A 243,861-nucleotide genomic window follows, 5' to 3' on the forward strand; every position below is an offset into this window, starting at 1 on the left:
TGCCCCTCCCTGCTCATGCGCGTGTTCTCTCTCTCAAAAAAAAAACCAAAAAACAAAAAACACTAAAAACGAAAGTGTACCTAAATAATAGGGGTGTAGAGAAAAAACCCACAAACTAGCAGCATATACTTTAGGAAGCTGAAATATACATTGTGGTGTCAATATAAACTCCAAATCTAGTTCAAAATAAAGGTCTAAAACATAGGCAGCCTTAAGCAGTATTTTGTATGCCAGAAACAATTAGAATAAATATACACATATGGCAGAAATAACTTCTACGATGATCACCCATTTATTTCAAGCAGCACTTGATATGTATGAAGTTCAGCTGGAATTTATCTTTTTAGATCTTTCTTGAAACCCCCTATCTCCAGTCCCATTGACACTACTGGTCCCAGACATCATTTCACACCTTCCCCATGTCAGTCTCTCCTCCCTCTGATCTAGACTGTTCGCTGTCTTGAGCGATTTTTCCTGATGCTATGTACTGGTTCAAAACATCAGATGATTCTCTGATCAATTCCTAACCTCTTGGCTGAGTATCCTGGATCTCCATAGTTACTTGATATTCAATACAAGTTGACCTTTGAATAGCTTGGGGGGTTAGGAGTGTACCTCCCTTTCAGTCAAAAATCTGCATATAACTTAAAAAATTTTTATTTAAATGTTTATTTATTTTTGAGAGAGAGAGAGAGAGAGCGGGGGAGGGTCAGAAAGAGAAGGAGACACAGAATCTGAAGCAGGCTCCAGGTCCCGAGCTGTCAGCACAGAGCCCGACGCAGGGCTGGAACTCATGAACTGTGAGATCATGACCTGAGCCAAAGTCAGAGGCTTAATCGACTAAGCCACCCAGCTGCCCCAGCATATAACTTTTTTTTAAGTTTATTTATTTATTTATTTTGAGAGAGATAGAGAGAGCAAATGCATGCATGAGCAGGGAAGGGGCAGAAAGAGAAAGAAGGAGAGAGAGAATCTCAAACAGTCTCCACACTTAGCATAGAGCCTTATGCAGGGCTCGATCTCATCAACTGTGAGATCATGACCTGAGCTGAAATCAAGAGTCAGACGCTTTACCAACTGAACCACCGAGGTGCCCCAAGCACGTAACTTTTGATTTCCCCAGGACTTAACTACTAATAGCCTACTGTTGACCGGAACCCTTGCTGATAACGTAAGCAGTCAATTAACACCTATTTTGTGTGTTATACGTATTATGTACTGTATTCTTACAGTAAAGTAACCTAGAGAAAGGAAATGTTATTAAGAAAATCATAAAAGAAAATCCATTTCAGTGCTATGCTGTATTTATGGAGAAAAACCTGCAAAAATCCGCATCTAAGTGGACCCCTGCTCAGTTCAAACCCATGTTTATCAAAGGTCAACTGTGTATCCAATTTACTCCTCACTCTAGAAAACCAGTTGTCTTGACATACTCCTTATTCATTTTTCATTACGTTTTATTAGTAGATTGTGACATGGCTCAGAAATAACCCAATATAAAAAGTGACAGAGTGAAAAGTCCCCTTCCTCTTCCTGTGGCTTTCCACGGCATTCCCCTGTGGCCAACTTTTCAAAGTGTCTTGTGCAGGCTTCAGGGTTCTTTATGCAAATACAAGCAAATACACTTACATTTTCTTATCAGCCTCTCTGCCTTTGGCACAGAAGGTAGATTACTATATTCCAGGTATTTCTATTTAAAAAATTTTTTTTAATGTTTTCATTTATTTTTGAGAGAGAGAGAGAGAGAGAGAGAGAGAGAGAGAGAGAGACAGAGCATAAGTGGGGGATGGGCAGAGACAGAGAGAGGGGGAGGGAGACACAGAATCTGAAGCAGGCTTCAGGCTCTGAGCCGTCATCAGAGAGCCCGACTTGGGGCTTGAACTCATGAACCGTGAGATCATGACCTGAGCCCAAGTCAGATGCTTAACAGATGGAACCATTCAGGAGCCCCTAGATATTTCTATTTCTATATCAATGCACAGAGAGATTCTCCTCTTTTTTTTTTTTTAAGAGTTGTGCAGTGTGCCAGTGTGTGGAGTACCAACATTTACTTAACTGTCCCTACCTGATGGACACTTAGGTGGTTTCCAACCTTCTGTGACTACACACAGTGCCTCAGCCAATAACCTTATGCAGGCAGACAGCATTTTGCACATATGTGACTCTATCTGCAGGCTATATTCTTGGAAGAGGTGCCTGAGTTTGTCATCACTATACCTTGTCCTCTTTCCTTTGGAACCACCTATGGGCCTAGGCTTCAATGCCAGGAGCCTGTCACACTCCCTTGTCCCTTGGAGAGATTTATTCGACAGCGCAGTTGGAGGAAGTAGCATATTGTACGTATGACTCATGGAACACGTTGAACACAACGTTACCTTTCACCATCTCTTTAAATGCATCCAGGGAAATAGTCTCATGGCCCGGGATGAAAACTCTAAGGGGCTGTAGGAGTTTCCCAGGGCTTCTGTAACAAAGTACCGCAAACTGGATGGCTTAGAACAACAATTTTATGGTCTCACAGGTCTGGAGGCTAGAATTGGACTAGTAATTCTTAGCAGGGCCATGCTCCCTATGCAACCTGCGGGGGGGGGGGGTGTCCTTCCCGCCTCTTCCCCACTTTGGTGGGTTGCTGTGTCCCTTCAGTCTCTGCCTTGGTCGTCACTGCTGCATCCTTCCTGTTAGGATGACCTCGTCTTAACTCATTCCATGTACAATGACCCCATTTCCAAATAAGGTCCCATTCTAAAGCATTGGAGGTTAGGACTTCAAAATATCTTCTTCGGTGGGGGTGGGGGGACATGATTCAACCCCTAACGTAGGCCCCACCCTTTTCTGCTCATTTTAGGCAGGAGATAATGTGAGGGTTACTTTCGGTCACAAGCTCATTCTCAGTTCAGAAACTATTTCTAGTCCTAGCAATTAATCAGTCCTTCAAGCCCCATTCCAAGGCCAGCTGTGGGTCAGGAGCTGGCAGGTGCCTGCCTGCAGGAAGGGGTGTGGTTGGAGCTTGCTGCTCTCTGTTGACTTCCTTGGTGACGGGAGGTTCCATGCTCTCTGGGGCTGTTGTTCAGGTCTTTTTCCTCTCGTGGGTATTTTTGGAATTTCTTTGGAGATTTCCAACTTGGAGAATTCTTGGCTGCCGATCTCCCGATTCTGGCAAATGCAACTTGATTTGGGGAATTAACTTGCAACTTCTTCAGCCCTAGGAATCCAGCATTCCGCCCTCTGCCCCCAGGCAGCCCTTTTGGGCAGGGCCCTCAGTGATTCAATGCCAGCCTCCTACTCTCCCCCAAGGCCCACAAGTGATTCAAGGACCTCTAGAAGGACTGCAGACAGCTGCAAACTTTGAGCCTTGCCACCAAAGCAGTTGGTCGGTCCAACTGGACTTCCTACAGGATATCAGACGCATGTCCACAGGGTCCTCCAAATGCAGGGACACAGACTAAGACACTCTCTGGGCTACTCCTGGTAGGAGGGGCTGGAAGAAACCTCTCAGCAAGCCCAGGACTGTCCCCAAATAAATCTCACCCCACTCCTCTCCTCACTCTGACCCCTTGTATTTCCTTGTTCAGGTTGATGCACTGAGGGACTAGGTCAGCATCACTTCCTTTGCAGCTCTAACAGGTGGAGCTCTTCCTCATCCTCCCTTTGTAACTGATATACAGGTATCATTATGGCATCTCACAGAAGGTTCTATTCTAGTATCTTCCTACCTGCCAGCATACTGACTATAAGTAAAAGAAAGTGGTGGTTTATGGGACACCTGGGTGGCTCAGTTGGTTGGGCATCCAACTTTGGCTCAGGTCATGATCTCATGGTTTGTGGGTTTGATCCCGGAGTCGGGCTCCGTGCTGACAGCTCGGAGCCTGGATGGAGCCTGTTTCAGATTCTGTGTCTCCTCTCTCTGCTCCTCCCGCACTCGGTCTCTCAAAAATAAATAAACATTAAAAAAAATTTTTTTTTTAAAGTGGTGATTTACATATTCTGTCCTTGCCTTTTAAAGAAGGTGGGTCCAGAAAACTGAAGGGCCTTTCCAAATTTTTTTAAAAAAATAAACTTTATTTTTAGAATAATTTTAGATTTACAGAAATTTCGCAAGATAGTGGAGTTCCTATAAACCATTTTACCGTTATTAACATATTACATTATTACAGTATATTTGTTACAGTTAATAAACCAATATAGATTGTCTGTAGTTTGTACTTTATTCAGATTTTCTGTTTTTCCATAATATTCTTTTTGTGTACCAGGATCCCATCCAGGCACACACATTATATTTAACTATCAATTTAGGCTCCTTTTGGCTGTGAAAACCTCTCAGATGGTCCTTGTCTTGAATGACCTGGACAATTTTAAGGTCAGGTCAAGTATTTTGTAGAAATTTCCTCTGTTGGGATTTATTTGATGCTTTTCTCATGATTATTAGATCAGGTTATGGATTTGCGGGAGTGTGGTATAAATAATATATTGAGTCTTTGTCCCCAGTTCCTGGCACAAAGTTCCTAAACCCTTGGAAGTTCCTGGCAAGGACAACCACAACTGAGTTTTGTGAATGAGGTGATAATTGTGGGCTCCCAGGTGGCTCAGGATGGGGGAACCATCCTGGTAGCTGGGAACCAACCGAGTAAGAGGGTTGTCACCTACCTCACCCTCCACCTATCTAAATGAAATCCTATGAACCCATAAACGGAAGGGTTCGGGTTGGGGCCAAGTGGGGCCCCGGCAAAAGGCACGGGAGCTCTGGATCCCCCCTTCTGAGCTTCTCCTCCATCGCACTGTTCCTGAGTTGCCTCCTTCACGGTACACGGGGAGCAGGAAGTGAAGCCCTTTACTGAGGTCTGAGTGTTCAAACTGGAGGGGTAGGTGCGGGAACCCAGGAATTTGTAGTCGGCGGGACAGAAACGTGGCTGGCGTCTGAAGTGGGGGCAGAGAATCGGAGACCTGGTTGTTGGTGTTGGAAAGGACAAGACACCACGTGTTTTGTACGAGGAGAGAGAACCCCCTTAGGGAGAACGACCAGAGAAGGCCAGCGGAGAGCCTCTGTTTTTGCTGAGCATCCCGAGGGAGGATCTATAAGGCAGTTGTAAGGGGATGAGAGACTGGAGGGCTGCATGGAGGATTTAAAAAAAAAAAAAAAGTCTACAAGGGACAAGGCGGGGACAGAAGGCTGGTACAAGAGAAGCACCCAATGGCTGTTTCCCCAAGAGCGTGGTCCCGCGTCTAACGCTAGAGGAGCGCCGGGCGCCGCGACAGCCCCGGCGTTTTCACGCCCTCCCGCGACCCCAGGCGATCCCGGCAGAGGAGCTGGCCCGCCTCCATTCCGGCCGCCGAGGGGGCGCGACAGGATCGGGCCAAGTCGCGGTCCCGGCCGCGGGGCAGGTCGGAAGACCCTCTCCGGCCCGCGGGAGAGGGCGGCGCTTCCGGAAGGGCGCGGAAACCTCTGGGATCCGCAGCGCCGCCGCCCTCGCGCTCCTCCCTGCGGGTGCCCCGGCCAGCTGGACTCGCCCGCCAGTGCGCACGCGCGGCGCCGCCGCCGGGAGGCCCCGCCCTCCGCCCGGCTTGGTCATAGACGCACGTGTGCCAGGTGCCAGTGGTGGCGGGAAACAGCAGGACCGGCCCCTGCGCGGCCGGAAATCGGGTGAATTTTCTGTAGCGTGGAGGCGGCGGAGGCTTTCCAGTGACCCACATCCAGATACGAGGGAAAAAAAATATTGGTACGTTTGCCAACATTGAAAAACAAAAATGGTTTTGGGGCGGCTGGGTGGCTCAGTCGGTAAAGTCCGACTTCCGCTCAGGTCAGGATCTCCTGGTTTGTGAGTTCCAGCCCCGCGTCGGGCTCTGTGCTGACACCTCAGAGCCTGGAGCCTGCTTCAGATTCTGTGTCTCCCCCTCTCTCTGCCCCTCCCATGCTCATGTTCTGTCTCTCAATAATAAATGTTAAAAAAAAAACAAAAAACAAAAGAGAAAAACAAAAATGGTTTTATGGGCAAACGAAAGCCTACCGGAGAGAAAGTAAAAGAGGGGGAGAAAATATTTGCAACGTATGTCACAGGTACAGATAAGTCAATAAGACTGAGGGAACCAGAGCTCAAAATTCCAGTTTTAAAAAAGACAAGAGACATGAATGGACAATCTGCAAAAAATAGTATAAAACGGGCTCTTAAGTGAAAAAGTTTGGTTCTTCTAATAGAAATGCATATTACTCAGCGATATTTCTCACAATCCAATTTGCAAAAGTCAAAAGCGAGGGACAGGCTGTGTGGCACTCACTGCTGGTGGGATTGCAAGAGCCTACGGCTCCTGTGGAGGGGAACTTGGCAACGTCTGACAAAACTTGATAGGTGTTTGCCCTTTGACCCGGCAGTTCCACAGCTAGAAACTCAGCCTCAAGAAACACCTACACCAATATGAAAGTATGTATGTGTACAAAGTTACCTACTGCAGCATTATTTGCAATGACAAAATTTTGGAAACCATTTTAGTGCCAGTACATACATAGGCAATGGATTGGCCAAACCGGGACATCCACACCAGGAAGTACTATGCAGTTGTTAAAAACGAGTGAGGAAGATCTCTATGAACTGATACGGAATGATTTCGAGGATATACTGATAAGTGAAAAAAAGCTACATACAAAAAAGTACGTACATTATGCTATTTTTATGTAAAATAAGGGTAAAGAGTAAACTATCCAAGTATCTGCTTTTTAGTAAAAAAAAAAAAACAACTTAAGAATCAACTAGAAACTAATTGGTTACTTACAGTGGCTGGGTGGCAATGGGGTGAAACTCTAAGAGGGAATGACATGTATTCAAGCATACTTTTGGGGAGTAGTTTTGACTTTCAGAAACGGTGTTTTAAGCAAAAAGTAAAATCAACAAAGATGAGGGAAGAGAAAACTAAAATTGAATACAAACAGAAGTAAACAAATGAACTAAATGGTATAGTAAATTAACTGCAGGGGAGAAAGTAAACCCAAATTACTTTTGAACACAAATCTTTGTATACCTTCTGTGTGTAAACAAGCAAACAAAACTACAAAGAAATTGTGAACTTCGCTTAGTTGGCAGTGGTCTGGTGTAGCCATTCTGAAAATATTTTCTGCGTTTTGTGGGATTAAGTACATTGACGAACATAATACTGATGGGAGGCAGGATTCTCACTGGGAGTAGGGTGTCACAAACATGGAGGGAGGGATGGCAAGGACGAGCTCTGTGGATTGGAACCAGAGCTCTGTGGATCAGAATCTATTTCCTAGATCTGCCTGCTGAAAGAGCCTGGGGAACAGGACCACTTCAAGAGCCAGGAGCATTCCTGTGTCCGTATCTTGGTTTCTAAACACCATTGTCCAGCGCTCCCTGGAGTAATGGCAAGGAAAGTGAAAGAGAAGGTAGGAACAGGTTGAAGTGCCAGCTGAGAGCTAAGAGGTGCTCAAATAATGATGGAAACAGGCCAGGAAGGACACAGTGGGGGCAGATTGACAGGGCTTCCAATGGCCAAATTTGCAGCAATTTGAAATCAAAATGAATTATGACAGTGGTGAATTATGACATTGGAAAAAAAAAAAAAAAGGATCCGGGAGCCTCGGTGACTCGGTTGAGTGTCTGACTTCAGCTCAGGTCATGATCTCACGGCTCCTGTGTTTGTGTGTTCGAGCCCGGCATCAGGCTCTGTGTTGTCAGTGTGGAGCCTGCTTCGGATCCTCCGTCCTCCCCTCTCTCTCTGCCCTCTCCTGCTTGCTTGCTCTCTCTCTCTTTCTCAAAAATAAAATAAAAACAAAAAGAAAAAAAAGGACGCGTAAGTCCAGAATGATACTAAAAAGCAGATAATCTTACAAATACATACACAGAGGTAAAAGGGACAGCCCTTCTTTACAGTAGAATGCCAGCTAATAAATACTAAAGGAACAGCAGAGTTAGAAAAGTAACTCCATTACAACTATTATAGCAATCACTGACTCAGGCAGGAGTTGTTAATGGATGCTAAATCTGCTGGTTGAAAGCTTGTTGGGGAATACTACGCAGGCTCACTCCACAGGAAACTTTATAGTGTGTGTGTGTTTACTGTTTATTTTTGAGAGAGAGAGAGAGAGAGAGCAGGGGAAGAGAAGAGAGAGAGGGAGACACAGAATCTGAAGCAGGCTCCAGGCTATGAGCTGTCAGCACAGAGCCTGACACAGGGCTCGAACCCACAACCTGAGCCGAAGTCGGGTGCTTAACCAACTCAGCCACTCAGGTACCCCTCCAGAGGAAACTTTATAGTGGAAAAATCTGGTAGATACCACTTTAACCGAGTGATCAAAGTCAGCATCATCAATAAGGGTGACCTGACATCATGTGCCCAAAATGCATAACCTGAATTGGATCATGAGGAAGCCTTAGACAAACTCAAATTGAGGGATAATGGTATGAGATGCATTCTTAAAAATTGTCAAGATCTCGAAAGACAAAGATTAAGGAACCATCCAGATTAAAGGGGAATAAAGAGACATGACAACTGCATGAAATGTGTGACTTTGGAAGAGAGAATATTGCCATAAAGGATGTTACTGGGACAATTGGCAAAATATGAGCATGTACTGAACGAGATATCGGCCTTTGATCAATGTTAAATTTTCTACATTTGAACATTGCAATGTGGTTGTGTAAGAGAACCTTCTTATTCTTTTTTTTTTTTAATCTTTTTAAAAAAAAATTTTTTTTTAACGTTTATTTATTTTTGAGGCAGAGAGAGACAGAGCATGAATGGGGGAGGGACAGAGAAAGAGGGAGACACAGAATCGGAAGCAGGCTCCAGGCTCTGAGCCATCAGCCCAGAGCCCGACGTGGGGCTCGAACTCATGGACTGCAAGATCGTGACCTGAGCTGAAGTCGGACGCTTAACCGACTGAGCCACCCAGGTGCCCTGAGAACCTTCTTATTCTTAGGAAATTTATCCTGAAATACTTAGGGGTGAAGAGACACGATTTCTGCAACTAATCTCAAATGGTTCAGGGAAGAAGAAAAGTCTGTGTCACACCTTGTCCCACTTAGTGGACACACCCACTTTGCATAATATATTCCCTACTGTTGAATGTTAAAAATTTTCCCATTAAGGGAGTGCCTGGGTGGCTCAGTCGGTCGAGCATCTGATTCTTGGTTTCCACTCAGGTCACGATCTCATAGTGTGTGAGTTTGACCTCCACATCAGGCTCTGTACTGACAGGGCACAGAGCCTACTTCGGATTTTCTCTCTCTCTCAAATAAATAAACTTAAAAATAAATAAATAAAAATTTCCAGTTAAGGAGTGCCTGGCTGGCCCAGTTGGTAGAACATTTGACTTTTGATCTTGGGTTAGGAGTTTGAGCCCCATGTTAGGTGTAGAGATTACTTTAAAATAATAATTTGGGGTACCTGGGTGGCTCAGTCAGTTAAGCGTCCATCTTTGGCTCAGGTCACAATCTCATGGCTTGTGAGTTTAAGCCCCACATCGGGCTCGGTGCTAACAACTCAGAGCCTGGAGCTTCCTTCAGATTCTGTGTCTCCCTCTCTCTCTGTCCCTACCCCGTTCACATTCTGTCTCTCTCTCTCCTTCAAAAATAAACAAACATAAAAAAAATTGAAAATAAATAAAATAATTAAAAAAATAAAAAAGTAAATTTTCCAATTAAAAAATCACTCAATGTTGCTATCAATATCTTTATGAATATAATTTCTTCTTTTGTTACCATTTTTATTTACTACTTTTTAATTTTTTATTTTTTAAGAGAGAAAGCGGGGGAGAAGGGTAGAGGGAGGGGGAGAGAGACACTTAAGCAGGCTCCATGCGGAGCCCCAGCACGGGGCTCAATCCCATGATCCTGGGATCATGACCTGACCCGAAATCAAGAGTCGGATGCTCAAACCGACTGAGCCACCCAGGCGCCGGTTGTTACCATTTTTAGAATAAATGCCCACAATTATGAATCCCAAATCGAAGAGTGTGTGAGTGTTTTTATGAGCTTTAAGAAGAGTAGTAGTTCAAGATGCCAAGAGTGGCTGGTTTAAATAGAAGGTTGTGTGTAACAGGGGAGGTGACGGCATAGAGCTACAAATAGCAGGAGATTCTAAAAGCAGCTGCTGGAGCTACGGTGCAAAGGACTCTTGTGTCACTAAGAAAACTCCCCACACCAAGCTCACAGCAGGACACTTAGCTGACTGAACCACCCAGGCACCCCACAGCAGACCTCATAGGTTAGTAACACCCCTGCCATTGTCCTGGGAACCATGGGTCTAATCGAAGCCACCGTGGCCTAAATTTGGTGCACAATAAGGGATTTGTGATTAGCTGGCTCACTGCCTCCAGAGGATTCTTGTAAAAACCACAATGTGAAGTTTTGTGTTTGACAACCTCACAATTCTCCAAGGCAGATGTGAAAATCAGTATAAATTGCAAATCAGAAAGAACAGCATGGGGTGCCTGGGTGGCTCAGTTGGTTGAAAAGTCCGACTTCGGCTCAGGGCATGATCTCACGGCTCGTGAGTTCGAGCCCCTCGTGGGGCTCTGTGCTGACAGCTTGGAGCCTGGAGCCTGCTTCAGATTCTGTGTCTCCCTCTCTCTCTGCCCCTCCCCCGCTCATGCTGTCTCTCTCTCAAAAATAAATAAATATTCAAAAAAATTTTTTTAAAAAAAGCGTCTGGCTCTTGATTTCAGCTCAGGTCATGATCTCACGGTTCGTGGGTTTGAGCCCTGTGTCGGGCTCCTCGCCGCTGGTGAGGAGCCTGCTTGGGATTCTGTCTCCCTCTCACTCTGCCCCTCCCCTGCTCACTCTCTATCTCTCTCTCTCAAAATAAATAAGCATTAAAAAAAAAAAGAACAAGTATTTGGCCTAAAAGATATTCAGTTGAAAACAGATAAAAACCACTGGTAATTGGAGGTAAATTGGTGTAACTATTTTGGAAAACAGTTTAGCATTATCTTTTAAACCCGAACATTATTAGCTCAGCCTAGCAATCCCTCTCCTGGGTCCACACCCGAGAAGTGTTTGCTCACAGGCTCTGGAGACAAGGGGACGTTCAGAGCAGCGTTGTCTGTCACAGCAAACAAACTGGAAAAAACTCCCATGTCCATCATTTGAACAGTGGCTAAATAAATGATATTGTAGTCGTGCACTAGAATATTAGCCGTGAGAAGGACTATAATGCAGCTATGCAAAATTATATGTGTCAATCTTAGAAAGATTGCGTAGAAAAATGCAAGGCTCAGAAGTGCACTTACTGAAGAAAAAGTATACATACTTTAAAAAAAATGTTTATTTATTTTTGAGAGAGAGCTTGAGCAGGGGAGGGGCAGAGATGGGGGGAGAGAGAGAATCCCAAGCAGGCTCCTCTCTGTCAGCACAGAGCCTGATGCAGGACTCGAACTCATGACTGTGAGATCATGACCAGAGCCAAAATCAAGAGTCAGACACTTAATCGACCGAGCCACCTGGTGCCCCAAAAAGTGCACTTATTGAATTTAACCCAAAACAATGTACTTTGTAGGGATACGCTCATTTGTATTTAAGATATATTTTTAAAGCAAGGGAATGATAAATGGAATAATAATGGAAAAATAAATGGAGGATGAGGAGTCTGTGGGATGAGATAGATAAGAAGTACAGAGGTATTGGCAATATTCTAGTTCTTTTCCCGTTTAAATGTGCATTGTGAATCTCCTTCACAGGTGAAGAAATGCAAATGGCCAGTAAAACATAGAAAAACAAAGTTTTTCTGGTAATTCAAAAGGAAAGAAGAACTACTCTTTTAATGTTTATTTATCTTTGAGAGACAGAGCACGAGTAGGGGAGGGGCAGAGAGAGGGAGACGTAGAATCCAAAACAGGCTCCAGGCTCTGAGCTGTCAGCACAGAGCCCAACACAGGGTTTGAACTCATGAACTGTGAGATTATGACCTGAACTGTAGTCGGATGCTTAACTAACTGAGCCACCCAGGCACCCCAAGAACTACTCTTTTAAAGAGAGATATCATGGGGCGCCTGAGTGGCTCAGTCGGTTGAGCTGCGGACTTCAGCTCAGGTCATGATCTCATGGCTCATGGGTTCCAGCCCTGCAGCGGGCTCTGTGCTGACAGCTCAGACCCTGGAGCCTGCTTTGGATTCTTTGTCTCCCTCTCTCTCTCTGCCCCTCCCCTGCTGGTTCTCTCTCTCTCTCTCTCTCTCTCTCTCTCTCTCTCTCTCTCTCAAAGACACTTAAAAAATTAAAAGAAAACAAAGAGATACCATTTTTCATTAATGGAGTAAAGATTTTTAACTTTATTTTTAATTTTATTTTTTTTAGCAAAGACTCTTTAAAAAGGCTGTGCTAAAATAGCCCCTAATCCTCCATTAGGAGATAAAATGATACAACACTCAAGAAGTTTGGCCTTAGGTTGCTGTAGTCTTAGGTTCATATCCTTTGACCTAGTAATTTCACTTATAGGAACGTAGGAATATATGCTGAACAATTACCAGAAAAGTGGCTAAAAAGTTTTGTATAGGACCCTGCTCTTCAGCACTGTGTGAGCAATCACTTGGGGAAAAACAAACAAAAAACAACAAAGCAGCCCAACAGAAGACTGTTTAACAAAATCATGGAACTCTCAGATGTGGAATATTTTGTATCTGTCGGCAATTATTCTTGAAGACATGCACTCTGGTCACCCCTGAATTCTCCTTTTTTTATGAGAATCCTCGGCAGTGATGGTAGATCTCAAGTTGAGGTTTTCTCTGACCTGAAGCCATCCCCATCCACTTACTTGGAGGTCAGACTGGATTCCTTTTCCCAGATGCTTAGTCTTTGCATTTATCTCCTTTATTTTCTTTGGGGGGGGGGGGAGGGAGAGGGTGGGCAGTATTCCTGATAGACATCATGTGTCATTGAAGGTCCTATCACAGGATAATGAATTCCCTATTCCCCAAAACACAGATGGGGAAGGCTCAAGTTCTTGCTGGCAGAATCCACGCTTGGGGTAGCAATGGAAATCTACCAGGGGCCCCTAGGAAAGGAAGAGTAAATCCAGATCTCAGTCCCTCTTGTGATGAAGGAAGAAGTGACACCGGCAAAGCAATGCACTGAATAAGCAATTTTAAACCCATACTCTGCATCTCCTTCACCAAACATCCCATCAAGAGGGGCTCAATTTGGCTACTTTTCCCTCTTATTTAGCAAAACCTTTAGCCACCTTCATTTCACTATGTACCAGGAATAAAGACAGATCCTGCCCTTGCCTTTGGAGAGTTTCCAGCCTCAAAGAGAAGGCAGACGCACGGTTCAAGCAATTACAAGGTGGGTGAGATGTTGCTGGAGTGTGTGGAAGGTGGGGAGGGGAGGCTCACCTAGCCTAGGGGTCGGTCCAGCGAGACCTCCCTGAGAAGGTGACACTTTGACGTTTAAGGCAAGACCTAAGGACAGGCAGGAGAAAGTTGGGGCAGGCCAGGCAGTGTTCTGGGCGGCCAAGTGGACGAGCGACGCGAGAAGGTGCTCTTGGTGGAGCCAGAAGTCCCCGTTAGTGTGGCCAGCGGTGCCTGAGCGGTCAGAGTTTGGGGTTGTGCGGCGGCAGTGGGGCCCCACCGAGGGGTATCCCTACCTGGCCTTTCCCACTGTCTGTTTCCGACGCCCCTGCTGCCACCTGCTTTGCTTTTGGCGGCGACGCCCCCGCGCCCCATTCGGGTGCATTTCACCGGGCAGGTGCAGGTGCGGCCCTGCCGCGCGGGCCCCGGGCCCTGGTAACAGGTACGTGCTTGCGCGGATTGCGGGGCTCCGTCTTGCCAGGTCAAGTGCCGGTCCGGCTCCACCAGGCACTAGGTGCGGGCGCTCCTCGGTGGGTTCTCCAGCTCGGGTTTCCGGCCTCTGAGCCTGTTTATTCCCCTAGGGGGAGTTATTTATAGAAAGGAAGCGTTTGATCGCCTCCTGCTCTTCTGGTTTTGCTTTTTCTTTTCTTATTCAAGATGCCTGACTGGGGGCTGGATGCAATCATCTTTTCGGGGTTGAAATCTAGTTCAAAGCGGGCTGTATACAGCAGCTCCAATTCAGCTGCGTCATCTGCTCTTGGCTTCCCTAGGAACGGGCCCTTGTCTCTATTTAGGGCTTTAGGAGCATTTTTAAACACTGTACATATAACTCTGTGGTTACTGAGTTACTTCTTCCTTTTCCACAGTCTGAATTTCTCCTTTATTCCACCAGATTTATATTATTTTATTGTAAACTGCCTGCAATGCTTTTGAGGCTAAGAAGTGGGATTTGCAGAAACTCATTTTATTTTTTTGTTTAGCTATATTACAGTTTCTTTTTAAAAATTTTTATTCAAAAGTTAGCTACCATAAAAAAAAAAGGGTAGCCAACATACAGTGTAGTCTTGGCTTTAGGAGGAGAACCCAGTGATTCATCACTTACATACAATTCCCAGTGCTCATCCTAACAAGTGCCCTCTTCAATGCCCATCCCCCATTTTCCCCACTCCCTCCTCCCACCTCCCTCAACCCCAGTTTGTTCTCTGTATTTACGAGTCTCTTATGGTTTGCCTCCCTCTGTTTTTATCTTATTTTTCCTTCCCTCTTCTATGATCATCTGTTAAGTTTCTCAAATTCCACCTATGAGTGAAATTATATATCTTTCTCTGACTCACTTATTTTGCTTGGTATAATACCCTCCAGTTCCATCCACATTGTTACAGATGTCAAGATTTCATTCTTTTTCATCGCTGAGTAGTATTCCATGGTGTGTGTGTGTGTGTGTGTGTGTGTGTGTGTGTGTATACATCACAACTTCTTTATCCATCAGTTGATGGACATTTGGGCTCTTTCCATAATTTGGCTATTGTTGATAGCGCTGCTATATTATAATTGTTTATCTGAACTGTAGTTGACAATGATTTAGGTGTACAACATAGCAATTCGACAACTCTGTATGTTATGTTATGCTCACCACAAGTGTGGCATAAATACATTTAAAAAATCACAGGTTGGGGTGCCTCGGTGGCTTAGGTGGTTAAATGTTGGACTTCGGCTCAGGTCATGATCTCACGGTTTGGTTTGTGAGTTCTAGCCCCTTGTTGGGCTCCATGCTGGCAGTGTGGAACCTGCTTGAGATTCTTGCTCTCTCCTCTCTCTGCCCTTCCCCTGCTCATGCTTTCTCTCTCCATCTCAAAATAAATAAATAAACTTTTGTAAACAATCAGGCAAACAAATAATCACAGGTCAACCTGCAAAGCAAAGGACACCAGAAAGGGCCATGGCTGCTTTTCTGGGTCCCTTCCTGGAGTCATGATGCTTGTGCCTCTATGGAAACACAAATTCAGTGAAAATAAGAAACCAAAGCCATGATGGCCTGGGAAAGTGGGAGGCTGCATGTAAAACACTCCTATTTTCCCACCGATTCTTTCCACCAAACTTTGCTTTCTGACCCATGAAATTTCCAGTAGCAAAAGTTTATAAAAGGACTTTTTTTTTTTTTTTTTTCCTGTTTAAGCAGTGATTGGCTTTCCCTCAGCACATGTCATAGTTCCTAGGAAAAAAACGTCCAGGTTGGCTGAGGGAGAAAATTCAGTTATGATGTGGTGCCTGCAGCCACAAGGGGAGAACTCATCTGTGCTGGTGTTACTGAAGCGTCTGTAATTTCCGGCTGAGTTTGCTCTTTGGTAAATTATCTTCATCTGTGCTTTGCTGGGTGACATTCTCAGGGTGCTCTGCCGAAGGGCTCTTGAAACTTTTGACCCTCAGTCCTGTCACTCTCCCAGTTGTCCCTTGATGTCCCTTTGGTCTTTCTTGCCCTTTTCTCAGGGCTCAGACAGGCTCTGTCCTGGGTTTTACCCAACAAATTGTATCCCAATGGTTCTGTCCTCTTTCCTAGACACTGGGTGGGCGTGAGCAGAGATGGACGTCTACTCTGAATTTTCTAAATTGATGTGATAGATACTAATACAAGCAGTAGTCCAGAACTTGACACCGACTTCTATTTAAATCTCATTCTGTTGGGACATTAAATGACTTAACCTACAGGAGGGGTTCAAATGGTAGAGGCGTGAGGCATAGTGACTGATCATCTCAAGAACATTTGGGGGCAAACACACTTTTCCATGCCTCAGAAGGCAAGCTGATCCTCTTGAAAGAACCCTGCTTTGGGTAGACCACAGCCCGAATTTCCTGTGTTAGATGGACATAATAACATCCTAAAAGGATGAAATGAAAGCACCTTGCCCATCTATTCCCCTCCTGTTGACTTGTCCAGGTGGGCTGTCCCTGGATCACATCAGGCACTACTCAGCCCTGTGTGCCCACCTCCTTCTTAGTCCTCAGCCAGCACCACGTGGGTACTGTTATTCTCACAGGAGAGCTATGGGTACAGAGGTACCGGCTCACAGTCGTATGATCACTGTACGTGTCCGTGCCCAGGTGGGGAATTGGGGGTCTGGGGCAAATCTGAACCCAGGATGCCCGAGTCCAGATGAGGGCCTTCACTATACAAACTTCACTATACAAACTGCTTCACTATACAAACTGCACCTCACACAGGCTCAGGGGATACAGTGCTGATGCTCTTTTCATTTTGGTTGTAAAGGTTTTAGTCAACTGCCACAGTCATTCATTTGACCTTTTCCCAACCAGCCTTTTAAAAGTGAGACCTTTTGTTCAGGAAATAGGAAGACAGCAACAATGTACTCGAGGTGAGTGGGGCTCCCCTGTTTGCAGTTCAGTCTCTGATCTATTGAGGGGGTTTAGACTTTTGAAGCTGCTGAGTACCATGTGTGTGTGTCTAATCTTCTGGAAGTTTATGGTACTAATCGCCCCAACTGGAGGTCCTGTCTGATGGGCAGGAAACTATTCACAGATGGTGACTCCCTTCCCCCAACCAGGAATGGATTTTTATGTACTTGGGATGAAAAGGACCACTCCTGTCTGTTGGATGAAGATAACTTTGCTTTCAGGGGAGAGAATTTTGTGAGCACTTCGCTCTCTAGTGGCCAAATAGGCAAAAGAGGTAATAGTTACACCTCCTCTTACAAATTGAGATAGGAGTCAGCTTAGTTTCAACAACTTTTATTGAGCACCCAGTACATCCTAGCACAGTGCTAAATACCAGGATTATGAATATGACTAAGATGTCACTGCAAATCACGTCCTTGTAATGTCAATCACGTAAATGTAGTAGGATCCCAGAATTTTATTTATTAAAAAAATTTTTTTTAACGTTTATTTATTTTTGAGACAGAGACAGAGCATGAACGGGGGAGGGTCAGAGAGAGGGGGAGACACAGAATCTGAAACAGGCTCCAGGCTCTGAGCGGTCAGCACAGAGCCCGATGCGGGGCTCCAACTCACGGACTGTGAGATCATGACCTGAGCCGAAGTTGGATCCTTAACCGACTGTGCAACCCAGGCGCCCCAGATCCCAGAATTTTAGAGTTTGAAGATGATCTGGTGTGTGTCACTCCATTCTTTTTAAATAGTTGAGAACTCGGGGTCCAGAGAGAAAATGATGTGAAGACCACATGGCTAGTTTGGGACAGGGGGAAAAGTGCCAATGAAATTCAGTAGAAGGTCATCCCCCAATTTTTTAACTTTTTGAGATAATTTTAGACTTACAGAAGTTGTGAAAATAGTACAGAGTTCTTTGCTCAGCTTCTTCCAGTGTTAACATCTTACACAACCATGGATTTATCAAAACTAGTACATTAATGGAACTACCAGACTTCAGATTTCACTAGTCTTTCTACTGAAGTTCATTTAATTCCAGGATCCAATCCAGGATACCACCACATAGCATTTAGACGGTCTTACCCACTTAATTTTCCTATACTTGTGATTAAGATGTTATTCAATCAGTGACATTCAGCTGTTGTACAGAAACTGTATCCCAAGCCTCTTTTGGCTTTTGGAACAGGCTTTGTTTTCCGAGCCAGCTCTTTGCCTGGAGGATCTTGGTGCAATCTCACTTACAGCTTTTTGGGTGTGCCCAAGTTCTAGACCATCACAGCCTGTCTGATCTGGATACAAAAGGCTGCCCTCAGGGCTGGCAGCTCAGCAGCCTGAACCTTCTGTCCCTGTTCCCTCTCCAGTCTGATTTCTATGTATTATTGTTGTGCGTAGAGCATTCTTTGCTCTCACGTGTTTAGTTCATCTGGTGAAGGACTTTGGGGTCAGAAAGATAGAAATTCAGCCTCCAGCTCCCCCATACAGTCGTGGCACCTTGAGTGAGTCACTCAACAGCTCCTCCGCAAGATGGGGGCAACAGCCACCCTGTGGAGCTGACAGGGTTAAATGGAAGACTATACGTAGTGATTAGCCTAGTGCATGGTGCACTGATGTGGAGTGAATAAAGGAACGGGCGGATGGCACTCCGAGACCAGGCTAGCTGGGTACAGTGCAAAGTTCTCGAATGCCACATGAGGCCCCCCCTGAACTTCCTGGTGGGTAAGGGCAGACCCTGAAGGGTTTGAGTAGGGGAGTGATGTGGTCAGAGCTGACTTTAGTAAGTCACAATGCAGAGATGGGCTGGATTACAGAGCAGTGGGAAGCGGAAGGCCCAGAAGGAATCCTTAGGAGGTTATTATGTTAGTTCTGGAGAGGAGATTATTCTGTTCGTTCCGAAGACAGGAGGTAGGGAACTTGGCCTGAAGGAGGGGTGGGATGGAGATCTGGAACTCTCTGGAGACTAGAGACAGTGTGGAGGTGCCACACGTATCACTTTGTGGAGCATTTTCCTTTCTCCAACTGCTGACATGTAGTACTGTAGCACATTTCTTCCTCCTGCTTAGAGACATACCACACATGCAATTACATCTGTATATTTATAGATATGCTTTTCTAGAGATTGTAACTGCTCTCCTTCATGAGAAGAGACAGAAGAGACACAGACATGGTGACAGGTGGGGACGGTCCTCCTGCAGTGGGTACTCAGCATCCCTGTCCAGACCTCAAGTCCTTCCTAAATTAAATTTCCTTATTATGTACTTCAATTGCTTGATTAAACAGTTTATATAAATTAAACTTATCAGTACGGCAAACCCGATGTTGTCTTAGATGTTTCAATATTCTTTAAAAATCTTAGTAAGATTTCAAGTTAAAAGCTGGGCCTAAAAAAGCCTCATTGTCTAACACATTTCAGGCATATACATACTAAATACACATAGATTCCTTACTAATCCAGAAATATACATCTATGGTTTTGTTTCTTCTAAGCCTGTCTATATTTAACTCAAAACTTTATTGGATTGGGGGTGGATTTATTTATTTATTAGATTTTATTTTTAAGTAATCTCTATACCCAACGTGGGGCTCAAATTCACAACCCTGAGATCAAGAGTTGCATGCTCCTCTGAATAAGCCAGCCAGGTGCCCTAGAAGATGGATGTTTTTTTAAGAAAACAGTTACTGCCCTGGTTAACTGAGATCATTTATCATCAGAGAGTTTTGCTGTTTTTTTTCCAGAGTCTTTAATGAGACACTGAATCCTACCTATCACGATCCTATCAATGATTCTGTAATCTCTAAGAGTGCAATCACTTAGCCCTTCTCTGATTCAAGTCAAAGCATTACTTATTTTTTTTTTAATTTTTTTTCAACATTTTTTATTTATTTTTGGGACAGAGAGAGACAGAGCATGAACGGGGGAGGGGCAGAGAGAGAGGGAGACACAGAATCGGAAACAGGCTCCAGGCTCCAAGCCATCAGCCCAGAGCCTGACGCGGGGCTCGAACTCACGGACCGCGAGATCGTGACCTGGCTGATGTCCGACGCTTAACCGACTGCGCCACCCAGGCGCCCCTAAGCATTACTTATTTCTGAACCAGAGAAGCCTGTAGCTCAGCTCCCACACTGGGTGATCAATTCTCAAGATTCATCGAAATTTTAAGATCTTTGGACCTAAGGACATCTTGTACTCTGCTATATTTTTAGGACTACCCAACTCTTCAGGAGCCTTAAAATGAGAGCCAACTGAATTCTGGCCCTCTCAGTTCTGGCTTCACAGCTTATGGGGTCTTTGTACTGATGATTCTCCCTTGGCTCAGAAATAGCCTTCTAAAGGAAGAACTTAGCATTTACTAACTTTCCTTCAATAGGATAAATGAGTCAGTACAACTGTAATCAAATAACAAGACTCACAATACTTTTATTGTGGATCATCATGAACTCATGGCTCTTCATAAATTTAATGCATTTCAATTTGATACTCAAATTGTCCTGATTTGGCTGGGGGGGGGGGGTTGCTCCTGTATCCTTTTGACACAATTCTATTTTTCTTTGAAGCTTACCTTCTTTCTGGCACAGGTGTCTTGGAGTAGGCACTGCCTTAACACCTGCACCAGGAGTTTCTGCGAGGATCTCTGGTTCCTTTTAATGGAGAAAATAGCACGCACACTGGGAGCTGAGCACTAGGGTGCATTTCAGGGTAAAGTTGCTTTGAGGCCATCTTCGTGAGCAAAGCTGGAAGAGGTATTTCTTTTTCTCTTAAAGACATGAGTTTCTATTTTTGATAGTTTGAGGTGCTCTAAGTCAAAATTCTTTTGATCCTCTAATTTTATCTCCTTTCCTCTTTATGTTGATTAATCAAGTTGTCTTTTGCTTGATTTAACAATGTGCATGTTCTAAAACAGTATACTAATGTGAGCATTAAAGCTCATATGAATCATATACTGAACTGATCTCAAGATTTTCCTACAGTTCCCTTGATTCTTAGTATCCCAGGAAGGATGTTTAGTAATTCATAAACTCTTGTTTGGTGTGGCTCATTGTATATTTATCTGATGGAGAATTTTCTGCCACTGTTTTATTCTGCTTTCAACTTACGGGTGCTGGTCTTCTAATAGCTGACAGTTTCAAGTTCGTACAAGGTGGTACAATTTGGCAACTGGTCCCCAGCATCCTCCAGATATTGACTTACTGGAGGAGGGTCCGCCTGGCCATTCTACCTGGAAATCAGCTCAGTCTACAACGTTCTCTAGAAGTTTCATTTCCTCATTACCATGTCCCTATACTGTCACTTAAACCACAGTTATAAGATACATGTGTGTGCGATCTTTAGCCAAACTGGTTCTGCCTATTATTGAACAACTGATATTAGAATCAATACATTTTACATAGTTGATAAATAAATTTTAACTATGCTGAATCCTATCTTAAAACTTACATCTTTTAAAATATATGTTAATACTCTCTTACCAATTTAATGTGTTACATACTGTTATGCCAAGATTTAGAATGAATAAATTCAAATGATTTCCCTAGTTAGCATTATCTTGACCTATTCTCAGTCAACATGTTTATTTTTACTGCAGGGACATAGCTATTATTTTGGCATTCCATATAATGAAGAAATGACATATTGAATATAAGCTCTTAAGGTTTTATGTGAAAGCATCCTTTAATTCTTGGGTCAAAATTCACATTTTGCCTTTATTATTATTATTATTATTTTTTTTTTTTTAAGTAATCTCTACAGCTGACCTGGGGCTTGAACTCACCACCACAAGATCAAGAATCACATGCTCTTTAGACTAAGCCAGCCAGGCGCCCCTATTATCTGTATTTTTAATTACAGATAACTGTGTAGAACTTAGAGTCCTTTTAATAAATATAAAACTTCCAAAAGCAACAATATTAGAAAAATAACCAAAGTTTATAAAAATAAAATGCAATTAAAATAGTAAGTTCTCAGCTTTCTTATATAATTATAAGGAATAGTTTATGGAACTGTACAAGGCATTTAATACAAAGGTTTCCTATTTGGAATAAATGTTTTTAAAAATTGGGATTCCAGAATCGATCCTTGACCAAAGGTGGGGTCTTTGACCAAGGGTGGGGTGTTGGTTGGTTTGATCTGTACCTTTTTGGGGCCTGGCATTTGTTAATCAGCAAGATTTAAAATGACAACTTTTTTTCCCCTTTGAGGCCCTGATCGCCGCCCAGTTCTAATTTAAACGTTTCCTGGTATCTTGTTTCTATCAGTCCAAATTGTAGTTTTCTTTTTGGTTTTAAACCAATAATAAAAAGGATTATTGGCTTCAAACTGTTTAATTTTCTTAACAGTTAACTGCATATGCCAATAGTCACCCTGACACTTTCTGGCTTAATAAACATACCACAGACATTCAAAAAGTTAAAGAATGTTATAGCTTTTACTAACAAAAACCTCATGATTTCAACCAAATTTGTATTTAAATAATTTTTCTGGAGGATATTTTTTTCAAACAGATGGTCATTCTTGAGACCCTGGGCTCTGTGAATATCATTTGTTTTAGCACTCCCAACACCGATGGAGGGAACAGATTCTCTTACGTATAAAGCAGAGACTATGTACTTCAATTGCTAAACGTGAACTGTTTACAGTTACAGCTATTTAAAATTCAGCATCTGCTAAACGCTTCCCATTAGACTAAGCTCCCTTCACAAACTATCCTTCTCGGCTCTGGCCATCTGACTGAGTTCAGAATGCTTTCCCAAGGCAGACAGAGCTAATGTCAGTAGGACAGGCTTCCCCTGGGGAGGAAGAGTTAATCTATTTAATGGGGGAGGACAGGTCCTCTGGGGGAGTGACACTCTTTTGGTTAACACTCTGCCTTGTCCCTAAACCATCATTTCCAGGGCATGCCTCCTAAGTGCAGACTAGAGACTGGGTCGGCTTTTCCCGTAGAAAGCCAGTCATGGTGAGGAGTTACTGAGCTGGTGTTCAGTTGCTGGCTGGTGAGCACTTCAATTCCTTCCTGCAGTGATGTTCTCCTAAATGACAGTGTCTTGCTTTTAAACTTCTAGTCTGTGGTTCTATTCCTAGTCTGTTCTCCACAACCATTTGGAAGAGTCTAGTTAACGGTCCAGAGCGACCCAGACCCAGGGAGTGATAGAAGTGGACTTCAACAGTGCTCCAATTTTTAACGTGTTTGTGAATCACCTGGGGATTTGGTGAAAGTGCAAATGCTGATTCAGTAGGTCCGGGGTGGACCCTGGGGTTCTGTATTTCTAGTGAGCTCCCAGGTGATGCTACTGCTGCTGGTCCAGGGACCACAGTTTAGAGTGTCGAGGGACTGTAAGTTGTGAATCAGGTACACACACAGTAAGACCCCCTGATGTCTTAGTTTTGCATCCTTCCCTTTTTCCTTTACTCTCTGGGGATGATGAAGCCAGGCTCCATCCTTGAGCTTGCCCTGTGCCTGTTTACTCCTCTGTCTGCCTGCCTTTCTGGGCGTGAATGGTGACAGTGCTCCTCAGTCCAATGGTCAAGAAGGAACCTCACCCACTTCCCAGTTAATGTTCACTCAGACCATGTTCGTGGTCCCCATTCTTTATAACCCAGAGCTGTATACAGAATTGACGCTCACATTTCCCCATGATGTCTTCTGAGACCACGACATCTTGAAGCATCTAAGGGCAAACCTGGAGAGTTCCTATTCTGGCTCGATGGAGTTACGGTATCCGGGAAGGGGGGGTTACAAAGCTCTTAAGGAACGTGGAAAAGCTAGAGATGCTTAGGACTTACAGACAGAAGCCATGACCTCTCCATACCAGGAGTGGAGAGACTGGTCCTTAGAGCCTTAATTCAGCAAACTCCAAGAAGGCTATATGCAGGGTTTGTCCAGTGAAACATTAGGGTTATCACTTTGTTAAGCCTTTTCATTTTCTTACTCCTAACTTGTTAGCCCTGTGTTATCCTGGAGGGGCTAAGGCCTTCCTCAGAGGGCATTCATTCGTGTCTTTCTCCAGTGACACAATTTCAGGCCTTGTGTCTATGCAGGAACTCCCTTCCCAACTGCCACTGTCCTGCAAGGAAGTGGAAGATATGGCTTCACCCTTGCTCATCGCTTACTTGTCTTCCAGTTCTGGTCCACCGTGATGCTTATCTAGTTTTTGAGCCCAGTTATTTCTTTTTGGATTCTCTCTCTCTCTTAAAATCTAGTGTTGCTGTATGCAATGAGAAGTTCCTATGTTCTCTGACTGTAAGTTTGAAGCTCTAAAAGTGGGTTATCTATACTGCTATTTTAAAGCGGACGAATAAATGGTCAGTGCAGTTTAAAAATCTGTCCTTGGATTAAGTGAGATTTGGGAGTGGTGTACCTGGTTGCTACTGTATTATGCCGTCCACTTACAACGAAGGCCAGAGTAGGAAGCAGCACAGAGAAAATCCTTGCTATGCTTCAGAGGTGCTGGGGACGCAGTGTTTTGCAAACTGCCATTTAAACAAATGCGGTTCCAGGGGAGAAAGCTCTGTCACTGTCAAGAATAATTATGCTTCTCTTAGGGGACAAGAACATCGTGAAACATAACTGGTAAGTTTCCCTTTTTTCTCCTGGTGTTAGGATGCTCACAAATTGGTGACCCACATGTGCAAGAACACCCGACAGCCTTTTTAGGTCTGTGTTCAAGTCCTTATTTTAAAATATTTAGAGACCAGAATACGTATGTATATTATGCGTGTATTATGTGTGTATATACGTATACATACATGTATCTGTATATATGTATATCTACATTTGTATATATAAAATATATAATTGCATTGTATGCATTTATGTAATTTATTGTAAAATCCTTTTTGCAAAAAGGCCTAGAATAATCTAATAAAAACCAGTCTCACTTTATATTCCCAACTGGACTGGGCAGAGGCTGTATGTTAGTTGAATCCCAGTAGGGTGCGGATTAGTTAATGTAAAAGTACCTGCAGCCCTTCTTCAGTCTGCCTCCCAGCTCTCCAAAGAAGGGAGGTTCGACTTTGGCTTAAAGCTGGCAGCCAGTGGGCCTAAACCCCCGGTCTCCAACCTGTCAACCCCCTCTCTCTAATGCCTTTCTCCCTCCATCATGCCTCCTGCCTCCCTCACTGCCGCCCGCCCTCCGCACGCGGCTTCCAACCTCACCCAGCCCCTCCTCACCCCCCCCCCCCCGCCCCAGTGCGGCCTCCCTCCATCCTCAGCCGCGCGCGGCCTCCCTGCTCCCTCCATCCTCACCGTACACCCCCTGCTCCGCTCGGCCTCCCTCCGTCCTAAACCCCTCCTCTCAGCGCGTCCTCCCTCCATCCTCATCCCCGCTCCTCCAGCGCATCCTCCCTCCTCCCACCCCCCACCCCTGGCGGCCTTCCCCAGCCCGCGCTGCCTCACCCCCACGGGGCGGCCTCTTCCGGCCAGCGGGAGGGCGGGCGGCGGGGGCGGGGCCCTGAGGGAGGGGCGGGCCGGTGGTGCGAGCTTCCCGGGCCCGCGCCCCGCCGCCGGCCGGCCGGTCGGTCATGCTCATCACGCTGTGCTACCTGTACCTGTGGGCGCGCTGGGGGCGCCGGCCGGCCGCGCTCGTGCGCGCCACGGTGCAGCGGCTGCGCGCCTCGCGCTGCTCCTTCACCTTTTGCGGCGCGGCCGTACAGCCCAGGGGCGCTCGCGTGTGCTTGAGCCGCGGCGGCCGCGTCTTCTGCGTCGGCGAGAGCGAGGTGGGCGGGCGCGGGGCCGGCGGGGCGCGGGTGGGGCCGGAGGCGCGCGGGGGGCGGGGCCGGCGGGAGGCGCGGCCTCGGGGCTCAGCCAGCCGGAAGCGCTCGCGGGCCCCGCGCTGCACCGGGGCTGCGCGCGTGGTGGGGGGGAGGCCCCGGGCTTGGGGTCCCGGGAGGGCTGAGCTCGGGGCGCTTCTACTGGCTATGCCCTCGGGAGCCGGGACTGGGGGGACCAGAGGTCCGGAACTGCGACAGGCGGCTTGCCGGGTCGAGTGTATGGGGAAGATTAGCACCCGAACGCCCTGGGCACTGTCCGCTCGGAACGTCTTTTCTGACATCCTCTCCTCTACTGTGGGTTCTACAGGTTCAAGTTTATGAACCTGAATTCACAGAAAGACAACAAATCCTCAGTCTTATGTCAGATATCTCCTAAGTGACAAAAACGGCTCAGTCAGTCGCGAGTTTTGCCGACCAGGGCACCCCGCTGATTGTCTTTGCATTTATTTTATTTCGGTTTGCACACGGCCTTTGTTTTTTGGCTTAGTACTTAGCCGGATGGCTGCAAGTTCAGCAGGCCCTTTCACGTGGCTGTCGTTTAATCTATGCGAAACCTCCGTTCCCTTTCTGGAAAAGTGCGGTGCTGCGCAGATTTCCACTGACTTCACTAACACTGTTTTCGTTGACATTTAAAAGCGTTTGCTTTTAATCGGTTTCCCTTTCCTCTTCGTTCCTGAAAGTTGGCTCACTTGGCGTTAAAGTAAGGTTTCCCCTGTGTGCGAAACCGTAGCACCTGCGTGGGAATTAAAATCTTATCTCAGGTTGAATACTTTGTTGTATGCTTAGGTACGGAATTATACTGTGCTACTAACAAATCAAAATTACCCTTATTTGTTAGTATAAACAGAGAATGAGTAACTTTTCTCGGTTGTGAAAGAGTATGCAGCTACTATCACCTAGATGCAAGACGTTTAGACATTCATTCTGCCTGAGGGTCTAATTAGGGCTTAATTGTCCAAGGAACCTGGATTGAGAGAATTAACAAAATAAAGAAAAATTGAGGGGTGCATTTTTCTATTGCAGTTTCCAATCTGGACTCATTTACTTAAAATAGAACCCTTTAGATTAAGGATTTTGGACATTCAAAAATATCGAGATGTAAGTATTTTTAATTTTCTTGGAAGACAGTTTTACTTTTGAACATCTCTATGACTTTATTGGTCTTCTTTTTAACTACCGTACCCATAACTAGTGCTTCTCAGCCCTTTCTGATTGCTCCAGCCTGGTGTGGGGGCACCCCGGCCATACTAGCCTTGGCCTTCGGGGATTCTGTAACCTGATATGCTCTTGCTATTTGAAGTTAACTTTGCCTCATCCTAGAGCTTTGCTGAAATATTGTCTCAAGGAAATGTTCCCTCATTCTTCAAACTAGATGGGACTGGCTTGCTCTGTGCCCAGATAAACTTTAAATTATCCTTCATATTTCCAGTTTTTTATCTTTTTCTCCCTAGGAATTGGGTCTCTTTCGCTTAGCAGCTTGCCCTGTGATAATCACTCAGTACTTCAATGAATGATGGAGTGGTTAGTGGTTGTGGCCTGCGATTGGAAAGCTTGGCTATTTGTGATTGGCTGCTGTTAATTCAAGATCTAAAATATTGTGAGGTTAATGATCTGGTTCGCTAAATACCTTATTGTCAGTCTACCTAGATTGAAGTAACTTTATAGAAGTCAATCTTATGACTTTGTTGTCTCCACATTTTGCATGCTTAGAATCCGATAAATAGAATGTGTATGTTTATATAATTGAAGGTCCCACAGAAATTGATAAGTATAACCAAAGAGTTTATAGAAACTGGAATTTTTTTTAATGTTTATTTATTTATTTTAGAGAGGGGGAGGGGCAGAGAGATTGCAGAGAATCTCAAGCAGGCTCTGCAGAGCCCATCACAGGGCTCGAACCTACGAACCTGTGAGATCATGACTTGAGCCAAAATCAAAAGCCGGCTGTCCAACTGACCACCCAGGCGCCCCCAAACTGGAAATTTAAGGTTTTTGTTGAATATGTACATATTCTGTGTTTGAGTAAGATGGACAATCTGTTTTTTGTTGCTGTTTTTGTAAAAAAATGTTTTTAAATGTTTATTCATTTTTAAGAGAGAGAGTGAGAGAGAGCAAGCAGGGGAAGGGCAGAGAGAGAGAGAGAGAGAGAGGGAGTCCAAAGCAGGCTCTGCGCTGTCAGTACAAAGCTGGACACGGGTTGGAACCCACAAACCTCGAGATTGTGACCCGAGCCGAAGTTGCATGCTCAACCGACTGAGCCACCCAGGCACCCCTGTTTTTTGTAGTTAACTGCTATATTAATAATATAGTTTACCCATGTAGAGGAGTTTTTTCTCCTTCAAATTTTCATTTGTTAATTAGCTCAGTAGATATTTATTAATACTGTACTATGTGCCAAGTTATTAGGCCAGGTAAAAATGCCTTTTGATCTCCCAACAAGGGCGGATTTGAACTGGATTTGTGTGGAGCTTGACCATTTTGCTATTTTTTTTGTTTTTTATTAAAATTTTTTTTATTTTTTTTATTTTTTTTAATTTTTTTTTTCAACGTTTATTTATTTTTAGGACAGAGAGAGACAGAGCATGAACGGGGGAGGGGCAGAGAGAGAGGGAGACACAGAATCAGAAACAGGCTCCAGGCTCTGAGCCATCAGCCCAGAGCCTGACGTGGGGCTCGAACTCACGGACCGGGAGATCGTGACCTGGCTGAAGTCGGATGCCTAACCGACTGCGCCACCCAGGCGCCCCTAAAATTTTTTTTTTAATGTTTATTTTTGAGAGAGAGAGAGAGAGAGAGAGAGAGAGACAGAACACAAGTGGGGGAGGGGCAGGCAGAAAGAGAGGGAGACACAGAATCCGAAGCAGGCTCCAGGTTGTCAGCACAGAGCCCGATGCCAGGCTCGAACTCACGAACCACGAAATCATGACCTGAGCTGAAGTCAGACGCTCAATTGACTGAGCCACCCAGGTGCTCCTGAGCTTGACCATTTTCTGGTGGTGGTGACAGGGCTCACCTCCTGCAGCCTTAGAGTTCAGCTTTTCTCCTCTGGATATGCCTTGATTTTAGTGGGTCAAAGCCTTTTAAAATTAATTTACTGGCCTTTTGGAGGGATTTCAGGAAGGAGAGCACAGGTAAATGGACATACCCAATCTGATAACCAATGTTGATGCTATAATGGCTGGAGGAAGTGGAAGAACAGGGAAGAACAGGTCTTCAGGTTTCTGTTGGTAATGGGCTTCGTTTCACGGCTACGTACTTCTGAGCCTCCTCACCTTTATTTATTTATCTTTTACATTTATTTGTTTTTGAGAGACAGAGACAGCGTGAGCAGGGGAGGGGCAGAGAGAGAGGGAGACACAGAATCCAAAGCAGGCTCCAGGCTCCGAGCAGTCAGCACAGAGCCCGACGTGGGGCTCGAACCCATGAGCCGCGAGATCATGACCTGAGCCGAAGTCAGACGCTTAACCGACTGAGCCACCCAGGCGCCCCGGGGCCTCCTCATTTTTAAATGGGCTTCTGAGTTGTAACTTGGAGAGCTCTCTGTACTGTAAGCAGTAAGGAATGGTGGGGGTGAGCCCAGCTTCAGAGTGAATTGTTGATAACAAATATCTAGAGATGTTAAAGTTGTCATGAATCATAGAAGGGATGTTGCAGGTGTTTAATAGCCACAGTTCAACAAGAAACACAGGGTTGATGTGGTCTGCAGGGGAGCATCTGATAAACTTGTATTGATCTCACCTGGGGTTCCAGAGGAAGGGCTGTCCTGGATGTTGATGTAAGTGGCTGTTGTGATTTGAAGTGATACTGAATCCCCTCCCCTTTTTTTGTGTTTCTTTCCCTCTATGCAGTCCATTGATGACTTGAACAAATGGGCCCTGTTTCTTGTTTCTCCTTTTATACTCGAAGCAGAACACATAGCATTTGTGACTGAGAGCATCTGGGTGCAAGGTGAGACTTTACAGAGACCATCTTCCTCTTCAGAAAGCGTGAGTAGCATGTTTTTCACTTGTGTCTCATAAGAAAACTATGTCTTAACCAAAAGTAAATTTGTTTTTTCTTTTTCATTTTCTTTAAAAAAATTATGTATTTTTTTTGAAAACAATTTTTTAATGTTTTATTTATTTTTGAGAGAGAGAGAGAGAGAGAGAGGGGAAGAGCGAGCGAGCAAGCAGGGGAGGGGCAGAGAGAGAGGGAGACACAGAATCCGAAGCAGGATCCGGGCTCTGAGCTGTCTGCACAGAGCCTGACGTGGGACTTGAACTCACGAACCCATGAGATCATGACCTGAGCCAAAGTTGGACACTTAACTGACTGAGCCACCCAGGTGTTCCTAAAACAATGATTTCAGTGTATTACAGTTACAAATCACATGATCAATTAGTTTGAATCATGAAATTGCTAATACTTGGCTTTTTTTTTAAACCTATGAAGAACCCATTTGTGGTAACCTAAGTGTCCTACTTTGGGCTTTTAAGCCCTATTTTTTTTTTTTTTTTAACGTTTATTTATTTTTGAGACAGAGAGAGACAGAGCATGAATGGGGGAGGGACAGAGAGAGAGGGAGACACAGAATCGGAAGCAGGCTCCAGGCTCTGAGCCATCAGCCCAGAGGCCGATGCAGAACTCGAACTCACGGACTGCGAGATTGTGACCTGAGCCGAAGTCAGACGCTCAACCGACTGAGCCACCCAGGCGCCCCAGGGATCACTTTTAATGGCATTTCTGAATAATATTTATCCTGTTTACAAGCTCAAATGTCTTAGAATATTTTATTTTATTTTTGGACTCTAGCTACCCAGACTTGGGTTAATCCTAATCAAAATGTACTCTCATTGTTGGTTCACACGTGGCCCTCATTCACTCATGACTTTGAAATTTGTATGATTAATACCCACAAATTTACCACTCAATATGGAAATGGAACACGTACCTATGTGGTCCCCTGGAGTCTATCCACCTGTCTACCTGCCCTGCCCCTCCCTCCCCAGACCAGTTTCTTTTTAGGTATGTAAGTCATCTAGGTGAACAAACACCATCTTTCTGAACACCCACATAATTCTTATAAATTACTATTTTTTATTTAATAAATTTATTTAATAAATAAATTTTTATTTTAGGTTGAGAGAGAGAGAGAGAGAGAGAGAGTGAGCACGCAAGTGGGGGACGGGCAGAGGGAGAGAGGGAGAGAGAATCCCAAGTAGATTCCTTGCTCAGCACAGAGCCTAAGGTAGGGCTCGATCCCACAACCCTGGGATTATGACTTGAGCCAAAATCAAGAGTTGGATGCTCAACCAATTGAGCTACCCAGGTGCCCCAATTTTATAAATTATCAAGCTCATAGTAAGCTTGATGTTTTCTTATATATGCTGATATTTATATGTATATTTTGTAAGATTTCAACTTAAAACCAAGGCCAGCACAAAATGTGACTGCTGTGCTGTTAACTTCCTAAATCGTTGTTACTTAACTGTACTTTTTTTTAAGTTTATTTATATATTTTGAGAGTGAGAAGGAGAGCACACAAGCAGGGGAGGGGCGGAGAGAGAAGCAGATAAAATCCCAGGCAGGCTCTGCACTGTCAGCTCAGAGCGTTATATGGGGCTTGAACTCACAAACTGTGAGATCCTGACCTGAGCCGAAAACGAGAGTCAGATGCTTAACCGACTGAGCTACCCAGGCACCCCTTACTTGTATTATCTTTATAGGGTTAAGAGATGTATAGCATCTGAAGGAACACAGTTACTGTGCCATGTAGGGTAGAGGCTAAGCTACTATATCAGAGACCCAGAAATGCAGCTATGCAAATAAGCTAGAATTTTCTCTCTTTCTCGGGAGGTGGTTCTGCTCTGTAAGACCATCCAGGGACCTAGTTCCCTTCTGTTTTATTGCTCTGTTATCTGCCCTCTGCCAGCCTTGTTCTCTCTCTTGGTAGAGACTGGTTCATACTGCCCCAGCCACCTCTGTTAACCTCATGCACATCTAGCCCTCAGGATGGGGGAATAGAGAAGGTGGGAGCCAGCCAGCTTCCTCTTTAAAAACTGTGACTCAGAAGTTTCACGGGTCACTTCTGCTCCTGTCCCGTCAGCTGCAGGGCAGGCTGAGAACTGCAGTCCTAGCTGGACAGCCACAGGTTGAAGGGAAGAAAGACAGACTAGAAGATACTGGGAGATAATTAGCATTTCTCACAGTTACCATTTCATTTAATATATAGTCTAACGAAGATTTAATTAAGATCTTGCTTAATGGCGGGGTGCCTGGGTGGCTCAGTTGATTGGGCATCTGACTTCAGCTCAGGTCATGATCTCACGGTTCGTGGGTTTGAGCCCCGTGTCGGGCTCTGTGTGACAGCTCAGAGCCTGCAGCCTGTTTCCGATTCTGTGTCTCCCTCTCTCTCTGTCCCTCCCATGCTCACACTCTCTCTCTCTCTTTCAAAAATAAACATTAAAAAAATCCAAAAATTAAAAAAAAAAATCTTCCTTAATGGCAATACCTTACTTATTTCTTGATTTTCTGAGGTAGAAAGATGCCTGCCCACCAGGGAAGATAGCTACTATCCAGTTATTTCATTTATTTGTGATTAGAGGCTTGGTTGGTAGGTCCTGCAACCAGAAGCTGGAGACATTTGGAGCTAATTTTTGGACCACCCTATTACACCGAATTCCATTTTATAAGTTGGTCCTTTGGAAGGAATTGATCTCGGGCCCCTGGCTGGCTCAGCCGGTAGAGTATGCAGCTCTTGATCTCAGGGTCATGAGTTCAAGCCCTGTGTTGGATATGGAGTCTACTTTAAAAAAAGGACTTGAGGGGAACCTGGGTGTCTCAGTTGGTTAACATCTGACTCTTGATTTCGCTCAGGTCATGATCTCTCAGTCCTGAATTTGAGCACTTGAGTGCCTTGCTGGGGCTTAGGATTTTCTCTTTCTCTCTCCTTGCACCTCCCCCATGTGCACGCGCGCGTGCACTCTCTCTCTCAAATAAACTTAAAAAAAATAAAAAAGGAGTTGATCTTGTATCTCACTGTCCTCATTCAGGTTGATTGCTTAATGGGATTTCGCATGGGGGGTGTTATCAATCTATTTTGCACTTAACTCTAAAGTCATTTGAGTTTAACAGGACCCTGAGATACTAAGTTGAAAATACAAATGTAAGAAAAGACTTTTGAACTTAATGAAAGGTTACGTTCTTCCATATTCCTAGGATTATAGAACTCCTACAGATACTTAAAGTATCTTTTTTTCTTTTTTATTGAAAAAAAAATTTTTTTAACGTTTATTTATTTTTTTTATTTATTTATTTTTTTTTTTTAATTTTTTTTTCAACATTTATTTATTTTTGGGACAGAGAGAGACAGAGCATGAACGGGGGAGGGGCAGAGAGAGAGGGAGACACAGAATCGGAAACAGGCTCCAGGCTCTGAGCCATCAGCCCAGAGCCTGACGCGGGGCTCGAACTCACGGACCGCGAGATCGTGACCTGGCTGAAGTCGGACGCTTAACCGACTGCGCCACCCAGGCGCCCCGACGTTTATTTATTTTTGAGACAGAGACAGAGCATAAACGGAGGAGGGTCAGAGAGAGGGAGACACAGAATCTGAAACAGGCTCCAGGCTCTGAGCTGTCAGCACAGAGCCTGACGCGGGGCTCAAACTCACGGACCGTGAGATCATGACCTGAGCCGAAGTCGGCCGCTTAACCGACTGAGCCACCCAAGCGCCCCTTAAATATCGTTTTGAATTTGGGATAGCTCAAATGGCTTTCGTTTATGGTCATTCTATAGACCCTAACAACAAATAAGTGAATCTTAGGAATTCAGTTTTTCAAAAAACAGCATTCATATATTCATATTTTCACTTACTTAGTCATTCATTAGCCTGTTTATTGACCATCTACTATGTTCCAATTATTTTGCTAGGTACTGTAACAAATACCAGTGGAGCATGATAGATTCAGCTCAATTTTCAATACCTTCTGTACTGATATCAGCAGTCCTATTTAGTAAGAATTGATGACCCAAAAAACTTACATAATTCTTTGCTGCAGAAAATTCACTTATGTTCCTTGTACTCTTACCAAGGCATTCATTCACTCATCCAAGGTTTATCAAGTGCCTATTATATGCCGGCTTGTGTGCCAGAGCTGGAGTTATGTGTCATGTGGAGGTGACAGATGCATTCAGAGATGATGGTCCCTGTCATCTTAAGGAGCTCCCAGTGTGGGAGGAAAGACAGCTAAGTAAAGGAACAATTAAAGTTTCAACATGATAAGTGCAGTGAGAAGGCATGGATAGGGGTGGTGGGCAACCTGTCTATGTAGGGGTGAGGACAGGAAGGGCCTTTCAGCAGAGGTCGTGTCTGAGCTTTACAGGAAAAAACAGGAGTTTGGTGCAGAGGAAGGAAGGGCTTCCCAGGCAGAACAGCAAGGGCACAAGCACACAGAAGTTTGCACCTGAGGCAACCGCACATGGTCCAGTAAAATTGGAGTCTCTGGTGACATGAGTTGGGGAGTGGTCCAAGATAAGGACAGAGGGGAAAGATGGGGCTGGACTGCTGTATGGGAAATTACCTGGGTGCAGCAGTAGCTTCTAGGAACATTGCCAAGGCAAGGGTGCCTGGCTGGCAGTCAGTGGAGCACACGACTCTCGATCTCAGGGTTGTGAGTTTGAGCCCCACATTGGGTGTGGAGATTACTTAAAAAATAAAATCTTAAACATTGCCGGGCAGGTTCTCTCAACAGTCACAGAGTCGAGAAGCTTGCAGATCAAGTTAAGATGCATAATTCACAGCTTATTAAATAATTTTGGAACATGCACAAGGAACACCTGGAGAGATTAGGGGTCAGTTAACACTTAGGATCAGGGGCCTGCAGTGTGGAAGGACTGTACACCTGAATCCTGGGCTGTGCAGTGTTCACACATCCTGCCTCTTTGCTGCACCAGCCTTCCTCACCAAGGGCGTAGGTACAGGAGCCAGAGATGAGGTTAAAACTGGGGGCTCAGCAGATGGAGGGTGCATGGGGCCAGCCACACTTGTTCTCTTGGAGAGACTCAGGACGTGTATGTGCGTGGGGCCAGCCACACTTGTTCTCTTGGAGAGACTCAGGACGTGTATGTGCGTGGGGCCAGCCACACTTGTTCTCTTGGAGAGACTCAGGACGTGTATGTGCGTGGGGCCAGCCACACTTGTTCTCTTGGAGAGACTCAGGACGTGTATGTGCGTGGGGCCAGCCACACTTGTTCTCTTGGAGAGACTCAGGACATGTGTGCCTGGAAGTGCTGTGCTGTGCCACCTGTGCTTCTTATCTGTTTTTAGAGACTATACATGGTGCCCTAATGGGTGACTGATTTAGGGATGATATACTGCCAATCTGGTGGTGGTGTAATTTGTGTGTTAAATTTTTTTTTAACGTTTATTTGTTTTTGAGAGAGACAGAGCGTGAGCAGGGGAGGGGCGGAGAGAGAGGGAGACACAGAATCTGAAGCAGGCTTCAGGCTCCGAGCTGCCAGCGCAGAGCCCGACGTAGGGCTCGAACCCACAAACTGTGAGATCGTGACCTGAGCTGAAGTTGAACTCTTAACTGAGTCCCCCAGGGGCCCCTTAATATTTAAGATTTACTTGGCCCGTCCATGACTTTCTGCCTAAGGGTAATAAATACTCTCTGTTGTTCTTTCCTTTTTATCTGGGTTCATTACAAATATTTTCCATTTGTTTCATCTATCTTTAGAGTGTCTGACAAGTTCCTAACTTGATGTACAAGTCCCATCCATGCTGTTGGTTTTTCTTGTTTTCTGTGTAGCAGAACCGAATATCCTTCAGTCGTACAAACACGCATATGCACAGATCACGAGAAGTTTATGTGTGCTAGTTAGGAACTTGGACTTCACCCAACGGACAGTCGTTTTTGGTGGATGCTGGATCATTCGTGGAGATCGGGAATATGGCAGGGAGGGCTGGTGGAGGGACTGCTGAAAGCAATGCAGTTTTGTGCGTTGTTTGGTCAGCTTTGCTGAAATAACACATGGCCCTAGCACCTCAATTGCTTCTAACAAATACTGGTTTCTTGCTCATGTTACAATATAGGCTCAGCAGGTTCGCTGTATTAAGCTGTGACTCTGCTCTGGGCTCTGCTCCATGCATCCTTCTTGTGCAGGGACCCAGACTGAGGGAGCATGTCCGTCTGGGGACATGCCATGCGCGTGCAGATGGCAGGAGTACGAGCTGGCAGAAACTCGGTGTGGTGGATGGTTTGTACACCCAGGGTTATGTGGTGGAATGACGTTCTGGGACCTCCAAGGCCAGATCATAAGAAACTTTGCAGCTTCCGCCTGGGCTCTTGGAACTCAGCTCCCATGCTGCCAAGTGAGGAAGCTCCTGCTGGTGGGCAACCATCTTGGGGAACCATCTTGGATGGGGATCGTCTGGGCCCAGTTGAGGCACCTTAGCCGCATGGAGCGGAGTTGAACTGTCCCTGCCAAGCCCTGCCCCTATTGAGATTGAGCAAAATGAACGATTAGCTTAAGCCACTAAATTTGGGGGTTGTTTGTTGCCCAGTGATGGGTAACTGGAACACCTGGGATATCTTTTAAATCTTCTGCTCTCAGCTTCCCAGGATCAGTGGGGTGGGCACGTAAAGTGGGCAGTGAGCACTTGGGGATGCTAATGCAGGATACCGTAGGGGGCCTCAGGTGCTTAGGGGACACATACGGAACCCAAGAAATAGAAAAGGGGTGTGTCAACAAGGGTACTTCTGTTATTTTCTGACTAACTCTCACCTACTCAGAAGATTAAGGTGCCTGAACCCTCCTTTTCCTTGGGTGTCTGCTCAGCCCTGGTTTTCAAGTACCACTTGGTTTCATCCATCAGCTCGTTACAGCTCCTGCTTGCTATGGAGTTGTGACGCCCCTTACACTGTCACTCGATTTTCCGGTACCCTTCTCCTAAAAGTGCCACAGGGCACGTTATCCTGGGAAGTAACAGAGTGTGAGAATGAAGTTTGTCGTGATCCTTTCCCTCTGTGTTTCCAAACCTGAAGTCTGCAGGGTTACCCTCACGTCAGAGGTAACCCCCTTCCTTCGCTCTCCCAGCGTCACACACTTCCCATCTCTGCGTGCCTCACACTCCTTCATCCAGTTTGTCACTAGAAATTTTAAAAACCAGGTGCGCCTGGGTGCCTCGGTTGAGCGTCTGACTTCGGCTCCGGTCATGATCTCACAGTCGCGGGTTCAAGCCCCACGTCAGGCTCTGTGCTGATTGTTCAGAGCCGGGAGCCTGCTTTGGATTCTGTGTCGCCCCTCTCTTTCTGCCCCTCCCCTGCTGACACTCTCTCTCAAAACTAAAATAAACATTAAAAAAATTATAAAAACCTAACGTGTGATTAAGTTGATTTGGAAGAAAGGAATAAGAGCCAGGTACATTAGCAACATCAATTATCTGACTGGAGAACTGATTGTAACTTGTTGTAGTCTGGGTTCTTCAGAGAAGCAGACCCAACAGGGAGTGTGTGTGTGTGCACCACAGCAGGTGTGGCTGTTGAGTCAGGAGGTCATCTGAGGGCAGAATTCCTTCTTCCTTGGGGGACCTCAGTCTTTTTCTCAGAAGGTCTTCAACTGATTGGGCGAGGCTCACCCACATTATGGTGGATAAACTGCTTGACTCAAAGTCCACTGACTTAAAATGCTGATCACATCTAAAAAACACCTTCACGGTTACATCAGGATGGAAATTTGGCTACATGTCTGGGTACCATGGCCTAGCTGAGTTGACGCATAAAATTAGTCATCACTTGGTTAACTATCAACTGGCTATTCCCACCTTTGCTGTAGAACTTCAGCCCACCGCGTGCTGCGGGCGGCCTTGGGAAGGACAGTTGGTTAGAGAGCCACCCCTGAGAATTGAAGCGAGTGCCTCTTGGCCCTGGGCCTTCCTCATGGACGTCCGCTGAGTGGAGCAGGTGCACCACTGCTGCCTGCTGTCAATCAGGGTGACAACAAGTCAGGAGCTTTGGTTATGGAAGGGATTTCTGCCAGGAAATCCCTTTGTGTGGGGCTGACCAGGGCTTCCTTAGCTTTGATCTTTGGGAGTAAGCCTTGGGTTTGACTTCCCCTTTCTTTCTCGGTCCCTTTGTTTCCACCTTGAAGGGCAAAGTGGAAGTGCCCTGTTTGCTCTCAGACAAACAGCCCTGGATGCCATCAGTGACAGTGTGGCTTTGCTTTGATGGAGCACACAGTGCTGCTTGAGGAGTTTGCACGGTCTGTGGCTCGTGGACCACGTTTCTACAAAAAGGAAATGCACTTAGGTGAGGAAACAGCTGGCTGAGTTGAGAAACTTGATCAGGGACCTGTGTGTATTGTTCTCTGGCTGCTTCCTGTCCTTCCCCGCGATTCGTTTATCTCCCACTTCTCTCCTCCTGGGGGCGGGGGTGGGGGGAGAATTTAATTATTGGGTTCTTTTACACTAAATGCTTTCTTCAAGGCATAGCTCCCCAGCAGTGCCTGCTCCAGCAAGGTGCTAAATCTGCTTCTGAGTGACTAAACTCTGGGCTGGGTCTCCACTGGCTGAGTGTTTTTCCTCATTCTTTGATTGCCAGCCATAGCCCTGAGAACTCCGGTGCTTTTAGCCTCATTCAGGACGTTGGTTATCCTGTTTCTTTTCACGTTTCCCATTCACCCTCATCTGCAAAGTCCTCTTGCCAAGGCGATAGTTTATCTTCTTATCCTCCTGAGCTGACATCCTTCCTCTATTCTCAAAGCTGGAAATCAGCTAAATATGTGTCTGAACTGTAAGCTTCTGAGCTCTGCTCTCATCTTGGATCAGAGAGGGCAGATTTGAAATGCAGAGTCCTACTGAAACGCTGGTCAGGTGAACCCTACTCTGGCTGCACATCTGGTGGGAGGTAGAGAAGTTGGTGATCAAGTGGAAGGAAGGCCACATGTAGAGCCAGAAGGAAATTCTGAGGATTCTTTTTCCAAATATTCTAGACCCATTAGTGGGTTTCCACCTTTTTTTTTTTTTAAACATTCATTCTTGAGAGACAGAGCATGAGCGGGGGAGGGGCAGACACACACACACACACACACACACACACACACACACACACACAATCTCAAGTAGGCTTCAGACTCTGAGCTGTCAGCACAGAGCCTGATGAGGGGCTCGCACTCACGGACCGTGAGATCATGATCTGAGCCCAAGTTGGACGCTTAACCAGCTGAGTCACCCAGGCGCCCCAGTGGGTTTCCACCTTTTGACTGTGAAGGACTTGTATTTGTTATTTTTCCTTCTAAGACAGTGATTCCCATCTTTTAAAATGACTTCCTGAATTAGAAACATTAGATTCAATTTGGAATCTAAGGAGAGAAATGAAATACTAAGGAATAGGATTTTGTGGGGTGGAGTTCACCCTTGGAGGGCTACAAACTCTTGTGACATCTAGAACTTTTTCACCCTCCACCCCCACTCCCCTCCATCACCCTCAAACCAGTTTTTTCCCATTTGGTGGGTATACGGTCCCCACTGAGAATACCTGTTTTGAGGACTCCATGTTTAGAATAATAAGACTGCCTCTCTATGGACCAGGTACTTGGCGTATTACTCCCGTTGATCTCTCCCAGTAACCTTCTGAGGTAGGTAGTCTTACCACTTCTGCCTTACAGACAGGAAACCCAAGCATGGGTTTGAGTGACTTGCTTGGGTCATTTGGGTCATATAGCTATTAGCCAGGGGAGCCAGGACTCAGTTCCGGAAGTTGGGCTCTGGAGTCCTCCCACTATCTAGACTGCCCTGGAACAGTGTGGAAATAAGTCAACTGCCTTGATTCTTTTCTTTTTTCTTTTTATTATTATTTTTTTTTATTAAAAAAATTTTTTTTTTAACGTTTATTTATTTTTGAGACAGAGAGAGACAGAGCATGAACGGGGGAAGGGCAGAGAGAGAGGGAGACACAGAACTGGAAGCAGGCTCCAGGCTCTGAGCCATCAGCCCAGAGCCCGACGTGGGGCTCGAACTCACGGACCGCGAGATCGTGACCCGGGCTGAAGTCGGACACTTAACCGACTGAGCCACCCAGGCGCCCCTCTTTTTTCTTTTTAAAATGGAGATACAGTTCACATACCATAAACCTCATCCTTTTAGAGTATACAGTTATAATTCATTAGCTGTGCGGTCATCACTGCTACCTAATGCCATTTTCATTGTGCCCCAAAGAAACCACGTATCTACCAGCAGCTGCTCTCCACTCCCTCATCCCTGGCCTGGCCACCCCTAATCTACTTTCTAACTGTTTAGATTTGTCTGTTTTGGATAGTTCATACACATGGAATCGTGTAATATGTGACCTTTAGTTATCGGCTTCCTTCACTTAGCATCGTGTATTTAAGGTGCAGCCATGTTGTGACAAGTAGGTGTGTTGTGATGTAGTTGTGACATGTGACATACATCTACATGTGACATTCATTCTTTATCATGGCTGAATAATACTCCACTGTATGGATATATGCACTTTGCTTATCCCTCCCTCTGCTGATGGACCTTTGGGTTGTTTCCACTCTTTGGTTTTTGTGATTAATGCTGCTGTGAACACCTGTATACAACTTTTGTGTGTGGACGTACATTTTCAGTTCCTTTAGGTACATACTTAGGAGTGGAATTGCTTGGTCGTTTGGTAATTCTATGTTTAACTTTTTGAAGAACTGTCAGGCCTTTTTTTTAATGTTTATTTTTTTATTAAAAATTTTTTTTAATGATTATTCTTGAGAGAGAGAGAGAGAGAGAGAGAGAGAGAGAGAGAGTGAGTGGGAGAGAGGCAGAGAGAGAGAGGGAGACACAGAAACCGAAGCAGGCTCCGGGATCTGAGCTGTCAGCACAGAGCCCGATGCGGGGCTTGAACTCAGTGAACCGCAAGATCATGACCTGAGCTGAAGTCGGAAGCTTAACCGACTGAGCCACCCAGGTGCCCCTAATGTTTATTTATTTTTGAGAGGGGGAGAGAGAGACAGAGAGAGAGAGTGAGTGTGAGCAAAAGAGGGAGGGAGGGGGCAGAGAGAGAGAGGGAGACACAGAATCTAAAGTAGGCTCCAGGCTCTGAACTGTCAGCACAGAGTCCTGTGTGGGACTCGAACTCCTGAGCTGTGAGATCATGACCTGAGCCGAAGTTGGATGCTTAACTGACTGAGCCACCCAGGTGCCCCAAGCCTTTTCCAAAGAGGATGCGCCATTTTATATTTCTATCAGCAATGTAGTGGGCTTCTGATTGCTCAACATCCTCCATGATACTTGTTAGTAGCCATCTTTTTGATTATATCCATCCCAGTAGAGGTGAAGCATCGCACTACGATTTTGATTTGTTTCCCTTAATGACTAATTAGGGATGTTGTGCATCTTTTCAAGCGCTTATTGCCACTTGTATCTTTTCTTTGGAGACATGTCTGCTCAGACCCTTTGTTTTCTAGTTCTTTATGTGTTTTTGTACGTTGAAGATGCAAGTCTTTTATCACGTATGTGATTTGCAAACATCTTCCATTTTGTGGATTGTCTTTCTATTTCCTTGAAGCTGTTCTCTGAAGCATAAAGATTTTGATGAAGTCCAGTTTATCTGGTTTTTCTTTTGTTGCTTGTAATTTTGGTGTCCTATCTGAGAAACCATTGCCTGATCCAAGGTCATGACGATTTACGCCTGTTTTCTTCTAAGAATTTTGTAGTTGTAGCTCTTACATTGAGGATTTGATCCAGTTTGAGTTGATTTTTGTACCTGGTGTAAATAGCGTTAGGTAGGGGTCCATTTTCATTCTTTTGCATATAGATACCCAGTTGTACTGGCACTGTCTTTGAAAAGTTTGTGGTTTCTCCGTTGCCTTTCTGGGCAACCTTGTCCAAAATCAGTTGTCTGTAGATATGTGTGTTTATTTCTGTGCTCTCAGTTCTGTTTCATTGATCTATATGTCAGACCTATGATGCCAGTTGGACCTTGACTTTTGAACCCCACATTTCCTGGATGAGCAGGTAACGTCACGGTTTGACTTGTGGCAATTCCCCTTACTTCTAGGGTTGGGATTTGCCCCAGCCTTGGGCCTGACAATACTTCATTATCTAGTTGTTTCTTCAGTGCTGTTAGGATGATGTTCTATTGATGTTATCCAGCGTGTTTTCACTGTTTTCAGCAAGAGTCACTTCTAAAAACCTAACCTATCAATATAAAAAAATGGAATTCAAAATCATTTATCTCTGTTTAGGAAATTTGGGGCAGTGTATCACTGAGACAATTTATTTTGGGAAGCAGAGAAATGATTCATGGCATCTTAACAAAAGACCACTCTGTTGCTTTTAAAACCAGCTTCATTAATAGCTAATAATAGTGGCTTTCACTAATTGAACACTTTTTCTGTCCCAGGCTTTCTGCTGGGGGCATTACATATATTCTCTAATCTCATTAACACAGCAAACCTAAAAGATGACTGGAATGAGGAAGCTGGGACTCACGGGGTTCTGAGATTTGCCTGAGGACACACAGCCAAGATAAGCCCAGTCTGACCCAGACCCAGGTCCTTGACTCCAGAGCCAGGCTCCTGTCCCTTGGGGCTCCCCTTCTTGTCCTGGTTTCACATTCTTCTTTTACAAAAACTGGAGCACATCAAGGACGGAGTTTTGAACCGGGACAGGCGGGAGCTCTCTGGAGTTTTCCAGTTTTAGGAATCGCTGGGAAGCCCCTTTAGAACTTCTGATTCCTGGGCTGCAGCTGCAGAGTCCGGCACGCCAGACGGAGCCCGGAGCCTGGACGGGAGGTGTTCACAGGCCCCTGGGGAGTTCCGGTGCAGTAGGTCTTGGACCACACTTAGAGCAAAGCTGGTCTACAGGTTACATTATAAATCACTGGATGGAGAATGGCCCTTTCCCCTTTCAGCTCCTTGAAAAGTGGTTGGGACCTCAATCGCTTTTATTTATTTATTTATTTATTTATTTATTTATTTATTTATTTATTTTTTAACTTTTATTTATTTTTGAGACAGAGAGAGACAGAGCATGAACGGGGGAGGGTCAGAGAGAGAGGGAGACGCAGAATCTGAAACAGGCTCCAGGACAGAGCCCGACGCGGGGCTCGAACTCACGGACCGCAAGATCATGACCTGAGCCGAAGTCGGACGCTCAACCGACTGAGCCACCCAGGCACCCCCTCAATTGTTTTTAAAAGAGAGGATTGTATTTAGTACTTTGGAAGCCTTGTTGTCCGGTGGAAACAAGAATGTTCGAGCCCGAGCCACTTTGATGTTAATAAAGTGCGATATCCAGTAACTCATTATGTTTGACTGTAATTTAGTGGTGGGAGTGGAAGGGAAAAGTAAAGTATCAGGTTATTTTAGAGAAGAACAATCTCACCCTCTCTTTGTCTTCCTTCTCCTTCACCCGTGTAGTCTCAGATCGTGAAATGGGCCGACTGTTGTTTGCCATTAGCTTGCAGACCTGGGGATCCTTACCAATTAATCGCTGAAGCAAGTGTGGACAACTTCAGCAAGCTGGGGGTGGCGTTCATGGAAGATAGACTCCAGATGGCTGATGGACTGGTACCCCAAAAGATCGTTTGTAAGTGACTTTAGAAATGTTTCCCTCAGGGGTGCCTGGCTAGCTCAGTTTTAAGAGCATGATACTCTTGGTCTGTGGGTCATGAGTTCAAGCCTCAGGTTGGGCATAGAGATTACTTAAATAAACAAAAACTTAAAAAAAAAATGTTTCCATCATAGCCATTGGTTATTAGCTTAAGGACTGTTGAGCACTCTTTTCGGTGTGGCTTAAGGTCGATGCTTATCTTTAATGCATTAAATGGGTTGGATATAATTATAATAGAATGAGGTTCATACACATGTCAGGTTTTTTGGAGGTGTCTTTAATTTTTTAAAATTTATTTTACTTAATTGTTTTTTAAATGTTTATCTATTTTTTTATTTTTTATTTAAAAAAAAATTTTTTTTTTCAACGTTTATTTATTTTTGGGACAGAGAGAGACAGAGCTTGAACGGGGGAGGGGCAGAGAGAGAGGGAGACACAGCATCGGAAACAGGCTCCAGGCTCTGAGCCATCAGCCCAGAGCCTGACGCGGGGCTCGAACTCACGGACCGCGAGATCGTGACCTGGCCGAAGTCGGACGCTTAACCCACTGCGCCACCCAGGCGCCCCTAAATGTTTATCTATTTTGAGAGAGAAAGCACGTGAGCGAGCATGGAAGCTAGCACACCGGGGAGGGGCAGAGAGAGTGGGAGAGAGAGAATCCCAAGCAGGCTCTGTACTGTCCGTGTAGAGCCTGACGCAGGGCTTGATCCCATGAACCTCAAGATCATGACCCAAGCTGAAATTGAGAGTCATGCTCAACTGACTGAGCCACCTGCCACCCCCATTCTTAATTTTTAAAACAGGATTTCCCATAATTGCACTGTCCATGAGATGCTGTGTAAGTGTAGAAGCCATATAATATTTGTTTCACACAATCTAAAAAATATAACTAGTTTCTGGACTGTAGTTCGACTGAATGGAAAGCATAGCCAGTGTTACTATAAAGATATAAATTTAGGAGTTTTTGACTTAAAAAATATATATATTACAATTTATATGTTACAATATATATTACAATATTACAAAGTCTTTTTTTAGGAAACATGCAAAATGTTTTTCCTTAATTAGGCTTAAAAATTGGGTTTCTATGTCCATGAAAGCCTTCATTTGTATCCTGAGCAAATGTGTATTACTAGCTCCGGAAATCTGTGTAAATTACTTAATTTTCCCATTTGGCATGTGCATGCGCCTGATACCATGTCAGATGTGTAACAAGTGCTCAATAAATGCTTAAAAATTCTTTTTAATATGTCTATTAATGTTTATTAATTTCTGAGAGAGAGAGAGAAGGAGGGGGAGGGGCAGAGACAGAGGGAGACACAGAATCCAAAGCGTGTTTCAGGCTCTGAGCTGTCGATACAGAGCCCCATGCGGGACTTGAACCCACGAGCTGTGAGATCATGGCCTGAGCTGAAGTTAGATGTTTAACTGACTGAGTCACCCAAGCACCGTTTTTTTTGTTTTGTTTTGTTTTTTATGTTTAGTTTTGAGAGAGACAGCATGAAGTGCTGGGAGAGGGGAGGACAGAGGATCCGAAGTGGGCTCTTAGCTGACAGCAGCAAGCCCAACGCGGGCTTGAACTTATGAACTGCAGAGATCATGACCTGAGCCGAAGTTGGACTCTTAACCGATTGAGCCACCCAGGAGCCCCATCAATAAATGTTTTGTTTTTTTTTTTAATTTTTTTTTAATGTTTGTTTATTTTTGACACAGAGACAGAGCGTGAGCAGGGGAGGGGCAGAGAGAGAGGGAGACACAGAATCGGAAGCAGGCTCCAGGCTCTGAGCTGTCAGGACAGAGCCCGACGTGGGGCTCGAACCCACGAACCTTGAGATCATGACCTGAGCCGAAGTTGGATGCTCAACCGACTGAGCCACCCAGGCGCCCCAATAAATGTTTTTCGAATCAGAGATTGTAAACTTCTCTTTCAGTCCTGAGATAAGATACTGCAAAGACTCTTCTCCCCCATGATCCTATGAAGTGTCCCAAGAGCACCTGCTGCCTGGGGTGTGCTTGGACCCACTAGATATAGACCTATTTTTGTTCCTTAGTTTCATTCTCTTACAGGAGATCGATGCCCAAGAAATTGAATCTGTAAGGAAGTAGGCCTGATGACCTCTCTGATTCACATGGGACAGGTGTTGTGGAAACGCGGGGTTTCACTGGGAGGGGGTCATCAGGCGCCGTCCCCCCCGCCCCCCCCCCCCAGCAGCAGGAGCAGTGACTTGGATCCAGAGGATGCCACAGAGTTGTGGTGGGGACATAGGTGGGACTGGCAGGGGGCTGCCCTGAAGCGAGAGTCACAGAGTGCGGAGAGCACTGTGCGGTCTTGAACTGAGCTCTGTGACAAACCAGAAGCGTTGATGGGCTGTCTGTTCTGTTTGTATTTTAGCAGTGCACTTGCAGGACTCCACTCTGAAGGCACTTAAGGATCAGGCCTCAAACAAGCAAGCCCAGATCCTACAGCAGAATCCTGAACCTTCCGTTGAGAGTAAGCCTGAGCCAGACGTTATGGAGCACGTTGGTGGAGATGACCTCAAGGTCCTTGGTGCACAACCCACAGAAGGGGAAGATGGTACCTCTGGCCGCGAGCCTGCTGGGGAGGGTGACGTAGGAGTGGGCTCCATCGAGCACTGTCACCTCCATCTGTCTAGTTGCCATGAGTGTTTGGAGCTTGAGAATAGCACCATTGAATCTGTCAAATTTGCATCTGTGGAGAAAATTCCAGATCTCCCATATGATCACAATGGCACTTTGGAGGATGTTGCTGATGACATCTGCCTGGACAGAGAAGGGAGGAAAGTCAACATCACGGGGAGGGCACCCAATATCCTCTTCTACATGGGTTCTGCCTCCCAGGAATCCTTGGGCAGGTTCCAGGAGGTCCGGTCCGTTCTCGCTGACTGTGTGGACACCGAGAGCTATACACTGTACCCCCTGTCAAGGGAAAGTGCTCTCAGAGACCCGTGGTCGGACAACTGTCTGTTGTTGGTCATTGCCACCAGGGAGGCGATTCCTGAAGATCTTTCCCAGAAATTCATGGCCTACCTTTCTCAGGGGGGGAAAGTGTTGGGCCTGTGTTCGCCCTTCACGCTTTCTGGCTTTCAGGTGACGAGCAAGAGTGTGCTGCGGGAGACAGTCCAGAACTTGGTTTTCTCCAAGGCTGACCAGACCCACGTGAAGCTCAGTGTCCTGAGCAGTGGCTATGTTTATGAGGAGGGCCCTGGGGGACAGCTCAGCCTGGGCAAGCTCCAGGGTCACCTGGAGAATGAGGACAAGGACAGGCTGATAGTGCAAGTGCCTTTTGGACCACGTGGAGGAGAAGCTGTTCTTTGCCAGGTATGGAGGCCGGCATCCATGTGATGACCTTTGGGGATCTCTGACTGAGAGCATGCTCTCTAAGGTCGCACACTGAAAGGCTCAGGAGTCTGTGTTCGTGGGTTGCTTTTTGATCCTTGCCTGGGAGTTTTTGCTGACAGGGAGTAGGTTTAGATGAGGGCTTTCCTGTCATTTGAATATCCCATTTCACCAAAATATTCGTGATGGAGGGACATAGCAGCAGGTGTCATGGCCAATTAGACTCCTGGTTAACGGAGGATTAGTCAGAAAATTCGTTCCGGTTTTGATCTGTACTGGTATTACTCTTTCCAAAATATATTAGTTTACTCTTTTGTCTCAAAGCACAATATAATCGAACCTTTAGTTAATGTAGGGAGTTGAGTGCCTTGGGCTGGTGATTTTAAGTGTTAGTAACCATCACATTACAACATTATAGGTCATGCCAGGGACCACATGAATGAATGAATGCTCACCAACTTCTGGGGTAGTGAGTGTTGAAAACACTTCAAATCCTCAATTCTTTTATGATTCTGTCACTCTTAAAATCTAAGTGCTGAGAAAAGTTGCAAAGAGAATATTGACGCAATTTAGTTTTGTGGCAAATTAATACAACCTACCCTCAAATAATACGGCTTTAAACTGTGTGGGTCCACTTGTGTGGATATTTGTGGTTAAATACAGTACAGTACTATAAATGTATTTTCTGTTTCTTATGATTTTCTCTCTCTTTCTGTCTTTTTTTTTTTTTTTTTTGTGAGAGAGAGGGAGAGAGCTCACGTGAGTGTAAGCAAGTGGGGAAGGGGCAGAGAGAGAGAATCTTGAGCAGACTCTAAGCCCAGTGCAGAGCCCGATGTGGGGCTCAATCCCATGACTCTGACCTGAGATCATGAGCTAAGCCAAAATCAAGAGTCAGACGCTCAACTGACTGAGCCACCCAGATGCCCCATGTTCCTTATGCCTTTCTTAATAGTTTCCTTTTCTCTAGCTTACTTTATTGTAAGAATAGAGTATATAATACATGTAATATACAAAATACATGTTACTTGACTATTTTATTGGTAAGGCTTCTGGTCAACACTAGGCTATAGGTTAAGTTTTTGGAGAGTAAAAAGTTATATGAGCATTTTCAGCTGCGTGGTAAGATTGGCACACGAGCCCCCACATTGGTGAAGGGTCAGCTGTATCTAGGTAAGGAGACAACGGGAAGGAAGGGCTTGCTGTTTCCCTTCCCAAACCTTCCCTTTGGCTCATCTGCTGGGTTTTTTTTTTTTCCCACCTTCTTTTTCCTTTTAGTTTTTTGTTTGTTTAAGCAGATGGAAGCAGGAGAGACTATTTCAAAATCCCTGATCATTTACTGCAAACTTTTTAATGCTTCAGGGCAGAAGTTTTTGATAGAGTTAGATGAACACTTGTTCTTAAGGATTTTTTTTTCTTTTTTTGAATGTTTACTTACTTTTGAGAGAGAGAGACAGAGACAGAGACAGAGTATGAGTGGGGAAGGAGCAGAGAGAGAGGGAGACACATAATCCGATGCAGGCTCCAGGCTCTGAGCTGTCAGCACAGAGCCTGATGTGGGGCTCAAACTCACAAACTGCGAGATCATGACCTGAGCTGAAGTGGGATGCTTACCCGACTGAGCCACCCAGGATCCCCTTTAAGGATTTGTTACCTTAAATAAGAAAACTGAGTGATTGTAGGTATTTTTCCCAGAATAGTTCCCAGGATGAGTATAACAGATTTTGTTTTATTACAGGGATGTTTTTATTGAATTAGATAATCATTTCCTTTTTTTGTTGTTTATTTTCATTTCATATGTCGTCCTAGGAGCTAAGTCTTTTGAGGTTTTCTGACCAAATATTCTTCATGGAGGTATAAATTTGTCTCTTTATTATTCCAAAGCCCACTCATTTGTTCTTAAGCTAATGCTAGGGCAAAGATGCCTGTAGTGAAGAAATCTGGACATCAGGGTAGGTAAATGTGTGCAAGCCAAGCAGGTTTCATGGAGGCTGCAAAGCACATGAATTAGTTTGGAGGCCTAATAAATGTTCCTCTTATCTTTTTCTCTGCAAAGATGGTAACTATAGCAACTGTGCATTCTCAGAAAATCCACTTAAAAACCTGACTTCCTAGAGCCGTATTTCAGTTTTGAATAGTGACTTTTACCACCCCTGTGCACAGACTTGTACTAGAAAATTGATTCGGCACCGTTGCGATGCATTTCTGGGAGTTACATGGCAACTCTGTTGGCTGCACCATTTAAATTGACCCCGTTACTGTCATAAAATTTGAAACTGCACGCATCGCTCTAGAAAAAAAGGCAATACGATGCAGCTTCAAAAATCAGATTCAGAGGATTAGAATGTCATTTTTGATTTTAAATGACTTCCAGTCTCTGTGTGACAGGCTCACCGCTTTCTCCTTGGGCCTGTGTCACTACGGTACCTCGCCACCGAGATCAGCCAATAAATGTTACCACAGACTGGCCAGTTTCCTCTTTCCTTGGTCAATTTCACAGTCTTCATCTCTAATAAATGGAGTAATGATGTAACCCAGTAAGAGGGTGCAAAGCACTTCAAGGGCAAACCACAGCCGCACAGTAGGTGGTGGTCTCATGGCCTAGGAGCTGCGTGGGGATGCCTTTACCCTTCATCGTAATAATAAATGGAGTAATGATGTAACCCAGTAAGAGGGCTCGTAATAAAGAAAAAGGAAATTTTCGTGTGCTTGCTATAATGATCAGGTTTGCAGGGGAAATTTAAGGCTGTGGGTTCATGCTGACATTTGATTATCAAATGGACCAGGACCTTGGCATGGAGTTGCTCAAGTAAATGTCTCTCAAATGGATTTAAAAATATTTTATTTCCTTCTGTGGCTTAGCACATGGCAGCAGTGGTATGGCGTTTACAGTGGGGTTTCTCAACCATGGCACTGTTGACATTGGGGCTGATCCTACCTCGTTGTGGAGTCAGTCATTCGTGCATTGTAGGGTGTTAGCAGTATTTCCCAACAGATTCCTGTAGCAGCCCCCACCCCCAACCCCACCCCGGTCCTCAATTTGTGACTGGAGATGCTTTAGTTCTGGCTTTTGGTCTGGTCAGAAAGCTTTAATTTTAGAAGAAGCCAAGTTATAAAAATGGACCCATCAGTATGGTAACAGTATTCCAGCCAGAGGATGTAACATTCGTCAGATGCCATAGAGAACCAGGAGTGCAAATCCAGAAGCACTTGCTTTTCTGTCCTGGGAACTGAGGCACAGAGCCCCAAATCTGTCATAGAAGCGCTGACTCTTGAAGTCCACAAAAGCACTCCTTGCACAATGTCTGTGTCACCTCCTGGAACCCTGGAGGCCTGCCCGTGGGGCGAGCCCTCCTTGTCTTCCTCAGCGAGTTCAGCACACCTCACGTGTGTGCTTGGATCTTGTGTGTATCACTCAGGCTGGGGTGTGCGTGTGCCATTCGTCACTCTCACGCCTTTCTCCTGGGCCCACTTCGCTCATTTTATTTCTGCACCTGTAAGGGGTAAGCTCCAGGAGAGCCGCGTGCTCACATGAGTTGAACGTGACCCACAGCTCTGCTCATTGCCCCAGCACTGGCTTTGTCCACTGGAGAGGAGAGGCCACATTTAAGGAGAGAACCCAGGGGAGAAGGAGACTCGGCAGGCTTTGGATACTTTGAACGATTTTACTTTTCTCCCTCCTCTTCTCTCCAGGGCTCTTTGGAGGACACTCACCCCTGCTTCAGTGGCCAGCTCACCCGCTGTAGTGGCAGGATAGTCTCTACAAACCTTTTCAGATTGACATTGACTTTGAACAGTTGGACCATTTTGGACAGTATTTTTGACTTGGTGAAGGCGTGGGTGGGAATTGAGGGATTTTATATCGTCTGAAGGCTGGCACTTTGCTTTTTATTTTCATAATGCTCCTATAATATCAGGTCAGGAGCTCTGCGTACAACAGAAACCCACAGCAGACCCCTGTCAAAAGCAAAATAAAGCAAACATGCTTAGGTTGCTCAATGTTGTGGCACCCTCCAATGCTCTACGGGCCACTTAAAATCTGATCTCAAGAGGGCCAGAAGTTCGAGTCTGTTCCTTTATACCAAGGCACATGCCACTGCTAGGAAAGTTCTAGGTGAAGGGAGCTAGAAGATCTAGCATGTTCCTTCAGACCATGTTGATAGGTGGGACTGGTTTGATTTTAAGTGGACAACAAAGCCTGAACGAGACAGATGAAGTCCTGAATCTTAAATTCAATCAGAGGGTGGTGGGTTGGGCCTTTCTGGGGTCCCTCAAACCCCACTCCTATGTGAAGGCCTGCAGACACTCTTACAATGGTGAATAAGGCTATATTCCTCCCTGGTATTGTTCCCCAGTGGTTGTGACTAACAGGTAGAGTGAGAGTTTCAACATGACCATCACGCCTCCCTGAGTTCAGTAGGGACTTCACTTGGGTTCTCAGCCTGATGGGATTTCTTTCTTTTTTTCTTTTTAATGTTTGTTTATTTTTTGAGAGAGAGAGAGAGAGAGAGTGAGCTCGCACGCACACGCCAGGGGGAGGGGCAGAAAGAAAGGGAGACAGAGAATCCAAAGCAGGCTCTACACTGTCAGCACAGAGCCAGATCCGGGGCTTGAACCCACGAACCATGAAATCACCACCTGAGCCGAAGTGGGAAGCTCCACCGACTGAACCACCCAGGCGCCCCAGAACTATTGTATTTCTAAGCATTTCGGTCGAATGATCAAGTTAAGCGACTTGCCCAGGGTCCACTGCCTGGTTAGTGATAAATGTCTGGACCTGGACAGAGTCTGATCACTATCCAGGCTTGTTTCCGGCATCGCTTTTCTGCCTGACAGCCACCGTGTCAGTTGGCTCCTTTGCATCTTTTTATTGCTTGTCATTACTCTCCAAATGTTCAAGTTCAACATTTACATGCTGTTGATAATTAGGATTCCTGTTTTAAGTTTTCAGAAGAGCCGGCGAGGATATTGTTTCTATTGAGGTCGGTAAGTGCCCCGATTTACCAGGTGGTATCTTTTTCCCTCAGGCGCACTTAGAACTACCTCCCAGCTCTTCAGTGGTGCAAGCCCAGGAAGATTTTAATCTGCTCAAATCAAGCAATACGAGAAGATACGAAGTCCTTAGGGAGATCCTGACAACGCTCGGCCTGAACTGTGACCTAAAACGAGCTCCTGCCTTAACGCCTCTGTACTTACTGCCTGCTGCCGAGGTGAGTGTGTGCGCTCAGCCCAGAAGGGGGCGCCTCGGATGCCTTTCTTCCAGACGGTGACCCTTTTCCTCAGGGGTTCCGTTGCGGTGGGTTTATGGTGTTGATTTCTGTTTTTATTTTGACTTCAGATTTGGGAGCTGCCTTAAAGATATCAAAGTATACCTGATATTTTTGGTGTTTGTAAGGGAGGGAGGGAGAGAAGGGAGTTTAGAAGGTATTAAATCTTAAAGGTCACATCGTATCCATTTTATGGTTAAAAAAAAGGGTTACTCTTTTATGTGTCAAGAGTGTATTTGGAAACCACATTTTATTCATTTGGGATTAAAAACCTCTGTTTTGGTTTGGGCCTTTCTCAGTGAATATTTGGATGGGAAAACCCCAAGGTTTGTTTCATTTGTGCTGATGTCTGCCATCTTGTGGCGGAAGGGCTCTGGATTTCAGTTTAGATCTAGTTGTGTCTAAAAGGAAAATGCCCATGGAGCTGGGAATGTATTCAGGAATTTTCCTGGTCTTGTGTCTGCACTTGATGCCTGTGGTTGTTACCTGGTTTGGGCAGGTTGCCAGGTTCCCTAGGGGTGTCTCCTGCTAACCCCTTTGCTTTGTTTTGTCAAGCTGTCAATTTCTTGTTAATTGTGGCAAATGATTTTGCGGGTCTTTTTCTCAGCTCCCCTAAATGGGGAAATTTATGAGTTTAGTGATGTAACCGTGCAGTTTTAGCAAATATCTGATAGTCCAGGTGACTCTAAACACCAAACTTACCTGCTTTCCCTTGTCCTCCATCTCTCTGTCCCCCCCCACCCCCCGCTGCTGTGTGTGTGTGTGCGTGCGCGCATGCACATGCTCTCTCTCTCTCAAAAACAAACATTAAAAAAAATAAAAAAAGAGGAGGAACTCCCTTTTAGGTTATACTCTGTCCCTTACCAAACTTAGTTTTCAGAGGAGAACAGAGCTGTAGGCTATCTGGGTGGGATTTGCTCACATGTAGAAGACGGGTATAAACTCTGAGGGTTCTAGTATTAAGATACCTTATAGGATTGGGGCACCTGGGTGGCACAGTCAGTTGACTGGCTGACTTTGGCTCAGGTTGTGATCTCGTGGTTCATGGCTTTGAGCACCGCTTCGGGCTCTGTTGACAGCTCAGAGCCTGGAGCCTGCTTCAGATTCCGAGTCTCCCTCCCTCTCTGCCCCTCCCCCACTTGCGTGTGTGCTCACTCTCTTTCTCTCAAAAATCAATAAACATAAAAAAAATTAAAAAAAAATTTTTTTTTCAACGTTTATTTATTTTTGGGACAGAGAGAGACAGAGCATGAACGGGGGAGGGGCAGAGAGAGAGGGAGACACAGAATCGGAAACAGGCTCCAGGCTCTGAGCCATCAGCCCAGAGCCTGACCCGGGGCTCGAACTCGCAGACCGTGAGATCATGACCTGGCTGAAGTCGGACGCTTAACTGACTGCGCCACCCAGGCGCCCCAAACATAAAAAAAATTTAAAGAGATAGCTTATAGAATTGTATGAGGTCTATAAGAAAAAATTCCTACAAGAAATATATGAGGGGTGCCTGGGTAGCTCCATCGGTTAAGTGTCCGACTCTTGGTTTCAGTTCAGGTCGTGGTCTCATGGGCATGGGATTGAGCCCTGTTTTGGGCTCCATGCTGATAGCACCGAGCCTGCAGCCTGCTTCAGATTCTGTGTCTCCCTCTCTCTCTCTGCCCTTCCTCCGCTTGTGCTCACTCTCTCTCTCTCTCAAAAATAAATAAATAAACTTAAAAAAAAGTCCAGTGATTAGTAGTATTATTATTAGATTGTTGAGAGTTTTGATAAATTACATGTGTATAATGTGCCCAAAAGTGCCTGATGCCCAGTCTAAAAATAGACTATAGATAATAATTTTAAATTTTAAAAATGAATAATATTGCAATGGATGATTTTTTTTTCATTTAAGAGACATTCTTTTATTGCATTTTCATTATGGCTTTCAGCCAGTTTGCACTCTTTTTATTTTATTTTATTTTTTTTATTAAAAAAATTTTTTTAACGTTTATTTATTTTTGAGACAGAGAGAGACAGCATGAACAGGGGAGGGTCAGAGAGAGAGGGAGACACAGAATCGGAAGCAGGCTCCAGGCTCCGAGCTGTCAGCACAGAGCCCAACGTGGGGCTCGAACTCGTGAACCACGAGATCATGACCTGAGCTGAAGTCGGACGCTTAACCGACTGAGCCACCCAGGCACCCCAGTTTGCACTCTTTTTAATGGGTGCTCTTAGGAATTAATGATATGACTTTGGTTTTGTGCCTTCAACTTGGGAATTCAGAACTCCACGTCATTTGTCTCTGTGTGTTCAGTTAATAGAAGGAAAAGCATCAGCTCTGTCTTGTGACTTTTATCAAAATAAAGTGGGTTCTCAGAGCTTCAGCTCCTTTAGATGACCCACGTGTGGTCCCTCCTGCTTTGGGGGGATGGGGCGGAGCCTCGTGGATAAGGGTTACTGGTCCCAGGGGAGATGTGACAGTCACTCTCCTAAATCTTCTCTGTCCCCCCTTTCCTGATCGTGGAGGGCTGAGACTGGAAATGTGAGGAAGTGCCTGCTTATTCTGAGGTCATGGAGCCAGAGAGACCAGGCCTGCCCTTGGCAGTGGTCTTTGACCTTTCTCAGGAATTCTGACTGCACTGGCCTTGGGACTCGCCCCTCTGGACTCTTTGACTCTCGCCCCTCTGGACTCCTCAGTGAAGAGGAAAACGTGTTCCCAAGGTTTGGGTTCTAGGCATTTCCTGTGTCTTTAAGATGGGTATGACCCGAAATACCTAAGCAGAGGCTTTGTGTTGCATGTCTGCTTATATTAACATACCCAGTAGATGCTTTATATTTTTGTCCTTTTGGTTCTTTAAACCGCCTGCGGGTGTGGGGGAGACATTTTCCCCCTACTGATTGGTAACCCTCATTCACAAATCTTGGGAATGAATGAAATGTTTGAACAAAATGAAAACATGTACTTGTTCTACATACAGATTCACAAATACCCTATACAGGCACCAAACCGACCAAGTTCCTTATTACATAGTAACTTTGGGGAAGAGCAATTTTCAGAAATGTTCTCTTCTCGTTTTGGGTCATCCAGTTGGTCTGCTAATCCTGTGCATTACATTTTCTCCCGACTGCCTTTCTCTGAGTTCCTTTTTACTTTGGGAGCCCAAGGAGCTGAGGGAGTGGGCATATGAGTGTTGTGTATATCCACATTTCTTAGTTTTATTACTCTTCTAGAAGACTTTGAATCTGCTGCTAAAAGAAATACAAGAATTCAGGATGTTAGAGTATGTTTTCCTGGGATACAAAATCTTTAAGGGATTATCATGCAAATGAATATGAAAGCAGAGGGATATTCACCGACTTTGATGGTCTTTCTGGAGGCAGGTGCTCATTTCCTCTGGCCATCCTCTTAATGTCTAGGTGGAGACATTTAGGAACATCTGGTCATTGTGCCGGTGATGGCTCAGCACTTTTAGCTTTTACAGATAGTTGGGAATGACAGATTGGGAACAGAGCTGGGTCGTACTTTCTATTTGATTTTCTTTCCCGCAGCCTTCTTACTAGGTCTCATTGATCCCCATGTAATGAAGGTGCGTGAGAGGATGTTGGTATCCTGGCATCTGTAATACACGGCCCATCCTTAGATTCATCACCTGCCTTGCAGACTCGATGCCTGTGCGGGCCTCTGCTTCCTGCTCCCTGTAAAATACTCTGTGCTGTTGAGAATCAACCACCTCTCACCGCACGGTGTCGCTGCTGAGCTAGGCTGCCTGGTGGACAGACTCCCTGGAATCTGTTCAGATATTTTTTTTTTCTCTGCATCAGCTTCACATACTGTAGTAGTTTTCCATTATATTGGTGGCACTTTCTTTTGGATGTGTAGGAATTATTTCAGTGCCACAGTTAATAATATCCATCTTCCATTAAACATTTGCTGGATGCTAGGTCCTATTACAGGATGGAATATGAAAGAAGAAAATAAACACACTAGTTATCTGAATAGTTTTACTGCGTACCAGCTGTGTTTACACAGTTTGGTGCCTAGGCCCTCGCTCTTCATAGCAAATGGTACAGAAGATTTATGAGGCACCTATGAGCTTCCACATTACTATGATACAAATGGAAAAGAATAGCATGGTGATCCAGGTAGGGGAAAAAAAAAAAACCACTCACCCGGAGTACAGTCGACTCTTGGTGTTTGCTAGGGATGTGTTCTGAACCTTCACCGACACCCACATGCCACAGCAGCATGTGATTTCCCCTATAAAATCCAGTCATGTATGGCTTCAGAAGCATCACGATGCATGACACCTTGAGGAAGCAGGGCTCCGCTGAGGTGCATTCTCTGGGTGAGCGGGGCTTCCCATTTAATTGAAACCCCTGGGGGCAGGATTGAAATTCAGCCCTCGGCAAGATTATGCTCTGTCAAAGCAGACAAAACACATGAACACATGTACACCACACACACACGTCTACAGAAAAAAGACTGAAAGGAAATAACAGTATGTATAGGGTGTATTTCTAGATGGTGGGCTTAATTAGGGCTGATTACACTAAACTTTTGTGTTTTTTACACTTTCTGTAATGTACCTGTATTATTTTTATTATGAACAAACCTGGTTACTAAAAATACATGCAAATTACTGTTACTAGACTTCGAAGACAGCCCATAAATGGTCACCACTTGAGTGTTAATGCTCAAAAAGTGAGAAAAGCCATTAACCAGGGACAGGTTCAATACCAAAATGGAAATATGATTATGCACTACCGTAAGTAATCACTGGTCCCAGTACATATTGTGTATTCCTGTGCTTAAATAGCTCCTCTTTCAAACTATAGAAGATGCTTTTTGTGCGTTGTCCTAAGGCTGCCATACCTCAGTCCAGGTAGATGAGGGGATGGGTTAAATAGATGATGGGGCTTAAGTGATGAGCACCGGGTGTTGTATGTGAAGTGTTGAATCACTAAATTGTATACTTGAAACTAGCATTACACTGAATGTTAACTAACTGGAATTAAAAAAAAATTTTTTTTCTTTAATGTTTATTTATTTTTGAGAGAGAGACAGAGCACGAACAGGGCAGGGGCAGAGAGAGAGGGAGACACAGAATCTGAAGCAGGCTCCAGGCTCTGAGCTGTCAGCACAGAGCCTGACGCGGGGCTCGAACCCACGAACTGAGAGCATGACCTGAGTCGAAGTCCGACGCTCGACCGACTGAGCCACCTAGGTGCCCCTTAACTAACTGGAATTTAAATAAGAACTTAAAAAAAAAAAAAGTAAGGACTGTTGTGTAGATACGGATAACTTATTTAATATTTGACATCAATATTATTTTTTTTAAATGTTTATGTTTTTGAGAGAGGGAGAGAGAATGCAAGCGGGGGAGGGGGAGAGAGCAAGGGGGAAAGAGGATCTGAAGTGGGTTGTGCACTGACAGCAGAGAGCCCGATGTGGGGCCCAAACTCATGAACCATGAGGTCGTGACCTGAGCTGAAGTCGGACACTCAACCCCTGAGCCACCCAGGCGCCCCTATATTAATTCCCTTAGAAGCGCTAGCTTTGTTAGTAATGACTTGACTCTGGTGAAAGGCTAGTTCCTGCTACACTGCTGGTTTAGCTGTGGGCACCATGGGCATCAGCAATCCGTTCATGCCTGTGGGTGGAAGGTACTACTGGGGGGCCTGTAGAAGTGCATAATTCGAGCACCCTTGCCCCCGCGTGGATGTTTCTTGACGGAACCCCTCGAACTGTTCCTCAGAGAGGACCACACATGTGCTGACATCTACACAGTGAGTCCTTTCAAACAGATAACCTCCTTCCTGGAGGCGTGTGTTGAGTGAGAGAGTCAGAAGCTACACGGTTGACCCTAGATTACTGGGTGGCTGCCACACGGACCTCCCGCCACTGGTGCTGGTGGGAAGTTAGCAGGAATACACCTTTCCGTGGGGGAAGCCATATGCGTTTGTGAGCGACCCCGATTGGATAGAAAACCACAGCTCTTTCCCTGGCACAACCTGAAGTCCCATGGAAAAACTCGCCTTTTTGTTTCTGTTTCTCTGGGCTCTGTTTCCATTTTTCTCTCCACCGGGGGAGGGCGTGGGGCAGAGCCCGAGGCTCCGAGCAGCAGCTGGTTGATGGGGACGAGCCGGGATGGGACCTCCGAGCCGGGATCGGACCTCTGTGCAGAGTGGGCTGCCAGTGGATCCCTTTGGATCCCCCAGCCGGCCAGGGGAGGGGGAGGAGGGTGGACTGTGCACAGCTCGCCCGGCACGCTCCCCTGCCCTGGGACATCCCTGTTTGAGGCCTGGGGCTTTCTGAAACTGCAAAGCTGGCATTCTCTTGGGCGTTCCTCATGGCTGATGGCACCGAGGTGTCCTGCAGGATGTTGGGGGTCCTGCCACGTGGAGGGGTCTGCGGTTCCTTTGCCTTGGGGTCGCAATGTCACCGTAACAAGAAGTGACAACCAGAGTTGCTGTGAAAGCAGCTGGGCAGAAACCGTCCTGTTGTGTCTACGTGTGTGATTTGGGTAGTGTGTGGGTGTTGTGGGATGGGTCCTGCATGCTTTAAAACAAAAACTAGTATCACATTTCATTTTGATTCAACCCCAAATCATTTGCTGTGGAATGCCTCCTCCCCCACCCAAAAGGCAGGTGGGAGTACTTTCCGTATCTGTCAACGTATTAATATCTCCTAACACAGTCCCTTCCACCCTGGGGAGTTCCTCTTCTGATGTTGGTTGCTTTAGGGAGAAACTGAGACGAAATCATGCTACATGGTTCCTCCCTCCTCCTCTCACCAACCTCTGCACTTAGCAAACATCTGAGTGCCTACTGGGCGTGAGACGTTGCCGTGGAAGTTTCCGGCCGACAGAGACATTCCCATTTTGTGGCATGCGGCATAAGTAACTAGGTGCCTCCCCAGGCCTCACCTGGGTCTCACGGCGGCCCTGACAGGTTGGAAGGGCAGGGTGGGGGTCCTTCCCCCTTCGGAAGAGCAAGCCAGGTTGTGGAGCAGTGAAGCATCTGTTGTATTTTTCGGAGTTAATTAGAATTCTCCAATTAAAACAAAAACAAAAACAAAAACGTTTGCTTTCCATGTTTTAGCGTAGGCAGTGCGTCCTCGCTCCTTCTGCCTTTCATCTTTGCTCTGAATCTCCAGTAAGTGCGGTGAGATGGAAACTCCCCGTGTTACTTTAAAACACAGCTTAGAAAATAATTTTTAGGGGTCCAAATTAGAGAGAAACTCAGAATTCCAGGTGCGCCCTGAATAGCTTTTGACATGTGGCTGACGTGGTGTTGTGGTGACTCTTTTACAATACAGCGCCAGCTCAAGAGCAGCTGGCAGATTAAAGCAAACATTTAAAAGCTTTTATAGCTACGAATGTTTCAGGGTCCTTCGTATACCTTTCTCTCCTTTTCTTTCTTCCTTCGCCCTTCACCTAAACTGGAAATGTTTTGTTCGTTTTAACTGACTTCCTGTTATCAAACATAATGCCTGTGTCAAAGGTGACGTGATGTGTTTTGATGTTGAAATGCTAAAGAGATAATAGCTGGGGTGTTTTCCTTAGCTGCCTTTTATTTTGGTCTATCTTTTGGCGGGGTGGGGGCGGGACGCTTTTCGGCTACTGTAGGTGCCATATTGTTATTTGAATCTTATTTCCACAAGAGTGTTTCCAAGCGACTCCTGCAGGAGTAGATACTTCTGGGCCACAGGGAAGGCAGGGACCGATAATTTGCTTGTAGGAAACACAGGCAGTCACGACTTTGGTTGTTTTCTATTTGTGATGGATGTTGTTTTCGTTTGGTTCTAGTTTGGTTCTTGCTGGCTGGCGTGGGGCAGGGGTAGGCGAGAGCGAGCTTCTCTCTCCACGGTTTCCTTCTGGGGGGTAGCACTCTATCTAGGAAGGGCGCTTTTATTTCCTCAGACTATTTATATCCACCGCTTATGCAGTCACAGATCCGTGGATGGGAAACAGGCCCTTTTGGAAGAAAAAGTCCTCCCAGTCCAAATGCTTTCTGTCTCCTACAGCAGCTCCCTAATAGCTGCCATGTGTGAGCGGGGACGGATTATGGCGTTGCCTCCTGGGGAAGTCGATTGAAGCTGTCTCTAGAAGTCTTGCAGCACTCTTAGGAGCAGATTTTGGTCTCCCGGGCGTAAAAAGTACATCCCAGGGAATGAGCCCATGCTGGCACCAGGCTGGAGGGCATGGCCCAAGGGTCGAGCTCAGGTGCAGAGCCGAGATCCCCGCCCCCCCCCCCCCCCCCCCCCCCCCCCCCCCCCCCCCCCCCCCCCCCCGGGTCAGTCCCGCAGTGCTGGGTGCTGAGACCTGAGCACCATCGAGAAATGTTCCGCTTAGTTTTCCGGTGTGTGAATTCCAGACAGGGAGCACATTTTGTTTCCATTCATGCTAAAAATTTGGGAACGGTGCTCGGAGAATTGTGCCGTCTTGCAAAAATGTTTGATCCCGTTTTGGGGTTTCAAAACTGACAGGCAATTTGTGGCCCTGAAGGGTGTGTAATCTGGTATCCCCTGCCCGAGTGGGAAGGTAGAGACAACCCGAGGTGGTGGTGATCCTGTGTTAGACCTCAGCCGGGAGTACAGGCCAAGACCTCTCTGGCTACCGCTCCAGAGTGGGCAAACCCGGCTAAGGTTAGTCTGTCTGTCTGTCTCTCTTTCTCTCCGAGGTACGGGAATGCTATCATCCCTTTTTTAGTTTCTTCTGGTTCTGGCTCCTCGTAGCTGCCTGTGAGTGGATGCTTTTTCCCAGGCGCTGTTGGGCCAAGTTTGGCCACACACAGCCTTCCAGATACTGGATGTTTCTAGAAAAACTCTGTATTATTCTTCTGCTTGTGTTGTATTTTTTTTCTTGAAACGTCTGCAGGCTTTGGGTTAATAATAGAATCAGTGGAAGGAATCCTGGAGTATGGGCTGTTCTTTTAGTTCTTAATTGATTGTTAGAAATATTGCCCTTCGTAAAAAATTCTAGGGGTCAAACCCCATTTGATGACTTGGGGAACATGGATTTGTATGAGAACAATTAAGGGTCTTTAGAATATTTGTTTTAGGGGCACCTGGGTGGCTCAGGCGGTCAAGCGTCTGACTTCTGCTCAGGTCATGATCTCGTGGTTCGTGAGTTCAAGCCCTGCATTGGGCTCTGTGCTGACAACTTGGAGCCTGGAGCCTGCTTTGGATTCTGTGTCTCCCTCTCTCTGCCCTTCCATTACTCGTACTCTGTCTCTCTTTCTCTAAAAAACAAACATTAAAAAAGATTTAGAATATTTGTTTTAACTGATAGTTTTTAGTAGTATTTGAACCTTTAAAATTTTAATATATGAATTAGCATAAATAATGAATGAATGAATTAAATATATGTGTATTTTCCTCTGTTTGCTTTAACTAAAACTAGTAGAAAATGCTATACAATCGCTGAAATAGAACCTTCCTTTGTGGGGAGGTCTTTTTCCCTGAGGATGAGAGATTTTGGTGAAAATATCTACAGATTTCTGCTAAAAAGGAAACATACTTTCCCATCGGCTCATGGAGATTTACAGTTTAATCTTGTGACATGAGTGTCAAGTTCTCCTGTGTGTCTCCTGTTCCTGTGTCCGGGTGTGGGGAGATCGGGGTTCTAGGTGAAGAGAACAATTGTGTGGGCATTTGGCTCTTGCACCTCCAAGATTTAAATTCAGATTCTAAATAGAATGTCTTACAAAGGTGGACTGACACCAGCCCTCCCTGGTCAGCGGGATCACTCGATTCTGAATGGGTGCCTCCCTGGGCTGTTTGCTGGTGTCAGAAACCACAAATCTCTCCTGAGTCCTGAGCTGTGAAAGTGTGTAGTTTAAACCTACTTGCTTCCTGCGGGCAAAGTAAAAGTTTGAAATGTAAAATTAAAGTAAAAAGTATTGTTCTAAGAAAACTTGCAAAATTTTCCAAGTATTTGACAAGTTGGTTTCTTGTCTTTGAGCAGAAATGAATCCATACGGCAGTTTATTAATGACTAATTAGGTGATGGCACCACTAATCCCCCCTTCCTGTTTTTAATCTCAGTAAATAAGGAAATATGTCTTTTAAAAGAAAACACTCAACTGTGGTTTCGTAAATTAAAAAATGATGGTCCATTTTTTTTTGAGGGGAATGTCCAGACCCATTCTGCCTTAGAATTGTCTAGATTATTACTCCAGATCATTGCTTTCCACAGGCAACCTTGATCTGCATGAATATTTAAGTTTTTCCTCTGGCTTTTTTGTCTGTAAAATGTTCTAAAGGTCAAAGGTCTGTGATTTTGAGGATTCCCCTTTTGGTGTGTACTTTCCTTCCGTGATGATGGGATTGCGTGTGCTCTGTCAGGTTGGCCAAATGAGTTTGTCACGCAAGGTGGCTTTTTAAAGGACACCCACGGTCACCAAATTGTCATTACCAAACCCTCTCTGTTCTTCGTGGGAGGATAGATGAGATGATCTTTCACATTCTTTCTAGGACTCTGGTATTTATGCTGGTCCCAGCAAAGCAATCAGATGCACAAAAAAAAAAAAAAAAAAAGAAAAGAAAAGAAAAGAAAAAGTTACTACTATTTTCATCCTTATCCTGGCATAATTGAAGCAAAGTGAAAGAATGTTTTGCTCTCTGCTTTATTTTCTTTAGGTTCTTTCTCCAATGGATTTCCCTGTTAATTTATCAATGCAATATATAGGAGCCTCAAATTTGCAATCAAGTTATGTTTTCAGAATATGTGTGCTAAATTGGCTGTTGTAAAAACATGGTTATTTATGTCATTTGGGTTTCTGTACCAGCTCACATATGTTCTCATGCTCCATAATGCAGTTAAATACCATCCTGTGGTGCTGTTTCAGCCAGACCCTGGCCTGGTTGGCTCATGAACGCACTAGGAACGCACGGAACATCTCTCTCTGCTTCTCCAGGGTTTGACTTGGAATTCAACGGCTCTGTTTCAGACGTTGCCCCAAACAGTCCTGTTGGACGCCTAGTAATTCTATAGTACATATATATCCTTACAGGGAGTCAGTGAATTTGTGTCGGTAGGTTAATACTTTCCTCATATTTAAGAAAATGGTTTTTTTTTTTTGAAACTGTTCTTTTTCTTTTTTTGTAGTAACTGTTGAATTGTATACACACATAAAAGGAAATGTTTTGCGGGCACCTGGGTGGCTCAGTTGGTTAAGCGTCTGACTTCAGCTCAGGTCATGATCTCATGGTTCGTGGGTTCCAGCCCCGCGTCGGGCTCTCTGCTGGCAGCTCGGAGCCTGGAGCCTGCTTGGGATTCTGTGTCTCCCTCTCTCTCTGCCCCTCCCTTGCTCCTTCTCGGTCTCTCTCTGTCTCTGAAAAATAAATAAATATTTAAAAAATTAAAAAAAAAAGGAAACGTTTTGTAGAAAATTTGAAATGTACAAAAGTAAATGGAAAATGTAATGAACTCATGAACTCGATCAGTCTGCTTCCTAGGTTTTTATTCTGGCCAGTCTTATTTTGTCTAATCCTACCCACTCCTCCATATTATTTCGAGGCAAATCCCAGATATTCTGTCAGCTCTCTCATTTTAGTATGTGTTTCTAAAAGATAAGAGCTCTGTTTAAAATCATAACCAGAATACCCCTGACACACCTAAAATAAATCAGTTCTTTTGTATAGTCTCGTAGCCGGTGTTCCATTTTCTAATTAGACAAATATAAAGACTGGCTGTATTATCTGTCCACAGTGTATAAGCGTGTTGGTTCCTTTATAAAACAAATGTAAGAAGAAAGCAACTAGATATAAGCCAGTATAACTTCTGGGCAAGTAATTTGGAAAGTAGATTTCCGTGTCTCTCGAAATGCCGTATTTTAGCTCTTGCTACTAGGGTGTTCTGAAAATAGCAGCAAATACTCATTTGTAATAGCATGCAAGACAGCCATGCGTTGAAACACGGGAGTTTTGTCTGACGCTCGTCCGTTCAGAGTGAGGTACGAGTCTCTCTCCCTCTCTTTTCTGCATGAGGAGTCCTGGCTTCTTTAGCGGGGACGGTATTGATTTTTGCTCCGTATGCTTTCGGTTCGGGTTGATGTTTAGCCTTTGACCCAGCCACTTTCTTACAATAAACAGTTTGTTGATGAGAGCAGCTGCCCACCAGATTGTTTCCAGATTGTTCTCTCCTGGCTGAGGACAGAGTGCACCTTACGAAGGAGTCGGCTCTAAGCTTGTGGCTTCCCCTTCTTACAGCTCTCCGCCTTTGAAGCCAACTGTCAGCCTCTGAACATTCTAGTTGTATCCAGTAAAACGGTGAATCCATGACACTGGAAATCAGGCCTCCCTTACATAAAATTTTGACTATTTTATTTCATTCTCTGAAGGAATGATAGCATTTTCTAGAAGTTATCTGCCCTATGGACCAGTTCCTTATATTACAGTAAGAATTCCCAGCATTTGGTATGTGGAAATTAGTGGTAGCGGATGGATCTGCGTAGAGAAGTGGACAGAACACGCTTGATTTTGGGTAGGAGTCTCTGCTCCTTGAATATTTAACTGTTTTCCACACAATTAAGAAACGAGGTAATCTTCAAAACGAAGGTAAGTATTACCTGCCTTGTGTTATGATCTTACCCCTTTAAAATAAATTCTTTTTTTCTAAATTCTGTCTTTTTTTCAAAAGACAGTACTACATTTTTTTTTTTTTTTTAATGCAAGCGACAGGTAACCTAATGACTTGTCAATTTATGTGACTCAGAGGTGCACCTTGGTTTGAATTTTTGCTGCTTTCCCTAATCACCCCACAGCTGTTACCTGGAGTGGACTGTCTGCTCGCAGCGACCTTCATTAAGACAAGGTTGGAACTTTCAAGCCTCAGAGCCAACACTTTTCGCTAAACTGGCCACCAGGGCCTGCTGTCAGAATGGCGAGACTGAGCTCACCTCCCTAGAGGCGAGTTTACTTTTTCTACAACCAGTAAATTTTGTTAAGCTACCAATCCTGGTTTCAAAACTCAGGTCTCACTATGTAGCCTCCAGTCACCAAGCATGCTTACAGCTGTATCCCTTCCAGCCAGGTATTACGTACGGCCTGGACCCAATTCAAGACCTAAGATTAAGACTTGTGTGTTTTTCATTCAGTGCCAATAAGCTGTTATTAATACACTGATTCCACATATACTGAAAAGCTTCACGAACGTACTGGGGTTTGTGTTCAGGGGGAGTACGTCCTGCGTTTGGACCGTTCAAGATCCAGGCCTCTGGAGGAACGGCCCAAGCGATGGCAATCTGGATTTTCAGGAAAGTGTTCTTGCCCCAAGTGGCCATAGCCTCCCTGCCCCAATGCGGGGGTCATGCTGATTCAACTAAAACGTGAAACGCTAGAAGATGTTCTTGGTGGTTGTTTGGGTTTTTAAAAAATTTTTTTATTTTTTATTTGAGAGAGAGAAAGAGCAAGAGAGAGAGAGAGAGTACACCAGTGGGGGAGAAGGGCAGAGAGAGAGAGAGAGAGAGAGAGAGAGTTTGATTCTCAAGCAGACTGCGCTCAGCGCAAAGCTCGACTCAGGGCTCGATCCCTCAACCTTGGGATTGTGACCTGAGCCAAAATCCAGAATTGGACACTGAACTGACTGTACCATCCAGGCGTCCCTGATTTCTTTTGATTTTTAACTTTTTTGTTATAAAGGCTGTGTCCATGATGATTCTAGGATTAATAGCAGAACAGAAATACATAGTGAATGTTGGAGCTGGAGGGGCCTTAGAGCCTCTGGAACAAATCCCTTCATTTGTCCTAAACTTTCTATTTAAAAAATTTTTTTTTCAACGTTTATTTATTTTTGGGACAGAGAGAGACAGAGCATGAACGGGGGAGGGGCAGAGAGAGAGGGAGACACAGAATCGGAAACAGGCTCCAGGCTCTGAGCCATCAGCCCAGAGCCCGACGCGGGGCTCGAACTCACGGACCGCGAGATCGTGACCTGGCTGAAGTCGGACGCTTAACCGACTGCGCCACCCAGGCGCCCCTAAACTTTCTATTTAAAAAAAAAAAAAAAAGAAATCTAAGAAAGGTGAAAGAATAGTACATAAACCACATGTAGCCTTCACCTTGATTCACCCTTGTTAACGTTTTTGCTACATTTTCTTGATAAAGAGTGTTTGGGTTTTTTGGGAAGATTCCTACGTTACTGCCTTTAAGTAAAACGTAAATAACTTGTAAGTTATTTATGAAAGCGTGAGACTTTGACATTGTTGCTTCTAGGAGTTGGCAAGAGAGTGGTGCTAGTCTGCATTTGGCCCTGGGCTGGTTTTCTTTATTTGAAGTAAAACCATAGCCTCCTGGTCTGTAGTGGTTCTGGGTGGCTGGTCATCGCCCTACGGGCACATCCCCTCCTCACATCGGCCAGCATGTATGAAATTCTTACATTATAATGTGTCTTAAAATCCTGAATTATAAAACATAAAACATCTTGGAGCCACGTGTTAGGAAGACAACTAGTTGATCTTTTATGGCTAACAAAGGGTTTCTACCCCTGATCTAGGAAAATTCCACTGATGACCACGTCATGAGTATAGGATTTACAATCTTTCTTTCAACTTTCTAACTCAAGTATTGCGACTTGGGAACTTTAGATCTTATTGCTTGCTTCCATAAGAACTTTTTTTTTTTTCTTTTTTTTTTTTGGTAAACTGTAAGTAGTGTACAAACGCTGTTGTATTATTTATGTGAATATCTGTCTGCCCCATTAAACTGTAATACAAGATCATTTGAAAGCAAGGACCATATGTTGTTAATCTTCCCAGTATTCGGCCTATAGTAGGCATTTAGTAAGAGCGTTTTGTTTGAACACTTAAGAAGCGTTTTGGCTTTTCCCACTAACGTATTGTGAAACGTTTCCCCTGCTCCTGTGTCTGGGACACCCGAGGGGCCTCCGGGGACAGGCTAGCAGCAAACAGCCCACCCAGCTCGGACTGGCTGCCCGTCCAATCTAGTTCTGTCACCGTTTATTCAGGTAGAATGGGAATTTCATAAACAACCATGTTAAACAGTTTAAAAGAATTGGCTGTTGACGTGCCCAAGGAACACCAACCAGGTGGAGTTTAGGAGAACGGCGGAAGAGTTTTATCTGTTATTAACATGCTTTCCCGTTTAGAAATTTTAGTGTGTTCTCGCTGGTTGGTCAGCCGCTCGTTGCCGTGAACGAGGAGTTACCGTCTGAAGCACAGGCTTCTCCTGTGACTGTACCGAGGACAGTGTCCTGTGCCCCCTCCCTACCCCCCACGGGTGTGGTGTGCCCCGGGATTTTCTGGGCTTTCCAGAATGTTCTGGTGGCAGCCAAACACATGAACCTTTGCTAAAATAAGTGGACTGGAGTAGGAGGCACTTGGTCTTCTCTGAATGCACCCCCAGCCGGCTCGTAACACGTGTTTTTCAGTATTGGAATCCTAGAGATGATGGTACAGTTAAAAAAAAAATTTTTTTTTAACGTTTTATTTATTTTTGAGACAGAGACAGAGCATGAGCAGGGGAGGGGCAGAGAGAGAGGGAGACACAGAATCCGAAGCAGGCTCCAGGCTCCAGGCTCCGAGCTGTCAGCACAGAGCCCGACACGGGGCCTAAACTCACAAACTGTGAGATCACGACCTGAGCCGAAGTCGGTCGCTCAACCGACTGAGCCACCCAGGTGCCCCGATGACGGTACAGTTTTAACTGAGCATTAAACATTTGGGACTAAACGTTGAATTAAAAAAAAAAAAATTTAGTGTTTATTTTTGAGAGAGTGAGAAAAAGAGAGGGAGAATAAGTGGGAGAGGGACAGAGAGAGACAGAGACACAGAATCTGAAGCAGGTTCCAGGTTCTGAGCTGTCAGCACACAGCCCGATGTGGGGCTTGAACCCACATACTGTGAGATCATGACCTGAGCCCAAGTCTGATGCTCAACCGACTGAGGCACCCAGGCGCCCCTAAAGGTTGAATCTTGAAGCTGAATCTTGAATGTCAAAACTGAAAGGGATGTTCTAATTGTCTTTTTTTTTTTTTTTTTTTAAATTTTTAACGTTTATTTTTGAGAGAGAAAGAGAGAGAGCATGAGCAGGGGAGGGGCAGAGAGAGAGGGAGACACAGAATCTGAAGCAGGCTCCAGGCTCTGAGCTGTCAGCACAGAGCCCATGTGGGGCTTGAACTCTTGAACCTTGAGATCATGACTTGAGTTGAAGTTGGACGCTCAACTGGCTGAGCCACCCAGGCACCCCCAATTTTCTTGGTTTAAAAATGAAACTGGGGCTCCTCCTGGCTGGCTCAGTCAGTTAAGCATCAGACTTAGGGCTCAGGTCATGATCTCGGGGTTTGTGAGTTGGATCCTTGCATTGGGCTCTGTGCTGATGGTGCAGAGCCTGCTTGGGATTGTCTCTCCCTCTCTCTCTGTGCCCCCTCTGTGCCCCCCCCCACGCCAGCTTGCACGTGTTCTCTCTCTGTTAAAAATAAATAAACGTTAGAAAAATTTTTTTAAATGAAGAAACTGAGGCCCAGAACAGGCAGGGGCCTGCCCACTGGTTGGGAGCAGAGCTGTGGACCCGATTCCGTGCTGGGTTCTGCTGCTTCCACGTACAACGACTAGAGGGCTGGAGGCCAGGCCCAGGGCTGCTGGGCCGGTGGCTCGAGGGGGGCCCTGGAAATCAGCCTGCGCCTGGCATCTTCCACATCCACGCACGTCAGCGGGACACGCTGTCTGGGGTGAGCGGGACAGGCTGCCCGTGGGCGCCCCCACTCGCGCGGGCCCACCTGCTCCGTCAGGCCTGCTTGTGTTGGCCCGGGACAAAGGGCGTTTCGTACAGGCAGGCTTAATGAAGGCCCTGGAGACTTAGCCGGATGTGGAGCCCGGACCCGCGAGTCCTGTCGGTGGAAGTTAGCGCCTCTCGTGTGGAAGTGCCGGTGGAGCTCCGGCCGCAAAGCCTCCCTTTCTTTTAGTGCCGTCCACGGCTCCCTTCTCCTCTGCGCCTCGCGGACTAGATTTCACCTCGAAAACGAGCCCATTTGGCCCCGCCGAGGTGTGATGCCTATAAAAGCAGCCTTGTTAGAAATGCCTCATTCATTACCCCTGTTTTACTGCTCCGCCCGTGCCTTTTGTGGTCTCCCCTAGTTGGCAGGTAACAAAAAAACGCAGTAAATCTGTGGCCTTTCGGAGCCCGAGCCTGAGTGATACTTTCACGCAATTAAAGGAATACAGCTTCACAGACGTTGGTTGGGGGCCTGCTGTGTCCCAGGCACGGGGACCTGGAGTGACCGTGGCGAGTTCAGCTCACGAGGGCCACCTGTTGCCGGGATTTGGCTATCTGATGCCATCCTGAGGCCTCTGGAGTTGCTGGGTTGAGGTCCCTGGTGTGGTGTCGACCGGTGAAGGATCAGCATGTGTGGAAGGTCAACTTACTGCAGGGCCCAAGTCGAACTTCTGGGCCGGTCTTTGAGAGACGGTCGGGTCAGAGAGAGCCACCCCACGGGCTCCGAGCAGCTTTGGGTTCTCCCTCGGCAGTTGTGTGTCGGCCACTGTCCAGTGTGCCCTGTCCCCTTGTTCCCGGCCCTTCCTGGGCTCTGCCTGTTATCGGCTACAGGGTTGCATGGGCAGGAGGAGAGCATGGTGGGTGGATTTCCTCTGCCCTCTCGGCCTGCGGCCCCAATGGGCAGCTCTGTCCTCCTCCTCCTGCAGGCCCGTCGCTGGCCCAGGTGTTCCCCATCACCGAGCTCTTAGCGTCTCTTAACTGCCCACAGTTCCGTAGGTGGCCCTTCTAGATACACCATCTCTCCCTGGCTGAAAGCAGAGAGGATGAGTGATAACTCACTTAAATGGTAAAACTTTTGTTTCTTTGTGAAAATGTCCTGGGGACACCTGGGTGGCTCAGTCGGTTAAGCAGCCAACTCTTGGTTTTGGCTCAGGTCATGATCTCACAGTTCATGAGTCCAAGCCCCACATCCGGCTCTGTGCTGACCATGTGGACCCTGCTTGGGATTCTCTCTTTCCCTCTCTCTCTGCCCCTCCCATGTGTGCTCTCCCTCCCTCCCCTCCCCACCAAAATAAATAAATAAACATTAAAAAAAAAAAAAGTTGGACTTAACTGGAAAGCAGTGTCATCGAGGGCCCCATGGGAGATCTTGCTGCATTGGGGCCAGACTTGATACAGGACCAAGATGAGTGGTTTCAAACCCAAATGCCTATGGGGCAGAAGGGATAGCACACCAGAGTCCAGCTGCAGAGTGTGTCCCCAGGTGATGAGGGCGGTGCCACTTGGCCCCAGCCAATTACTACCGTGTGGGAAAGAGTTTCCATTTACTCCAAAGCCAACAGGATATTTGATGTGAAATGTCCTGGTTTGTGAGTGTTAGCAACTAGTTCGAAATGAGTGGGCCAAATAAGATACATCCCCTGTGGGGTCATTTTGGCCTGTGGGTAGGCTAACTTTTGGCAGTGGGTGACCTGGATGTGTGTGGGGATGGGTAGGTTTCAGCAGTGTGCCATTAAACTATCAGCCCCTCAGGTCCAGTCCATTCATTGTGGGGTAACAGTGCTTGGGACTGGTGGCTGAGCCTCTCTGGAGAACCAGTAAGGCAGGGGTCTTGGGAACTCAAACTGGGATGCAGTGCTGTCCAGAGTGGAATCTGGACAAGTTAGGTGAGGGATGATCAGACTGCAGCAGGGTCAGGAGGGCTGGGCCAGAGGCACTTGCATGGGGGACCCACCGGGTGAGGAGGAGAACACGTATTTCAGACCCTGCCCTACTCTGTACTGGTGCTCCGAATAAAAGTCCACCCGGCAGTTGCCAAATGAGCAATCCCTACCTTAACTGAGGTCAGGACCAAAACTGGTCCTGCTCTTCCAGGAGTGACATCTTTTGATTATAAAGATCTGCTGCACTGTGTGCTTTCATCACCTGCGTGAAGTCCACGTGAAATTGGCTCTGAATATTTTGTTTGGAAAATACTGCTAATAAGCATTGGGTTGCTTCATATAAATTCCATGAGAGTTAGAAGAACATCAGCTCCTGTTTCCTTGAGAGCATTTAACTGGGAATGGGACACCCATAAAAAAGAGCGTATAGTCCATGTCTTTGTAGACTCATTTTCTGATCTGCCCGCTTCCGGTTGCCTAGCAACGGACAGTGTTATGACTGAAGCACAACTAATTCGATTATTTACAATGAGGCACATGTTCTCTGAGATAGGAAACCTTTATAAGTTAAGATCAGTTATTTGGCGTTCCTTGGGAAAAGGAGCACCAAAACACAAACAGATGACAATCAATATTTTAATACATCCATCACTGAATTTTCACCCGGTGGATCTTGTTAGGTGGGTAAATGTAGCAGATAAAGACGAGTGATGGGGTGAAGTGGCTGTACTGTGACGTGACACAGAATCCAGTATGCCTCTGATCTTCGTTGCCCTTCCTGTAGCAGACGTTACAGTATGTTAACTAACCATACAGCAGCCACTCCTGTGTATTTACACTGAATATAAAAGTAAGCATTCATCTCTCCAGAAGTTGGGATACTGGTATTTTTTGGACATTAGTGAGTAATATTGAGTCTCATGGACTCTAGTTATTCTTCAGTGTTGCGAGGGCTGGTTACTATTTGCGTTTTTCAAAAAAAAATCAATGTCAGGTATAAGTTAGATTTAAGAAGATGCACTCATTTCAGTGTAAGGTTTGATACATATATATGCCTGAGTCACCATCATTACAATCATGCTATAGAGTGTTCCAGTATCCTCCAAGATTCCCTTGTTCTCTTCCTCAGTCAGCCCTCATCCACTCCGCACTCCTGTACCCAGTGTCAGCAGTCACGGATCTGCTTTCTATCACTGTAGGTTAGATTGGTCTTTTTTGAAGTTCTACCTGAATAGAATCCTACAGTAGTACATACTCTTCTCTGTCTTTTCTTTTTTAAAAATCAGAATTATGATTTGGCAGAATATAGCATCCATTCTTGATAAAAACCCTCAGCAAAGTAGGTATAGATGGGACATACCTCAACATCATAAAGGCCATATATGAAAGATTCACAGCTCATATGATCCTCAATGGGGAAAAACCGAGACCTTTTCCTCTATGACAGAAACAAGACAGGGATGTCCACTCTCATCATGTTATTTAACATAGTACTGGAAGTCCTAGGCTCAGCAATCAGACAACAAAAAGAAAAGGCATCGAGGGGCGCCTGGGTGGTTCAGTCGGTTGAGCGTCCGACTTTTGCTCAGGTCACGAACTCACGGATCATGAGTTCGAGCCCTGTGTCAGGCTCTGTGCTAACAGCTCAGAACCTGGAGCCTGCTTCGGATCCTGTGTCTCCTCTCCCTGTTGGCTCCCGCTTGCTCTCTCTGTCTCTCTCTCTCTCTCTCTCTCTCTCTCTCTCAAAAATAAAGGCATCGAAATTGGGAAGGAAGAAGTCAGACTTCCACTGTTTACAGATGACATGGTACTCTATGTAGAAAACCCAAAAGACTCCACCAAAAAATTGCTAGAACTAATATATGAATTCAGCAAAGTTGCAGGATATAAAATCAATATATAGAAATCTGTTGCATTTCTTCTATACAACAACAATGAAGCAGCAGAAAGAGAAATCTAGGAATTGATCCTATTCGCAATTGCACCAAAAACAATAAGATACCTAGGAATAAGCCTGGCCAAAGAAGTGAAAGATCTGTACTCTGAAAACTATAGAACACTTATAAAAGAAATTGAAGAGGACACAAAGAAATGGAAAAGCATTCTATGCTCATGGATTGGAAGAACAAACATTATTAAAATATCTATACTACCCAAAGCAACCTACACATTTAATGCAGTCCCTACCAAAATACCACCAGCATTTTTTGCAGAGCTAGAACGTACAATCCTAACATTTGTATGGAACCACAAAAGACCCCGAATAGCCAAAGCAATCCTGAAAAAGCAAAGCAAAGCTGGAGGCGTCACGATTCTGGACTTCAAGCTATATTACAGAGCTATAATCATCAAGGCAGTATGGTACTGGCACAAAAACAGACACACAGATCAATGGAACAGAATAGGAAACCCAGAAATGGACCCACAACTATGTGGTCAACTAATCTTTAACAAAGCAGGAAAGAATATCCAATGGAAAAAAGACAGTCTCTTCAACAACTGGTATTGGAAAAACTGGACAGCAACATGCAGAAGTACGAAACTGGACCACTTTCTTACACCATACACAAAAATAAACTCAAAATGGTTGAAAGACCTGTGAGACAGGAAACCATCAAAATCCTAGAGGAGAACACAGTAACCTCTTTGAGCTTGGCTGTAGCAACTTCTTACTAGACACATCTCTGGAGGCAAGGGAAACAAAAGCAAAAATGAACTATCTATCGGGACTTCATCAAGATAAGAAGCTTCTGCATGGAGAAGGAAACCATCAACAAAACTAAAAGGCAGCCTATGAAATGGAAGAAGATATTTGCAAATGACATATCTGATAAAGGGTTAGTATCCAAAATCTCTGAAGAACTTAATCAAACTCAACACCCAAAAAACAAATAATCTAGTTAAGAAATGGGCAAAGGACATGAACAGACATTTTTTCCAAAGAAGACATACAGATGGCTAACAGATGCATAAAAAATGCTCAATGTCACTCATCATCAGGGAAATATAAATCAAAACTACAATGAGCTATCACCTCACACCTTTCAGAATGGTTAAAATTAACAACACAAGAAACAGCAGATGTTGGTGAGGATATGGAGAAAGGGGAACCATCTTACATTGTTGGTGGGAATGCAAATTGGTTCAGCCACCCAGGAAAACAGTATGGAGGTTCCTCAAACATTTAAAAATAGAAGTACCTGATGATCCAGCAATTGCACTATTAGGTATTTACCCAAAGGGTACAAGAACGCAGAGTCAAAGGGGCACATTCACCCCATTGTTTATAGCAGCATTATCAACAATAGCCAAACTATACAAAGAGCCCAAATGTCCCCATCAACTAATGAATGGATAAAGAAGGTGTGGTGTATGTACACACACACACACACACACACACACACACACACACACTGGAATATTACCCAGCCATCAAAAATAATGAAATCTTGCCATTTGCAACGACATGGGTGGAGCTAGAGTGTATTATACTAAGTGAAATAAGTCAGTCACAGAAAGACAGATACCCCATGATTTCACTCATATGTGGAATTTAAGAAACAATGCAGATGAACATGTGGGAAGGAAGGAAAAAAAGAGAGGGAAACAAACCACAAGAGACTCTTAATGATAGAGAACAAACAGGGTTGCTGGAGGGAGATGAGTGGAGGATGGGCTAGATGGGTGATGGGCATTAAGGAGAGCACTTGTAATGGGCACTGGGTGTTATATGTAAGTGATGAATCACTAAATTATATGTATTAACCAGCTAGAATTTATTTTTTTTTAATGTTTATTTATTTTTGAGACAGAGAGAGACAGAGCATGAGTGGGGGAGGGGCAGAGAGAGAGGGAGACACAGAATCTGAAGCAGGCTCCAGGCTCCGAGCTGTCAGCACAGAGCCCGATACGGGGCTCGAACTCACGGACCGTGAGATCATGACCTGAGCTGAAGTCGGACGCTTAACCGACCAAGCCACCCAGGCGCCCCTACCCGCTAGAATTTAAATAAAAACTTGAAAAAAAACCGCAGCATTATGGTTTTGAGATTCATCCATGTTATTGCCTATGTGACTAGTTCAATCCTTTTAATTGCCAAGTAGTGTTCCATTGTATGGATAAGCCTTAACTTACTTATTCATTTACCTGTTAGTAGACATTAGGGTAGTCTGTAATTTTTGGCTATTGACCATTCATGTACAAGTGTTTTTGCGGACGCGTGTTTTTATTTCTCTTGGGTAAACACTTAGGAGTAGAATTGCTGAGTCATACGGTAAGTGTATGTTTAATTTGAAAATAAACTGCCAAATTGTTTTCCAGAATCACGGTACCATTTTATATTTGCATAAGCAATCTCTGAGAGTTCCCAGTTATTTCACTTCTTTGCCAAAAGTAGATATTGTCAGAATTTAAAATTTAACCATTCTAGTGGGTGTGTAGTGGTAGTTCATTGTGGTTTTAATTTGCATTTCCCTGGTGACAAACGATAGGAAGCAGTTTTTCATGTACTTATTGACCAATGGGTATTTTCTTTTGGGCAGTGTTCAAATCTTTTTGTTGATGTTGTGTGTTGAATTTTTTTCTCTTATAATTCTGATTCAAGAATGCTTATTTATAGATTCAAATCTTTTATCAGATATATATACTGAGAAGAGTTTCTCTCAGTCTGTTGTTTACCTTTTCATTTTTTTAACATTATCTCTTTTTTTTTTTTTTTCAACGTTTATTTATTTTTGGGACAGAGAGAGACAGAGCATGAACGGGGGAGGGGCAGAGAGAGAGGGAGACACAGAATCGGAAACAGGCTCCAGGCTCTGAGCCATCAGCCCAGAGCCTGACGCGGGGCTCGAACTCACGGACCGCAAGATCGTGACCTGGCTGAAGTCGGACGCTTAACCGACTGCACCACCCAGGCGCCCCAACATTATCTCTTAATGAGCAGCAGTTCTTAATTTGAATGAAGTCCAGTTTATTATTTTCGTCTTGTATGGTTCATGCTTTTGATTTATCTGAGAAGGGCTTTACTTTTCCCAAGGTCAGAAGTTTTTCTCATTCGTTTTATTTTGGAAGTTTCATATTTGGGTCTGCAGTTCATTTCAAGTTTTGGGTACCTGGAAGGTATAAGGGTCAAGGTTATTTTGTTTGTTTTGCATATGGATGTTCAATTTTTTCAGTACCATGTATTAAAAGATGATCCTTTTTCAGGTGAATTACCTTGGTGCTTTTGTCAAAAATCTATTGAATATGTATGTGTGGCCTTATTTCTGGCCTCTATTCTGTTTCGATTATCTGTATCTGTAGGCTAATACCACACTGATTTGAATCCTGCAGTTTTAGAATAAGTCTTGAAATCACATAATGTAAGACTTCCAAGTCTTTTCTTCCCAAAATTCTTTTGGCCATTCTAGGTCTTTTCCATTTCTGTGCAAGTTTTAAAATCAGCTTATTAATTTCTACAAAAAAAAAAAGGATGGGATTTTGATGGGATTGTATTGCATCGATCAATTTGGAGAAGAATTGACATCTTAACAGTATTGTGTCTTCTGATCTATGAACATGGTATATCTCTTCAATTATTTAGGGCTTTAAAAATTTAATTCAGTAGTGTTTTGTAGTTCTGACACCTATTTTAAATTATCCCTAAATGTTTCAGATCTATTGACACCATTGAAAATGGTATCTGAAGGGGCGCCGGGGTGGCTCAGTCGGTTGAGCGTCCGACTTCAGCTCAGGTCACGATCTCACGGTTCTTGAGTTCGAGCCCCGCGTCAGGCTCTGGGCTGATGGCTCAGAGCCTGGAGGCTGCTTCCGATTCTGTGTCTCCCTCTCTCTCTGCCCCTCCCCCATTCATGCTCTGTCTCTCTCTGTCTCAAAAAAATAAACAAACATTAAAAAAAATTAAAAAAAAAAGAAAATGGTATTTGAAAAAAAAATTCATATTCTCAGTACTAATTGCTAATATATAGAAATACACCCAAGTTTTGTGTATCGACCTTGTATTTTGCAACCTTGCTAAATGTGCTTACTAGTTTAGTACTTTTTTTTTTTTTATAGGTTCCTTGGGGATTTCATGTTGTATGCAACATGTCCCAAAAAAAAGAAAGCTATATTCACCTTCCTTGAGAATGGCTAGTGTTTCCCCACTGCTGTGGCTAATTCAAAGGGCCAAGCATATATGTAACTATAAAACATTCAGATTTTGGTTTCACCTGAATTGCATTCATTTGGGTTGAAATCTTGGGAAAGGTAAGTACTAAATTCTTGTGGTTCAAATGTTAAAAGAATAATATCAGAAGGTTTTTATGAATTTCATTGTGGTGAAATTTGATAGCATTTGTTTTGTTTTCAATAGGACTGACTTGACTTTCAAAGATTTCAGATTTCTTTTTGAGGCTTGTGTATCCATATCAAGACCATCTCTTATCAGTGCTTTTTTTGGATTTTACCTCTTGGGATACAAACACACATTTATACATGTCTACATCTATATGTATCTACATCTATATATCTATATCTATTTCTATATCTGTAACTTGTGGAGTTTTGATAAGGACTTTAACGTGCATTTATATGGTGAATGCTTACTAAGCATGGACTATTTGCCAGATCTCGTACTGGCTGCCATGGATACAGTTGGGAGCAAGACTGAAATGTATGTATGCTGTCTTTATGGAGCTTACATTCTAGCAAGACAGTGGGACGTTGAATAAATGGTTATACAGATTATGGAATTACAACTTGATAAGTGCTGTAAAGTCACTGTTTATGAATAAGAATTCTAGCCTAGATTGGGAGGATCTGTGGGTCGGAAAAGACTTCCCTAAAGAAGTGACATTTAGCTACATTCTGGTCATTGAATTCAAAAAGGTAGGTTTGGGGGTGGCATTTCCACACTGCCTTAGTGGTCCTTAGTAGACTTAAGCCAAGAATCGCGGATTAATTCTTTTTTCCTACGTGTGTTAGCAGCTACTTCCACAGCTCTTAAATCATGGTAACTTGAGTGCATCTGAGAGGATGTATCAGGCAAATTTGCATCCAACAGGTAGTAATTTTGATATGTCTTGTAACCAGAATTTTATTCTCCTGTCCAGGGATGATGGACTGTGTGTACTCAGTTTTACTTGATGGCGTAAAGTTGCATTTGTCTATCGTGAATATAAATATTTAGGAGATTTATAGGTAGTATACAGTTATCTTTCTTAAGATGTTACAGGTCTCATTTTATATCTTTTAGATTATCTTTATTCTGAGTAATATATTTGGCTCTGAGTAAGTCCTGAAAGATTACGTGAAAGAGGCATAAGAACAAAAACCCATGTTCCTTGCTTGCGTCAATTTATTTTGCACGTTTGTGCATCTCAAGTATTGGTTTCAGAAACAAATAATTTGGAATATCACTTTAGTAATTAGTAGACATAACAGTGATAATGTAATTCCTTGAGAATCTGGCTCCCAACTTGTAGGCAAATAAGAATAAGTGGTTAAATTTAATGAGCCACGTTGACCTACTTGGCCAAAGGTTATGTATATTTGAATAGTTTGAATGAATTTTTTAAGCACGTGTCATACTAGGTTTTAGTTGTGTGTATGCATACCTGTATTTCCTCCTCTCTTTATTCTGTGGTACTATTTTTGAGAAATAGTGGGTGCTCCATATGTATTTCTTAGATGAATGATGTGTGGGTGGCCAGTTGAATAATTCACTCCAGAGGAGATTCCCTGCTTTGTTCCGTTCTAAGTGTTACCTGGTGCCAACCGTTTCTTTTTGGTTTCCTCGACTTTGAATGGAGATTTACGTTGCCTCCAGCTGCTGGATCACCACTTAACCCTCTGCTTGAATTAACGAAAACTGCAGTTAGTTAAATACTTGCTTTCCAGATTATTTTCCCTTTATTTTTGTGACTTAACCTATTCACGCATACATATGTTTAGCCTTCGTGGTGCACTTGTGACATCCTGCTGACCTGGGGAATGTGAGGAAGGCAATACCTTAAGGGCATTGACCAAAGTTTAAGGTGTTGGTTATAACTAATGAGGTTTGGAGCTATCTCAGTTCAGGCTGCTAAAACAGAAGTGCGTAGACCAGGTGGCTTATAAACAACAGACATTTATTTCTGATACTTCTGGAGTCTCCACGTCTGAGATGAAGGTGACAGCATGGTTCGTTCTGGTGAGAACCTACTGTTGGGGTGCAGAGAGCTGTCTTTTTGCTGTGTCCGTGGTTGGTTGGAGTGGGTGAGCGATCTCTGGGGTTGCTTTATGTATATGTATGTATATGTATATGTATATGTATATGTATATGTATATGTATATGTATATGTATACATATGTATATACCTATGTAGTTTTTTAAGTTTATTAATTTAGTTTTGAGAGACAGAGAGAGTATATGTACAGGCGTGCAAATAGGGGAAGGGCAGAGAGAGGTTGAGAGAGAGAATCCCAGGCAGGCTATGCACTGTTAGTGCAGAGCCTGATGCAGGGGTTGAACTCACAAACCATGAGATCATGATCTGAGCGGAAATCAGATGCTTAACTGACTGAACCATAAGAACCACTCCCATAACCCATTCAGGAGGACTCCCCCCTCATGACCTCATCACCTCCCAAAGGCCACCACCACCTGATGTCATCACCTTGGCGATTTCAATTTCAACATGAATTCTAGGGGGACGCAAATGTTTAGTCCATAACTGGGGGTTACCTTAGTATGTTTTTTATTCATTCATTCTGTCTTCTTTCTCCAGTAGAATTTGTATCAAAGAAATAATAGTGAACAGGGAATACTGTGTTTAAAATTTATCTTGGTTCTTTGTGCAGAGGTGGAAGGTCAGGGTTATCGCTTCTGGTAGCTCACATCAGCTTGCCCTCTTCCCACAACTTTTCTGGTGCTTGTTCGAACAGAATCACTTCCTGTTTTGCATTGCTCCTGGGCACATTGCTTTTCCCTCTGGAACTGTCCTCTGCTGTTCTGTACTCCTCTTGCTGTCCTTCCCCCTGGCTTGTGAGCTCATAGGCCAGGACTATCCTGTTTTCCATCTTTATGTCTCCATCGGGGCCTCATTTGCAGGAGGTCAGTAACTTTATATGCCCCCTCAGCTTCCTCGGTACCTATTCCACATAGCTCTGTGGCTGAGTGTGGCTGGATAAAAGCACAAAATTGTGCCAACGGTTCACTCTAAATTGAGAAACACTAACCTGGAGTGGACCCTGAACACTTCCAGTTGCTCATTCTATTTTCCCTGCTTCCTTCATTTTCTCCCTCTGCCTTCTCAAGCCTCCTTCTTCCTTTTCCCTCTTAGCTGATGATCTTGCCTGTTATTTATGAGAAAAATAGAAGGAATCCAAAGATGATGTCGACAGCTTTCGGCCCAGGACTCCTACCTGCCTCCCTGCAGACTGGGAGCAGAGTGCTGGCAGTGTAGATGAGTTCCCAGGGCTGATCTGGATGGCTGTGTGGCAGGCAGGGGTGAGGGAGGGCTGTGACCCAGTGGGGGAGCAGGCTGGGTGTCTCCATCGGGGATGTGAGCCCTGTCCATCCCGGTGGGGGAGGGCTCTGCCCCCGAGGCCGACCTCTCTGCTTGAGCATTAGGATCCAGTCCTCACCTGTTCACCTGTTACCTTTCTGGATAGGACCATTCTCGTCATAATTAAAAAAACGTGCTGTTACTTCTCACCTTTAACCAAGCCATACCTGTTTGGACCCCCTTCCTCCCTGCAGCCACTGCCCCAGTCTGCTTTTCCTCTTGAGGAAACTCCTTGCCAGAGTTTTGTTCTTGGAGTCTGCAGTCTCTTTCCTTCCCTTATTATTATTATTTTTTAATGTTTATTTATTTTTGAGAGAGAGAGAGAGAGAGAGAGAGAGAGAGCGAGCATGTGTGGCGGAGGTGGAGAGAGGGGGGATCAGAGGGTCCGACGTGGGCTCTGTGCTGACAGCCAAGAGCCCGATGCGGGGCTCAGACCCACGACCCGTGAGATCATGACCTGAGCCGAAGTCGGACGCTCAACTGACTGAGCCACCCAGATGCGCTTCTCTCCTTCCCTTATTAACATCAGGTGTTGCCTGCATCCAGTGGGCTCTGTCTTGAGGAGCCCAGTGGTTACGGCTCAGCCCTCTTCTTACTGCCCTAGCGTCATCCTCGTGCCTTCTTGCCACCTGTGAAACTGGGCCCCAGAACTCACAGGGCACCCCCCTCTACCTACACACACACATGGACACTTGATTTTCCTTTGCCTTCTCGTCTCCCTGATATCTAAGCACTGACACCTTAGTTGTGGGTTGTATTTTGTCCCCCCCCAAAAGGTACATTGACGTCCTAATCTCCAGAACCTGTGAATGTGACTGTATTTGGAAATAAGGTCTTTGCAGACGTAATCCAGTTAAGATGAGGTCACTAGGGCTGGCCCTAATTCAATATGGCTAGTGTCCTTATAAGAAGAGGACAAGAGAGATGGACACATAGAGGGGAGCCAAGGATTGCCAGCAACACCAGAAGCTGGGAGAGCAGCCTAGAACAGATTCTCCCCTAGAGCTTTCGGAGGGAGTGTGGCCCTGCCGACACTTGATTTTGGACTTCCAGCCTCCAGAATTCCGAGAGAATAAATTTCTGCTGTCTAAGCCCTCCCGGTTTGTGACACTTTGTAACGGCAGCCCCAGGGGACCAGTGCAACCACTCTTTTCATCCACAGTAACTTCCTCATTGCTTTCAGCCTGTCTCCTGGCTTCAAATTATCATCCATAGTCTGGAGTTTCCCAAATTGATGTCCTCGGTGTGGACCTCTCCCCTAACTCCCTGACTCACGTGTCCCAGTGCATCTCCCAGTGCCTGTCTCAAACGTGCCGTGCCCGGAGCTGGCTCTTCCCTTCCAAACCTGTCCTTTCCTGCCCTTGCTATTTCCAGTGGTAGCTCTGTTCTTCCAGGTGGTCAGGCCGGAAATCTTGCAGAAATAAGCCTTTATTTCCTTGTTTTGCAAATAAAGCTGGCTGAATTGGTTGCTTGGGCTCATTTTTGACTCCCCATTTCTGCTGACATCCTAAATGTGATCTCTCTGCCAATCTTATAGCCGCTATCCCAGAGTCCCTTCTCACATGCCCACTGTCACACCTGTCTAGGGGCTCTCGTCACCCTCCCGGGAACTTCAGAGGCTTCCTGACTGGTGTCTGCTTCCGTGTGTTTGTGTCCCTCAGGTTGCTGAGCGAGTGCTCCTGCTGTGACTCTGCCGAGTGGGTTACCACGCGCCCTTCTTCAAAGCCCCCAGGGCTCCTCGTTGGCCCCGGGCCCCATAGCGGCCCTGAAGCCTCTGCATGGTGTGGGTGCTGCTACCCTTTGCCCTCTGAGCTCCTTGCCCTCCTCCTGGCTTGTTCTGCGTCCCGTAGGCACTTCCCTACCCCCTCATGCTCCCTTGGGGCCTCTGCTTCTCCTTGGAATCCTCTATATAAATAAAGGATAGCGGGGTGCCTGGGTGGCTCAGTTGGTTAAGCGTCTCAGCTCAGGTCATGATCTCTCAGTTCGTGGGTTCAAGCCCTGCGTCGGGCTCTGTGCTGACAGCTCAGAGCCTGGAGCCTGCTTCAGATTCTGGGTCTCCCTCTCTCTCTGACCTTTCCCCACTCATGCTCTGTCTTTCTCAAAAATAAACTAAAAAATAAGGAAAAATAGAGAAGAGTGATTGTATACGTTAATAATATACAATTAATAGTATGTATATGTTGCATACAATTAGTAACATAATGTATGGGTTGTATATAGTTAATAATATAATATATACATTGTATACAATGAGTAATGTAATTCCTTCCTCGAGTCCGTCCTGTGTTTGTCTGCCCTCCCTACGATGTCTTAACCTCTGAACTACTTCTCTCTCTTCTCTCCTTGGCACTTAGGACAATCTAATGTTCTATGTCTTGTGCTGATGGATTTGAAAAATTAACTGGTTCCTGTTCTAGAATATAAATAAACCTTATGAGGATGGGAACTTTGGCCCCTTGGTTCACTGCCGAATCTTAGAACCTCAGAGAACGTCTGCCATGTGGTAGGCGCCCTGTAAGATCGTAATATTTGTTGGATGAGTGGATTGACAAAACATTTTAGTGGAATGTGCTATTTTTATAATAGTTAATGTTTATTTTACCATTTGTGTGTGTGTGTGTGTGTGTGTGTGTGTTTGTTTTCTTTTTTACTTTTAATTATGATAGTTTTAAAACCTGGAGAATAGAGAGGATAGTGTAACAAGTACCCCACATATGCATGATCTAAATTTAACCGTTATTAGTATTTTGCCTTTTTTGCTTCATCTAATTTGGGGGTAAATTACAGACATTGTGACACAGGCACTTTTCTAACATTAAGGACGTACCATTAACATGCCTACTGAACCTGACAGTGAATCTTTGTTATTTGATACATTCTGTCCATATTCAAATTTCCTCATTGTCTCAAAATGTCTCTTCCAGCTGGATTGTTCAAACCAGACTCTGGTGAAGAGCCACTCATTGTATTTGATCAGATCTTCTTCTTCTTCTTGTTATCTTTTTTTGAGAGAGAGAGCGTATGTGTGAGCACACGCATGGGCGGGAGGGGGGCAGAGGGAGAGACAGAGAATCCCAAACAGTCTCCACACCCAGTGCAGAGCCCAGTGCAGGGCTTGATCCCACGAACCGGGTGATCATGACCTGAGCTGAAATCAAGAGTCCCGACACCTAACAGACTGAGCCACTCAGGCGCCCCTCTTTTTTTTTAAATAATAAAAACCCACTGAGAATTCCTGGGATGGTGATTATCGCCCCCCATCCCGAAGGGAGGAGCCAACACTGTAGGAAATCACTCAGAAGTCACACAGTCCCAACACCTCTGGCCAAAACAAGAAGGAGAAAAATCATTCCCCTGAGTATTGGTCAGGCTTTGTTCATCCCAGAAGGGTTGGGAGGACAGACACAGAAGGGACCCTGGCGTGACACTGGGGGTGGGATGGTGGTGTGCTGGACCCCAAGCTGGCTTCTTCACAAGCTGGGGGAGACACAGATCCACTTCTTCTCTGGGGTTGGAGTTCTTGGTCACCGGGCTCATTTCTTACCCTTCATGAGGCTGTCACTGCCCCAGGGAAAATTTCCATTCTGTAGGTCCAAGACAAGTTTGTCAGTAGTGAGGTAGATACAGTTCTATGATGAAGCCATCATCTGGGAGATGTTCTGGGCTGCCCAGACTTTGTGTGGTCTGATACAGCCAGGGTTCCTGCTCAGGGCTTCTTCAGGGTGAGCAGGTTGGGGTCAAGGGTTCACACAAGGTTTGGTCTCAACCCCTGTTCCCATCCTTACTCCTCTCGCCCTTCTTTGGGCTGTCAGATCCAAGGTTATGCTCAGATAGCTCATGCCCGGTCCCACTTTGGTCCCCACCTGTGGACCCGCTTGCAGGCAGCTGCTGTATTTGGTCGTATCTTCTACGTCTCTCTTCCTCCAGACGGGGTCTCCCCCTCTTCTCTCACCCCCTCTCTTGCCTTTTTGTGCCCTGTGACACTGACTTGCGGATCACTGTTTTGTGAAATGTCTCACCTTCTGGATTCTTCTGATTCCTTCCTTCCAAAGCTGTTGAACTTGTTCCTCTATCCTATGTATTTTCTGTGAACTCAAGTGAGTTTCAGTGGTCTGTTTGAATCGAGTTGAATAATCTTTTATCTTCGAAGCTACTTCTCTGTGGCCACGTGCAGCTTTGGGACATACCCTCGTGTTACCAGAGGGGTACTTTTCCTCTTTTGAAAGGCCTAGCGTTGGCATGAAGATAGCATAAGAGCCAGGATCTGTGTTTACTGTGACAATTTGATTTTAATACATTTGGTGTTGACCTCTTGGGGTGATGACTCCCTCGACCCATAGTTCCCTGGTACCCCACCATGGAGGGAGGCCTGTGGGCCCTCCAGGGCCCAAGAGGAAGTTGCGGCCTCTTGGGAGGCTCTAGGGCCCCTGCTGGTTTCAGGGGTAGAATGGAGAGCTTTGTTCTGGGTTAGGCGGGGTTTCTGGTAGGCTCTACTTCACCGCTCCCCCACCCCCACCCCCACCCCCCGAGGCCCACATTTGGCAAAGAGAAAGCACGTGTTGGGTTTCCCATTATCTTCCCGTGTGAAAGTCAGGTCTCCCCTGCTGGTGACCTGTCAGTGGCTGGTGGTGGTCAGCTTGTCCAGGAGAGGAGTTGAAGGTTCTCCAGAGGCAGAGAGCAAATGCTGTTGTCTCAGTGCCTGGTCTTCTGTGACTGCTTTCACCTGGCTTTTTATGGTATTTCCCCAGCTAGGATAATGAATTTCCTTGAGGGGCAAAAGTAGAAAGCTGTAAATTTTCTGCAGAATGTATAGACTAGAGGATTACTAATGAATTCTAGAGCTGGAGAAGACATCTAAGGATTTAGGATATTATGTAGGATAGAAAATTTAATAATGAGCTGTATTTATTTCTTTGGGTCCTGGCTTCTAAACAGTTTACAGGTTACCCTTAAACAACATGGGGATTAGGGGAGCCACCTGCCTCCCAGTGCGGTCAAAAATCCACAGCATATACCTTTTGGCTCCCCCAAAACTTAACTACTGTAGCCTACTGTTGAAGCCTTACTGATCACATAAATAGCCAATTAGCATGTGTTTTGTGTGCTATATGTATTATATACAGTATCTTTACAATAGGGCAAGCTAGAGAAAAGGAAAAATTATTAAGGAAATCCTAAGAAAGGGAAAATACATTTATAGCACTGTACGGCATTATTTTTTTAAAGTTTTATTTGTTTACATAATCTCTACACCCAACGTGGGGCTCTAATTCACAACCCTGAGATTGAGTCGTATGCTCTTCCGACAGAGCCAGCCAAGTGCCCTAGCACTGTATTGTGTTTATCGAAAACAGCCTGCATGTGAGTGGACCCATGCGGTTCATAACCCACGTTGTTCAAGAATCCACTGTATTTTTATAGCGTAAACATACTTCGTGGACTTATTGTCGATTGTGTGGTAGCACAGATGTTTGGAATATGTTACTTTAGCTGTTACTGGTTGTGATTTAGGAAGTACTTCTATTACCAAAATGGCATTTTATTTTTTTTTATTTTTATTTTTTTTTACTTTTTTTTAACGTTTATTTATTTTGAGACAGAGAGAGACAGAGCATGAACCGGGGAGGGGCAGAGAGAGAGGGAGACACAGAATCGGAAGCAGGCTCCAGGCTCTGAGCCATCAGCCCAGAGCCCGACGCGGGGCTCGAACTCAGGGAACGTGAGATCGTGACCTGAGCTGAAGTCGGGCGCTTAACTGACTGAGCCACCCAGGCGCCCCCAAAATGGCATTTTAAGGGAAAGCTGCCCTCACCGAATGTAAGGCCAAATTATGACCTTTTCATCTCTTTCTTTGTAACACAGGAAATCTGGGATCCTCTTATGCAGTGGCTAGGGAAGCATGTGGATCCTGAAGGAGTAATCAAGTCCAGCAAGCTCTCCCTTAAGTTTCTTTCATCCTACACGTCCAACATAGAAATCACCCCATCTGCTCTACCCGTGGTGACTGACGTGGAGTCCTTCTTATCAGAGAATTTTAACTTAGAGATCTACCGACAAAATCTGCAGACAAAGCGACTTGGAAAAGTAATTCTGTTTGCCGAAGTGACGCCCACCACGATGAACCTTCTGGACGGGTGAGTTCTGGCCAGACATCGTGCACCGGCTCAGAGGAGTCTCATTATATCGATTGTTCTGTCTAACCAGTGCTGGGGGAGAAGGGGTAAAGATGACGAAGGAGAGTTCTCATCAACCCATTAGCAAGGTGGGAATACCCTTGTCCTGTCCGAGGTAAAGCACAGGGAGAAAAATTAAATAATGATTTCCTTGACCACAGATTCGTATTTTAAAGCAGGAGATTTTGTACATTGTGACCCACTTCCTTTAGTATCAGGCCTTTCAGATGATCCTTGGCAAAAGAACTTTATGAAAAAATGTCTTTAACAGGTGGCCTTATTACTCAGGCCATCATTTGATTTTTTGTATTGGTATAGCCAGTGTTAAACATTTAGTTGAAAATGTTTTGCGGGAGCACTAGGATAGCAAATCTGAACGACACGTATGCGGCGCTAGATGGAAACGCAGTAGAGATTTCGTACTTTTGGAAACCTGTTTTGGTATGTTCCCATCCAGCACATTTTGTCGGCACTCTGCCGTCCCATTCGGATGTTCAAGATTTATTCTTCCTGAGTTTTCCTTCTTATTTTTTCTGTCTCGTGGACTTTTTTTAAAAAAAGTTTTTATTTAAATTCCAGTTAGTTAACTTACGGTTTTGGGTGTGCAACGTAGTGATTCAACACTGTCGTACCTCATCCTGTGCTCATCACGACAAGTGCATCCTTAATCCCCATCACCTATTTCCCCCACCCCCCACCCGACCACCCACATGTCCTCTGCAGTTAAGTGTCTGTTTCTTGGTTTGCCTCTCTCTTTGTTTTTTTCTCCCCTTTGCTCGTGTTTCATGGACGTTGGTTAAAGGTTAAAAAATGGCAAACAGATGAAAGGATTTTTTTTTTTAACTCTTAAATTCGTATTAATCAGTACTCTTCTATTGAGATAGTTTAAAACGTAGGCTTATAGAAGGAGTGAATAAGAAAGACATCTTCCCTCAACATGGGACTAAAATTTCAGGAATGTTAAGACTCCAAAAGAACGACTGGATTTACAGTTTCTAGGCATTTTCTTTCATAGGACTGCACAATAAGATGCATAATTCAATGCAGGGAAATATTTGGGGCTTTCTTAATAACTTCTGGAATTCGGTAATATGTTGATACGGTATGTTGAAACGATACAATACCTTAGTATTTTCTTGACTGTCCTGCTCACACCTACTCCCTTCTCATGGAACTGGCAGTTTTATGTGGGGATAGTATGGAGAGAAAGCACCAGTGTAGTGGAATTGGTAGAGCGAGGCAGGTGTAGTGGGAAGGGGAATATGAGCCATGGTCATGAACAGTTCTTGTTTGCTGTTTCTTCTTGTGTTGTCAGGTACTTTCATTTTCCAGCGTTCCCACCCTCTCCCGCCTCCCCTCCTTCCCAGTCCCTGTTCTCAGATGAGCAGGAAAAAGCCTGTGTTGGTATATGGAACGATCATTACTTGCTTGTGTGAACTCTGTGATAATCCTTTGTTACTCAAGAGAACAGTATATTGAAAATATTGAAAAGGTGACCTATTATTATTATATTTTCCAAATAAAAAATCAGACCTAGTACTTAAGACAAGATTTGGAGAGATTAAATTTAAATAGAAAAATATTGGCACGTCTTGTCTGTTTTTGTTGGACAATCAGCGAAGAATATTTTATGTTGGGATGATCTTGAGTTAGTGGAATGATGGCCTCTGAGCTTATATAGCGGGCAGTGCGTTACTAAGAGGGCTCTGAGCCCTTTCGAGTGGATGGACTGTGTGTCCTGTGTAATCAGATGGTTGGGTTTCTTTATATCCTGGTGAGCATGTGTTTTAGGATAGAAGAAAAATGCCATGTAAATACACCTGCTTTAGTGCCCCTGGATCTTGGTAAGTTCCTTTTTGATATTGAACTTTTGTTTTTTGTTTTTGTTTTTTTTTAATTCTGTCTTAAGCAACTCGGGTCTGTAAAAATGTGTAGGTGAGCTCAACAGTAGTGGAGTCAGAACCTTCTGGAGGATAAAGAGTTTTTATTTTTACCAAGGAAAAAGAATATTTTGGCCTTTCTGAGGGCATTTGGGAAGCTTCTTTGTTTCTCTTCTTGTCTGGTCTCTGTAGAGCACAGAGAATGAAATGGCTTTGATGATTAATGATTAATCCCTCCGCCTAGCACAGAGCAGATATTGAATAAATAAATAGTGGCTGCTCCGTGTAACTTACAGATGTCTTCTTCCACTGCTCGTGTGGGTCCCGTCCTAACACTAACAGATAAAGTTACTCACTGTAGCCTCGTGAGTCAGCAAGCCTGGTGAGAAGTTCCTGGGGGTGGGGTGGATGGACTGTAGCCTTTTTTAGGCGAAGAACTTTGAAGTGGTCACCTTAGTGCCAGAAACTCAGTTGTGCACAAAGGGACCATGAGATAGATATGTGAAATATATGGCTTATCACTCTCTGAGAGTGAGACCGAGACCATTTCTGTAGCTAATACTCTATTTGATCCCATGTGGGCTGTCCTCATGGAAGCACAGTCTATGGTCGTGGTAATAATAATAATAATAGCAACTAACATGTATTAGAAGCTTTTATCTTCCAGCCACTGGTGCTGCGTATGTTACACATATCCATCAATTCCATACGTCATCTTTTAGTGCCTAGGGCCATCAGAGTCAAACTCTAGTATCACACCAGCATGTAGGAAGCTACGTATCACAATTTACTGTATGTGAATTGTTCCTGTGGACTGACCACATCAATAAGTCCAGGGCAAGAAGACTTTTCAAAACTGTGGCCTGGGTTTGAACTCTGTGTGTGCCTCTGTCTTTACATCTGTTACCTCTGTGGCTCTTTCCTTATAGTCTGGAATAGAAGTAAAATGTAAATTAGATACTCTTTATTATAAGGTTTCTAACATCCTTTTTCTGTGCCCCTCCTCACCCACGGCGACTTATAGCAGCTAAAAATTGGGAGTTCTCTTCCTGAGAAGGGAGGGGGAAAGTACGCAGTGGGGAACAGCCAGCAATTTCTGCCACAGTCCCAAATATCTGTGTTGCACCTTTTTCCCCGTTTCCAAAACTCTCGCCCCCCTCCTCCAGGAAGATAGCCCTGCCAGTCTACTTGTTTATTTCCTCTCGAGCAGATTCAGGATCTCTGGGGATGGAGTCTTCTTACTCAGGGCTGGACGTGGCTCCCTGAGGCCTGGCGGTCTGCTGGTTAAAACAGACGTGTTCTCAAGGGCACCTGGCTCAGTTGATTAGGCTTTCGACTCTTGATTTCAGCTCAGGTCATAATCTCACAGTTTTGTGATTTCGAGCCCCGCATTGAGCATGGAGCCTGCTTGGGATTCTCTCTCTCCCTCTCTCTCTCTGCCCCCTGCCCCGCTCACACCCTCTCTGTCTCTCTGTCTCTCTCTCTCAAAAAAAAAAAAAAAAAAAAAAAAACTAAACTACAAAACCCCCCAAACCACAAACACAGGCATGTTCTGTGTCCCCAGCACTCCTGTGCACTGTGCTGCTGTGGGTGAAGTGGGGACTATGGAGTACCCTGGGCGGGGAGAGGAAAGACTCCCTGAGCTGGCGGTAGGCAGGTTTCCCGGCTGTGTCTGGCAGCCCTGGTTCTGTTCTCCAGGAAGGTGTCTGTGGGGTCATGGCTTTGCCTCTTGGGGAGGTCTTAACTGCACCACGTCTGAGATGTGCATCAGAGGGGCTGGGCGTATGACATCCACTGTCTATGAGGGTTTGGGGTCTGGGTATTGTTTTGAGGGTGAACAATCACAGCCTTTTCTAGGTCAGCCTTATGGTTTCCATGGAGATAGAAGTTTCTGAAGACTTTAGTAGGCCTCTGATGGTTCCGTGTGACTAGCCGTCAGCGATCTTATCAGGACAGGGTGTTTCAGTCTAAAAACTCTGGTCTTTCAAAGGCCTCGATACTCTGCTCATCCCCTTCTCTCCCAGTTAGATGGTGGCTCCCGTGGCTGAATGAAACGGTGGCTTGGATGAAAAAAGGCCAGGCCCTCCATGACATCTTTGGCACAAGGCTCCAGGCTGTCTTTGCTGAAGCACCTGTCTTAGCACCTACTGGGGCTGGCGAGACAGCCCCATAGGCTCCATTGTAGATTGCTGGTTGCCAACCGAGAGCCCCTCTTATCAGGTCTCTTTTGTTTTGCATCCTTTGAGGTCAGTTAGCTCTAGTGGAGATCATTTCTCTTTCAGTGAACTTTGCCGAGGGTGTCAGGAAGGACTGACAAACACTGACATTGTACGTTTTCAGAGTTCTTTATTGTAATGGTACAGCTTCTAACAGGTGCGTGGTCTTCTTCCCAACCTATAGAAATCCAGGCCTGTATTGAATGCTTTTTCTTTTTAAGTTTATTTTGAGAGAGAGAGAGAGGGAGAGCGCGAGAGCACGAGAGCGCAAGCAGGGGAGGGGCAGAGAGAGAGAGGGACAGAGAGAGAATCCCAAGCAAGCTCCGCACTGTCAACACAGAGCCTGAGGTGGGGCTCGAACCCATGAATCGTGAGATCATGACCTGAGCTGAAGTCAGACGCCCCTCTTTTGAGTGCTTTGCTACTGCGTGACGATAGTGGTCTCCAATTATGAGCCCCTGAGACTCCAGCTGCTCCCTGCCTCGGTCCCGCACGTTAGACTGCAGTTTTAGGCCTTGTTTTTTGGGACAAGTGTAAATCCAAACCCTGGGGCACACCCTATTCAGGTACCAATTTCTAGGTCACTTAGGATTAGACAGATATTTCCAAATTAAAGTGTTTCCAAGCAGGATTGAAGTTTATTTCTCTGTCCTATAGGTGAGGTAGGCTGAGACAGGCAGTCCAGAGGTGGTCAGTGTGTGGCCCACAGTGTCAGGGACGCAAGTGAGTTGCACTGTCACCCTCAGCAAGTGGTCTAAGAGCAGCCCAGGCATTTATGTTCTTGTTCTAGCCAGTAAGCAGGAGGATGTGTATGGAGGGTGCGCCTCACTCTTTATGGACTCTTTCCAGAAATCGCTCATGACATTTTTGTTTATGCTCTAGGGCTAGCATCTAGGCACATGACCATAGCTACCCGCAAAGAAGGTGAGGAAATAAATGTGGTCTTTATACTCAGTATCCATGAATCCACTGCAAATCAGGGTCCTTGTGCTAGGGAGGAATGGAGACTAGATATCGGAGAACAATTAGAAGTCTTTGTCCCAGGCATGGACTTTTTATTTGTCAGACTACTAAGAAAAATAGCTGGGGGCCTTTAAGTTGTATCCAGATGAGGATAGCCCCAGTGTCTATAAGGTTTGAAATCATTGGTGAAAATAATTTATTTGAATAGTAACACTAGTTCTGTTTCATTGCTTACTCAATGCCATTAGAGGTATTTTTTTATGTTACAAGTGTAAATCTAGGACGATTTGGAAATTTCTCTTCTGACAACTATTTTGGAGGGCATTGTGCTTTCTTCTTTGACTGCAAACCCAGTGAAATGACCGTGGCCCTGAGACAGACACTGAAAGCTTTCATTTGACCTCAGGGTATGAAATCAGGCTGGTCCAAAGGCCATGAACCCCTACCACCTTCACCTCCTTCCCGTAACCTGTGAAATTTATTTTACTTTATTTTATTTTATTTTATTTTATTTTATTTTATTTTATTTTATTTTATTTTATTTTATTCATTTCATTTATTTATTTTATTTTATTTATTTCATTTTATTAATTTAATTTAATTTAATTTTATCTTCTTTTATCTTTTTAAATGTCTATTTATTAAGAGGGAGAGAGAACAAGCGAGCAGGAGAAGGGCAGAGGGAGAGAGAAAGATCCCAAGCAGGCTGCATACTGTTAGTACAGAGCCCGACACGAGGCTTGAACCCACAAACCACAAGGTCATGACCCGAGCCTAAACCAAGAGCTGGTCTCTTAACCGACTGAGCCACCCAGGAGCCCTTAACCTTTGAATTTTAAAGGTGTTGGGGCGCCTGGGTGGCGCAGTCGGTTGGGCGTCCGACTTCAGCCAGGTCACGATCTCGCGGTCCATGAGTTCGAGCCCCGCGTCAGGCTCTGGGCTGATGGCTCAGAGCCTGGAGCCTGTTTCCGATTCTGTGTCTCCCTCTCTCTCTGCCCCTCCCCTGTTCATGCTCTGTCTCTCTCTGTCTCAGGGGTGAATGAACGTTGGAAAAAAAAAAAAATTAAAAAAAAAAAAAGGTGTGTTATGGGACAGCTGGGTGGCTCAGACGGTTGAGCATCTGACTTCGGCTCAGGTCATGATCTTTAGGGTTCGTCGGTTAGAGCCCCGCATCGGGCTCTGTGCTGACAGCTCGGAGCCTGGAGCCTGCTTTGGATTCTGTGTCTCCCTCTCTCTCTGTCCTTCCCCACTAGTGCTCGCTCTCTCTCTCTTTCTCTCTCTCTCTCTCTGTCTTTCTCTCTCTCAAATAAATAAACATTAAAAAAATAAGAAAAAATAAATAAAGGTATATTAGTAATTCAGTAGAGGGCGGGGGAGCTCTGGAGAAAGGGAGTAACCAGGGGAGATAAGGGGGCTGCTTGCTAATAATTAAATCAAGACAATTGAAGGGCTTGTGGGCTTCCCTCTCCAAAAATAAAAAGTGAAAGCCATGTCCATGAGTGATGTTCCCCCAAAAGTCTGACTTGGCTGAGCTACCCATCCAGTCTGGTTAGAATAGATAATTTCACCCTGTATCCCCTGCTCCAGTCATTTCTTGGGCATGTGTTTCTGACCATGACATGTATTTTCTACTCTATTGTCAGGATAACCTTTTAGATGTGATGCTGGTGTTGATTGCCTTTAGACACCTTTCTTTTTCTTTCTGCCCTATTTCCTGGTAGGTTTCCCTGTGACCAGTTAGCTCAGCTTGTTGGATAGAGTCCCCAGGGCGTGGATTCAGTACTCTGTCTGGCCCAGTGAACTTCATTGTGTCCCATAGTCACATCCTACAGCTACGCACCACAGAAGCCGTTTGCACATGTGAGCTCTTGGTGGTGGTGGGGCCTACTCAAGGGGGTATGGCAGGCCACTGAATCCATCGCCACTGCTGGGAGAAACACTTCCAAGTGGCGTGGTCAGGGTGCCACACTCTGTCTAATCTGGTAAGTGATGATTGGCCCTCTGCTGTGGGGAAGGCGTTAGGCCTAGACCATGGAGCACAGAGCTTGGGGGTAACTGAGTTGTGATCATTTTGGAACTGTCACTTATTAGACTTTGACTTATGTCATCTTTTTGATGACTTTTACCAGGTCAGTTGAGATATTGAAATAACTCACGTGTGAAGCCACAGTTTATGGAGTGGTAGATGAGGACAGACTTGTTCATACTGATTTCCTCGGCATACTTCTATATCCTCAATAAACTGGTCAAGGGTGGGCTCTTTTATCTGCAAAGGATAATACGGATTTCCTTATTAAATAAGTTTATTTTCTTAGTATTGTTTTAGGCCCTTGATTTCTCAGAGGCATAAGTTTGCCTTCATCACTGATGGAATAAGCATTTATGGAGTGCCTTCTATATGCCAGGCACTCTGTTAGGCACTGGAGGGAGAGCGATGGGGAAGGAACTACCCAGCCCTTCCAGTGCATCGGAAGAATCAGATGCCAGTGCTGTTCAGTTCACACAAGCCGCGTGTGCCCTTCTTGTTCTGAGAGCTGGGAGTTTGGGCAGAGAGAAGTGGGTGCGGTAGATGATGTGATGTAGGGAAGGAAGTAGACTGGTCACTGAATTGTTTTTGAGCAGGTACTATGTGTCAGGCATCATTCCTGCTACCAGAGATCTCCGGGTCTGGTAGGGGAAGATGCTGGCACTGAAGATCTTGTCATCAGGTAGCTCTGTACCCTTGGCAGTGTTCCTGCCCTGGTTCTTGCTTTCCTCAGCTGTGCGGTCTGGGGCGCCGGACGCTCCCTCCATGTGAGCAGACTTGATCGGGCCATCTTCCCGAGTCTGCCCTTTCCACCAGCCAGCCTTTCTGTCTTTCCATAACCTCCAGCGCCTTTAGAGGGCTGAAGTAGTTTTGTGAGTTGGGCTCCCGTCGTTTGAGAAAACTTTGTACGGGAGACCATTGCCTTTCTCCGGGCAAAGGGAATGAAAAGGAAAAATCATCCCATAACATAGTTTTTGCAGACATTTGGGGGAAATCGCATTGCGGAGAATGGCCACCATCATTTGAGAAGGTATTTTTGTTTCAGAGTTTGGGGCCAATCCCAGCTTTTTGCCTCTGTGCGTGTGTGTCTCCTCAGTCCCAAACGTCTCTTCCCCCTTTTCTGCTCTTCTGGTTCTGCTCCCCTAACTTGCTCTCCTGCACACCCTCCTCCCCTGAAGTCGAGGCCTGAGAGACAGAAATTGGGCTGGAACTAATTTAATGGCTGAGTGACCTCACAGTAGAGAAACAGCCGGATCCTAATAGGGGTCTTTGTCTACATTTCCACCCTGGCTGGTAGCATGCCCGTCAAGAGTCAAGCTAGAGACACAGGTGGAAGCGATTAGACCTGTCATAAGGTTTGAAAAATTGATTCTGGAGGCGAAGTGAATAGATTGAACTTGACAGTGTTGTCCTAAAGATTCTAAGGGAAAATTCTGTAGTTTAATTTGAAATCCCTTGATTATTCATTAGTTTTCCAGATGGCTTTTGTTGATGTTTTACATATTAATGCCTGTATTGTGTTATTGGTGTACTCTTAATGTGCACATAGGTAACGAGCAAAGAATAAATACGTGGTAAGTGTCCCAAATTAATGGGATGTTGGTGTAATCGTGAAGTAAAGGGTTTTTAAAAAGTTGATTGCTTTGGAATAATTACTCTGAGCTCTTTTATGGGCCGGTTTGGTGCTTTTAAAGTGGAAATTATTGAGGAATTTTAAAGAAACCTTCATTTTAATGTTTACTTCTAAACTAAGGTTTAGAACAGAACTCCAGCCTTTGACTCTGGAGGTCATGACTGAAGGGCTGTTCTGGCAAGTTCTCCATCAAATGCTTCCCTCCCACCCCCCACCGCCCCCAGTTCAACACCTGAATAAGTTAACCTTTCATGTGCCAAGCTCCTGGAAGTGAACTATGAAGTGGCCTATTATTTTCCAGAGATGCCTCCACATCAATTTTTAGTGTTTGAGAATGTTTACTTGCACGTTCTGTAACTGATTTTTTCAGGCAGGGTAAACTTATTGTGAGGTTTGACATTTTACGGTGGTTACGGTGCGTTCTGTGTAGATGGCGTTTTCATTAGAATTGGACCTTCTTTGACTCTCTCTCCTTGTTCAACCACATTTAACTGTCCGATGACCTGAAGCGTCCCAGGTCTTACTGTGCGGGAGAGTGAGGGTGAGTGTAGCCGTCAGGCCGATGCCTTGTGAGCAGCCAACGAAGGACAGACTGCCCAGCCGTGACGGCGGTTCTGCTGTGCCCGGCACACGGGGGAGGTTCTTCCTCTGGAACCTTCTTCCAAACACACAGCACAGTCCTTTGCATGTTCTCAGTGGTAGTGGTCTCATTGTTTTGAGAGTATACCAGGCTTTTAGAAAAAACAAAACAAAACAAAAAACAACAAAACAAGGTGTACCCCTTGTGCGCAGTATTTGCAAAAACAACTAGTTCCGTGGCTCACTCGTTTCTCCCTTCCTTCCTTCCTTCCTTCCTTCCTTCCTTCCTTGGGTATTTATTTATTTAAATTGATTTATTTTTAAGAGAGAGAGACAGAGCGTGAGAGGGGCAGAGAGAGAGGGAGACGCAGAATCTGAAGCAGGCTGCAGGCTCTGAGCTGTCAGCACAGAGCCTGACGTGGGGCTCGAACAAACTGTGAGATCGTGACCTGAGCCTAAGTCAGATGCTTAACTGACTGAGCTACCCAGGCACCCCCCCCCCCATTTTCCCCCCACTCATTTCTAGTTACTGAGGATAGACTCTTGGTTTGACCTAAGGGCTTAGATCTCGGGATGGGATATTACTGTCCTGGGTTGGGATTCCAGTTCTGCCTTTTACTATATGAGTGACCTTGGGTAAATCAGAGACCATTCAAGCCTCCACTTCCTTATCCATATGATGTAGCTGGTAATAGTCTCTGCTTTCTTCTTCTCCTTCTCCTTCTCCTTCTCCTTCTCCTTCTCCTTCTCCTTCTCCCTCTCCCCCCGCCCCCTCCTTCTTTTTAAATTCAGTTGCTCAACTAATTTGTCTTCAGCACCAGCCGTGTGCAGGCCTTCGGGGTAGGCTCTGGGATCCAGTGGGGAGAGGCAGCAGACATGCGAGACCTTTCTTCCAGGAGCCTGCATCCACCCCAGTATCTGAGGAGGATGTACTGAGATATGTCTGCAAAGCTATCTGTACAGAGCTTATAGTTTTGAAAAATTTTTAGTGTTTATATATTTTTGAGAGAGAGAGAGAGCGTGCGAGTGAGCAGGGGAGGGGCAGAGAGAAAGGGAGGCAGAATCTGAAGCAGGCTCCAGGTTCTGAGCTGTCAGCACAGAACCTGATGCGGGGCTCGAACTCACGCGCCATGAGATCATGACCTGAGCTGAAGTGAGCCACCCAGGTGCCCCATCAGCACAGAGCTTATATCGACTGCACTGTCACTATCATTTAAACTTCGGTGTAATCCTCTTTTTTTTCTTTTTTTGACCTTCATCAAGCCTTCTTCAATGGCAGTGTGTGCGTGTCCATGAAACAAATCAACACTGTCTTCACCCCAGATTGTAATATGTGTTTTCTTGGGGTGGAGTTTTTGTTGAAGGTTTTGGCAGTTTTTTCCCGTCAGACAAGAAGCATGATGGCTCATCACGAGTTACTATTTTGCCAAAAACGTGTTATTTTAGTCCAGCTTTTCTTGAAAGATGAGAAAACATAGTCAGTTGTCCATATTTGCGTTGCCCTTAAAATATGCAGAACGAGTTCCCTTTCTTTTTTTTTTTTTTTTTATCAAGCTTTCTCTATTTTAAAATCTTAACAATTTATCATTTTCTTAGGCAACAGCAATCATTTGGAAAAAGCTGGAACGTCTACCCTTTGAACATTTTCGTTAGTCCCATGGATATGCCTTGTGCGTAGCCATGACATGCACGTATCTTCCTTGAGCCCCTGAACCTCTTGTACCAGTTAGAAGCACTTGTGTTTGATGAGGCTTCGCTGTCTTCAATTGCTTGAAACATCTCAGATACTTCTTACCCCACAGAGTTGCTCAACTGTATGCTGCACTTGATATTCATTTTGTCAGATGCCTCTGTTCCGTTCGAACGAGTAATAAAATTCCACCAAGGGTAATAAAGCCAAGTTTGCGGTTGGGAAAGGCCTTCACTAAGATGGTGATAGGGAACTCCCTAGGCTTGTTTTTTCCCCAGTTCAGATACATCTTGGAGGGAAAGCCGAGGGTTAACTGCAGTTTAGAAGTGAGCCGTGTCCCATGGTGGTTGGGACTGTTTTTTCTCTCAGTTATTGAGGGCAGAGGAGTTATTTCTTAGCGACAGGGCCGTGTACATGCCCTGGGCGGCCCAGAGGGGGCGGATGAGCCATCTGGCTTACACTGGCCAGGGCATCATGGGTACCGACAGCATCTCAGGTCTCGGAGCGTCGTTGGCGAATTCCATGACTTCCCATCTGAAAATGAGCAAATGTAGTGATATCCACTCATGGGAATGCTGCCCATGTTGAAAGGGTCAAAGGGAGTTAGTGAAATGCAGAGCCCTGTGCTCAGTCTCTGACATGAGTGGGTGGTGAGTGCTGGTTCTGTCTCCTCTTTGTCTGCCTTCTAACATGGGTGCTTTCTCCAGATGGAGACAGCTGATGCCCACCTGCTTGGAAACTGTAGAAATGAACCTTGAGAATATGTTCCAAGGTTCTGATGCAGTAAAAGTGTATGATAAGAAAACACCATTTTAATTTTTTTAATGTTTATTTATTTTTGAGAGAGAGAGAGAGAGAGAGAGAGAGAGAGAGAGACCCCAAATGTGATTGGGGGACAGGCAGAGAGGGAGACACAGAATCTGAAGCAGGCTCCAGGCTCTGAGCTGTCAGCAGAGAGCCCAACGTGGGGCTTGAACTCACAAGCTATGAGATCATGACCTGAACCAAAGTCGGATGCTTAACTGACTGAGTCACCCAGGCGCCCCAGAAAACAGCATTTTAAATACTTGTTTAGGTGACAACATGAGTAAGGACATTGTGCTAAGGGAGAGAAGGGAGAAAAAGATCAGTACTGTGTGATATAACGTATATGTGGAATCTAAAAAAGTCAGACTCGTTAAAAACAGAGTTAAATGGTGGTTACCAGGGAATGAGGGGTGGGAGACTTGAGCAGATGTTGTTTAAGGGACAAACTTGCAGGGCGTCTGGGTGGCTCAGTTGGTTGAGCGTCTGGCTTTGGCTCAGGTCGTGATCTCGCATCTCAGTTCGTGGGTTTGTGCCCTGGGTTGGGCTCTGTGCTGACAGTTCAGAGTTTGGAGCCTGCTTTGGATTCTGTGTCTTCCTTTCTCTCTGCTCCTCCCCTGCTTGTACACTCTCTCTCTTTCTCTCTCAAAAATAAATAAACATTTTAAAAAAAGGTACAAATTTGCAACAAGTAGTCCCCAAGCCCTCAAATAAGTCCTCATGCTCTAATGCCTAGCACGGTGAATATCGACAACAGTATCACATAACCGCCAAACTTGCTTAGAGACTTAGAACCTAATTATTCCAACTGCTAAAAAGAAATGATAAGTAATGGGATAGAGGGGCCGATTATTGCTTCAATAGCCATCATATTACAATATCTAATTGTATCAAATTCACATCTACATGTTAAATTTATACAATAATAGGCTTCAATTAAAAAAGTAAAACTCTCAATGCAAAAAAAGGTAACTCTCAGTTTGTGAGTTAACATTAGTTTCTGAGTGGAAAAATTTTAAATCTTCTTAGAATTTGGTGTTCATGACGACCCAAGTATGGCCACTTGCCTGTATACACGTGCGGAGGTAGAGGCTGAGCTGTGGATTAAAACATTGGTTAAAATGTGTTAGGTGAAGGGCTCCTGGTTGGCTCAGTTGTTTGAACGTCCGACTGCGGCTCAGGTCATGATCTTGTGGTTTGTGAGTTCGAGCCCTGCGTTGGGCTCACTGCTGTCAGCCAGTCAGTGCAGAGCCCGTTTTAGATCCTCGGTCCTTCTCTCTGCCCTTCCCCTGCTCGCTCTCTCTCTTTCTCTCTCTCTCTCTCTCTCAAAAATAAAAAATTAAAAAAACTAAAACAAATGTGCTAGGTGATCAAGCAGATATTTTTCCTTTGCCTTGTTCTGCATCCCTCTCTATCATTTGCATTTCCATTTCTCCCCTGACGTTGCTTTGTGACTCACTTAGAAAAACTTTGGCTTTTCTTGCACGTAAAACACTTACCTGCTTTGGAGGGGAGGGTTGATTTGCTTTCATCCGCCCCTTGAAAATCCTTTACACACCCACCGTTTATCTGCACACACTCGGAGCTCTGCTATGCCTTTGTTTCTGCTTTTTGTTTTGGAGAGAAGCATGTTCTATTTCTGCATGAGGGGTATTCCGTCACTCTGAGACCCAGACGCCACATTTTTTCTGCATTGCACAAGGGGTCATTCATCATTTTCATTTTTTGTTTGGCTCTCCCACCAGAGTATTCAAATTAGCGAGAAGGAAAATGATGAAGTCATTGCCTGGCAGAGAAGTGTTTTCTCGGGATGTGGGAAGGGGTGGAGGAGACAAGAGAAGAGGAAGGGATTATGAGGAGGTCTGTACCTTACCTCTTTTTTCTGGCCTTTGGTTTCAGAGGTCACCTGGATGCTAATGTCATTTTCACAGTTTAAAACTGTGTAATATGTAAACAGAATTTACCCAAAAATGCAACTACATGGTGGGATGGCAGTGTCAGTGACCTTGGAAACTTAGGCTGTCTTTTTTTAAATTTACCTCCAAGTTAGTTAGCATATAGTGCAATAAAGATTTCAGGAGTAGAATCCAATGATTCATCCCTTACATATAAAACCCAGTGCTCATCCCAACAAGTGCCCTGCTTAATGCTCCTTACCCATTTGGCCCATCCCTCCACCCACAACCCCTCCAGCAACCCTCAGTTTGTTCTCTGTATTTAAGTCTCTTATGTTTTGTCCCCCTTCCAGTTTTTATATTATATTACTTCCCTTCCCTTATGTTCAATCTATTTTGTATCTTAAATTCCACATTGAGTGAAGTCATATGATATTTGTCTTTCTCTGACTGACTAATTTTGCTTAGCATAATACCCCCTAGTTCCATCCACGTAGTTGCAAATAGCAAGATTTCATTCTTTTTGATTGCTGAGTAATACTCCATTGTGTGTGTGTGTGTGTGTGTGTGTGTGTGTACCACATCTTCTTTATCCATTCATCCGTCAGTGGACATTTGGGCTCTTTCCATGCTTTGGCTATTGTCGATAGGGCTGCTATAAACATGGGGGTGCGTGTGCCCCTTGGAAACAGCACACCTGTATCCCTTGGGAAAATACCTAGTGGTACAATTGCTGGGTTGTAGGGTAGTTCTATTTTTAACTTTTTGAGGAAGCTCCATACTGTTTTCCAGAGTGGCTGCCCCAGTTTGCATTCCCACCAACAGTGCAAAAGAGATCCTCTTTCTCCGCATCCTCACCAACATCTGTTGTTTAGGCTGTAATTTTATCTGTGTCGTTCTCACACACCAGCTGTGTGATGTTGGGTGAACCACCCAAATTCCCTGGATGTGTTTCCTTATCTGTAACTTGAGAAGGCTGTACTAGATTGGTGGCTTAATTATATATACATTTTTTTAAGCAGTAAAGCCCCTTTTTACATAAACTGTCCCACTGTACAGATGAGGCTAGGAAGCCTTCTCAGAGCCCAGGCTCCTCAGGGCATGGGTGTCAAGACCACTGGCCAAGAAAGTGCCCAAGGTCCTGCCATCTGGACACTCAGCACAGCTGACTGGGAGGGTTGTATCTTAATAGCAGGCTGAGTGGTTGACTGGATTATTTCTTTTTATACTCTGCCTTGTTCCAAGAGGATTTAAGGTAATGGGGATTTAAGGCTATCTGTTATGAGATAAGTTCTTTCTCCTCCTGTGGGTGTGCTGTATAACTCAAATGGATTACACTGTGTTTCTGTGGTTGCTATTATATGACACGTCAAAGCTGTATGCATATTATTCATAAAACTCAGCACCATTTGGAGTTTCCCCGACTTCCCCAGACTAACAATGAGGACTGAGTAACTGTGGTTCCCTTCTGGAACCCAGGGAAACCTGTGTGGGTCCCCTGCCCCTGTTAAGCTGAATAGCTATTATCTTCAGGAGTGATTATCCAGTGGTTACTCAGATGTCTTTAGTTACAGAGGAGTGATGTCTGAGAGGAAAAATTTCTGCTGGTGTAGCTTGGGTTTCAAACACCCAGACGCCGAGAGGGGATGACACCATGGTGTAAAGATCTCAGCTTTGGTAGGGAGTGCCCCTCAGTTCCCAAACCCTTTAGGGAGTGTTCTGGGAGGGGATGTAGGGGATGTGGATTGGGGAGAGCTGTGGTGGAAATATGGGTGGGGGAGTTGGGGTGGGTGCATGGTTGTCTTGTATGAGGTCTTAGTCAACATCTTATCTCATCTCATCTCATCTCATCTCATCTCATCTCATCTCATCTCATCTCATCTCATCTTATCGTTTATTCATTTTTGAGAGACAGAGAGACACAGAGCATGAGCTGGGGAGAGGCAGAGAGAGAGAGGAGGACACAGAATCTGAAGAGGGCTCCAGGCTCTGAGCTGTCAGCACAGAACCTGACACGGGGCTCGAACCCATGAACCATGAGATCATGACCTTAGCCGAAGTCGGACCCTCAACTGACTGAGCCACCCAGATGCCCCTTGGTCAACGTTTTAGATTTTGAAGTTTCATTAAAGCTTGCTTGACTCATTAACATAGAGTAGAATTTGCCCTGGAATCTGGGTATAGGTTGCATGTGCTTGAACAGTGGTGCAAAGTTTGGGGTGCGGGATTTATACAAGTGGCTCTCATCCTGGTTTCCTGGAGTTTTTATTTTTAAACTTTCAGTATCCTTCTTACCACTGACAGTACTCTAGGGCACCTGCTCTTTTCTAAACTTCAACCAAATGAAATGTAATTTGATTTTTAACATTCTGTGCTTATCCATGAAGATAACTTAAGAAACTTGCATGGTGCCTGTCAGGATTGTAAGTCCCTGATGAGAAGCTCATCTTACAAAAAGTTGTTTTTGTTTGGGGCGCCTGGGTGGCTCAGTCGGTTGAGCGGCCGACTTCGGCTCGGGTCATGATCTCGCGGTCCGTGAGTTCGAGCCCCGCGTCGGGCTCTGTGCTGACAGCTCGGGGCCTGGAGCCTGTTTCGGATTCTGTGTCTCCCTCTCTCTCTGACCCTCCCCCGTTCATGCTCTGTCTCTCCCTGTCTCAAAAATAAATAAAAGGTTAAAAAAAAAATTTTTAGAAGTTGTTTTTGTTTTTGTTCTGAAGCTCAGGTAAATGCTTCCTGTAGCTTTGAGTTTAGGTGTTGTTCTATTCCGTTCCCTTCCCTTCTTTCTCCTTCCCTTCTTTCTGTTGCAAAGTGTAGTGCCTCCCTACTGTTGAAGGTCAACGGAGGCCCTCTTGGGTTTGTCCTGCAGGCCAGTGGAAATAGAGCCCCAGGGTAAGATTGCGGGCACTTTTACTTTTTTGCTGTGGCACCTGGAAAACTATCGTAAAACAGACCAAATCTGTTCAGTGCAATGTTGTTATAGTTGGGATAGAATGATTTGACATCTCGTAAACTCGAGATCAAACCAGTGGTATATGCGAAAATGGTCATGATCTCTCAGATCTGGGGAGGGAGGGTACCCAAACGGCCAGTCACCCCCTGCTGCCTGAATGCCCTTTGCACTGCTTCTGGTGTGTCTGAGTCCTTGATGGTGAGAAGCTTTCTGGCATTTGTTCAATTAACAAATTGAAAATGAGCTGTTATACCTTTAGGCAGCTCATTCCAGCATCTTAGGCCAGTGCTGTCTCCTGGGATGGGTCCTTTGAAACCCCTCCCATTCCAAAAAAGAAATCTGTCTTATGGATCCAAGTAGAGAAAATTTAACTTTCTCCCAAATGATCGTTAAAAGATCTGTTAATTAGCTCAGATAGTTTAAGATATTTGAAGATAGTTACTGGCCTTTTTAATCCCCATATCACCTTTTTTTCTAAGCATCTCCTGTAATGAACATTTAGTCACATCCCTATGGTGGAGATGAAAATTTTAGGTCCAAAGATCAACAGCTTTGCCTAAAGCCAGTCAGGGTACATAAAACTAATTATTGTTTCTGGAAATGTTTTTTAGTTATAAAGAGAATTCTTGGACATTGTAGAACACTAGGCAATGTAGTAATATATGGTAAGGAAATGAAAATCATCTGTAACCCCACCACCTGTAAATGATCGTATTAATCTTTTGGTATATTTTCTTCTAGTCTACACAATGTATGTAAAACTGTGATTATGTTGTTTATGAAATAATCACTTCCCATGCAGTCAGTCTGTTGAAAACACATTCTTTTTTTTACAGTGCATACAGCTTGACCATGATTTATTTAAGCAATCTCCAGCGAATGCTTTTCTGTCGTTTCCAGCGTTTTCCGATTCTACATAATAAGCATATTTCTTTTTGAGCCAACAGTTCTGTATAATTCTTTAGTGACCCCATTACAATATTTCTTTTCCAGAAGGTAATTGGAAAATTATGAAACAAAAGCAGACATTGATAGAATTGAACAGGATGAGGCTAATAATACTTGTTGTTGATAATATTTCTTACTATTTCGTCACTGTCATACAATTATCTCACATTATTTCATCTTTTGTCCATGGACATGTCGTGCCTTAATAATAGCTAACATTGACTTGGCATTTACTTTCTGGAAGGTATTGTGTGCATTTTTCCTATTCAGTCTTGACCAGAATCCCATGAGATAGATATCATTTTAAGTTAAAAAAAAAATTTTTTTTTTAATGTTTACTCTTAGACACAGAGTGTGAGCAGGGGAGGGGCAGAGAAAAAGAGAGAGACACAGAGTCCAAAGCAGGCTCCAGGCTCTGAGCTGTCAGCACAGAGCCTGACGCAGGGCTTGAACTCACGAACCATGAGATCATGATCTGAGCTAAAGTCGGATGCTTAACCGTCTGAGCCACCCAGGCCCCCAGATTTCCCGTGTGAAGAAATGAGGGAGCTATTGCTTAAAGGGTTAAAATGGCTTGGGCCAGAGCCACATGAAGAGTTAAATGGTAGAACCAGCATTTAAAAGATTTGTCTTGAGAGCCTTAATTCTTAGCCCCTAATACTATATTACTACAGGTGCTTTGCTGAAATCCTAATACACTATATCCCCCCTACTTCCAACATCTATGTGTGTATACACATACATACATACGTACATACTAATTTGTTATAAAAGGAAATCAGGTTAGCTGACATATCTAATTCTTGGTGGTTTTCTTAAATTTTTTAGGAATTTTTTTTTTGTTGAAATGGATATGATGGGAATCATAAGTGAAAGTCTCAGCTCTGGAACTTACTAGTGGGACATCTTATGGAACTTGTTTTTTCTTCTGTACCATTATCTGTAAAACATGGACAGTAATGTCTGTATTAATGGGCTGTGATCTGGGTTAAATAGATGTGTTTATATAAAAGTCCCAGTTCAGTCCCTGTACTGTACTTTTACTCAAGTAGTACTGGGTACTCAGTAGTAGTAATTTCCTTATTTCCTTGAATTCCAATAGGGATAGGACATCTCTAGTTAGTGTAATTTCCTCTGAAAATTAGAATGGCATGTTTCTTTTAGCTTGTCTAGTTCACAGTAACCCTTCAAAGATCAGCCATCTGAATTTAATTATATCTTCCTCATGTTCTCAAGTTCTGTAGACTTGAAAATAGAATAATAATAATTACCCAATTTGAAGAAGAGAGAAAAAAACTGAAAAAAATTTAAGGAACCTGGGGGAGAATCTAAAAATGTCCAATGTATTATAATTGGAGTCCTTTGGGAAGAGAGACATAATGAGGCAGAAAAACATATTTGAGGAAACAGTGGCCAAATGATCGCCCTAGTTGGTAAAACACATCAATTGGCTGGTTCAATATGTTCAGCAAACCCTGAACAGGATAAATCTGATGAAAATACACCTGCGCACATTAGAGTAAAACTGCCGAAGACAAAGATAAAGGGGAAATACTGAAAGCAGCCTGAGGAAACATCACTTTGCATGCCAAGGAATGATGAATTGAATGTGCACAGTTTCTCATCAGAAATCATGGAGGCCCGAGGAGAGCGGTACAGTATTTTTAAAGGGCTCAAAGGAAAAAAAAAAAAACAAACCATCAACTCAGAATTCTACACCCGGCGAAAATAGGCTTCAACAATGAAGGCAAAATACATTTGCAGATAAAAGAACACAAAGACAATTTGTTATAGTGTAGATCTTCTGGATAGATTGCCAACGGGAGTCCCAGAGGGTAGAGGGAAATACACCAGAGGAAAACTTAGCTCCTTCAAGAAGGAATAAAATGGCATGTAACTGAGTAAATTTAAAACACTTTCCCCCACTTAATTTCTTTAAAACATATATGACCATTTAAAGCAAAAATTACCACATCATCTTGCATAATCCCCTGTATGCTGATGTCATACATATGACAACTGTAGAATAAAGGACAATAGAAGGGGGGGTAAGTGGAGAGGCACCTGGGTGGCTCAGTCGGTTGAGTGTTAGACTCTTGATTTCGGCTCAGGTCATGATCTCATGGTTCATGGGATTGAGCCCCATGGAGGATCTATGCTGACAGTATGGAGCCTGCTTGGGATTCTCTCTCTCCCTCTCTCTCTGCCCCTTCCCTGCTTATTCTCTCTTTCTCTCACTCTGTCCCTCCGAAAATAAATAAATACATAAACATTAAAAAAAAGGAGGATAAGTGGAATTACATGATGGCAGTATTTCTACATGTGATGTGAAATGGTATAAACTCAGTAGATGTGCAAATTAAGCATTTATATTGCAGTCCCTGGAGTAACCACTAAAAACATAAGGCAAAGAGGTATAGCTAAAAAGCCAACAGATAAATTAAAATATCTGAAGAATCCAACAGAAGGCAGCAAGAAAAGGAATCCTGGAACCAAAAAATTGAAGGAAAAACCAAAAATAAACAAAATGGTAGACCTAATTCAGCTTTATCAATAATTATCTTAAATGATAATGGACTAAGCACTGTGGTTAAAAGTCAGAGAGCGTCAGAACGGATACAAAAAAAGAAAGCAAGACCTGAGTATGTGTTCTCTCTAAGACATAATTATAGAGACACAGGTTACAAGCAAAAGGATGGAAAAAGGCATATCACATAAATAGCAAGCTTAGGAAGGCCAGAGTGACTTTATTCACATCCAATAAAACAGACTTCCGGACACAGAATGAGGAAAGATAAAGAGGGATGTTTCTTAGTGATAAAAGGGTCGATTCATTGAGAAGACATAACAGCCATAGATGTGCATTTACCTGATAACAGAGCTTCAAAAAAAATGGACAGGATTAAAGAGAAAAATCGAGAAGTCCACAACCAAGGCTGGAGATTTTAATACTACTGTCTTAACAGGGGGTGGAGTAAGTAACCAGAAATAGTGAAAAACATAGAGGATCTGACACTATCAACCACTATCACCTAATTGGTGTTTATAGAACATGATATCCAGCTGAATCCACATTCTCTTCAAGTGCACACGATCTGTTCATCATGGTAGATTATGTGCTGGGCCATAAAATATGTCTCCTTAAAAGTAAAGTGATGGAAATCACATAGAGTGAGTACCTTCGCTGTCCACAATGGAATTAAATTAGAAGTCAGTAACAAAAATGTATCTTGGAAAATGACAAATATTTTAAAATTAAGCCACACACATCTAAATAATCCATGGCTCGAGAGAGAAATCAAAATAGAAATTAGAAATTTGGGGCACCTTGGTGGCTCAGTTGGCTAAGCTTCTGACTCTTGATCTCAGCTCAGGTTCTTAATCTAAGGGTTGTGAGTTCAAGCCCGGTATTGTGCTCCATGCTGGGTGTGGAGCTTACTAAAAAATTTAAAAAAGGAGAGAAGAGAAAAGAAAAGAAAAGAAAGAGAAAAGAAAGAAGTTAGAGAGGCGCCTGGGCAGCTCAGTCCGTTAAACATCCGACTTTGGCTCAGGTCATGATATCACAGTTCGTGGGTTTGAGCCCCACATCGAGCTCTGTGCTGACAGCTCAGAGCCTGGAGCCTGATTCGGATTCTGTGTCTCCCTCTGTCTCTGTCCCTTCTCTGCTCACGCTCTGTCTCTCTCAAAAATAAATAAGCATTAAAGAAATTTTAAAAAAAAGTTATTTTTTTTAATGTTTATTTTTGAGAGAGAAAGAGAGACAGAGCATGAGCAGGGAAGGGGCAGAGAGAGAGGAAGACACAGAATCTGAAGCAGGCTCCAGGCTCTGAGCTGTCAGCACAGAGCCTCATGTGGGGCTTGAACTCATAAACTGTGAGACCATGACCTGAGCCGAAGTCGGATGCTTAACCCACTGAGCCACCCAGGTGCCCTAAGAAACTTTTGAAGTTAAGGAATAATTAAATAAATAGAGATACCATGATTATGAAAGAAAAGACTCAATATTGTTATGATGCCAGTTTTCTTTAAACTGATTTATGGATTCAGCATAAGCTTAATCAAAATCACAGGAGGAGTTTTAGTAGAAATGTATAAGCTGATTTTAAAATTTACATATAATTTACATAGGATTGCAAGAACCCTACAATAGGGAAAATAATTTTGAACAAGAACAAAATTGGAGAAGTCATATGCTCTGACTTTAAGACTTACTGTAAAATTGTGATAATCAAAGCACATGGTATTGGCATTAACAAGATATAGATCAATAGAACAGACGGAAGATTTCAGAAATAGACCTGCCCTTGATTGCCCATTTGATTTTTGACACAGGTGTCAAAACAATCCGACAGAGAAAGGAGTGTCTTTTCAAGAAATGGTACTGGCATAACCTGATACATACTCCATATAGGAAAATAAATGAATCTTTTTAAAAACATTTTTTTAATGTTTTATTAATTTTTGAGAGAGAGAGAGAGAGTACGAACAGGGGAGGGGCAGACAGAAGAGGAGACACAGAATCCAAAGCAGGCTCCAGGCTCTGAGCTGTCAGCACAGAGCCTGATGTAGGGCTTCAACTTGTGAATTGTGAGATCATGACCTGAGCCAAAGTTGGATGCTTAACCGACTGAGCCACCCAGGGGCCCCGAAAATAAATGAATCTTAACCCCTATCTCACATCATACACTAAGATTGATTTGAGATAGATCATAGACCTTCATCCAGGAGCTAAAAATATAATGCTTCTAAAGGTAAATAGAATATCTTCATGACTTGGTGGTAGTCAGAGATTTCATAAAATGGTTACAGAAAGCAACAACTACAGAAGAAGGAAAAATTGACAAATTAGTCTTCCTAAAAATGAAGATATAATGCTCTTCAAAAGATAGTGATAAAATGAATAGACAAGCCACACGCTGGGAGATATTTGCAAAAACCTAATTGACGAAAACTAGTATCTGTGAGACATAAAGAATGTCTACAAGTCAATAGTCAAATGACAAACAGCTCAGTTAAAACATTTGAACACTTGACAAAATAGGAGTGTCGGCGGCCAAGTAAGCATACAAAAAGATCCTTAACATTTTCTGCCTTCAGGAAAATGTAAATCAAAACCAGAATGGGGTACCATTACACGCCCACCACACCCACCAGATAAACTCAAAATAAAAAAGACGGATCACACCAAATATTGGTGAGGATGTGGAACAACCACAGTTCCTAGACATCACGTTGTTGGCGGGAATAGAAACTGATAGAGCCACCTTGAAAAAATGATGTGGCAGTTTTCTCATAAAAATAAACATATACTTCCCTTCTGACCCAACAGCACTACGCTTTCCTAGTTATTCACCCAGGATAAATGAAAATGTGTCTGTACAGTATCTTGTATGTCAATTGTTCATAGCACTTAATTTTTAATAGCCAAAACCTGGAAACAACCCAAATGTCTATCAACAGATGAATGGAGACACTGTAGCATATTCATACACTTGAACATCACTCCGCGATAAAAAAGGATGACCCCCGATGCACGTGTCAACTTGTATGAATCTGAAAAACTTTACGCACAGCAAAAGAAGCCTTCCACAAAATAGTACCTAGTGTTTTACTCCCATTTTATGAAGTTTTGGAGCAGGCAAATCTAGTCTGTGGTGGGGGATCAGAAGAGGTGTGGTCTCTAGGGGCTGGGTGTGGAGATCAACCTGGATGGACAGGAGGAAACTTTTGAGTGATGGTAAAGTTTCTTGTTTTGATAGAGCTTTTAGTAAGACGATGTATGCATTTATCAGAACCCAGAAGATCTTATGATATCACTGCAGGTAAATTTTACATACAAACTAAAATATTGAACACTAGTTACCTGCAGGCTTAAGTATTAAGAGGGGGATGTCTGAGGGGCACCCCGGTGACTCAGTTAAGTGTCCAACTTTGGCTTAGGGCATGATCTCATAGTTCCTGCATTGGGATCCTGTGTCCGAGCTCACTTTGGATCCTGTGTCTCCCTGTCTCTCTGCCCCTTCTCTGCTCATGTTCTCTCTCCTCTCTCAGAGATCAATAAAAACATTAAAAAAATTTTTTTTCAAGTTAAAAAAAAGAGGGAGATATCTGAAATATATGTTGTTGTTTTTTTTAATTCATTTTTGAGAGAGACAGAGACAGCATGAGTGGAGGAGAGGCAGAGAGAGGGAAAGAGAGAGAATCCCAAGCAGGCTCTGCACTGTCAGCACAGAGCCCGGCGTGGGGCTCAAACCCACGAAAGCATGAGATCGTGACCTCAGCTGAAACCAAGAGTTGGATGCTCAACAGACTGAGCCACCCAGGCGCCCCTGAAATTTATGTTGAAACGCAAAAAACGGAAGTGGATGCCTCGACTCATTCACCGATATGTACTAAGGCTGGTGTAATAGCATATTAATGGGAGAGTCTAGCTGGGGGGTACATGAGTGTTCACTCCAAAATTCACCCTTGCTATAATGTGTCCTTAATTTTTGTAGTAAGTGAATCACTGTGGAAGAATTTTAAATAGTCATGATGGTATACTTAAAATAAATTTACAAAAATTGGAGTTGTGTTAAACACTTGGTCCCGTCACTTCCATACAAAAGCCACATCATAAAAGGAAAAGCGTGTTGTTTCCTACGTTCAGACATTTTTCTCCCTCGTCTTCTTTCTTTTACTTAAATGTCCACAACTTGCCCCCCCTTCCTTGAACACAGTAACTTAAAGTACACGAAAAGCATGAAGTTAACGCTGAAGTGTTACTTCTGGTGGCTTGCTGGATTATTTACTCCTTAGGTATTAGGTATTCTGAGTACTAAAATTTAAAAAAATAAAATCACAGTCTGTATTCTCGTTTTCTGAAATCCCAGTGGCCTAATTTCACTTTATTTATGCCCCTAGTGAAAATATTTTAAAAATCTAAATTTGTCTGCACATAAAGTTTTCATTTCTCACACCTCATATTGTCCAGCCTGCTGTCATGGCCTTTACAAGGGCGTGCTGGATAGAGGCTCCCTGCTGGGCACGTGGTGAGTCTCAGAGTTGCCGTAAAGTGTTCAACTTCGTGTGAAAAAGAGAAGATATAATTAGCAGCGTTCTCGTTATTTAAAATATTCTCATTAATGTGTATTCTGATGTAATTTTACTCCACAGTCCCTCAGAAGAGCCTCTCCAAGGCTCTAGCCGGAGGAGGGGCGGGGGGTGTAGGGGGTGGGTAGGTGCTGAATTCTCTTCTTCCTAAGATGCTGTTTTCCAGGCCCTTCTGCCGAGGGTGGACCAGTGAGGAGTTGGCTGCCTTCTCTTAGTGTTTGGGTTTTAGTCGGATATCTAGCTCATAATATTATTGGGAATTCTTCTGATAACTAGTCTTTAAGATATGTTTTCTAATGTGATGTTTTGTCATGAAACCATGTCCCCCCTTCCCCATCCTTAAGACTTTAAGGGGCACTTTAAACTATGATCCCTCAGCAGTGACCCCTGGGAGGAGAATGAGATGAAAATCCTCATTATTTCCAAACTTAGCAAATTTGCCAATAACTAATGGCATGGTGACGCAGTTAGAAATACAGCTTCTTTCTTTTTATTGATAATCTAGTGGGTTTTTTTTTTTTTAATTTATTTCCAGAGAGACAGAGACAGCACAAGTGGGGGAGAGAGAGAGAGAGAGAGAGAGAGAGAGAGAGAGAGAGAGAGAGAGAGAATCCCAAGCAGGCTCCGTGCTGCCAGCACAGAGCCCGATGCGGGGCTCGAACTCATGAAACCGTGAGATCATGACCTGAGCCGAAACCAAGAGTCAAGTACATCTGTAGTCAAGCCTTAAGTACATCTGAGGAGAGACAGAGGTCGGATGGAGCTTTTTTGCGGGCTGCTGGTGGTCCTAACAACACGAAAGCAACCAGATCTTGTCAGTGACAGTCCTTCAGAATCAGTTTCTAAAGTCCCTTAAATGAAAAGCACCCATGCTTTGGTGGGGAATTAATTTTAAAATAGCGGCAACCAACTTTGACTCTTGAGATTCTTTGCAGTTTGGGGTTGCGATAGCTAACCAGGGCACAAAGCTTTTATTTGAAGGGTGGGTGTCCACTGCTCCTATCCCTGTTCTATTCCTCTAGAATAGAGGAATACTCCCTTACTGTTCATAAAATAATTCTAGGTGGAAAGGCCTCCATTCTTTTTTTTTGGGGGGGGGTTATTTATTTTTGAGAGGGAGTGAGAGCAAGCAGGGGAGGGGCAGAGGGAGAGAGAGAGAGAATCCAGAGCAGCTCTGCACTGTCAGCATGGAGCCCATTGTGGGGCTGGAACTCGCAAACTGTGACGTTACGCTCTGAGCCGAAATCAGGAGTCAGACGCTGAACCAGCTGAGCCACCCAGGCGCCCCCGCCCCAGCCTTTTTTTTTTTTTTTTTTCTTTTTTTAGGGCATTGGATTTGAGGCGCTACCTTGAGGTAGCACTGAAGTTCGCAGTCTGCAGTTTCAACTCAGCTGATATAAACAGGAGATTATGGATGTCAGCAAATTTAAAGGGAAGGCTTAACAAAATAAGGCTCCAGTATCAGAAAGAGACTTTGGTACGGGGTCAATAATTTAACAGGTCTAAGTGAAGCCGGTAAAGACGAGAACTTTTGGAGGTAGTGTGCTCTGGGCACCATGAAACGTCTGAAGCGTGCCTGCTCCTTCTCATGCCTTTTAAGGCAAAGGCCATTTTGAAAACGCAAAATGCAGTTTACATGGGTAATCTACAGAAAAGAAATGCGATTTGAAAATGAAAATTTCTTTTCTGGCACATCATGAAATAGCTGGAAGCAACTTGTCTAAAATTAAACCTCTTTCCCCTAAAAAAAATTTGACACAGGTCATTAAAAAAAAAAAAAAAGTTGTAATTTTGCCTTTAAACGTTCCAGCTGAGGCGTGAATCCAAGGAGTCAGAGCTCAGACAGTCTCTCCAGTCTGTCCATTTTTCACGGGAAGAAAAGTGCCGCTTGCTGGGAGGAGGGGCTGCTATAAAACCTCTCTGAGCCTCTACCCCAGCTCCTGGCCAAGCCCAGGGCGCCCCTGGCCTGGGGGGGATGGGCAGGTCCCAGGGTCTGGAGACCACACTCCAGACCACACTCCATCGAGACAAGAGTTCTCTGCTTGTGCCGGGCAGTTCCGCGTCTTTCCAAGGGTGTGTGTGGCAGGCAAACTCTGTTCTCTTGGTACTTTTCTCCAGTACAGTTTTTATTTTGGTTGTCATTTTTCTTCTGTTTGGCAGAAAGATGTATTTGCTAGAGTTTCATCGGGACCAAAATACAAAACCCCGGGGAGCGTTTAAGGGAAAGATGGCATTGGTACCGAAAATCACAAAATTATATAGATTGTTTTCACTTTTTAAGTTATAGATGTGACACACAAATTTATTTTGCTTCTAGAAGAGTAAAAATTGCAACTGATGTTAAAAGTCACCCCAATCCTGTTGCTCCTATTTGCCCCATTCCCACCTTGGGAGGTTGATCTGTCTTTTTCAATGATTTTTCTGTATAGTATTATATAACAGGTGTTTGGCTGTATGTTTCTATATCGAGATAAAAAGCTAAATTGCTAAGTCACAGGAGACCCAACAGTAATTTGGCTTTAAAAGAAAGGCATTAAGTTCTGCCTCGTGAGAGAGTCCAGGGTAAGTAGCCTAGGTCATTGGGCTGCCGTGTTCCTCGCAGTCAGTCATTCGGGGACCCAGGCTGACAGTGGCTCTGCTCTGTGTCTTTAACACTTGGCTTTCTAGGTCAGTCTGGTCATTGCTGTTCTAGCCAGCGGGAAGGGCAAAAGGGTGAAAATAGAGGGCCAGAGATTTCCTCTTAAAACATGGAGTGTTAAGTGTGGCACAGTGTGGCACAGTGTGGCACACGCTGACTGTCGTTGGCAGGAGCCTGGTCCCTGGCAGCTTGGCTGAAAAGATATGCGGGAGATGCACAGGGCAGCCGGGAGGAAGGGAAGGGAGGATAGATTTGGGTGCCCTGTGCTCTGTCTTTGCTCCTGCGATATCCAGTCATTCACCAGGCGTCTTGGAGACTCACCTGTTACTGTTGCTTTTCACTGCTCCACGATCTTCCACAGCAAGAACAGACCACTGTTTGTTCAGTCATTTCCTGCTAATGCATAGTTCGCTGATTTCCACCACTTGCTCTTAGAATTGCAGCACCCAGGGCATTACACGGATGGTTACGGACATGTGCCATGTTTCTCTCCTGTGGGAACGGGTCAGCAGGGATGTATCTTTAGTCTGGGTAGCTTTTCTTAAACTGCCTACCAAGCCGGGTGGATATGCCCGCTTTGGCTCTTGGGATTCGAAAGAACCTGTTTTCCTACAATGGCCTGTCAGCTGATTCTTGCATTTTAATTATGACAATAAGGGAGGTTGACCGCCACCCGCCCAAAAAGAAAAAATGAAACACTAATATGAAAGTTCTTTGGAGAAATATTTATGACTGAGTAGATTCATTAGAGCAGAACACTTTTTTTTTTTTTTAAACTACTCAACTTTTTGGCTTTGTTTTATAGCCAGCATCTAATACTAATTTATTTCTACTTAGTTACCCAATTTAGTAATAATTTAAAAATTTGTGGTTGAAGATGATAGTTAAAGATGAAACCAAATTATTTAAAGGAAATGAAAGTTACCTTTTGATTTAGAACCAGCTGCCTTTAGAGCAAGATTGCTTTTGAGGAATTTATGATCGAAGGAATGTGATCCCCGTGTTTCCGCTGTGGATTTGCTCAAATCATGAGAACAGTCATGTAGATTAGAGGAACTGCTTCTTTCATAGACCAGAGCGGGATACATGGTGCTGGCACAGCCACTGAGATCCAGGTGGCTACGTGGACCTGAGTTTGAGCTTGCACAAATCTGTACCGTTTCTGGTAGATGGGCTTACACACCACCCTCGCGTGAAGCACGGGGACAGAGTCGAAATGGTTATTTAATCAGAAAATCATGTTTATGATCATCTGCGCGTTTGCTGATGTCTTTATTTCCTGGCGTCTATCTTTGTGCTTTTTAGTTTCATTTTGAAAGGAAGATTAATTTTTCCAAGTCTCACGTTATCGATCTGATTCCGTTTTCAACATTCCTGCCTTCTCTCTTTCCCCGTCCCTTCCCCCTGCTGCTATCCAGAAACTTCAGTGCCTTATTACTCTGCGCTACTAACCAAACTAATTTTGTACAGATTGAAAGGTTATAAAATTTATACAATTCAGGCTCACAAAAGTAAGATAACACATGTGAATTCAAGAAGCTGTTAGTTATGAAGCTCTTTTCCTTTCTGAAAGGAAAGTAGTTTTAAGCTCCATTGAACGGATCTATGAAAAAGGTTGAGTATTATTTTACAATAATTTTAGACTTTCATGACTGGAAATTAAATACAGCAGTTTTAGAGGTATATTTTACTTGAACTTTTACAAGCTCAGGCCATGTTTTTATTAAAAAATCGGACTCAGCACCTTATATGGAGTACAATACCAGATGTGAGATATAAGGGAAGTTCCTGGGGCCATCTGCTGACTGTGTATTAAAAACTTGTGTGGTAACTGATGTCATATAAAGGGCACGTGATAGGGAATAATTTTGAGTTCTGGGACCGTATCAGCATGGAGGAGATGGAATGGTCAGAACGCTCTGTCACATTCACTATTCATTTGGAAAAACTGGGGTGCAACGATGGCCCTTTGCTTTCAAAACCACAACAGCAAGCACCTTGTGCAAAGAAGGAAGAGATTCTGTGAGCGCAGTCAGGGAGAGACGGGGGCTGGCCAGGAGACAGTCGAGGAGGGCGGACGCCTTCATTTCATGCACTTCCTTGGGGCAGGTGGCAGAGTGCTCAGTTTTTTTGAAAAGCCCTTCCTGGTCTTTTTAGCTTTTCACCCTTTTCTGACTTTGCTTCATTCTGGCTTCCCTGGCCTTTCTTGGACAAAAGCCTCCTTTCCAGGGTGAACCAGAGTGGTAGACCCTGCAGTCTGCAAAATGTGTGCCTGGGAGTGAGGGTCTTTTTTTTTTTTTTTAATTTTTATTAAAAAAAATTTTTTTATGTTCATTTTTTATTTTTGAAAGAGAGAGAGAGAGAGGAAGGGGCAGAGAGAGAGAGAGAGAGAGAGAGAGAGAGAGAGGCACAGAATCCGAAGCAGGCTCCAGGCTCTAGGCTCTGAGCTGTCAACACAGGGCCCGATGCGGGGCTGAAACCCACAAACCGTGAGATCATGACCTGAGCCGAAGTCGAACCCTTAACTGTCTGAGCCACCCAGGTGTCCCCCCCCCCACTTTTTTCCCATGTATTTTTTTTAAGTTTATTTATTTTGAGAGAAAGCATGAACAGGGGAGGGGCAGAGAGAGAGAGAGAGAGAGAGAGAGAGAGAAAGAGAAAGAGAGAGGGAGGGAGAGAATCCCAAGCAGGTTCCATGCTCTGTGCTGAACCTGACATGGGATCAATGTCATGGCTGTGAGATCATGACCTGAGCCAAGATCATGACCTGAGCCAAGATCAAGAGTTGGATGCTTAACCGACTGAGCCACCCAGACACCTCTGTTCATGTACTTTTTAAATAGATGGTGCTGGGCAACACGTTTTTGTGGTACTTTGATTTCTCTGAATACATTTAAAAGAGTGATGTAATGGTTTTATTTAAAATATCAATGTCTACCCTAAGTCAAATTCCATTCTTGGCAACTGTCAAGCTTAGATTGAAAACCTTTATATGTCAACTTAAAAATATGCAAGACACAGTTTTTTGTAACTTTTTAAGGTGATATACACGAGCTGATGTTTAGAAGGGCACTGTTTTGGGACATACAGCAGGGTTCATCAAGTCATAGTAGCATTTCTTAAGCCCCTGGTAGGGGGTTGAAATGAGCTGTTTGGTCTTGAGCGGCAAAACTTCTCCAAGAAGAAGTAATACAAAGAGAATCTTGAACAAGTTTATGTGTTGTTTTATAGCAATTTTTAATTTTCATAACTCTGCTGAAGAAAAATCTGTATGATGTTCTGTGATGCAGTCACTGGAGTGATCTCTTTTTTTTTTAATTTTAATTTTTAAATGTTTATTTATTTTTGAGACAGAGAGATACAGAGCACGAGCGGGGGAGGGACAGAGAGAGATAGACACAGAATCTGAAACAGGCTCCAGGCTCCGAGCTGTCAGCACGGAGCCTGATGCGGGGCTCGAACCCATGAACCTCAAGAACATAACCTGAGCTGAAGCCGACGGAGTCACCCAGGTGCCCCTGGAGTGATCTCTTTAAGTGCACATCTGATCACTTCCCTTCCTTCCTCAAAAACTCGCAAGGTCTGCATTTCCTGATCCACAAAAGCCCAGCCCATAGCATGACCGTAGCGTGACCGTAGCATGACCGTAGCATGACCGGGAAGACTCCACCACTTGGCTCCAACCTTTCTTTTCAGCCCTGGGTCTGCCTTCGACCCTGCCGGTGACCCTGCTACTTCCTTCAGCTTCACTAAAACACCTGCTCTGTCCTGAACCTGGATCTTTGAATGTGCTGTTCCCACTGCCTGAATGTCTTCCCCACTATTTCCTGTCTGATCCGAGCCCACTGGGCAGGATCTGTCAGCTCTCTACTCTGGACGCCTGGTCTGCGTCTCCGGGTAGAGTGAGCAGCTCTGTCCTTAGACCCTTCTGCGTGTCCACATCACGCCGGCGCCCGTGTGCCACGTCTCCGCACTGACTGTGCACACCCAGGGACGGGCTTCGTGTTCTGCTGGTGCCACATCAGGCCCGGGGGAATAACGAGCACTCATATTATGGTTGCATGAACGTTTTTGGCTCCTGGGGTTTCGGGAATTTGCGGCAGTTAAGAAATGGCAAGTGTTGACTTAGGGGCGTGGCTTGGCTTGGTGGAAAGAATAGTCCAGAGACCTGGGGGCTTCACTTCATCCATCACTGAGTTGCTTTTGCTTTGGCAAGCCACCCGGCCCTGCCTCTGCTTCCTTCTCTTGTCTGTCAAATGTATAAGTGTTTGATTAGAGCTTCTTTCATCCCCTTCCAGGACTGAAAGCTGAGATTGCAGGTTCTGTGAGGCTCCCAGGCTGTGGCGGTGAGGCGCGGAAGCACAGGGAACCAGGAGAGTGAGGGACACGGGTGCCGAACGTTTGGCAGAATGTGCAATTTGAAAGAATACATAAAATCTTAGAAAGTCTGGTGAGGGAAGATAGATCTGTTCATAAACACACAAAAAGAGGCTCAACATCATTAGCCATCAGGGACCTGCCAACCAAAACCACAAGGAGACACAGCCTCACACCCACCATTGTAGATGGCTATGGTAAAAAAGACACACCATAACAAGTGTGGGTGAGGATGTGGAGAAATTGGAACCCTCCTACACTTCTGATGAGAACAGAACATGGTACAGTGGCTTTGGAATACAGACTGGCAGTTCCTCAAATAATTAGTTACCATGGGACCCAGCATTTGGACCCCTAGATATCTACCCAAGGGACATGAAACATAGGTCTGCACGAAAACTTGCACTGTGGATATTTATAGCAGTATTATTCATAATAACCAATTGGTGGAACCAACCCTGTGCCCATGAGTAGATGAATGCATTAATGAAATGTGGTCTATCCATACAATGGAATATCATTCGGCCCTAAAACGAAATGAAGCACTGATCCATGCTACAGCATGGTTGGACTTGAAACATTACCTGAGTGAAGGAAGCCAGTCACCAAAGACTGTACATTGTATGATCCCGTTTATATGAAATGTCCAGAATAGGCCAGTCCGTAGAAACAGAAAGTAAGATTAGTAGTTGCCAGAGGTTGGCAGTTGGGGGATGGGATACAGGGATTGAATGCTAATGGGTATGGGATTATTTTGAGGGCAGTTTATAAAAATATTCTGGGATTAGGGGCGCCAGGGTGGCTCAGCCGGTTGAGCGTCTGACTCTTGATTTTGACTCAGGTTGTGATCTTGTGGTTTGTGAGATAGAGCCCCGTGTTGGGCTCTTTGCTGACGGCATGGAGCCTCTTGGGATTCTGTCTCCTTCTCTGTCTGCTCCCCGCTCAAAATAAATAAATAAACTTCAAAATAAATTCTGGAATTATGTAGTGATGGTGGTTGTGTAACGTTGAGGATATGCTAAAAACCACTGAATTGTACACGCACACACACGCTCTTAATGAAACTTACCAAAGTTATTTCCTAAATGCTTAACTGCATTTGTTGGTTTTAGTTTTGCCTTCCAGCAGTCTTCCTGTAGGCTGCTGCACCATTGTTATTTGGAGACGTCCCCTTTGCCACCACCCTAGCACTATACTTTGTGTCTCTTCTGTTGGGTCCCCTCTTGCACGGATCCCAGGGCATCCTCCTTTTTTGGCCTGCTTCCCAGTTTTGCGGGAGTCAGCAAATGAAGACATCTTGAGTGAGCGCTTAGATGTACTGAGGGGCTTTCCGGCACCTCCCTCTCCCTTTTACTGTACACGTGGGGAAAATGAGGCCAGAGAAGGTAGGCAGCTTCATCGCTTACAAGTAACTATGCCTCCCTCGCCCCTACCCTCCTGCCTGAGGGTGCACAGTCCGTCTGGTGATGCAGGTCTCAGTCACAGGCGTCTCCAGACCGGGGCCTCCCTGCTGGTCCGGAGGAATGATGGCCGTGCCGCTCCCTCCTTCTGCTAGTGTCCATGTCTCCTCCCGGATGGCCAGTGTGGCTTTTGCTAGCAGCTGGTGCTGGCCTCTCAAGGCGGGAACCCCATGCCTTCTCATCCCTTTTGTCTTTGACACTTTTTTTTTTTTTTTTGAGAGAGAGACAGAGACAGAGAGAGAGAGAGAACAAGCACGAGCAGGTGAGGGGCAGAGGGAGAGAGAGAAGCCCAAGCAGACTCCACGCTCAGTGCAGAGCCCAACACGGGGCTTGATCTCACAACCTTGGGACCATCGTCCTGAGCCAAAATCAAGAGTCAGACGCTCAACTGACTGAGCCACTCAGGTGCCCCCGACAATTTTTTAAAAGTTTTTATTTAAATTCTAGTTAGTTAAGGGGTGCCTGGGTGGCTCAGTCAGTTGAGCGTCCCAACTTCAGCTCAAGGTCATGATCTCGCAGTTTGTGGGTTCAAGTCCTGTGGGCGTCAGGCTCTGTGCTGACAGCTCAGAGGCTGGGGCCTGCTTCAGATTCTGTGTCTCCCTCTCTCTCTGCCCTTCCCCTGCTCACACTCTCTTTATCTCAAGAATAAATAAAATTTTTTTAAAAAGTAAACATTAAAAAAAAAATTAAAATTCCAGTTAGTTAACATGCAGCTGTACTTGATGCTTACAGTTCTCCATCGTGTGGCTCCGTGCTGGACCCAGTGCCCCAGCCCCGTCTGGCAAGCTGCTCCTTCCCCCTGTGCTGCCGCTGTGCTCCTGCGCAGGGATGTGGTGTGGCTGCAGGGTCTCCTGTGACCTTCTTGAGGACCTCCTTGCTTTGCATTTGCATTTGGCGATGCTTGTGGGAGTCCTTTAACCTTTACATTTTGAAATAAAGATAAGCATAAAGATTCACCAGTTGCTAGCATTTGGCCACATTTGCTTTCTCTTTTTCACTCAGTGAATAAATAAGTACACATCTGTCGTGTGTGTGTGTGTGTGTATTCTGAGCCATCTTGTCCTCCTGCCCCTAAATGCTAAGAACAGCACTTTCTCTTATGTAACAACAGCACAGTCGTAGAACTCTGGGCATTTAATGTTGGTACAATGCCGTTACCTAACAGTGTGCCTTCACATGGTGCCCCTTGTCCCAGTCACGTCCTCTGTGGTCCTTCCCCCCCCCCCCCTTTTCAGGATCACTCTTTCCATTTTTTGCTGTGTCTCTGGAATCTCCTGTAATCTGGAGCATTACCCCAGCCTGCCTTTGTCTTCCTGGTGTGGACGTTGCGAAGAATATGGGATTTGATTCAGGCATGTTGGGACGGCCACACAACCTATGCGATGTGTGTCCTCAGAGCAGCCCATCAGGGGGCTCAGAACACCAGCTGCCTTGCACCGGTGAGGCTCATTTTCATCCCTTGCTGAGGCTGCGAACACAGATCCCCATTTTCCTTTTGTAATAAATAAGTACGTAACCCGTGAGGGAGATGCTTTGAGGCTGTTCTAAACTTTCACTCCACACTTTTATTATGATTCTCGGAGGAATCAGGTGGCAAAATGGCGAGTTTCTCTTTCATTCCTTGGGTGTTTGTTGATATTCTGTATAAGAAATAGCTTTTCTTGTTCTTCGTTCATTTATTCATGTCTGTACAAATGTGCAGATTTTTACTTCGTCCAAGGGCTTGTAATGCCTTAGATGTCATTATTTCGGTGCACAAAGTGTCCCAGATTTGCCCAGTGGCCTCCCCGTCAAGATAATTCCTCTGTCCTTTGACAGAGCTGTACCAAGTCTTGAGCTATTCCTTGTTTTCTGGCACAAGAATCAACTTAAAAAAAAATGTTGTTTTATGTTACTACCTGCCCCAGTTTGCTGTAGCATCTTTACACGTATGCTCTGCTGGTTGACATTTCATTTTTCCATCATGAATTTCAGACAAAATTTTTATTGGTAAAAGGAGGGGGTCAGGTTATCATCCACAGCTGAAGTGTGTTGTCTGAAGCTGGTGAGACCCATCAGATTTGACGAAGTTTTACTAAAACCTGTTTGCGCATAGCCGTCGCTGTAGCGTCACCCCAAACTATTTCTCCGTGGCCTTCTGGGGATGGCGATTGGTGGAGGAGAAATCCATTAGCGGAAGGGTCGTTGTTGTTTTTATAATTGACGGTTTTTCTTGGAAAGGGAGGATTCTTAGGGATTTTTGTTTTATTCTTTACGCTCTCCTGAATTTTCCAAATTTTGTCCCATAGCCATGAATTACTGGTGGAGTAAGAAAAAGTATAATTAATTTTTTTAACCACTTGTTTTTTGAGATAATTGTGGATTATGCAAAACCAGAATTCCTCTAAAGTTTTCACCTAACATCCCCTTATGTTAAGATCTGATAAAACCACAGTATCTTCGTCAAAAGCAAGAGCGGCACTTGGGTGGCTCAGTTGGTTGGGCTGTTGACTCCGGCTCAGGTCATGATCTCACGGTTCGTGGGTTTGAGGCCCAGCGTCGAGCTCTGTGCTGACAGCTCAGAGCCTGGAGCCTGCTTTGGATTCTGTGTCTCCCTCTGTCTCTGCTCCTCCCCTGCTCGCACTCTCTTTTTCAAAAATAAATAAACCATTTTTTTTTTAAAGCCAAGAAATTCAGTTATTATGTTGGGGGGGCGGTTCCCAGGACCACTCCCTCTGATTTACTAGGAGAACCCACAGGACACGCAGGCCTACTCATGGGTATTGCTTATTCCAGCAGAAGCATACCAAGCAGAATCAGCAAAAAGGAAAGGTGTGGGCACAGCCTGTGTGCAGACTTCCGAGTGTCTTCTCCCATAGGCTCACACAGGACACACTGAGTTCCCCCAGCAGGGAGCAGTGACAACAGATACAAAATGTTGTCTACCAGGGAAGTTCATTAGAGACTCAGTGCCCAGGGTTTTTATTGCGGGCGGGTCATGTAGATACCCTTGGCCTGGCTCTTCTGAAAATTTTAGACTCCCAGAAGGAAAGAAAATGTTCAGCATAAACCATATTGTTGGAACAGACAGTGTAGGCACCGTAAGCCACCCTATCAGTTAGGAAATGGTAAGAATATTCCCCAAATCCAAGTTCCCAGAGCCAGTCCAGGACCCTCTGGTAGCATAAGATCTTTCTGAGGAGAGCATAAGAGGCAGCGTTAGCTCCGTTCTGCACAACTGTTAACCGGTGTTGCAGAACTTACTTGTTTTCACTAGTCTTTCCACTGATGTCTTTCTTCTGTTTAAGATCCAATCCTGGATGTCACCTTGCATTTATTTTTCATGTCTCTTTGGTCTCTTCCGATTTGTGACAATTCCTCTGTGGTCGCTTGTCGTTCATGACGTTGACACTTCTGAAGACTACTGGTCAGGTATTTTGTAGAGTGTCGCTCAGTTTGGGTCTGTCTGATGTTTTCTCATGGTTAGATGGAGCTTGTGCGTTCTGGGGATGAGTATCACAGGAGATAGCCTCTTTTTGGTGCATCATCTGGGTACGTGATGTCTGTTACATGATGCTAACCTTGACCACCAGGCTAGGGTGGTGGCTGCCAATGTTCTGTGCTGTAGGCTTACTCTTTTTCCCTTTGTGATTCATAAGTATTTCAAGGGAGATATTTTGAGACTATAATTTACTTTTTAGCATAGACCATCTCAAACATATACAGAAGCAGACAGAACATCCTAGTGAACACCAGTGTATTTATCACTCACCATGTGGCTGATTTTATTTCACCTCTATTCTTACCCCTTTCCAACCTCCATCCTGTAGTTATTTTTTTTCATTTTTTTAATGTTTATTGATTTTTGAGTGACAGAGAGAGACAGAGTACGATCAGGGGAGGAGCAGAGAGAGAGGGAGACACAGAATCTGAAACAGGCTCCAGGCTCCAAACTGTCAGCACAGAGCCTGACGCGGGGCTCGAACTCACGATCCTTGAGATCATGACCTGAAGCTGAAATCAGACGCTTAACTGACTGAACCACCCAGGTACCCCCATCCTGTAGTTTTTTTGAAGGAAGGCCCAAACAAGATGAGCTTTTTGGATATCAGGAAAGGGTTGGAGAATTACCCCATTCTGTGCATCCCGCATTTTCACTCCCTTATGCGCCTGTTTCTGGCTCTTGAATTGCACAGTTACATCTGCCCGTGGAATTAGCAGTGAGAGTCAGTGGCTCATTGTCATTCCTTGGGGCTGTGGAGATGGGCTGTCCAGGACCCGACACCCGACTTCACTCCACGGGTGACTGAGGCAGGGTGAGCAATGTCTAACTTCTCTCACTTTTTGGATTGTAAGTTAGAGAAAGAATATCTACCTTACGGTAGTCATAAGAGTGCTTCAGAACAGTGCCTGGCACGCTGCCTGTGCTCAGCTTACGTGTTGCAGAGAAGGCACCAGGGGGCGGGGGAGAAATTTAGTCTTCACCTGATGGGAAGATCACAACAATATTTCAAATTGTTTAAAATACCTAACTGAACACATACACATCTTTATTCCTTTAAACAACCAGAGACAATGGTTGCTTTGGTGGGATAGTAATTGACCAGAGTTGGGAGGCTGGGCACAAGCTTTTGGAGCTTGGAGGGAGAGACCTCTCACCCTCCAGCAAGACAGATATTCCTTTCTCCACTCCAGAAGAACATGATATTGACTGCCTTAGAGATGAGTGGTCCCACAGGGGGATGTCACTTCAGTTACACTAGGACAGCTAAACCAAAAAAAGGCAGACCGTGAGAGGTGCAGAAATTGGAACCCTCGTACGTTGCTGGTGGGAATGTAACATGGGGCAGCTGTCTGGGAGACAGTCAGTCTCAAAAGATTAAACACGGAGTTACCACTGATCCAGCCAGTCTACTGCTTTGTATCCGCCCAAGAAAATGAAACATAAAAACTTGTGCACACACAGAAATTGGGCACACACATCACTATTCACAGTAGCCAAACAACCCAGATCCATATCAATGGATGAATCAATGAACAAGACGTGGTCTATCTGTACAGCGGAATATTATTGAGCCATAACAAAGAACGAAGTTCTGATGCATGATACAACATGGATGAACCATGAAAATGTTATGCTAAGTGGAAGAAGCCAGACACAAAAAATCATGTTTTGTATGGTTTTATTTATATGAAATGTCCAGAAGAGACAAGTCCATAGAGACACAAAGTAAATGGGGAGTTGCCAGGGGATGAGGTGAGGGATTGGGGAGCAGTTGCTAATCAGTAGGGAATTTCTTTTTGGGGTGACGTAAATATTCTGGAATTACATAGTAGTGGTGATTGCACAACTCTGAATATATTAATACCACTGAATCTTACAGTTTAAAAGGGTTGAATTGATGGTATTTGAATTATATCTCAGTGAAGCTGTTATTTAAAAGAAATAAGTGGTGTACAAATTCAGAAGCATGTGTCAGAAGTGACTAACAGGTAGGTACTCTTTAAAAATAAAATCTAGGGGCACCTGAGTGGTTCAGTCGGTTAAGTATCTGACTCTGGATTTTGACTCAGGTCTTGATCTCACGGTTCATGAGATCGAGCTCCGCGTGAGGCTCTGTGATGACAGTGCAGAGGCTGCTTGGGATTTTCTCTCTCTTGCCCTCTCTCTGCCCTTCCCCCACTCATGCACATGCTTTCTCTCTCTCTCTCTCTCTTTCTCAGGAATAAATAAAAAAATAAAATACAATCCAGTAGATACCTCTTGATGAAAAAGTATTTCCGTATCTGAAAGTAGCTGTAAGCAGTGTGCCAGGTATATAATAACCACTCACTGGGAGATTATCTAGGCAGAGCACAGAGGGTTTGGGTTTGTGGAGGTACAGGGGGCTCTGTTGAGGTTGTTGGGTCCAGAATTTTCTTGCCTTTGCCTCCATTTGGGCTGTGGAGGCACAGCCACGTTACAAGGTAGGTTATACGCACTCCTGAGCGACGGGGGACCACATTTCATTCCTCTTTGTCATATCCTGTCTCCAAGCCTTTAGCACAGAACCTGGTCAGCATTCCATAAATGTCTGCTGAAATAAAATGAAGTAATTTTTCTGTCAACATATCCACCATTGGGAGAGGTGAAAAATTGAGAAAATGAATAGAATGTGTTTAACTTATTTTCACACTCATTTTATTGAAGCTCTCTGTAAAAATAAACCCATGTGGATGGTAATTGATTGAGTGATAATTTCTAAGTAGCAAAGTGTTAAAGTAGATAAGTACTTCCCACTGTGGAGAAATTGCCTGGCCAGAATCTGAACCGCTGAGGTGTTTATTTTAACACTGGGAAACATTTATTACTCTAAACTTGTTTCCATTCATACACAGCATCTATCATTCCACATGTGCCGTGTCTAAAGTAGACATGGTTTAAAAAATGCAGCAATCCCTGTATCAGGTGAATTTCTAAGAGAAATCATTTTCCTTTTTATTGCCTGTTTCTTCAGCCACTTTTCCTTTTAAAATAAAGTGAAAGTTGCAATTTGGCTTTTTTTGGACTTACATAATAACTGAATGAGCATTATGGCGTATTTTCCTCAATTAAAAATAGCTAGCAAATCGAATTCTACAGTATATTGAAAGAATTATTCACCGCAATCAAGTGGGATTCATTCCTGGGCTGCAGGATTGGTTCAATATTCGCAAATCAATGTGATACATCACATTAATAGAAGAAAGGATAAGAGCCATACGATCCTGTCAATCGATGCAGAAAAAACATTTGACAAAATACAGCATCTTTTCTTAATAAAATCCCTCAAGAAAGTCGGGATAGAAAGAACATACCTTAACATCATAAAAGCCATATACGGAAAGCCCACAGCTAATATCATCCACAATGGGGAAAAACTGAGGTCCCTAAGGTCAGGAACATGACAGGGATGTCCACTCTCACCACTGTTGTTTAGCGTACTGTTGGAAGTCCTAGCTTAAATTAAAATTTGAACGTCTCCAAAGAAAAGTTGGGCTTGGGGATCTTAATGACAAAGAAACGTCAGCAGTTTTCCCTGTATCTTGGTCTGACTAGGCCTCCCCACTTCATTAATTCAAACCTTGTCTTACGTGGCCTGTTTGGGGAAGGAGCATTGCGTCTGGGAGGGGCGTGGCTCCCTAGAGGGGTGTGGCTTTAGAGTCTGATGAACCTGGCTTGAGTCCAGCTCCACCGCTTACTACCTGGGTGACCTTGGAGAAGTTACATGACTTCTCTCTGTTCAGTTTCCTCATCTGAAAAATCAGAAATAATAATGCCTACTTGGACAGAATAAGATGAAATCAAACAGTAAATTTGATACTAGGGACAGAGCAGGTGTCAATGAAAATTAGCCCCTCCCCCAACACGTACTACCTACAGGGTACCTGTGTGCCCGCATGCAAGGATACCTGTGCATTCTTGTCCTGCTAATTCTGACCTGTATCCTGCCATGTACTGGGCTCTGGATAAATATTGGTTCAATAAGTATGTGACCTGTAAGGAACAATTCTAGGATAAGATGAGGGTCAGTGTTGTCCCCAAGGCAGCCATTAGCCTCCATGGCATGACTGAAGATTGCTAGACCACCTTCCCCATCTCCCTATCACTGTGCTAGAACACCAGCATTTAAGCAGCGGTCCTGATGGAGACTTCCCCAGGAACACATCTGGGAAAGGTGGTTTCAAGAAGCCCAACTTGGACACTACACATTCCTTGTTCAAAATCTTTACAATTTTAAAACAAAACAAAACAAAATCCTTACAATTTCAGTATAAACTGTATTCAAAAGGTTGAGGGATAATGTTGGGTTTGTAGTTGGTTGCTCTTCACACACAAGACAACCTGTTTTAAAGACAGTTGTATGAAATGCAAAGGGTGTTAGGCAGTTACACAGGGAAGTCATTGCACTGCGCAGTAATGCCCTGCCAACTGCAGTTTCGAGACAAACATTCGAGATCAAAAGGTAAAAATAAAATCCTCAGTCCTGGGACACCTGGGTGGCTCAGTCACTTGAGTGTGCAATTTGGGCTCGGTCGTGATCTTACGGTTTGTGGGTTGGAGCCCCGCATCAGGCTTTCTGCTGTCAACTCGGAGCCCACTTCAAATCCTCTGTTCCCTCTCTCTCTGCCACTCCTCTGCTTGCACTCTCTCTCTCTCTCTCTCTCTCTCAAAAATAAATAAACACGAAAAAAGAAAATCCTCAGTCCTGCTGATGTGAAGTTTCAATCTGCTTGAGCAAAAGAGCAAGATGGCAGCCGTCCCCTTGTTACCCTGCATTTGTGGACCATGTACGTGTCTGTAGGGAATCTGAGGGGGCAGTTGTGGGTTCAAGGTCAGGCCCCGAAACTGTGAAAAGCCAGAGTTTCATGGGAGGAAGAATGCAAGAGACAGTGATGTTCAAGGCCAACAAGGGGTGATTTAAGGGTGTGGGAAGATCACAAAGCCTGCTGCGGACATCCTGAGCCTGGAGAGGGTCAGAGAGGAGGGTTGGTGAGGGGGTTCACTTGGGAAGTGGGCATTAGATGGCTGGTGTGTGGTTCATGTGCTGTCCTCCACTGGAAGCTCTGCCTGCACATGGACATGGCCTGCTCTGACTCCCTTTGACTCTCTGCTCGGATGTCCCCAAGCCACCCTGATGACAGCAGGTGCCAACCCACCCCAGTGACCCCTGTCTACCCTTCCTTTCTTCCTAACCCCCTGCCCTTGTTTATCTTCTCTCTTTCCCTCCAAAACTTAAACCTCTCAAGGTCAGGGAGTTTACTGCCGTATTCCTCGAGTCCGGGTAAGGGAGGGCCTCAGCAAATGTTTGTTGAATGAGCGGATGCATTGAGAAAACACATCTGAGGCTGTTTTGATGGTTTCCCCTCAGTCCCGTGTTGTTTTCTTTTGTTTTGTTTTTTCAATAAGAGATTGATCTTTCCAACCTCAATCTTACCAATAGTGGTTCCTCTTAGAAACAAGTCCTGGTGGTTAGGGAGACAGTCCCAACTTTATATTTCAAGTAATGTTTAGCCAGTAGCTACTTTTGGAATTCTCTGATTTGGGGAGATACATCAAAATAGACTCCAGATGGATTAACTGGAGTTAATAGAATTGACTATTAAAAAAACCCGAGAAAAGAGAAGACAATAAACAGGATATTTAGTCATGCTCATGATGAAATAAGGCTTCTTAAGTTGAGGGGCAACAAATGAGATTTTAATAAATTTAAAGAAAAAAATTTTTTTAATGTTTATTTTTGAGACAGAGAGAGAGCATGAACAGGGGAGGGTCGGAGAGAGAGGGAAGCACAGAATTGGAAGCAGGCTCCAGGCTCTGAGCCGTCAGCCCAGAGCCCGACGCGGGGCTCGAACTCATGGACTGTGAGATCATGACCTGAGCCGAAGTCGGATGCTTAACTGACTGAGCCACCCAGGCGCCCCCAAAATAAATTTTTTTTAATTAGAGGGAGAGCGTGCGAGTGGGGGCAAGGGGCAGAGGAAGAGAGAATCCCAAGCAGGCTCCACACTTAGCATGGAGCCCGACACAGGGCTCGATCCCACAACCCTGGCATCATGACCTGAGCTGAAATCAAGAGTTGGACGCTGAACTGATGGAGCCACCCAGGCACCCCAACAAATGGGATTTTTAATAGAAACTTTTGATGACTTGAAATATTTAGTGAGAATGTTTAAAATATAATAAGATTTTAAAAAAGAAACAGGGCCCCAAGCTACATCATGGCAAGCCAAGAACTAGGCTTTTGTGGAGAAATCAGAGCCACTCTGCTTTGACAAGGAGAGCTTGTAGAAGCAAGCAGAACATGGTCCCCGAGATGCCAACATGGAGCCAGCTCTAAGAATCTGGGGAGCCCCGGGGAGGGCCCTAGAGGTTTGGGGTGGGTGAGCAAAGGGGGTCAAGGCCAGGGCCTTGGCACTATAGCTCACTGTTTCTATGAGGCCTTGCCCCGACTGGCTGGTCTCATAGCTGGGCCAGCCTCCCTCATGAACGCACAGATACAACACAAACATGAATCTTTATGGGCCTCTTGGGAACAGGACTAGTGATGAGGGGGTGTAGCAAGGAGACAGAGGGTCTCTGTATTTCTCCTCTCCTGCCTTCTGCCTTACTGTCTCCAGCTCTGGGATAGGGTCAGACAGACAGAAAGGGAAGAACAAAGCATCTAAAGGTTGTTCATTTTCTTGTTGCTGAAGCAACTAACGTAGAACTGGCATACGTTGGGTGCCTGAGTGGGAGATGGCCGCACTGAACAAGAGACAGGCCATCCCGAGACAAGTTGTTACGTGAGTTTCCACGGTAGCAAAGGCTTAAAAACATCAGCCAACCTATTTCAGTTGACCTGTTTCGTTCCTGACTTTGCACGGCACCGTGTTACCTGAAACCTGTGTATGTTGGAGCAGTGACCTTGTGGTTTGTGAGGACACGGTTCCTGTATGCATGCGGTTCAGTTCTCATGTACCACGCAGAGTGAGAACTGCCTGTATCAGTGAATAAATACATTTAAGGTAATCACAGTATGACACTACCAGGGAGAAGGACGTGGTGTGTGTGTGTGTGTGTGTGTGTGTGTGTGTGTGTGTGTGTGTGTGTGGTTTCACGTGCTAGTAAATCTCAGTTCCTTTGAGCTAGTTTTCTGATTTCAAAATACATTAGCCATTTCATGCTCTGGCTCATACCCACCTCGTAACTAGAGGTGAGGGAACGTGATCTCTAGATGTGGTTTTCTCTTAACTAGGTGATTATTGGTGGTGGGTGCTATTTGGGCATTCACATATTTTTTTTTCCTTCTATTTTTCCTTTTGTTGCTGTGGGGGCTGTATTACGTTGCCTGACGATATACTTCCTACAGCAGGTTATGTTTTAATGCTTTTTCGGAGTGTTAATTGGCTCTGGAGGGTTTCAAAGGACCACTTTCAGTATGGTATGTGTTAGTTATGTCTTTCTGAACCAGAGAAGCCGTGGTATTTCCTTCTAATCTGAGACGGATTCTATTTTGGAAAGTCTCACCTATGATTATAGCCATTTGTATGTCCTTTAAAACTAAAGCCGTCCACCGTTGAAATACCAGCAGTGTTCTGTACCTTCAGACATGGTTTTAACACTGCAGGAATCCCAGCGCGCTGTTCTGGTCTGCCTTTTCTCCAGCAGCTCTTTGCTGTGTGAGTAGCTCTAAATAGATTAGTGGTTTCCAACCAAATTAGACCCATACCAGAGTTTTTTTTAACCAGCTTTTTTGAGATAATAGGATGTGAATTATACAATTCAGCCATTTAAAGTATACAATTCAGTGGTTTTTAGGATATTCACACGTGTGTAGCCATCACCATGGTCAATTTTAGAACATTTTCATCACCCCAAAGAGAAACCCCAACCCCATTAGCAGTCCTCCCCCCACCCCTTCACGGCCCTAGGCAACCTCTAAAGATTTGCCTAATCTAGATGTTTCATATAGATGGAATCATATAACACTTGGCTGTTTGTGTCTGATTTCTTTCACTCAGCCTAAGTGAAAGGGTCATTCTTGCCCACTCCTCTTTTTATAATAAATATTTTGTATTGCTATTGTTTAACCTCTTAAAGTTAAATTCTTAGACTATATTACCAATCTACATATGTAACTTAGGAAATTAATACAATATTCTGGGGGCGCCTGGCTGGTTCAGTCGGTAGAGCACGTGTCTCTTGATCTCAGGATTGTGAGGTCGAGCTCCACATTATGTGCAGAAATTACTTAAAAAAAAATATATATATAATCTAAATATAATAAAACAGAAGTAAAGTAAAATACCATGCATTTTAATATGTGTTCATATATGAGTGTTAGAGAAGACACAATGAGGTAGTTAGATGCACCTGTATATAAAATCATGCATGTGATGGTGCCCAACAGACTCATAAGGGTGTGTTGCACTTGGCAATTAAGACACCGCGAATGGTGTTGCCTCAGATGATGTGATTTTACATAATGGGAAACATCTCGGTACTTTGTTTGGACTTTACCCCGTCTCCCCTTGATTTATATGCTGGTAACATCCTTGGGAAAGTAAGAGTATGATAAAACTATACAGAAAGTCAGGTTCTCATGGCAGATCACTATGAAAAAGTTTTTCATCTGTGTGCGTGACCAGTAGGACGTTAACAATTTGTTTCAGCAGGTGGGAGAATCTGATCGTGCACTGTCCTCAGGGCAGTAGGAGTGCCCGGCCCTCTGAACACTAAATTCTAGTCACTGTGACAATCCAAAAAAATTGCATTCTGAAACGTCCCCTAGGGGGCAGTCCTGCATCCATAGAGGACCTCTTCTGTGGGGTCGACTTTCTGAGGAGGGTTTCATCAGCTAGTATCTCATATTAAGCTTTTTCCTCCCTGAACTGTTGAAATTATTGGCCATCCTCTTAGAAACAGGAGGAAAGCTGGTAACTTCTTCAGACATGATCAAAGGGATAAATACTCTTTGTCTGATTTTCCCTGCCCCCCACGGCCCCAGGAGCCTGCTGAAGCTCCACTTCTAAAATGTTGCGTTGTCAGAGCAATACCAAAAAGTCACTCCTGCAGAGCTCTGAGGAGCCATACGGTCTGCACCTCCTTTTGATGTTTACTGCGACTGTGGCATGTTATAAATTATCTTTTGATGGGGACATCTTCTAAACGTCCCTCGCTGTGCCTGGGGTCTGTCTGCCTCGGGTGGGAGGGAGCCAGAGAGCATATGTCTGTGTGGTGGGGGAATGAATGGGATGCTGTGATACCTCGGTTGTTAAATTCTCACTTGGGCACCCCTAAAATAATTTTGAAAATCTTTAAATCCCCTTACTCATGGTTAACTTTGACATCTAACAATTTTCATCCAAAGTTTTTTTTTTTAATTTCTTAAAAATTGATTTATTTATTTTGAGAGAGAGAACAGATGAGGCAGAGTCGGGGAGAGAGAAAGGGAGAGAGAATCCCAAGCAGGCTCCGCACTGTCAGCACAGAGCCCGACATGGAGCTTGAACTCATGAGCCGTGAGATTGTGACCTGAGCCGAAATCAAGAGTTGGAGGTGTAACCAACTGAGTCACCCAGGCGTTCGTCATCCAAAGTTTAAATCATTGCAAAGGATATAATTTTCAACATAGGATGAATGTTGATGTTCAAGAGAGTAGAATCTCTTGATAAGATTTGTCTGTGAATCTAAATGCTGTACCTATTTCTGGCCTAAAACTCTGTGAAGCTCTTTACTAGTCAGACTTTTATGTTATTTTATCTCCTAGAACTCATATTGCCATTCCAGTTGCCCCTTAGAATTTTATACTAACGTAACACATTTATATGCTTGAAAGTCTTTTATCGATCACCCTAATATATTTCCCTGCCACAAAAATGTGGAATTTTCTGTGATCATAAGGCTTTAAAGGTGAAGAAAAATTCTTCTGGATTGAATTCTCCTTATGATGATTAATGGTCTACAATATATGAAAGACAAATACATTATAAATTTTGACAAATACATATCAAACATAGTAAATTTTTATTGGAAATAGAGTTCTGAATGAAATGGTCATTTGTTTCAATCAGTTTTTTGTGAATGGACTTGACTTTTTGATAGAATGAGACAGCATTAATTTTCTTCTTTTTAATGTGTGTAACCAAGGAGCAACTTTCTTCAAATAAAAAAGTAGATGGGGGGTGGGGGTGCCTGGGTGGCTCCGTGGGTTGAGGGTTCAGCTTCGGTTTGGGTCATGATCTCACAGTTTGTGAGTTCGAGTCCCACGTCGGGCTGTATGCTGACAGCTGGGAGCCTGGATCCTGCTTTGGATTCTGTGTCTCCCTCTCTCTCTGCCCCTCCCCCGCTCATGCTCTGACTCTCTCACAAATAAATAAACATTAGAAAAAATTTTTTTAAAAGGTAGATGGGAATGGGTTTTATTTTTTTTTCTTTTTGTATAGCATTGTCACTCAGCATTTTGAAATGTCTTAAAGTTATATGCTAAAAATTACATTGCCTTCTCCTCAATCGTTTTTACTTATCTGTTAGTTAAAAACTCAGGTCCTCCATCAGTTTTGTCGAGTGCAAAAAACTGGAAACCACCTGATTTATCAAAGGTACCTGAGAGACTCTATTATGACTTACCAAATTGTTATTATTGTACTGATTATTGCATCATTTAGAGACACCTAGCTTAATCCACTTAAAAATAGTTGAGAAAGTGGAAATACTTTTACTACATCGTCATGAACATAGTATATAGTTTTAAAGAAAATGCTTTTATTTTTATCTCATGTTTTAAATGTACTTTTTTTTTTTTTTTTAAAGAGAGAGACAGTGTGGGCTAGGGAGAGGGGCCGAGGGAGGGAGAGAGGGAGAATCCCAAGCAGGCTCCACGCTCAATGCAGAGCCCCATATGGGACTCCATCTCACAACCCTGGGATCATGACCCAAACCAGAATCAAGAGTCAGACACTTAACTGCTTGAGCCACCCAGGCTCCCCTTAAATAAACTTTCATAAACACCTTGGAGCTACAGACTTATTTCTTCCAGTTTTGGGAAAGTACCTAACCTAATTGGCAGAGCAAATCCTCATTGACAAACCACTCAGCCAAATAAGACTTTCATCATAATGGGTCTCTGCTTTGTGGTGTTTGATTAAAGGATCTTTTTTACAGCCATCAGTATTTCGCATTACCCCTTTGTTACCCCTCTACATCCCAGGCTGCCTTGGTTAGATCCAGGGAGGGTGAGAGAGAGGTGGTCCTTTCCTTACCATGTGGCGGGGGAGGGAGTAGTTTAAAAGGAGGTTGAAAGGCAGAGCTTACGTGTGCCTGGACTCCAAGCTCGTTCTGAAATAGACTTGTGTTAGGGGAGAATGCATATAGCACGTTGAGGCTCTGGGGGTATCTTCCCTTAAGGCTGATCTGCCTACGTGCCCTCTTGGAAAGATATTTGGCTTCAGTTTGAAGATGACTGTATTTGAGGACATTTCCATCCCTCATTAATCGTGAGGGATCTTGCTATTGTATGCACCGAGTCCTAGAAAGACAAGAACATGTAAAAAGTTGCGCTTGCATTTGGAAGTTAGAGAACTTGTGTTTTTTTCTTCCTCTTCCCTTCTTTCCCTTCCTTTTCCTACCCCGCTCTTTCCTGGAAATTATTTAAGGCAATTTATAAGGATGCTAAAATCTATCAGATCCTAATTAAAATTGGGAGGCAGAAAGGAGAAGCAATGGCAGAGACATACGGTGGTTGGGGAAACACCTACAGCAAGAGTATGAATGCATAAAAGGAGCACAAAATAAAGACTCTCTGTACCCAAGGTTCTTGTCAGGCAGACTGGTCCCTGTGCACTGGGATGTGGATGGGGTCTCAAGGCCACAGGGTATGGCTTAAGAAACAGGTTGTAAGGGCACCTGGGTGGCTCAGTTGGTTAAGCATCTGACTTCAGCTCAGATCATGATCTCACAGTTCGTGAGTTCGAGCCTTGCGTCATCGGGCTCTGTGCTGTCGGCTTGGAGCCTACTTTGGATCCTCCGTTGTTCCCCTCCCTCCCTGCCCTTCCCCCACTTCTCTCTCTCTCTCTTTCTCTCTCAAAAACAAACATTAAAAAAAAAAAAGGAGGGGCAGCTGGGTGGCTCGGTTGGTTAATCGTAAGTGTCTAACTCTTGATTTCGGCTCGGGTCATGATCTCACAATTCATGAGTGTGAGCCCCACTGGCAGCTCAGAGCTTGCTTGGGATTCTCTCTTTCCTCTCTCTCCGCCCCCCCCCCCCCTCACTCACGCTGTCTCTCTTTCAAAATAAATAAACATTTAGAAAAAATAAGAATAAAAAAAAGAAAGAAGACACAGGTTGTGGAGGGAGATTTGCCAGCCAAGGATCAGATCCGAGATCCTTCTGGTCCCCAGGGGAGTGGTGTACCGGCACGTGCTGGAATGAAGTGGGTGTACATTCTGGGGAAGGACTCTGTTCCCCTCCTGCTCTCACTCCATACGGGACAAGTAAGAGCCCCCTTGTCACTGGGACAGCAGGTGGCAGCAAGCAGTAGGATCCTAGGTGACAGCCATGCACTGGAGCCACCTTGCACATGGAGGCTTGGGGTCCACAAGAGGCAGGGGTGGCCCTTCCTGCCAGGAGAGGAGGCCTCTGGTCTCACGGGAAGCCGAGAGGAGGGATGAGCCCCCAGTCCCATGTGGCCTGTTGTCTTGGGAACCCGGAGGGAACCTATAGGATCATCCTACCTATCTTATCAGAGTTTACACCTTTTTTTTTCTTTAAATTTGCTAACTGGTAATGTAAAGGGCAAAGTCTGGTCTGTTGGACATGTCACAGATTAAAATAAAGAGACAGTCAGATGAAAATAGAATTCTCAGAGGTGAGACCGGGCAGGGATTTCTTCCAGATGGTCCTAACAGAATGCTAAGGAAAAAGAAGACCTCCTCAGAAGCATCTTCACAGTAGGAACAACAGTGAGGTTCGTGGGGTAGCACTGGAGCTAGAGTGTTAGCTTAGAAATCACTTCAGGGGCGCCTGGGCAGCTCAGTTGGCTAAGCGTCCCACTCTTGATTTCGGCTCAGGTCATGAACTCGTGGCTCATGAGTGTGAGCCCCACATCGGGCTCTTCACTGACAGTGTGGAGCCTGTCTGGGGCTCGCTCTCTCTCTCTCTCTCTCTCTCTCTCAAAATAAACAAGTAAACTAAAAAAAAAAAAAATTAAAAATGCTTTAAAATTTGCTTAGGAATAAATAGCCAGTCATGTGATAAATTTGGTTCTACTTTTTGTAATTTACAATTTTCAAATATGTGTTTCTGAAAAGGAGAAAGCTCTTAATTGTTGAACATTTTTCTTTACTCCATAGTCTTGTGTTTGGAGGAGGGTAGGGGTGAGGATGTACAAAAAAGCTTCTGCTGGGAGAAAATACAGCCGGTTTAGGACTGAATGGTTCCTGGCCCACCCTGTCACTCCGTGGCCACAGGACTGCCCCTTCCCCCCAGCCTGCCTTCAGGGGCTTTGGAGCTGCCAACGCCCAAATATTCAGGGTGGGGTGTCCCAGGTAGTCACCTTCTCCCCCTCCCCCTGCATCCTGGCCCACTTGGGGAATCGGCCCCAGGATAGGCAGCTCCTCATTAGAGTCGGGGGGAGGGGGTGAAGGGACACAGAAAATGCAAGACTTCAACCAGGACTTTAGTACTTGTTGGCCGATGCCACCCTGCTGTCTCCCAGTCCCAGAATCTCCAGGGGTGGCCACAGTGCAGTTCCTTTCCCCCCACCCCCATGGTGCCTCCCCCTTCCCTTTGCCCTTCCATGGGGCTCAGCGCACTGACAAGGCGTGTGCAGGGTCCAGTCTCCTGTGTAGCATGTGGCGGCGCCTTCCTGAGGCTGGGCTCGGTCTCTGTGCTGACTCAGGGCGGGCCTCCAAGAGCCAGGACGTCCCTGCGAGCCTGGGGAGGGACGGGAGCTCCAAGGTGCAGGGTGGGAGTGCGGTCTCTCCTGCTTTCCCCAACTCCCCAGCCAGGGAGGAAGTCCAGCAGGCCTGGGCACACACCTGTTCTACAGAGCAGACCCTACGCAGGGGTGCTGAGGCCCGGTTGGTGAGCTGCCCTGAGGTTACCGCCACATGTGCCCTCTGCCCACTCTCCATTCCAAGCCCTTCATTGCATGCAGAGGGAATGCATATGTATCAAGGTGCAAATCCACATCTGGCACACTGTAGTATATTTATAGAAAAGGAAGAGGTAAAGTCTCTAACAGTGATAGCTACAAGAAGCTGCTGCAGCCATAGAGATATTTGATGAAAAGGAATGGAAAGTGACTGACTTCCCTTTTCCCTCTGTCTCTGCTCTCTCTGGTTCCCTCTCCCACCAGACCCGTTTTAGGGAGGGGGTGGAGCATGAAGAAAAGACAGCAAAAGGAACAAAATCGAGTATAAAACCCTGTAAGATGTACAGGGGGGAAAAAAAGAGCTGAAGCAAGGGAGCTGTTTATTTATTTTATTTTTTAAAGTTTGTTTATTTAAGTAGTCCCCGTACCCGACGTGAGGCTCGAACTCAGGACCCTGAGATTGATCAAGAGTTGCCTGCTCTTCCGATTGAGCCAGCCAGGTGCCCCTAAGGTAGCCTTTTTTTTTTTTTTTTTTTTTAAGTTTATTTATTTATTTTTGAGAGAGAGAGACAGAGCGAGTGGGTTAAGGGCAGAGAAAGAGGGAGAGAGAGAATCCCAAGCAGGCTCCGCACTGTCAGCAGCAGAGCCCGATGCGGGGCTCAAACTCATGAACCAAGAGATCATGACCTGAGCCAAAATCAAGAATCAGATACTTAACCAACTGAGCCACCCAGGAACCCCTACCCAAGGTGGCTTTTTAATAGAGTATGCATACTTCAGGGCTGAGGATGTTTTGCATCAAAGTAGGTTTTAATTTGTGTCAGAAACGACTTTCAGAGTTTGTACAAGCTGGGGTTGGTGATTGCAGACAACAGAAATTGACTTGTGTCTCACGACCAGAAAAGGAATGGGTTGGAGGCTGGACCTTGGGTAGCTCACAAAAGCAAGGGGAAGTTCGGAGGCTGAGGCTGAGAGAGCCACAATGACAGCATCTCTGGTGGGGCCGGAGGATGCTAGGCCCTCCTGCCCATGTCTCCCCACTGGGGTCTAGGCTGTGTGGGCTCTCTAGCCAAAGAGAGTCTGGACCAGAGGGTCTCTGGTCTCTGTGGCCTCCTCCCTCCCTGACTCTCCCAGGACCTCCTCTGCCCACAGGAAGGAGGTGCAGGGACTTGGCCGAAAGCTGCCAAAGTCATTGTTTTCTGTTGGACTCTGATGAGATTATGATTATGTTGAACAGCTGGATAAAATGATGAAGTTTCCTAGATCTTTTACCTTCTGAAATGGTGAAATTTATATGTATCTGCACATAGATTTGTGTATAGTCTCTTTATAAACAATAATGAGGGAGCGCACCGACACACAATTATTGATTAACTGCAGACAAAGAGGCCTTTTCCAGGTACATTACTGAGAACCTGTGGTTTTCTAAGTGGGTTTTATCCTCCCCAAACTGGGCATGTAACAAACTACTTTAGTTCAACATTTTCTGGGTCATTGTTAAAATAACATAGCTTAAATGGAATTTATTCACAGTGCTGTTATATCAATATATTCTGTATTATTTTAGGGTTAGATTTCCGTGTATAACAAGAATGTTGTTATTGTCTTCAGAGGGGATTTTATTATTACCATTCTAGAATGGGCCTTTTATTCCTTCACCATCTCCATTTTCTCCTTCATTAACTAAGAAGCAAATTAGACTTGCATTTAGTCGATGTCTGCCAAATGTTATTTTTAGAAGCCTTCTCACCTCTTTCTCGCTCCTCTGGGATTTCTTCTTTCTTTCCTTAACTCTGCTTTGCCCTCTGAGTCATTGCAATCAAAATCAGTGCCCTCCCGATATTAGTTCAATATGTAAAACAGATTGTTTATTTGCTCTTGGGATAGGAGAGCTCTTTTGAAGCTTAAAAAATCCAAGGAAAAATGATAAAAGGAAAGGTTGGTAGGTTTCTCTATAGTAGTAAATTTCTGTATGTCAAGTAACACTATGCAATGGGTGACCGATGGAGAAAACATATTTGGAACACAGAAAGTAATCAGAGGGTTAATGTTTTCAGAACACAAAAAAGTTGCACAATTGAGAAAGGAGTGGAAGAAGTAAGCAGTCAGTTCCCAACGGACGCAATCGGGTGACTGGTGAAAGTTCGGAAAAGCATCTGAATATCATTATCAATAAAAACGGAAAACCTTTTGCATGTTAAAGCGTGAAGAGTAAAAGGTATTTGGGCAAAGGTGTAGGAATATGGGTATTTCACACCGTGTTGGTGCAGAGTTAACACAGCCTTTCTGGTGTGCCCATTGTAACACACGTCTTAAAATGTGCATGTACTTTGACATGACAATTCGGTTTATTGAATTTAACCCAAGAATGTGTTCACGTCTATGAGAGACGTGGACACATTTCATTGCTCCTGTCTTCAGTAAACACAAACACAGAGACAGCCTCATGCTTAGGAACAGGAGGTTAAATTTCATATCGATGTAACTGTTGTATAACAGGTAAAAAGCATAAAATCAGATAAAAAACCAATAGCCATAGTATGACCCAACTTACTTAAAAAAGGAAAGAAATAAAAAGGTTTGTGCATGTATCTAAAGAAGAGAATAGTTGACTGGAGTGTACTAAAGGCAATTTTGGGGGGAGTGATGGAATTATGGGAGACATCCCCACCTTCTCTGTGATTCTTCTGAAGTTTCTAAAATTTCTTCTGTGACTATGTATTGCTGCTATAAAACAGGAAGGGGACACAGTAAATCCTGTCGACGGAAATAGAGAGCCAGTGTTCTTGTAACATAAAATATTAGGAAGGTGCTGGTCTTGTCCTTCTAGCTCAGTGATATCCTGGCTCTTTGGAGTTTTGACCCAAATATTACTTTGGTTTTTGCAATTTTACCATATGCGATATTTTGAATAAAAATGACCTTTGAGAATTTGTATGGAGGTAACTTGGATATCAGTTACTTAGTCTATTTGCAGTTCTAGCGAACTGAGACCAATTATTTGGATAGTAAATAAGATGCTAGTATTTATGTCTGCTCTTCATGCTGACTAGAACTTTCTGTGCTGATGCTGTTGGCACTATGAAATTCCTTTTAAACAATTCATAGACGTGCATCTTTACTGGAACTCAGATGATCGTGATTTATTGTGCTGTGACTACCAGCTCTTTTTTATCCAATCCATCACTTTTTACACCGGGTCCTGTACTGCACTTGATTTTTTTTTTAGAGGCAATTTTGCCCTCTAGGCTTTCATTTCAGTGTTAAAAAGAATGGCAGCATCTGGTGCCATTGGTATATTCTGAACCCCAGGTAGTTTTGCCCACCCCTGAGGTTCCAGCCCGAAGCTTTTCGCTTACAAGACTGTGGTAATTTGTTGGAAAAGGGAAAAATACAATCATTTTATATTGTGGCAGTGGTGGTGTTCCGACCATCACTATTTTAAAAGGGGAGGGGGGAGGTGATTTTAAAATTAGTTTAAGCTGGATGGCCTAAACAGTGAGCCACATGAAGTCGATTTTTGTGGTTTTGAAAAGGCTACAGAAGTTGCAAGAGCTGTTCTTGGAATGGCCTTGTGAAAATCCCTTGGCATGCTGGACAGAGGATGAGCGGACAGCTCTAAGTCTGGCATTGTCGGACCAACTGAGCAAAGACGGGGTTTATTGACAGGAATGTTGCTGAAGAAACGCATGGAGTTGAGCTGTTTGCTTTCAGATTTAGCTGTTGTTTAGACAAGCACGGCTCTTTATTCTCGCTCAGACCTGAGCCTGCTGAGCCTCAAGGTTGAAAAGTAGAAAGGGAACTTAAGAGAAAGTTCTTTCTCCACTTCGGTTTCTCCGTGTTATACTGACTTTCCTTCAGCATTTGTTGTTGTTGTTCTTAATGCTGTTTCTTCCCATCCGACTAACTGAAGGATTCTTTTTTTTAGAACTTACTTCATGTTTGCATAATCCAGTCTCTTTTTCGTTACATCAAAAACAAAGCATATAATAATCATAACATGGACAACAGAAAAAATGGAATAGACTTTCCCCCAAAGAAGCACATAGAAACTCAAGAGAACCGTCTCCCTGGTTGGGAACGCGGGTTCAGGCCACATACAAGTGCTTGGTATAGGTCCTGAAGGTCTCAGAAGGAGGACAGAAACCAACATATATTGAATGCTTCCTGTGTACAGCCTTGAGAAACGAACACTTATTGAGTGCCTACTGTGTATCAACCTGTAATGTTCTAGAAGGTGGCAGTACTCCCATTTTGTAGGTGAGGAAACAAACTTTGAGGTCACTTAGCTTGAATGTGCAGCATTTAGGTTTGTCTAACCTTGCTTTTTTTCTTTCTCTGTAAAGAGAATAATTCAGTGGTCTGGGTCACCAAAAAAAAATGGGGAGGGGGGCAACTATGCCCAGTGGCAATCACTCTGAGCTCATGGGAAAGAAGGTGGGTCAGGCTTCTTTCTTATCCCTGTCAAAGCAAGCTATTTTGATGCCTGGGGTACTTGGACATTTATACCTACCTAGTGATCCTAAAAATCAAACTGTTAACCTTTCAGCTTTAAGAAAAATTACGTAGTAGAGTTTGAGGTAGACACCCCTCCCCTTTGCTGACCTGCCCCACCCTGGGGGCAGCTGTTGTACACAGGAGTCTTGAGTCTTTGGAGCACTGGCCTAGAATTTCCTAGAAGCGTACTCCCAGTAGTACCTCTGATGTGTGTGAACTTGTCATACTGTAGGGCAGTTTTAGTTTTTGCATACTTAGATTACGGAGAATAACATTTGCCACCGTTTTGCTGGTCATAAACTTGATGATTTTCCCTCTAAGGCTGGAGAGGATGCCTACGGTAGAAATAGCAAATGCTCCCCCTTGCAAGGTCAGCACATCTAAGAGTGCTAAGTTGCATGTCACAGTACTGACTTTTCTGGAAGTGACGCCTGCCCATGTTCATTTTGCTTATTCCTCACCTCCCTGGGAACTTGTAACAGCAGACCCCCCCCTCCCCCGACCCCAGGCACTGAGCAGCAGCTGTGAGGGTGGAAGGAAAGGGGAAGCAAAGTGGAATTATCATTCAGGCATCATGGTGGAGAAAAAGGTGTGCAGTTAATGTCTGGAACAGAAAGTTTGTTGCTATTTTTGTTGCCATTTGTTGCTATTTGTCTACAATCAAAACAGACAGAAGTTGTTATTAAACCCATTTCCTGTGCTTTAAAAAAAATTTTGTGGTTGAAGAAAATAGAAGCATAAAAAATCAAGTTCACCTAAGCTTGAAAAGAAACTTGCAGTGGTGGATTTGCACGTTGGCCTTAATTGGCCCAATTGACCTTCTCTGCTGTATTTACAATTGCCTTAAAATTGTAAGCAGATGTTTGAAACCCCTTCTTTAATAGGTCTGCAACATCTGTTTCACCAAGGCTGCTGCCCACCAAAGCAGTCGTAATTAGGGAGCACCTAATGCATACATCTTTTCTTATGGACCCAATCGATCGGATTTCTCCCTCGGGTATTAAAGTCGACCCTTATTCTTGCTTTTATTTGAATACGTTTTGCATTATATTTTCTTGCACAGGAGAACAGTATGGCAGCCCAGAGCGCGCGCGTGCGCGCGCGCGCGCGCACACACACACACACACACACACGATAGTAATTCTATATAATGAATTTTTTAAATGGTGTTTGTGAAGTCATTAACAATGGGTGAAAGATGTTTGTGCGTACAATTGTAAATGCTTGAAGATGTGTGAAGCCTTTTTTGTTTTTTTCCTTTTGTGCTCTAAATGAGGGATTTCCTGAAAAACCAGCAAGGTAAAAACGTGGAAATCTTAAAAGCTGGGGTGGAGCATTTATTTTATTTTTAATTAATAGGCTTCATTTCTGAGAGCAGTTTTAGGTTTATAGAAAGATTAATAGGTTGTTCCCCTGTATTCCCTCCCTTCTCTCTCTCTGCCTCTAATTTCCTGTTATTAACATCTTGCGTTACTGTGGTACATTTGTTACAATTGATGGACCTACATCGATACATTGTTATTAATTATAAGTATCATTTACATTACAGTTCCCTCTTTGTGTTGTACATTCTGGGGGTTTGGACAAACAGATAATGACATGGATCCATCACTACAGTTTCACACAGAGGAGTTCACACAGTTTCACACAGAGGAGTTCCATTGCCCTAAAGAATTCCCTTTGTTCCACCTGTGGGAGGGAGCATTATTGACAGAAGTAGTCTTGAGGATGTGTTTACTTTAAAAAGAACTTATTTCTCAGCATAATGGTCTGAAGAAATAGTCATTTTGATGTTTTAGAACTAACTGTACAGAACTTCAGAGGACTTCATTTTTTCACATGCTTTGCATTTTAAACGAACTGTGCGTATGTTTTATAAATTTTGCTAAGGTTGAAATGGTATGGTATGATGGATGTATGCCTAATAATTACAAATTTCTATAAATTGCTAGCATTCGTTTCAGTTGCTTACAAATAAATTAATCTTTTAAGGATTCATTTCTTTACAATTGTATTTTCAGGGGCACCTTGGTGGCTCAATCGGTCAAGCGTCTGACTCCTGAATTCAGCTCAGGTCATGATCCTAGGGTCATGGGAACGAGCCCTGCGTTCAGCTCCATGCAGAGCATGGAGTCCGATTAATATTTTCTCCCTCTCTCCCTCTGCCCCCTCCCTCTCTTGCATGCTCTCTCTCTAAACTGAAAAATAAAAAAAGAAAGAGATCATGGGCAGGAGAATGCTTTGCATCTGGCACCTGTGCCCTCTCCACAGGTGGTTACCCTGAGGTAGGGCAGTGGCATTCAGGGCTGGGAGTAGGGTGGTATGGGCTGCCCTTGGTACATGGCACTGAGCGGGCACAGACTTTTTATCAGCAGTGGAGGAAAATGTTAAAAAAATTTTTTTGAAAGTATAAAATGCATACAGAAAAATACACATATCCTAAGGGTGCAGCATTTGAGTTTTTGCATACTAAACTCATTGTGTAACTAGATAAAGAAATAGAAAGGCCTAGCATCCCAGAGCACCTGTCATGGTCCCTTCTGGTCATTGTCCCCTCTGAGAGGCACTACACTACCACTGTCTTAGTTTTGCACGTGATAGGAATGGAAGCATATAGCACGGACTCTTTCCTGTCAGTACATGTGCTTACTTGGTTCATTGTCACTGCTGTTCTATACTCCACTGGGTGTGGGTGAATATTCCACAGTTGTTTACACGTTCTAGTATTGGTGGGCTTTCAGGTGGTTTATGGTTTGGGGCTATTACCAGTAGTGCTGGTAGGAACAATCTGGTTCCTTTGGTGAACCTATGTAACCATGTCTGCAGAGAATATATACCCAGGAGCAGAACTGTGGGGCTGTAAGGTAGGCACTCGTCAGCCTGAGTGTTTTCTACTCAGCCTGCAAAACAGTTTTCCATCCAGCCGTGTATGAGAGCACAGGGTCATTAGACTGTCAAGGTCAGCACTAGCATTCTTACTTGATGACCCTGTGTTATCAACAAAAGGATTTCTAGGATGACTGGCCTAACTTGTGGCTGTGGAGCAGAGCCACGTCAACCACGGACACAGCTAGCATTTGTAATTGCTGTGAGCCAGGCTTCATGCCTCGTACTTCCACATGCATTAGATCACAAGAGTTGTAAATTGTATTATGCCCATTTCCAAGATCAGAAGACTTGCAACAAAGATGATCTAGTTTGTCCAAGCTCATATGTGACTGAGGACAGACCCAAATCCCAGCCTACGCCCTTGACTCAGGTGCTCTTAGCTACCATATTGGGCAGCCCTCGCCTTTCCTATACTCAGGGGCTGACGACATCCTCTTGCCTTCCAAGGAGGCTGCATTATGGGACTTCTGGATAACACGGGGAGGCCATTATTGTTATTCTTTATTCAGGCCTCAAACAGCGTTTTACTGTTACAGTGGTGATCGTGAACAATGTGCCGATGGCCCAGGGCTATTTATTGTCATGTTTTGTGAACTGTAGATCTTCATACACACTGTAAGTTGTTCTTAATATTCAGACAGTGGCTTGTTTTGTTGTTGATTTTGTTTGCAGATGGAACAATTACTTAAGTATAAGCCAGCTGAGTTTAAATATTTTTGTCAAATTAAGAAACACCTTTAATTTATAGCACTTAGATGGAAAAGAAGTATCCTCTGAGCATTTTGTGTATGTGTTTATGTGCCTAAGCTTTTCTCATTTTCTTTTTTTACATTAAACAACTTTTTTTTAATTTTATTTTTTATTTTTAAAAATTTACATCCAACTTAGTTAGCATATAGTGAAACAATGATTTCAGGAGTAGATTCCTTAATGCCCCTTACCCATTTAGCCCATCCCCTCTCCCACAACCCCTCCAGCAACCCTGTTTGTTCCTCATATTTATGAGTCTCTTCTGTTTTGTCCCCCTCCCTGTTTTTATATTATTTTTGTTTCCCTTCCCTATGTTCACCCATTTTGTCCCCTAAAGTCCTCATATGAGTGAAGTCATATATTTGTCTTTCTCTGACTGACTAATTTCACTTAGCATAATACCCTCCAGTTTCATCCACATAGTTGCAAATAGCAAGATTTCATTCTTTGATTGCCAAGTAATACTCCACTGTATGTATATGTGTGTGTGTGTGTATATATATATATATATATATATATATATATATATATATACACACCACATCTTCTTTATCCATTCATCCATTGATGGACATTTGGGCTCTTCCCATACTTGGGCTATTGTCGATAGTGCTGCTATAAACATGGGGGTGCATGTGTCCTTTCGAAACAGCACACCTGTATCCCTTGGATAAATGCCTAGTAGTGCAATTGCTGGGTCATAGGGTAGTTCTATTTTTAGTTTTTTGAGGAACCTCCATACTGTTTTCCAGAGTGGCTGCACCAGCTTGCATTGCTACCAACAATGCAAAAGAGATCCTCTTTCTCCACATCCTCGCCAACATCTGTTTTTGCCTGAGTTGTTCATGTTAGCCATTCTGACAGGTGTCAGGTGGTATCTCACTGTGGTTTTGATCTGTATTTCCCTGATGATGAGTGATGTTGAGCATTTTTTCATGTGTCAGTTGGCCATCTGGATGTCTTCCTTGGAGAAGTGTCTATTCATGTCTTTTGCCCATTTCTTTACTGGATTATTTGTTTTTTGGGTGTTGAGTTTGATAAGTTCTTCATAGACTTTGGATACTAACCCTTTATCTGATATGTCATTTGCAAATATCTTCTCCCATTCTGTCGGTTGCCATTTAGTTTTGCTGATTGCTTCCTTTGCTGTGCAGAAGCTTTTTATTTTGATGAGGTCCCAGTAGTTCATTTTTGCTTTTGTTTCCCTTGCCTCCGGAGATGTGTTGAGTAAGAAGTTGCCGCGGGAAAGATCAAAGAGGTTTTTGCCTGCTTTCTCCTCGAGGATTCTGATGGCTTCCTGTCTTACGTTGAGGTCTTTCATCCATTCTGAGTTTATTTTTGTGTGTGGTGTAAGAAAGTGGTCCAGGTTCATTTTTCTGCATGTTGCTGTCCAGTTTTCCCAGCACCACTTGCTGAAGAGACTGTCTTTATTCCATTGAATATTCTTTCCTGCTCTGTCAAAGATCAGTTGGCCATACATTTGTGGTTCCATTTCTGGGTTCTCTATTCTGTTCTATTGATCTAAGTGTCTGTTTTTGTGCCAGTACCATACTGTCTTGATGATTACAGCCTTTGTAGAATAGCTTGAAGTCTGGGATTGTGATGCCTGCTGCTTTGGTTTTCCTTTTCAAGATTGCTTTGGCTATTCGGGGTCTTTTCTGGTTCCAGCTTTTCTCATTTTTTAATTGAGATATGATTCATATACTGTAAATTTCACCCTCCCTAAAGTATGCTTAGCTTCATATCACTTCCCCATCCTTCTAAGAAAAATGAAAATCTTAATGGATTTTTTTTTAAAGATTACAAACTTAATCTAAAAGCAATATTATTTATGATATATATTTCTTTCTCATCCTTTAGGAACATTATTTTATAATCTCCATGTATCTTTACCATGGTGAATGGTATTTTAAAATATGGGAGAAATCTTTGCATCTTTGCATATCATAATTTCACTATAAGCAATTTAAAAATACTTCAAATGAAATAATTAATTTATCAGTTTTAATCAATAATAATTTTCTTTTTAGATACTTGAATATTTTCCTATGGAGAGTGGTTTTAGAGTTCTATCCATAGCTGTGGAAGCAAAACTGCTTCAATAGTAAAGGTAGATGGAATTAAAAACAACGCCCTTTTCCTAGAGATAGGTGATTTTTATATTTGGGACTACTAATTTTTGCCTTAAACCAAATTTAAGCGTTAGGCAATGTGCCCGTCTCAGTTCTGTGATTATGTAAAAATCAGCAGTGAAATTTCTACCAGGATAAGTAAATCTCTAATGTGTTGTATGTTTCTTAAATCAAGCCACAGATACTTTTTCTGTTTATGAGCTATTTAAGATCCTTCCTTAACCTTTATTGTGAGTAATGGGTCTTACTAAATATTAGAGTTTGTTTATATTTTGAGGGTTCTTTTTCTTCCGTTGGAAAGCACTTGTGCTAACAAATTACAAGGCTACCATTTATAAGCTAAATAACCCACTTTTGTTATTCAGTAGTTTTGCCACCCGGGAACTAAATGGTAGTTTTAGCATTTATCATTAAGGTAATAGGCAGTATTGTGCTATCTTGAGCTTTACTTGTGTTAATGCAGTTGGGTTGGAAAACACCCAAATAACATTATTTCAGATCCATATTTAGGTTTGAGGAGTCTTCCTGTATCTTAAAACACTGTGAAATTTTCAAAAACATGCATGTAAGATGTTAATAGTGAGTTGAGCCATCTTCCTATGAAGTTTTTGGCCACTTGGGTTTTTTTCTGTGATGAGCCTGTTAATTTCCTTTGCCCTTATCTTGAGTGTTGGCTTTGAAGTTCTCCTCTCTTGTGTACATCTCCTCCTTTGCCATGTGTTCTCCCAGTGTCCTTTCCTCCCTCGGCATGTACCTGTCTCTTCTACCTCCTTCCAAGAAGCACCCCCTAATTGAATTGCACTGTAGTGCAGTTGAAGTGCACTGTATAAACAGCAGTGTCCCCTGCCTTATCCATGGGGAGATGTTCGAAGACCTCCAGTGTATGGATAGTACCAAACCTTACATACTTGACCCTTAAGCAGTGCAGAGATTGGGGCACCGATCCCTACAACATCAAAAAAAAAAATGCATGCATGACTTTTGACTCCTCCAAAACTTAACTACTCATAACCTGGTGTTGACTGACACCTTACCGATAGCATAGTCAATAACACATATTTTGTGTGTTATATTATATATAAGTATCCTTATAATAAGTAAGCTAGAGAAAAGAAAGTGTTATTAAGAAAATTATAAGGAAGAATAAAAAACTAGAAGGAAGAGAAAATACATTTATAGTGCTGCTCTGTAAAAAGTCCACACATAAGTGGACCCATGCAGTTCAAGCCCATGTTGTTCAAGGCTCAACTGTAGCTACTGTGTTTTTCCTATACATACATACATAAAGTTTAATTTATAAATTAGACACAGGAAGTGATTGACAACAACAATAATACAATAGAACACTTATAACAATACTGTGTAATGAAAGTTAGGTGAATGTGGTCTCTCTTGTCAAAATCTCTTATTGCACAATATTCCACTTATTGTGCCGATGGGGGATGATAATGTTACAAGATGAAGTGAGGTGAGTGACGCAGGCATTGTGACTTACTGTTAGGTTCCTGCTGACCTGATGATATGTCAGAAGGGGGATCACCTGCTTCTAGACTCTGGTGGACCGTGGCTAACTGAAACCAGGGACAGCGAAACTGTGGATATGGCGTGGACTGCTGTAGAAAGAAAAGCAAATTCTCACAAAATAATGAGTAATTGCAACGTGTGTGAGAGGGATTTTAGTGCTGGGCACTTTCCCGCCTACCTCCTCACATGTGAATCAAAGGATGATGGTCAACAATTTCAGACTCATTTCTGCAAGATAGCCATCCACGTGTGACTGAAACAAGCTTCTCTGCCTTTTAGTCCCGTATTTCCTAAAAAGCAACACTGGAAAATGTGTCATTGTTTTTTATGAAGTGACCTGCTAATGCTGTCCATTGACCTCCTGTGTCTTTTCAATCATGGGTATTTGCACAGCGGTTGACTCTGTGAAGCAGTGCTCATATCATTCCCATTTAATTTTAGAGACCAAATGCTTAGGTTGCTGCAAACATGAGAAGTTGGTTCCAGTTACTGGTGAAGTGATGTTTCTTGGCTGCTCAGAAATGAGAATAGTTTATCTGTGTATCTGGAATGTATTAGTTTCTTGGGGCTGCTGAAACAAATTACCATAACTGGGTGGCTTAAAACAACAGAAAATTCTTCTCTCATAGTTCTGGAGGGCAGAAGTCTGAAATCAAGATGTTGGCAGGGCCACACTCCCTCTGAAAGCTCTTGGGGAGTATCTGTTATTTGCATCTTCTAGCTTCTTCTGGGAGCTCCTGGAATTCTATGGCTTGTAGATTCATCATCCCAGTCTCTGCCTTGGTCTTCATGTGGGCTTCTCCTTCGTGTGTCTCTGTCTTTTCCTCTTCTGTCTCTTGTAAGGATGTGTGTCATTGGATTTAGAGCCCATCTCAGGATTCAGGATACCCTCACCTCAAGATCTTTAATTACGTCTGCGAAGACCTTTTTTCCAAATGAGGAAATGCTTACAGGGTCTGGGTATCAGGACATAAGCATATATTAGGGAGGGAAGGGGGTACCACCATTCACCCCATGGAAGATGGAAAGACATTACTAAGAAACTGGTGGCAGGAAGGGCGATGAAGTACCACTGGGAGAATGGAGCCTTGCACCCTGGTGCAGGTTAAGCTCAGGCAGGCCCTCTTTAGCTGTTTTGAGATCCAACTGCCACCTAGCTTACACTAGTCCACTAAAAGTAGGATGAAATGACCTAAAAATAGTTCCTAAGTATCCTCTGGCTTGAAAAATTGGCCCAGATTCCCATGTTACTTAAGAAGTGGGGAAAGAAAAACTTGGGAAACTATCAACTGCATAAATGGTCATTACCTAAGGATTATTCAGATTTTGGCTTTGTTTCAGGAAACATATTCATTTTGTTTTCAACTTACATTTTGTTCCGTTCCCCACCCTCCCAGCCCAACCCCCAGTGTAAGAACTTGGTTATTAGCTCTACAGCATATCAGGGTTTTAGCAGGGGCTGGGCCGGACTGAGCCCACCAAGACAAAAGTGGCTTTCATTATTGAGCTTGATACGAAGTTCGTGATTGCAGCTGACTCGCACATTTCTCTAAAATTATACTTTTATGAAAAACCAACACTTGCAGTGTGTAAAAATTACCACTCATTTCTTCGTGTTTGACCACTGTGGATCTTAGTAATGTTTGTTCTTCTATGGAGTAGCCTTACTGGGAAGATAGTTTTTTTTTAAATTATCATTCCATTCCTGCTGATAGTTTTGTGAGCTTGATATTAAGAAGCTGTGGTAATAGCACCCACTAGATAAATTAAATGTTAATTCCCTCTTGATTAATAAAATGTTTTCTCTGGGATTCAGCCACTTTCATTCTATTTGGACTTCCCTTTGGCAGGGACGTAGCCAAGATGTTGCCTTTTTAAATGTTAAAAACTTGTCAGAGTTGTGTATTTAAGGAGATTTTGAGCTGCCTGATGAGTAGAGGTTTCTATGTAAAAGGATCTCCAGATTATAAAAACCCATAGAGCATAGTGACAGTTTTCATTACACTTCAGGTCTTCACAAAACCTTTATAAAATACCTTTCTGAACAGTAAGATCAGATCCCAATACTAAGAACATCAAGGGCCAGTTTGCATATGTTGATCGTTGTTCAGCAGACATCTTTGGTACAGTGCTTACATGAGAAACTTAGAAGTGTCCTTGACACTTACTGCCCCCCCCCTTTTTTTTTTTTTTAACATTTAAGGTTTCTTCACAGTGGTCCTGTCATAGCCTCAGGGTGAGCATGGTTTTGGTTCCTGCTTTACAGTAGAAAAAGCAGATTAACTCACTTGGATAGAAGGGTTGACGGTGGAGAGCTGTCAGCCCTTCTGATTATGGAGCAGGGCTGTTCCAGAACAGCCTTGTGATAGTGGCTGGGAACAGTGGTGGATCCACTTGGGAAATTTTGGGGGGGCTATCTCACCAATCAAAGCAAACCATAATAAGGCTGAGATTCAGACTGCGGCATTGGGCACAGGGATTGGGAAGAGGCCATGGGCATATCTGCGTGTGACAGTATGGAGTAATAAGAGGGGTTGGATGTGGATAGGGCTAGCTAGAGGATGAATATAAGCTAGGGGACTCCTGGTTGGATTTAAAAAAATGGCAATCAGCTCTTCGTAGCTGTGACCGAAGCACAAAGAGGCCCACACAATGCTGCAGAAAGAGGGCACCGCTCTGACATGCCTGAACGGATATTTTTGTGTCTAAAAATGTCCTGGTACTCATTACTGCTTGCAGAAGAGGACATCTATAGTGGCTAAGGAGACCACTGAAGCAGCATGCCTGCCCGGGGACAGCTGATCCAGGGTGTGCAGGAGCCCTGTACTCCTGTGACACCTGATCTCAGCCCTGGAGTGGGAGACCCGCCCAGGTCCATAAACAAGCAAGGAGCCCTGGCATGGCCTCGCTGAGGGGAGTGAGGCCCCGCAGAGAGGAGCACCTTCCCTGGCTCTTGCACTGAGCAGGGATAGCGCCCTGCAGTCCAGAGTAGCTGTCTGAACTATATTTGGATTTACAGGCTAGGGAGGGGCAGTTATAAAATTACTGCTTCCAACTGTAATCTAGAGAAATTGTGACTTCATATTACAGCTTTGACATATGCTCTGCATTTAATCTTACTGCTAATAAAATACACTTTAGTTGTCAGTTGGTTTTAATCAGAATTTTGACCCCAAAGGTGATAGTTATGATTGCTGCTTTTGCTGCCTGATTTCTGTGGGATTCATACAGGAGTGTTCAGTACTGGAAAGTTTCTTGGCTCCATAAAACTTCTGACATAATGTGAAATTAAAGTCTTTGTCACAACATTTACAAAAGACAAAACCGTAATTTGCTTTACTGATAATCTGAGTCAGGCTCCTTGGAATCCCTTGGTTTTCAATCTTGGAAGCAGTTGCCCTGCTCTGCTGGAAAACAGCTTCTCCCCAGCGCTTGGGTGCCAAGCGGGGCTCCGTACGTCCAGGACACTGGGAATGGAGACACGAGGCTGAAACCTGAATCGGGGCATCGAGGAGGATAGCCCTCTCCTTGAGAAGTCTTCCAGCGGGCAAGGCAGCACTCCGCCTGTTCCCGATCCCGTGCAACTCCCGACTGATGACTGCTCGTTTCTTAACAACTTGTTCTTGTTTCTCAACTCTGCTTTAGAAGTACGTACTGGAGGAGTCTCCTTGTACAGCCGCGAGGTGCCAGGCCACCTACAGCACGTAGACCTTCTCACACAGTCTTGCCTCCGCTGCGTCTCGCACGTGGTAGTTTCACCATAGGTCACTGGTGCTCAGTCTTTCTCGCGATACGTCACCGCCGCTTTTTCTCGCGATAAGTTACCGATGGTCCGTCTTTCTCGCGATAGGTCTCATTGGACTTGGCTGCTTCTGCAGTGGGCTTCGCGTGTTCCTGTGTGTCGTTCGCTGGATGTCCTCTGGCCCTTAGCCTGTCTCAGCCACGCTCTTATCTGGGGACCCCCATGCTGAGTTACTCTCTCTTTTTTCAGTTTCACACATCTGCTCACAACTAGAGAGGAAAATGCACTTCCACTTTCAGAATCAGGTAACCTCAGTGTGAAGGCGCTAGGTGGCTCCTGGACCATCAAGTATTGATGAAGAGCCGCCATGTGCCCGGTGATAACTGCTGAACACTAGCGAATCAAGTAAGTCAAGGAGGACCTTCCCTCTCAAACCTTAGGGCCATGGTTTCTGAGCTAATTTTGATGGCTGGAAACACTTTCAAAGGGCAATTCTTTTAGTGATAATTCTGGTGTGGGAGTCTGTTGGGTCCTCTACCACTTTCTTACTTTGAAACTTTTTCCTTTGTTTTATCTGATTCATCCTTCTCTGGCTTGGATGCTGTTCTTTCCTCTCCTTCCCCCGCCCTCCTCCCCCTTCGCCCCCTCCCCTTCTCCCCCTTCCCCCTCCCCTTCACCCCCTCCCCTTCTCCCCTTCTCCCCCTTCCCCGTGTTCCTCCCCCTCCTCCTTCCCCTCCTCCTACCCTTCTCTCTCTTCCCCTCCCCCCTCCCCCTTGTCCCCCCTCCTCCTCCCCTTCTCCCCCCTTCTCCCCTCCCCTTCTCTCTCTTCCTCTTCCCCCTCCCCTTCTCTCTTCCCCTCCCCCCTCCTCCCCCTGCCCCTCCTTCTCCTTTTAGGTGATGTGTTTCCATATCCTATCCTTACTATGAATAGCATATTATCATATTCATGAATATGAATATCATATTTCATAATATTGAAATCATGTGGAATCAGATACAAATCAAATGTTTTTATTATGTTTGTTTGAAAAAAAATTTGTTTAAACTGTTCCTACTTTTGGGGGTTCTGCGCTATCTCTGTGTCTTATGATGGCCTCCAAGGAGAGAAAGTTCACTTCTTTGGCCTTTCTAGAAACTGGAAAATAAAAAGCAAACTCCTCTACTTCCCTTAATCATCCAAACAGTGAAACCAGAAGTCAAGTGCTAAACAAGGAGGCTGTGGATCTAGCAACTGTTCACAGTTCTTAAAACGTTCACGCTGCAGTGAGGGCTGCTTTTTGAGGAAACATATTTTGGTTTTTTTTTTCCTCCTACCTGCCTTTGAGGATGCATTTTGCTGAGTCAAGTTAGCACAATATTCATTGTTCACGTGAGAAAAAACAATTTAATTAAAATTTTTTCATGTTTATTTATTTATTTTGAGAGAGAGAGTGTGTGTGCACAAGTAGGGGAGGGGCAGAAAGAGAGAGAGAAAGAAAGAATCCCAAGCAGGCTCCATGCTGTCAGTGCAGAGCCCAATGCAAGGCTCAGACTTGTGAACCGTGGGATCATGACCTGAGCCGAAATCAAGGGTTGGACATTTAACTGACTGAGCCAACCCGGGGCCCTCATGGGAGAAAGCTATTTAAAGGTAATGGTTAAAGCAAATAATGAGCAAGGAGTTAGGGAATGACTGTCAATATTAGGTCTGAGGATCTGCCGCTTACTGGCTGTGTGACTTAACTAACTTACTAGCTTACCAGTTAAGTTACTTAACCTCTCTGTGCCTCATTTTCCTTGTCTGTAGAGCAGAGATGATGCATTAAATGAGCAGTGGCTGTAAAGTGCTCAGCCGTGCCTGGCGTATGCCAGTCTCCCTACCTATGGCCACAGGAAGCCTTGTCTAGGCTGCAAGTGAGGTCAGGAGCTCTGGCTCCACTAACTTTATTGTTTCGTTTCGAACCAACTCTCTTCAGGTGTTAACTGGGTCACATGTTAAAGGAGAAAAGCTTCCTACTTGTGTGATCTCCGTTAGCTCCTTCATGGAGATTTTCTAGTATGAAATTCTGCCCGTTGGGGTTCCCAATCAAGTAGACAGTAGGATAAATCCTTGTGTTCCTTTCCTTCCATCCCCTTCTTCCTCTTGAGGCATTTCTTTGACCTTTTTGTCCTTTCATTAGGTTCTGATCACATAAAAGCCAGAAGGCCACTTACCAAGCAGTAGGCAGGGCATATGTGAGAGGTGCTGACACATAAATGGTGGCTGGGACTTTCTTGCTTGGCTTCAAAGGACCAAGCCTTTGGTGTCTAACTGGGCCTGAATGTCAATTCATGTGCAAGAACACATCCCTTGGGGGAATTGAGAGTCCCCCCCCCCCCCCCGCCGCCTTCCACCATGGTGGTAGAAAGGCTAAAAATCCGAGCTGTAGAGCTTAACTGTGTTCTGTATCTCAGGCTGCTTGTCTTACAGCTACTGAATTATCTTGATGCTCGTGGATGAAGGCAAGTCATTGCGGAGCATTACTAGTGAACTTCCTGAGAGGCACTGACTCCGAACCCAGTTCTGGAACCAAGGATATAAGAAACTGTGGTGTTTTTTTTTTTTTTTTTTTAATTATTTCCTTCTACCTATAAAAAACACCTAACTCCAAAAAAACTCCATACCTAAATGCTAATATATATAATAATTTTCAGTTTCCAGACAAAATAACTCTTTTCGCGGAAGAACCTTATTTCCATATCAAAGATTTCTGTCCCTCCCGTTTGTTGTTTTGAAAATTTTCAATATCGCTTGAAAAAATTGTTTTGTATGACATGTCACATGTCCATTTGGCTGTTTGAGAAGGTTAATTGTAGTTAAGACCGTGGGGCCCATGATTTGATTTAATGTCAGGAAACGATATTTAAGTAAAACTATTGGCACTTCCAGTTCAAGACAGCAATCTGCACACACGTTTATTTTCTCTCCTACTGGACCCCCACTGAAATGACTAGTAAAACACCTACATCATCAAAGAAAGTAAGAGGTGGTTATCAGCAGATGGGATTTAAACCGATTTCTGGAGGAGGGAAAGCAGGTGGAAAACTGGTGCCGACGAAGCCTGGGGTGCACGTGGAGACCCGCAGCTGAGGAGGGGGTGACCTGCCCGGCAGAGCCCCCGTGAGCTCTGAACTTGGGGAGCGTCTACTGCAGAGGGCTGCCAACAGGGTCCCGTCGTATGTCAGTACCCTCTCTTCCCTGCCCCCAGCACAGAATGGCAGGTAGTTTTACCCCAAGCAAAATACTCATCTCATTCTTACTTTTAAAAAAGTGGAATGACTCTCTGATGGGCAGTTAGTGTGACATTGGCACCACAGAGTAAAGCCCTCCTGATCCTGGAGCTTAGGGGTCCCCAGTGTCCATTTTTGGTAAAGTGAAGCTTGTCTGTTGACTAGCCCTGTACATCACACAGAGCTCTCTGCTGTTGAGCGTGTGTGTGCATGTGCACGCATAGATAGAACTATTTTTTAAAATTTTAAATGTTTATTTATTTGAGAGAGAGAGAGAGAGCACACAGGGGAGGGGCAGAGAGAGAGGGAGACACAGAATCCAAAACAGGCTCTAGGCTCTGAGCTGTCAGCACACAGCCCAATGTGGGGCTTGAACCCACAGACCGCGAGATCACAACCTCAGCCAAAGCCGTGCCTAACTGACTGAACCACCCAGGCATCCCATAGATAGATCTGTTTTGACAAGAAACATGAGACTTCTGAATCTGAGGGCAGACCTTGTCATACAGAGCTTCTTGGTGTCCAGTCTCCATAGGACGACACAGTTAAAGGGTGATGTTACCTTGTGTATGTTTTCTAGGTTTGCTGTGACAAAGAACCACAGATTAAGTGGCGTAATAGCAGAAGTTTATTTGCTTACAGTTCTGGAAGAACTAAGATCAAGGTGTCAGTTGGATTGGTTCCTTCCAAGGACCACAAGGGGAGGCCTGTCTCCTTGGCTTGTTGGTGGCCATCTCCTCCCTGTGTCTTCACAGTGTTTTCTGTCTGTACATGTCTGTTCCTAAATTTTTTATTATGGATTGGGGGTGGACACCAGTCATATTTGATTAAGGCCCGCCTTAATGACCTCTTTTAACTGAGTCAACTCTATAAAGACCCCATAGTCAAAGTCACATTCTGAGATATTAGGGGTCAGGACTTCCACACATGAATTTGGGTGGGTGTGGGGGATACAGTTAGGTCCGTAGTACCCTGCATGTGCAGCTGGGTTGTGCCCCAGGAAATGAACCCCAGAATTATGAGACTTGGAACCTCTATAGGGTGGTTGACATGTCCACCCCTCCTTCCCTATGGGGAAAGAGAGAGAGACAGAGACTTTACTCTAGAAGATAAGCAAGTCTTCTCTCAGAAGAGGAGGGAAGAGGAAAAGGAGGAAGAGAGTGGAAGGTCCATAAGTTTTTACTACCCTGGAATGGAAACAGATGGCTCTAAGGGAGATTTATTTAAATCCCTCTGGAGCATTATTCTATCTACAGCTTACAAGGAATGTTTTCTATTCAATCATGTTGGCCAGTGCTCTTAGATATGAATGCCTGGACTATGCAGAAATATGAAAATATCTTTGGAAAATTGACTTCTAACATCCATCAGTCTTTTTTATTACCACAGGTTTGAAGATTAATGGAAAGCCAAGTATTACCAAGCATGTTGTTAAAATTTAAAATGAAAAAGACCAAGATAAACAGGAAAACTGACTACTGATGAAAGAGCTAATTGAATAAAATGCATAGAATTAAAAAAAAACTCTCATTAGGGTATGAATGTGCAGTTAAGAATATTTCATCCCTAAGACAAGAATAAGATTCTATTAAAGAGTTACTATATTGGAAATGTATGGCAGTTGCCAGACAGAGTCAAGATATAGTCCAGAAAATGTTCTAGGTAAAAACTAAAACTAACTGCTTGTGGCCATTTAAATTTAAATTAATAACTACCAAATTTAAAATTCAGTTCCTCAGTTCCTTAGCCTCATTTCAGTTGCTCAATAGCCTATATGTCATTAGCAGCTATATTATCAGACAGTAGAGACTTACAGAGAATTTCTATTTCAGAAAGTTCTGTTGGATAGCATTGGCAACCAAATAAAAGAGAGAGAGACTAGAGAAAAAGGTCAGAAGTGGGGATTACTTTTTATTTTATTTTTATTTTTATTTTTATTTTTATTTTTATTTTTGCTTTTTTTTGGTGCCAAAACCTGGGAACGAACCAACTACTTTTTAGATAAATAATGCAGGAAGGCATGACTCTTCATGTTGAAAGGCCCTACAAAAAGCCAAGCAGAGTAGTTTTTATTATTTAAAAAAAAAAAACTTTTTAAAATTTATTTTAAGAGACAGAGACAGCTCAAGTTGGGGAGGGGCAGAGGGAGGGTTGTGGAGAGAGAATCCCAAGCCGACTCTGCACTGCCAGCATAGAGCCCAAAGCGGGGCTTGAAGCCATAAAGCCATGAGATCATGACCTGAACTGAAACCAATAGTCAGACACCAACTGAGCCACCCAGGTGCCCCAAGGAGAGTGGATTTTAAAAAGACATACCTGGACATATCAGTGTGAAATTTCAGGGAACCCAGGATAAAGGGAGTATTCTAAAAACTTCCAGAGAAGGATAAGTACAAATATCCACAAAGGGATGAGAATTAGTAGTGTTAATATTCCAAAGGAAAATAATTTTGAGTCTAGAATTTTTTCTATTAGTTTTAGCCAACAACGTAGTGATTGGACAAGTTTATACATTATACTGTCCACCACAAATGTAGTTACCATCTGTCCCCGTACAATGCTATTACAATACCATTGATTATATTCTTATGCTGTATTTTTTATTCCCACGACTTATTCATCCCATAACTGGAAGCCTGTATCTCCCATTCCTGTTCACCCATTTTACGTAACCCCTTCCCTCCTCCCCTCTGGCAGCCATCAGTTTGTTCTCTGTATTTATAGGTATGATTCTGCTTTTTGTTTGTTTATTCATTTGTTGTGTGTGTGTATTAAATTCCACAATGAGTGAAATCATATGATATTTGTCCTTTTCAGTCTTGACTTAACTTCACTTAGCATGGTACACTCTAGGTCTTGGGTTTAGAGTTTTGTTGCCATCCAAATACTCATTTGAATTTGAACACATGTAAAGAGATTTGGGGATGTGCAAAGGCTCAGAAAGTTCGCTTAATTTATATCCTTTCTTAGGCAGTTACTTGAGGATGTGTTGTGGCAAAACCAAAAAGGAAAGTAAGAAAGATGAAAGCATGAGGTTCAGGAAACAGTGAGTACAGGGATCCCACCATGAAAGCACTGAAGTAAGTCCTGGGAAGACAGTCATACAGGAGGCCGCAATCAGCCCATTCAGAATGGAATAGCACAGAGCACTCCAGGAGGGAAGTCTCTGGAACAAAAAGGAAATTGATGGTGTGAGTATGTACGTACTGTAATTGGTAGTTTAGTAAAACCTGGATATATATACTAGTTTCCTACAGCTGCTGTAACTAATTCCCACAAACTGGGTGGTTTAAAACAACAGACATTTATTCTCTCACAGTTCCAGAGGCCAAAGTTCTGAAATCAAGGTCTTGTCAAGGGCTCTGTTCTCTCTGGAGGCTCTATGGGGAGAACCCAGTCTTTGCCTCTTTCAGCTTCTGGTGGTTGCCGGTTTCCTTGGCTTTTGGCCCCATCATTCCAGTGTTCGTCTTCATCTTCCTCTGTGCGTCTGTGTCTTTTCCTCTTCTGTCATTGGGTTTGGGGCCCACGTGGGTAATCCAGCATGATCTCATTGGCAAAGAAACTTTTTATTTGTTATGTTTTTTTTTAAGTTTATTTATTTATTTTGAGAGAGGCAGAGACAGCACAAGTGGGGGAAGGGCAGAAAGAGGGAGAGAGAGAGAATCCCAAGCAGGCTCTGCGCTGCCGGTGCAGAGCCTGATGCAGGAGTCGATCCATGAAACCGTGAGGTCATGACCTGAGCTGGAACCAAGAGTCGAAGTTTTAATTGAGCCACCCAGGCACCCCAAAATTTTTTAAAAATAAGGTAACATTCACAGATTCAAGGTATTAGGACACAGGACACATTTTTTTGGGGGGTCCCACCATTCTCAATCCACTATATAGCAGTATCTGTTAGAATACAAAAAAGGTATCTTTTTTACTTTGAAACGGGAAACATTCTCCATTAGGTGGCACAGTGAGCCCATTTAGGGAAATGTAAACCTAGCATACTGTTTGGGTCTGTAACAAATAATATCTATATAGTTAATAATGTAGATAATGTGTCATAAAAAGCTGGTGTATGTCAACTTGTAGAATCGACCTCTAGACAGATAACAAAAGACCCATTAGTTGCCATGGAACGGAGAGTACCTGTCGGGAGATTTGGTAATGTCATGGGCAGCAGAGTTGGAGGAGTACAGTGGGAAGTTGAGCACTGATGTGCCTTTCTCACAACTGCATAGCAAGACATGGTGTGTGGCAGGTCAACAGTAAGTGGGGTTTGGTATGTTATCTGAAGTTTTATAGGAGTTTAGTCCAAGAACTGTCAACAGATGCAAAACAGTTAAGGGGAGAAGAGAGGATGCCAGGTGAGTTAAGTCCTCATCACACAAAGCCAAAGGACAACCTGTAACTTTGCCAAACCCTGAAAACCAGGAAGGGTCTGTTGGAACCAGTTAAATAGAGCACACTGCGTTTTTTAGAGCATTTATTATATTAGTTTAGGAGCTCAGCTAGACCTCAAGGGGCTTTTTAATCATACATTTTCCAAGATTAGCATCATGGTCTGATATTCATACATTTGTTTTCTGTGAATGGTTCAAAATGTAAAAATGGGTATCTTGTAATTTTCTGAATACTCAGTTCTGCAGCAATATTTTTATTACATTTTCTTTTCCAGTAAGTGAGATCAAAGGAGCGATCCTGAAAATTATGCTTATGGTGGACTTAAGTAAAAAGGATTTATGCAATCGAATTTACAGATTGTTTTTTATTGATCACAACTTTTTACACAAGGGATCAATTGTAATCTACTTGGCATCTTTAATTGCTTATCCACTTAAAAAATTAACTCTGGTGGATGGAAGAACCCCTTCTAATGTGAATTGTTATTGCTGTTAGTGAAAATATGGTATTATGTTATCTGTTATAGTCAGGGGGAAAAAAACACAAAGAATAGCTGGATAGGCCATTACTCCTTTGTAAAAAAGGAAGACTGAAGGAAAGAAAAGTCTCCCTTGAGCAGTTTCATTCAGCACATCCCTTAACATTCCAGGGTGTTGGACTTGGTTGCTCTAGCAGGATGTAACCACCCTTTCATTCCACACACGTCTGAATACCGTCTGTGTACCAACTACTGAACTCTGGGGAGACACAAGTATGAATATTCGCTCAAGAAATTTAGTCCTATTAGAAATACTTCACCCCTTTGTCAATGTGCTCTATCTTGGTGTCCGGTGGTTTTTTTTTTTTTTTTTAAGTTTATTTATTTATTTTGAGAGAGGGTGAGAGAGAGAGAGAACAAGCAGGGGAGGGGCAGAGAGAGGGGGAGAGAAAGAATCCTAAGCAAGTTCCGCACTGTCAGCGCAGAGCCTGATGCGGGGCTTAAACTCATGAACCATGAGATCATGACCTGAGCCAAAATCAAGAGTCGGGCGCTTAACCAACTGAGCCACCCAGGTGCCCCTGGAATTTATTCAGTTCCTTCTGAACCTCCTGAATCAGACCTCAGCCTGCACTGACAACAAAATGTAGTATCTTTCTTTGGTGTTCAGAACATGGGAACACTGTAGAAATATGCTCATCAATTGAGTTTCTTTCTACTGGGGGAATTAGTTGCTGATATTTTCCAGCTCAGCAGTATTTTTCACTTGCCAGTTGAATGTGCTCACCGAAGAATTCTGGGTGACCTTTAGTACTTTTCTTAGCTTTTGGCCTCTCGTCCTTTTTTTTACCCTCAAAACAAGAGTTTGAGTGTAAGCTCCTTGTGGATTCTACTAGGCACCTGCCTCCCAGCCTGCCACTGAATGTCTGCATCCTCCTGTCTCTTACGTTGTCCTTGATGCATCTTCCCTTCTCAGTTACTAGCTGTACTCTTAGCACTCTTTTTTTTATGTTTATATTTTTGTTTTTTCTTTTCTTTTTAAAATTTTTTATTTAATTTATTATTTTAATTTACATCCAAGTTAGTTAGCATATACTGCAACAATGATTTCAGGAGTAGATTCCTTAATGCCTCTTCCCCATTTAGCCCATCCCCCCTCCCACAACCCCTCCAGTAACCCTCTGTTTGTTCTCCATATTTAAGAGTCTCTCATGTTTTGTCCCCTCCATGTTTTTATATTCTTTTTGCTTCCCTTATGTTCATCTGTTTTGTATCTTAAAGTCCCCATATGAGTGAAGTCATATGATATTTGTCTTTCTCTAACTAATTTTGCTTAGCATAATACCCTCTAGTTCCATCCATGTAGTTGCAAATGGCAAGATTTCATTCTTTTTGATTGCCTAGTAATACTCCATTGTGTGTGTATGTGTGTGCGCGCGCGCGCGTGCATGTGTGCATGTGTGTGTGTGTGTATACACCACATCTTCTTTATCCATTCATCCATTGATAGACATTTGGGCTCTTTCCATACTTTGGCTATTGTTGATCGTGCTGTTATAAGCATGGGGGTGTTAGCACTCTTTTTACCCACACATTTGACTATCCATTTCCTGTTCTTCTTTATTCCTTTTGCCTATAAACGTGCTCAGTCTGTGTTCATACTTATTAAGCCAATACTGGGCCTTCTGTCACCTTCATTACTTGCCTTTCTCTCATGTGACTATTTGTTCTGTATTCACCGTGAAAGCTTTGGGAGGCAGTGTAACGATGAAATCTCAGTTCTATTACTAACCGTGTCAACTTGGACAAGTTTTCTTGTTTGTAAAAAGGAATTAATGATAATAAGTATTTCATTAATGCTGTTCTGAAAGGGTAACTAACAGTACGTGGCATGATGTAAAACTTGATGTAACCATTTTAGAAAATGTCATGTGATAGAACTTTACTCTTTGCCCAGTTGGAGATGAAGGAGGATACATTGTGGACGTGTTAGTCAGGCTTGGTTCCAGGTCTCTTGAGCAGGAAGGGACTGGATGCAGGTGATTGGGTACTTGGGGGAGTCAATGAGAAGGCTTGAGGCACTGACTCTGAGCTGGCTCCAGGAATGACCTAGAAAACAGCCCCTGAAGTGGCCCACTCTGAGGAAGGGGAGAAGTCAGGGGAACCACCAGAACTGCTTATCTCACGAGCACAGCACATGGCTGAGACCAGGGGACAGGTCCCCACTGCCAGTGCACCTGCTTGCAACACCCAGGAAGCTTATAGCCCTGGGATACTTGATCTGGCTGCTCTCACCGGGCTGCGGATGGGATGCACAACAGCCAAAGTGGCAGGAGGAGGGCGTGTCTCTGCCTCTTTTCCCCCTTCCAGGTCTTGTGTGAGCACATCTAACTGCAGATCTGTCAGTTGCCTCCAAAGCCTTACCCGTAGGGAGTCTGGGAATGCCATTTTTAAATGTTTTTTTCAGCCTCTGTGGGACAGGAAGGCAGCCTGAAGGAAGATGGAAGGATTTGGGGTACCAGGTCTCCTTATCTATCCTAGGGGTTAGCAAAGGCTTCTTAGAGAAGGAGGGCTTTGGCTTGGTCTTTAGGGATAAGTGGGATTTGGATCAATGGCACGTATTCTGGGTTGGCTGTACTTCATCCACCCGTTTCCCTACGTGTCATTGGGTGATCAAGTCCTTCTTCCTCTTCTAGCTTCTCCTCTCTGGCCTTGAAGTTCATTTTCAGAAAAGGCTTCTCCTGTTCGCCTCACTTCCATCCTCAACCCTTCTCCTGAGGTACTTCCTCTGTCAAGTGCCACAGAGATCTTCATCAACTCTGGACCAAACCCAGGCTCCTCTTTGTGTTTAAAGACTCCTTACAGAGGCCCCGGACGTCTGTCGCTTCCTCTGCTCCTTCCTTTGCGCACTTAGCCCAGCTCTTCCTTTCGTCTCAGACCCAAGTGCCTGATGCCTCTTTCATGTGCCTGTTCCCTCTTGCCTTTGTGGCCTCGTCAAAACAGCAGCATCACATGCCTGGGATTGTCTTTCCTTATCACCTCCCCAAGCAGCTTTGCGGCTCCTGAGACCCCTTTCCTGGGGACGCCTTCCACATGAGCACCAGTGTGTGCTTTGTCTCACGCGGAGGGTTATGCTCCAGTATGTATATATTCTGACTTACATTTTAGTGGATATTTTCATGCTAAATTATAAACACAAATGCATAGGATTGATTTGTCACCTAGAAAGTTAAAATTGACGTCTGGCATATGCCTTTAATGTATTTGGGAAAAAACAACTCACCAGCAACATAGTGGGATGGAAATTAGGGGAATTGACAAAACAACACCAAATCTTAAAGATCAAGAAGTAAAAAAGAAACACCGTGTGATCATTGGAGAAGCTCTTCCTGTCAGGTGGCCAGCTCCTCTTATGGGAAACCTCAATTTCTGGAACTCTCAAGCACATGAGAAGAATAAAGAATGGGATGGGAGAGGGAGGGAGAAAGATTAAAAGAGTAGTAAAAAATGATTATGTATTTTAAGTATTGGCTTGGGGCACCTGGGTGGCTCAGTCGGTTGAACATCTGACTCTTGATTTTGGCTTGGGTCATGATCCCAGGGTTGTGGGATCAAGCTCCACATTGGGCTCCGTGCTGAGTGTGGAGACTGCTTGAAGATTCTCCCTCTCTCTCCCTCTCTCCCCTTCTGCCCTTCTCCCGTTCATGCACGTGCTCTCTCTCGCTCTCTCTCTCTCTCTCTCTCTCTCTCTCCCTCTAAAATAAATTTTTTTTTAATTTAAATATTAGCTTAAAAGAACTTAAATTCATCTAGGCTTGTCAGGAATCGTTTCACAGGGTATGTAAAACCACAATTTTTGATATATTTCTCATCACTGTCACTCTTACATTAAAATCATAGTGTACAGAATGGAAGTAGGTAGGATTCTATTTTCTTAATATTTTTGTATCACTTTTTACTCTAACCCCTTGTAGTGGGTGAAAAAACTCGCCCATCTCCCTTCCCAGTAATTCCAGTCTTCAGTTGTGTGGAGAGGATGTCCTCACTTTATTGTCCCTGCTCTTTGCTCCCTCTGCCCTCCGAGGTGTGGCTCAGCAGAATGCCAGATTTCTAGTTCTGTCTTCATTGTTTAGAGCTGTATCTCGTCTGTAGGCATCTATTATCCTTGAAATGGTTCTAATTCCCAGCTTGCCCCTTGTTCCATGGTAGCCAAATCCCCATAGTTGTCCTGTGGTGTCACTGATGTTATGATGCAATCTGTGGATGATGGTCACGGTCATCAATCTGTGCTCCCAGTTATGCTAGTTCTGTTCACAGAGCTGTGGAATCCTGGGACTGGGAGGGACATGGGGATCCACAAGATCCCAAGCAACACTGACAAGAACCAAAACCACCTCCTGAATCTTAACTGGATCAAGAAGTCTAATTGATTCGCAAAATGAATGAAGTTCACCTTTTAAAAATCACTTACAACAATATAGATGCACATGTTTGCACACACACATCAGAACCAAACCAGTCTCAACAACCGGTTGACACGCAGGCTATAATTATTTTTTAATAGGGAACTAAAGTAATCTGAAATCTAGGCAGTATAATTTTCAGAGTTTTATAATGGCTAATTTTTTTGTCTGAAAACAAGGGAAATTTATTCTCATAGTTTTCGAGGCTAGAAGTTCAAAATCAAGGTATGGGCAGGGCTGTGTGCCCCCTGAAGGCTGTAGGGGAGGATCCTTTCTTGCGTCATCTAGCCTCTGGTGGTGGCCGGCAGTCCTGGGCATCTGTTGTCTTGTGGCTCTGTCACTCCAGGCAAATGACCCTTCTTTCTGTTCTTCACATCATCTTCCCTGTGTGTGTGTGTGTCTGTCACTATGTCCAGATCTCCCCTTTTTATAAGGATATCAGTCCAATTGGATTTGGGTCTACCCTAGTGACCTCATTTTAACTTATCTCTGTGAAGACCCCACTTCCCAAAGTAGGGTCATGTTTATGAGCTACTGGGGGGTTAGGACTCTAATGTTTTTTTTAGGAGGGGGACACAATTCCACCTATAATCACCCCATAGAATCAGCACAAGCCCAAACTCTAGTAGGTGGCTCCCAACTCCCTCTTACTGGGATGTTCCATGGTCCCACTGTGAACTCCCTTCTGTTCCATGGTCCCACTGTGAACTCCCTCCCACTGTGAACAGTCTCCACTCTGACTTCAGATGGGTTCCTGGTGGCCTCTGACAGCTGGACTTCAGAAGTTCTAATGTCGTTTCAGATTACCCTATATACCACCGTGGTATATACACCATGTTTCGATAAGCTCTTCTCTACCTGGGCCAGTCTGAGCTCAGTATTAACCACATAGACCGCCACACTTACCATGAGTTACATAATATAATGGTTGAAAACTTTAACAGAACCGCCTAACGAGCATTCAGATGGAAGCACCTGTGTTTACTAGCTCTAAGTTATTGATTCTTTCTAAACCATACTTATCTTCTCTGTCAAACAAAGGCTCAATAATAGTATTTACTTCACTTGAAATGAGGATTAAATGTAATAATGCATACAAAGGGCTCACTCAGCCTAGCCTGGGCACATGCTAGTTATTCCGTAAATGCTGGCAGTAATGATAAGCAGGGATGTCCGCTACTAGATTAAAATTGTTGGGAGATGATCAGCAGCACTCATTTTGGGGAGACTTACCAGCATGCATACAATTTCAGAATCAGTGAGCTAGACAAGTTCTTAGAGATCCTGGTTGGTTGAATTTTAAGGTTTCATATTTATTACATAAACTGAAGTGAAATAACGTAAAAGAAAAAAAAAATCCCGTGATCACACTAAGGTAGTAGATCAGTTGCTTTCGTTTTTCCAAAAGCTCTTCTAGGTTAAGTTCATAAGCAAACATCAGTTTATGGTATTACAGTTTTGTGTGAACAGAATTTTGTGGTGTTTATTTTTCACCAAGTTTTATAGTAGAAACACGGTTCAGCGTCAGTACCCCATCATCGTAGCTAAAAGTCACAGCAAAGGTCTCCCCAGGCCCCACTCATCTTCACTTTCCAGAACAGAACACCTGCACTGAAGCCCTTGCTGCAGGGCTCCTTTCTGAGGAGAGCGGAGACTAAGACGGTCAGCCGAGTGGCCTGCCCAGTTGTTCATAGTCTCATGTCCTGAGTGATGTCTGCGCTGTTGGACGTTTGGGCAATTTCAAATTTCTGTGGTTCTGAAGCTGGGTTGAACATTTTTGTGCCAAAGTCTTTTCTTTCGTTCAAAAAGATAAACTCAGGGAGCCAGGGTGCTGAGTTCAAGACCACACACCTGTTCGTGATGGGCTGTGCATTGTCACTGCCAACTCGCTTCCCCAAAGGGTTCATTAACTTAAAGCACCACCAACATGTGAGCGTAACCATTCAGCGGCCATCTCCCCCGTGATTTCAGTCTGGTCCCAGGAACACGAGGAAAATGCTGCCCTTTACTGTTACTGCTTGTGTTCCTTTCATGGTTGGGAGGAACGTACACGTGTCTGTATTCTGTTCCCTGTGTTTGTATCTCTCACCCACGTTGTGTCTTTGGTTCTGGCTCTCGGTAAGTCCCCAGAGGACAGAGTCTCTGTGTAGCGTGGATATTTCTTCCAGAAGCAGAAATTCTGCACAAGATAGCAGAGGTGGCATCAGGTTTGGCCTTGACCGTTCCAGACGGTGTCCAGTAGTGTGGCAGGGAAGCCAGGGGAGGAGGCCAGCTGCCCATGGGTTGTTTCCTGAGATGCCTCTTGATGGCTTGTTAATGGACTTTCACCCATAACTTACACTATAAGATTTCTCTCTCCGTGTGTGCTACCAGGCACCCTGCAGGTGTAGTGGCCTGTTAATAAGTTTCTAATACCCTGATTTTTTTCTCCCCATTTTTTTTTCTGTTGAGAATTGACAGTATCTTAGTACTTATTATAATTATTTTCATTGCCCTCCATCTTCCTTATTGGTGTTTGGCAGATACGGCATCAGCCTTCTCTTCCGTTTCTGTCGATGTCGCGGTGTTAAGTACACAGAGGACTTCTGAGGACAACAAATTGAGTTCTGTCCTCTGTGGACAGGAGGGGGAAATAGTGAAATAGGCCTGGTCTACATAGTTCAAATGTAGAGAAAAATATTTATCTAGATAATGCAAACACAGAAACCCAGTTGGATTTAATTTACACAGGTGACCCTGACTCTGTGCCTCTGGTGGTAGGAGACCTATGAAGTGAATTACGTAGCACATGCTTGGCCCTGCAGCACGTGGGTGTGTACTTGCACGCACACTGTCTCCCTGCTCCATGAAGAAATGCGGAAAGACAGAGGCAGAAGAGGGGCACATCCCGTACACACCTGTACACTAATAGTCCATTTACCAGCCTTGTCATAGACCAAGTTCACACATGCACATATTTGCAAGCCCAGAGGACATGAAAGGATTTGATGAGCTTCTTGAATCCTTGAAGAAAGTTCATAAATTAGTATTTGTAGTTTTCGTGGAAATTATCACATAGAGTGGAGAGGTATCCATAACGTTGACCTAATTGTTCTTTATAATGAAGCAGATGGGAGAGGTGTGTCCCAGGCATAGGCAAGTTCAGAGGGGAGACAAGATGGTGTGTCAGCAAAATGCAAGTAATTCTGTATTAACAGATGAGTATTACCTCCCAGACCATCCATTGATTCAGTCAATATTTACCTAGCTTGCACTCTCTGCCTGGCATTGTGCATTATTATCCAAATAAATAGGAGACGTTGTTTTGGTTGGCTTGAGCTTAATTTGATTACTGTTTCACCAGTTCTAACGTATACATTTTAACACTTCTGAAATTGGGATGTATGCTACAGTCAACAGGGACTTAGAATAAAAAGCTATTAGTTACTATTATATTTATATAAAGCACTATTGGCAGTGCTTTAAAAGGAAAGAAAGCAAAAAAACAAAACAAAAGAAAACAGAGAGATCCAGGCTTACAGGTCAAGGAAACCTGAGTAGTTATGCCCTTGACCTAAAGAACAGGTAAATGCACGAGTGATACATTAACTTTTACTTGTGTGTTTTCATTTCTTTTAGCCTTGCTGTGAATTAAATGTTAGATTTATTGATAGTTTAAAAAATACTTGCTTTTTAAATCATGATCCTGCTATGACTAAACATAAATACTTAGATCTTGTCCTTTGTTTTGTTTTGTTCTTCCATTTTCTGGGCCTTTGCCAGGCATGGATAATTTGCCTATATAACCATATGTATTTTTTTACATTTTTATTCATTTGTTTACTTTTGAGAGAGAGCACGAGCAGGGGAGAGGCAGAGAGGGAGAGAGACACAGAATCCGAAGCAGGCTCCAGGCTCCTAGATGTCAGCACAGAGCCCGACTGCGGGGCCGTCTAGCCCACGAACCGTGAGATCATGACGTGAGCCGAAGTCAGATGCTTAACCGACTGAGCCACCCAGGCGCCTCTATGTAACCATATTTTTAAAATACCATGTGTGGTAAAATTCATGGTAAGGATTATGTAGATCCTACATCCATAGCTACATCTCTGTATTCCTGAACAAGTTGTTGATTGATTGGGCAAGCATGTGTATATGTGCTGGTGGCTGTCACACACACTAAGCCCATCACAAAGAAAACCACTGAAGTTGCCATTTCATTAAAAACAATGTAAATATAGGGGCACCTGAGTGGCTCAGTCAATTAAGCGTATGACTTTGGCTCAGGTCATGATCTCTCAGTCCATGGGTTTGAGCCCCACGTCAGGCTCTGTGCTAACAGCTTAGAGCCTGGATCCTGCTTTGGATTCTGTGTCTCCCTCTCCCTCTGCCCCTCCCCAGCTCTACACTCTGTCTCTCCCTCAAAAAAAAATAAACATTAAAAAAAATCTTAAAACACCAATGTAAATATAAAATTATTCCAACATCAAAAGTTTATTAAAAAAAAAATCAGAGGCACCTGGCTGGCTCAGTCAGAAGAGCATGTGACTCTTGAGCTCAGGGTCATGAGTTCGAGCCTCATATTGGGTGTAGAGATTATTTAAATTAAAACTTTCTAGGGGTACCTGGGTGTCTCAGTCAGTTAAGCGTCTGACTTCGGCTCAGGTCATGATCACATAGTCCATGAGTTTGAGCCCCATGTGGGGCTCTGTGCTGACAGCTCAGAGCCTAGACCATGCTTCGGATTCTGTGTCTCCCTCTCTCTCTGTCCTTCCCAGCTCATGCTCACTCTCTCACTCTCTCTATCTTTCTCAAAAATAAATAAACATTAAAAATATGTAAAAAAAAAAAAACAAAAAAAAAACTTAGAAAAAATCCCATCAGGTCTGATGGATATGCTTTGTTAAGTCTGCTTCACCTCTTAGATGAGGATCGACGCTGTATCACCACATAGGGTATATAAGATACATCAGCAGTAAATTACTGGCACAGTGTGACAGTAGCTCATTGGTGGGCGTGGGAAGGTGAGGACAACCAGCTTCAGCTGTCTGTGCTCGTCAGGGCCACCGGCTAATGGTTCCGCTTTCTTACAGCCTGGACTTTGTGTCTTAAACCTTGTGTCAGTTTTAGGATAATCTCTGACTTTCTTTGTAGTGAAAACCCAGCAGCAAGCCTTCTATCTATTGAGACCACATTCTTGAAGTTTAAAAACAAAAAACAGAAACAAGCACGAATGCTTGACTATCATAGAAGTCATTAGCAAGGTGTCCAGGAGGTGACAGCATCCGGATTAGAGAAGTGCGGAAACCTTGTTTTAATACCGTAACATTGAGGTCACGCGAGAGCAAAATGCAAAACACAACATTTGGGAAGGAAGGTTCTGCAGAGTTGGCCAAGGCCGAATCTCCCCATCTTTATTCTTTGGTCAATGTGACAATGGTCATTTTAGCCAGTTAACCAAGTGAATGAATGCATGCACGCCTGCAGGAGTGTCTGGCCGTTTCTCACTTTTACAAGTCTTTGTGGCAGTGGTTCAGCAAAACCGGTGAAGTACGGTTGTTAGATTCTCTGTTCTTCCTCCTCCGCACTCACTCTGACTATGTGCAAAAGGCAGATGGAAAGAAAGGCAAATCTGCAGAAGGAAAAATGTGTCCGGCCTGCTGCTCATGATGCCCACCTTCCCTGGGCGATGTAAGAGGGGGTGAAATAAACCTACCAACGCCCAGGTGGACTGCGTCCCAGCTCATAGCCTTTTATGCTGAAAAGTGCTGTGCTCCGTGGTTTGTTTCACCCGTTCTTATGCGGGGACCAGGCCTCCCTGAGTGCTACTTGGTTTATCTTTTTACACCCTTGCTGGAGCACCCTCACATCCCAGGCACCAGGGCTGGCCCCAGTCCAGGCCACGAGGTCACCCCCCAGTCACGCAGTCCTCAGGCTATTTTTTCTGGTGTAGCTCCCCCCTCCCCCCAACTGGGAAGCCATCTGCAGGGCTACTTGTGGTTCCTCAGCTCTTTTTTGGGGCCACCTCTCTCAGGGCAATCTAAAAGACAAAAGCAGGGCTTTATAGAGAAGTGGAAAGAGCTTGGAGTTTGGAGTTTGTATCCCAGTTCACTCCTGGTCTCTGGCTCTTGCTAGCTGTGTGACCTTAAACATCCAACTTGCCTTCTCTGAGCTTCAGATGTTTCATGTGTAATACCAAGAGCTTCCTGAAGTACCGTGAAGATTAGAGAGAATATATATAAAATAGATGCTGTTATCAGAAGCACTCCATCAATGGCTCTGTTAGTATTGTTACCGGGATTATTATTATGTTCCGGTGCAACGTAGTCTAGACTGATAAACGGATTATAATGGTTTTGAATCAGTTCTGAAGAGGTGATGGATGCTGATGTGAAAATGAAAGGTCAGAGGGAATGACAATTATTTGCAGTGTAATGTTTGATTCAAACAAAAGAATAAACGTGCACATATGTCAGTTGTGAAGCACAGAAACAGAGGACACAGTCACACCTCCATCTCTGCTGTTCTCCCTTCTCCTGTGCTTCCTCTCCCTGACCCCCCTCCCCAGGGAGCCCCTGTGCCGAACCACGTGTTTCATGTCGAGGATGAACTTTTGCAAAACCTGAGCCAGTTGAGTTGCTATGACTGTCCTGAGCCCAGCAGCCAAGTCCAACTCTGTTCATTCATTCATTCATTCATTCATTCAGCAGATACTCTGCATGGGGCTCCTCAGGTCTCTAGGGGTGCTCCCCGCTCTGCAGTTTTGTCTTGTGGATCTCCCCTCCCCCACTGCTTCCTGTCCTGTCCATTCCATGGTGCCTTGAGTGTTTCATTTTCTTCATGTCTGGGTTTAGGATCGGCACTGCTTTCTAATTGGCTGTGGCCATTCTTGAGGCTAGCCCAACCTGTCCCCGTGCCTGTAGACAGTGACCAAAACCTAACTCATCAAAATGTAATTTCCAGGCACCGTTAGGCCCACCACTATTGACTGTCTTCTAGCGATGGTCATAGGTTTCTGCCTGTGAGTAGAGCTGTACTAAGTGCCTGTATAAATGCTCAGGCCCAACTACGTCGTGACAAATGGCTAAATTATCTCTTAATTGAGTACAAGCAGAGTACAATGGGAGAAAAAGAGAAGTGTTCAAACACTGCAGCTTCTTCAAGGGAAATTGAATAAGCAACTCTTTCATGTCTGATTTTTTGAAAGTGGGTTTAATGATACTGTTGTGTGGCTAACCCTGTGGAAACAGCCTTCCCTGAGCATAGGCGCAGAATAATGGTATTTAAGCCAGCTCACAGAAAAGGGCCTTCTTCCCTTGCCGTTTCATGTAGCGTTTCTCATGTGATTACTTGGACAACCTAATGTAAAAATATTTTGGCTGCAGGTGTCACAAGTGACACGCTGGATCCTCTCTCTCCAGTATGTAGGGACAAAAGCGATTTCTTTAAGACCTGCACTTTTAATGAACCGTCTTATTGTAGACACTCGGAATCTAATAGTGTGCCTTTTGGTGAAGTTGTTGAGAATTTTAATGCATTTTAGTTCTCATTCATCACGGCCTATGTGCCCCTGGCGGGATGGTCTTTAGAAATAGGATTAACTTCTAGAGGAATGCATTAGCCATGCCACAGAAATAGGCAATGCGCTAACTAGTCTGATAGATTGCTCTAGCCTTCAAATCCTTCTGGCCGTCCCCCCTCCCCGACTTTTCTCCCTTTATTGACAGCTTCTCATTGAATGGCCAGAAGCATTAGTGTGTTTAGGAGTTAGATGTTTTGTATGATCCTAGGCTGATCTCATATTCCCTTTCTGAAATTAATTCGACACTGCTTTACATGTTAATCCGCAAAGGATTGATTTGGAGAAGGTCAGAGCAGTGCAGCTTCAGAAAATGGAAGAAAAGCCCCACTTAGAACAGCTCATTTCAGTTCCCAGACCTAAGCCTAGCTGCCTTTTCATTGTGGCACTTAGACAGCTGTGGGCGGCTTGGACACCTCGCAGAATACATCAAACAGTGGGGTTTGATGTGGGCTGTAGGATCGTTGGACTAATTAAGTTTAGCTTGGTTAACCAATTGCAGTTTGCAAATTGAACAATTGCACTTTGAAAGCTTCTGACACAATAGAACACAGAATCTTCTTTTTAGGCATAAACATTCCCAATAATGGAGTAGTACTTTTTGAAAGAAGCTTATAGCAAATCCACCCAATTTGGATGTCTCTAATGTAAAGTTCGTTTCATTGGTAACAAAACTGCAGTCTCCTTTATTCACGGACCTGCATGATGTCAAAGATAAGAAGCCCCAGTGCAGTGGGTGGGGAAGGAGGTGGAGAAGCCGGGTGAGCGAGAGCACCCCGTGGGTGCAGAGTAGGTGAGTGTTTGAGAATTAAGAGATTTAAATTCTTCTCCTTTTTAAAAAATTTTAAATCTTGAGCCATGGGCAAACAAATGTTGGAGGACTGAGCACAACTAAGGCCCAAGATAAGTAACGGTTCTTAGAAGATGAAAACCCGGTAAACCCAGAAAATCAAATTAAGGCGAATTCGGGGTCATTTGGTGAAAAGACTCAATTTTAGAGGGAAGGGCAGAGAAACCAATTAAGTCCAGACTGAGCAAAGGCACAAATGGTAAGACCAGGATAATTCCACATTTGAGTAAAAGGGAAAGTATCAAGGTTTATAATCTACCTTTACATTGAAGGATTCCACAGTAGTAGTTTTTTTCATTTTGAAAATAATATGCCATGTAATGCATCCTGTTATCTAATGCTTAGTCATTTGTTTTAATCTAATCTTAATCTTTACCAAATGCTTACTCTTTGCTCTGGAAAGTTCCTACAGCAGCCATGGTGTATCAGAGCCAAACAAGGTTGCTCTGAATGATTGCCAGGAAGGAGGAAAGCCAGCTTTAATTTTTGCTAATGGAAGTCTTACTGGGATCTGAGCAGTAGCAACAGCTGACTTATCTGATCCTTTGCCTAAGTAATTAGTATCACTGTCAGGCTTTGAAAAAAGAAAAGGTTACTAGTCATGGAAAAAGAAATATTACCACCTAGTTCTTCACATCTGTGGGTATAAAGCATGAAAGAGGAGGGAGTGCTTGGATTATTCGCGGCCATGGCCTTTCTGCCTTTGGCAACATCGTTGTCGTTCATGAGAATGCAGTAATGTTCTGGGGTGCCTGGGTGGCTCAGTTGGTCAAGCGTCCAATTTCAGCTCAGTTCATGATCTCATGGTGTGTGGGTTTGAGCCCCGCGTCAGGCTCTGCACTGACAGCTCGGAGCCTGGAACCTGCTTCGGATTCTGTGTCTCCCTCGCTCTCTGCCTCTCCCCTGCTTGTGCTCTGTCTCTCTCTCTTTGTCTCTCAAAAATAAGTAAACAACAATGACAAAAAGAATGCAGTGATGTTCTGACCCTTATCTGGGGTCAGCTAAGGTCCTAGTGCCTTGAGCCAATGTGCTAGGCTGTCCCTTATATCAGTACAGCCCTTCCTCAACTTATGATGGGGCCACATTCTGATAAACCCTGCTCTTCCTTGATTTACAATGGAGTTGTGTTCTGATAAACCCATCGTAGGTTGAAAATATGCGAAGTCAAAAATGCCTGTGAGACACCTAACCTGCTAAACATGATAGCTTAGCCTAGCCTCCCCAAAAGGTGCTCAGAACACTTAATATTAACCCACATTTGGGCAAAATTTCTTAACTCAAAGCCCATTTTATAATGAAGGGTTGACCGTGACATGTAATTTATTGAAAATACCAAAAGTAAAAAACAGAATCATTGTATGGATTCAGAATGGTGGTTAGTGTATGGGTCAGTTATCCTTGTGACTTTGTGGCTGGGAGCTATGGGTCCCTGCTACTGCCTGCTGCCATCACAAGGGAGGATCCTATGCCCTATCACTAGCCCAGGAAAAGATACAAGTTCAAAATTCAAAGTATTGTTCTCACTGGATGCACATGGCTTTCGCATTGTCGTAAAACAGAGCCACAGTTAAGACAGTCTTTTGAGAAAGAAACTTTGGGAACTGTTTCTTGCTACTCTTACATGTGGGTATGACAATGATAAAACAAGTGTGTGTCTCTTGCCTTCTTTTCTTCTTGGGACATGATCTCCTGTGTGCTAGTGAGAGAGGTGTCCGTCATCTGGAAAAAAGTAATTTCCATTTCTGAAATTAGTTAGGTGGGTCATCAGTTGCACCTTGAACAATGAATTCTAACGAGTAGAAAGATAGGATGTATGTTCATAATGAAACAAATGCATGTGTGTGCATTTAGGATTTGTTGGACCAGGAGTCTGCAGGCACCAACCAGAGCCGTGTATCTCCACTTCCCAAAATAAATATTTGAGATAGGTTACTATCTCTATCAACACCCTTCAGTGGCCGCATCGACTTACATATAATCTCTGTGTCCTTGGACATTGCTAGAGACTTGGCTTTTGACTAGAGAAGCTGAATAGGAGGAGGTGATCTAAGGTGACTAGTCCATGGTTTACCCAGATTCCCAATGGCTTTTTTTATTCTGTTCTGAGTCAGAGGCATCAAGGATGCCCTAAGAGTCTCATATATCTATGCCCCTGGATATAGATGTCCACCCCTGGCCCATATAATAAAGCCACTGAACCAGAAGGGAAATTTTTCTCCAAATAACTCTTGGAAAGTGACATGTATGCACTCTTGCCTCCCTACATATTCTAACGGTCCTGGAGCACCCCCGATTTTCCATATTCTCTATTAACTGCCTCCAAAACAGCAGCAGCCTTGCTCCCTCGCCCCCAGGAAACCAAATAAATATAGACCCTTTTGAACAATGCCCAAATCTGCAAAAAGTGCCAGGGTGGTAAGAATGCTCACCTTTGTCTAGCTACACCGTGAGAAATTTACGTGTTGGGGTGTTTTTCCCAGTTAAGACCTAAAGAGAATTTAAAGAATGTCTGCCCCTTTTCTGGCCACTTGTCTATGTGTACTGATTCTGCATTTATATGTGGCCACAGCCCTGGGCGGCCAGGGCACAGGGCCATGCAGTCCTTGCCTGCTGAGAGTTCACATGGGCACAGCGTCATCTGGAATATAGACCCAAACCATCAGCGATAAGAGATGTTCTTTGGAGAGCCAGGCCTCTCCTGTCTTCCAGCAGGCAAAGGAGAAACAGGAGGTGGTACCTGCAGCAAGTATGTGCAGGGAGAGACCCGGACAGCTTTCCCCAAGGGCCAAACCGTGGCCAGAGCCCCAGGTCTCAAGTGCGCCTTTTAGAGCACTGATTTGAGGCATTCTGCACAACCTATACCCTCTTTTTACTGGGTTGTTTAAATGTGACAAGGCTTTTGTGCTGGATTCTTAAATGTGTAGCTTTGTTTCTCGGCAATAATATGAAAAGGATGCATGTCTAGAATTCTTTGATGCTTTTGCTTTTGGTGTGTTTGCCTTTTTATTTTATTTAATTTTTGCTTAGAACCTGTTTCTTAGTTTGTATGATGATGGTGGTGATGATGATAGTGGTTATGTCTCACAGTGGGGAATTAGAAGGAAATTTGGAAGGGAACAGATCTTTGTATTTAACCTTAGCTGCCAGAAAAGCTCCTTTAATCGTTAGCCTCCTTCTTCCTCCCCAGCCACTCAGCCACACTGTTTGCATGGCCCCCACCTCATTTAGCAGGGCGTCCAAGGGCATGGGCTTTGTACCGGCAGCACCAGCCAGCATCACCTGGGCAAAGATGGAAACTGGAGCCCCTGGGCCTACCGAGTCAGAGTCCAAGATCTCTGGGTGATTTGTGTGCATGTTGAAGTTTGAGGAGCACCACACGGAATTCTACGAAAGCCTTTATTTTCTCTTTATACTTTCTTTTCCTTCACGGCCACATCGCCCTCCTCATAGCTGCCTTTCTCTAATTCTCGAGCTGTCAGAAAGAGGTAAAGGTGTTAATTTCTCTTTCTCAGGATTATGAATCTTCTATGTGGGTTTGCCAGAGAAAACACAGTCTTTTTGACAAACTACTCAAGTATCTGTTATTTATCTAACATTCACACTGAACCGGGTATTCTGTATTTTTATTTGCAAAATCTGGCGACCCTCGTTGGAAGAGAACAGAATGATCTCCCTTTTGGGAGAAAGTGATAGTATATAATAAGGTACCCAGGCAGGATCAGAGGGAAAGCCTGGAGAGTCCTCCATTCACTCCCTGCCTTTGGCCTGGCTCGTACTTTGAAAGGGATGGGATTTGGGGTTCGGAACGAGATGTCGGTGGCATGTTGCCTCTGACGGTGGTTGTAGCTGTATTTGGGCAGGGGGTGAGGACAGGACACAGGGAGAGAAACTTCTATATATTCTTTCCGAGCCTCCAAAGACTATTGAATAAATCAAGCCATCCTCCGGCAAAACCCACACCGATCTAGAATTGGGGACACATTTTTTTCCACCAGGTGGCTTTAGGTAAGGGAGCTGGCAGAGTTGAACCACAAAATTTGGAAGAGAAAATGCCCTCCACGTGAGTATTTTCATTTATACAGGGTTCGAGTTTGGGCCCTATTATGTCCGATTTAACTATGAGGTTTCCTTGTTTGATGGGGAACATGAAGCTCTCATTTATTCACCTCATTAGGTATAGGTACTGCAGGTGTTCATGTTCCTAAAACAGCTCGTGACCTAATATTTCTTATTGTTAGGGATTTCCAGATGATGGAGTTTGACTCAAATGCCCCAAAGCAATGAAATTCAGATTTAGGGTTTCGACATTTGCCATGACTCTTTGCTTTTTATGCCACTTAATAAGTTGTACATACACATTCTAAGGGAAATTATGAGCTGCCTTATTCATTACACATTTTTCCAACTTGTAATTGTGTTGGCATCAAATGTTGGCAACATTTGAAAGAAATTGACATATTACTTGATCATTGTAAATCTCCTGGTGCTTTTAACTGAAAATGGCATTAGAACCATTTTCGTAAAATTTTGCTTTTTTACATTATCCCTCTTCAGGAAATATGCAGTGTTAGTAGAATTCTTTCAGGACTCACTCGAAAAGCTCAACCTTTCAAGAACGAGTCTCCTTGCTATTGGCACACTGACCCGATAGGCATAAGTAAGAATGCCTTTGGACCTCAGACACGAATGAGATTATTACAGGAAATTATGTGGTAGAAGAAATGGGAGCTTGAATATTAAAACATTGGTTGTTTGGCAGTGTGTTTGCGTTGCTTAGTATCACAAAGTAGCTTGCATGGGGGCGCGCAGATTCAGTTTATAATCCAGTAAAGAGATATCCCTGGTTGCAGCAGAATTATCCATGTAGTTTACATATTTGCAAATACATGTAGCATATTTGTATTGCCAGAATTGTATTTGTATTGCCAGAAAACAGGAATTCAAGATTCCTTGTGTATCTGATTGTTTTTGAGAGGAGAAAATCAGAGATGAAAAATTTAATAATTTTTCTTTCTCCATCTTTTTTGGTATATGGTCTCTGGCTTGCTCTTTCATATATAATTTCTTATTTTAAACTCACTAAATTTGATGAATAGCGTTTATTTCTTGAGGAAATGATTTTCTTAGCAATTTAAACAAACAGTTGCAGTCAAGAGAAGGAGAGCTGCATTTGGGGGCTTATGAAGCCTCATGTAACAGTTAATTTTATTAAAAAAAATTTTTTTTTAATGTTTATTTTATTATTTTTGAGACAGAGACAGAGCATGAACGGGGGAGGGGCAGAGAGAGAGGGAGACACAGAATCGGAAGCAGGCTCCAGCCATCAGCCCAGAGCCTGACGCGGGGCTCGAACTCACGGACCGCGAGATCGTGACCTGAGCCGAAGTCGGACGCTCAACCGACTGAGCCACCCAGGCGCCCCTAACAGTTACTTTTAAATTATTATTATCTTCTTTAATTTTAGAGATAGAGAGCCCATGATGGGGAGAGGGGCAAAGGGAGAGAGAGAGAGAGAGAGAGAGGGAATTAAAATTCTAAGACATAATTTGGTAGATTAGGCAATCATATCCTTCAACTAACAGTTGATCAGAGGTCAGTGGATAAAATACAACATGAGTGGTATAAAGGATATATGGAACTTTAAAATGATGCTTATTATTAACATACTCTGTGTGTTATAAAAATTATAAATAATACCATAGAAGGTAGATATTTTCCATTGGGAATCTATTATCTCCCAGTTCGATCAGACTCTACAATGGTTAGTAAGGAGGACGCATTTACTAAGTAGAGTTTAGATGCAGAGTCGATTCCATAAAACGTCTAGTTTTCACCTTGACCTGGCTGTTGTCCTTGTACTTTGTAGAACAGCTTCCCTTGTGTTCATGAGGCTAGTGTGTGTCTCCTGCAGTTTCCTACTTAAGCAGAGTGATCATGGTAGGGTAAAAGGAGCTGTCCAGTGTCCCAGGTATCCCAACCATTCCTAGAACAATAAAGAATCACAGAATTTCAGAGGAGGAAGAGACTTAGCAAGTGTTCCCCGGCCTTCTGTTATTCCAGGTTAAGAAATGAGGGGTGCCTGGCTCGGTTGGTGGAGCACGTGAATCCTGACCTCAGGGTTGTGAGTTTGAGCCCCATATTGTGTGTAGGGATTACTTAAAAAAATAAAAGAAAATCTCTAAAAAGAAACCAAGACAGAGAGGCTGGCTTGTCTCTCCATTCACCTGGTCAGCGGCCTGTCCACACTGGCTGCTGTGGCTCCCAACTCTCATCCTGGTCCTTTCTGCTATCTCACACCATCTCGTGCTACTGGCCTTCTTCAGGCGTCACATTCAGCAGCATGTGGGGGCATAAAAAGCAGGTATTTTTGAAAGTTTAGAGATTATTCACCTATTGATACATTGGTGTCATAAGTGGGAAGACATCTTTGTAAATTATTTGATTTTTGAACCACATTTCTCTACGGATCACTACCAAATGAAACTTATTTTCATACTTAGTTTCCTAAAAGGCAAACCATGTCATCTCCCAATTTCTAGATTGTGAAGCTGAGATTCTACTTCTGCTATACTCATTATAGTGGCAGTGGGAAGGCTGTTCTGGCTCATAAACAGCATGGTGGTTGGGCCCTCCTTGAGGCACAGATCCAGCCTACTGAAGGCAGAGGTTTCTGCTTCTCTGGCCTCAACTGTCCTGCACTGGGTTATAGTTTTTGAAGATCAGTTTCTAACAAAGAGATGCATACTGTGCATAGTCCTGAAAGATAAGCAGGTCATTACAAGCTTGAACTGTGATATACTAGAATAATAAAATGTCTAAGGGCATGGCAGTTATATCACTAAACAGATGAAAGTATGCCTTCTGGGTAGAATCCAATAAATCAGGGACTAGATGCTTGGCAGTTAAAACTATAAAAACTAGAAAATACTATGAATGGTATTTACGGGATAATTTATTAAAATGTAATGAAGTTACATTGCATACTCTATGAAATGTATTGCTTTAGACAAACTGAAACAGGAGCTAATCTTTGCCCATAGCTATCAGGAGTAGGTCAGCTGTGAAAAAAAAATACTCTGTTCATAGTCCCTCTGTGATTACATTTTTGTTTTTTGCATCCATTTAACCAAAGTTATTAGTTTCAAGGCTAAAATCTGTTTTGGTTATTTACTGCTGCAATTCAAATCCCCCCAGACCTTAATGACTTATACTAAGCCTTAATGGCAACAATTTTATTTTATTATATCTTAGGATTTTCTGGGTAAGAAATTTGGTCAAGGCTGAGCTGGATGATTCACTTCTGCACAGTGTGGGCTAAGGTCACATGGGGATACTTACTGGTGGAGGAACTAAGATGCTTTACTTGCTACACAACTGGACTCTCTTCTCGGTGGGAAGGCTTGAAGGCTGTGGTCCTGTGTTGGAACTGTTGGCCCCTCCAGTGTGACCATCACAAGGCTTTCAGACTTTTTACATAGTGGCTCAGGACTCCCAGAGAATGTTGAGAGCTACCAGTCTCTTAAGGCCTGGGTGGGAGATTATTCCACTGTATTCTATTGATCAGAACATTTACAGAGCCCACCCACGTGCAAGGAAAGGGGACATAGACCCCCACCTTTCAACGGGGCAAATGTCAAGGCATCTATGGCCATTCTTAATCTTCAACAAAGCCTTTAAACACTTTAAGTGACAAAGTTGATGGAGGTCTGACAGAGAGATAGAATTAAGGGAAGTCACAAAAATAAAGTACTTTAAATCTTTAGAAGTAAACTCTTTAGCCTTTGACTTGTTCTGATGATTGTAATAATTCTTTAGGATATTTTTCTCCTTGTTGATTTGTAGAATCAACCAAAGTTCCTGAGTAGTAATTGGGGTACCTGGGTGGCTCAGTCAGTTAAGTGTCTGACTTCAGCTCAGGTCATGATCTCATAGTTTGTGAGTTCGAGCCCCACATCGGGCTCTGTGCTGACAGCCCAGAGCCTGGAACCTGATTCAGATTCTGTGTCTCCCTCTCTCTCTGCCCCTCCCCTGCTTGCACTCTGTCTCTCTCTGTCTCTCAACAATAAATAAATGTTAAAAAAAAAAAAAAAAAAAAAAAAAGGTCCTGGGTAGTAAGTAACCTCAGGAGCACATGAATTTCAATTTCTAGCTGGGTGTTATTTTGATACTTGAGCCAAATGTAATTTAGGGGCAGGCAGTGAGATGTTAATACTCTGAGCTGGTTTCAGGTCTGTAACTGGAAGATGACAAGGCCAGGGTGAGGAATTGGAAAAGGCCAGAGCTACTCTTAGGTAGGCATAAAGATGGGGTTTATACCTCATACATACATTTATTATTTTAGCCAGTAGATTTTTAACATTTTTATATACTGTATAAATTGTCATTTTCCAAGTTTGTTAGGGATGTATAATTTATTATTTCAAGGTTTATTTATTTGAGAGAGAGAGAGAGAGAGAGAGAGAGAGAGAGAGAGCACAAGCAGGGGAGGGGCAGAGAAAAAAGGAGACACAGAATCCGAAGGAGGCTCCAGGCTCTGAGCTGTCAGCACAGAGCCTGACGTGGGACTTGAACCCATGAACCAACCTAGCCGAAGTCAGACGCTTAACCGACTGAGCCACCCAGGCACCCCAGCAAGTGGCTTCCTTAATGCCCATCACCTATTTACCACCCCACCCTTCTTCCCTCCAGTAACCCTCAGTTTGTTGTCTGTCTTTAAGAGTCTCCTGTGGTTTGCCTCCCTCTCTGTTACTGTGTATTTCTAACCAGAATCCAGTCATCACTGTGCGTTGCACTGTTTGTTATGTTTCTCCTTAAGAAAATGACATCAAGTTTTGGGGGAGACCAGGGCAGTTATCTTAAAGAATACCCCACAATCTGGATTTGGCCATTTCCTTATGGTGTCGTTTCTGTTCCTCTAGCCCCTGAGTTCTTGTAAACTGGAAGTTAGGTCTAAAAATTTGATCTGATTCAAGTTAAATATTTGGGGCAAGAAAGCTTCCTAGGTGATACTGTATACTTCGTATCGTGTCACATCACATTGTTCCGTTCGCATGAATACTAAGTTTGGTCACTTGGTGAGGGGTTTTACTACCTGTTCTCTCTGCAGTTAAGGTCTCTTTCTGTGAGTAGTCTATGAAGTATCACTTTGGCACACCAGACAATAATCTGTCCTGTAATCTTAGCGATCCTTGCTTGAACTATTTCTGTAGGTTTGCAAAATGGGGAATTTTCTTATCTGTTTTTCCTTCTTCATTTGTTAACTGATATTATTCTGTAAAGAATCAGTTTCAGAGTAGGAAGTTGATGTCCTAGTCAGTTGCTCCAGAAGCAGCAAATGAATGATTTACTTCTCTTTTATTCTCTGTCTTGGCTCTCTCTCTCAGCTAGTGCTACGGACTTATGAATTATTACTTTATAATCCATCACAAGTCCTTATTCTTTACTGAATTGATCCAGATTAGGCCAATTTGGTTCTTTTCCATAGTGAATAATACTTACAAATTGGGATCTTTAACTTCTCCTTCTAAAAATGTTGGACCACGAGCTTAACAGGGCTCTTTTCCCTCCCCCCACCCCAAATAATTGTGCAAACTGAACATAATACAAATGGCAGTTACCCTAAGATGCCGAAGAGTGAACAGAAGCAGGCAGGCTCTGGTGGGGCTCCCTCCTTGGAAAGGGAGGGACTGGAGCCATGCAAAGTAAGCCCAGGCCAAATGCTTTCAGTGCAGAGAGGGGGCTACCAGAAGGGAAAGGGTCGGAGAGGGCGTCTCGGAATTCTGTCTACGCACATCTTCAACCGTGGAACCACGCATGCGCAGAATAGACTGAAAGCACCTGGGATAGTGACAGAGGATTGGAACGGGGACCCGGGAACAGAGTTTTCAGTTCCAGTTCAGCTAAAGTCGTTGCCGACCAAAACAAAAGAAACAACGTTCAGCAAAGAAAAAAAAAATCCAGAATCTATACAGTTTAACATTCGTCACGTGTAGACTATGAAGCTAAAATACTCCATAATTGAAGAACCAAGAGAATGGAACATTCTCTCAGGAGAAAGGAAAACCAACAGAGTCCAACAGGATGAAGCAAGTATGGGGAGGAGCAGAAAAGGATCTTGCCGTGGCCATTATATTGTGCTTAAATGAAGTAAAACAGTCTATGCTCACCATGAAGGAAAAGACACGATATCTCAGCAGAGAAATGGAGATGGTAAAAAAAGTGTTTTAAAAAGAACCAAATGGAAATTCTAGAACTGTGAACCTACAGTACCTGAAATAAAATATCTACAGGGTGGACTTCACAGTTGAATGGAAATGACAGAGAGAGAGAGAGCAAAGATGGGGCAGCAAAAAATGTTAGAATAAATAATGGCTTAAACTTTTCCAAATGTTATGAAAAGTGGAAATTTATAGATAGAAGGTGATCGAGGGGTGTGGAGAAGAGGAAATACAAAGAGGCCCATGCCGACTCTTTCAAATAAAACGCAAGGGAACTATAATCCGATTAACGGATGACTTCAGCACCCACAGAGACCAGAAGAGATGGAGCCACATCTTTAAAGCGCTGAAGGAAAACAATTTTCGTCTCAGAATTCTTTGTCCAGTAAAACATCCTTCAAGAATGAAGGGATCAGGGGCGCCTGTGTGGCTCGGTTGAGCATCCGACTTCGGCTTGGGTCATGATCTCACGGTTCGTGGGTTCGAGACCCACGTCGGGCTCTGTGCTGACAGCTCAGAGCCTGGAGCCCGCTTCGGATTCTGTGTCTCCCTCTCTCTGCCCCTCCCCTACTTGTGCTCTGTCTTGCTCTGTCTCAAAAATACATGAACATTAAAAAAAAAAAAAAGAATGAAGGGATCGGGAAGATCAAAAAGTTCAGAGGTGGATGGCAGTGATGGTTGTACAACAGTGTTGAATGTTTCTTGTGTTGCTGAATTTTACCTTCAACAGTGGGTGGAATAGTAAATTTTGTGTTATGTGTATTTTGCTACCATACATTAAAAAAAAAAAAAAAAGAATGAAGGGGAAATCGGGACATTTTCAGATAAAGAAACTGATGAGAATTCATCCTGAGCAGATCTGCACTTCAAGAAGTGCTAGAGAAACTTCCTGATGCTGGAAGGAGATGACCCCACAAGGGAATGTGGACCCTTGGGGAAAATGAGGAACACTGGAAATGGTAAATATTTGGGAGGATACAAAATAACTGCTTTTTTCTTTGTGCTTTTCTCTCTCAATTTCTTTTGTGATCACGTAACTACTAAAAGCAAAAATCATAACTGTCTTGAGGGGCTTATAACATTTGCAGATATGGTACCTATAACAACCATAAGGGTAGGTATGGACCTCTGTCAGTGCAGGAAGTGGTATGATATTGACTCTAAGTGGGCTATGAAAAGTTATGACCTATATTGTAATCCCTGATGTAGCCACTTAAAAATGCAAAGAAATACAGCTAAAAAGCCAAAGAAGAATTGAAATGGATATTCAAATAATTTTTGTTTAAGGCAGGAAATGAGAAACAGGAACAAAATTTTTATTTATGTTGTGACCCATTAAACGAGTAAAAGGAAATAGTTTTTAAAATTAGGTTATGATAATACAGTAGCCATAAATCGAATTTTTTGAAGAACATTTTTTTAAGATATTTATTTTGCCCTGGTTCTTTTTTTTTTTTTTTTAAGAAATTTATTTTGCCCCCGTTCTTTTCTTTCTTTCTGTCTTCTTCTTTTTTTTTTAAAGTAGGCTCTGCACCCAGTGTGGGGCTTGAGCTCACAACCCTGATATCAACAGTTGCATGCTTTACTGACTGAGCCAGCCAGGCGCCCTGAAGAACGTTTATTAATATGAGTAAAATGCTTCCAATGCTTTGCTAAGTGAAAAAAGGATACTCAGCCACTGTAGGATGACAATTAAAAAATATATTCACATACTCACAGAATATAGAAAAAGTTGTAAGGAAATAACCAAAGTGTCTTTTAGTGGTAGAACCCTAGGTGACATAATGGCCTCGTCTTTGCTACATTTTCCATATTTTTTACAGTGAGCCTAGGTTATCACAAAATTTATTTTTAAATTTTTTTAAGTTTATTTATTTTGAGAGAGATTGAGAGGGAGAGAACATGCACGTGCACACACGAGTAGGTGAGGGGCAGAGAGAGAAGGAGAGAATCCCAAGCAAGCTCCTCACTGTCAGTGTGGAGCCCACCGTGGGGCCTGAAGTCATGAACCATGAGATCATGACCTGAGCTGAAATCAAGAGTCAGGCACTTAACTGAATTAGCTACCCAGATGCCCCACAAAATTTATTTTTTAGCTAATACTAGTATATTGTTATATAATAATGCTTGGTTTTTTTCTACATTCTCTGTTTTGATTCTCTACTAAATTTATTTTTATTCTAACAGCTTTTCCCTGGTTCCATTAGATTTTCTAAGCATACAGTTGTGCAGTGGACATAAAATGAAACTATTCAGTCCCGAGGTCTCTTAGTCTCTAGCTGCTTGCCTTAACACAACAGAGAATGCCCAGGAGCTAATCTGCACTGTTCACACTAATTGGTGGATCCCAGGCAGTGGGACATTATGTGTCCTGGTACATCCTGCTTCCTGCTTCCCTCTATGGAGAGGGCTCATGGTAAGGATTAAAAGTGTTGATGGATGCAGAGTCTTGACTTGGTACTTGGCCATCACATGATCTTGACAAATGTTAGTGTTATTACTGTGAGGATGTATCTCTTGTACATACTTTCCTTCTGGAAGGGTGCAGAGCTGAGCCCTGGAAAGCAGCTACACCAGTTTGTGGGCAGATCATGTGAAAGGAGGAGCCAGGAACAGTCGGTCCTCGGGGTGCCAGCTCTGGGCACCCGTGCCTAAAAATGACATCAGTCTGTCATGTGTGTTATGTTTTATGAATATTTAAAACCTTCACCTTGGGTGAAGATGTTCTCACTTATGTGAGGAAGGATATGGAATGTGAAAATGATGTGTACCCTAGGTATAGTCTTGAAGAGGCTCACTGTAGAGGAATCAATCTCAAGGTTTAATCCAAGGAATGAGGAATCCCTCTGGTAAGCCGCCTTTGAGATGGTCCCAGTGATGTCTGCCTTTGGGCATGGATGCTCCTCTGTAAGCCCCTCAAGCCCCTCCCCTTGAGCGTGGGCTGGACCTAATGACTCACTTTTTAAAAAATGTTTGTTTAGGGGCACCTGGGTGGCTCAGTCACTTAAGCGTCCAACTTCAGCTCCGGTCATGATCCGGAGGTCCGTGGGTTCGAGCCCTGCATTGGGCTCTGTGCTGACAGCTTAGAGCCTGGAGCCTGTTTCAGATTCTGTGTCTCCCTCTTTCTCTGACCCTCCCCTGTTCATGCTCTCTCTCTGTCTCAAAAATAAATGTTAAAAAAAAAATTTTTTTTTAAGTTTATAATTAATTAATTTGTTTTTAAATTTACACCCAAGTTAGCATATAGTGCAACGATGACTTCAGTAGATTCCTTAATGCCCCTTACCCCTTTAGCCCATACCCCCTCCCACAACCCCTCCAGTAACCCTCAGTTTGTTCTCTATATTTAAGAGTTTCTTATGTTTTGTCTGCCTCCCTGTTTCTATCTTATTTTTGCTTCCCTTCCCTTATGTTCATCTGTTTTGTTATCTTAAATTCCTCATATGAGTGAAGTCATATGATATTTGTCTTTCTCTGACTAATTTTGCTTAGCATAATACCCTCAAGTTCCATCCACGTAGTTGCAAATGGCAAGATTTCATTCTTTTTGATTACCGAGTAATACTCCATTGTACATATATATACCACATCTTCTTTATCCATTCATCCATCGATGGACATTTGGGCTCTTCCCATACTTGGGCTATTGTCAGTAGTGCTGCTATAAATATTGGGGTGCATGTTCCCCTTTGAAACAGCATACCTGTATCCCTTGGATAAATACCTAGTAGTGCAATTGCTGGGTCATAGGGTAGTTCTATTTTTAATTTTTTGAGGAACCTCCATATTGTTCTCCAGAGTGGCCGTGCCAGTTTGCATTCCCACCAGCAGTGCAAAAGAGATCCTCTTTCTCTGCATCCTTCCCAACATCTGTTGTGCCGGAGTTGTTAATGTTAGCCATTCTGACAGGCATGAGGTGATATCTCACTGTGGTTTTGATTTGTATTTCCCTGATGATGAATGATGTTGAGCATCTTTTCACGTGTCTGTCAGCCATCTGGATGTCTTCTTTGGAGAAGCGTCTATTCATGTCTTTTGCCCGTTTCTTCACTGGATTATTTGTTTTTTGGGTGTTGAGTTTGATAAGTTCTTTATAGATTTTGGATACTAACCCTTTATCTGATAAATTATTTGAAAATATCTTCTCTTATTCCACTGGTTGCCTTTTAGTTTTGCTGATAGTTTCCTTCGCTGTGCTTTTTATTTTGATGAGATCCGAATAATGTATTTTTGCTTTTGTTTCCCTTGCCTCTGGAGATGTGTTGAGTAAGAAATTGCTGTAGCCAAGGTCAAAGAGGTTTTTGCCTGCTTTCTCGAGGATTTTGATGGCTTCCTATCTTACGTTTAGGTCTTTCACCCATTGTGAGTTTATTTTTGTGTGTGGTATAAGAAAGTGGTCCAGGTTCATTCTTCTGCATGTTGCTGTCCAGTTTTCCCAGCACCACTTGCTGAAGAGACTGTCTTTATTCCATTGAATATTCTTTCCTGCTCTGTCAAAGATTAGTTGGCCATACATTTGTGGTTCCATTTCTGGGTTCTCTATTCTGTTCCATTGATCTGAGTGTCTGTTTTTGTGCCAGTACCATACTATCGTGATGATTACAGCTTTGTAATACAGCTTGAAGTCTGGGATTGTAATGCCTCTAGCTTTGGTTTTCTTTTTCAAGAAACCAATTGCTTTGGCTGCTTGGGGTCTTTTCTGGTTCCATACAAATTTTAGGATTGTTTGTTCTAGCTCTGTGAAGAATGCTGGTATTCTTTTGATTGGGATTGCTATGTTTGTTTTTGCTATATTTATTTTTGAAGGAAGGAGAGAGAGAGCAAGAGAGTGAGCATGTATGGGGGAGGGGCAGAGAGTGAGGGAGACACAGAATCCAAAGCAGGTTCCAGGCTCTGAGTGGTGAGCATAGAGCCCAACGTAGGGCTCGAACTCACGAGCTGTGAGATCATGACCTGAGCCAAAGTTGGAGGCTTAACTGACTGAGCCACCCACGTGCTCCCCTAATGGCTCACTTCTGACATAGAATATGGCAGAAGTAATGGGTTGTAACTTCTGAGATTAGGTTACGAGAAGCACTGTGACTTCTGTCCACCCTAGTGGACACCTTCCTATAACCCGTGGGAGGTATAGAGCCAGAGGCACCCAGCCGAGCAACCCTGTCTCCTGACCCTCTGAAACTAGGAGACAATAAAATGTGTCTTCAGCTGCCAAGTTTTCAGTAAATTTGTTACACAGCAGTTGGTAGCTAATACACTTTGTAAAGCAATTAGGTATCTTCATGGACTTTCCCTGCCTCATTCCATCCCCTCCACTTTGGTCCTTCAGGAATTGTGGCAGTTCTCCATGGCATCCTTTTATTTTTTTAATTTCACATCAAAGCATCAAATGCCTTTCCTGCCCATTCCTTCATCTTTCCATCTTGCTTCTGGCCCAGTCACCACTTTTTTGCTGTGTTAACAAAAGAACATATTGACTATTGCTGTCCTTTCATCCATCACTTTGGAGATCTCCCTTGCTCCTTTCAGAAGTCATGGGGAGATGGGGCCTCAGTGTGATCTAGAGCCCAGAGCAGTAGTTCACAGCCTGCTCTTTGGCCCTTTGTCACATCTCAAGGAGGATGTCACACACAGGGGCCACACTCAGCATAGGTCACCGTGGGCCAGTGCACTAGGGCTGCTGGTGACCACGCATGGTCCCCTGTGTCCTAGCTCCAAACCCTCCCATCACCACCTGCCAAATATTGACTTACTGAGATAAAAGGGTGGGGGAATTCTCTAACCTACAGGGCTCTAAACTGAGTGGCTAGACCCCTGGATTCTAGTTCCATCTCTGCTGCAGCTTTGCTGTGTGAACCAGAACACATCTTTCTCTCTAGTTTCTATAACTGGAAGGCCTGGACAATAATAACCACCATTTCCCTCTTCTTAAGCAGAGCTTTAGGGAAGGATTTCCTCTAAAGTGATAGGAAATGAATGTTTAATATTTTAAACCTGAGCGCAAGGATTATACAATTTGTAAACTGTAATAAAAGCCACCAGTGTCCCTGGACCCATGAAGAGCTACGGGGGAAATACAGCTCATCTCACTCAATGAAAATACTTGCCAATTGAAAATTAGTTTCTCATGCATTGCCTCTTTATTCTTTTTGCTCATACTTAATAAAGTGGACATTTGGTGATGGACTTCTCAATGCTGTCCCTGTGGCCATCAGCCTATTCACACCATTCCTGGCTGCATTAAGTATCCCCAGTGCAGAGAATTAAGTCACTGTAAAAGTATACTCTGGATTTTACCAAGAGGTCACGGAGAGCCCTCCTTGCCTGGGCAGTCAGCAGCATTCTTATTACACTTCATTTATCTATTTGGGAGGACTCAGGAGGACCAGCTGGGCCCCTGTCTGCACTCATCAAGAGTTAATTTCTGAGCGAGGTGCTGTGGTCATGAACAAGTGCAGAAGGTACCCTGGTGGTCCTGCCAGACGAGAGGGGCCCTCAATTAGCAGCAACGTTCAATCAGGCTGCTTAACCCGCCACGGAGCCGAGATGGTCATGTCCTTCCTGCTGCCCTCCCATAAACACGGAGCCACCGTCAGCCTTGGGTGTCTGTGTGGCCCAGGATGAGGAAGACTGCACAGATCTGAGCCCGACACACATTCAGGGGCTACCTGAACATTGCTTTTATTTTCAACAGAGTAGTGAGGGTTAACCATGAGGGATTTTTTTTTTTTTTAACCTTTTGAAATTTGGAAGCATCTTTCTGTCTTTGCCAACTGCATATTTCCCAAGCTGGGTATCACACTGGCTTTGTTTCTTTGCTGTTAAACACAATGTCATGTTGTCCTGTTTCCGGCATGGTGTAGTGTGTGTTGAGACAGCTTGTTGTGGTAGAAAGTCAATGCGTAACTCACCGCTGTAAAGCCTCGTTCCCTCTTTCCGCATCACGGTTCATGCCGTGGCTAAATGGAGGTGATTGTCTCTGCCCTGCCTACCTGGCAGAACTGTTAGGAAGGTAAAATATAGAAACAGTTTGGAAACTGTCAAACATCATACAAATCTGAGGTGAAATTATTGAATACCATGGTTGCATTGCTCCTAGTTGGCTCATCAGTAGGGCCGAGAGAGGTTAAAAATTTTTTTAACGTTTTTTTTCATTTTTGAGAGACAGAGTGTGAATCGGGGAGGGACAGAGAGAGGGAGTCACAGAATCCAAAGGAGGCTCCAGGCTCTGAGCTGTCAGCACAGAGCCCAACACGGGGCTCGAACCCATGAACCACAAGATCACAGCCTGAGCTGAAGTCAGATGCTTAGCCAACTGAGCCACGCCGGCGCTTCCAGAAGTGTTTATTTTAATGATCATGTAAAGAACACCAGAACCTGGTGTTCTTGCTAGGTATCTTGTATTTTATTAGAGATGCTATCTAATGTTGCCGCATTTAATCAATAAAAACCAAATATAAACGCTTCCTCAAGTTCTGGCCAAACAGCTCTCACACATTTTGAGGACCATGGTGGACAGAGGGACCAGTATGGTAGGAGGAGGGTGGGTGAGAGTTTCTTACCTCAGTGTGACGTCTTGTTGAGTCATGAGACCCACTTGCCTAGGGAAGCTATAGGTGGGTGTGGTGATTTTTGAGGACAGTCCGCTGTGGAGTCATTGAGCAGGTCCCTTGGTTATCTCTGGTCAAGCACCTGTCCCAGGTGAGTAACTGGATTTACTTACCCCTGGTGGCTTGAAATTCTTCTGGTCATCAAATAGCCCACAAAATAGAAGTGGAGGCATGGCCCCCATGCCCTTGTTAGCACCTGAGGGTATGATCGGGGGTTTGATTGTGTGGCATCTGCTGGGAGCATGGCATTGAGCCTGGGGGACTGGCTTGGAACCAAGGGACCTCCCGGAAGGCAAGTTGCGCCTCAGCCACGGGAAGAATCAAAGACCGAGAAGGTGTTGGTAGAACACATTCACGTTAGATGGAAAGGCTTAGCACTTTAAAGGTTACTGTAAATTTTAAGCTTCTTTCTTTACTTACCTGGCAGATCGGAGAGTGCTATGTCTTGGTGTAATGAAGCATTATGTTGGTATAGCAAAAAGGAAGCTGCCCTCCTACAGGAATTCAGTCTCACTAGAAGCTCATGGTCTGGTGTGGGGCTCGCCTGGGAATGGATGTGTGTATACATGTGCACGTAGGCGTTTTTCCTGATGGGGAAGTCGAGACCAAATTGCCCATTACATTGCCGGATTTTACCTGATGGTTTCCTAAAATGGACATTGGATAGAAAATCCACTCCTGTTTGCAGGCTTTTTTTTTTTTTTTTAACCTTGGAGTTTTGTTTTGTTTTTTTTAACCTATGGCTTTTTGTTTTTCCTGCTTTTGCCTTGGAAGCATGGAAATGATTCGTGTAGAATTATTTTGATGGAGGAAAAAAAGAGTAGAAATTGAGGAGTAAATCAGTCACCAGGTAGTTCTTGCAGCCAAAACCCGTCAGAGCCAAAAGCTGCCGCCATATCCGGAACTTCGCTCCAGACCTCGTGGGCATAAACTGGAACCTTGGCAATAAAGTTTGGGACACAGAGTTGTCCTATGCCAGGGCTTCTGGAATCCAGATTCGATACTGCACATTTCTCTTTGTTTTTAAAGGAGAAAATCACTACTTTAAACGTTAGGTAGATCTGTTTCATCCCGAACATGGAAATATTGATGCTGGACAGAAAACATGGGGAAGGAAGCTGGGGGAAAGTACATCTGTCCTGCTCCTGGCCAACAAGTACAGACCTCATTCTCCAAGATCGCGCCCTGAACCTCTGCCCATCTTGTCAATGGAGGATGGTGTGCCAAACAGCTACTCCTCTGATCGGCCTGGATCGCCTTGAGCCTCAGGTCCCCAGCTGCGTGTTCTGTCCTCTCTTCAGGCTCTAGTCATCTCCTTGTGACCATGACCATGAGCGTAACACCTGAGATTCACTTACAGTTCAGGGTGTAGGGCTGGGAATTGGACTCCCATTGCACAGAGTTCCTTTTCACGTCATTGATTTTCAGTTGAATCATACTTGTCTACATTTGTTCCTTTGTCTCTGACTTCCAGAATAAGAATCAGAGGTCATATTTTGGAATTGTCACCGTAGTCCTTCCTATTTCATTTTTGAAACACTCCCTGAAATGGTTGACACACAGCTGCTTCCTAGTAAAAGGAACACCTTGCACTGTTCTGTTTGTTTGCTCCATCCAGGATGGTACTTTTTTTATGGAATCTCACTGCACTAAATTACACTGAGAGTGAAAAGGCAACTCTAGTTCTGTGGTAAGTCTGTTCTATGACAGAAACTCCAGTGTTCTTGATGTTCAGTACAGTGCAGAGAACGGCAAGGGTTTGAGATCTGGACCCAGAGGGCAGGGACAGAGGTCTTAGCCACGTCACTCATCTGCTTGGATGCGAAGTGACTTCTCCGAGCCTTAGTTTCTTCTTCTGTAAAATGGTGCTAACGAGAGCAGCTTTAGAGCTTTTACTAATGATAAGTAAATAAGACACGATTGAAAAGTGCCACATAGGGGCGCCTGGGTGCTGCAGTCGGTTAAGCGTCCGACTTCAGCCAGGTCACGATCTCGCGGTCCGGGAGTTCGAGCCTCGTGTCAGGCTCTGGGCTGATGGCTCGGAGCCTGGAGCCTGTTTCCGATTCTGTGTCTCCCTCTCTCTCTCTGCCCCTCCCCCGTTCATGCTCTGTCTCTCTCTGTCCCAAAAATAAATAAACGTTGAAAAAAAAAAAAAGAAAGAAAAGTGCCATGTAAACATTTGTAAGCTACAAGGCAAATGTTGATTGTATCTGTAGAGAATGTGTGTGGCAGAGAAACTATTAACATGATTCCCGACTTCCTTCATTTTCCTCCTGGGCACATAGCTACCCTCTCAGCTGGGCCGGTGCTACATGGATGGCCAGTGGACAGGAGGAACATGAAGTATGTATGCATCTTCCAGGCGTGGCTCAGTAGATCCAGAAAAATGGCAGTGTTACCAGTGGGAAGAGGCCTATCCCTGGGTCACCACTTGGAGGAGAGCTGTCTAACTAGCCTTGGACTTGGGCCACTGCCCTTGGGCCCCTGCCGTTGTGGGGCTGTTTCACCCAGTGTTAGCCTACCCCAAATAATCACAGTTTTGGAAAAGAATATTAGTTGCCACTGTGTTAGCATATAAAGTGCTTGGGGTTGTTTTGTTTTTTTAGAGCACAAGTAGGGGAGAGTGGCAGAGGGAAAGAGAGAGAATCTTAGCTTAGCGTGGAACCCAACATGGGGCTCAATCCTGTGACTCTGGGATCATGACCTGAGCTGAAATCAAGAGCTGTATGCTTAACTGAGTCACCCAGGCAGCCCAGTGCTTGTATTTTTATATACATCATAAATACAACGTACTGTCATTTAAGGGTATTTTTATCATGTTATATATAATGTTGTTGCTAAAAGTACAAATGAAAATCAACCTGTTTGCAGTTTTTGTAAATAAAACTTAATTGCTGACAATGAGCCAGATCCATATTTTAAGATTTAGTAAAGTTTTGTACATATCTTGACCAAAAATACAAGTTAATGTTGACTCGCTTAGAGGTGAGTTCCTGCTATAAACATTAATAATTACAAGAGAAGATTAACTGTCATTGATCAAGCACTTAGCGTGTGCCCTATGCACTACACTGAGAACCTCGCAGATGTGACAGGCATGCACCCGAAGTGAGACATTTGCTTTTTCTTTCAAAATTGTTTTATGCCCATTAACACTGAATTAATGAGACTAAAGCTTAGTATTCCTTTTCTAGATTGCCATGCTCCCTTCCCCATTGTTATAATAGAATGTGGCACCCATGAATTAAGCTGAGTTACTAATTCTATAAGAGAACCTTATTTCTAAAATGTCATAGGGCCAGCAACTACTAAAATCAATTTCTAGCCGACCATTGCAGGTTGAAAATTTACACGGGTCTCTATTGTGAACTGGGTTTGTTTTGGCTGGTGTTAGTAACAAGGACAATTATTCAGAGGGCATTTGTGGCTTACCAGTGATTCACCAGTCTGTTCTTTAATTTTCTTATGTAAATATGTGCAGCCAAATACGGTTTCCTGCATGTTTCATCCATCTGCTTGAAAGCATCCAAGCACCAGATCCTCAGTCATTCCCACAGAGTCAAATGCTGCCATTGATGGGACAGTCCCAGCAGCCACAGATGCCTTCTAATGAGTTGACCTCGGGTTTGTAATATTACCTCTTCCCTTCAACACCACTCTCCTACCCCCAAAACTAAGTGGACAGAATTCACACCCCAGGGGAAAGAATTGCAGCCAACAGTAAACTTACTAGAGGGTTCTTGAACAGCTGGGCTTGTGTCCTCAAGTTGTGTGAGTTAGGGTGTGTTAAGACAACAAATTATGGAAAAGGGATGTTCAGATACAGCCTTTATGCTTGTGGTGAAGGAAATGCTGGGAAGACAAGCCTGGTGGCTGAAACATAGGCTGGGGAAACCCCACAGCCGGACCTCCCAGACCGGCCCTGGTTTTAGTTTCCTTTCCTTTCCCTTCTCCTTTCTCCTTTCTCCTTTCTCCTTTCTCCTTTCTCCTTTCTCCTTTCTCCTTTCTCCTTTCTCCTTTCTCCTTTCTCCTTTCTCCTTTCCTTTCCTTTCCTTTCCTTCCTTCTTTTCTTCCCTTCTTCCCTCTTCCCTCCTCCCTTCCCTTCTCTCTTACCTTGCCTTCCTTCATTTTAGTGTTTATTTTTGAGAGAGAGAGAGAGTATGAGCAGCAAGGGATATAGAGAGGGAGACACAGAACCTGAAGCAGGCTCCAGGTTCTCTGAGCTGTCAGCACAGAATCTGACACAGGGCTTGAACCCACAAACCACGAGATCGTGACCTGAGCCAAAGTCGGACGCTTAACTGACTGAACCATGCAGGCACCCGTGGTTTTAGTTTTCTTATCTGTCAAGAATCATGGTACCTTCCTGCCTGTTTCCTCACCAGTAAGATGGGGCTAATGATAGTACTACCTGCCAAGATTACGGAGTCATTTGGTGTGAAATGCTGGTACGGGGACCCACAGGGATAGAGGGATTGGCTGCTCTTGTTGTTGTTATCACTACGATGGCATCCGTTCACTTGTACTGGTGATGTCCACATTCCTGGGAAGCCTGATGACAGATTCTCTGTTTCTGAGCTTGCTGTACAGATTGTGTGTGTCTGTCTGTTCACCAAGTATGTGTGAAGTACCTGCTGCATGCGAAACAGTGTGCCAGCAGCGTATTCCAAGTATGTCCACGTCCATTTTGTCTGTTCTCAGTAGGGAGCACCCTGCGGTGCTGACCTCTGTGCATCAGCATGGAGTCTAGTTTGCACTTGAGGTGCTCCCCATGATCCCCGGATGATGCAGAGTCTGCAGGGTCTTGTAGGCTCAAGATGAACTGTCCAGAAATTGTTTGCAGGTGTGCTCGGCAGCTGATATTAAGCACCGTTAGTAAATGTGCAAGGGTGCCTGGGTGGCTCAGTTGGTCAAGCATCTGATTCTTGATCTCAGCTCAGGTCATGATCTGACAGTTCATGAGTTCAAGCCCCGCATTGGGCTCTGTGCTGACAACGTGGAGCCTGCTTGGGATTCTCTCTCCCTCTCTGTCTGCCCCTCCCCTGCTCGCTCTCTCTCTCTCTCTCTCTCAAAATAAATAAACATTTAAAAAGTAATTATAACGGGTGCCTGCTGGCTCAGTTGGCTAAGCGTCTGACTTCAGCTCAGGTAATGATCTCTCGGTTTGTGAGTTCAAGCCTCATGTGGGGCTCTATGCTGACAGCTCAGAGCCTGGAGCCTGCTTCGGATTCTGTGACTCCCTCTCTCCTCCTGTCCCTCCCCCACTTGTGCTCTGTCTCTCAAAAATAAATAAAATGTTTAAAAAAATTAAAAAATTAAAATGTGAAAATGAATTCTGTGAAACTCAGACACCCTTCAGTAGAAAGAAAGATGGCTGGATTTTCCTCATGAGGCTGTTTCTAAATGTTTACATGTTACTGTTACTAATTGTTCACTCCTAACCCTGGTAATTTTGGCTTGTTACTGAATTCCTGGTTTCTCAAATTGGAGAAGTGAGGCTTAGAATCCTGGAGTGACTTCCTGAACATCCAGGCTGACTCTGGGATTCAATTTGGTCCAGTTTTCTGCTCTGTGGAAGTCTAGTGGATCCAAATTCGATAGCACTGCATTGGACCCCGCTGGCTGTGCTGGGAATGGCAGCCTAACTGCTCATGGATCACGGAGGTTGTGTGCTTTCTTAGCACGAGTAGATCAAAGTGTGATAAATGGGCTTGTGTGTGGGCATCATTGCCTTGGGGAGCGTCCCCTGCTTTAAATATCCTTTCCGAACTGGTGGCTTCCAGTCCAATCTCTCCCCTGATCTTCAGATTCTCACGTTTATTCACTAACTGGATAGATAAGTAAATTATAATTACACTTAGCTAATTTTTACATATCCAAGAGACAGCTTAAAATGAACTTACCCCAGTTATCAAGACATATGCAATTGTCAATTAGCATAGAGGAAAATGGAAGAGAGTAGAGATCCCAGAAATAGACATTTACATGGCCAATTGATTTTTGGTAAAGATGCCAAGATCATTCAATGGGGAAAAGATAGTCATTTCAGTACACGGCTCTCCAACAACTGGTTGTCTGTATGGGGAAAAAAAAATGAATTTCAACCTTTACCTTGGCACCACATGGAAAAATTAACTCTAAATGGACCATAGGTCTAAATAAGAGAGCTAAACTATTAAACTTATAGAAGAAAACGTTAGTGAAAATCTTTGTGACATTGGACTAGGGAAAAAAATTGTTAAACAAGACAGAACATGAATTGTAAAAGAAAACAGTGATTAATGTTTAAAAATCCTTGTTTTTATGACACAATTAAGAAAACAAAAAGGCAAGCCACAAGTTGGGAGAAAATATTTGCAAAACTTGTATCTGACAAAGAAGTTGTGGCTAGAATATATACAAAGCCTTCCAACTCAGTATTAAGAAGACAACCCAATTTAAATTTTTTTTTCAATGTTTATTTATTTTTTGGGACAGAGAGAGACAGAGCATGAACGGGGGAGGGGCAGAGAGAGAGGGAGACACAGAATCGGAAACAGGCTCCAGGCTCCAAGCCATCAGCCCAGAGCCCGACGCGGGGCTCGAACTCCCGGACCGCGAGATCGTGACCTGGCTGAAGTCGGATGCTTAACCGACTGAGCCACCCAGGCGCCCCAAGACAACCCAATTTTAAAAAAAGGCAGAAGAATGGAATGGAAGCTTCACCAAAGAAAACAGGAATGCCAGAAAGTACGTGAGAAGATGGCTCAATATCGCTAGTCTTCAGGGAAATGCCAGATTATGAGATACCATTAGGCATCCATTCACAGGGCTAACATAGCAGCTGACAATGTTGACAGGGATGCAGAGAAAGGGCAATTCTCCTATTGCTGGCCGGAATGCAAAATGATACAGCCAGTTCTGAAAACATTCTGGTGATACCTTACGAAATTAAAGATACACTCGCTGTATGATCCAGCAGTGCCACTCCTAGGGATTTACCCAAAGATGAATGAAAACGTATGTCTACACAAAGACCTGCTATGTAGATGTTCACGGCAGACTGGAAACAACCCAGCTATTCTTCAGTAAATGGATAAACGAATTGCTGGATACAAAGGAACAAAATCTTAGCACCTGCAGTAGTAACATGGGTGCATCTCAGAAATGTTATGCTAAGTGGAAATCCATGGATCCTACCTGCGTGGAAGCCCTACGTGATTGAGCCCCACCCCGACTCCCGCCTCACAGACCTACGTGTTTGCGCACTTTCACACACACACATGCGTATTGAGGCCTCAGTCGTGGCGCGCACCCACTCCCTACGTCGGCTTCTTTGTGTTTGTTCTTCCCCTGCCTGGACCCTTCCTCTCCCAGATATTCCTCCAGTTCTCACTTCCTTGGGGACCCTGCTCGCATGTTAGCTCAGGAGAGAGGCCTTCCTTAATTGTCTTTAAAAAAATCTCAAACAGGCTCCACTCGCCCTTGGGTAACTTACCCCTTTACCTAATATAGAATGTATTTACTTGCATATTTGCTTAGTATTTGCCTCCTCCTGCCAGAGTGTAAGCCTGTTTTGTCTACTGCTGCATTTCTCGCTCTCTGCAACACTATTACATGGTAAGTGCCCAGTCAAAAATTGTTAGGTAAATAATGTGAATGCATAACGTTAGGAATGCGGAGAGCGGGATGGGATGAGACCTCGGGTATGGTGTGCCGGGTCAAGATATAGGCTCTTGCATTCTGTGTTAGCAGCTTCTCCTTAGCCTTTCCATTCACTCATGTGCTGAGCAGGCTCTGACCGTGTTTGGCTTTGAGAAACCGAACTGAGGAAATACACACCGGAAACGAGCGCCAGTACATTTAATATGTTCAAGTGGGGAATTCTCAACATTTTTGCAAAGGTATTAAAAGAGAGCTTTTTGCATAGGGAACTTCTCAGTCTATAGCCTACCGATTATTAGTTTTCCTCACCACACCCGTTCCCCCTTGTATAAAAACAAAAATATAAGGCAAAACCAGGAGAAAAGAATTGTAACAATATTTATGAAATGTCGGACTTAAATGCTATTGAAACAACTGTGGACATACACTGTTTTCTGACATTACCAGTCTATTCTGTTGCTAAAGATTTGTTCGTCTTAAAGCCGGATTGGAAGATTTTACACGGAGTGCAAATTACTGGCTTTAGATGGCATCACCATGAGTTATATAGGGATAGTGTTAAGAGAGACTGTGATCGGAAGTCACTTTTACAGAGTAAACTTGCTAATTTAGGTTCAATGATTTTTTCTGTAGATGCTGCATTATTTCCTTTCCCCATTTCTGAATTCTTCCTTCTGGAAGTTACTGCTCATTAGCATGGATGCACATGTGTCCTCTGGAAAAAGAGCCAAAGGAGGCAATGACCTTGAAGTAGTTTTTTTTCCCTGTTTGTGAGTGGCCCAAGTCAGTGTGGTGGGTTCTGTGGGAAGACTGAAGGGATACAGTGGTGCTTGGGATTATTTGCCAGTTTTGGAGAGTGGTGGCCTTTTTGTTTTCCAGTGTTCCAGATTATCTTAGTCCTGGTCCCCTGCCATTCTCATAGGCCTGCTGATACATCTAATACAAATCGTTGTACTATTTTATTTTTAAAGTTTATTTGTTTTGAGAGAGAGAGAGAGAGAGAGATAGTATGAGTGGAGGAAGGGCAGATGGGGTGCAGAGAATCCAAAGGAGGCTCCTCTGACAGCAGGGAACCCAATGAGGGGCTCAAACCCATGGACCATAAGATCATGACTTGAGCTGAAGCCGAACCCTCAACTGACTGAGCCACCCAGGTGCCTCTGCACTATTTTAAATAGTAAACAGAAACATGCTTTTGGGAATCAAAAAACTTGGTAAATTTGGGAAATCAGTCATCTGACTAATAGGTCTTTGGAGAACTGACCTAGATTCACTGACGTGTATCATATATCTTTTCTGCATTTGCTGACACAATCATGTGATTTTACACATTTTGCCCTCCTGATGGGTTCCACTGATACGTTTTTCTGTTGTTAAACCATCCTTGCATTTCTAGGATAAACACTACTTGATTATAACGTATTGTACATAAGATGCACAATTAAATTAATATAGCTAGCATTTCATTCGGGATTTTCACATTTCTGTTCATAAGTGAAGAGGGCCCATTATTTTGTTTTCTTACTTACCTAACTTAGAATTGAGATTAATTGTACTGGAACCATAAAATGAGTCAGGCAGCTTTTCCTCTTTTTCTAATTTGTGGAACATAATGGAATGTTTTCAAAGTTACAAAATTGCAGCTGTTTAGAACCCCAGTTGTGTTTGGTTTACTTAAGCCACCAAAATATTTTTTTTAACTTTATCCTTAATTAACCTTTTAAATTAAAAAGATACTTTTCTAGTTTCACTGTTTTTCTTTTTTCCAGTGAGTGACTTAAATTAACTGTCCAGTTAATTTTTAATGAATATTTATTCACTCGTTCATTGGACATTCATTACGATTTACTGGGCATTTGCTCTGCACAGGGCATTATCCCAGGCACTGGGGGAGAAATGAATGGCAAGAGTTCTTCCCTCATTTTTTTCTGGAAGGGAAACAGAGCTCATTTACCTAAGGCAGCATGTTTCATTATGAAAGAGGGGGTTTGGATCCCCTGAGACCTTCAGCCATTTGTCTCTCACGGAATAGTCATGTTGCATGTTTATTGAGCTGTAAAGGATTCATAGTCCCAACTTTTCTAGTTTCAGTTAGAAATGTACATAATTCTTCATTCATCACGTATTTATAAAGTACCTACTATGTGCTAGGCAACGTGTATGGCACAGAAACTCTGAATGTAGTTTGTGTCAGAGGTCATCATTATTTTTGGAAGATGCATGTTTTCATCATTTACTCCTGTTCTTAACATAATTAAAAAGTGTTTGAAGGCAGGAGCATCTCAGTAGGGGCCCCCTGTGTTCCGTGTCGCTCCTGCTCTGCACGCGTGCGCAAGAACAACTTGTTAATGAGCGCCATCCATGGCTCTTCACAGAGGAGCAGGTGCATTTCCACCTTTTCTCCGGGTTGGCAGTTCAGGTGTGCTGACCTGGTGTGGTCACCATGCTTTGTGTTTCTGAGAAAGAAATCAAAAACAAAGTCAAGTTGATCAGACATCTTCCCTCTGTAGTCAGACTCATTCCCTAACTTACCTGGTCCCATGGCTCTGAGTACCATCTCCACGATGATGGTTCCCAATGAATAGCCTTGTCCAGATTTCTCCATTCCAACCCCACACTACCTTTTAGATCCACTGGACCATCCCATGGGCCTCTCATACTTGCTGCGTCCAAATCCAGTGCCTGATCCACCTTCCACCTGTTCAGCAGCCGGCTTCCTCCTTGCAGCAAATGGCATGTCCCCTTTTTACCAGTTGTGTGGGCCAGAAATCTTGGACTAATTCTTGACCCCTTCCTCCCTTCCTTTCTTCCCCTTCCTTTCTTCTTTCCTTCTTTCCCTCCCTCCTTCTTTCCTTCCCTCCTTCCTTCTTCCTTCCTTCTTCCTTCCCCCTTTCCTTTCTTCCCTCCTTCCTCCTCTCTCCTCCCTTCCTTTCCTCCTCCTTCCCTCCTCTTTCCTTCCTTCCTTCCTTCCTTCCTTCCTTCCTTCCTTCCTTCTTTCCTTCTTCCCTTCCTTCCTTCCTCTTCCCTTCCTTCCCTCCTTCCCTCTTCCTTCCTTCCCTCCTTCCTTCTTTCCTTCTTTCTTCCTTCTCCCTTTCCTTTCGTTTCCTTTCCTTCGTTCCCTCCTTCCTCCTCCCTCCTCCCTTCCTTCCCTCTTTCCTTCCCTCCTCCTTCCCTCTTCCTTCCTTCCTTCCTTCCTTCCTTCCTTCCTTCCTTCCTTCCTTCCTCTTCCCTTCCTTCCCTCCTTCCTCCTTCCCTCCTCCTTCCCTCTTCCTTCCCTCTTCCTTCCTTCCTTCCTTCCTTCCTTCCTTCCCTCCTTCCTCTTCCCTTCCTTCCCTCCTTCCTCCTTCCCTCCTCCTTCCCTCTTCCTTCCCTCTTCCTTCCTTCCTTCCTTCCTTCCTTCCTTCCTTCCTTCCTTCCTTCCTTCCTTCATCCCTCCCCCCCTCCCTCCCTCCCTCCCTCCTTCTCTCCTCCTTTCCTCTCTCTTTTTTTTCTTTCAGGAACTCAACCTATCATCAAATCCAATTGGCCCCACTTTCGAAATACCTAGAATACTGACCCCTCCCCCACCTAGGCTGTTTCTTGTACAGCAGCCAGCTGCATCTTTTTTAAGAAGTCACACTATACCGTCCTTCTGCTTAGAATGGCTCAGCATTGCTTATTTCATTTAGTATAAAATCTAGAATCCAGACCTTCAAAGCCCTAAACCTGCCCCCCCAACCCACATTCCTATAGCCGTCCCTGCCCCCTACACCCCTACATACATTCACAACATACCTTGCTCTTCCCCATACCCACTTTAGGGCCTTTGGCCGTGCTGTTTCCACTGCCTGGAACGTTCCTCTCTCAGATACATACCTTCACGGCATATTCTCTTGCTTCCTTGTTCTCCCTGAACAGATGTCTTACCAGACGGGCCCTTCCTGACCATTCCTCACGCAGTTGACACCCATCCCTCGTCCCTCTTCATCCCCTTTACTCTGTTTTGTTTTCACTATATTGCCGCCTTTCGTATTTACCTGCTCTGTATATATTTCTACTCCATAATCCTGGTGCATATTTTTTTAACTTAAAAGTGATATTTTAACCTGTCAGCTTACTAGCATTTTTGCTTCATAGAATAAAGCTGATGCATTGGTAAGAACATACCCTGTTACCCTTTGTTTTCATGAGTCGTCCTGTAGGCACAAGTCTCTGCATGTCCTTCAAGCTCTTGGGAGAAGCAGGGGCCTAGAGTAATGTGCTTGTACTAAGAAAGCATCCAGAAATGAACGGGACATTAGAAAGGCTACTTAAGATCTCAAGAGCCTTAACTTTTTGTCTCGAGAAAGCGAGGGTTTCTTCTCTTTGTAGAAACTACCTGAGGTCATTTCATCAGTGATAAAGTACGTTAGGGGCCTCAAGTCTAATCGTGAACATGTCCGTGAGATTGGGAAGCAAGTGCAAAGCTCAGTAAGAGGGAATGGAGAGGAATTGCCAGTTTCCCTCCACGTCCGTCCGTCTGTCTGGTGTGGTTAAGCAGACTCATGTTCTGGATCATCTCAGAGGCGGTTCCCACAATGGACGTGGTACCATGTGATTTCACAAGTAAATAAAAGGGAAGTGAAACCAAACCAGCAGGCTGGCCATCATAGTTCAGGTGGAGATGGCGCTTGGGTCTCCGTCATTCCCGTAGGGAATGGATGGCACAACCTTCCTTCCCCAGAGCCTCCCTGCACCTTCCTCCGGCCTCAGGTCCAAGCGTGCCACCCGTCCTAATAGCTCTGCGGTTCTGAGATGCGACGTTGGCTGCTGGCTTCATTGTTTGGGAACAGTTATCTGTGGTGGGTACCGGACTTGTCACTTACTAGCTGTGTGGTCCTGGGTCAGTCACTTAAGTTGCCTGCTCCACAAATGGGGTCGAAGATCCCCACCTAGGAGCACTGTCCCAAGGGTTAAACGGAATCACAAGCAGCAGTTCACTCAGGGGCTGACGTCACCAAATCAGCTGATGGCGATTCTCCTCCTCCTTAGTGTGAGTCACCGGAAAGTGCCATTTTTGCAGACCTGAAACAGCGGAGGCTCAGCCACGCTTCACACGGTTCTGCCCGATGCTTCTGCTCCGACCCGTGTACAGTGGATGGTTTGTAGGCAGATGGCAGCTGTGCCTGGTCACACAAATGCCAAAGTGAGCTCGTTCTCCTGCCGTGTGACCGAAGAAAAGGCTGCCTGTCCCCAGGGATTAGCGCTGGGAGCCTGTTGAGCAGCCGCCAGGTGATTTAACTGGGGTCCTGTTGTAGGCTTCACTATTGGCACCTGGTTAATGGGATGGGGATTTAGGGACGCGGTACTGAGATTGTCTTTTCCTGTCCTGTGCAGCAAAGTCCCGAGTGCCTTGACGGGCAGTGCTTCCCCGGCTGGGTTTTCCTGTGTTCGTGCTCCTGTTTCTGTGGCTGGCCCGTGCCGTTCCAGAACACTGGTTGCATTCCGCTGCTTTTCCCAGGGGGCTCACAGTTTGAAACTTGCTCGCGCCATCCCAACCAGCCCTTGCTTTTTAGGTGGTGGGAGGACACCCATTCTAACCTGGTTTCTCTAACCCCCCCCCTTTTTTTTTCCTCCCTTCCTCTTTCCTTTCCCTTTGCAGAGAGTGTTTGGTGGCGTTTTGGGGGTGGGGGGATGTTGCGCACAAGGTTTCTGAAGCCACAGAAACATGATCCTTGTGTCCTTGTGCGTCTAGCAGACGGGCCTCTTTGAAATGACCGCATTCCACGTGTCCCTGTGGCCCTCCCCCGCTTATGTGACCCCCTACTTATGTGGCCCTGGCCCCCTGCTTATGTGGTTGGTGAGGGCCTGCCTTCCAGGGTGCTCTCGGCTGGTGGCAGCTGCCCTTGGGCATTTTTCCTATCACTCTCTATTTCTCTCACGTGGTACAAACCCACCTCGAGTAGGTTACGTTTAATGGGGTGAGAAAAACCCACACTGGAAGAGAAAAGTTACAGGTGAGGTCAAGCCTCTTCCTCCCGGGAGGGAGAATGATTTTCTCTCCTCTGGCTCCCACACCAAAAATTCATACAAAAGAGCTCTTTTTATGTTTGATGTATTGCTTTTAAAAAACAAATCCTTCGTGTTTTTTCATTTTTGGTTCATACCTCTTGGCCGACCCAGCAGGAATTTGGCAGCTGACGGTGCTGCTTCTCGAAAATGCTAAAAGCTGCCTCGCAGAGTCACTGGCTTCTGGGAAGGCTGGATGCAGGGCAGGGACCCCGGGAGGGTGGGGCGCCTTCTTCCAGTCTGCGTGTATTAAAGGGCTTTTTGGTTGTTGACAATGATTGTGCCAATGGAGGCTCCTTATGCCATTCTTTTTGCTTACTATATGTTGGAAATATTTTTTATGATGGAGAGTGTTTTTTAGGCTTACCCAGGGCCCAGCAAGATGTGTGTCCGTTTTGTTTTAGATACACGCACTGCTATTTTTCCCCCTGTGCAGAATCTTTTCTATTACGATTTATATTCCAGAAGATCTTTGATAAGGCATATTTAATAACCCACTGTAAGTATAAGCAAGCTCAAACCTCAAAACAAAGGCACACCTTAGTTGTTTCATTTTATTCTGTTTACAAAGCATATTGTCCAGCACCTGAAATCTTTGCTTTAAAAAGCATCAGAAGTGAGACGCCTGGGTAGCTCAGTCGGTTGAGCGTGCGACTTTGGCTCAGGTCATGATCTTGTGGTTCGTGAGTTCAAGCCCCGAGTCAGGCTCTGTGCTGACAGCTCGGAGCCTGGAATCTGCTTCGGATTCTGTGTCTCTCCACGCCCCGCCCCTCCCCTGCTCACGCTCTGTCTCTCTCAATCTTTCAAAAATAAATAAAGCTTAAAAAAGTTTTTTTAATAAATAAATAAATAAATAAATAAATAAATAAATAAAGCACCAGAAGCCACATCAGTACCAAATCAGCACAGACAGGCAATGATGGTGTGAACAAAACAAGAGAAGAAAATTCTGCCGACTTCATAGTTGTTCTAAATGGAGAGAACACCAGAATTCTGCCATCTCCTGCTTCCGGAAACTAAAGTGCTCTGCAGGCTGAATGAAACGATGCCCTGCCAGAACAGTAATCTAGCATAGCCCGGCCTGCCTTCCAGTGCAGACAGCCCCCCTTGCTGTCTGAGTCTTGACAGACCAGATTGGAGCATTCCTGCTGCCTTCTGGACCTTTCTCTGCAGATGAGCAGAAACATAAGACTCTTAGAATGGGAGCCAAATACAGAATATGTCTTTGTGATTATTTTTATGCCTTTACTCTGGAATATAGGAGCTGAAATAACATCATGGAACCCTACTTCACAACCCTTCAGAATTCACTGAACATGCTTGTCACCCACTAAATTAGCCAAAAAACAAACGAACAAAAACATGGATTTTTTTTTAGTGATACTGTCCAAGATAGGCAAGGATATAATGAAATAGGTACTCTTAAACCAAGTTTAAACCTTGATGGGAGTGTAAGTGGGAATAATCTTTTGAAAAGCATTTTGGTAGTGGGCATTAGGGATCATGAGAAGTTCCTACTCTTTGATCCAGTAACCCTGCATTGTCGTAATCTACAGAAGAAATACATGGGAAAATATATGGGAATATCCTTTGGGAAACTCGTACTTATGAAACACGTTGTATATAGTCACTCGATGGGATATTACCCATCAACAGGAAGACTAACAACATAGAGCAATGCTCAGATCAATTAAAAAGTAGGTTAAAATAAGTTGTTAGATTAAAATCTTAAAACACATCTGAAAAAGGACCAGGAAATGTGGAGAAGTGGTTATGTTGTGTTTGGATGATTGTATCTTTTATTTCTGTTTTCCAAACTATCTGTGGCGTGATTACTTTCCTAAATTAAATATCCTACATCCTCCTGACCACGGTAAAGGAAAATGTTATTGAGCCTCCACTAATTTAGAATTTATGATTATCCGGTCGGAGATTAAATTGGAATTTCCTTGGTTTATGGGCACAGACAAAACTGTAGGGAAATTGTTTAAACTACTTGAGGAGTTCAACCCCAAAGTCATACTGCAGCATATTTTTAATTAATTGAATGCATTTGAAAGAAGTAGAACTGCATGAAAAACATTTTTTTTTCCTTCACCGTATCAGACTACAGTCATCTATCTGACCCAGTGATTTCATTCTGTCTGTGGTATTAAATGGATGAGGTGGTGCGTAGTGTTTGAGAAGTAAGAACAAATGTTGTCAGGTGGCTTGTGTGGCTGTGGGGATGGGTCTTTTTGTTGACTTTTCCTAACAGGATAACCGAGGTATTCGTTTGCTAACCGGTAGGGTTCTCTCAGACCAACTTTCTTAAAGATTTTGTTCCTGATCTTTCCAGAATTAAAGTGCGGTACAAAAACAACGAAACCCAACTACTGGTGATTGAAGATCTCTGTCACAGGGCTGCACCCCCATCTATAGGAAATGGGGTGACTGCTTTCGGGACTCCCCTGTGCAGCAGAGCATTATAATACAGGTTATTCATTTTGACCAAAGAAGCTATTCATCCTCGCTTAAAAATTCCTTTCACTTTTTATGACTTCAGGATCCTTTTAATAACACACTCATTTTATATAATAATCTCCCACTGTAATGCAGCGCACACACCTCTCTTCCAGACCCCGCCCCTCAGGCCTCCGCCCCCGCCCCCATTACAGACCAGGGTCTGTAGCAGGAACTCCCATCTTTCCCCTTTGCATTTTAATGCTTATCGTAAAAAGCGTTATGAGAAGTTCCAGGCAGTTTCATTTTGTGAAAGCACACCCAGCAATGTCGATTTCATTAGAACGTTAAGCTCCGTTTACTGTTCTTGGCTTTATGAGGGTCATTTGCAGGGACCCGGTTTAGCAGTAGGTCTAGAGGTGTGTCCGTCCTTGGGTTCTGCAGGAGAAGCCACTTGGCCCCCTCTGTGGACACAGGGTGGCTGTGCTGTGTCGAGTGCGTGACAGGCGGGCCCAACGCATCGTGAGCTCAGCATGCCCTCAGTTCTACCCCTTCTGCGTGTTCCTTGGGGGATGTGCTGCTGGATGCTTCTCGAAGCCTGGAGCGTGGGTGCAGACGGGTGTGCACGGTACAGCGGCAGGAAGACAAAGTATCACAGTCTCCAGGAAGTGCCACAGTTTTGACTTTTCTGGGGAGTGGTTACCCAGGAGTTTACTGGGGGCTTGAGGGAATTGGGTGAATCTAGCAAAATAAAAACAGAATCTTCCTGTGATCAGAACTGAGCCAAGCAAGGGATGAAAGCAAAAAAGAAGCACAAAGCAGTGGCATTTGCCCAAGGAGTCCTGTCGGCCCGCCACCCCCCAAACCCCCGAACCGTGGATGGGCCAAGGACAGAGACCAAGGGCAGCCCCCGGCTTGCTCACCAGCACAGGGGAACTGTGTGTTTACCACCTGGCAGACAGCTTCATCAGGTGTTTTCACAGGCCTTTCCTTTATTTCTTTTGAAAATTTTTAATGGTTTTATTTTTGAGAGAGAGAGAGACAGACAGACAGAGCGTGAGCAGGGGAGGGACAGAGAGGGAGACACAGAATCTGAAACAGGCTGCAGGCTCCAAGCTGTCAGCACAGAGCCCGATGGGGGCTCGAACCCACAAACTGTGAGATCATGACGTGAGTCAAAGTCTGGTGCTCAACCAACTGAGCCACCCAGATGCCCCGTCATGGGGCCTTTTCTTTTAATCTAACTGAGGGAAGACAAGATGATTCCTCTTTCTCCAGAATATCCTGAGCACCTCAGACAAGGGTGACATGTGGCCTATTGTAAAATGGCCCAGAACATAGGAGCTGCCCCTTCTCCTAGGAGAGATGCTGCCAAGGAGCCTTCTCTCCCTTCCATCGTGTCAGCTTGACAGCGGGAGGGATCCGACGTTAGCTGAATGCCCACAGTGTGCCCGGGGCTCTGCTCAGGGTACCTGTGCAGTGTGGCACATTTATTATTGGAGGGTTATAGGTAAGGGTCTGGGCTTATCTGTGAGGAGCCTGGGGCTCAGCATAGACAGGTGACCCCCATGAGTGCCCCCAGCAAAGCACCTGCACCAGGTTTTCTGTGACGCTGGGTGTGACAGAGGATCCTGCACCAGCTGCCCCTCGACGGGGACAGATCAAGTGCTGTTCGGTGGTGGCTGGAGTCCCAATTGCCCAGAACTCCCCAAGAGACTGGCGCTTAATTGCCAGTTTCCGCGTAAGATTAAAGTGGCGCCTTATCCCACCGCTCCCCAGGGGGCACTTTTGGAAGAGCATCCCAGACTGAGTTATACCAGGACTTGGAGTGGAGGTGACAGTGTCCTAGGCAAACCAGCATGTACACACGCGCCCGTGTGCCCGCGCGCGCGCACACACACACACACACACACACACACACACACAGCCAGCTGAAAAATCTAAGTCTATATTCTTGCAATTTGTTCAGTACTTCGTGGCCTTGATAAGTTCCAGCCTTGGGCCATGGCCGAAGCCAGAGCTGTGCATATGAAATTATTACCTACAAAGGCGAGCTTATTTCCTACACGTGTTCACATCTTTAAGTGCAATCTGGGTTTGCCGCGCTTTGACCTGCCCCCACCACGAAGCCAGCCGTCTTCCCTTGAACTCTGGCCCCTCGTGTTGTCCTTCCCTCGTAGGTGGTCCACACCGCCTCATGTCACTGATTATCCTTCCTGGTGAAGTCTTTTCTCCCCAGTTTGATTATACATTCAGTGAGAAATGCAACTTCACTTAAGATTCTTTTGCATTCCTCCACATATCTAAAGTGGCATTTCAAGTATTAGGAACCCAGTAAATAAGTATTTGTTATTAAAAACCCCACTCCATTGACTTACCCTGTCATTGTTTCTGATGGTTCAGGATGCCTTTAAAGTTGTTGTCGTTGTTGTTGTTGTTTAAGAAAAATGAAACAAAATGCATGGAAAAGATTTATGTATTTGGTTGGGGGAGGGGGAAATTAAACTTCTCATAATAGTTTTTAAATTAAATTTCGTACTTGTCCAAATCCTTCCCTTCTCCACCCCTTCCTCTGATATTCCCTCACTCATTAAAGCCTAGGATTTTGATGGTATTCACAGGGAAGCTGATTTACTGGAATAAAGAAGTTCTTTAAGTTTTAAATTTTGGAACATTCCCAGTGTGTCTGAACCCGGGTTTCAGATTTTACTGGCATTTTGTTGGCAGGGCGGTCTTTGGAGCCCGTCCTTATTTTGAGCGTGTTTCCTGACACCTTTGGCGGTATGGTACTATGTTTTTTAGATTTAAAAAAAAAAAGCTTAAATAGAAAAGCATATATAAACATATACAGAAGATTGATTATAAAATGTCAAGCAAAATAAAAGGGTGGTTAAAAACTCTCTAAAATTAACAAACGGGAAGCACTTTCTTTTTAAAGGGGCAGTTGAAGGCAGGATGAGGTAGTTATCCGGAGAGAAGATTTCCAGGAAACCCCAGGAAAAGCTGACTTTTCCTTTCTGTTCATTCTCCTCTCCATGCACGAGTGTCTTGTTGAAATAAGGTCAAGGAGACTGTACCTCCTGCTGTGCTGGGCACATGGTCGCTACCTGCAGTCATCAGGGAGACAGACGTTACCCAGCTGAGATGTGGGGAGACTGACAGAGGGAAGGACAAGGGGACAGGACCCTCCCCGGGTTGAGGGTGTCTCCAGAGACCAGCCACACAGGGAACCCCGTGCCACTCGGGGCCTGAAACAGTATTTCCCAGAGCCCGTGGGAAGATCTGTGAGAGGAGAGGCCGAGGCCCGGTGTCGGGAGAAAGTGAGTGAGACCCTCTGAATCCTAAAGCCGACGTCCCATTTCGTGAGGACACCTGAAGAGTATTTCCATGAAGACCAGGAAGCCCACTGTCTCCACTTCTACTTAACATCATCCTAGGGATTTATTAGCCACTTTGGGTAGACAAGTGAAGTCAAATAGAGGTGTACAAATTGAAAAGGAAGTGAAGCTGTCTCTGTTTGCAGCCGATGCGATAGCATGCCTGGGAAATCTTAGAGAATCGACGGTAAAATTCGCTGCAACAATAAAGGAATTCAGCAAGAGAACAGGATATTACATGGCCTGCCAGCGCGGAGCCTCCCCAGAAGCCGGCCTCAAGGGGCCAACAGAGTTGGGTAGAAAATGGAATTGGGGAGAGGGGGTGGTTGGAAAATAACCATTTGAACAAAAATCTGTTCTAGAATTGAATTCTGAACCAGGTTTAGTTCATGGGGGCCGTACACCCAGCATGTCATGGAGCAAAGCCGTGCATTAAAGAAAGAGGCCCCTTGTCCCAGTGAATGAAGAGTTAAGCCGGTGCTAAGCTTCCTCGTGGAACGAGCCGGGGCATGTTGCTTGATCTCTGGCAGGGTGGGGAGCAAGGAGGGCTCTGGAGAGAGGCCTGAGCCACCAGAGGGAAAGAGGAAGGGTGATACTCAGGGCAGCAAGGTGGTGAAAGAAGCAATGTTTTTGAGGCCAGCTGGCAGGGGCAGGAAATTCTTGCTCATAATTATCCTTGAAGCAGCGATGGTATTAGGGTGGAAAAAGGGGCCCAGCGAGGGCCTGAGTGGCAGGGTGAAGCCTCTCTTTCTAGAGGAAGAAATTCATTACCTTCATGTTGCTTTGTCTGCCCAGCTGTTTCAACAGCCCCTTGGCTCTGTAGGTGGAGAAACTATTTGAGTTTTTATGTAAATTGGTGAAGAGAGACTGGCATTTTTGAAACAAGAATGCGTACAGAGTAGGGAAAACACCTACTCAGACAGGCAAGGCCGAGCTAATGAACTGTGGCACAAGCGTGGTAGCTCTATTTCAGTTCTTAACAATGCCAAGAACCCCATTCTGATACTACACTCTGGATGTACGTTTTCATAACTTTCCAGAAAAACTTGCAACCCCCAGGACCATCAAAGTTACACAACTAGAAAGCACGTGTTAAGAGACCGGTGGCATTTCCGCCTTCAGATTTTGTTTTGATAGTAGAAGAGATTTTTTGGTAGTGACTCAGGGAGTGGGCCTCTGAGCCAAGCAAACCTGGTTAACTGTTCTGGGACCTCACCAGGCCATTAACCTGGGCAGCCTCCACTTCCTCGCGAGTGAAATGAGACCACATGGTGATGACTGTCACGGGAGTGTTTAAGTGAGAAAAACCGCCCATACTAAGGGCCCAAGAGCACGGTTGGGTGCTCGGGAAATGGGACCATTGGATAATGCGGTAATCTTGTTGTACTTTCTGAGGGCCTGAAGATCCCATTCTTTACCTGTGGTTGAAGATATGTGACTTGTTAATCAATTTGCTTACGAGGCCTTGGAGAAATTCTTGAGGTCAGTGGGAAAATGGTGCTGTGTTGGCTGGTGTACTTACTGTTGGAAGCCTGTCAGAATGAGGTAGGCTCTAGAGTGCATGGGTGAGAGAGAGGGAGGGAGAGAAAGAGACTGGCTGACCGAGCCCTTAACATGCTTGGTGGAGCTGAAAACTAGTCAGGCCTGACATCTGGTGACCGTGAATGATGCCAGTCTAGGGGAACAGAACACTAACAAGGAACTCAGACATTTTCAGTTCACAGCCTTGTATACAGTGGCGCTCTCTGGCGCACACTTTCTGTCTGACTGCCAATCCCTTATGCCTTTACCCTGGCCCCTTGTCCTCAACTGTGAATCACCACCTTAGCTCTAGAAAATAAAACCTCTTCATTTGTGGGCATGTTTCTGTGTTATCTCAGAGGGTAGAAAAAGAATGCAGTACTTTATTTCACTAGTTGTGATGGCCAGAGGAGAGAGGGGAGTCTTTTATGTTGTAGCTCTGGGGATTTTTCAGGAAACACAGTTGGGGTTTTTTTATTTTTGTTTTTGTTTTTGTTTTTTGTTTTTTAAAGCCATTGAGAAATACCTTTTGGTGCACTGGTTTCAGGACACCAGGCTTTGGACCAGCTGCGTCCTAATTACCTAGAGCATACCCAAGCTTTGGCCCTGGAGATTGGGATTTGATGCATGTAAGATGAAGCCTTAGCATCTATTTGTTTTGTTTTGTTTTAACTCTGCAGGTGGTTCCATGTGCAACTTTGTTAGACGACCGAGCTGTAGAGGCGACTTTGATTCTATGACCTTGATTCTCTGGGCAGATCCCACATTTGTTGAGCTTGGTGGTTTCTAGCAAAGACGGAGTCATCTGTTAAAATCGAGTGAAAAGTATAGCACAAAACATCTAAATAGGATCTCAGTTTTTTCTAAAGTTTCTAATGGAGATGATTGACAGTCTCAAAATGGTTTCCTTTTTGACCTCTGGCTCGTTACGCATGAGGAATGCTCTGTGGAATGTCAGGGGACTTGGTCATTCTGGCTGATCTCTACCAGACCTGGTCCATACCTTCCTGAGAAAGTCCAGTGTCTGTCTAGCCTGACCAGGGTGAGGTGAAAGCCTCCGTTCAAGGTTCGTAGGCTTAAATTCCTTAACCTAGTCCATGTTAATGGGACTCATTGCCTTGATCCCCACGTGTTGCAAATGACCCTCACAGAGCTACAGGTGCAAAGAGATTTGATGCAGACTAGAAGTACTAAAGCCATTTCAAGAACAAATAGAAAAGGCTTCCCTAGGAATTGTTCTATAGGATCATTAGCCAAAACTGTTTAGTCTTGTTGATAGGCAGGACTCCAGTAGAGAAATTCAAGAAAAAAAATTCAGAATCTCTTTAATGGAGTAAATGTTGCTAGTTAAATCTGTTAAAGACAACACAAAAAATACAGACCAGTATCACTTCTGAGCATCGATACAGACATAATAAATATTAACAAGACAGAATCCAACACTACGTTAAGAAAGTAATATCCCATGATTAAGTATCTTTTCCAGGAATGCAAGGTTGGTTCAATACTGGAAAAGAATAAATTGATATATTTATAGATACATTTATTCATTAATGTGTCAGTAGAGTGAAGGAGAAAAAGCATATTGTTATCTCCATAGATGCTGAAAAAGCGTTTCATAAAACTCAGCATCCTGTCTTGATAAATACATTCCCAAATGGGAATTAATGGGTATTTTCTTAATATGATTGTATGTGTGTTTGAGTACTAAAGATAGTGTCTTCTTTAGTGGGGGAACCCTAAAAACTGAGGGTTCCACTAAGGACAGAAACAAGGCAAGAATACTATCTCTACTTGTACTTAACATAGTACTAAAGGTATTAGTCAATCCAAGTAGACAACAGACGTCAATTAGAGGCATAATTGAAAAGCAAGAAAAGCTATGTCTGTTTGCAGATGTCATTATAGTATGCCTGGGAAGGCTTAGAGAATCAATAATTCTTTAACTCACACAATAAAAGATTTCAATGACAGAACAAGATATAAAATTAGCATGCAGAAATCGCTAGTCTTTGTATATGCAAACAATAATTGGCGAAGGATAGGTATGCCATTACAATAGCAACAAACAAGATAAAATAATTAGTGAGCTTAAAAATGTGTAAAATTTACATGAGGTAACTTTAATTTTTTTTTTCCGACGTTTATTTATTTTTGGGACAGAGAGAGACAGAGCATGAATGGGGGAGGGGCAGAGAGAGAGGGAGACACAGAATCGGAAACAGGCTCCAGGCTCTGAGCCATCAGCCCAGAGCCCGACGCGGGGCTCAAACTCACGGACCGTGAGATCGTGACCTGGCTGAAGTCGGACGCTTCACCGACTGCGCCACCCAGGCGCCCCTACATGAGATAACTTTAAAACATGCCTGAAATACACAAAAGTAAGCTGGAAAAAATGTAAGACATCGCCTATTGATAGGACAATTTGACATCATGAAGTATCAGTTCTCCCCAAGTTAATTTATAAATTTAATGCACTTGTACTAAAAATACCATGTTTTTACCCATTAAGCTAGACAAGTAGATGCTAATGTTCATTTAGAAATGTATGCAGTAGGGGCGCCTGGGTGGCGCAGTCGGTTAAGCATCCGACTTCAGCCAGGTCACGATCTCGCGGTCCGTGAGTTCGAGCCCCGCATCGGGCTCTGGGCTGATGGCTCGGAGCCTGGAGCCTGTTTCCGATTCTGTGTCTCCCTCTCTCTCTGCCCCTCCCCCGTTCATGCTCTGTCTCTCTCTGTCCCAAAAATAAATAAAAAACGTTGAAAAAAAAAATTAAAAAAAAAAAAAAAAAGAAATGTATGCAGTAATAGGAAAACAATGATAAAGAAAAACCATAAAGTGCTACTAGCCTTGCTAGATTTTAAAACATGCTATAAAGCCTCTGTGATTAAAACAGTGTGATACTGGCACATGAATAAAATGGAGAGACCAGCAGAATGGAATAGAAAGTCCAGAAATAGACCCAACTAGGTATAGAAAAATGGTCTATGATAAAGGTGACCTCTCAAATTCCTAGGCCAAAGAAAGACTTTTTTAAGTGTTTATTTATTTTTGAGAGAGAGAGCATGAGCAGAGGAGGGCAGAGAGAGAGGGAGACAGAATCCAGAGCAGGCTCCAGGCTCTGAGCTGTCAGCACAGAGCCCCACGCGGGGCTGGAACCCACAAACCACGAGATCGTGACCTGAGCCAAAGTCGGATGCTCAACCGACTGAGCCACCCAGGCGCCCCAAGAAGGACTTTTTTTTTTTTTTTTGAGAGAGAGAGAGAGAGAGAGAGAGAGAGAGAGAATCCCAAGCAGGCTCCACGTTGTCAGTGTAGAACCCAGCATGGGGCTTGATCTCATGAACCGTGAGATCATGACCCAAACCAAAATCAAGAGTTGAATGCTTAACTGACTGAGCCACCTAGGTGCCCCCAAAGATAGATTTTTTTAAACAAATGATCCTGAGACAATTTGATAGATATTTGGGGAAAAAGATAAAATCAGACCCATCCCTGTCACCATACATAAAAATAAACTCCAAATGGATCAGGGATCTCAACTTAAAGTGAAATCTTACAAATATTAGACACAAGTGGATGAGTTCCTATAGAATTTGGGTGTAGGGAAAGGCTCAGAAGACACAAAAGCAAGAGGCAGTAAAAGGTTGATATAGCTGACTACTACATAGATATAAAAAATCAAACAGTTTTCCATGGTAAAAAAACACCATAAACAAAATTAAAAGATAACAGAGTGGTAGAGAATATTGGTAAGATGCCACAGATAAAGCACTATTATTCCCTGATATATAATGAACTCTTAAAAATAGGCAAAAGACAGGGCGCCTGGGTGGTTCAGTTGGTTAAGCATCCAACTCTTGATTTTGGCTCAGGTCATGATTTCAAGGTTCCTGGGATGGAGCCCCATGTCGAACCCCACTGTCAGCACAGAGACTACTTGAGATATTCCCTCTCTCTCTCTCTCTCTCTCTCTCTGTCCCTCCCCTCCTCAAAAATAAATAAATAAAACTTTAAAAAAATAGGTGAAAGATATGAACAGGTAGTTTACATACACTATATATATATGGCTCTTAAACATATGGAAACCTCACGTGTAAGAGACATGCAAATTACAACTACACTGAAACCCATCTCACCTGGCAAAAATGAAAGCATGGGACATCATACTATACTGGTGAGGCTGTGAGGGAACAGGTATGCAATCTGTGGCTGGTTCATTAGTAATGCAGGGGAGTCTGGCAGCATCTAACAAAGCTACATGTGCATTTTCCTTATGATCTAGCATCCCACTCCTAGCAACTTATCGTGAAGATACACTTAAACAACACAAAAATACGTGAGAACAAGGGTATCGTTATACTGTCTTTTGGAGACAGCCTAAATGCCTGTTTGTAAGAGAGTGGTAGAATAAGCGATGCTATATCCACACAGTGGTGTGCCCCTCAGGTTGGAAAAGAATGAAGAAAAGCTCTGTGAACTTAGAAAGCATATTTCCTGGTTATAGCAAGTGGAAGAAAAAAAAGGGCAAAGAAGTATCTACAAAATGGTAACTTTCTAAAAGGGAATAAGGGGGGGGGGCAGAAAATATGCATGCATCAGTTTATTTGTGCAGAAGGAAACATGGGAAGAATAAACCAGAAACTAGTGACGTTAGTTGAATTGTTATTTACAGAAAGGAGTTAGGAGAGATCCAGGTAGATGAGGTGAGTCGGGAGTGGGACACTTCTCAGTATACGTCTCTATATAATTCTGATTCTTGGAACCGAGTTAAAAAAATAAGAAACAAAGATTGGAGGAGGGGGCCCATAATAGGATACATAAGTACAATTAAACCTAACCTCATTTCAGATGAATAACAACCACACTATAGTGAAAGCAACAAAGAACAAGCCCAGGGAATATTTAAACACAATATTTGACTATATACCCTCAGGCTAAAGACAAAAAAGAACTATAGATAAATAGTGTAAGTTTGTTTTTCACAGTAGCATGGGTCAGCAATTCTGAAACCACTTTCTGTGTGTTACAGTATTGAGCAAATAAGTAAATATATTTGAGATAATGGGAGCCAGATTTCTCCTTATTGGAGAAGGAAATTACAACTATAGAAAGGGGGAAAACAGAATGGACCTTGTGGTGTTGAATTGGAATTCGAGTTTTCAGTGGACTTCAGTGGTTTTTAAGATGGATGGATGGATGGATGGATGGATGGATGGATGGATGGATGGGTGGATGGGTAGGTGGATGGTCAGATGGATGGATGGATGGATGGATGGATGAGATGGGAGGAGGGGAGGAAGGAAGGAAGGAAACACACTTTCTAGCTATTTCCTCATACCCAGATCTGTTTTATAAATGTCATTTTTTGCTAAAAGGAACCAGAGCTCCATGGAGAAAAGGCTGATTCCAGAGCTAAGACTGAGAAAGTGAGCCTGGAACCTCATCTTATGACAGAAAGTAAGGAAATGCTGAAAGATGACAGGGACGTGTCAGTAGGACACAGGAGCCAGCCTGAAGGAGCTGCCACTTGCCAAATCTGGGGTAATTTGAGCATCAAAGTAAATAGTGATAGGAAAATATGTAGTCTGTTAAATAAAATATGAATCTACAAATCCATTCTGATATAAATAAATAAATAAATAAATAAATAAATAAATAAGTGGGGAGACAAAAAAAACCTCTTCCTTATAATAGCATCCCATCAAGTACGTACGGAATCAGAAAATCATTATTTGGCAACCATCAAATAAATAATCTATTCAAGCAAGATTCATCCACAGATGCTGAAACCAGTAGGTTAAATCTGATAAGAAACATGATATTTATCTCCCCACAAATACTTCTTAACTAACAGTGGAAAAACAGTAACTTTACATGGAAAACCTGGCACACACCGCTTAACCAAGTGGATCAGAGTTAACTCACCAACACTGGGACAAGGCGACTCCATGTGCCTCCTGATGTGGTGCACCAAGAAGGACACAGCCTCACTAAGAACTCTGTTCCTGCCCCCAAGTTCTGGCCTGAATCTCATTGTGAGGAGATTTCAGATCATCTGAATCAAGAGACATTTTACAAAATAACTGTAATGTCTTTCTTCCACTCTTCAAAAACGTCTAGATCATGAAAGACAAAGTGAGACCAAAGAACTGAACCCAGTTGAAGGTAGCCAAGGAGACATGCTAACGAAATGCAACAAATGATCTGGATTTACCCTAAACCAGAAAGAAGACCATGCTTTACTGCCAAGGTCATTGTTAGCACAGTGGGTAAAATTTGAATGAATTCTGTAGATGAGATCAGGAGTTGGCAGACTACGGTCCTCAGGCCAAATCCGGCTTGCTGCCAGTTTTTGTACCACTTGAGAGCTCAGAATGGTTTTTCACAGTTTTAAATGATTGGGAAAAAAAATTAAATGAATAAAATCTATATGACATTCTGGAAAAGGCAAAATGGTAGAGGCAATAAAAAGATCAGTGATTGCCAGGGTTGGGAGGAGGAAAGGAGGGATGAGTAGGTGGGGCGCAAAGGATTCTTAGGGCAGTGAAACTATTCTATCTGGTACTGTAATGGTGGATAGAGGGCATTACACATTTGTCCAAACCTATAAAACTGTACAGTACAGAGAGGGAACTTAATATTAAACTGTGGCCTTTGGGGACACCTAGGTGGCTCAGTCAGTCAGCGTTTGACTCTTGATTTTGGCTCAGGTCATGATCTCCACTGAGTGTGGAGCCTGCTTAAGATTCTCTCTCTCTCCCTCTACCCATCCCCTGCTCATGCATGTGCTCTCTCACTCTCTTTCTCTGTCTCTCTCAAAAAATATTTAAAACTGTGGCCTTTAGTTAATAATAACGTATCAGTGTTGGTTCATCTGTTTTAACGACCATACTACACTAAGACAAGGTGGTAGTAATAAGGAAGCAAGTGCAGGGAGTGAAGGTGCCTGAGGGAATTCTGTACATTCTGCTTAGTTTTCTGTAAACCCATAGCTGCTCAAAAAATAAAGTCTACGATTTTTTTTCAAATACTATATTGTGATGCATGAGCAGTACATGAAAGTTAAATTTCTGTGTCTATAAAGTTGTGTTGAAATGAGTAAGCCACACTTAACTTATTTACAGGTTGTCTACACCTGCTTTTTGTGCCTGGATAGCAGAGTTGAACAGCTGCAACAGAAACCCAGTGGCTCCCAAAGACTAAAATATTTACTATCTGGCTTTTCACAGAAAGAGTTTGCTGACCCCCAGATTAGATAATAGTATTGTATCAGAATATTAAATTCCCAAGTTTGATCATCGTACTCTGATTACATAAAATCCTTGATTTTTAGGAAAGATACACTGACATATAGAGAAATAAAGAGATGTTATGACTGCAACTTGCACGTAATTCAGGGAAAAAATTATGGACGGAAAGACAGATGGAACAGGCTCTGTGCTTAAAAAGCTAACATTTAGGAAATCTGGGTGCTGGTGAAAGTCATGTAGGAGTTCCTCCTACTGTCCTGCAGCTTTTCTGCTAGTCTGATATTATTTCAAAGAGAAAGGTTCAAAACAAAAGTAAAATAGCATGAGCCTTAGAACCAGCCAGAACTTGATTTGAGTTCCTGACCTGCTGGCTCTGTGGCCCTACAGAAATGGTTTCACTTTTCCAACACCGTATCTTTGTCTGACTTGTGAAGCTTAGATGAGATACTGCATGTGAAGTGCCACTCATAGCATAAAAATTCGGGATCAGTTCTGGACAAGTTGAAAGTCTACCCAGTGCCTGCAGGGAAACGGTTCCCAGATGTCTGCTCACCATGTGGTCAAGATGCGTCAGCGCCTGTCTTCTGAAACAGCAGCCACGTCCTGCAGCAGAAGGCCCTCTCTTGGGGTAGATGACTCATGGTAATGGCCGTGGACCCGCTCCCTGAGGAGCCCCCCACCTTTAGCCACAGATGATGGGCTCTGATTGGCTTGAGCCATGGGTTGAGATCCTATAATCTGGTGACCTGTAGCGGAGGGGCTTAGCACGTGGTCTGAGTGCCCGTGTGTGGTTGTATAGCAAAGGCTCACGTCCAGAAGGTGAGGAGCTAGGATCAGGACCACCGTTGAGGCATGGTCATAGAGGTCGCAGTGGGTGCCATGACGATCTCCATCTACACAAGCCTGGTTGTCCATCTGCAAATTCTGTAACTGCACTGGTCTAAAGTGGAAGGAGGTGATGCCCAGACATCCATTATTTATGTTACAGTGTCACGGGTGAGAAACCGTGGTTTGTGTTCATCTTGATTGAATAATACAGGCCAACAGCAATAAATCTTGGTCTAACTAGACAGGTGCCTCGTTCTGAAAGCTGAATCCACAGGACCCCTTCCCTGTGAACAGTGAAGTGATTTAGCAGTAGCGTAGATGCTATTATGATGTTGGAGATGGGGAAGATTAGCCGGAAACCTATGAGTGGTGGTTATTGTTAGGAGATACAGAAATTAAACAGCATTTCCAGGAGAGGGTCTGACCCACAGCATCCTTCAACAGAGGTACAGGTGGGGCTTCTGCTTCTGGGGAGCGCTGGAGGGGGGTTGCGACCTGGTGTTCTTGAACAGTCCAAATTCCCATTTCACCTATAATTGAAATACTCATCCAGTTATACACTGAAAGAGAGAAAAGGGTATATAATGTAAAGTTTACTTACGGTATTCTAGGGGTTGACTGAGAACAGGTTGTTATAGCTTTAAATGTCAAAGCCAGAAGGTAATGAAAATATGTTAATAAAACTGTTGTGTGCCTGTGTGCATGAGTGGCTGAAATTATTCACGAGTAATAATAACCTGAAGAAAGTGCTGCCTTTAAAAAGTCGACCAAATAGTTACTTCACCCAACTGTTTATAGCTTTGCTAAGTGGGTTCAGAGACCCAAGATCTAAAAGGGAATATTTTGCAACCCCAGTTACTGGTGTTTATCTAAATGCTTTGTAGCCCTATGTTTAGATGTTAGTGCTTTGTAGATTGAAGCGGGAGAGGGGGTGAGAGGTACAGAGGAGAGGCATTATCTCTAGAATTTTTGAGGAGTGCTAAAACACACACACATTTGGGGAGTCTGGGTGGCTCAGTCGGTCGTGCACTGAGAATCTGCTTGGGATTCTCTCCCCTCGCCCCCGCCCCTTCCTGTCTCTGTCAAAATAAATAAATAAACTTTAAACACACACGCGCGTGCGCGCGCGCGCGCACACACACACACACACACTCACACACTCACACACTCACTCCACTGGTCCTCCCTCTCCCTGACCACCCTCTTTATCCCCAAGAGGGGGTCATGGGACAGTAGGAAGCTGTGGGATCCATGCAACAAAGAGGAAGTGCTCTATTTAAATACCCACCCAGTGTCAAACCGCCACGTGTGTTCTGTCTTCTTCCTACCGGAACCAGATTTCCTGGGTGACTGGAGAGATTTAGAGAGATGAAGCCCCTTACTTGATGGTTAGTTCTGTCAACACTGGGATTTGAATTTGAATCTTGATCTGATTCCCTTGGTCTGACTCTGCTGCACTGTGGTGTTTTCAGAGTTTCCTCAGGAACCTTTCCTTTCCTGTCCTGCCAGGAGCAGTAGCCACCCCACGCCCCAGTTCCTGGATGGCACTGTGCATCTTTGGGACTGTCAATCTCAGCTTTGCACCCACATGCCTAGCCACTTGTTCAGAAGTCCCCAGTGTGTCCCCAGGCATCACAGAGCCCTCTGGACCGACCCCTTACTCCATGTGTTGTTGTTAAAAAAAAATAGTTAAGCAGTTTTTCTTAAAAAAAGAAAAAAAAAAAAGCGGGCACCTGGGTGGCTTAGTAGGTTAAGCGTCTGACTTCAGCTCAGGTCATGATCTTGCAGTTTGTGAATTTGAGCCCTGCGTCGGGCTCTGTGCTGACCGCTCAGAGCCTGGAGCCTGCTTCAGATTCTGTGTCTCCCTCTCTCTCTGCCCCTCCCCAGCTCGTGCTCTGTCTGTTTGTCCCTCTCTCTCAAAAATAAATAAAAACATTTAAAAATTTTTTTTAAAATGTGTGTTCTTACATTGAAGACAACTTTAAAAAAAATTAAGAAAATTGACTCCTAGAGTCAGACTTTTTCAAAATGAAAATATCTTGATATTTTAGCTTTTTAACTTAAAAAAAAGTCTTCCTGAACTAATGGTTGGTGTTTGCAATGTAATACATTAAAAAAAAATTTTTTTTAAGTTTCTGAAGTTTAGCGCCGTTTCCTTTGAACTATGCAGACGTCCGCAGGGTTGTGCGTAGTGGGAGTATCTCTTCCAGTAAAGCTTTTAAAAATCAGAAACGGTGACTGAATGAATGTCTGGCTTCCTGGGTCCTCCTCCCCCTGCCTCATCCCTACCCCATTAATCGGGTTATTTTTTACGTATAGAAAACGGGAGGGGGACTATCTGAGAATGCGTGTTTCCGAAAGCCAAGTAAAGGGAGGGGTCAGAACTGAGAATACCAGGGGGAAGACATCAAAGAAAAGACACAGCGTGTGCACCAGGAGCGAGAGTTGATGAAGGCCCCCCATGCTCCGAAGATGCCGGTGGCCACACGCATGCCACCTCCCGAGCCCAGCGGCAATCTGTGCAGGGACAGGAGGCAGACTCAGCCTGCCCGTTGCACGGGGCACATGCTCCCCAGGGAAGGACGGCAAGGGACCGGCACAGCCATACGTGCAGCGTTCGAGTTATGGGGGATCCTTACAGGGAGCCTGCTACCGCTCAGTTGGTTGGCAGTCTACCGTCTCTGGAAAGGAAGAGAGTGCTCCCCAGCTAGTGAGCTGGCGGATGCATGCTTCACCTAAGGAAGCAAAGTTGAGTTTCAATAAATCTTCTTTTAAATAGCATTTTTTCCTGATTGTACAATGAATGCACTCCCAGTGCAGAAACACTGGAAAATTCAGAGAAGTATAAAGAAGGAATTCAAAACCACGTGAAATCTTACTACCCAGAGACCACATGAGACAGCATGGAGGAGTTAACATCACCACGTATTGGTTCCACCTCCACCTTCTGGAGGTAACAGCCACTGTTGATGTGTGTCCTGTATTTTTCTCTAAATGCACACAGGAATGGACAGCTTACATAGAAGGGGATCACACGTGCTGTTTTCACCCATTCCCTTTTTATTGTCTGTAAGATTAAAATATCAGTAAGATGTCAATCAAATAAGGTATCAACAAGATGTCCATAACTATACATCCGCAACATCCTTTTAATAGTTCTACAGTCAGGAATTTCTCCAATCATCAGAAAACCTATTTTGTAAAATATATCTATGTGTATTTGTTTAAAAGGGGGGGGGGAAGTCTAGGAGAATATGCACTTTTAATGAGAAGAGGGACTTATTTTCTGCTCTGCACTTTTCTGTATTTTTTTAAAAATGAATACACTCCTCAGAATAACCAGAGCTAATATTGTGGTATATTTCTTAACAATTTCAAAAAGGGTATTTTAAAACATCTTTTAGAATAATGTTGTATATAGGGTTTTGCGTCATAATTTAATCACCTGAAGGAGTCCAGTGGACATTTGCGTGTATCACAGATGGCTACATGATAGGTTTTCATGTGAGGATGCTATGATTTTTTTCATTCCTTTATTCATAGACTGTTCATATTGTTTCTGATTTTCACATTGTAAAGCTGTGATGAATAGTTGTGCCCCTCAATTATTTTGTTTCTCTTTCTCAATACTCCTTAGGATTTATACCTAGAAGGACAGTCACCAGGTCAGAAAGCATAAAGTTTTTAAGGCTGATTGCTTATGAACAGACTGGTTTTAAGAATTTCTACTTCTTACTACTATCAAATAAGCTTTTGCTCATAATAAAACGGGTGCTGTAGATAACTCCATCTTATTTAATTTTAAAGCAGATCTTTTAGTTCTTTTCTTGGAAATATTGATGAGGAATTAATTACAAATATTATATCTAAACATAAAAGCCATGCTTTTTTGCCAGAATTTTTCAGCATAATTTTTTTAATGTTTATTTATTCTTGAGAGAGAGAGAGACAGAGCATGAGCGGGGGAGGGGCAGAGAGAGAGGGAAACACAGAATCCAAAGCAGGCTCCAGGCTCTGAGCTGTCAGCGCAGAGCCTGACGTGGGGCTCGAACCCACAAGCAGTGAGATCATGACCTGAGTCTAAGTCAGATGCTTAACCAATTGAGCCACCCAAGTGTGCCAAATTTCAGCATAATTTTTAAAGGTAACCAGTCATCTTAAAGGAAAGTTTTAAAATAAAAAATCATCCTATAATGCCTAATAAGTAATAAAGCCTGAATAAATCTCACTCCGTTTTCTATGAATTTTACATAGTTGGAATAAAAGTATATGTAGGTTTTTGTATACTGCTTTTTCAAGTTTTTATTTATTTTGAGAGAGAGAGCAAGTGTGTAAGCGTGTGCTCAAGCTGGGGAGCGGCAGAGAGAGAGGGAGAAGAGAATCACAAGAAAGCTCTGTGTTGTGAGCACAAAGTCCGACATGGGGCTCAGCCTCACAAACCATGGGATCATGACCTGAGCCGAAATCAAGAGTCAGAGGCTTAACTGACTGAGCCACCCAGGCGCCCCTGTATACTGCTTTTTTATTTAGCAGCGTGTTGCAAGCATTTCTTTCGTGTTGCCACATACTCTTCATAACCACCCTATTTAATGGGAGTTATTCCATTGACTTCATGTACCACAGTGTACTCAACATTTCCCTATTGAACACATGGGCTATTCCCACAGTTGTATAGCTCTTGGTGAATGCGGACTGACTGTTTCCTTAGGTTTGAATCCCCAAAATGGATTGAATGGGTCTGAATTTAGTTTAATTTTTATTCCTTAAGGATTTTCACACAGGTTCATACCGGCCTGTCCTCTAGATCAGTCTTAATTATTGAAGCTTTACTCCAACGGTGAAATTCGGGACGTTCCCATTGGCCGAGCACCCACGAGGTGCTGTGATGTCCTTAGGAACCGAAGTGGTCACATTTGCAAAGTGACCTTTTGAGGTCTGGATGTTGGAGACTCCAGAGAAGAGTAGAAAAACAGAGCGCTTTTCCGGCATGCCCCGTCAGTACCAAAGTGAGTGCATTCAGCTACCACTCACAGAAACCTTTTATTCCACAGCCTTCGCAAACAAGGACAGAAAATATACAGCAGCAGGGGCATAATCATTATGTAACCTCATCCTTTTTTTTTTTTTCTTTCTTTTTCTGTTTCCTTTTGTGAGAACATCATCAACTCAGGATGGAAATGCATTTATGGTGCCTCCTTTCTGCTAAAGCAAACCCTAGCGGCTTCATTTTCTGAAATGCAAAATTTGCGAAGTTCATAAATGCTTCTTTGTTGACCGTAAGCCGTGTGGTTTGGCCCCCAGAGTTATCTCAGATAGCACAAATAAATCTGGCGGCCCCTGGTTGTCTCAGACCGCGTATTACCTCCTTCCCTCGTTGTCTCCCTCTTGCAGAATTTCCTCCTGGCCTTCAGCTGCACAAACTCCGTCTTCTCATCAATATGCCCTGTTAACTGCTGCCAAACCTCCAGCAGTTGAGTGCATATGTTCCCTTAATCATTTCTCTTTGTTCTAGAAGTCTGTGTTTGGTTTCTAAACCTCCCCCACCCCCTCGCCTAATTCCACCATCACCAGCACTGGCTATCGACAGGACCGTGTTCTGTCTACATGTTTATTTAAAGAACATCCTAGATTGCCTGCCATTGAGAGAGCTTTTGCAGTCTGCTCACAGCGTGCTAAATCATCCCCCCCGCCTACTCCCCTAGAAAAGGTTGTTAGCTGCTCCCCACCGCCACCAGAACCTGTGGCCTTTGGAGCCCAGGTGAGGGGTTGCCGGAACTTTCTGGAAAGCGTGAAGTCCTGAGAAGACAGTGTTACCTCCCTGCATGGACAGAGATCCCTTCTCTGTTTTCCGCTGGTCCGACCCAAGAAAAGGACGCTTTATTCTTGGAGCCCAACATTGCATAGGAACAGTTGGTCTCAATGGGTTATTCATGGTGTCCAAGAGAAATACTTCTGGAGCTGTGTTTCATGTAAGATGGAAGGTGGGCTTGGCACGTCGACGCAGGCGGCCTGCTCTCTGGGAGTGCCCTGTGCCTGTCAGACCAGCCGGCCCCCACCCGGTGTGGCCAGGCTCTTCTTAGCAAGGAAAAAGGGTTTTCCGGGCCCCTTGCTACTGGGGTCCCCGCGCATCAATGCCAAAGTCTGCCGGCCATGGTGCACAGAGAGACACTGTGCCGTTTCTCTACACTTTTGTGTTTCTTCTCTTACCATCTGTGGAGGCCCACCCCCTTCCCTGAGCCCCGATCGTGGTCTTTCTTCGGGGCCCTTTCTCCTCAGCACCTGGGGAGCAGGGTGCTATGGAACCTTGGAAACTATTATTGGAAACTTCATACAAATACCGTCTCTCCATCATCCCTCCTCTCACCTCTTTCCTCTCCCGAAAGTACTTCACAGAGCCAACAGCTGCACCCGCAGTGGGCAAACCTGATTTTTGCTTTGTTTAATAAATTCTACCATGAGCCTTGCCCACTCAGTACCTGGTCGGCAACTCCTGGGAATGCAGAGGAAAGTCTTCCTCACGCAGAGTTAAAATATGTAGAAAGTGGCTGGGAGGAAATTCTCAGTGTGAGGGATTTTTTTTTTTCCTCCTTTCCTTTTCTGGGGGGAAAAAAAGGTTAATATTGACTCATTTGGTGGAGATATAAGGCACTTTTCTACCTATCCCCAAAGGGAAGTTTGTATTCTTTTAAATGAAACCATTTTAAAAGCAGAACTCAAGCCTAAAATGATCCAAGGTTCTCCGGAGTTCTCAGAAGGTGTAGATTTATTTACTATAGTTAAAACATAATTAGTTCTCAGGGGATAGTGTATCTTTTAAACGGCTTTATTGCCACCATATTGGTTTTCTGAATAATCAGAAACTTCTGTTATGATTATGTTCTAGTGTTCGGACAGAAACGCACCGTAAGTAGAAACAAATGTCAGGAACTGCTAGTTGTCACCCAAAGAAGGGACACCACATCAGAGTGGGGAAGAAAGAACTTGGTAGGATATTCCGAAGAAATAGAATCGAGCAATGTCTTAAATAAACTAAGAGCTCAGGCAGGTACACAGCCTTTCCCCACCCCAATCTTGTTTGATTAAATGGTGTTTTCTTGGGCTCTTCTTCCTTGTTCCCACTGCAGAGGCTGGGAAGGGGGTCGTTATCCCTCAAAACCTGGAAAATAGCCCTTTCTTTCCCCCACATGCTCGCAAATGAGTGCAGACAGGGTCCCTCCTTGTGTGTGAGCTGTGGGCTGCCCTATCATGTCCCCGTTCTGGCTGACCAGTCTTTCCCACCATTTGCAGGTTGATGTTTGAGATCCCGCAGGAAATGGGGTTAATAGCCATCGCAGTCCGCCAAACACAGGGCAAAGGTCAGTCATCTTTTGTTATCGTTTCTGCTGTTTTGTTTTCTAAAATCTGCGACTCCTGTGTCCAGATTGCCAATGGATCGTGTGTGCTGATCGCGGAGGAGACGCACATTAGAAGTGCTTGTGTTCACACCCCCTAAAATGGAGGAAGAGGGCGGGAAATTGATCAGAAGATTGAGCCTTTTAGTACAATTAAAAGCATTGTCTCAAAACTGAGATGGTTATTAATCACTGGATGTTCTACTGGGAATTTTTTTTTTGTTTATTTATTTTTGAGAGAGTGTGAGCAGGGGTGGGGCAGAGAGAGAAGGAGACACAGACTCCCAAGCAGGCTCCAGGCTCTGAGCTGTCAGCACAGAGCCCGACAGAGGGCTGGAACTCACAGACTGCCAGATCATGACCTGAGCGGAAGTCAGACGCTTGACCGACTGAGCCACCCAGGCGCCCCTGGGGATGGTTTTAACATTCAGTCATCTACATCTTGTAAATGCCTCTTTCTGACACATTCTAGGCATTGCAGTGTGTGAATCATGACTGTGTTATAGAGACATTTACTTGCCCGAAGGTTCTCTGGGAGGTGCCTTCTGTGTCCCTATTGAGTGTCACACAGGGGAGGCCTTCCGTCTGCCAGCCCCCACCCCGGCTGGGAAATGCCATGCAGCGGGCGCTTGATCAGTGGTCAATGCCCGTTCACAGAGTGATCACAGAGAAGCCAAGGGCTGCTCAGAGCTTCCGCCACCTGCTGACCCTCGGAAACCAGAGCCCGCATCCTCCCAGAATCCACTTGGGGTCCAACCACAAGCAGATTCCATGCTCGGTGGTCATGCAGGAGGCACTTGGCCCTCACCCCTGCTCCAGACAGCGCCAGGCCAACCCAAACGTGCTTGTAACTCTCAAGAGAGGCTCCTTACGCCTTTCTCAGAAGGAGCAATGAAATAAGAAATCCACTGTTTCCCACTTCTTTCCTTTGAATATGTCTTTTGAACATAACTCAAAGAGAAAATTCATTTTATCCAAAGCCGGGGGTGCTCAATATGGTGGTTTAAATAAAGGACATAGAAGGACTTTGATTATACCTCTCATTTTGATCACTTTATTTTCTTGGCTTCTGTTTTAGGAAAAAATAGTTCAGAGAGTTAATGCTAGGGCTTACTTTTTAAATTCAACTTCCTTTTCCCCCCCTTATAACAGTGAGATATAATTCACATGCCATACAGTTCCCTCATTTAAAGTGTACAATTTTGGGCTTTTTTTAATATGTTCACAGGTTGTGAGACTATCACCACAATATAGGTCACTTCTAAAATGTGGCTCCCAGGACTTCTCCTGGACAGGACAGACCTGGCTCATTTTCCCCACTGTTTCTGTTTTTGCCTGCATGACCGTATGGAGAAAATTAAGCTGACAGTCATGTTCAGACACTGTAAGACTTTGAACCATCAAAGCCTAAATGATATGCTCACTGAGGCTGAACATTCTGCTACTTATCAGAAACTTGTTCAGCAACACAGCGTCAGATTTTAAAAAGCTTCTCTGTTCTTGAGTTAACCCTAGAATCTCCAAGCATTGTAATCAGTCTGGGTTGATTGCGCACGTGGCTGCTCGGCCCGTTTTCTGGCGCGGTGTGCGTCTGACTCTGTTCGCATGGCGACGTGGCCACTTTCCTGATGGGGCCTATGTTCCAGGGCGGGGATCGAATGCTTGGCTGAGTCCCATGGGATGCGCCGTGTCCACCCTGCTCGTCTCCATCCCGCTGAGGTCCCAGCTGGGACAGAGGATCCCATTTGTCCAGCATCTGATGTCCCTGGCCGTTGTGGAGGCGGTAAGGTCCATTCCTGAGTACCAGGTACGTGCAGCTCCTCTGTCTAACATCCCCACCCTGCGCGTACATCCCAGCTGATAAAGTCGGTATATGGAGGATGTGTCCGGACGATAGCTGCATATAGAGTTGCAGCCTGTTCTTTGCAAAGCTGGGCAGCAGAGTGTTCTTGGAGCTTTGAGAGTTTGGAAAGCACCAGCAACTTTTACAGCGGCGTGAGGCTCGCCAGATGTGTTTCTTTCCCAGAGTTTCCTTTCTGTGCTGTTGTCCCAATTTATCAAGCATCTTAGGGCGAACCTCTTTCTATTTATTTTTTCCTTTAATTGAAGCCCATTGGACAGGATGGGTCACTTGTGTTTTCTGGTGAAAAGCCTTATTTTATAGACCTAAACAACCTTCTCATTTCCCACCTTCATTTTGCACAGTCACTGTTGGGCAGAGCAATCCTTTGTGGCCGCCCAGGTTTAACGTGCAGGTTCATTTTGGGGTGTTGCTCCCAGCTATATGGCAGGGGTGTCTGCTTCGTCATTACCATTGGATACTTTAGTGTCACTTATTAAGGAGACAAGAGACCAGTGCACACAGTCACTGTATATCCTCTTCCTCAGTTTTCCTGGAAGAATTTCACATGAGTGTAAAAAGGGAGTTCCCGGGGCACCTGGGTGGCTCAGTCCGTTAAACATCCCACTTCGGCTCAGGTCATGATCTCACGGTTCTTGAATTCAAGCCCCGCGTCAGGCTCTGTGCTGACAGCTCGGAGCCTGGAGCCTGCTTCGGATTCTGTGTCTTCCTCTCTCTCTGCCATTTCCCTGCTCGTGTCTGTCTGTCTGTCTCTCTAAAATAAACTTAAAAAAAATTTTTTTTCAAGGGCGTTCATCCCCAGGCTCCCTCCCACCTACAGCTCTTATGTCAGGCTGAAAACAATTATTGTATTAACTCCTGAAGTCAGAGGCTAAGATCATGACTTTCAGTGGGGCCTGTCCTCATGTTCAACAGGGAAGCCATCATCACCAGCGCCCCTTAACCCCCTCTAATGTGGTCACGTCGTCATGGTCACTGTGTGTAGGGCTGGGGTATGTGTTTCCCAGGCATGCACACTGAAGTCCCAGGCATGCACACTGAAATATGACATTTATTACCAGGTATTCAGCACACTTGCTGTCTGTATCTGAAGGGCTTGGGCTTAAGCTACAGATTTTCCACACCAGCGTTTCTCGCTGTCGGCACTGTTGACATTTGGGCCCCACATCTCAGGTGGGAGGCCTTCCTCTGCAGGGGGTGGGACGGCATCTCTGGCTGCTCCCACTAGATGCCAGCAGGATTCCCCGCAACCTTCACAGGTTCAGCCTGCAGCCCCCTGAGCCAGACGTCTCCCCTCGTAGAAGGCAGTTGAGAAGATAAAGTTCTGTTGGGAGGTCGGGGTGTGGGGGGGCGGTATTTTTAACCCTAGCAACAGGTTTGTTGGTCTTAGGAAAATAAATGAAAATTTAAATTTTAAATTAGCCTGGTTAGCTTTTTCTTGGCTTTGATTTTGACCTTGTAGCCTCACCTGTTAACTTAGCGAGCATTCTTTGAGTGCCTGCCTTACGGGAAGGGCTGGGGCAGCGGGATGTGAGGTGGGCAGCCCGCCCTCAACAGCACACCTGATGGGTGTTGTCCCTCACGTTCCTTCTTCTGTCCTGTTTCTGTAGTCACGCAGCCCAGTCTCACCTGTGTGATGTGACTTTGGTTTGGGGTTGGATGTATTCTTCCTTTATTTCATGTTCAGTTTTTACTGAGATAGAATTGACCATGTAAGTTTGAGGCGCACAGTACAATGACCTGACCTACTTGTGAAGTGGTTACCACAGGAACTTAATACCCATCACCTCCTATAGTTCCTAGAAAACATTTTTTTCCCCTTGTGATAAGAACTTTTAGGATTTAATTTCTCAGGATTTATTTCTTTAAAAAAAAGGTTTTTTTACAGCTTATTTATTTTGAGAGAGAGAGAGAGTGCAAGTGAGGAAGGGGTAGAGAGAAGGGGGGAGGGAGAGAATCCCAAGTAGGCTCCATGCTGTCAGTGCAGAGCCCGACACAGGGCTTGAACCTACAAACTGAGATCATGACCTGAGCCCAATTAGGATGCTTAACTGACTGAGATCAACTCAGGTGCCTCTCAGTATTTATTTTTAACAGAGTCCATTTAGCTTACACAGTACAAATCCAGGATGGTTGAAATAGGCCCCAGTTACGTAGAGTTTGCCTTTTTTTTATATACAAATTTTAATGTTTATTTTTTGGCGGGGGGAGACAGCGTGAGCAGGGGAGGGGCAGAGAGAGGGAGACGCAGAATCGGAAGCAGGCTCCAGGCTCTGAGCTGTCAGCACAGAGCCCAATGTGGGGCTCGAACCCACGAACTGTGAGATCATGACCTGAGCTGAAGGCGGACACTTAACTGACTGAGCCACCCAGGCGCTCCGTACAGTTGGCCTTTCTTACATCTTTGGTCAGGTGTCACCATCAGCACACAGATGGTGCCTGTCTCCCTGGACCAGAGGGAGTGTCACGGAAATGCCCATTACTCCTTCCAGAGCTTGCAATCCACTGCCTACCATCCCTCCCACTGTTTCTTCTGTTTGCGAGGTCCCCGCCATGCCAGGTGCCTGTAGCCCTCCACCTTCCCCTCCCGTCCCCTCCCCTCCCCTCTCCTCCCCTCCCCTCTCCTCCCCTCCCCTCCCCTCCTGTCCCCTCCTGTCCCCTCCTGTCCCCTCCCTGTACCTGGAAGTTCTGTTTGCCCTGGGAGGCCCTGCTCTGATGCCATTCCCGGAAACTTCTAGCTACAAACTCCCTCTTCTAACCTTTTGGTGTTTGGAAGGTCTGAGCCACTTTTATGGTTTCTCCCGTGGCTCGCTCTGGAGCAGTGTTATTTGTGCTTCTGGTTCCATCTCCTGTAAAGGAACCAGCTCTGTGGATGAAGGAGTAGTTTTATTTTGATCCCAAAGAGCCTAACATAGCACTCTGTACCCGGGAGGCCCGCGGCAGCTGTTTGAACACGTGGTTGAGATGGTATAAAAATAAGCACGCAGCCTTTCTCTTCGTTGAAATAGATGCCATAGTTTCCCCACAGGAGAAGCCACAATTCTGTAAGCCGCCATTGACCAACTAGACCTGAACATGTGGAGTAAATCAGGAACCCGGGAACGGGGCCAGCACGGAAGAAAGCCGCTGCCCACCTACCGCAGGAGCCGAGCTTGGGCAGGGACCGTGTTGGGTACATGGGGGCCTGGGAAGGCGAGAGAGGACAAAGAAGGGGACCTGCGAGAGTGACCAAGGCCAAAGTCTCCAAGCTACAGATTTTCCACACCAGCGTTTTTTGCCATCGGCACTATTGTCATTTGAGTCCCACATCTCAGGTGGGAGGCCTTCCTCTGCAGGAGGTGGGACAGCGTCTCTGGCTGCTCCCTCTAAGTGCCAGTGGGATTCTCTCAAGCTGTGACAACCGGAGATGTTTCCAGCATTGCCCAGAGTCCCTTGGGGCAGGGTAGCAGAATGGCACCCTTGCTCCGGCCTCCATGGAGATCCCTGTTCTAGACACGAAGGATTATGAAGCTCCCTCCCTGTCAGTTACAGGTCCCGGTGCTCATCCCCACGTCTTTTTTATGCTTTTGTTCCTTTGTGCTTTTGCATTTCTCCTCTCTGCCTAGAGTGCCCTGCAGGGCAGAACAGAAATGCTGTTCTTTGCTGCTGTTCTTTGCTGTTCTTTGCTGAGATGCAAAGAAGGCCTTGTTGAAGGGAGAGAAGGAGATTTCTTGGAAGCAGCAGGCTCTGTAGCACAGTATTAAGCTCCCTGGGGGCTTGGTGTCAGAAAGCCCTGGGTTTGGGGGCACCTGAGTGCCTTGGTCAGTTGAGTATCTGACTTCGGCTCAGGTCATGATCTCAGGTTCGTGAGTTCAAGCCCCGCATCGGGCTCTGTGCTGACAGCTCAGAGCCTGGAGCCTGCTTCAGATTCTGTGTGTCCCTCCCTCTCTCTCTGCCCCTTCCTCAGCTGGCGCTCATGCTGTCTCTCAAAAAAGTAAATAAACATTTAAAAGGAAGGAGGGAGGGAGGGAGAGAAGGAAGGAAGGAAGGAAGGAAGGAAGGAAGGAAGGGAAAAAGGAATGGGAGGGAAGGGAAAGGGAGGGGAGGGGGGGGAGGGAGAAAAAGAATCCCAGCTCTGCTGCATCTGAGTGTAACTGCAAGCCACCCAGGCAGTCTCTGTCAGCGTCAGTTTCCTCCTCGTTAAACGGGGACAAAACTAGTACCCCCTGGGGGTCTGGTGTAAGTAACATAGGGATTAGGGCTGAGAAGGGGCTCTGGGTGGTACTGGCCCTCAGGGAAGGAAGCGAAAGCACTGTGGGATCAGAGGCCATCAGCTACCCTGCAGTCTTTCCGTTTTATTTGCTGAGTGTCTTTCTTTCAGCCTCATATATCCCGATTTCCTTCTCCCCACACGTGGCACAACTTGGCTGCCACCCCCGGCCCAGGAGTCCTGGCAGCTCCAGCACCCACTGGGTCTCACCCGGTCTCTGTGCGCCCACTTAGGAGTCCCGGCAGGAGGTGGGGGTCTGGGTGGCCCAGCTCAAGGCAGTGACCGGCACCGTTCCACTGTGATCGGGGCTCAGGCAGGGTCGCCCAGAGTTGCTTCAGGATAGAGACGCAGTGAGCCACAGAACAAATCGTTTCTGCTAACTGCTGACTGTTGGCAGTGTTTTGAGATCCTTCCGTAATAATTCAGTGAACCGTGTTCCTACCCTGCATCTCTGTAGCATTCGCCTTGAAACATTTCTACCCACCTTTTATGATATTGGTTAATTTAGGGCATCTTTTCTCTCTTGGGCATGAGCTCCTTAAGGGAAGAGAACCCAGAAGTATTATTCTCTCCCTGCCCCCAACCCAGCACACAGTAGGTGCTCACTGCTGGTGGATTTTGGTTTCCGGTGCATGTAAGTTACATTTGCACTATACTGTGGTCTAAAAAAGCAATGGACATGCCTTAACTAAAAAATATTTTATTGAGAGAGTGCCTGGGTCTCAGTCACTTAAGAGTCTAACTCTTGGGGCACCTGGGTGGCGCAGTCGGTTGAGCGTCCGACTTCAGCCAGGTCACGATCTCGCGGTCCGTGAGTTCGAGCCCCGCGTCAGGCTCTGGGCTGATGGCTCAGAGCCTGGAGCCTGTTTCCGATTCTGTGTCTCCCTCTCTCTCTGCCCCTCCCCCATTCATGCTCTGTCTCTCTCTGTCCCAAAAATAAATAAACGTTGAAAAAAAAATTAAAAAAAAAAAAAAAAAAGAGTCCAACTCTTGGTTTTGGCTCAGGTCATGAGCTCATGGTTTGTGAGTTTGAGCCCCTCATCAGGCCCTGCACTGACAGCCCAGTGTCTGCTTGGGATTCTCCCTCTGTCCCTCCCCTGCTCATGCTCTCTCTCTCTCCCTCTGTCTCTCAAAATAAATGAAAAACTTAAATATATATATTTTATTGCTAAAAAATGCTAACCATCATCTGAGCTTTCAGTGAGTTGTGATCACTGATCACAGATCACCATGATAACCAAATAATGAAAAAGTTCGAAATGTTGTGAGAATTCCCAAATTGTGACACAGAGACGCGAAGCGGGCAAGGGCTGTTGGAAAATGGTGGCACTGATCGATCAGCTTGCTCCTCTCAGGGCTGCCGCCAGCCTTCGGTGTGTAACACACACAGTGTCTGTGAAGCACGATGAAGACATATGCCTGTACTGAGATAACGAACAGTGCTGGGGGTGGGGAAAATGCCAGAATCTATGCCAGATATGTTCTTTAGGTCTCTCCCAGCCCCAAGGCGGTCCTTTCACACTGGATTGTCCCAAAGATTAGCTGTCAGAACCAGAAGGGAGGTTGAGATCCCATGTTCCATTAGATTCAAGAACATCCTGCCTATCTTCCTTTGGGCTAGATGACCTGTCCTGATCCCTTTGTGTCCTGTGCTTGCTTGATTAACGCACAGATTTTCTTTTAGGATATCAACTTACGAGTGAAGTGGCCCAACGATATTTATTATAGTGACTTCATGAAGCTTGGTGGAGTTCTGGTTAACTCAACACTTTTGGGAGAAACATTTTATATACTTATTGGTAAGCTTTTAAAGCCCTTTCCTCCACATTTTTAGATTAATAAAAGCAAAAATAAAAATGGTTTATACATGGCTACATTGGGGGGAGTGGATTATCATATGGGATTACTTTTTCTCTGAGTCCTAAGTTACAGAACACAATATGTATGCAAAACAGGCCAGATTGGTTGAAAGCCCTTCAAGGGGTTTAGCGTTCCTGTCTATGGCCATGGAAACCACCAAATTGGTATCACATCAAACAGGTTTTTTATTACACCTCTCCACGTGCCCGCTTCTTCTTGAATTAGAAATGGTGAAAATAAACATTTAACATGCCATTTTGTAATAAGAAAGTTAATTTCAAGGATGGGTCTCCTGGTGGTCTGGCATTCTTAATGGGACCTTCCCAGGCCATGAAAAAGTTGCGCTCTTTTGGACCTTCAGAAGAAGCTCCAGGCTGGTCAAGGTGGGGTGAAGAATCCTGCTTCCCCGCAGCACACCCGCATCAGGCGAGGAGGTGGGTTCAGAAACAGTTTCAGAAATTCTTAGGCTCCTGCTCCTCCGAGCATCGGCTTCTCCCTGATGTCCAGGAGAACTCAACATTCAAAAATTAGTACTGGACAGAAAACACGTGATGACGTGTCAGAAATGCCAGCCAAAAGATGCAAAGCTTATGTTTCTAGCGCTGCTACCGAACTGTTTGATATCGTCCAAGCTCTGCTTCCCATTTTTAAATGTGTTAACGAGGCTAGATGTAGATGTTCTGAATGGGGCCCAGGGATGGCCTCAGGGAGCTAAGGAAGTCTGCCATTGGGGGCGGGGGAGGAAAGGGAACATGTTCCTCTGGGGAGAATTCATAGCTTTTGTTAAATTCTTAAGGCCATGGGAGGTGATGGGGCGAGAGGGGGCCTCTTTGAGGAAAGATTCAGAGTCACCAACAAGGGTACTCTCTGGTTCTTAGAAAGGTGTAGCCGAAGTTGGCACTAGTCAGTGTTGCTATTTTCCCCAGGACTTGGAATTTTCTGAATATAACGGAGATTTTCAGGACTGTATACACATACTCTAATGCCTCACCCTCCATGCTGTGTGTGTTGTTGAATGAATGAACAAATGAAAAACTGCTGATTCTGTCCCTGTTGCTGTAGTTATGTGTTTTTTGTTTCCAGATGTAATTTATATTGCTTTGTATTTTAATAGCCAGTATATTAAAAAAAAAAAATCTGAGGCCAATCAGTCTTTCCCTTCACGCTGAAAATGGCTCGGAACATTTACCAAAGAATACCGCTATTGTAAATGTCACCATTCTATCTGAGGCGAGTATTTGGGGAATTTTTTCTCAGAGGCACTGAAAACAAGATAGTCTCACTGCTTCATTCTTGCCGTATTTCACTTCTTATTGAAGACCTCTTTGAGGTTGATTCAGGGCCCTGTTGAAAACTGAGGTTTGACTTCTCTGAAGACTTCCAACTCTCCCGGAGAGGATGGTGATATTAAGTTAACAGCAGAGACAAGCCTGTTCAAACCCCACTGCTGGTAACTCGCTCTCCCAAAGCTGTGGTTTAGGAGCCTGTAAAAGAGCCACTGAACATGGGTTGGCCCCTTGCCAACAGCGTAACCCTAGCACCAGAGACTTCCAAGGGTAAAGTATTAAAAGATGTGTTCTAGGTTTATGCCATGACCAAGGTTTGAAATCTCTGAATCCAGAGTTTACTCCTTAAGACCTGAATAAAATTCTTTATTTTCAGACATGTGTTCTGTTACTCAAGTCGGAAAAGAAACAAGAAATTTTACTGTATATTGGGCTCAGGGCAGACCTACGATTCTTGGCTCGACCCCGTGAAGGATCGTTTCAGAGGCCAGTCTAAGGAGCTGGGTCCCGTTCATAGCTTCTGTTTAATCGAATTGAATCTGCCTTTCTCCCCCCAACCGGTCTGCAGTAAGGTTGGGGTGATCCCCGCTTGAACAAGGATAATAAAGGAAGGATGAAAAAAGGAAACCGGTCCCAAAGAGATAAGTCATTCTTTAAGTGGCCAGAGATCATAAATTTGAAATGAGGACAAGGAAGCAGGGGGCAGGGGATCCAGGCTGTAACTTCTTCCAGGTGGTTGAGAGGAATGTGTGATCCTCCCAGTACGTTGAGCTGCTCGCGTTTTTCAACCGTTTGCTTTTGTTGCAGGCTGTGGATTTAACGTGAGTAACAGTAACCCCACCATATGCATCAATGATCTCGTCACAGAATACAATAAGCAACACAGGGCAGAGCTGAAGCCCTTCAGAACCGATGATCTCATCGCCAGAACTGTGACCGTGCTGGAGAAACTGATCGACACGTTTCAGGACAAAGGGCCCAATGGCATTCTTCCCCTTTATTATAAGTATTGGGTACACAGGTCAGTGCTGGCCCGTCTTCACTCGTTTAAAATGTCTTCATTCAATTAGTAGTTCACTATCTTAAAACAAGAAACTGAGCACAGGTCTAGATAACTATTTTTTCCCTTTCTGATGGAGAAAAAACTGGCGGACACTATTGTGAGCAAGTTACCATCAGCAATGCCAGGACGAACTGGCATCCCAGGTCTGCTGCTGATGGGATGCAGCGAGAAGGACACAGCGTCACCGGAGAGTTTTCCCGCATGTTTATTTAAATCGTAGAACATTCTAGATATCAACAGTTTCCAAAGCAAGATCCCCCAGGGGCAATAGCATCCTCACCTGGGAACTTGTTAGAAATGCAGGTTATTCTCAAGTTCCACCCTGGGCCTCCTAAATCAGAAACTCTGAGGCTGGCCGAACGCTCGAGCACAATTCATGTTTCAACAAATGCTCCAGGGGATCCACACGCACCCAAAGCCTGAGAGGCACTGGTACCTATCAGCAGGCCTCTATGCTTCAAAAATGTTAATGTCCTCTAACACAAAAAAATAAGAAGGTGGGAGATTTGTTTGACATTAAAGAGGACTAAAGAGGCATGACAATAAATGCAAGATGTGATTCATAATTAGATCCTGGATGGGAGGAAATAGCCACAAAAATATTAATGAGACAATGGGGAAATTTAAACATGAACTGTATTTTAGATGTTATTATACCAAGATTAGACTTCTTGAGGGTGATAATGGTATTTTGGTTTTGTGGGAGATTGTTCTTAGGAGGTACATGCTGAAGTATTTAAGTGTAAAGTGTCATGATGCCTGCAACTTATTTTTAAACGTCAGCAAAAAAGCATGTGTGTGCACGAAGAGAGAAAGCAAATATGGAAAATGTTATCAGTTGGTGTGAATATAAGCGAAGAGGGAATCTGAGGTTCATTGTACTATTTTTTCAACTTTTCTGCAGGTTTAGACTTCTTCCAAATAAAGATGAGTGGCGGGGGGAGGGGAGGGATCCTCTGTTTTAAAAACTATTTACAAGGATGTAACTCACCGCAGGTACATTTGGAAAAGATTAAAAGTAGCATTAGAGTGAGTTTAACTCGCAGGCGATGCCACCCAGCTTTGTTTTATAAAATTAGCTTCCCAGCTCAGTTTCTTTGGCCCCAATCTAAGCCAAGAAAACCTAGAGCTGCACAGTGGTTCTTAGAAGTGCTAGGGGGTGAGGAAGTAGGTACACATCATCCTCCGGATGAGCAGAATGAGGAGAAAGTCCGAACTCTGTTGGAATTGCCATCAACCTGATTATGCTAGTAGTTTATGAAAACAGTTCATGAGGGACCAGTGAGAGTCCGAGCATCCTACCCTGCCCCCTGCCCTCCCGAACCCTTTACCCAATGGGTAAGTACTTAACCACCTGTCTGTAGACACTGTGTGACATTTCCCAGTGACTGTCTGCTCTTCTTCATGTACAGTGGCCAGCGGGTCCGCCTGGGAGGCCTCGAGGGCCCGGAGGTGTGGATAGTCGGCCTGGATGACTCTGGGTTCCTTCAGGTTCAGCAGGAGGACGGCGAGATCGTGACGGTGCATCCAGACGGCAACTCCTTCGACATGCTAAGAAACCTCATCATCCCCAAACAGCAGTAGCCCGAGCCTGGGGTCACTGTCCTGGCCGCTGGGCAGTGGGAGGGCGGGCGGAGCCACTGCATCGAACATTCCGGTTCAATTTCTGCTGCCTTTCCTAGTCCGAGGAGCTGGAAAACGGATTTAGAGTTGTAGGCGGATTTTTTTTCTCCCTCCAATTAACCTCCTTAATTCCTTAATTTTGTTCTGTCTGTTGCCATTTGACTTGGTGTCAGAAGATCTAGAAGATCTAGTTCAGATAAAGCACTACCACAGGTGTGAAGTCTTTCTCCCCTCTTGGGCTTGGATGTGTGTTTATTGGCCCAGAAGAAAAACACAAAAAACACGAAAGTTTTTCTTTGGAAACAGCAATGGAATAATTCAGATGTTTCCCCAGTAGCAGAGACCTTCACTCCCAGACTATTAAAAAATAAATCAAAAAAAGCTTCCAGGCCCAGACCAGCAATGAGGTAGAGGGTTGGTAACACTGTTTATGAGCATCCAGGGAGGTGTTTTGCTAGAGGAACACTGGCAGTTCGTTGTTTTATTTATTTATTTTTTGTCCATAAGGAAAGAGAAGGTAGATTTCTGAGGGTTACTCTGGACCCACTGGTTTGCGGTCCAGTCACAGTGCCTAAGTGCCCGCAGAGATGGGTGTCACTGGCAGGCTGCAGTGACCTTGGAGAGGAAATCAGTTACTTGCTTGCACATTAATGTATGAGCCCTCTTTTCATAAATTTGAATTTACTGCATATCCTGAAGTGATGGGATCAAGTTCAAGAGCCTTAAAGTGTTGATTAGGCCTCGTGTGAATGTGGGGTGGACGATGGGGCCCTAACAGCTGGAGATGAAGACGCATTCATACCACACACAAGGGAGGCTTTGGGGCTTTTAAGCCAGTTGTAGGTTCACTTTGAAATGTGGCGCATTCCTGAAAGACGGTTTGGTGCACAGAGAACAGAAGTACATGGCGTTTTATTTGTAAGCCGTAATTTTTACCCCTTTTCCTAAATTGCTAAGAAAGGCAATACAACTGATACTGAGCGCCCATGATCTAAGAGGGAGGGTGTGTGTGTGTGTGTGTGTGTGTGTGTGTGCACGCGCACGCGTGCGTGCGTGTGTGAGAAGCTTTAAAAGAAGATGTTCAAGATCTGATGCCCCAAAAGTCTCCATGGAAGAACAAAAGAAAGGAAACCTTTTGATATACATTTGTGATTTCCAGATGTACTCCATGCTCTTTGCATGTAACTCCTATCTCTGTTAAACTTGTGAATCACACGCATTACTTTTCAGCCTTAAAAGGCCAGTTTTTGTCCACTTTTCTCTCTTCCTGCCAGTCCCAACTGAAATTGCTGGAAAGAAAACTTGATGGAGCTCTCAGCATTGAACAGAATCCCTTTATTAAACACTAGCACTATCTTTATCCAGCTTTACTTAGGCTAATTCCAAAAACTTGCGGTTTTCGGTATAAAATGTGTCCACCTTTAGCCAGGCACAGCCAGCACCATAGGAAGGGGGAAAAAAATAGCATGTTTAGTTAAGTACAACAACCCAATATGTGTTTTTGGAACTGTAACTTTTAAAAGAACTTCAGAAGTAATTTTTGCAAATAAGGCTTCAATTAGAATTTTGTCAAAAAAAAAAAAAAATGCTTCTCTCCTAAGTGTCTAAGTCTTCTTTTGGAATTAGTGACAGGTTTAAATAAAAGTCCACACCACCCCAAAATCACCAGATGAACTCACCCTTGAGAGGGCATCTGCAGAATATCATCAAGAGGAAAGATCTCCCCGCTGATGCTGCGAGTTTCATTTCTCAAACTTTGTAATATAAGGCAAGTCCTCTCTCAGAGCTGCCATTGTTACTGTTTGAATTTCTTTGGGGGGTTCTTTAATGAAAAACATGCTACGTTTTGTTTTTAGCTGAAGTCCTATTCTAGATAGTTCTGCTTTGGGGGAAAAAATGTTATCATTTCATTTCCTTTCTGTAAATTAAAACTAATGAAGTGTGGCCATGTCAGCGCAGATGGAGACGTTCCGGGCATAGACCACTTTGCCTCTGTGCTTTTAAGACTGTTCTTTCTCGTGTCGTCACCCAGTCGCCTTGAGGGACACGAAGTAGACTTGAAGCAGATGCTACGTTTTCCGTAAACCCGATTTTGCCTCAGATGAACCAAAGACTTTTGAAATTCTGCTTCATAGAGAAGAGCTGAATAAAAGCATTTTACTTGTAGCTATTAGCGTTAGGGAAATTATTTACTTGCTATGCGACACTCATGGATTTGAGGTCGTTTTGTGCACCTGACGATCTCTGATCTCAAAGAGCTTTAAAGTCTTAACGGAAACTTTGCATTTTCTTCATAATCTTGAAAACATGGTAACTGAACTCAGGATTGGCATGGGCTTTCTGGGCATTTGATTGGCCCCCGCGTGGAGAGGCTGCGCATTGATTGGCCCCCGCGTGGAGAGGCTGCGCATTGAGCATGTTACCTGGTTTTGTAAAAGACCAGACCCCCTCTTTTCCGGGCTGGTGGCAGATTTCCGAGGAAGCCGTGGAAAAGCACCCCCGAATGTGCACAAGGAAGTTTTCCCTAGGACTAATGGCCCCCGCCGAAGCAGCACCCCTTGATGCTGGGCCTCCTGGCAGCATTCAGGGGGTGTGGGCAAGAAGTCCAAGGATTCGTGTCTGGTCTCAAACACTCCGTGGGGGTCGCTACCGCAGACTTTTCCCGATGTGGGAATGAGTGGGCCGATGAGGAGTGTGTGATGGGTGGGTGCACAGGCCCAGGTGAGGGTAGTATGCAGCCTCCAGTCCCCGAGTCCCCGACGTACACCCATGGGGCTGGCCTCTGGGGTTCCCCCTGGCCTTGACCTGGGAAGCGGGAGAAAAGCCAGCCTCACCCAGCAGTTTCAGGATGTAGCAGGGAGACATTTTCAGCTTGCATTCTGGAAGCTCTGTTTGCTCCTAACGGGCAGAAAATGGAGAATCCTTATTCCTGCATAATTACTATGCACATCAAAAATGTTTAAAAGCGTACACCTTCCCATTTTTACCTTTTCAAAGAATCATCTCTGAAAAGTAATTACTTTAAACCAATGCCTATAAAAATCGAGTCTTACCAAAATAAACTTTCAGGTTTTCTGTACAGTTTGGGCTCATTGTTATTTTTACCACAAGTTTCATTTTTAAAAACAGGCAACTACTCTTGGTTACCAGCATTTTTATTCATATTTAAACATTTTTACAAAATAAATAGTTTTACATGGTAAGGAGTATGTATGTATTTCTAAGTTATTAAGAAGCTGGGTGCTTTTTGTTGTTTTTGATTTATTTTTGACAAATGTGTCATACAAAAGAGAAATATTATTACTCCAAAGAATGAAACCCAAAGTAAAACAAAAACAAAACAAAACAAAAACCTTTTAGCTCAGGTGAGAAAGAAATTTAATATAAATTTTTAAACTGAAAAACAAATTTAATGTGACAACAAATTTAATAGAAGAACAAATTTTGTTCTTGGAGAATTGTTCTTTTGTAAGAACTGCTTGACTTTTGTTTTGAGGCTTTTCCCCAAGATTTCAACTTTATATGTCATACTTAAGTTTAGGAACAGCTTGAATAAATGCATCTTCGATAGCCCAAGAGTTGCGATGCACTACGATTTTAAACGACTGTAATTTTCTGGCATTTGTTTGAAAACCTTTTTATGTCATTTTATCGCAGCAGCCCCCACAGTCTACCTTAACTGTCTTACAGTTACAATAAATTACAACTTCGGGTAGACTTTGTCCGGGATTCATTGACCGTGTAAACCTCTCCCACCCTTAGGGTCCGAGGGGAAAGGCTTGGTTGGCCCTAGGACTGTTTAAAAAGGACAAAGGGGTGGGGGGCCAGGGAGTGGAAAATACCGCTCTCTCGCAGATCTCCTGAAGCAGCTCCGTTCCCTTCTCTACAAAGGTATGAATGGAATGGCTTTTCTAGAAAGGGCTTCCATGAACATAAAGGAATTCCTTTCCCTGGGAGGCCCCTTGGAGGGCCCAGCCAGTCTTAAACTGGGTTTCTTTCTCAAATCCTTACGACCTGGCATTTTTCGTCGTGTTAGGAACCCACTGCAATTTTTGTTTTCTTTTTTTTGTGAAAGAGAGTCGTATTTATTAAAATGCTTCCTCTTCCCCTGCCGGAGCCTCATCGAAGTCAAGAAACGATACCCCAGCTTAAATGTGCAGACTCTTAAAGATGGGCTAACAGTATTAGGTTGCCATAGTAACTCCCGTTCACTTTCAACTGAGCTGCTGGCCGCCTGAAAGCCGGCTTGCGTAGGAATCTTCCTTCGCGTTCTAGGCTATGAAAACCGTGATGTTTGTGTAGACAAGGACGTTTTCCCTAGTACCCATTTTATTTTTCAAGCACACACGCACTCATTGTTAAGCCTGTTTACGTTATCATTTGTGAATCTATAACGGTCTTATCTTTTTCACCG

The 243,861-nt window shown here is 44.2% G+C and overlaps 1 protein-coding gene across 5 annotated transcripts; it reads left to right on the forward strand.

Annotated features, from left to right (window-relative positions):
- The first annotated feature begins 13,432 nt into the window (after positions 1-13,432).
- HLCS (holocarboxylase synthetase) lies at positions 13,433-242,528 on the forward strand. 5 transcript variants are annotated; one of them, XM_043593625.1, is made up of 12 exons: positions 13,433-13,730; positions 20,243-20,428; positions 29,300-29,437; positions 42,855-43,017; positions 45,434-46,380; positions 51,423-51,605; positions 85,643-85,914; positions 227,402-227,469; positions 229,152-229,312; positions 235,300-235,414; positions 237,569-237,782; positions 239,237-242,528. In XM_043593625.1, exons 4-12 carry the CDS (start codon positions 42,966-42,968, stop codon positions 239,406-239,408), a joined length of 2,184 nt encoding a protein of 727 aa, XP_043449560.1. In that variant the 5' UTR covers positions 13,433-13,730; positions 20,243-20,428; positions 29,300-29,437; positions 42,855-42,965; the 3' UTR covers positions 239,409-242,528. The 5 variants fall into 5 exon arrangements, with proteins under 5 accessions (XP_043449560.1, XP_043449559.1, XP_043449561.1 ...); XM_043593627.1 differs by lacking the exons at positions 13,433-13,730; positions 20,243-20,428 and adding exons at positions 25,167-25,397; positions 26,475-26,549; XM_043593624.1 differs by lacking the exon at positions 13,433-13,730 and having other exon boundaries at positions 19,845-20,428.
- The last annotated feature ends 1,333 nt before the right edge of the window (positions 242,529-243,861 follow it).

Source organism: Prionailurus bengalensis, chromosome C2, assembly GCF_016509475.1.
Source record: "Prionailurus bengalensis isolate Pbe53 chromosome C2, Fcat_Pben_1.1_paternal_pri, whole genome shotgun sequence".
Lineage (NCBI taxonomy): Eukaryota > Metazoa > Chordata > Mammalia > Carnivora > Felidae > Prionailurus > Prionailurus bengalensis.

Excerpts from the sequence above, each read along its gene's own strand:
- HLCS (XM_043593627.1), top strand. The coding sequence starts at position 25,203 with ATGCTCATCACGCTGTGCTACCTGTACCTGTGGGCGCGCTGGGGGCGC. Across the intron at positions 85,915-227,401 it reads ACGATGAACCTTCTGGACGG|GTTGATGTTTGAGATCCCGC; the intron begins GTGAGTTCTGGC and ends CACCATTTGCAG. Across the intron at positions 227,470-229,151 it reads CCGCCAAACACAGGGCAAAG|GGCGGGGATCGAATGCTTGG; the intron begins GTCAGTCATCTT and ends CCTATGTTCCAG.